The sequence below is a fragment of the Mustela erminea genome, chromosome 5 (genome assembly GCF_009829155.1).
Source record: "Mustela erminea isolate mMusErm1 chromosome 5, mMusErm1.Pri, whole genome shotgun sequence".
In the NCBI taxonomy this organism is placed as follows: domain Eukaryota; kingdom Metazoa; phylum Chordata; class Mammalia; order Carnivora; family Mustelidae; genus Mustela; species Mustela erminea.
Genome location: NC_045618.1, coordinates 137,201,961 through 137,454,693, shown reverse-complemented (window position 1 = coordinate 137,454,693; position 252,733 = coordinate 137,201,961). Strand labels below are relative to the sequence as shown.

The window sequence follows — 252,733 nt, the reverse complement described above, 5'->3', positions numbered from 1 at the left end:
GGTGCCCTGCTGACTCCTGGGGACCACAGCCCGGCTCCCTGACTCTGAATCCCAAAAGCCCCCATGTGGTGCAGCAGAAAACAGTGGGACCGGGCAAAGACAACCCCACCATCCCTCCCTGCTCTCTGCCACACAAGCTGTCCTGGCTCTTTCTGCTTCCCCTTTCATTACCAAGGGCCTCTCCTGCAGCCACTGCTGGAGGCCCCCAGACCATCAGATCCAGAGATTCTTTTGCGGGGGAGGGCACTGGTGCCCTATATCACCTTAACATGCCAGGGCCCTTGCACTGGCTTTCCTGAGCCCTTCTGCCCAGGAATAAAGCAAACAGAAGGGGTTATGCTGGAGAGCTAGAGAGGAGCTTCATGGGACCCCCGATCCTCCCCACCCACGCTCCCACCTTTTTTTACAAACAGGAGAACAGAGAGCAGAAGCAACTAGCCCAGGCCACAGGGGCTCCCTGGGCAGAATCAGAACCAGGACCGGAGCCCAGATATTGGGGTCGCCAATGCTGACTTTCACCATGCTTGCCAAATACACTGTTCTCTGCCCATGGGCATGCCAGGAAAGCACTGTGCAGAGACAGCCCTGGATAGGGCCTGTACAGCACGGGTGCCCTACCACAGCACAGGTGTGAGGGACTGGGAAAAGGCACTTCTGCTGGGCACGACTATTAGCTCTGTGGCCATCGGGAACCCCCACCAGTCAGGGGTGACTGAGGGCCGCCAGCCTCCTCCCCCCTCCTCAGCCTTGGCCCACATGGGACCACGGCAGTGAAAGTCAGGCTCTCACGCTTTGCAGAGCCCGTTCAGACTTGCATTAGCAAGAAGACACGAGAACGGTCCTGAAACAGATTTTGCCAATTTGGTGAGCTCGCAGCTCTCTGGTTTTTTCCAGATCCCTAACCCTGGTCTTTGTTTTGAGACACGTGTAGGAATTATTTTTTGTTTTTTTGTTTTTAATTTTTTCAATTTATTTATTTTCAGAAAAACAGTATTTATTATTTTTTCACCACACCCAGTGCTCCATGCAATCCGTGCCCTCTATAATACCCACCACCTGGTACCCCAACCTCCCACACCCCCGCCACTTCAAACCCCTCAGATTGTTTTTCAGAGTCCATAGTCTCTCATGATTCACCTCCACTTCCAATTTACCCCAACTCCCTTCTCCTATCTAACACCCCTTGTCCTCCATGATATTTGTTATGCTCCACAAATAAGTGAAACCATATGATAATTGACTCTCTCTGCTTGACTTATTTCACTCAGCATAATCTCTTCCAGTCCCATCCATGTTGCTACAAAAGTTGGGTATTCATCCTTTCTGATGGAGGCATAATACTCCATAGTGTATATGGACCACATCTTCCTTATCCATTCGTCCATTGAAGGGCATCTTGGTTCTTTCCATAGTTTGGCGACCGTGGCCATTGCTGCTATAAACATTGGGGTACAGATGGATCTTCTTTTCACGACATCTGTATCCTTAGGGTAAATACCCAGGAATGCAGTTGCAGGGTCATAGGGAAGCTCTATTTTTAATTTCTTGAGGAATCTCCACACTGTTCTCCAAAGAGGCTGCACCAGCTTGCATTCCCACCAACAGTGTAAGAGGGTTCCCCTTTCTCCACATCCTCTCCAACACATGTTGTTTCCTGTCTTGTTAATTTTGGCCATTCTAACTGGTGTAAGATGATATCTCAATGTGGTTTTAATTTGAATCTCCCTGAGAGCTAATGATGATGAACATTTTTTCATGTGTCTGATAGCCATTTGTATGTCTCGATGGGAGAAGTGTCTGTTCATATCTTCTGCCCATTTTTTGATATGTTTGCCTGTTTCGTGTGTGTTGAGTTTGAGGAGTTCATTATAGATCCTGGATATCAACCTTTTGTCTGTACTGTCATTTGCAAATTGGAGATGGTCAGGTGGACACACAGAGACAAACACTTTTAAAAGAATGGTGTGACTTCTGATTCCCAAGAAGAGAAGGCACACCCGCTGTGCGGGGCCTCATGAGGCTGCACCAGGAGGCAGGAGCAAAAGGAAAGCATGAACGAGAGCCTTTCTTACTGTGGGGGGTGGGTTAGGTGGGGACAGCACCCCCTTGAGCTGGAGGGGGGATGCAGATGTTGAGGTCACTGTTGGGAGATTGGTGATAGGATTTGTTTTGCATGACGGGGGAAACACAGCCATCCTGTAGATGCCAAAATCTTCAGGCTTTCATCTGACCTGTGATTTAAAGACTCCAAATCAGGAGCTTCAGAATACTCAGGAATGATGTTTACAGATTTGCAGCAAGGTTTCCCTCAGGACAGAAATGACCATGTTCTACAGGCAGATAGAGAACTTCTATCTCCAGATTCGAAGAACTTCTTTAGAGCCAGGTGACAAAACCCCCTAAAAGCATCTAATGAAACAAACAAATCCTGAGTCTAGGGACCATTCACTCAAGGACAGGGCACCCATACGAGTTCACAGCCAACCCATACATCTAACACACCGGTCATTTCATTGCTGGAAAATCACTTTTTAAAGAATCTTCTGTTAGGCTTGTGAGTGTTGACTCCTAATCTTGTATTCTAGATCAACTCGTGTTGACTCTAGTTAGCCAGAGCTTGTGGTGGCCCCCTCTGCAGTATGGGTTTCTGAGTAGAGTCTTTCAAATACTAAGTACCCCCCACCCCAACCCCACGTGAATTCCTGATCCGTCAGCTTCTTAACTCACTGTCCCTTCCTTGTCAAAGGAAGTAATCGCCCCTTCCTTCACGTCTGTGCTGGAGAATTTGAAAGTGCTTCAGAGTCAGAATGTTGGCAGACCTCCCAGCCCCCACCTACTCCACCCACCCCACCCCCCACCAGGCATCTCAGTTTTCCAAGTAGGCATCTCTTCACCTGCCCCGTCTCCTGCCGGTGAACCCATGTGCAGCCTTTCAGGTGTACTGAGCTGAGTCTGAGGCTTCAGGGACTACATGCTTCGTGGTGTTTACAGTCCAGAGAAGAAGAGAGGAAGATATTGCCAGCGTGACCCTTCAATAGGGCCCTTCACCAAATGTCAGGACTAGCAAATGAAGCTCTTGATGTGGTCAAAAGTACTCACTTGGTCTCCAGCACCAAGAAAGTCCCCCGACTGTAGGGAAGTCACCCCAACAGGTGTCATTGCCCCTGGGGGAATGGTGGCCACTCCCATGCCAAGGCAGGCAGAAGCTGTTCAGGGGGGAGGAGGATGCGACATTGGGGACCCCACTCGCAGGATAGTCACAGGGCTCGGAGACAGAGAGCACAAGGGACAGAGCTCAGGAAAGAGGATTTCACAAAGCTTCCCAGTCTAGAAGCCCAGATCTGCCATCGTGTAACCACGTGACCTCCAGGGTCTCAGGGAAACCCTTTGTACTGCTCTCTCCTCCTCAGAAAAACCTCACAGCTCCTGCGTCATGGGTTGTCCTGGGAGTAAACACAGAAAGGTGCTTAGGACAATGCCCTGTGCATTGTTCGTTCCCAGGAAATGCTAACCCTAATGTCATTGTGTTTCTTGCTATTCAGATTGGAAACCTTTCCAAAAAGAGGTGTTCCTTTCTAGCCCATTTCCCCACTCTTAGCTGGGAAGAAAATGCAGGCATTTGGGGCAGAATGCTCCACCCACCCTGCCCCCTGAAGCATCTCTCACATGGTGTGGCCAGCATCCTCTGTCCCACACATCTCAGAACCATCTGCAAAGGGAAGCCCCCATTTTGTTCCCTGGGGTGTATCTGATCTCTGGTACCAACATGCTCCCTGCCCATCAGCCCACCAATCCCACGCAAAACATGTTCAGAGGCCCAGCTTTACAATGATACACCACGGAGCACCTGGTTGGCTCAGTGGGTTAAGCCTCTGCCTTCAGCTCAGGTCATGATCTCAGGGTCCTGGGATCGAGCCCCGCCTCGTGTTTTCTGCTCAGAGGGGAGTCTCCTTCCCCCGCTCTCTCTCTCTGCCTGCCTCTCTGCCCACTTGTGATCTCTCTCTGTCAAATAAATAAATAAAATCTTAAAAAAATAAAATAAAATAAAATGACACACCACAGTGTCTGTTTATTCTTAACTGTCAAAAAGTAAATTCTCCCTGCACCAGGGCACTTAAAATAGGATGCCGACATTGTGACTCTTGATAACTAATAAAATTACCATACAGCATAACACACTTATAAAGTCAAGAGGCAGCATTTAAAGAAGTTTTAACATCTTACCTATAAAAGTTTGTCCACTGCCCATTTATTTTAGAGTCTATTACCAAAGAGAGATCTCTGGTCAGGGAGCTCTGGGTTAGGAGCACAGCTGTGGTGTCATGGATGTGAGTGTGAGTCCCAGCTCTGCTCCCTGCCAGCTGTGTGACTGTGGCTATGTTACTGAACCTCTCTGAGCCTGGATCCACACCTCTAAAATGGAGTCATCAATAACAGTACCATCCCAGTGGGATTGTCGTGAGAAGGTTAAGTGAGACCCTGCCAATCAGGGGTGCCACACAGAGCCCAAAACACGGCACCATTACTGGTCCACATGACCCCAGGCCCACTCTCTTTCCAATAAAGCTTACTGCCTCTGCTCATCTTTTTTTTTTAACAGCTTTACCAAGAGAATAATTTGCATGCCATAAAATCCACCCATTGTCATTGTATAATTCCATTTTTTAGTAAATTCAGCCTCACTCTCACCCAGTTTTAGAACACTTCCAATACCAAAACCTGTCCTCAAGCCCATTTTCAGTCTGTCCCAGCAACTTCTTTCAGCCCTAGGCAACTGCTGATCTGCCTTCTCTCTAAAAATTTACCTTTCCGGACCTTTCCTAGAAATAGAATCCAACAGCTCAGTCTTCTGAGTGGCTCCTCTCTCTCACTAGAAAGCCATCAGAGTCCATATATGCTTTAAAGGTTTCAGTGTTCTGCACTCCAACCTGCAAAGAAAGAGGATTCCGGTTTCTCCATGTCCTTGCCAAAACTTAATATTTTCTGTCTTGTTTATTACCACCTTTCTAATGGGTGTGTAATGTTATGTCACTGTAGGTTTAATTTGCATTTCCCTGTGTTTACTGGCCATTCATATATGTCCTCTTTAGTGAAATGCCAGTTAGAGTCTTTTGCTCATTTTTAAATTGATTTTTTTGTCATTACTATTATTGATCTGCTGTAGACTCTTTGGCAGCTAAATTCAGTATCTGGGGATACTCAAAGGCTATTTCTATTGACTTCTTTTCTCCTGAGTAGGGGTCACACTTTCTGGTTTCTTTGCATGTCTTGTGATTTTTTCTTGAGTGCTGGACATTTTAGAAAAGTTGTAGTAACACTGGATTCTGAATCTTCCCTCCTGGGCATTTTTGGTTTTCTGTGTTTATGTAGTAATTTGCCTAGATTAAATCTATAAAACATGTTTCCCCTGCAACTTCTGGCCACTGGAGTTTCTTGTTTTTACTATTTTATGTCTAAGCCTGCCTCGTAGAGGTCACCCTTGTGATTATATTTCTTTTTTTTTTTTCTTTTTCTTTTTCTTTCTTTTTTTTTTTTTGGCAGAAGTATTTTATTATTTTTTTAAATTTAAATTTCTTTTCAGCGTAACAGTATTCATTGTTTTTGTTCCACACCCAGTGCTCCATGCAGTATGTGCCCTCCCTAATACCTATCACCTTGGTCCCCCAACCCCCCACCCCCCACCCCTTCAAGACCCTCAGGTTGTTTTTCAGAGTCCATGGTCTCTCATGGTTCACCTCCCCTTCCAATTTGCCTCAACTCCCTTCTCCTCTCCGTCTCCCCATGTCCTCCACGTTATTTGTTATGCTCCACAAATAAGTGAAACCATGTGATAATTGACTCTATTTCTTATTGTTCAACCCCATATTGATCAGAAATTGTGTTCAAACACCTTGAGCCAATAAAGCTTTCACTTGCCGCTAATGGATTTGTATGTGGGCTGATGAGCCCATTCAAACCTCAGGTAGTTCTCAGATTTGTCTCTCCACTCTTCTTTCTTGCTTCTCCATGGACCAGAGATATGTGTAGCTTGTACCCGCTCCAGTCTCTGCTGTACAAATGCAGAGCCTCCCCTCTGCCTGGGATGTGCAGAGGACTCATCAGACACCTAGGCCTACCACACCTCTTGGGCCTCCCTGTTTAACCTCCTGTTACTTCGCTGGCCTATTTATTGCCCCAAACCCAACCACAAACCATCGAAACCACTGTCCCCTCCCCAAAAAACCCCACCAACCTGCACACACACACACTGCTTACCACTGAGATCATCACTTTAACAGGCAAGACTCCAAATCAGGGGAGTTGGCTCTGCTCTGGTTTGACCACCCACCAGCAGAGCTGGGTCAGGAGGAAGCCCCAGACAAAAATGTCACAGGCTCACTCTGCACCTCCTCAAAGTTTAGAACTTTTCATGAATGAATGCTTCTATCTTTGTCATAGACCTATGGTAGATTACTAGAGTATTAGAGCACAGAAATGGTTGGTTTTGACAATTGTGTCTAGCTTTTTAGTTGCTGCTAAGGAGAAATTTGTTGGTGGTTTCTCTCCATCACGCCAGAAGTCAATTCCTTCTAAATTTGGAATAACCCTATACATAGAGCCTTGACCCTCCCTGCAATTTCCAGGCAACTCCATCCCACCCCACAATCTATAATTCCCTCTTCAGATTTCAGACATTCAGGAAGATGTGTAGATTCCAGCCTATCTTTTTAAGACCTAGATGAAAGGTATCCACCCTCTCCTGATGGTCCCAGGTCATTCACTGGGTCCTTCTCTTCCCTAGCACAGCTCCTTCCTGGGAATGTATACTCTTCCTGACCAATCACATGGGCCCCACCATCTTTTTACATGTATGTTTATCTCTCTAAACCAAGAGTTCCTTGGGGTCAGGATTTCTCTTCAAGGATTTGAGCATTTTGTTAGCTCAGTACCGAGGCCAAAGCATGGTTCTTGGGAGGGGTTAAGTGGATGTGTGCCAAAACTCTGCCTGAGCAAATTCATGACCAGTAACACAAATGGTGCCATAACCATTACTTTGCTCATTGTCTCATTGGGGACTGATGTGCAAAGAAAAATAACATAAATGATTCAGTTGTTGTTTGCTTTGGACAGTATTTGAACATGATCTGTTGGACGTTAATATTAACTCAGGTTTATCCATATCGCTACCCCTGCAGCAGTATAAATAAGGCACAGGCAGATACAAAGAGCTCTCAACAACAGCAGCTCCTCTGGAAGGTAAGTGACCTTTCTCTGAGAGACAGAGATGGTTCCACCTGAGTGTGTGTTTCATTGCTCCTTTTTGCCATGTTTCAGGTAGTACTTGCCTTAGGGAAGATGATGAAAAATCCAGTGTGATAAGTGTGTGTGTATTTTCTAGAACCTCCTCCATATGCTCTTTTCCCCACCCCATGAACCCCTCTCCCCCATAGCCCCTCTCAACCACAGTGCCTTCCATCCCTTACTGCCCCTTCCCCCATGCAGACCAAGTGGATGGAAGGGGCCGGGAAGGGGGGTAACTACTGGGGAATGATAGGGGTGGGGCAGTTGGGGGCAGGAGCCATTGTTGGGGGGTTGGAGGAGACAATAAGGGCATGGGAAGGCTGCTCAGGGCCAAGAGTCTGGTTGAAAGAAATCAGGGCTTATGGAGGTTCTCTGTCACCTAAAGAAATTGTACTTGATCCCCTCAAAGCTCATGGGGAGCAAGGAAGAGGAAACGACGAATTATACTTTGGGGAACCCACCTTGACTTCAAAGTAGTTGGAAGGGTCAGTGGGGGGCAAGACTGAGAACTGAGAGATACTATTTTAGTCAGCTTGGTCTGCCATAACAAAATACCACAGACCGGGGGGCTTAGACAACAGACATTTATTTTCTCACAGCTCTGGAAGCTGGAAGACTGAGGCTGGGGTGCCAGCAGGGTTGGGTTCTGGTAAAAGCGCTCTCTCTGGTTTGCAGATGACTGTTTTCTGGCAATATCCTCATGTGACTTCATCTTTGCAGATACATGCACAGGGTCAGGGGCAGGGAAGAGCCAGTACTCTGGTGCCTCTTCTTACATGGGCACTAACCTATGACCATATAAAAGGGACCCTCATGACCTTGTCTGATCCTGATTCTTTCCCACAGGCCCTCCCTCTAGATACCATTACATTTGGAAGTAGGATATCAACATAGGAATTTTGAGGAACACAAATTTTGAGCAAATGCTATTTCTGTAGCCATGACAAGAGACGCCGTGGTGCTGGATCACCAGACAACATGCAGAGGAATGGACCCTGTGCCCAGAACTAGGTCAGGAACTGTAGGAAAACCAGGGAGGAAGACAGGGCCCTGCTCTAAAGAGGTTGAAATGAACACAAACTCAGAGCGTGGTTCACATCTTTTCCCTTCCCTTTGGGGTGCCAGAAATCCCACCATTAGAGCACCCTTCAGATTCCAGGACTGATTTCTGGTCCCAGTCAGTCATGGGGGGCACATCTGGGGACACAGAGAGGTTTTTACCCCAACGGTGGGACGGGACAGTAGCTGTAAGAACTGAGAGGGCCCACGGGAGACGGCCAGGATCTCCTGAGATGACCTTGTCAGGCCCTCTGTTCAGCTCATGACCCAGTCACCTGAGCACCACCCAGGCTTTCTTTCAGAATTCACACCTGACAGCCCTGAAGCCAGATCTAGCCTCCATCTGGGTTACATGGTGTTAGCAAGTGCTTTTGACAGGACTGAGTTTTCAGGCAAAAATCTACGTTTCCAGCTTCTTCAGAAACATTAAAAAAAAAAATCTGGCACCAACACCAGCACTTCCACATGGGAACACTGCTGGAACTGAGTGGCACCTGCCTGCCTCTGGCCTGGATCCGTCCCTCCCTTTGCCACAGTCCCCAGCACTCCTTACTACATGACACTTGCTGGCCTTGTCTGGGTGTATTTCTGGCCAGATCTCTGTAGCAACTGAATCTGCACTCCCTGCTTTATCTTTCTCCCTGGTCCTTCCCTTTCCACACTTTTCAGGACTTTGTCATGAGCTTTGTATGAAGAAAGAAAAAAAAAAGAACAGAAAGAAAAAAAAAAGGACAGAAAGAAAGAGACAGAAACAGTGTAGAGTGCTGCTCAAAATCATAGAATATCATAGTGACAAGACTTTCCAAGACCAGGCTGGGAAGCTACTTGCATTAGGATCCACCTGCAGCACAGGTCAGAGTAGAATTATATCCCTTGACATCAGGTCATTTATCTTTAATTTGTCTAAAGTTCCAGAATGCTTTAGCCTTTCCTCATTAGCCTTAGTTAGCATCCCCCAATTGAGGACTAAAAGTAACCCCTGCACTCAGGTAATAACGGGCCCTTTCTCAAGCCTGTTAACATCAAGAACACATTCCATGGCATGTTCATCCACCCACCTCTTCCTTCCAGTTAGAGCTCCCTGGATTTCTGCAGCAATGTCCCACAGGAAAATGCCCCTGGCTCTCCCTCTGGTCCTCATCCTCTGTGGCCTCTTTAATAGCACCTGCTGTGAAACTGAAAGAAGATCTAAATGGAATATTTACCCAGTCTCATCATGGAAAATGTCACCTGTCCACCACAACATAGAAGCAGGCAATAAGGCTTTCGCCCACAAACTGTTTGAAACTCTGCTAATGGAGCATCCCAGAAAGAATATCATCTTCTCCCCTCTGAGTATCTCCACCTCCTTGGCCATGCTTTCCCTGGGGACCAGATCCACAACACTCACCAACCTCCTCAAGGGCCTTGGATTTGACCTCAAAGTCATGAGGGTGTGGGACATGCACCATGGTTTCCAGAGTATCGTCCAGATGCTGAAGCAATTGAACAGAGAGGGACACCTGAAGTACAGGAACATGCTCTTTATCGATAGCAACAGGAAGATCAACACCCCGTTTCTGTGGGACACAGAGTGGATATATGATGTGAAGGCCCAGATGATTGACTTTAGAGACGTAAGAAAGACCAAGAAGCAAATCAACCACTTTGTGGCTGCAAAAATGCACAAGGGAACCAAGGGATTCATCACCTCTCTGAACCCTCATACCTTCCTATTTCTTATAAACTACGTTTTCTTCAAAGGTAAGGCATTTCAAGTCCATGAATTCCTGTTTGGGTAACCCTAGCCCTTGGGTTAAGAAATATTTTCTGTGATTCTATCCCATGTCCCATAGACCAATAGATTCAAAACTTTTCTTTTGCTTTTATCTCCTTGTACTATCTATCTAGCATTTCTAAGTGTTTCTGTTCCCAACCATTTTGGTCATATCGTTGGCCAAATTTAAGATATTTTGGAGTAAAATGGAGTAACTCTTGATGGCTGAAGAGGATTCCAAGTAGGAGTGTGTGTGCACCCGTGTGCACGCAGGCGTATGTTCTTCTGATGAAAAGTCTCCCTCCTTGAATAAGTTAAACAATTTAAGGCAGATTTCTTTGTCATCAGACTTCTCAGAACTCTTTTTTTCAATTATCTTACTTAAATCCAATTAACTGACATACAGCAGATCATTAATTGCTGTTACAGAGTTCAGTTTATTCATCAGTTGCCTGTCAGAACTCTTAGTCCATTAAAATGTGGTGGGAATTTTCAAAGAAGGGATGTTGTGGTCATTGTTTCCTAAATTATTTCACAATGAAATCCTTTCTTGATGTTATAGCTCCAGAAGCAGGCAGTATTTTGGGAAATATCTTTTGAGGAATACAGATTTAAAGAAATCCTATGATGAATATGGTCAAAATTCATGCGTTTGTCTTTCTTTCCCTTGCATCCACCTAGAATTTTAAATATTCTGTTCACTGAAGTCCAGGTATCACTGGGAGGAGGCTGCTCCCTTGTGAAGCCCCTCACCCCTGGCGTCCCCAGACATGGAGGTGCCAATGCCTTCTCCAACAGGTCACTCTGACTTTTTCCTTCCTGATTCTCCTAGGCATTTGGGAAATGGCTTTTCATACCAACTTCATGCACAAGGAGGACTTCTTTGTGGATGAGTGCACCACAGTGCGGGTGGACATGATGTGGAAGAAGGAACGCATGATTTATAGCAGATCAGAGAAGTTGTTTACTACAATGGTTAAAATGCCTTTCATTGGAAACATGTCCATAGTCCTTATGCTCCCAGATGTAGGACAGCCCGACTCTTCTGTAGAAGAAATGGTTGTTCAAAGAGCTACACTTCTGAAATCCAGTGGCATGAGGTATGCTACTCTGGAGGGACAGTCTAGATTCACATTGAAATTTTGCTCAGATATTGCTTCCTCTGTGCAAGTCTTATTTCAGGGGAATTAAGTATTTGTTTATTTCCTGGCATATTTGTGGAACATGAAATAAGCCAAGCAGGAAAAATTGTGGCCTGGCTTCCATTATCAGCTCATGCCCCTTCAACTGTCTAAATTATGGTTCTTCTTACATGTATTGAAAACCTACCCCACAAAAACTCAAGGGGGTAAAGAAAAGAATGTATTGGAAAGATGTACCTAAGGGGATAAACACAATCAGGAGTCACTAGGGATTGGACGGGGGACAGCAACATCACTGGGAACTCCATCTCTCTGATGTCATTTGTCCTCTCTGGCTCAGCAAATCAGCTGTCAATTCCATGCCAGACACTGCTCAGGGCTGGGAATACAGTGGCTAACCACACAAGTCTCTGCCATTGCGGGATTTCCAGTCTAGTGGGAGAGGCAGTAAGTCAACTAATAAATTCAAATTGCAGTAAAACTATGGAAAAAGTAAGTAGGTGATAGAACAGAGGATTCAGAAGTAGAGTATTAATTGAGGATCCTAATTAGATATGATGATCAGGGAATGATCCTAAGAGGTAAATTTCAAGCTGAGTCCATGGTGGACAGACTTGGCTCTCTTCTACTCAAGCAAATGCTCCACTCCAGAGTGAAACCAACGTATTTCTGTTCCACTGACAGATTCCTGGAAGGGAGAATTGGATTGATCCTGCTTAGGTATGGTATCCATCATGGTCCAATCAATTGTGGACAAATTATATAATGAAAGCATGATTCCCAACAGCCCACTGATCTTGGCAAGGACACCAGTCTTCAGGCAGTAAATGTGTAGACCGGGAAAAAAAAAATTTCCAAATAGTGTTCTCACTGTGCCACGTAGGAGCACAAGCTACTGTCTGGGCAGCTTCTGGATGTGGTTGAGGGCCACAGCGGAGTGTGTCTTCCATCATTTGCCACAGCCGTACTTAACACAATGTCATGTTTGGGACAGGGGGCACCTCAATAGAGGAACCCAGCTGAGTGGGTTACGATCCATGCAGAAGCTCAGCATCACATGTATTGGTTTATAAACAACATGAAGTGCTGGGAAGGGGTGGGCACTAGGCACTAGGTCTGCACCATATTTGGGGCCACTGACCAATTAAATCCCTGCTTACAGCTGGAGGGTTGGAAGGACTCAGGGCTGGATCCCTGGCTGGACCCTCATCTTCTCTTGGTTAGGGAGACTGTGAAGGGCATAGCTTGAATAGTATTGTGTATTTTAGCCAAGTGCTTGGTCTGGAAATGTACGGCAGCGGCTTGTGCTCCAGCACCATTAACCTCTCCCCACACAAGCGCCCGTGCCTCACCTTTTCTTAACTCTCCCTTGGAAGAGGCCTGAAAGCAAAAGCAAAGTCCCTCCCCCTCGACATAGGAGAGAGAGACGTGTTCAGCTTCCTTGCCGTTATCACTCCTAACAGATGGGTGCACATAATTATGCCCAAGTTCAAGATCTCTTCCAAGATAAACTTGAAAAAAATGCTTCCCAAGATGGGCATCAGCAATGTGTTTATGACAGCAGCAAACTTCTCAGGCATCACAGAAGAGAATTGCCCAGCTATTTTTGAGGTGAGTAGAGCAACTTACAGAGTTTCTGCTTTATCCACAACAGCTCTGAATGAAAAACCAATTTAAAAAAGTAGTTATAAATCTTGGGTCCCTTGGCTTTTGAGGTTCTTTGGTCATTCAGACATTCGTAAACAATGGCATCAAGCTCTTTTGGAGGCTCTCGGGGTAGTCATGAACAAGCCAAAGTCTTAGCCTCATGGATGTTCCATTCTCCTGATGGGGTCAGACAGTGAACGTGCCAATAAGTGGGTGTGACCCGTGTCAGCCAGGGACACATTCTGTGAAGGCAGGAAAGTGAAGAAACTGAACTGCATGCTGGGGTACAGTGGGCTGGCCTGGGGTGGGCTGGCCAGGAAAGTTGTCGGGTTGGGTTGGCCTTCATGCAGAGACTGGGTTGGCCTTCATGCAGAGGCCTGAAGAAGGAAAGAAGAGAACAAGGGAGCACATCAAGGAGACCCATGTTCAAGGGCATCCTGAGGGGGACATGGGCTTGAAATCTTTGAGGAACCCCAAGGAGGCTCACACAGCTAGCATCGTGTTTGAGACCGAGAGAGGGGGCCGGTGAGGTCCTGTTTTCTGACCTGCACTGGCCCGGGGGCTATTTTAACTGACACGGGAAACCACCAAGGCTGACACACACTGACATGTGTCTTATAAATCCATGCTCTGTGGTGTGGAGGAAGTGTGGCCGATAACCCAGGTAAAAGGTAAACACAGGTTGACGGGGCATTGGTGGGAGTGTTAGCGGTGGTGAGGAGAACCAACGTGACTTTTGAAGACAGAACTGGAGAGCAGGGAAGGAAGCGTGAGAGAGGCCAGCTCTGTTGCTGGAGCCTCGTCCACAATGGAGACTGCCCGAGGTAGGAAAGATGGAGGAGCAGCGGGACGGGGCGGGGGTGGGGGGTGTGGATGAGCAAGCCAGGACTGGCTCTGACAACTGGAGATGCCTGCAAGACATCCAGATGCCATGGAGTATTTGTGGGCACGGGGGGCTGCCTCTGATTACTCCACCAAGGTCACAGACCGGCTAGCTGCTTGGCGGCTGCCCTGTGACACATGCCTAGGGATCAGAATTCCTCATCACGGTACAACACTTGATAGATCATAAAGCAGTTTTTCAGAGTTCTTTCACCTGAGTCTCCCAATGACCTTGGGGAGAGGACAGTGTCTGCTCTCTAACTGAGGGAGGAGCGAGCTGTCACACAGAGGACACCCGATGCAGTTTGCAGGGCCAGGTCCCTGCTGGGATACAGCTCTTCTGGAGTCACAGTTCTCCTTCCTCACAGAATCCCTGGGGCAAGCTCACACTGAGTGTGGTGTGGGGGGGTTGGGGGTAGGGGGGCTGGGGCTCAGGGATGCCACACCCCTCGCGATGGTCCAGGAGGGCAGGAGCAAGGTCACCAATGCCGGGCAGGGCCTCCTGCGGATCAGAGGGGCAGACACCGGTGTTCTGGCTCAAGACTTCCACACGGACAGAAAATGGTCCATGCTGGGAGGGAGACAGGAAACACCGGCCCCTTCCCTCCCTTGTTTTCTCTCTACCACATCCTTCTTGAAAGCATTTGAGAGGCCCACACTCAGGGATGCTATGGGACCTTTTCCTAAGCCTTCAGACCACCCAGCTTCCCTCTGAGTTCTATTCCTCCTTCCTCTCATTTGAACTCCTAAACTCCTTGAACTTTCTGCCTGCACTGGGGGAGACGGATCTCAGCAGTTAGTGTGAACCCCTCCCCCGAGGCATCTGGATCCAACTGCTGAGAGCCTCGGGTGGTTCTCCAGCAGTGGGAGCCAGCGTTGCCCGCACCGTGCCTGGAGCTGAGACACGACCTGTTTCCCCCCAGGCGATACATGCAGCCACAATGGAGGTGAGCGAGGAAGGCAAGATGGACATGGTCTCCAGCAACGCCATCCCCTATCACACACATACCGCAGCTCCCTTTGTCGTGAAGTTCAACAGACCCTTCTTCCTGTTTGTGGAGGATTGGATGACTCAACGAGCAATCCTCATGGGCAAGGTCTTCAACCCCATAGCTGAGTAGAGATGGGGCTGGGCTCTGCAGAGCTGGAATTCAGCTGCTCCTGAATAAAGGGAATAAAATTCACACGATTGAGTCAAAAGAAGCTGAGTCGGAGACGTGTGGGCTGAGAATGGAGGTGGGGCGGGTTGTTGCTGGTCGTCTGTCCTGGGAACAGGACAGTATAAGGAGAGGTGGGGGGCCTGCTGGGGACACTTGGCAGGTGCACCTTCTGTCCTGAAAAAGGATAGATATATGCAGGGAAGCAATTCTGAGGGGCGCGACCAGGGTGTGAGAGTCTCTTTAGCGCGGAGCTGTCTAACTGGCCCCGCTTCCTGCCCACGTGGCAGTCAGAGCCTGTTCGCTTATCTACGCAACAGGAGCCATATAACTCCACCAGGCAGACCCGGGCAGGAAGCTGGGTGGGCAGAGGCAGGGTCCCACTACAGAGAGGGGCACCCACGAACACCTCAGTGGGCCTCTGTGTGTCTCCCCAGCTCCAAGGGGAGATAGGCTACCTAGAAAGGCAGAGACCCCCAAATATTTTGGATGCATCTGCTCTATGCAGACCCCTTATGAGAAAGTTGCTATTGGCCCTGTGGGATAAGAAGGAACATGGATAAGATAGGAAGAGCCAGGAGGATGGGCATACACAGAATGGGGTGTGAGTGAGCGTGTGTGAGTGAGTGTGTGTGCGCGTGTGCATACGTGCATGTAGGAGAAACTGGGACTCCACCTTGGAATTATACCAGCTCATCACCAGGATGAACCTATCAGGATAAAGTCTATCCTGGCCTCCTGCTCGCAGGCACTACACATTGGGACACTGAGGTCTGTGAGGTGGCTCAGCTCCCCAGGACACTTGAGCAGCCGGCTTTGCTCAGTCAACAGCACTTCTGTGGATCACTGCCCATTCTCCTTTAGCATACGGGACACCAGCTCCCTACCATTGTCCATGCTCACACTTCGGCATATGGGATATTAGGACTGAATAGTACCCATGAGCACCCTTCAGCACAAGGGACACTACGCTCTCACTGTCCTCTGTTGGATGCCATCTACTCCATGGGACATGAGGCCCTCAGTGCACCCTCTCTGCTTTTGCCATGGATCTGCTAAGACCTGACACCCACAGAGGTGGGGATCTCCAGGCCTTCCACCATCTGATTATGCTGTGGACACCACTTCCTCCACATTTTCTAGAACAATATACCTTATTGCTCTTCTTTCAGGGGAGCGTCTTGTGCCAGGGTCTAGCATAGAATCCAAAATGGGAGATCCTAGAGTTGATTCTTCCTCCCCTAGCATGTGATAAGTGACTAAAAAGAGCCAAGTGATTTATGTGCAAGCTAGAGCGAACTGGGTTCCTATTAGATGAGGGAAAACAAAAACAAAAACTCTGACCATCTACTTCAATGGTCTTGTTTATTTGTAGCGCAAATGTGTCCTTACAAAACACGCAGAAGGTTCTCAACACGTTTTAGATCCAGGGGTAAGGTCTCAAATGTTGGTGGAAGTAGCAGGCCCCATCAGTGCCTGGTCCAAATGTCCTTGGCCTTCACCTTTCCAGCCCACATTGATTGAGTCCCACCTGGAGCTCTCCACCTGGGGCTGGTGGAGAAGCTCCTGCCTCACATACTGGACAGGCCAAGGGCACCTGGAGAAGCAGACTCAGCCTCCTTGGGGGGCCTTCATGTCTGAGAAGTGCCTCCTGATTGGAGCCACTGTGCCAACCTGGACATGTTTTATTTGGCTTTATGCATATGATGAAATAATTCCACCTTCTAACAATGTTTAATTGTTTTCTCATATAAGTAAGGTACACGTTGTTTGTGAGAAATGAGAAGAATACAAAATCTACAAAGAAGAAAAGAAAAGTTACCCCAAGGTGACTTTTCACCAAAATTTCACTCACAAGAAATAATTCAATTTGTTCCAGGTTTTGTTCTAGATCTTGGCTGATTCATGGTGAACAAGAGAAAATGGTCCTTTTTATGGGGATTCAAAACAGCAGGCAAGAAAGCTTTGTTCTATGTTCTAATTTCCTTCAGTCTTTTTCTTTTTCTGTACCTAGGTGATATTTATTTAAAATATCATAAAAATATGGGAATGGTAGAGAATCCGTAAAACACTGGAGCCTTGCCACCCACTTCTCGAGCAGGTAACTTAACCTCCCAGGGCCTCAGCATCCCGTCTGTGAGGTGGGACTGACTGTGCTTCGCTCACATTCTTTCTCCGTCCAGTTTTGCTGAGAAACAATGGACACACATCACTGTACGCAACCAGGGTGAGCAGCAAGGCAGCTTGGTTCACATGTGTTGTGAAATGGTGATCACAACAAGGTTGGGTCAGCATCTCCCGGTCTTATTGCTAGGGTGATGTGGAAAGAACACTGCCTAGATCACTGCCCAGATCAGATCAGTGACGGGTCCGCAGCAACCACATCGCGACGTCTGCCGTTGTCACCGGGACTGCAGTACCCTCCAGTGGAGTGGGGTCCAGAATCACCATCCACTCGGCTTGTTGGATGGGCAAGCAGGACAGATCCTTCCAAATAAAAAAGGTCCCTTCCTGATGGCTGCACATGGCCTTTGTCCAGTTCTAGGAACTGACCTGGCAAATATTGACCCGGCCGCCCTGATCGTCTAACAGCCTTTCCTGTAGGTAGGAGGCCACGCGGTGCTGAAGACCTGGGGTCCCCAGCCCAGGGAGCTTTCTGTGAGTAGCATGCTTATGCCTGAAATGGAGGTGAGGGTGGGGGTGCTTCCCTCTCTCTCTCTCTCTCTCTCTCTCTTCTCTCCCTCTTTCTGTCTTTCTGTATCTCCTTCTCTCTCTCCTTTCTCTTTCTCTTTCTTTCTCCCTCCCTGTCTCTCTCTCTTTCCCCCTCCCTCTCTCTCTCTGGCTTTGGCAGCAAGGATGGAAACACTGAGTCCCCGAAAGGACAAGTGCTGGTATACCCTGCTTCTAAGGCTCTAAGTGGGAACTTCAGGTTTTAAATAACCTTTTATGGAAACCTTTGCCAACAAAAATGTTGAGAGAGGAACTCCCAGGGCTCCTGGTGGTTAGACAAACAAACAAACAAACAAAAACGGAACAATACAACCCAAAGCAAATGACAACGTTGCAGTAACAAATTTACCTGAGACGGGTTGTAGCAAAAGCTCTCACTTCAGGAGCCCTCGTGTAGAGTCTGAATCACGCTCCTGCCACTTAACAGGTGTTGGTCTTGATCCTGAGTCCAGTTTCCCCGTAGGCACAGCAAGGGTAAAAATCCCTGTGTCTTCAGGTTCTCATAGGGATTCAACTGAATGACATGAATCAGCGATCTCTCGACAAAGGCACTGGATTTGCACAAGACTGTTCTGCATTGCATGTCACCGCTCTGTTATTTCGAGAGCTTTCTCTCTCCCATCAAATTTCAGGAACACCCCCTGCCCCAGACTCTAAGCTGATCCCAAATACCATCCCCCTGTATTTGAGAACACATTCGCCTGAGAGCCTGTGAGATGGTGGATCTAATATCCTTGCACAAAATAAACAATGTATGGGAATATTACCATTAACTGATGGAGTTCTTAGTTTTCCTCTCGGATCTTTCTAGAAAAGAAATAAAGACAGACATTGGGTGTAATTACACCACACAACTGTAGAGAGGGGTGGAAATTCACATCGCCTGCCTTCTACTGATCAGGGGCGTTCCACACCATACACCTTGTAATCCTTAAGTGCTCCGGCCCTCAGAAGTTTCGCATTATCCTTTTCTTTTTGTAAATGGGACACTGCGGGTCAGAGAGTTTCCTTTGTGCAGATCCCACAGGGAGATACTGCGACGTCTAATTCAAACCCAAGCCCTGTGACTTTCCATCCTCTTTGGGAAACAAGCCTTCTGCAAGTCTGGGAATCACTGGGGTTTCGGAAGGGTAAACATGGTGAGTTCAGTGGGAGAAAAAGAATAAACCAGAACCGGTTTTACTACAGCTGTATTTCTGATTTTCCCCAGGAGCAGACGGATTTTTAAATGGCTCCGCTTCCCAATGTGGATGGAACCCGTCGTTAGGGGAGCCCAGCAGAGCTCTGGGAGAGGGAGGCAGGACCTGGCCTTGGGAAATGGCCCGCAGTACTTTGCTCAGCAAACTTATTTCCACATAACTGATAAGCAGGCTGTATTCGTCCCTCCCGGCAACTGGCCTGTGGGGATTTTAGGGCCCAGGGTGCTATAAACCGTCTACAAATATGATCTCTCCCACACCACCGTGGCATCTATAACAGAGCCAGAGGTCATTGGTTTGGGCAAAAGGCGCCCATTAAGACAGAAACGTTATCAAGACCGGAAACGGCAACGAGAGGGTGGTCAGCTGTGGAGGAGTCGGTTCTGACGGGAGCGAGGGGACGGCGCTGTCCTTACTGGGGACAGCAAGGTGTGGGGGAGGCCCCGCGGCCATGTGACAGCACGTGCTCTGTGATGGTGTGCGAGGGGTGTGTGTGGAGATCCTGAAAGGGACAGGGGCGCCAGACTCGGGCCAGGGTGAGCAGAGATAAGCTGTGTCTACACGGCAGTTCCTCCTAGAGCTGGAGTTGCCTTCGCTGCCCTGAGGAAGGATTCTCCCACTCCCGCACCGCTTTCACTCCCTAGAGCTAGAAGGCTTCTCGGACCCGCTCTGTGACCTAAAGTACTGGAGAGATGGGGTTCATTTCCTAACGCTGCCCCCAACAAAGCGGCACAACCTGGGTAGTTTCAATGACAGAAATAGATGGTTGTGTCACCATGGAGTTCGGAAGTCAGAGACGTAGGTGCCGGGGGGGGGGGCTCGTTCCTTCTGAGACTGGGCAGGAGAACCTGCCGCAGAGCTCTCCCGGAGCTGCTGGGTTTGCTGGCGATCTCTGGCATCCTTGGTTCTGGAAGCATCACCCCGATCTCTGCCTTTGTCTTCCCAGCACGTTCTTCCTGTGTGCATGTCTGGGCCCAAATGCCCCCTTAGATGGACACCAGTCCTATTAGATTAGGGCCCATCTAATGACCTCGTCTTAAGCAAGTACACCTCAACAGCCCCATTTCCAGACAAACACTCTGAGATACGGGGGTTTGAGCTTCCACATTCGAATTTGGGGTTATGCAATTCAACGCATGCCAGACCTCTTCCCTGAAACTCTGAGTTAATTAAGATATAGTTTTCCACCGCTGCATGTGACAAGGGGAGCTAGAGTTGCCAAGTGTGATGGGGACAGAGCTGACCCATCCATCCAGGCTCCAGGCACCCCTCATGGGCGGCCCCCATCCACCAGGCCCCTGTGTCTCCCCACCACCTCAACACTCCAGCTAATGAAAAACCAGAAGAGGAGAGGGCACTCCCCTTTCTTGGAGGATCTGACCCGGGAGCTGCACACACCCTCCTCTCCCCTCCCGCTGGTGAGAGTGATGGGAAGGGCCACACCTGGGTTCTAGCAAGGCCCAGCCTCACTCTCTCTCACGGTGCCTTGAGCCTCGGCTCTGTGGCCACTCCCAGTCCCTGAAAGTTCATGAGTGATTCCAAGAATGCCTAGAAAGAAGAAAGAAAAGAAAAAGGAAGGAAGGAAGGAGGGGGGGGGGAGGAAGTGAGAGGGAGGAAGGGAGAATAAACAGTGGAATTTTGTTTTTAGAGCCCAGAGTGCTTTTCTCAACAAAATCTTGTCGACAGACGATGACTACATCAAGCAGATTGAGGGCTGCTGCTCAGCCTGTAGCCTCATCCCCTGCAGGGTCCCTCATGGTAGCTGTGTGGGGTACAGTTTGGATGTGAGGTTCACCGTGCGAGCAATGGGGAGCACCAAAGTTATTTATGAAGCAGAATGACTTGTTCAACATCTTCTTTTCAGAGGATGGGTCCAGCCTGGCTGTGGCTGCTGGCTACTGTCTCTGTCTACTGTCAGCCCTTTCCTGCCCATGGAGACAAGAGTCTGGGGGTGCCTCAGGCCCCCGGTGACCAGCTCTCCGTGCCAGAGACCCCCGCCTACCACAAGATCACACCCACCATCACCAACTTTGCCTTGCGTTTGTACAAGCAGCTGGCCGCGGAAACCTCGGGAAACATCTTCTTTTCCCCCGTGAGCATCTCTACCTCCCTGGCCCTGCTTTCTCTTGGGGCCCAGGCTGACACCCCAACTCAGATCCTGGAGGGCCTCGGCTTCAACCTCACAGAGATCCCAGAAGCTGACATCCACCGGGGTTTCCAAAGCCTCATCCACACCCTTGACCTGCCCAGCCCCAAACTGGAGCTGAAAGTAGGCAACTCCTTGTTCCTGGACAAGCAACGGAAACCTCGGCAGCCCTTTTTGGACACGATCAGGGAGCTGTACGGAGCATTTGCGTTTTCTGCCAACTTCACGGACTCGGCCACGACCAGGAGGCAGATCAATGAGTACGTGAGAAAGCAGACGTACGGGCAGGTGGCAGACAGCCTCCAGGAGTTCACGCAAGACACGCTCATGATTCTCTTGAATTACATCTTCTTCAAAGGTGAGGGCTGGCTCGGGCAGCAGCACTGTCACCTCCACCACCTGCAGTCATGCCCCTGGAAGCCACCTGTCCTCAAGGCTTGCAGCTGTTCCTCCCTATGTACTGACACAACCTTCCTATCAGACTACGTCCTAATTTATCAGTACTTGTTTTCTCTTGCCATGTTTCTTCTGTTCTTTTTTATCCTGATCTTCTTTTGTTCAACATTCCATCATACGCTTTTAGGAATAACCCCTTTTTTAAGAAAAATTTTACTTTTTTTATTATCTATCTTGAACACAGAAAAATATACAGAGGATAATACAAAATCCCCACCAAGAAGGGAGAAATATTAACATTTTAAAATTTGCTTCAGATTTTTATTTTTTTCAGGACTACCATATTGCAGGGATTTCAGTTCCTTTTTAACCTTTCCCTGGTCCCATTTGCCTCCTTCCGTCCCTCCCCAGAGGCAACCAGTTTCCTGGGGTGACACGCAACCCTCTCCTCCATGTGTTCCCACCATGAACACATTAAGTATCCACGACCCTGTTTAATGCACTGCATGTGTTCTCAATTTTATGAGAATGGTATCATCTGTACAAATGATCTCGCACTTAGGTGTTACTGTTCTCACCACATCTTTTTTTTAGATTTATTTATTTATTTTAGAAAGAGAGAGTTGGGGGTGGGAAGGAGAGGGGCAGAGGGGGAGGGAGAGAATCTCAAGCAGACTTTCTGCTGAGTGTGAAGCCTGACACGGGGCTCTGTCCTTGGGACCGTGGGACAACCTTGGCACCATGACCTGAGTTGAAACCAAAGTTGGACCGTTAACCAGTTGAGCCCCCCAGGCTCCCCGTATCTTAATTCATATACAGAGCTTGTTAGCTTATTTTGGCTGTGGCGTTGAGCATGTCATACTTGTGGGGTTCCTTTTTTCTACTCAAATTATTTCTTGATTTAGTAGCATGTATCTCTGTGATGATCCTAGGAAAATGAATTCTTCCACTTTTTAAACACAGGTCTGTTCCGATGTCCTTCGTTTTCACCTGGTGTTTTTGTCTGTTCCAGGATCCACATTACATTTAGTCATCATGTCAGAGTACACCCCTCTGCACTCTGACAGTTTCTCAGACTTTCCTTGCTCTCAGTGACTTTGCTGATTTTGAAGAGTACCAGCCAGACACTCTGTAGCATGTCTCTCAGTTGGGATTGTTTGCCTGTTTTTTCCTCATGAGGAAGACTGGAGTGAGGCCACGTGGGGAGGAGGGCCACGGAGAGGGAGTGCCATTTTTATCACATTAAGCCAAGGATGCATATTATCAGCATGACTTATCACCGTTGATGTTGACTTTGACCATCTGGCTGAGGTCATGCTTGTCAGATTTCTCTGTTGCAAAGTTACCCTTTCCCCATTGATGGAGGTCACTACATATATCCCATACTCAGAGACTGGGGTGTTATGCTCCATATCCATGAGAAGGGGGGAATCTACCTAAAGTATTTGGAATTCTTCTGTATGGGAGATTTTTCTTTTTGCTTGCATTTATTTATTCAATCACTGACTTACATCATTATGGATTCAAGGATATTTATTTTATATTTGAGGTTGTAATCCACTGCTACTTAGCTTTGTGGCTTAAAATTTTCTTTTTTTTTTTTTTAAAGATTTTATTTTTTTTTTTTTTTATTTGACAGAGAGAGATCACAAGTAGGTAGAGAAAGAGAGAAAGAGAGGAGGAAGCAGGCTCCCTGCCAAGCAGAGAGCCCAATGCAGGACTCGATCCCAGGACCCTGAGATCATGACCTGAGCCGAAGGCAGAGGCTTAACCCACTGAGCCACCCAGGCACCCTTGGCTTAAAATTTTCTAACATTGACCATGAGAAGATCCTTCCATTGGTTCCTGCATCCCTTAACATGCCCCCATCATTGCTGACTTTTTTTTTTTTCTTTTTAGAGCACTTCCTTATTTCTGGAACGACAAGACACTCCAGGTTCATCTTTTATATCTCTTGCCCCCTGGAAAACTTCTCTTTGTCTCTCTGTGCTGACATCTGGCTGATTTCTTCAGCTCCACTTCCCTTTTACTAATTCTCTCAACAGAATTAGTATCTAGTGTTTCACCCATCCACTGAATTTTCAACTTCGTTGACTATATTTTCACTTTGACATCCTATTTTTCTCAAATCTACCTATCATTTTTGTCATAATGACCCACTCTTGTTAAATTTATGCCTTCCTTTTTTAAAATTTATTTATTAATTTTTAAAAATTATTTCAATTTATTTATTTTCAGAAAAACAGTATTCATTATTTTTTCACCACACCCAGTGCTCCATGCAATCCGTGCCCTCTACAATACCCACCACCTGGTACCCCAACCTCCCCCCCCCACTTCAAACCCCTCAGATTGTTTTTCAGAGTCCATAGTCTCTCGTGATTCACCTCCACTTCCAATTTACCCCAACTCCCTTCTCCTCTCTAACACCCCTTGTCCTCCATGATATTTGTTATGCTCCACAAATAAGTGAAACCATATGATAATTGACTCTCTCTGCTTGACTTACTTCACTCAGCATAATCTCTTCCAGTCCCATCCATGTTGCTACAAAAGTTGGGTATTCATCCTTTCTGATGGAGGCATAATACTCCATAGTGTATATGGACCACATCTTCCTTATCCATTCGTCCGTTGAAGGGCATCTTGGTTCTTTCCATAGTTTGGCGACCGTGGCCATTGCTGCTATAAACATTGGGGTACAGATGACCCTTCTTTTCACGACATCTGTATCCTTAGGGTAAATACTCAGGAGTGCAATTGCAGGGTCATAGGGAAGTTCTATTTTTAATTTCTTGAGGAATCTCCACACTGTTCTCCAAAGAGGCTGCACCAACTTGCATTCCCACCAACAATGTAAGAGGGTTCCCCTTTCTCCACATCCTCTCCAACACATGTTGTTTCCTGTTTTGTTAATTTTGGCCATTCTAACTGGTGTAAGGTGATATCTCAATGTGGTTTTAATTTGAATCTCCCTGATGGCTAATGATGTTGAACATTTTTTCATGTGTCTGATAGCCATTTGTATGTCTTGATGGGAGAAGTGTCTGTTCATATCTTCTTCCCATTTTTTTATATGTTTGCCTGTAATTTCTAAGTTGGGGAGTCCCTGCACTGAAGAATTAATGAGAACATAGACCAGTCTTAGATTGGAGAGTTCCTACACTGCATGAATAGTAAAAACAAAAAACCCAGAGCAAGTGACTCTTCCCCTCCACCCCTACCTGGAAATGGAGTGACCTGTCCTAACTCAACTGGGGCTGCTGGGCAGAGTTTTTTAATCCAAGCTTCCCAGATGGGGAAGGGATTACTTTTCTTAGCTTTTGACTCTGCAGAGAGATCAGTTCTAAGTGTGGGCCTGAGTTTCATTTATGTCCCCTGAGAAGACATTAAATACCACCCCTGGGGCTGTATCTGATTCTGATAACCTGAGAGCCAGATGACTTTGGTTCTAAATCAGAGTTACACCCCCCTGCTTTGTACCTGGAAGCTTTGATTCTTATTTTTTATCTCAGCGATTATTTATTTGTTTGTTTATTCAGCCATTATTTTGTCCAGCTTCTCTGTGTGTTTATGCAGGAAAAAAAACAGGTTTTCTGCTTTAACTTAGTCTATGACACTGATCAGAAGTCTCAAGGTCTTAAGCCTTTTTTTTTATTCTTATTTTTTCATTTTATTTTATTTTATTTCTTTTCAGTGTTCTAGAATTCATTGTTTATGCACCACACTCACTGCTCCATGTAATACATGCCCTCCATAATACCCACTACCAGACTCACCCAATCCCCATCCTCCTCCCCTCCAAAACCCTCAGTTTGTTTCTCAGAGTCCACAGTCTCTCATGGTTTGTCTTCCCCTCTGATTTTCCCCAACTCACTTCTCCTCTCCATCTCCCAATGTCCTCTGTGTTATTCCTCATGCTCTATGAGTAAGTGAAATGGTATGATAATTGACTCTCTCTGCTTCACTTATTTCAGTCAGCATAATCTCCTCCAGTCCTGTCCATGTTGATGCAAAAGTTGGGTATTCATCCTTTCTGGGGGAGGCATAATACTCCATTGTATATATAGATCATATCTTCCTTATTCATTTGTCCACTGAAGGGCATCTTGGTTCTTTCCATAGTTTCACAACTGTGGCCATTGCTGCTATGAACATTGGGGTACAGATGGCCCTTCTTTTCACTACATTTGTATATTTGGGGTAAATACCCAATAGTGCAATTGCATTAGGGAAGCTCTATTTTTTTTTTTCTTAAAAAATCTCCACACTGTTTTCTAAAGTGGCTGCACCAACTTGCATTCCCACCAACAGTGTAAGAGGGTTCCCCTTTCTCCACATCCTCTCCAACACATGTTGTTTACTCTCTTGTTAGTTTTGGCCATTCTAACTGTTGTAAGGTGGTATCTCAATGTGGTTTTGATTTGAATCTCCCTGATGGCTAATGATGATGAACATTTTTTCATGTCTGTTAGGCATTGTATGTCTTCTTCGGAGAAGTGTCTATTCATGTCTTCTGCCCATTTTTTGATGTGATTATCTGTTTTGTGTGTGTGTTGTGTTTGAGGAGTTCTTTATAGATCTTGGATATCAGCCCTTTGTCTGTAGTGTCATTTGAGAATATCTTCTTCCATTCCATGGGCTGCCTCTTTGTTTTGTTGACTGTTTCCTTTGCTGTGAAGAAGCTTTTGATCTTGGTGAAGTCCCAAAAGTTCATTTTCACTTTTGTTTCCTTTGCCTTTGGAGACATATCTTGAAAGAAGTTACTGTGGCCGATGTCAAAGAGGTTACTGCCTATGTTCTCCTCTAGGATTTTGATAGATTCCTGCCTCACATCAAGGTCTTAAGTCTTAATCATTTTTAATTCTCCAGAGTCTGACACAGGGTCAAGTATATTTTATTTTTAAAATTTTTTTTTCTAATCAATGAACAGGAAACTTATATTAAGGCTCTGGGGCCCTGGTGCTCAGGCTGGAGGTTTCCCTTTGGACAAAGGAAGAGCCAGTGGAGTGGCCTTATCTGACTTTCTTTTTGGGACATATTTTGTTGGTATGGCCATAATTCTTCTTGGGTCAGTTGATGGTGTGGAGGTGCTGGTGAGCAAAACCCTTGTGGCAGATCATAGCTACGATTGTATTTCTGGGCCAGTTGACAGAAGGGAGGCTCCATGATACCACCCCACAGGCGAAGCACCAAGTACAGGGTAGATTCTTCCTGGATATTGGAGTCTGTGAGAGTGAGGCCATCCTCCAACAAAAATTAGTGCAGGTGAGGCGAGATGTCCTCCTTTTCTTAGATTTTGGCTTTCACACTCTCAATGGTATCACTGGGCTTGACCTCGAGGGTGATGGTCTTGCCCATCAGGGTCGTTGCAAAGATCTGCTTCTCTATCTCTGCCACAAGGCCACCACCACCACCAAACCACTTAGACATCTTGTTGAAGAAAAAGAGGGGTCGAGTATGTTTTGAATGTTTGCTGCATGAATGATTTCAAGTTAAACGTAGGTCTTGTGTTTGAGGTGTCTAGGAATGGCATTCATTAATGTTCAAAAACATACAACAAGACTGACTACAGTTCAGGGCCTTAGCTAGCATCTTAGAAAAATTTATGAATAAGATAATTTTCTTACCCTTGTGTAGTTCACAGTAAAAGGAAAATAGGCAAATAGGTAAAATAAGCAAAAAGGCAATTGCAACTCAATGGGAAAGTGATGCTTGCTTGAGTAGATATGGGTGCCATGGAGCTCTCAAAAGGTACACCTTTCCAGATTTGGGGAGTAAGAAAAGGTTTCCTGGAAGAGGATACATCTAAGCTGAGACATGAAGAATGAGCTGGATTTACTCAGGCAAAGAGGTTGCGGGAAAGGTGTGGAGAAGAGGGTTCAGGTCGAAAAACCAGAATGTGCCGACATCCAAGGAAAAGAGAAACCTTTGCATTTTCAAGGAACTGAAATGAATTTAGTTGGACTAGAACATAGAACACAATAGCATAAGGCCTAGGGGACAGTGTCAAGAGTTGTAATAAAAAAATAAGGAGGAAATGTGTTGAGAATCCTGGACTTTATCTGTAGGACCCCAGGATGACCAAGATATTGCAAGCAGTAGAGTGACATGATTACATTTGTTTAAAAAAAAATCAGTCTGGCTACAATTTGGAAAATGATTTGGAGGGGATGAAGGGTGGGAGACCAGAGAAAAGTTAGGAAGTTCCTGAAGCAGTTCAAAGTAAGATGGCGGCTGTGGATGAAGGTGCCACTTTGGAGGTAGAATCAGCAATCCATGGTCAGTGAGAGGAGGTGGGCAAGAAGAACAAGATGAGCCAGCTTTCATCAGCAAGACCAGTGCTTTCAGGAGGTCAAGCCTGGAGGCTGTTGTGCATGGAGATTGTTAAGTAGAAAGAGAGAAACTATTACACACATGAACAAGGCTGTGGAAACAACAGATTCTGTTTCTGTGTCATAAAGAGCTTTGCATTATATTTAACATTTTATAACTGAATTCATTTTCTCCTTTTTAGTTTGAATACTGGAAGTTCAAGGGGAGGGGTGGCTCTTGACCTTCTCTGTAGAGGGTTGCTGTTTCAAGGCAGGGCAGAGAGGGGTCAAGTCAATGTTTGCAAGAACATGACCTGTGGAGCCAGTCAAGCCCCAGTCCCCTGCTCTACCGTCTAATGCCTCTGCAGATTGGGTATGTTTCTATACATTTCACAGGGAGTAAGTTTCTCATTGTTGACATGGAGTCACAATACTTGTTTAATTTATGTTCATGAAAAACTAAAGAGATAATGCCTTGCACATGGAAGATAGTTAGTAAATGGAAATACCTTTTAGCTTCTTGAAAGCTAAGTTGAACTAGAATGGAACAAAATCATAGACCATTAGAGCCTAACTCTGGGGACTCACTCTAGTGGCTGAGCCAGCCCTAACTTCTGGCCCCTGATTCTGTATCCACCTCATATTTATGTATATCGAAGAGGAAGTCATGGAACCAGTGTGGCTTAGTGTATGTCTACCCAGAGTTGCTCTCCTGCAGTGTGTTCTCATAGTTTTATGGATTTTGTGTCTTAAGCCAAGTGGAAGCATCCTTTCAATCGCTACCAGACCCAGAAGCAAGAGAGCTTCTTTGTGGATGAGAGGACCTCCCTCCACATTCCCATGATGCACCAAAAGGAAATGCACAGGTTCTTCTATGATCAAGAAATGGCTTGCACTGTCCTCCAGATAGAATACAGTGGAAACGCCCTGGCTCTGCTTATCCTACCTGACCCAGGGAAAATGGAGCAGGTGGAGGCAGCTCTGCAGCCAGAGACCCTGAGGAAATGGGATCAGTGGCTTCTGCCCAGGTAAGTGTCAGAGCAGAAGGACTCCAGCAGACTTGGTTCAAGAATCCAGACAAGGCCTTGATCAATACCAACTGTAAAAGCCAACCCCTAGGGTCTGGCTCATCATCTTGCCCTTTAACTAAGTATGTGGGTAAGATGAGGCCATAATCACTGCTACATTGTGTCGGTCAAAGGATTGACCAAGTTCTCACATATAAACCTTTGAGATTGGTCATGATAAGTGCTCATCAGGTGTTAATAATTCTTATCCCTTCCTAAGTGTTTTTCTGGCCAACCTTCTTTCCTCTTGTTTCTCCCTTTTTCCAGAATAATTTACTACCAGGAGGTAGGAAGGTATAACAAAAAAATCAGGCTTTTCTATTAAGAGTAATTACGACTCCCACTCAACAGTATATATTTCTTAAAAGAGCCCCTCCTTTTTTTACTTTATATAAAAAATTGTTTGACCAAAATGTAGAAGAGGTGATACTATTACATGTATTACAGTTGGAAGAATCTAAACGAAAAGTGTAGGTTTTATTCAATTGCACAATTTGCTAGTGTACCTCCGGGGTTGTATGATGCTTAATAAATAAGAGCGAGAGGTAAAGGATTTGGATAAGTTGGAAGCAGGTTTGTAGAACTGTAAACTTGAGTTGTCCCCCACAGTGCTAAGGAGTGGGGACTGTTTCAGCTCCAAGATGTTGGCCAGGAAGGCAGAAATAAAACAGCACCAAAACGTGTAGCCTTGTTGACAAAATAGTCCATATCCAATTTAATCAGGAGGTTCTTGGTCATTTATTAACTTGGTCATGAAGAAGGACTTAGAGACCTGGTTAGGTAAATCTTCAATTTGGCATTCCTTGAAGTATGGAGGAGAGATAAAGCTAGGTTCAATTACTTTATCTCTGACTTGCAGTCAGAGAGCACCCCCCACCCTGCCCAATGTTTGGCTAACATTGCTCAATTATTGATGGCTAGCAGTCTTTTTGATAGGTCCTCTTTGAAAAAAAATACCCTTATTTTTATTAAAATATTTCTTAATGAAATTAAATACCAAGAAGAGTATTGTAAGAATCAAAGTGCTAGTTTTATGGAATCTCAACCCCCACCACCTTTTATCTCACCTTCAGTTTGTGGTTTTCCTTACAATTGTTTCAACCTTTTCTGGTATGAGACTCCATTTTCTAGGTAACCCTTTCATGGATCTATCTTATTTCAGGAGAGCTCTTGATACAACATTTGGCCTTGAGTTCTAATTGCCTCTTGCTGCATAATAAGTCACCCCAAAATGGAATGGCATGAAAAAAATATCTATTATCTCTCTCTGTTCAGTGGGTGGACTGGGCTCAGCCTTGTGGTTCTAATGTGAGGCTTTCCTGCACTGGAGTTGGATACTGGCTAGGGCTGGAGCATTGAAGGCTTTTCTATGGGCTGTCTCGTGCCTGATTTAGCTGGCTGCTCAGATAAGGGCTGAGCAGGTCTCTCTCTCTCTCTCTCTCTCTCTCTCTCCCCCTATAGCATCTCCATGAGGCTAGCTTGGGCTCCTGCACATTGGTTTAGCATAATTGATGTTGTTTGTTATATGGCAGCTCAGGGCTCCAGGAAGGAGTGTTCCAAATGATAGGAAGTGAAAGTTCCTGCTCTCTTAAGATCTGGGCTCCAAAGTGTCTTTTCTGCTACATGGGTCAGAGTAGTCACAGGACCCCTCCCCCCACCCCCAGTTCAGAGGGAGGGTATACAGACCAAACCTCTTGATGGCCACTTTCATCTTAACCCACCAGCAGTTGGTAGACACCAATCAACCCTAGTACCCACAAAAGCCTTCCCTCAGCTCCCCAACCACACTGAGGGATAGGAAAATGTGTTCATATTTGGGCAGAGATTCAAATACCAAATAAAAAAGATACAAGTCAAGGACAGAGATCAGGATAAGAGACTATTCCTGTTGTCTATGAACTTACATGGCAATGATCAGTTTCTGATTCCAGCTCCATATTCTCTAGGTCCTTTGGGGGGAACCTGTCCCTTCCCCCAGCAGAGGAAGAACTACCACAGAATCTTCTAGATTTTTCCCTCAGGAAGGTCTGGAGTTTTTTGTTTTTTGTTTTTTGTTTTTATTTTGTTTTTGTTTTTGTTTTTGTTTTTAAGTAGGCTTCATGTTCAGCATGGAGCCAATGCAGGACTTGAACTCATGACCCTGAGATCAAGATCTGAGCTAAGATCAAGAGTCAGACAGACACTTATTGGGCTGAACCACCCAGGAAACCCAGGAAGGTCTGTTTTGGCCTCTCACTTTGACCTTCAAAAAACAAAACCAACCCAAGTTATTTTTCGAAATCTCAGATGATTTAACAGGGCACGCTGTTACTGTGTCTCGTGCCAGAGAGTTATAATATCACAGCAGCATGTTAATGGGATTTCCAACATGAAAACTTCAGACTGCCAGGCTTCCCTCTGTTGAGCTGTGAGGAAGGTTCACTTGTCCAGGGGAATCACTATCCCCACTAACTATTCATTTTTCATTTACATGGGTTGAACACCTGTTGTGTGCAGGGCTCTCTAGCAGGCTCCTGTGCTAGACTCCGCTCAGACCCCTCCATGTCTTGGTCCTGCCCACAAGGGCTGCCTGTGCAAAATTTGCCAAGTGGGCCAAGGTAGCTTTGTTTTTTGTTCTCCATATCCTTTCCCTCCTCTTTAGTGTTTGACACCTGACCTCCCCTTGATCCCTTTGATTAGACATCTGGACACTCACATTATCCCAGAAGTTAGCTGGCAATGAATCTCTAAGCTGATTTAGGCTATCTAATCTGAACTCATCAGAGGCAGAAGTTTCCAAGCAGGTTATTACCTGGCCAGACTTGCAGGGCCCCCTGCCCTGACAACTGTGAAACAATAATCAAGAAGAACAATCCCAAGAAGAAAAGGTCAGATTTTCTCAGTGTCAAATAAAACTTCACCGCAGGCAGTGAATTTACCGATGGCAGTGCAGTGATCCGATGACAAGGGCAATCTCAGGACAGAGAGTGGCCCACAGTCTACACACTCCATCTCTCTTCAGATCAATGGCCCAAAACTCAGACAGTAAGAGTGGACAGTTTCCGGGGGCATTGCCAGGAGCTGGATTTAGGATACAGTTGAGAAGGGGAGCCAGCAGAACCTGCCGATGAATCAGACATGGAGGTGGGAAAACATGGGCAGTATTTCCCCTGCATGGTTATTCCTTGGATCTGATCAGTTAAGCCTTGTAAAATCCGTTGCCCGATGTCTGGCATGGAAGAAGTCCTCCATAAACGTGCCAGAGATGAAGACACATGGCCATGCCAGGAGTCTTCTCAGATCCAGACACAAGAGGCCTGCAAGGTGTGAAGAGAAGGGGGGTCCGGGTTTCTAGAATGTTCTGGTACAGTGGGGAGTGTTGTGGTAGGACCAGATCCCCCTCCTTCTGGGAAACACTTCTTCCCAAAGCTCAGACTGCCCACAGACAGGGTGGGAGCAGCCCATGTAACCTGAAAGCATGGGCTCTCTGGCTGGTTCTCTCTGCAGCCTCCTGGATTTACATCTGCCAAGGTTTTCCATTTCTGGGACATATAACCTTGAAGAAATACTTCCCCACATCGGTCTCAACAACATCTTCAAGTTAGAAGCTGACTTATCAGGAATCACTGAACAGCTCAACCAAACCATCTCTCGGGTAAGGTGGTGAACATGGACGGAGGAGAGGGTCTTTTCTCCTCTGAAGTGTGCATTTGAAAGTCAAGTTTATCTTTCTTTTTCCCATTATGGGTCTTGATTCCAATCTATGAGGCTTCTTTTCACAAGAAGTTCCCTTTCTGTCTCTCCTCTGGATTCTTCAGAGCAGGAACACTGAGTGCTGTATAAAAGTAGACATGCATTTTGGGGTCATCCATGGACCCCAAATTTCTGTAGTGGGGATTAGCTTTGTCTTCATTCCTTATACTTCCTCCAGGGCAGGCAGTGAAACTCTTTCTTTGTCATAGTTATAGAGAGTAGTGGGGCATGAAGGCAAGATGTGTCAGCCTTGCTACAGAGACAAACATCCCCCCAAATCTCAGAGCCCGAACAGGCTTACTTCTTATTTATGTTACATGTCAGAATTGTGTCATGACCATGGGGCTACAGACCTACTTCCCATTGCTTCTCCCCTCCAGGATGCAGGCGAAAGGACGAGTCCCTATCTGGGACATGTCACTCGCAGGGCAATGGGTAAAAAGTAAGAGAAACTGTAGGATGGCTTTTCACATTTCTTTTCACTCTGAGTTATGCCAAGGCCAGTCACGTGTCCCTGGCTAAAGCAAATCCCATAGTCAAGATGGCCATCATTTTGGGAGGGGGGCAGTTTCTGGTCTCCTCCTGTAGGAGGCATTACCAGTTACAGGGCATGGCTGGGAATCCATGACTCTACTAGGAAAGGAGAGCTAATAGCTGGGTATAACAATGTAATTTTCCTTCCCTGCTCTATCTTTTCTGTTTTAGGATAGAGTCATTAATTGTTGTTTGAGGCTTTGGCCAGGAATTTCTTTTAAAAAAATGTATTTATTTATTTATTTGAGAGAGAGAGCACAGAGGGAGAGGGAGAGAGAATCCAAGCAGATTTGGGATTGAACCCCACATCAGGCTCTGTGGGGCTCCGTCTCATAACCCTGAGATCACGACCTGACCCAAAACCAAGAGCTGGTTGGTAAAACAACTGCACCACCCAAGCTCCCCTTTGCTAAGAATTTCATAAGGAAGGTTTTCTGTCTTTTGCTTGTGAAAGGCCAGCTGAGATTAGGAACGTGAACCAAGGCAATAGGAATGGGGTCCTGTGTGTGCACATGAATGCATGTGTGTGTGTGTGCACGTGTGTGTGTATGCCCGTGGTGGACAGGGTGAACAAGAAGGAGAAGAAATAACATCACCTTTTAAAGAATTCCTTTAGCAGTGACCTTAAATGCTAGGTGTGTCTCTTCATAGAACTTTTTAGGAACGAAAAGGCTTGTCAGGCCAAAATGTTTCAACCCTTTTTTAAAGCTTCAGAATCCTTTCTTCCTAAAATGGTATGTGAAGGTGACAGTTTTAAAAAAAGGAATTCTGGAGGGGGGTTGAGGAGGTTGGAGTAACTGGGTAACAGGTATTTTGGAGGGCACGTGATGCAATGAGCCCTGAGTGTTGTACGCAACTGATGAGTCCCTGAACTCTACCGCTAGAACTAATAATACACTTTATGTTAATTAATTGAATTTAAATTTAAAAATTAAAATTAAAAAAGGAATCCTTACAGAAACTGGTAGAGGGTTTGGCATATGAGACAACCCTGTTCCCTGAACTCATGTTAAAAACCACTGATTTAGGCTAAGCAGGTCATCTTAAAAGAAGAGGCCAGCAAGGGTTAAAGACGTGTGTGCAGCTCAGAGCAGGGCCTGGCGGGTGAGGCTCAGAGCAGGATCCCGGTGTCCAGGTGTTTCCAGCATGCTCCTAAAACTTGCTGTTGGGAGTTTGCAACCTGATTTCTGCATGCTCTGCTCAGCCTCATCTGTGGTTTGCCAGAGAGCAAACAGCACTGTTAAGGCCATCCCCAAGGATGCAGTGGTGGCGGGGAGAAAATGCCGGGAAGAGGCTGAAGCAGTGAAGGCTGGCATTGCCTCCTAGGAAGACAGGGCCCTGGGACCTGAGGGGGTGACTCCCTGCAGCTCCCTAGAACCACACATGTGGGATCTGTCCCCTGAGAGCACCCTGAGCTGACACTGGCTCTGTCCCCATCTCCTCCTCCAGGTGTCACACAAGGCGACAATGGACATGAATGTGTGGGGAACCCGGGCAGGGGCTGCCTCCGGCCTCCTCTCCCAGCCCCAGGCTCTGAATGCAACGTCGGCCCCCCAGACCCATTCAACGGCCTTTCCTGGTGCTCCTGTGGGAGGTGACCACGCAGAGCTTGCTTTTCCTGGGCAAAGTCGTCAACCCTGCTGCAGGGTGACCACAGTGGGAGGCCAGGTGGTGGCTTGTCTCCCACTCTCCTGAACAATCAGAAAGGCCAGCACCAGCCTGTACCATAGGCTGCAGTGAGGACCAGCTAATACATGTGCAAATATCCTAATAAATTTGACTTTGGGTTGTGTGAACATTGAGGTGCAGTGTTTACAAGGGAAGGTTGAGAATAGGTCACCTTCAGAGGAGACTGGGACTAGGGTCAGGGCTCCAAATCATGCTCTAAGAAGGGGGTGTGATAATGGACTGATGTAGCGCGGGAGGTCAACTGGCCAAGGGTAAACCCAAGATCAAAGAACATGAGAGGGTCCACATGGCCAGGTGGGCACAAACTTGGTCAGTGGGATGAATTTGGGGACAGTATTCGGTTGCAATGGGGCATCTTTAGCTATTGGAGTCTGTGAACCACAAATGTGCCCCTCTGGTCTCAAGGAGGCATCTGTCCAAATCTAATGGGGAAACTCAGTGGGATGCCAACTTTGCTGCATGTATGTGTCATGTTTGTGGAAATACCCATCCCCACACCCCTACAATGACATCAGTGCCAAGACTAGAAAGTGGCTGTGGGTGGTATGTGTCTAGGAAGGAGTCATCCTGAAAGGTGCCTTTGGAAGAAACACTCATACACACCCTAAGAAGGTCAGACCTGAGTTGGATCCTCAAAACCAGGTAGGTTTTAAACAAAAGATAAGAAGGTAAGACAGTTTGGGGGAGGGTGGAGGAGACCCTCTGTGGGCGGGGGCAGTGAGGAAAGAAAGGAAAATTATGTTCTGATAAAAAAAAAAAAAAAGAAAGAAAGAGAGAGAGAGAGAAAGAGAGAGACCCAGTTTTGCAGTAATAGAGAGTTGATGTAGGATAACAGTGGAAGGTAATGCTCAAGAGGCATTTGGAGGTCAAAGGCTTTGGAGGCCAGATAAGCAGTGTGGACGTTGCCCTGGAGACTGAAGTCAGTAGCTGTATGCCCACAAACACATATGGCTGTGGACAAAGTGTGATGGGAAAATCAACTGACAGCCAAGCATAGATAAGACAGTGTGCTGAGGCCAGGGTGAGGGGCAGCTAGGAAGGTACCACCATGCCCTGCCCTGGCCCATCCCACATCCCTCCTCTGTCAGACCACCCGCTCCCACAACCCCTTGTCCCAGCCCGCACCCTGTGGCCTTCAGCAACCCCCAACCTACCCGCCCTGCCTATTGGTCCTATGGACACCACTTTTCTTATTTGAAGGAAAGGAACCCCCAAAAGGCCACCCCATGCCCTGGGCAACTTGGCACATGCAATATTTTTCTGTTGCTTTGGACTAGAGATTGAGTAATAAGTATGTTCAAACGCTTGAAGAGCTGCCAACACTCCAGTCATGGAACTGGCTCTTGCAGAAGTAAGTGATGGATTTTCCTGGGGGCATGCACGTCAGAGATATTAAAGGAAGAGGTTCCTGAATCAAGCACTTTTTTTTAATTGGGTCAGGCATTCCGGAAGATTCTGAGAAAGGTAGGAACCTGACAACCTGGGTCTCATGCCATGGGGTTCACAGACTTGTAGACTTGTAGAGGAGATGGACATGGAACAATAACTTATATTAAAGTGTAGACAGCCATTGCTCTTGGGACACGTGCATTCACTGCTTCAACCCAGATTTACTGAACACCTACTATTTGCCAGGCACTGTTGTCTAGGCAGTGGAAATGGGGCAGCGAACTAAGCAAACAGCAAGCCCAGCTCATAGAGCTTACATTCCAGTGGGGGAAAACAGCCAAATGTTTGCCCCAATGCCTCATGCTGAATGTGTGACGGGGGAGCCATCTTGCTCTGGCTGTCCACGTAAGAAAGAAAGCCCTCCCCCCAAGTTAGAGGAAGGGATGGCCAAAGCCTGCTTGAAGGGCTCCACCCTGGACCTCCTCATTACAAGACCTATACAGAAATGTTAAAAAGTAGGTATGATAGCCCAGCCTTCTCCTGTGTGGGCAGAGAGCCAAAGATGAGAGCATGTCCTTTGACTGACCTTTAAACCCATGACATCTGCACGCTTGGGCAAAGCTCCAGTCCAAGTCCCAAATTCAGCTTGTAGGCCACCGGTTTGAAATATTATAAAACATTTAAGCTTCTAACTGTTTAAATAATACCGGGGTAGCCTGGGATGAGAAGTCCAGTGAGTCCGCCTCAGTCCCAAACAGGGTAAGATGAGCAGGGTAACATGGACGCTGTCATACATTCCTGCCAATACCTTCCATCAGCTCCATGTTTGAAAGGGATGCCCCAATGTTTCTCAAATTAATTGGGATCCCTCAAATAATGGTTATCCTCAGCCTCCATTTTATCACCCACTAGTCACGTGGAAAGAGGCAGTGAGAGAAAAAGGTGTTGATCCCCCACCCACTGCCCTAATACCAAAGGCTGGCCCCATACCCTACTGGTTACAGAGGGTCCTCAATGCACCCTAGAAACAGGTCCATGCCCCCTCTTCTCTCTTGAGGCTGGGCTCAGGATTTATGGGAGGGGAGAGTTGCCAGATAAAATACAGGATGTCTAACTAAACTTGAATTTTAACAAACCTTAATAACCTTTTAGTGTAAGTATATCCCAAGCAATATTTGGGATATACTTACACTAAAAAAAGATGTGTTATTATTGTTTTTGTTGTTGTGCATGTAGTATTCACATTACTGTTCCAGGTTGTCCTATATTTTTGCTTGTGAAATCTGGCCAGCCAGGGAGGGGTGTCTAGATTCAAAACTTGTGAGAGGGTCAGAAGGAAAGAAAGTTCATCAAGCTGAAGGCAAGTTAGCTTGGGCATCAGGGTGGAAGGAGCAGTGAGTTTTGTTAAAAGAGGATTCAGAGGAGAGACTGCTATGAGGTGAAGCCAGCTGAGCATGCTGTGTCTGCTGTGTAAGCAAATCTGGACTAGTCTGCCGATGGATGAGACACTCCTGGCTCAGTGCCACCAACACCTTCGCTGACATCTAGCCAATGTCAAAACCTTGAAAGAGGCCATCCCAAACCAGTAGCCCAGCTGACTGTAGGTGCTGAGCCGTGCCAAGGTCAGGCCAGCTTGACCCAGGCCAGAAATGCTTAGCTGACCTGCAGGTTCATGAGCTAACTCCTGGAGGGGTTGTAATACCACATAGGTGACCAATGAAAAGGGGAGGACATGGATGGGGAATGGGACTTGGGGATTCCAGACAGAGAAGACAATATGATAGAACACCCAAGTCTTCTGAGTCCTTCCCAACCTTTTCCTTAAGGACTGATGCAGCAAGTACCTGTTCATGTTCCCCATCTCTGGGATCTGCCAGCCCTCAAGGGCCAACCGAGCTCAGACAATGCTCCATTGGCTGACCACCAATGAGTTGCGTGGCCTGGACCAGTCAAGGCCTTTCTGGTAATTTGTCAGAGCACTGTGGGGTTAGAGCTGAAAGGTCATGGGCCCGTCACTGAAGGCCACACAAGAAATGGAGAAGCAGAGAACATTTAGAAGTACACATGCACAAAGACTCACAGTGGCCCAAGAGAGAAGGTCCCTTCTCATACTTGGCACGGGCACCAGGAATTTGCTCTTGATCTCTGGATCTAGAGAGCTGCAGACGCTCACCTCAGAACCTTCTCTCCTTCGTGGGATGTCTCAATGCCAGAAATCCTTCTGGTTTTTTCACTGCATTGATTGACTTACTTCCTCTGCAGTAACCTCATTAGCGTGGGGACACCTGCCTGACCAAGACTATGTCCCCACTTCCAAAATCCTGCTTTATAAAGAATTCAGGTTTATGGATTGAATATAGTCGAGGAGAGGCCATGCCAAACCCTTAATAGCAGAATCAAATGTTTGGAAGGATGTCAGCGAAATCAGTTAAACTCAACTTAAAAATATGTTTTGAGTTCCTAGTGTGCTTAAATGCACATTCATTCATTGAACGTTCGTTCATTCATTGATGCCAGGTGGTGCCCGAAGAGAGAACAAGGTAGAGCCACTATTGTCAGTTTCCTGAAAGGGATCGTATGACACAGAAGTCCCTCAGGGGCTCCATGAAAAGCTTAAAATTAAATAACTTGGGGGGGGGGGGGGGCACAGCACTACTTCCCTCAGAGATTTTCAATGCATAATCATATCAAAGACATGGAAAAGTCCTGCTAAGAAATTTGCTTTGCTTTGTTTAACCCAGTGAGTCTCAATGTCATTTGATCACAGAAATATTTTTTTAAGATTTTATTTATTTGACAGAGATCACAAGTAGGCAGAGAGGCAGGCAGAGAGAGAGGAAGGGAAGCAGGCTCCCTGCTGAGCAGAGAGCCCAATGTTGGGCTCGATCCCAGGACCCTGGATCATGACCTGAGCCGAAGGCAGAGGCTTTAACCCACTGAGCCACCCAGGCACCCCAGAAATATTTCTTTCTTATAAAACTTCTTAGCATCCCATAGATTTGGTGCTCTGTGTGTCCCACTCTAAGGAACCACTCCATGCTCTGCATCGTGTCTGATTCCTTTCTTCCTTCTTCCTCCCACCCCTTTTATTAATGAAGCACCTGAGACCGAAAGACAAAAGGTGACCTGCCCAAGGTCACCCCGTCCCTGGACGAAGCCTCATGCCCCACCAGCATACAGTACTAGGCAGCATTAGAAACCACTGAACCTGTATATAGGAAAGCTAGAACAGCGGTCTCTGCTGCCCAGTATTAAGTCAAAGGCACTGGTTTGCGATATTGTGGGGATTGAGAGGCAGGCAAGAGAAAACTCTGGGTTGAAGGAGATGTGACACCAAAGGACAGACACACTTCCTAGTGAGGTTCAGCTCTGCATTTGGCCAGATCCCTGGCAGGCACTCCGTTAAGCTCTGCACCCAGGGACATAGAGGCAGGGCCCCACAGTCAGAGGGCGCCCTCCAGCCAGAGCAAGTTGAATGATTTGGCAGATGGGCAGGGAGGGCTGAGGCCTGGCTGGAGAATCAGAGCCCCTGGAGCCCCTGGGATTGAAGAGCAGAACCATGGTCACAGGTCCACAGTTGCTGAGTGATGGAGTGAGCTCCCGTATCTCAGCAGCCACCACCACCCTCCACATGTGTCAGGAGACACTGTCCTTGGCTCAGAGGCCTCTACCCCACCACGCACAGAGTCTCCTCTCTGGGGTCAAACCACCCCCCAAGGATGGGGTCTGAGTCTTAGAGCCTGGGAGCACTCAGGGAAGCTCGCTCCAAGACTCATGAGGGAGAGAAACCAGAGAGTGAGAGAAACCGCTGCACAGGATGTCTCTGCTAGGAGGACCCCACCCCAGGCCCCCACTAGTCCTAGGGGCTGAGTCTGAACCTGAGGCACAGAGCCTCCTACAAGGCAGACTGGCTATACATGTCTCTGAAGGTCACGGTTTCCTGCTCATCTTGGCCTTGGGAAGGGATTCCAAATTGAAGCTTCTTCCAAGAAGATCTGAGGCTATTTACAAAATGAAGCCATATGAAAGAATGTATCTCAAGATTAAAAATAATTACAAGAAAAGCCATTTTAAAGAGTATTTAAAAATGCAGAAATCGATGTTGCCAATCATTTCTATGGTCCACACTGCGCAGAATTCAGTTATAAGATCTTGGCTTTTGAAGCAAAGGGGAATCTGTAACCTACTGAGCTTTTGGTGACTCGTGGATGTTTGTGGGCATCAAATGCTTTTATTGTCTCTTCCTGGAATCCGGCTCCACTTGGGCTTTATATTAGCACAATTCTTTCTGCTCTGATTGTGAAAGACACTGAAGTATTGTCCAAATGAGTGGCACCTACAATGGCTCTAAAAAGGTCAAGGCTATGCCATAGACGTCTGGCTTTGCTGAACGAGATAAGACCATCTGAACAACCAGGCTTTGAATTTTAAGTTCAGGTTTCAGGAAAGCAAGACAAATAAGGAAGCTAAATTAGGATGTGGATTTTTCACTTGACCACGGAGACACTTCTGCCCCCGGAGAGAGCTCTTCCTCCGGACCAATGCACTCCATGGCGAGATGAGTAAGACACTTGATGTCATCGATCATAGGGTTTAGCAAAGGAGACAGAACTATTCTACCAGGTTTTGGTAGAGGGCTTTTCAATCCTCTCTACGAAAGCTGCCTTTATTAATGTTTAGTTACAGGAGTCATACGCGATCATTATACACATTTCATAAAAGCCATGCGAAAAATAAAATGAAGTCACGCAAAAACCCACCACCCAGAGTGAGTCCTGTTAGCCTTTTATTATATATTTTTCTTATGTAAATACACTCATACTAAAATAGAGGCAGGTTAACACACACGCGCGTGCACACACACACACACACACAACCACAAACACTTACCGTAATAGAAACCTTCTCACCACACTGCTTTTTAAACACCTTTTGGACACGATAATGTATTGTTTTATGACTGTATCATATACCATATTTGAGGTGGGCCCTAAGTTTTTAGTTTTAAAGCTCTCTTTGAATGGGCTTCTCAGTTGTTTTCAAATTTTATAAAATACCGAGATGCATAGCCTTTAACTCTATAGGTGGGAGTCAAATTGCTCACTCAAAGGATATGCAGATTACAGGATATCAAAGGTTTTCTTACTGATTTCCTTCCCAGAAAATTGTATCAGATCAACTGGAAAGCCATAGTTCATTTGAACTGTGATCTTTTGGAAGTCAAATTCTCATATACACACAATCTGTGTCTCAATTCTCTTGGCTAGAGCGAAGTATCTCTATCTTTGTGTTCTGGTACCTTACATGTTAATAATGTGGTTTGACTCCATGGAATAAGTGTCCCCTGTAATTCTTATCTTTGAAGAGATTTTTCTAGAATTTTTTAAAAAATAAAATGAGCCTTCTAGATGAATTTTATTTTTTTTAAGATTTTATTTATTTATTTGTCGGAGAAGGGAAGAGAGGGCGCAAGCACAAGCAGGGAGAACAGCAGGCAGAGGGAGAAGCTCACTCCCTGCTAAACAAGGAGCCCAGTGCGGGACTGCACTCCAGGATGCTGAGATCCTGACCTGAGCCGAAGGCAGATGCTTCACCAACTGAGCCACCCAGGCGCCCCTCTAGATGAAGTTTAGAATCTTTTTGTCAGATCCCAAGAGAAGTTCTGCTGGAATGTTGATAGGAATTATCCTGAATCCATAAGTCAATTGCAAGGAAATTTAGACCCTATAACATGGAGACTCTTCCCATCTAAGGACAAGAGGAATCTCTTCCTACCCTCATCTTTATGTGGCCCTCACCAGGTTTTCTTTTTTGCTGTTTCTTTTTTTCCTAAAGCTCCTGTACATTTCTTGTTAATATCATTCAGGGCATACCCTGTGTTTTTTTGCTCTTGTGTATAAAAATCTTTTCTTCCATTGGCTAGCTGCCTTTTACACCACACATAGGAACACTGTGGGCTCACATCTTAACTGACCACCTCCATGAACATTTTGAGCATAATGATTGGGCCCAACAAACTTTTCAGGTTTTCTTAACTTCTCCATTGCTGTCATGTAGATCATCTGCATATAATGATTATTTTTTTGTTCAGATGATTTGTTCCACTCAGACCAGAGACGGAAGGAAGAATCTTGAAATTTGGATTTGTAAGCAGGGCAGGGTCTGAGTTGAGCCATTATCTCAGCAAAAGGTAGCCTTGGCTGGAAAGTTCTAAAATTGGATTTTTACTCTCCTGGTGCAAAGCCTTCAGTTCCTTAGCTGTAGAGGTCATGATTTATCTGCACCTGTAGCCATGTGTGATTTTTGTGCACAAAACAGCTCCTGATCAAAAGTTCCTCTTTACTCCTCCCTTGCATGAACTCTGATAGCCTCTGAGCCCCCTTGCCTCAGCCTGAGAGAGCCACCCCTCTCTTCCAGTGGAGGCGGCCCATTTGTGCTCTACTGTGCTGCCAGCCTCTCCTGTCCCTTGGGCATGTCTCAGGACAGTTAATTGTGTTTCTAGCACATACTCTGCCAATGTGAGCTTTGCTTTCCTTAAAAGAGGTCTGACAGAGCAGGAAGAGATAAAAGACCAGGAGGTTTTCACTGATTTTCTCTTGGATTTTGCTCTATGCCAAACCAATGGCGAGACTTCAGGCCACAGTAGGTGTCTTGGGAGAATAATGCTGAGAGGGGTGGATGTTGAGAACCTGCATGAATGATGTTTTAAATACTGTCTCCTCATCTGCTTCTTTCTGTTGATTCCCAGCCCTAATAGAAAGGGCTTCTTATTCATTTTTCTTTTCATTTTATGTTCCGATGTTCTCAGCTGCAGGTGTTCAAGAGAATCCTTTACAAAAAGAAGTTATTATTTCCATTATTCTGGAGTGGACAAAGAAAAAGAAAAACTGCCTGTGGATTGTGCAAATTGTCTAGAGAACACAACCTTTAATAACTTTTCCCCCCAGTTCCACGAATTTGGCAATTAGTTAAAAATAACTCCGAAAATCACCAAAATTTCTAAGAAGCACACTGCTTCAGCTTTTCAATTTCTGCAATATCAATGGTGGTCGCAAAGAATCGCTTCCTTTCAGTCCCTCGCCCAATCATCCTTTCAGTTCCATCCCTTTATCACAGGTCTATTGTACACCTGGCTCTTCTTTCTACCTCTTTGAAGCTGATTGTCACATCGTTTCCCATAAACCTCAAGAGACAAACTTCTCTCTGCCCTTGTCAACTTCCTCCACAAACTGTTTATTCTAATCAAACTTTGGCCCAAACTTCTATGTTGGCTTCAAAGAATGGCAGTCAACATAAAGCAGTATCAGGAGAAAAATACAAACAAACAAATAAAACCAGGGGCGTCCAGGTGGCTCAGTCAGCTAAGCGTCCAACTCCTGATTTCAGCTCAGGTCATGATCTCAGGGTCATGAGATCGAGCCCCTGTCGAGCTTCACACTCAGGACAGTATCTGCTTGAGAGTCTCTCTCTCCCTCTGCTGCTCATATCCTCTCTCTCCAAAATAAATAAATATATAATACCTTTTGTAAAAAAGGAAAAAAACCCACATGGAAAATAAAATACACACACACACACACACACACATACACATATACACATATAAATATAAATATATATATATATGTACTTACATTTATATAACTGCACACACACATACATAAACTTAAATCTCACCTCCACTTTTGACTATGTGACTTTAGCAACTTACTTGATCTTTCTGAGCCTTAGTTTCCTCATGTATAAAATGGAGATAATGATGTCTCCACTTTATTAATAATCTTACTAATGAGCTCCTTTGAGTGCTAAGTGTGTCAAGCAATTTCCCAGGCACTTTGCATGTATTATCTCATTTATAATCCATTGACTGCAAGAATTTCTGACATAGTTGCAATGATCATCTCTGGTGAAAGAATAGAAGCTCAGAGTAGTTCATAACTTACCCTTGCAGTTGGGGGTCCTAGCAAACATTCTGAGACTCAATTCAGAGATTTGGTTGCAGGAAGCTTATTGGGGAATGCTTCCGGGAATAATCCGCATGAAGGAGGAAATGGGTACCAAAGACCATCTTGCAGATTACATAGAGAATCATGTTGTAAAATCAGAAAGCAATGCCACCTGCTGGAGAGCAACTCACTGTCCTCATGACAGGAGGAAGGCATTTTCCTCTGGATATTTGGAGGTTGTGTGATATTTCACAAACAAATTTTCTGTGGCAGAACCAGTTTCAGAATATGAGGAATATGTTCTATGACATGGCACTTAAGCACAAATTCATCTAATTCATCCTAGGTCCTTCCACTTCCAAAAGAACACTTCCAAAAGTGTTCTTGTAAAAGCAGTTCATCCTCTGTTTTTCAGCCAGTTGCTTGTGATGGTTATTTAAACAAAGTATAATCGGTATATTTTGATGTTTTTCACTTGAGATTTTAAGGGATGATATGTTATACCTTTTTTTACTATGTGTTCAATCTCGGGGGAATGATATTAAAATAAATTTATAGCACTGAAAAAAAAAAGAGGAGATGAAATTAAGTTAACTGGAAAATGGGTCAGAAGAAATTCTCCCAGGTGCAGGATGGAGAGATAAGGCTAAAAATACAAGGAGGAGTCAATGGATATAAACATGTCATGAGAAAACCTAAGATACACATAACTAAAGTAAGAAAGCCAGGAAAGAGAGAATGGACAGAAGCACTTTCTAATAATAGCTAAGGATTTTCCAGAACTGATGAAAAATATCTCGTGAAATTTAAGACACCTAATAAATCCCAAGGAGAATCACATTTTTAAAAGAAAAGGAAATCCAAACACAGACAGACATCTTTTTGAACTACACACAATTAAAAAACAAAGCTAATTTTTCAAGCAGCCCAGGTGGTGTGGTTACACTGTCTTCAAAGGGGGAGGACACTGACCTCTAACATTTCAAGGACAAGAATGAAAACCAAAGGGCAATGGGAACAGATAAAAGATGAAATGAAAATAAGTGCTCATAGAGAAAATAGAATTCTGTCAACCAGCAAAACTACCCTCCTAGATAAGGGTAAAATAAAATGTCTTCAGAGGAGGAGAAGCAGAGAAAATTTGCCAACAGCAAATTAAAAGAAAGAATAAGCAAGAGGAAAGGTCAAGGAAGGTCAAATGCAGGAAGAAGTGGAGAACGCAAACCAACAAACATGGGCTTACGTAAGTCCATACAACAATAATAACATAACTGCATAATTTATATGGAATTGAAAATACACAACAACCATAACTTGTATGTTAGGACAGAGGTATGTGAAATTAAGGTGCTCTAAATTCCTTGTATTGTCAAAGTACTAATTAGTATTGTACCTTGGCAAATCAAAGGACACATGCTGCAGGTTTTAGGACAAGCCCTGACAGAGTAGTCTAAGTGTTTATCTTCCAATTTATCAAGGAAAAATTAAATAACAAAAATACCAGTCCTAAAGAGGGCAAGAAAGGTGAGTAAAAGGACCATTGTAGAATTTTTCTACCATATATAAAAAAATTATAATACACATAAAAATGTAAATGTAAACCTAATATAGCCAACGTTCATTAAATGTAGATAGAATAATTTGTGCTGGGTTTTGGCGTATCTGGCATATGAGACCTAAGCCCAGGCAGTGATAAAGAAATGATAATGTTTTTACCAGATCTTTTAAAGTTACTGCCAGGAGAAAGTTGGTTTCACATTTGCCCCTGGTACAGGCTGAGGTGAGCAAGGAGAAAGAATCCATGGACACCTGAGACAGGTGCCTAGTACCTGGTCAGAGCTTGGTCACAGGTAATGGCCAGAACCCTTGTTCCAAGATCGCCTAGCCCCAGGAGCCAGTGAGTCGCACAAAACCCAGGGTGATAAAGAAAGAATAAGTGTGGGGTTAGCACAAGTGGGTTCTGGAAACAACACATCAGACAGATAGAGAAGACATGGCCAGGGAGGAAGACAGAAAGAAACCAGAGCCCATAGAAAATTGGCAGTAAGTAGAAATAAATTGTCAGGCTTGGGAATCAGACTTGAAAAACCATGAGCACTTCAAATGAGAGAGGAGATGCTGTGAATGCCAATTAGTAGACATCAGATTGAGGTAATCACCAAACAAGAGTGATGGCTGTCTTTGCAGGAATGGAACCTCACCTGGAAGGCTTAGCACTGGCTGACAGTGATGGTCATTGTGTTTATAATGAAGAGGAGAGAGAGAACAAAATCTGATATCCAAATAGTGCCATGCCTTCTGTATTGGACATTTATTTTGGCAAACCCACCAGGTGCATAACAATAACATCCACTGTATGAAAAGCTCTTTGTTACCCTGAAACACTGTCAGCTTCTCTATCATTATCTGGCTTGCTCTCACAGAGCATATTCTCCCCTCAATTACAGAAGAGGAGACAGACAGAGGCTCAGAGTAGGGGAAGTGACATGCTCAAGGCCACTGGAAAACTTATACTCAGCCTTTGTCTTTCTATGTCATTCTAGTTCTTTATTTTTTTTCTCAGAAGAAAATACACTGGAAGAGATTATGCTGAGTGAAATAAGTCAAGCAGAGAGAGTCAATTATCATATGGTTTCACTTCTTTGTGGAGCATAACAAATAGCATGGAGGACATGGGGAGTTAGAGAGGAGAAGGGAGTTGGGGGAAATTGGAAGGGGAGGTGAACCATGAGAGACTACGGACTCTGAAAAACAATCTGAGGGGTTTGAAGTGGCGGGGGGTGGGAGGTTGGGGGAACCAGGTGGTGGGTATTAGAGAGGGCAAGGATTGCATGGAGCACTGGGTGTGGTACAAAAATAATGAATACTGTTATGCTGAAAATAAATAAAAGAAAAAAATGAAGACACTGTCAAAAAAAAAAAAAGAAGTAAGTACATATATATCAGAAGACTCGATATTGGTAAAATGTCAGTTCTCCCAAATAGATCAAAGATCCAGTGCAATTGAAATAAATATCCCACTATGTTTTAAAGGAAAAATTGAAAGGCTGATCCTAAAATCCACATTTACTGTATGATAACTAACATAACACAATTTAAAAAAAAAAAAAGAAAGGTTGCAAAAAGTAAAAAGAAATAAAATCCACATGGAAATGCTAGGACCTTGAATAGATAAAATGACTTGGAGAGAAAAGAACAAAGTTGGAGGATTTACACTACCTGATTTCAAGACTTACTATAATGCTACTGTGTGAAACTACAACACATAGAGAAGCAATGTGATGTGAGCATAAATATACAGAAATAGATCAAAAGAACAGAACAGAAAGCATAGAAATCAACCCACAAATGTGCTCAATTGATTTTTGACAAAGTTGCACCAACAATTCAATGGGCCAAAGGATATTCTTTTCAACTAATGGTGCTGAAAAAACTTGATAGCAAGAACAAACAGACAAAACAAAACCCTTTGATCTGTATCTTACAGTTTATACAAAAAGTAACTCAAAGTCTATTTGTAGAAGTAAACCTAAAACTTTAACCACCAACTTTAATGAAAAAAACAACAACAACAACAACAAAGAAAATCTTTGTAACCTTAGATTAGGCAGAAAATTCTTAGCTATGAAGACCGAAAACACAATCTACAAAAGAATAAATCAATTAAATCAAAGTTCATCAAAGTTACAAACTCTCTGTCTTTGGAAGATACTGTTAACAGACTAAAGAGAAAGACAATGTTTGGAAGAAATTATTTGCAAATCACATATCTGATTCCTGGACATATAACAGTGCTCAACACTGAAAAATGAGAAAACAAAACAAAACAAAACCCCAGTTTAAAAAAATAAGCAAAAAATATTTCAGGACATTTCACCAAAGCAGATACACAGAAGCTAAGAGAAAGAAATCAGACTCCACCCCCCAAAAAGAGTACACTATGTACAATGCCATTTATAAAAATCCTAGAAGGTATAAAGTGATCCACAGCGACAGCAGATCAGTGATCACTGGGCATATGGAAGGCTGGGATAAGAAGGAATAACACCAGGACACTAGGGAGACAGGGTTGGGTATATATCCATTACACTGATTGTGGTTTTGATTTCATAGGTATATACACATGTCAAAAATGATCAAATTGCACACTTTAAAATGTAAAACCCCCTCATGCTGCAGAGGAAAGTGGGCATAGTTCCCTGGGATCTGGAGCAGGGTGGGGCTCCAGAAGCAGGAGTTCCTTTCAAAACTTGGCAATTCTTAACCTTTTGCTGACTGTCTGAAAAGTGCTGAGCTAGGCAGCTCTGAGCAATGTCTAGCCAAGCAAGCACGGAAGAAGGGATTCTCCTGGCAGAACTAAATTGTTCTTGGCACAGCCTCCACGGTTCATCTGCTGGATGAGGCAGGTGTCAGGCTAACATCCCTATTTCTTTCTTTTAGAGCTAGAACAATTCATAGTAACCTTATATCATTAACCCTTGGCAGACCCTCACAGGTGTGTTCTTGCCAAAGACCTCACCACCTGAAGCATCAAGTTATAGATATCAAATCTGACCGGGCTATCAGGCACACAGTTTCTGGCCATCCCACATTCCTTGTGAGGAATAAAGACCTTCTAAACATTTATTTAAAGAGTGCTACTCAAGAGAAGCCATCACCAGAGCCAAGATGACAAACATGGTGGAGACAGTTGGCTTATAGACCATGAGAGACATCATTTTCTCTTTCTCTCCACCTTTCTCATGTTATAAGCAGTCTTCTTTTTTTCTTTTTAAAGATTGTATTTATTTATTTGACAGAGAGATCATAAGTAGGCAGAGAGGCAGGCAGAGAAAGAGAGAGAGAGGAGGAAGCAGGCTCCCTGCTGAGCAGAGAGCCCGATGCGGGACTCGATCCCAGGACGCTGAGATCATGACCTGAGCCGAAGGCAGAGGCTTTAACCCACTGAGCCACCCAGGCGCCCGCAGTCCTTTTCTTTCATGCTGCCTTTGTTCGTGGTTATCTTCATTATTCAGTGGTGTCCCTTCATCTCACAAGCCAGTGGAGCCATCCAGTTGCCTCATCTGCCCTGTCATGGAGGGCTGAGCCAACACCTGAGTTTCCCCTCTGGACACGTGGCTGGCCATTGTGCGGCAGGCGCCCTCTTGGACGCGCTCCACCGCTGTAATTATGTGGATCCAGATGTCCCGCACACCCCTTCCAGTTCCCAGCACAGTTTCTATTCTTTTCTCCAGAACTTTTCAATCTTCTGCTGCCAATTATAAATCTATTCTTCCATGCAACCTAGATAAGAAGAAACGGGCATAGAATTCGTAAGCGAGCACATTCTTAGCAGAACGGGCAGCACAGATGGCCTCCGAATGGAAGAGCTTGTAAGCCTGCAGAGCTACTTTAAAGGAGACCAAGAACAGTTTCCACAGATGCGCAGAGTGAAGCAGGCAGCTGCCCCGGGAGCGGGTGTGGAGTGGTCTCAACAGCAAGCCTCCCTTTGAGCCAAACGGCTCACCGAGACACCATACAGAGGGGACCTCGGCGTCCTCTTTGAGGAAATGAGATGATTTGCTGGCCTCTGCTAGCTGCTTCACTTGGGAGCCATGAGCAAACAGTACCAGCAACGGTCAGTTCATGGTTCTCTTCATAACAAAGGCACACAGCGAGAACAGAGCAACTGGAATTCATACGTCATAGAGTTTAAATTCAGCCCAAGGTGTCTTCTTTGCTCTCTGATATGGGTATTTCTCTGCCTTGCACCCAGCTTGAGAGTAGGTGGGTAAGAATCCAGATAGATTCGTTCAAAAGCTTCTTTTTTCCTGGGTCCCTCTTGCGCCCAGGAGGTCTGAATGCTGCCCAGGGTGGGGAACAGGGGCTGGTGTGATTCTCCTTCCGTGGTGTGAGCACTGCCCAGATAACCCATGTGGCCCCAACAGTGGAGAGCCAGTGGGGTCAGACGCATCTCTGTGCAGTGGGCAGCTGTCCAGATGTGCAGAACAGAGGTCACTTGGGGTGAGGGTGAGCTCCCTCCTCCCGTGTGCAGGTCTGGCCTTCCTTGTGTGGCTGTGACTCAGGAGGTGCTTGCCAGAGGACAAGGGTGTCAATGAATGTCTCTCTTTCCGCTCAGAGGCATCCCAATCTGCAGCAGGAAACTGACCCGCAGCCCCTACGAGCTGGATGGAGTGAGACGTTTGGGGCACCCCACTAACTATAACAGCAATGATTCTAGTCTCTCCTCTCCCCCGCATCCCAGCCCCTTGGCTGTGAGGGAGATGCCCCACAGATAGGTCCCCCGCCCTGCTGGGGATCAGGGGAGGCCACTGACGTGAGCGTGCCTTATAAACTGTGAGGGGCTGGATTTACACACTGAGAAGGGCTCCCTGAGATAATTACTGAAAAAGCAGACATTTTGAAATCAAATGTCCACAGGGTCCTAGAAAGAAACCTAAATGAAGGAAAGAGTAAAATGGAAGGCAATAGTCCAAAAGGGCCAGGGAGCCCTTACCCAGGGGTGCCAGGGAACACGGGACTGTTTGCCCTGTACCCCTGCTTAGCCACAGCCCAGCCCGGTGACCATGAGCATTCTCCCTAACCCCTCAGTGCCTCAACTTCCTCTGCTGTAAAACGGTGATGACACTAGGAATCCCCTGAAGACTTCTACTGAGGTGAAACGTGTTAATACACGTCAATCATTTGGAAGAGTACTTGGCACATAGTAAGTGCTCAGTAAATGTTTGCTCTAGTTATGGCTATGATTATGATTGTTCATTTGGCTCAGCCAGTCGTTATCAGATGAGATACACCCCTATGGCCAGTTCTTCTAATTGTCCATACAAAAATGAAGACTCTCTTGATTTATAAATTTTGGTAACTGTTGTTAAAAAAAAAAAAAAACTTGTGGACATTTAAATAAAGTCTGGGATAGAGTTAATAGTGGAAATAACAATCCTGGTTTCTCAGTTTGGCAAATAGGCCACCTCCCCCCACCACTGTAAGAATTTAGCAGTAGGAGAAGCCGGGTATATGGGAACTCAACCTTTGTGATTTTTCTGTAGGTCTAAAACTACTCAAAAATAAAAAATGTATTCGAAGCCTACAGGGAGTAACACACACGCACTGATGGGCCAGGTTTTGCTTCAGGATGAGCAGAGAGTCAGCCTTGATAGAAGGACCGTTTGCTGGGTGCACTCGTATGACTGGGACATACGAGAGTGAGCCACCTTCTTCCGCACAGCTAGTAACGAAGGGGAAACACGTTCGCTGGGGAACTGACGACTGATTGCATAAATGCCTCTTGCTAAGTAGCGGTCAGCTCGTCTTTGCGAATCCACCCTGCTGTTAATAACAGCTAGAAAACCTGGTCTTGAGCAAAATGTCAAAAGGATCAAATACATGATCAAGTAATTCCTAGGACAAAAAGATAAGAAACCCCAGAACCCAGAGGAATAAGCAGACCTAAAAGCTGCTTTTTACTCTGAGGATATGTGCTAATCTGACAAAATTCAAACCTTCATTTTGACAGTTGTCCCCAGCCCTCAAGGGACAGAGACAACCGAGCTGGCATCTGGGCTAAGCATGGGCACTTACGTATGTACCTTCCTCTGGACAGAGGGCCAGATGTTATCCATTACACATTCTTTAGGGTCCTTGACCACCCCACCCACAAATGGTTCAGGGAAATGAGTGCAAAGGAACAAGTCAATTTTTTTTTTTTTTTTGTGAGAATAACAAAAGATTTGGTTTAGGAAGACACCTACTGCTCAAATCCTTCCCCCTGCCTTGTCACTAATGCTTGCCATTCAGCCACCAGGAATGCAAGACCCAGCATGGTGGGGTCTCCAGCCTGAGCAGCTTTTCTACTGTGTGGCACACTGTCAGGTCTTCTCCAGGGTACAGCCCATGACACAAGAAGCAGAGAATCCTAGAAGAGTGCAGAGGGCTCAGGTAGGGAGATGGATGACCCTGGAAGGAAAGTCCTTCCTGGTAAAGGAAAGAATTCAGTAAACAGTGACCAGGGATAGGTGCAGGCACTTTTTTTATCTTATTAAAATCCAGATATCTTGGTCCTTGGCACAGCTTGGTTCCTGCAAGATTTACCTTCTGTTTCCCTCATCCCTCCAGCAGGGGATGCTATTTCACGAAGTTGAAGGTTACCACTGAAGCTGTGGCCAATTCTATCCTGAGGTCCAGTGTGGGGAAACATCAGCTTTGGGATACCCATGGGACTAGAATCAGAGCTGGACAGGGACCCTCACTTTCTGACTCCAGCCTCAGTCGCTCACCTGCATGGCCTGTGCAAAAGTCACATAGATGTTGGATTATGACTGGACAATTGTAAACATAATCAAACTGGTCTGCAGCCTTGATGACATTTTGCTCATTGCGTCCAATGAGCAGGAAAGTCTGTTAGCCGCCTTAGTAATGCCCATGCATAGCAGAGATAGTCACAAGTCTGCCACACTACTGAGCTTCTGGGGATTCAGTGGTCTGGGCCATTTCGAGATATCCTTTCCAAGGTAAAAGACAAGTTGCTGAACCCTGAACCACTTGCCATACAGACCAATGTTTGGTTGGGCTTTGTTGGTGAGTTTAAAGACATTGCATTGGAATTTGAGATTCACAATGTGTACTGTATCCTCTGTTTTTTCTCCTTCTAACAAATACCTCCTGCCATATTCCCATTCACTGTTGGGCTTCAGCCACACACATACCCTTGTAGGTCCTGGAATAAGCTCCGTCCTGCCCCAGGGCCTTTATACTTGCTGTTGTTTCCTTTGCCAGAAATGTTTTCAGCCTCATTCTTTATCCTGTAGGTATTCACTGGACTTCATCTTCATAGATGATTTCCCTGACCACTCCACTTGAAGTGAGTTCCCATACGCAGCCTCATTATCTGTCTTAGACCCCCATGAGTTTCCTTCATAACATTACATTGGTCTTACTTCTTTGTTCATCTTTCTCGAAGAGTTTTAGCTACTAGTTCATTGTCCCTCTCCAGTGTTCCTCCTTTCTTAATTCTTAGGAATTTCAGAATCTGCACAAACAGAACTTTATGATGTATCCTTCCACCCTGTTTAAGGTCACATGGTCACACCTTGGATATTGTACCAATGACAGTGTGATCTGTCATTATAATCACTACACTATTGTGTTCCATTCTCCCTTTGCCCTATTGCAAAACCAAGTCCTGATTAAATCCCAAACTTCATCTACTCCATGGGCAGCCATACAGCTGAAGACACTGGAGAAAACGCATGGCCATAATGACCAGTCATACTTTAATCTTACAATCATTGTCATCTGTTATTAAGGGGCCCTTCATGCTTCTCAGACATCACTCCATACTTCCCTAACCCATTCCTTCCCATTTCCCAAGACAATTCATATCTTCTCACCTCTCCTAAGACTTCTAAAACTGTCAACTGTCTCCTCATTTTATTGTCAATGGATGACAGCTTCTTACTGCACAAAGAAAATTGAAACAATCAAAGGAAAACTTCTATAAGATTCCAGCTCAACATTTTTCCACTTTCCTGCAAGGATGCCCTTATACCCTTCCTTCCCTTTGGACTATGGATGAAGTATCCATACCTTAAACAAAACAAAACAAAACAAAACAAAAGGCCAACCCCTTTCCTGTGTACTAGACCCATCTCCTTTACCAACTCAAAGACAATGTCCCAATGGTTCTCCTCTCTCTCTACTTGATCATTCCCCTCTTCGAACAAACACAACATATTCCCGCCAAACCCAGCATCAGGGGCCCTGGGATGCACAAAGATGAATAAGTAGGACCTACAAGGAAATGTGTGTGGCTGAAGCCCAACAGCAAATGGGAATATGGCAGGAGGTTATTTGTTAGAAGGAGGAAAAACAGAGGATACAGTACACATTGTGAACCTCAAATTCCAATGCAATGTCTTTAAACTCACAAACAAAGCCCAACCAAACATTGGTCTGTATGGCAAGTGGTTCAGGGTTCAGCAACTTGTCTTTTACCTTGGAGAGGATATCATCAAGGATACATCATCATCGAGGATACATTTCAGATTTGCCCTTTCCCCATACATACTGATAATGTATTTTGTGATATGAGACCAAGGAGATCCCTATTCCCTCCATAGGATGATGGGGCAGGGTGGTTGGGAGCTCAGTGCAGAAGCATACACTGGTACACAGACAACATGGCTGAAAAGTGGGACCAATTTCAATCTCTGGCCTCTCCTGACCATTGTTCCCTTGGTAACTAGATGCCTCACATACAGAAAGTGAATCTGCTCAGACAAATAGGGAACCAATCTTGGGAAGAAGGGTGGGCATCCAGGGACCCTGAGGGCAAACCTGCCAAAGATCCAAGACCCTGGAAGAGGTGGGGCTACTGTTGGAAATCTGCCAGGGGGTTGGTACCACACCTTGGCCCTGAACCCAGGTTATACATAAAGAGGATGGAATGAGATACTTTGGGATTTCAGAGACTCATGTGATCACTTCTAGATGAGGAAACATGAGGAGTTAACATTAGGTCCAAAGGGGCATTGCTATGGATTAAAGCAGAGAAGAAAGGCATGGAGTCTCACCAGGAGATTAACGGCTACCAGAAACAATGTGCTAACCTCCCAGAGTGACGTGTGAGAGAGAAGATCAGCACTGAGTTGGGATACATGAAGCTTCAACCACTTCTCCAGGCAGGGCTTGGAGTGAGACACCATTAACATTTACTACCCAGAGTCATTGGTCAGGGTCCATTGCTGGAATACAAGCATTGCTAATACTCCCCAGGCCTCACTCCGGTCTGAGACACAGATTTGTCTGACTGGTGTTAAGAAACCTGTCTTGGTTATTTTGGGATCAGTGCGACTTCTTTCCAGGCATGATGTGTTTTCTCAGCACATCTAAGAACTGAGTTGTGTTCCCCCTGTAGTTCAGAAAGCAACTTGGTGGCCAGTACCTGCCGACAGACTTGGCCAAAGGCCATCACCTCTGAAGGAACAACTTGTTAACTGATGTCTGGCTGTGGATATTGGTTTGAAACCTCTGACTTCATATTTGTCAAATAATTGAGAAAACTGGTGGAGAAATAGCAACTATGTCTCTTACGGGGTTACTCATCAAGTTGGCCCGTGGTAAGCATACAATGACCTGCTCGTAAGAACTGCATAGGGGTGAACGGATGCATATCGCTGGCATTGCTCACAGAAACGGGGAAGACAGGGAGGGAGAACAGTTGCCAGGAGGGAAGTGTAAGGTCGACAGACTGCTGGGCAAATCAGAAGTCAATAATTGGACATTGGAGCCAGCCCTCACTGAACTCCCCAGTCATATTGCCCATATTAGTGGTTCTCTAACACCTGCTTCTGGCGCAGGTGCGTGACCACCAGCCTCAGTGGGAGACTTATTAAAATAGATCCTATGTGACTTTTACAGAGGTCACCTAACCCCAAGTCTGATATGCCTGAGATTTTTTTAGGAAAAAAAAAATTTAATTAATAAGCCAACACACAGGAGAGTTGAAATAGTTCACTTTCATATACAATAATATTGAATTTTAGCTAAAAATGTGAAAACTGGATGACCTGGCATGCTCGGTCAGTCAAGCGTCGGCCTTTGGCTCAGGTCATCCCGCATCAGGCTCCCTGCTCAGTGGGGAGTCTGCTTCTTCCTCTCCTTCTGACCCTCCCCCTGCTTGTGCACTCTCTTGCTCTCGCTCATGAACAAAAAAAAATCTTTTTAAAAATAAAAATAAAAATGTAAAAGCTGAATTTACACATCCATGATTGGACTAATGAGGCTTAGGACCCCATCCTATGTCAAACATAGGTCATCAATAGGGAATCATAGACCCTTTTGGGTTTGTTGAAAACCAAAGTCATAACCCCACTCACTTCCTGGCAAAGAAGAGATTTATTATTTTAACATGATATTTTATAACAGGAGTTCTATGGTCCCAAGAAGAACCGGGCTGTTTCATGAAGTATGTATGTCTTACTCTATTAGTCAGGGTAGATTAAATTATGCTTCAATAACAAACAGCCTCAACAATTTTAGTGACTTACTGACAAAAGTTCTCTCTCATGCCATTTGGCTCCGTGTTTAAGCAACTCCCCAGGGCATCTGTCCTTCATGAAGGGATCCAGTGACCCAGGCTGCCCTCCGTCATGGCTCCACATCTCAGCACCAGGCCCCCACACTGACCACTGTGAGGATAAGGGAGACTCACTCAGAGGCTCTGCACCCCTTCAGTCCGGAAGTGATACTCAGCATTTCTTCTGCATTTCTTTAGCCAGAACATGGACCCACTGCACTATAAGTTGGCTGAAAAGGGTTGCCTCCTAGAAGAAAAGGAGATCAGACATTGGACACACTCAACTTAGTCCTCCCTCTTATGGAAGTTTCTAGTCAAGTCATCTATGGACTGAGACTGGGACTCTGGAACAACTCAAGGAAAATGTGTCGGTCCTCTGATTGTGAATAAGCAGTCGTTTCTTTGTTAGAGTCAGTTTATAGACTCTGCAGGAGGCAAGACTCATTGAAATGGCCTAGTTGTTCTTAAAATTTACTTTTCCGGCTTTATTGAGGTATAATTGACAACTAAAAATTGTATATATTTAAGGTGTACAATGTGATGCCTTGATACACACACACATTGTGAAATGATTACCCCATCCATCACCTCACTTACTTACAGTTACCTTTTTGTGGGGTGTTGTGGGGTGAGATCATTTAAGGTCAACTCTCCCAGAAAATTTCAAGTACACGATACAGTACCCTGAACTACAGTCAGCATGTTGTACATTACAGCCCAGAACTTAGCCACCTCATAACTGAATGTTGGCGCTCTTTGACTAAACTCTCCCCATTTCCTGTACCCCCAGACCCTCGTAGTTACAGTTATACCCCCTGGATCTATGAATTTGACATTTTACGATTCCACATCCAGGTGAAATCATACAGTACTTGTCTTTCCCCATCTGGCTTGTTTCACTTAGCATAATGCGATTGCGAAGCTTCTCAACATGAAACCCAGATGTAAGGAATTTAGGAGAACACTAAGTCACTGTTCTCTTTCTTCCATCATATACCTCCCTACCGTCCCTACTGGGAAGAAGGCCCATTTTCCCTGGCCCATTTCCCTTTGTAAAAAGGCAGAGTTGCTGTGCTTTTTAAGGCATTCAGAATGCCAGGTGCTAAACTCGCATGTGTGTATGGGTGTATGTACGTGTGTGCTCACACACTAAGTATATGAAACCTTTTCTAATGTCTCACAGACCATTACAGGATGGGACAACCATAAAACTGAGGGTGAGTGGATATTTCAAATGGTCATATTTGCACAACCCAGGTAACAAAACCCATCAGTACACTTGAAGAGGGTAAGATAATTTTCAAAAAGTTCATACAAATCATACAATCAAGGTGGTGCTCCTGGCCTCCAAGGGAAAATCCATCAGAAGGAGATGCTGAGAGATCTACGAATCGGACTTACTGCACAGTGTGGGAGACAAATGATCAAGAATATAAATTGGCTTCATGCAAGACCCTTACTAATCACAATTTTAAGCACAAGAGGAAAGAAATTGGAGCCAAACATAGACAATCCATAGATTGTGGATTGAAGGCATTCATTCAACAACTTCTTCAGATCAAAGACCTCATAACCCCAGAGCTCTGGGAAACCCAGTCTGTTAGAGTCCTGGGACTTATAGACAGCTGGTTCCTTTCGGATTTGATGGTTTTTAATATATTACACTTGAGGTTAAAGGGGAAAAATACCAAGAGCAATTCTTGCTGGTTCATTCCTATGTTCAGGCATGCAGAGACTAATGATTAGTCTGGAATCATGACTTAGAAAATTGTACCTGGAGCCCTCTTTCCAAATAGCCCTGAGCTCAGGAGAATTGAAAATCCTCAAGAATTACCAAATCCCTGTTTATTGCAGCCTTATTTACAATTAACCAAGACATAGAAGCAAACTAAGTGTCCATCAATACACAAATGGATGAGGAAAAGGTTGTATACATACACACTGGTATATTACGCAGCCGTAAAGAAAATGATGTCTTGTCATTTACGACAACATGGACGGACCTGGAGAGTATTATGCTAAGTGGGGTAAGTCAGACTGATAGAGACAAATACCATATGATTCCACTCTTAAGTGGAATCTTTTAAAAAAATGAATAAACAAACAAAAAGCAAATCGGACCTATACATACAGAGAACAAACTGATGGTTGCCACAGGGAAGGGGATGCGGGGATGGGCAAAATGGGTGAAGGGGAGAGGAAGACCCCAGCTTCCTGTTATGGAATGAGTAAGTCATGGTGATAAAAGGCACAGCATAAGGTTCGTAGTCCATGATACCGTAACAACAATGTGGTGGCCACATTTGTGATGAATGTACCCTAACGTACATTGTCAAATCACCAAGTCATCCACCTGAAACTAATGTAACATTATGCGTCAACTGTCCTCAAATATCAAAAGAATAAACTATAATAAAAAAAGAAACTATTTGGTAGAAAACAAGTCTAATTTCAGAAGCATCTATGCATAAATTTAGAGAATTTAAATATGTTCATGAAATCAATATTCAATGGCTATTGTACATAGACTTGTAAGCCAGGCAGTACTGGAGGCTGGGCGTGGCTGTGAGAGGAGCACGCACAGAAACTACGTGCCCCCCTTCACCTCCCAGCGCCCCTTGCAATTAGGTGAAGGTCACATATGGGATGGGAGCCAATGGACAGCGAGCAGAGTAAAATGTGCGGATTCTAAGCCAGGACCATTGAGAACCAGGGTGTTCTCGCCAATTCTCTCTTTCCCTGACCCTTGGAAGCCATATGTGCCAGAAGCCGTATGTACGACATGGGACAGGCACGCTAATTCTGTTGTGCTAAGCCCCTGGATTTGGAGGCTGTTGTCACAACTGCTGATCTTGTCTGGAAACTCAGCATAGAACAACCAGACATGGTCCTTGCTCTCATGGAGACGACACTTTGGTGAGAAAGATGCTCTAAGTTTTGCGGCTGTCTTCAAAGTTCAGATCTTAGATTTTGCCAAAATTATTAAACCCTGTTTTAAGGGGAGAGGATGATACTGAAAACCAGTTAAGTGTGATGTCATTCCACTCATACAGTCATGCAATAAATTTTTTTTGTCTCCTACTGTATACCTGTTATCGTTCCAAGACCTGGACATAGGATGGGCAAAACAATGTTTGTGCCCACATAGGCTAGTGGGAGATACAGACATAAACGAGTTAGCAAATAGATAAATGGTAATATATAATGTAAATATAGATATATGACATAGTGTTAGGTAATAACAAGTGCCATGAGGAAAAACAAAGCAGATCAAGGACATTGTGTCATGGTGTAGGAGGACAAATATTTCAGATGCAGTGACCAAAAAAACATTCTCTGGACAGGCCCATTTGAGGTATGAGCTGAATGCCATGTAGGACACCCCAAAGTGGGTGAATATTCCAGGCAAACAGGCCAACAAAGGCAAGTACCAGAGCTGTTCTGGTAGGCTTGGCTCTGTGCCCAAACTCTGAGAAATGACTAGATCCACCAGTAGCAAGGGAAGCTTGTGGTCAGGCTGAGGTGGGCCCTGCCCAACTCACATTTCTGGAAAATAATTTAAGCTCTCCAATCTACATTACCATTGACCTGACCAACCTTACACTCTGGCTTTAAGCCGTGTCCATGCATTGTGGAGCAAAGAGAGCTTATTAAACTTACATTTTGTATTGTTCATGTTCACATTCATTTGGATTTCCAGCGATGTTCACCCACTCGGTGATGCCATAGACTTCTACAAACGTACATGTCTTCCCTGATCGAGGGCTCCTGGATGGATCCAATGGGTCTATCAGAGTACAAGAGAAAATATGGTAAAATTCATAAATTTTTTTGTCTCCTTTTAAAAAATGTTTATTTTTCTTTGTTTTATTAAGGCAAAAAAAATGCATCAGGGCAGTTGCACATGTATATAGTTTATAAATAACATATTTGGAGCTACTGTTTTTTAAAGTTTCCTAATAAAGATGCATCAGCCCATTAGGATGACTAAAGCCTTTGTTCCATAGGTAGGTGTGGGTTATGGCTGTGTTCGATTCAGGAGAACAGCTCCAACCTGCCCTAGCTGACCAGATGACCAGCCCACAATTAAGTATTATGACAAAAGAGCTGAACATTCAGCCTGCTGGGTGATGGTCTGGCATCTGGAAAATGCTCTCTAGATGCCAAAATAGTTGGATTTTCCAGACTTTTTCCTCGTTAATGAGGCTAACAGGAAAATCTTGAAATCCAGCCACGGAGATTCCTATCCCCAGGGAGGCCTCGTCTCCAATTAGATAGCACAAACCGAACGAGGACAAGTGTGTGACAAACACAGACCTCAAGACCTGTCCGGGCACCAGAGTCAAAGTCCAAATATGACATGGCCATAATGTACATAATGTCCATGTTGTAATATACAGGGAAGACTATACAGAAATAAACACTACTGGTTTTCCAGGGCCAAACTGGGCAAATCACTGAAATTCTCTGAGTTTCGGTTGCTCATCTGCAGACAAGGGAAAAGCCAACAATGACTATTGCCCAGGCTTGCCGTGGGGTTGCCAGAGGCCATTTCCATAAAGACACTGATCTAACACATTGCTCAGAAGGAAAACCACCATTCCATTCCTTAAGAAGCTTCATATGTTTGGACCGTAGACAGTCATCTCATTCAGCCTTCCCCCAAACACCGTAAGGTAGATACAATCTCAATTTTATTGTTGGTCTCATAGAGACATTAAGTCATCTTCACAAGGTCCCACAACTAGTAAACAACTAAGATCTGAGGCCTGTACTGTCTGACTTCACCATGGAATATTTTCCCTTTCATCAGCTGATGTCCAGGAGCGAGGGCATTTGGAGGAAAGCCAAAGAGGGAAAGAGAAATCCAGGAGAAGTTACCTTTAAAAAAAAAAGAAAAAAAAGACCCTTCCAGAAACTGTCACATATATAAATATAACATCTCTCTATGTGATCATAAAGTTAAAAGGAATTAACTTTCCCTTCTTTTCCATAAAGGCAACTCATTCTTGTGAAAACATAAGCACCCAAGAATAGTCAGGAGGTAAAAGTCGCTGCACCTGGGAAAGGTTTGTTCCAGAATAATCACTGGTTTGTGTCTTTCCAGAAGCTTCTATGCATATACCTTAGTTTCTACATATGCAATCTCTTACTGGATACAGGATACTCTGAACGACATCATTCTCCTACTTCTTTGTGATCAAAACAAACCAAAAGACTGAGACAGAAGAAGGAAAGAAGAAAAGAAGGGGAGTCAATATTTACTGGGTGTTCACTGCATGCCAATCTTTTATAGATACATTGACTCACTTTACCCTAAAAGCCACCCTAAGACCTTAAAAACAGAATCTCCACTGACAGACAAGGTCAGTGAAGCCCTGAGTGGTTAAGTAACTTGTCCACAGTGAATCAAGGCTGGTTCTGACCGTCCCCAAATTCCTTGGGATTTCTACCAAAGTCCCGGGAAGCCGGTGTCGGGGAGCCCAGAAAACACACAACCCCCGTTGTTTGCTCTGCCCGGACCTTCTTCACAGCAGGCAGTGTTGACCAAGCTTTGTTTATCTAAATTGCCCAACACTCTGCAAAGTGGAAAGTTGAATACGAGGTCCTGAGATCCTGCTTAAGTGGAATGGAAATCATTGATTTCTCACCAAATTCCTGGAGCAAGTTTGTTTTTTGTTCCCTGCCATTTCATTGAATTACTTCATTTCTATCTGCGCGCCATTAAAACAAGCCTCACACCACCACAAGCTGAGAGATGTTTATTGACTTGAGCTTCCATGATCCGTGTCTCCTGAAATCCTTGCTGGAGCTTGGAGAGGTCAAGATTATCATTCCCATTCCACACAGTAGGTGAAGCAACCGGCCCCGGGTCTCAGCATGGAGGGCAGAGCTGGGATCTGAGCCGCTGCCCCACTGCGGTTCTGGAAGCCCTCCCAGGACATCGGGAGGGGAAGGTGGAGAGGGGGAAGTCGTTCCTTGTAAAGGAACATCTACTGAACATCTACTACCTTCTAACTAGCTAGTCCACCCAAGAGAATGAAAACATGTTCACACAAACCCCTGTGCATGAGTGCTCATAGACGTTTTATTCATCACAGCCAAAACAAGAAACACCCAGACCTCTGTCAACAGAAACTAATTGTGGTACACCCCTGCAATGGAATTGTACTCAGCCAGAGACAGGACGAGTTTCACGAACAAGATGTGGAACAAAAGAAGCCAGACAAGAAAAAACGTACACAGTTCATGCTCCCACGCTCTCCACATCCTTCTAGAAGAGGCGAAACTGACCTACGGAGACAGAAGTCCATAGGAGAAGTGACCTTCGGTGGGAGATCGGAAGACGGACCGAGTGGGGAACTTCCTGCGTTGATGGATTTGTTCTCTGTATCTCGATGAGAGTGTCGGTTACGCAGATGTGCACATGCATTGAGCCGTACATTTAGGATTTATGGTTTTATGGCATGTAAATAACACCTCGGTAAAAGTAAATACATGAAAAGGAAAACAGGGAGGCAATGATCCCACGTGCCAGGTGATAGCAGGTGGAGGGGGGAGGGAAGGGAGGGTCCTGGGGAGGTTTCGTGGACTCCTCTTGTTTATCCACTCTGAGCCTCACCTGCAGAGTGGTTAGAATAAAACCTTCTTTGCAGAGCTACTGGAAAGAGGACAGTTTGTGTACATAGTGGCTGGCACCCGGGCCCCAGGCAGAGAATGAGCCACTTTTGCCAGGATTCAACTGTGGACATTTGGGGATGGGAGGCGTCAGGGTCGGCTCCTGGACGGGGGGACCCGGGAGCCGCCCCTGGACCTGCCAGGCAGAGTCAGCCTCAGGAGAAGGGAAGGACACACAGCAGCCAACATGACGCAATCCGCCTCCCTCCGTGCTATTTCACCATCCCAAGGCAGCCCTCGCTCTGTTGTCTTCCCTGAGCCCTTCCGCTTTCCTCATGGGGCAAACAGAGGTGGCACCGCTTTCCTCATGGGGCAAACAGAGGTGGCAGATGAGAGGAGCAGCTTTGGGGGGTCGGGGGCGGGCTTGGCCGGCAGGACAGCACCCCTTTAGGTCCTGGCTGTGAGCCCTCTGCCCCTTTCCCTCCACCTCCCCATGGTGGGGGCCTCCCTTCCCCACGGGATGGCTTCCAACTCAAACAGACAACTTGTTTTCAGTCCAGGAAGCTTCATGCCCCATGCCCACTTATAGCATTTTTTAAAAATTTAAATTCAATTTAAGGAACATACATTGTATTGCTAGTTTCAGAGGTAGAGGTCAGGGATTCATCAGTTGCACGCAACACCCAGTGCTCACTGCATCACGTGAGTGATCCTTCATGCCCGTCACCCAGTTACCCCAGCCCCCACCACCCTCTCCTCCAGCATCGCTCAGTTTGTTTCCTAGAGTTAAGGAGCATTCTACAGATTTTCACACTCTTGCCCTGCCAAGATGCCTTAACCACGTGATAGAAGAAACACTCACTCCTTTCTGTTTGTTTTTAAAGATTTTATTTATTTGAGAGACAGAGAATGAACAGTGGGGAGGGGCAGAGGGAAAGAGAGAGAAAGAGAGAGAGAAGCAGACTCCCCATTGAGCAGGGAAACTGACGAGGGGCTCCATCCCAGGACCCTGGGATCATGACCTGAGCCAAAGGCAGACAATTAACCAACTGAGCCACCCAGAAGCACCAAAACACCCCATTTCTTCTTCTTCGTTAGTTTGACCTCAGTTCATCCAGCAGCCTTGAGCCCCCACTTTGCGCTCAGCAGAGTCGGAGTTGGAAAACAGGCTGCCCCCCCACTCAGGTAACCACACTCCGGTGTCTGAGCTGAGCCCTTGTCCTGCAGTCACACAGCCTGGTTCCAATCTCCCCTCCACCTCTTGCCAGCTCTGGGACCTAGAGCTGGCAGGCTTGACTTCTATGAGCCTCAGTTTTCTTGTCTGTAAAATGGGGATAACAAAAGTACCCACGTCACAGGCCTGTCGTGAGGATGAACAAAATTAATCTCTCTGAAATGCTTGGAACAGTGTCTGGAATGTTCTAGGTGCTTAATAATTGCCGGCTCTCACGACATGTGTTACTACATGTGCTCTGGAAGCAGCAAGGAAGGAGGTGTCCCCAGCGTGGGGTGGGGGGGCAGGAAGTCTCCTCAGTGACTTCGTCCTGACCCCAGATGTGCAGGGACACACTGAGTCGGCCACCCTTTCCTCAAAAACCAGCAGCCTCAGAGGCACAGCCCTATAGGGGGACCACAGGCTGGCATGATCTGTGGTGTCAGGCAGGGATCAGGAAGTTTGTTCTGGAAAAAACAGATTGTCCATAGGCCTAGTTTTAGGATTTGCAGGCCGCAAAGTTTCTGTCACCACGATCTGCTGTGGCTACCGCCCCAGGAAAGCAGCCATGGAGGGTGAACCAACAGCGTGATGGTGTTCTGATTAAATGAAATCTGAATTTCACATATTTTCCTGCATTACAAACCTCTTCCACATGCCACCCCGACCTCTGCTCCTGCGGTCACAGCCCCTTCTCTCACTCTGACCCACCTGCCCCTCATTGATAAGGACCCTCCTAATTACACTGGGCCCACACCTGGAAAATCCAGGTAAATGTCCCGTCTCAAGATCAAGACCTTCTAGCATCTTGCAACGTCGCTTTCAGAGTGACACACTCACAAGTCCTGGGGATGAGGATGTGGTTGTCTCTGGAGATGCTGTTCTATCTACCGCAGAGGCAGTGACGGGAGAGTGGCTGACGTGACACCCCATGAGGTTTAAGCTGGTCGCACCTCACCATCTCCACGTGTCTACATCTGCAGGCCCGAGAGCACTGAGGACAGGTGAAGGGGGTATAGCAAGAGGGGAGCTGGAGACGAAGAGTTGACCGGATGTCTCAGACGCGATGGCAAGTCCACGGGATGGCCGTGGGTCATATGAGGGGCGGGAGGGGGGAAAGAGAAGGCTGCCGGAGCTAAGATGGACGGGAAGCAAGTGGCTATGGGCTTGGAAGGCCATCCGCAGCCATGCAGAATGGACCAGACGGGCCCTTGTTGCCCTGCCCCCATGGTGCAGGATGGGGTCCACGGGCCTGCAGATGTCAGGGATGAGGCCGGGAGAAGGTGGGCCTGTCCAGGGAGGGTAACTACCTGATTGCCGGAGGGAGAGAGTTTGGACTCAGCTGTGGGCCAGGAGAATAGGACTTTCTCCTGCGCCCCACCACACCCCCCCGGGTCAGGGATGCCGGAGAATAGCGTCCACCGGAGAGGACTTCAGGGGAAGCCAGGTCTCAGGGGATGCCCAGGACTAGTACCCGGGCAAGGGAGGGGCTGCTGGGGCAGGTGATGGGGAACTGAGCCCCAGGAATGAAGTGCGACACAGGGAGAGGCAGGTATGAAAGCTGCCAAAAAGTGCAGTGTCCCAGGTTCTCACCAGCTGGCTGTGGACTTTGCCCTTAGAATCTGTGGTCCTTCCTATCACCGGGGGATAGGGAGACTATGTTTAAGGTTGGAGCAGTTGCCAGAAAGAGAAGTGAAGGGAAAGTCTGGAGATGTGGACTCCAGGAGAGCTGCTGGAAGCCCTAGAGGCAGCCCCAGTGCCTTCCTGGCGCTTACCCCCAGGGCAACCCTCGTCTGTGGCTCCTGCCTCCTGCCTATCTTCTGAGCCCATCCCTCTTCTCCATCCCTCTGCCTCATCCTCGCCCACAGGGACATCTGAAGGGGGCTCTGTGGTCCCCAGGCTCAACCCCCAGCGGGGTGCAAGTTCCTGGACAGCGAGGAGAGCACACCTTCTACGTTTGCAAACTCTGAAGGTGATCAGTACAGGAGGTTTAGTGAGTGAATACACAGATGATATATCCGTTAATAGGTGGGAAGAATTAAGGAAGATGACCCCATATGATGCCTACAGATAGAGGAAGGAAGGGAGTGATGGGGCAGGGAGAGGGAGGCAGACCGGCCGCACTGTCAGCCTCGGGGGAACTCTTGGTGCCTCGGTTTCCGTATCTGTACTAAGGGAATATTAACGCTATCTACCGCACGGGATTCACACAGAGCCCAGGAGACAGGAAGCCCTTGGCCCTTCTGGAGTCAGTTTGGGGGTTTGTATCCCCAAACGAGAGTAGCAAAAGATTCCCTGAGACCGAGCAAATAGAAAGGCTTAAAGTCAACAGGAAAGGAGACAGCAAGGTGAATCGAACCATTTCAACCCAAGGTCAGAGTTGGGCAAGTTCAAAGATTCCCTAATGCCCTTCTTATCTGAGCTACCCACGCAGGGCTCGAGTTTCTGAAAAACAAGTTCCAAAGTCCTTCGGGGTCTCCCTCGGCCCCACACAGGGATGAGTCCCGCACAGCCGGTGCTCGCCAGGGTTCCCGGGAGAACCCCTGCCACACCTGCTCCCTTCCTCCCGCAGGGGAGACAGAGAAGATGACAAGGGAACTGAAACGCGCGGTCATCACTCGAACACGTGTATGTGTGCTGAAGGTTGGCACGCATCACTAACAAAAGAAAAGAGATAACTTCCAGAGTCTAGTGGTATGTCTTTTAGGAAGGTCTAGTTACTTTAGGATGGTGACTCCCTCGTTAAATGAGGACAAGCTGAGTCTCCTAAAAGCTGAAGGGCCATCACGACCATAATGAAGTTAAAATGAAGTGTAGAAAATGTTAGTTATAATACAAATAAAGGTTTTATTGATTCTAACACGTAGGGGATAAAGCTACAGAGTCGTGCTTTATTCCTTCTATCCCTTACAGTGCATAGATCTGCCTTCTTTTCCTCCGAGTAAGGAGGAAGAGTGAAAACAAGAAGCTGTGGGTAAGGCAAACACTTCCAGAAAAACTAAGACCGGAACCACACACAGGGGTGTCGCAAGATGGATGATTTGCAAGATGCCAACAGGAGGCAAATTCACAGCCGATTTAATTCACGTCCTGGGAGGGAAAGCTGAGAGCATCCAACTAACCTCTGAACGTGAACAGGCTCTGGCAAGGCAGATGCAGGTGTCAGGTATGCCCACAGAGCAGGCCCGGGGTAGAACACCCCACAGGCATCCCCTCATTCAAGGCTCACAACGACTACATGAGAAAAAGATTCTCATTATCCCCATTTCCCAGATGAGGAAACCCAGGCTCTGAGATCAGCCCCGCAAGTTGACGAGGCTCCAACCACCCGACACCCAACTCGGTGCTCTGCTCCCCACCCTTGGCCTCCAGGAAGCAAAATGAGCTCAGAGCCCAGGAGAAGGGACTGGAGCCTTTTGGGATCAGCAGAAGCTTGAATGCAAAGAGGCCTGCCTGGACAAGGAGTGCTGTCCTTCTCCTACTCAGATCCTAGGGACGCATCTGAATGGGCTCCCAGGCCCGGGTCCCATCCACAAAGATCCCATGGTAGACATCGACCTAGGGCCCACCTGGGCTGAGCTGCCCTCAGTCTTACATGAAATCATCTCATGCTTTGTTGACAGTCCTGATACAAGCAATAGATCTCATCTTGCCAAAGCGATAGATCGCATCTTGCCTCTTACAGATGAGGGGACAGAGGCACAGGGAGGGTCCACGGTGAAGTTCTCTTGAAGGACAGGGTAGAGTTCAGACTTGACTCGGATATTTGGCTCCTGAGCCCAGGCCTTAACCACTGCCCCACACTGAAGGAGGGAGCCAGTGTCTGGAGGGGAGGGACCCCGTAGTGAGCAAGGGGAGACCCAAGGGGGAGCCTACTGTGAGAGACCGGTGCACCTTTGTGTTACGTGGGACAGTCCTGGTCCCCACGCTCACCAGGGAGCTCTGCTGGTGACTGGCTTCCCCTCCTGACCTGCCTGATCTTGGCTCAGGGCCCCTCGCACACCCTCCCCCTCACTCCCTTACCACCACAGACCCCACAGCTCAGCTCTCAGACTTCTCTCCAGCCCACTCCCACCCCTAGGCTGGGCCCCGAGTCTGGGAAGGTGTCCCCAGAAGCTTCTTATTTAAACCAGTCCACAGGATGTTCCTAGGACACACTCACTCCCTGGGAGCCAGGCTACCACCGACAGATCCAGAAGTGAGCAAGTGGGCAAGACATTCCCCACCACGGCTCTTGGTTCATGGAACACTGTTGCAGAGATTGGTCACTGGGTGCCCCTCCCCCACTCCCAACCAGGATTCCATTCCTGCTCTGTTGCCCATATCCCCCCATCCCGTTCCTAGATCGTTTGTCCAGAGGAGCTCCTCTGCAGCAGGAAATCCCGGGGGATTGGGGACCCCAGAGTGCAAGGATGGGGAGATGAGGAAGGGCTGAGCATGGAACCTTGGACTCAGAGGGGACAGGGCCCCGGAGCCCCTCACACGCTCCCTCTCCAAATGCCCCAGTCCCTGCTGGGACATCTCACAGCCCTTCTGTACCCAACCCAAAGTCCGCAATACACACATCCCCCATACACAAGACCCTTCTCAGCCTCCGTGGGGCTCCCACTGGGTATTGTGCAGGTGACTCAGTCCTTCCCTCTACGGCTGCTCCTGGAAAGCTGCCAAGATGCCATGCCAGTCCCTAGGCCAGGACAGTGACACCTGCTCTCTCCATGAACCCCCTGAGCCCAGGGCGACCCTCCCTCTTACAGAAGTTCAGAGGGACTGGGTGACTCGTCAGGGTCACATAGGCTGGACACAGCTAGAAGAGCAGGTGACAAGGGCTGCCTGGGTCAGGGAGGGCCAGCTGCACCCTCTAGCTACCCACGGCTTTGTGCAAGGAGGCTTCCTGTCCCGTTCCCCGCCCCTCCCGGACGTGCTGCCTCTGACACTCAGAGCTTCCTTCCAAGGCTGGCAGAGACCGTGCGCTGCTCAGGGTGCATACAGAATCCCAGAGGAGGAGGAGGAGGAGGAGGCTGCCGCAGGAGGTGTGGAGGCCACCGCAGCTCAAGGATTGGAGGTAGAGGGGGTGTAGGGCAGAGCCTTCCCACAAGCCCTGAGGCCACTGGGCTGTGGGAAACAAGCTTGGCAACAGCGTGCAAGATGGGGCACTCGGCACGGCCCACCCCCTGGGGGAAGTGGGAGGGGCAGCTGGGTTTGGAGGGAGGCATTGTACAGACGGAGAAACTGAGGCATGGGACGAGGAAGAGGTGCCCAGGAGGTATGGAGGTCAGGCCTCACCCCAGTCAACTAGCTCTCTGAGCTGTGAGGGGATGGAGAGCCCCAGTGAGGAGAAGCCCATCCAGCCAGCTGAGGGGAAAGAGCCTGGGGCGCATTCCGGGAAGCTCCCCCCAAACAGTGACACCAGGGAAACCCACCGGCACATGTAGGACCACTTCATAAGGGGCTCACCGTGGGCTCTGAGCAAACCCGGAACGGCCGCATTGAATCCTCACGGCAGCCCACCAAGGTGGGTACCGTTTCAAACCTCATTTTACAGGTGGGGAAACTGAGGCACGGGCAGGTAAAACAGCTTGTCTGAGATCTCACAGTCAGCGAATAGGGGAGCTAGTTTCTCACATCTGAAACTATGTAGCAGAGGAAGCTACAGGCTGTTCACTGGGCACAGTCCCTCGTTTGGGACCGGGGGATGAGAGAAGGGACACAAACGCACACAGCTGCTCCATCAAATGTCCGTGGAGCGCCTGCTTGTGCGGGGCGGCTGTCCGAGCACACTGAGAGGGATGCGGTCCGCCTTAGGTTTTTAAAGAGACTGCAGTCAAAGGAGGCCCAGTCACTCTCAACCCTGCACCAGCACCTTCCCCACCGCCAGCCCCTTGGGGGTCTGTAGCAGCCCCAGAACAGGGCCATGTTCCCAGGAAAATTCAAGCCCTGTGTGGCTCGCACTCCTCTACTGGGAGCCACACCCCATGGAAACAGAAACAGGCTGAGGCTGGCGAAGAATTCAGTCTTGTCCTGCCCAGAGAAGCCCAGAGAGCTGGGCTGAGCAGACCCAGATGAAAAGCCCCCTGTGTGCCGGGCCCTTGACAGAAGTTATTGTGTACATCCCTGACCATGCTAGCCCAAGGCCGCTGTGTCAGCAGCAGTCATGGTCCCCGTTTCTCCTCGGGAAAATCAACAGAGCTCGTGTCCAGGCTTAGCCTGGCCTCTCCACTCTGGACCTCGGTTTCCTTCCCCAACAAAGGTGGTGCTTTCCACTTCCCCGCCCCTCCCAAGGCCGCAGAGCATCTCCCGCAGGAGGCATCTCAAGGTGGCTGGGTGAATGGTAGCTCTCACTGGGTCAGCCACTGAGAATTCCCCAGTGGGAGGGGAGGCCACCAGAGGAATGCTGTCCCCAAGAGTGCCTGAGTCATACCACCTCTCCGTGAATGCAGGACGCCACGGTTTATGGGCCGGGTACAATGACTCCCTTTGGGAGACGGGACGGAGGGCCCTGGGCTGCCCGGGCAGGGGCGCAGACCGGTGGGTGTGGGTGGACAGCTCAGAGGTGGCCTCTGGACTTAGTCCCTGTTTGCTCCTCCGATAACTGGGGTGACCTTAGTTAATATTCACCAGCAACCTCCCCCATCATCCCTGTGGGTCCACGGCTTAAATAGGAACCAGAGACAAGGCTCTGTCTCCTCAGCCTTGGTCACCGGCCGCGGCCTGGGACAGTAACTGTAAGTATGCCTTCCCACCGGAGAGAGCCTCCTGAGAGCCTCCCATGCTTCCAGGCAGGTCCCGGGGACACAGGGAGGATGGAACAGGCTGTGGCTGGACCCCTTGTTGTCATGGCAACAGTGACCCCGGAGGTCCTTTCCGCTCCCAAGCCTGCCCTGGGGCCTCCCTAGTACCTACTGGTGAATACGCTGGCCCTCAGTGAGCCGTGGGGAAGTGGACACCCCAGGAAGGAGCATGTTCCTGCCGGCACAGCTCCTGTGTCCCTCCTGTTGGTTGTCTCCTGCTGGCCTCACCACCTTCCCTGTACTTCCCCTGCCACGGGTGGGAAAGGTAAGGCCCAGAGAGGGACAGTGGGGAGCCCAGGCAGGACCAGAGCCCAGAGCTCCAGCCACACATCGGGCCTCTGTCCTCTGCAGAGACACCCAGAACAGAACCATGCTGGGCCCCCCTGTGCTCAGTGGGTCTCTGGGCACCCTCATGCACAATGGAAGATGGGAGACCCTGGAGACGGGGCCCAGGTTCAGGGCTTCAGCTGTGCTCCTGAGCCCTTGATCTAGCCAGCCGGTTGCAGTCAGCCATTTGAGCCTTAGAGCAACCTTCTGAGGTGGTTACTGAGATTATGCCCATTTTAAGGAAATCAGGAACAGAGAAGCTCATAACTTGCTCTAAATTGCACACTACCCAGGATTCCAACTGGGGTCACCTGGCCCGAGATCTCACCCTCCCTAACCTCTTCCTCCCACCAACATAATTCTCTTGGTTCTTAGGAGCCAGCTGGGGAATGGGAGAAACACAACTGGGCTGGCCTTGAGGCCTCTTTGATGCTGGGTGACCTTGGACTACTGTTCAACCTCTCTGTCCTCTTGGGCACAATGTAAACAATCTTGGCCCTCTTTGCTCTCATCCCACCCCGGCCCCCAGCCTTGATCTCTGCAGCATGGGAAGCAGATAATTTTTCTGTCATCAGTTCTTGGAAATGGGGGCTACAAAGATGACCAAGGCCAAGGCCACCAGGCTCCCACGTGGCACTCGGAAATATCCATATATTGGTAACAGCTAAGTCTCCCTGACAGCTGACTGTGTGTCAAGCATTTCTTGGCACTTTGCACATATTTAATTTGCACAATAGCTCTGTGAGGAAGTGCACCCTTGTCCTCTCCAGGAATGGAGATTCGGAGAGGTTAATTAACCTGTCCAAGGTCACACAGCTGCTGTGGAATTCTGGCCTCAGAGCCACTGGCCTGAGCCAGTGGACAAGCGACCCTGTCCCTCTTCACCTAGCCCGACCACTTCAAGCATTTTCTAGTTCAAGATCTCTGGCTTTAGCTTTGTAAACAGAGAAGGATGGAATGCCGAGTTATGGGATCCACATTGCCTGGCATTAAACCCCAGATTCACAGGCATCCAGGTTTGTGGTTTTCAGTATGCTGCTCGACCTCCAGAGGCCTCAATTTCTCCATCTATAAAATGGGTCTGATAATTATTCCCACTCCACAGGGTAAGCGTTGAGGGGACATTAGCTGAGACAGTGTGCATGAAACACCTGCTGTTTATGGGGGTGACAACCAGGACAGTGATGGCGGTGCTGGTGTTTTCTTGGCGTGGGGTTCAGCAGCAGCTAGGAGGCAAAACATAAATACTTGGAGAATTGAATTGAAAATTCTCCAGACTCTCTGGTCCTGGGCAATGTGGCAACCAGCCAGGAAGAAATCTGCTGGTTTTTACACGTGTACCCCACCTGTGCGCAGGTACGGGGAGAGCTTCCACACCCAACAGGTGCCCGCCCACCTACCCTCACATCTGCCCAGCGAAGGATTCTTTTCTCCAAGACAAGAAGCCAAGGTTCAGAGGAATGAAGTCATGTCGCCAAGGCTGCTGGCCCAAACATGTCCCGGCTCGGTCATGCGTGGACTTATTCAGTGACAGGCTTAGGTCGTTGATGGCCCAGTGGCTCTCCCGGACCCTGCTGGGTCACCCCTGATCATTCATTTTATGCTCGTGGGTGGATGTAGAATTTGACCAGGTAAGGGGATGGCTCACTTCCTGTGTGCCCACCCAGTGTGAGCGTCCGTCAAGGTCCGGTTCTGGCATTCACCATCTGAGACCAGAGGACACAGCTATCTCAGTCTGCAGGTCAATTGGCAGGAAAACTAAGACTCAATCCAGCTTTGTCACTGATTTGCTGTGTGACCTTGGCAAGGCCCTGACCCTCTCTGGGCCTCAGACCTTTTACTATAAAAAGAAGCAGCCAGAATCAGTGATGCTATACCTGGTGGATGGGTTCACCACAGCTGTGGCCCCTTCCCAGCCAGCCCAGACCAGCAATCCCCGGAGGGAGAGGGCAGCCATCCACCCCCTACCCCCACAACAGGAGTCTCAGTCCATTTTCTTCCGCCAAACCCAAATAGCTTCTAACTGAGAATCCAACAGTAGTATAGAGGTATAGGGGAATAGTATAGTATAGTAGTATAGGGGTATAGTAGTATAGTAGTATAGGGGGATAGTAGTATAGTAGTATAGGGGGATAGTAGTATAGTAGTATAGGGGAAACTCATTTATGTCTTCCCCCACCGCGGCTTTGACAGCTGGGGACTTGCCTGCCCAAGGCCAAGGGGATGGTAGCGGTGCCATCAGGGCTGGAAGCCACAGCCCCTGAGGCCTTTTGGCATACTTGGTGTCTCCACCCTGCAGAGGCCCAAATCCCTCATGATCTCTGAGCCCCACAGAGATGAGGGGTTTCTGCAAACTGTGAAAGTCCACGCCAAACCCAAGCAGGGAAGCAAAGAGGAGCCGAGGGCAGTGACCTCTGCAGAGCCGGTGCGAACACCAGCAGCTCTGTTTCTGCTGTAGTTTAAGAAAAATAAAAACACGTATTGCGTAATGTGCGGTCCGTCCGGTCTGGATGCTTTAGAGGCATGAAGGCCAGAAAAAGGGCAGTGAAGAGAAAGCAATGCTGGGCTTCATTTTGTTGTTTGATTCAAAAAGAAACTCTTTGGAGGTACAGGGTGTGGCCTTTGATAGAAGGGCATGGAGAAAGCAGAAGTTTAGGGGCCCTGATGTTGGAAGGAATGTGTGAGGCTCCTATACCCCACCCCACACACAACCACACAACCCCCAACTTACTGGAGAGGTCACTACCCACTGCCCACATCATGGGCGAGCCCAGAGCTAGGACACAGGTGGTGACAAGGACGAGCAGGTAAGTTGACTGCAGGAACCTCAGTGCATTCATGCAGCTGAGGCCACAAATGTGTGTGGGGCTGCCCTTCAGCTCAGGCAGAAGCTCTGGGGGTTGAGACTCACCATGAGGGGTGAATGGGGACAGCCCTTCAGCTCCATGGGTTCTGGCTGTGTGTCCCTGGGTAGAATCTTACCCTCTCTGGGCAGCAGCCTCATGTCCGTTACATGAAAAGACTCAGTGGAAATGTTCCCATTCCACATCCAGTCGTACATGAACCTGATCTGGCCTGATTCCTGGGTAGTTGTGCACAAGTCTCTTATGCTCATTGTGCCTCAGTTTCCCCTTATGTAAGACAGAAGCTGTGACACCTGCACACAGGGCCACTGCAGGGGATAGGGCAGCCATCAAGAGCATGGACTCCCACCCAGATGGCCCGGGTCTGTGATTCTTACTACTTTCCTGCTCTGTGGCCTTGGGGCAGATGACTTCAACTTCTCTGGTCTTCGGTCTCCTCCTCTGTGAATGGACAATGGTCTTGTGCCCTAGGTCATAAGTCATTGCAAGAGGACAATAAGATGAGACAACAAAGTGCTCGGCACACGGTGAGCCATGTAAAGTCTTAATTACCGTTCTGTCTTTCCGTGATGAGCATGTAGGAGAGTGCTCGGCTGGGGCAGGCACATAGTAGATGTTTAGTAAACTGGATGTTCCACCTGGGGTCAATCAGCGGCCAGGGAACTCGCTATGTGACCTGACTAAGGCGTGGTGCACCTCCTCTCTGTCTTGCAGGACGATGGCATCCTCCGTTCCCTGGGGCCTCCTGCTGCTGGCGGGGCTGTGCTGCCTGGCTCCCCGCTCCCTGGCCTCGAGTCCCCTGGGAGCCGCTGTCCAGGACACAGGTGCACCCCACCACGACCATGAGCACCATGAGGAGCCAGCCTGCCACAAGATAGCCCCGAACCTGGCCGACTTCGCCTTCAGCATGTACCGCCAGGTGGCGCATGGGTCCAACACCACCAACATCTTCTTCTCCCCCGTGAGCATCGCAACCGCCTTTGCGTTGCTTTCTCTGGGGGCCAAGGGTGACACTCACTCAGAGATCATGAAGGGCCTTAGGTTCAACCTCACTGAGAGAGCCGAGGGTGAGGTCCACCAAGGCTTCCAGCAACTCCTCCGCACCCTCAACCACCCAGACAACCAGCTGCAGCTGACCACTGGCAATGGTCTCTTCATCGCCGAGGGCATGAAGCTACTGGATAAGTTTTTGGAGGATGTCAAGAACCTGTACCACTCAGAAGCCTTCTCCACCAATTTCGGGGATACCGAAGCAGCCAAGAAACAGATCAACGATTATGTTGAGAAGGGAACCCAAGGGAAAATTGTGGATTTGGTCAAAGACCTTGACAAAGACACAGCTTTCGCTCTGGTGAATTACATTTTCTTTAAAGGTAAGGTTGCCAACACCAGCCTGAGCTTGTTCCCATAAAAACATCCAAAAATATTCTCTAACACGCCATTGTTAAACTTTCCATAGCCATCCAGGATGCATAGGGTGGTGTGTCTCCACATGCATTAATTGGTTTCCCAATTAACCACTGTCATACATTCCATGATCAACTGAGATCAGATGATGATGGGTGGGACGGTCACATCACCATCTTCTCTGCGGGACTTCTCAGAGCCTTTGATGTGCTAGTGTGCCTTGTCAGCCCCCACCAGGGAGTTGACTAAAAACAGGCGGTTTTAGCAGAGTGTATGAAGGGAATGGGTTTTCTTGGAACACAACTTCTGACAACTGCACTGCAGTTGTTGTGTCAGAAAGAGGGAAAGCTTTGACGTCAGAAACACCAGAGTTGGAATCCTTCCCCTACCGATTGTTAGCTCTTTGATGGACGGCAAGCCATCCTACCACTTTGAGGTCTTCCCTCTGTCATGGGGACATACTAATACCCTTGTTGTCAGGTTTCTGTGAGGATAGAACAAGTTACAAAGAAACCAGGGCCGCACGCTCACACAGCAAGTGCTCGACTGAGCTTGAATCTCAGCCTGGCCTCCTCCCTGAGCAGTGGCAACGTGGGGGCCCTGTGGACCACAGAGGGTGCTCTAAGGCAGCAGAACAGCCCGTGGAGATGGCCTGGAGGGAGTGGGGGTAAAGAGCAAGGCCAGAAAGTCTTCCTTCACTGCGCCGGCGACTCCTCGCTCGGGGGGCAACAGACCAACGGAGAGCCTGGGGCCAGAGCAGAGCATCTGAGGTCCTAGCTCTGCTGTGAGGCTTCTGGTGGGTCTGGCCTCTCTCCAGCCTCAGTCTCCATCTCTGTACAATGGGAGAGTTGGGTGCAGGCGGGGGTGCCCGGGGCACCTTCCCACTCTGACTTGCCCGGATGGGGCTGCTCTCTGGGCGTGGGGGGTGGAGGGTGGGGAGGAGCTGCCCAGGCACCTGTGTTCCACACAGTGATCCAGACACAGACTTGGAGTCGTGGTGAGAGTGATTCCCTGAATGACAAGGACCGCCCGCTAACGAGGGGCAGGGAGACTTGGACAGGGAGGTGCTGAGTAGGGCTGATGTCAGTCGTTTTCGTGTAGAACCTCCCAAGCCCCCCTCAAATTAGTAAGCATGAAATACAAGTAAAAATGCTCGCTCTGCAACGCGGCTTGGCATCCCTCGGCCTCCATCAGGTCCACGTTCTGAATCCCTCACGGGTCTCGCATCGCTCTCCCCAAAGTCCTTTCGGCAGACTTTGCTGCAGCTCCGCTTTACGGGTGGTGAAATCAAAGATCCCTCCAACAGTAGGATCCCAGCAAGGAGGCTCAGGGCCGGTCTATCCCCCCCACATGGTCCCAACCTTCTCCCACCTCTGGCTGACGCCCCCCTTCCCCGCCCTTCCCCAGGCAAATGGGAGAAGCCCTTCGAGGCGGAGCACACCACAGTGGAGGACTTCCACGTGGACGAGCACACCACCGTCAAGGTGCCCATGATGAGCCGGCTGGGCATGTTCGACGTCCACCACTGCAACAAGCTGTCCAGCTGGGTCCTGCTCATGGACTACGTGGGCAACGCCACTGCCATCTTCATCCTCCCCGACCAGGGCAAAATGCACCACCTGGAGGACACGCTGACCAAGGAAGTCCTGGCTAAGTTCCTGGAAAACAGACACACCAGGTGATTCCCAAACCGAGAACGACTTGGATACCGCCATGTCGGGCCGGCCACAGGGAGGGAGGGTAGACCCACAGCCGGTGGACCGGACGACTGTGCGAGACCCGTTGTCCCAGACACAGGCTCGTGGCACTCACGCCGCACCGGCTGGGCTCCGTGAAAGAGACATGCCCATGGGGACGAGGTCACAGTCCTGTGTCCTTGGGGACTCCCACCTCCCTCCCCACGGACACTGCCCCTTCCCCATGCCAGGGCCCAGAGCTGGGGAAGCGACGCCAGCACGCGCCCGGGACAACCGGGAAGGGAGACCCGGGCTTCTGGCAACACAGGCAGGGAATATGGTGTTAGAGAAGGGACAGTCTGGGGCAAAACGGAGAGAGCCCGCCTGGATGCCAGAAAAGCAGAGGCCCAGGTGGGTTTGGGTTCCTCTGTCACCAGACCCGTGTGGCTTGATGAGGTCCCCACAGGGAAGTGACAGTGAGTCCGCACCCCAGATTCGTGTGTCCCTCGGGAGTCACACGATGCCAAAGCCCTCGGGGACTAGTTTGCCGGGTGCACTCCGAAATACACGTACCCGTATAAATGTGTGCGGTAGGAACATAGAAAAATAATCAAATACGTTAAAATTAGAATTAAGAAGTAAAATTAACATCCAGAAGAAGACATAATAAACATGTACATATATAAATGAATATGAAAACACAGACGAGCATAAGGTTAAAATTAAAATAAATTAATTTATTTTAAGTTTTAAGATGCCTTCTCCCCGCCCTCACCCTGTGTTCCCGCACCAGAGGCTGAGGAAGGAGAACAAGGAATGGCAGACCCCAGAGCCACTCGCGGGGAGCCCCAGTGCCCGTCAGCTCACACTGGCAGGCCCTTGATTCAGACCCTGGAGACGTCTCCATCTGGGGGGACCTAACCCTGCAGGGCTGTGTGCTAAGAGCTCCCCAGGGGAGTGTCCAGAGGAGGCAGCCCCTTCAAACTTGGCAGGACAAACCCATCCCTGTGACTCTATGTGCTTGGGCCCCAGGGGCTGGACAAACAAGAAATAGAATAAACCCACTCACGCACCTCCAGTCCTCGTGTGGGAGGGAGAGGGCCGCCGAGCAGGACGAAGAGCCAGAAATGAGATACTCCACGTGTGTGAAACCCCTTTGTTTCCTGTCATACCAGGTCTGCCAATTTACGTTTGCCCAAACTGACCATTTCTGGAACCTACGATCTGAAAACCGTCCTCAGCAAAATGGGCATCACCAGGGTCTTCAGCAATGACGCTGATCTCTCGGGGATCACGGAGAAAGAGCCCCTGAAGCTGTCCAAGGTCAGTTGTCCCTGATGCCCGTGGGTCAGAAGGTGTCACAGTGTGTACGGAGCTGCAGCTCAGAGGTGGGGGAGGGACAAAGGGACACAGACGCACCTGCAGACTGAGGTCCCAGAGGAGTGTCACTGGATGCCCTGGGACTGGAACGTGGGCAGGTGACCATGGAGGAAGGGGCCTCTCGGGCTTCTGCCAAGCTAGGGACCTCCTCTGCGCTGGTGCCTCTGGGTCATCTTTGGCCAGGGCCTTCCCTTCTTTGGGCCTCGATGGACCCATATTTACCAAGACAGGCTCAGGCTCCATGATTTCAAAGGACTTCTGTCCCTTGCATCTGTGACCCAGGAACTACTGGCCGATCACTGAGTCTGGGTGAATGAGTGATTTCACCTAAAGATGCCATTTATTCAGAAAAGTGGAAAGTGACCAAAGATCCAGCCACTGCTCAATGGCTGGCTGGGAACTGAGTGCCTGGTGTGGACCAGACACAGGGAAGGCCCCCCTCAAAGTCCTGGGTCCCAGGGCGCCTGACATCTGGTACCGGAAACAAGGCAGGAGCCACGGAAGATGAATGGCTGGGAAGTCTCCTTGTTGGGGTTGTGAGTTGCTTTCCACGTAGGCTGAGAAGGCTGGTGAGGATGGAGAAGTAGGGCCCACCGGTGCAGTCAGGCAAGGCCTGGAGAAGGTGGGGAGGGCCTGTGTGTTGCCTGCAGGGAGGGAGGCTGTGGTCTAGAAGGACACCCAGGTGGAGGAGGTCTGAGTGAGCCCCTCCCTGGGCCCAATCCCCTTCCTCAGGCCTGGCTCCCAGGCTGGGGCAAGGGACGGCCCCACTCAGAACAGGCCGGTGTCCTCTCTCCCTGCAGGGGGTGCATAAGGCTGTGCTGACCATTGACGAGAAAGGGACAGAAGCTACCGGGGCCACGTTTATGGAAGCCATCCCCATGTCGATGCCCCCAAGTGTCGACTTCAACAGCCCCTTCCTCATCATCATCTACGACAGAAACACCAAGAGTCCCCTCTTCGTGGGAAAGGTGGTGAACCCCACCCAGTAGTAACTCCCTTTGAGGTCCAACTCCCTCCCCCGATGACATTAAAGCATGACCCTGCCCTGGCTCGAGTGTGACGTGTGACTCCTGCAGCCCCTCATCATTCCCAGGTCTCCCTCTCTGTCCCCGGGAAGCGGGTGGAATGGCCGTCGCGGCGTCTCTCCTGTAGGCCCTGTGTTGCCCTGCAGTGGGCTTTCACACCGTCCAGGAGCCGTGCGAGGCCAGGAGGAAGTGCTGCCCGTGACGCTCCCTTTGGTGGCTCTTCCCCAGTCACTGGGGAAAAGCTCTGGGGTCTCACAGTCTTATCTGGGAATCCCCAAGAGGGGCTCGCAAGGGCGCAGAGACCAGCCCACCGCCCCCACCTCCACCAAGCATCCACCTCTCGCTAAGCCCCCCAGCCCTGCTGGTGCTTGCAGCGCCCCCCATGAAGGCCCCACCCCCGGCAGGGCTGCCGGCACAGGCCACGAGCCTGTCCCCTGCCCCTGTGGCTCCCAGAGCCTCCAGCTCCCGTGGGGACTCGGAACCGCCACATCTGCAACCACAGAGAGAGACTACTCGGTCTGCTTTCCATCCCACCTTGTCACCTGCGCCTGGCTTGGGCTCCTACCACGCAAAGGTCTTTCCTGCAAAAAGCTACGGTCGATTTTGCCTAGAAAATTTTCGATGGCTTTAGGCTAGGAACACATACTCCTGTCCCTGTCCTTCCTTCTCTGCCCCAGGACCCTCAAACCCACGACCCCTAGAAGCAGGCGGGCCCTCCACCTCCTCTTCTCGCCAGGCGGGTCTATGTCACCTGCTCAGACTCATCCGGCTTGTCACAACCCCAAGACACGTACCCTGTGTCCTCTTCTACGCAATCATGGGGCCACATTGTGGCTCTGGAAAGTCATTCCGATGATTCCTTGGTCACAGGAGAAGAAGCAGGCCATCAACCCCACTCACCCTCCCTGCCTTCCCTTGGCTAAGCTCTGATGGGGGACACTGTTCATCTGGCCTTGTTCCTGCCCCACGGCGCTCCCTGGGGTCTTCAGAGGGAACCACAATTGCTTTATCACAGCTGCGGCCACTCCAGAGCAGCCCTTTCACTAAGGGCCATGGGGCTCTGTCTCCAGAGCCCCACAGAAGGACAATGACACTCAGGAAGTCCTGCCAGACCCCCAGGCTGAGCGACCCAGCTCCCAGACTCACAGGAACATGCTTGTCTGTAGGAAAGACTGTCCCATCCTCTAAGAACCTAGTGATGCCCGCCTAAGGCTCTCGCGGAGGCTGAGCGTGCATCTACACACCTGGGTTGAGTCATATGAAATTTACACCTCTCAAGGCCGAATGTCCACATGTGTCCAATTCCATGTAATTCAATATAATGAATCCAGCTGTCTCCCAGAGAAGTCTGTTGTCATCCCGATATCCCTCTGCCTGGACTCTTCTAATCTCCACAAATTCCATTAATGATACAACCAGAGTCAAACACCCATGACAATGCGAGAGTGGGAACAAGTCCAAACTTTGCAGCGTCCCAGGTGTGTGACTTTGGCGAAGTCACCAAACCTCTCTGGGCCTCAGCATCTTCATCACGGTTATAACACCGACTTTGAGTTGTTGTACACTTCACAGCAGGTCCTCAAAACAGCCTTTGAAGGAAAGCAGAGCTGGGTGCCCAGGTAAGGGACGACATCTGTGACCTTCATGAGCTCCTCTGTAATCCTGGCACCCCACGAGGGGCAATGCCAGCATCGTTCCATTTACTCCTCAGAGCGGCACTGCAGAGCAGTGAGTGGAGCTGCTCTGCTCTCATGTGCCCATTCTCCAGATGAAGAAACAGAGGCTCAGAAAGGCTGCTGGTCTTGCTCAAGGTCATGGAGCTAATAAGTGGCAGAGCTGGCTCCAGAAGCCCTACTTGTTCCGGTGAACCTGAGCATACCCTCCATGCTCCCCCCACAACACACACTCATAAGCCCAATTCCTACCAGAAGCACGAACAATGCTGGGGCACACAGCCACGTGCTGAGACATGTGCGAGAAAACACCGTCCTCCCCAGAGGGCAAGCAGCCGGTTCGTGGGAGCCGTCCCACCTGAGGCTGGAGAGCTCACAGCCTTCAACAAGCAACCTGCACCACGCTGCACACCCCACAGTACTGGGGAGGAAGTGGTACCTGCAGAGGCCAGCTGGGACTCCTGGAGATCAGGGAAAAATCAAGAAGCTGGAAGAGCTCAGGGCACTCACCTGAGAAACCATCATTCCGCTGCCAAGAACCGCCTGCAGTTCCATTCATCTGGGCTCTGGTGGCAGAAACCCAGTTCAAATGAGCTGAACATCCCCAATGGGGAGTTCACGGGCCTCTGAGAACCCGCAGGGTTCAAGCAACTTGTCCTAAGGAGGACAGGACTGTAGCAGCAAGAGCCTGTTCAGCCAGAAGCCTCTGCCTTGCCTGTTCCTTTGATTGCATTCACTGCCTACTCTGACCCTCAAGACCAGTCCCTGACGGACACAGGCTACGATTCATTATCCCCCACTGACAGATGGCAGCGAGAAGACCGGCCTGTCACAGGCCTAGAAATCAGCATGGGATGTCCCGTCCAGCTCAGACCTCACAGGCGAGTCCAACCTCCCGGTCCACGTGGGAGCCACCTGTCCGGGCTCACGCCGGCTGCAGCCCGGCCCCTGAGGGCTCAGGGCTGGGGAACACATTCCAGAAACTCTGGGGGAGGCAAGGCTGAGTCACGGGGGGAAGGCAAATGGCGGGACAGTCCCGCAGGGCGGGCTTGGCCCGAGGGGGCTGAAGGCTGATTACAGGGACATTTGTTCTCAGAGGTCAAAGGGGCCTTTCTGAGACCCGGTGCCCACTCGGTAGGCTGAAAGTCACTGCGGAGCCCTGTGACTCAGGATCTATTTCAAGACTGCTGATCAGGGCAGAGTAAAGAAATCGCTTTATTTATGCTCATTTCCAACGTGTGCTGTTCTGTTTGCCATGCTTTCCGTGAAAGGCACCGCGCGGCATCGAACTACTTTGAGTAACTCTGATTCTTCATCACATCGCTTTCCCGGCGTTCCCAGACCACCAGCTGGATTGAAACAAAGGGTGTGTGCATCCTAAATGTGACAGTGGTCCGTCAATCGTCCTTCCCTCAAAGAAACTGGTTCCGATTTATTTTCCCTCCCCGAGAACAATCGTTTCCTTACTCTCGTCGCTCCAGTAGATTCCAACAGGCTTGTTTCAGGGACGTGTCCGTACTAAGGATGAGGTCACTTGCTTCCCGCACATGTAGGGGCCCTTGCTGTTTCCTTTGCTGGGACATGGGTCCCTGCCCAGAGCCCCCATCCGTCCTCTTTCCTTCCGCCACCACGGTCAACCCCGGTGCGTCGGTACCCGTCCCCCCCCCCACCGGGGCACCACCTGCCTTCCTGCTTCTAGAAATCATGGGGCATGTGTTGGAAGTAAGCTGGACCGATGGCGCTGTGTTGGATTTGGGCGCCTCCTCCAGAGAGCTGACAGCATGGCAGCCTCTTTCAGAACCAGGGTTCTAGCCAAAACGTCTGCAGACGTCACCGGAGTCAGCTGGGAGAGGGTGGGTGGGGAGAGTTGGTGCCAAGCACGTGCACGGCACACAGGCTCCGCTCTGGGACTGCTCCCCCAGAGCACGGCCCTCTCTCCCCAGCTAAGGGGCTGGTTCTCAGGCTGCGTATCTGGAGGGGGCCCCACAGCTGAGCCCCGCTTGCCGAGCGCTGGACAACCTGCCGCTCAGGGAGCCGAGCTGCGGAGCCACCTGTGGAATGCTGAGGACTATGGGCCGCCGGGCAGCTCTGCAGAGTTCAGACTTTGGGCCACTTCCCACGGGCCCCAGGCCCAGAGGGCAGCGAGTCTCCGGCAGCCCATCTGGTCGCAGGCGCCACTGAACCCTGCTTTTGGGTAGAGGTGGAAGAGTGCTTCCTGGTCCTGCGGTCCGGACAACAGGCCAGCAAGCTGCGGCACCAGGAGCAAACCAAACTTAAACTGTGGGTTCGGACTCCGGGTAGGAGCATTGATATTGAGTCCTCGATTGTCACAAGTGTCCCACGGCCGTGCGAGATGTTACTATCAGGGGAACTGGTGGCGGGATAGAGGAAAGGATGTGAGAGCTCTCTGTCCTTTTGTTCTATAACCCTAGATTGTTAACAAAATTGTATATTGTTCTATAACCCTAAAACTGTTCTAAAGAATAAAGTCCTATTTATTTATTTACTTATCTTTAATACCTTATTTATTTGAGGGAGACAGAGATAGTGAGAGAGAGAGCACAAACAGGAAGCAGGTGCCCCCCTGAGCAGGAAGCTGGCTGTGGGGCTCCATCCCAGGACTCCGGGATCATGACCGGAGCCAAAGGCAGACGCTTAACCCACTGAGCCACCCAGGCCCCCAAATAAAGTCTTTTTTAAAAAAGGAAAAAAAAAAAGTTACGATAGAAATGCCCAAGGCAGTGTGACAAAGCACGCAGAATTCAGGAATGCCAGATAAGCCTTCGAACGAGTGTGACCGTGAACAGGGCTCCAGACCACGCTTGTATCTGAGCAGGCCTCCGCTCTTGTCACTGCAAAATGGGGACAGTGAGAAAGAGCTCGTTCAAAGTTTCCTCTATGAATGATGGCGCACGGCGTCTTTTTTCAGCACTGGTTCTTACCGAATATTAAACATCAGACTGCAGATTCTGGAAGTAGAGGCTCCGGGGGCTGGCTTCCCCTGCCTCTTGATTCACCAGCATGAAATTGACTGCTGAGTGAATTACAGGTATTTGCACACTTTTTTTCTGAAGACCTGAGCTGAGAGTCAGATGGCCTGGGGTCTTTTCAAGGCTCTACCACATGCCCTGGTGCTGGGGAAGTCACCACCCCTCTCGAGCCTCACTTTTCTCGCCAGTAAAATGGGAGCACTAAGGTGCCTTGGGTACTGATATTCTGCAAGACACTAACCGCCTCAGGGCAGTCCAATGCTCTTCTTTCCCATGGTTCCCTGGAGCTTGGCACCCGGCAGGTGGCTGTTACCGCCTATCTGTGCCTAGACGAATGGACTTCGGAGCCCAGAGGACACAGATGCCAGCTCCCAGTGTGAAGATCCCAAGGGCTGGGACCTGGCAGTCACAAGTCAGGTGACATCAGGTGGCTGATGTTTCTCAGAGGTCAATCATGTATCAGACACAATTCCAGGCTCTGGTGATGTTGTAATTCACTTTCTCCTCTCGACAGCTCTGTGAGGACAGTATCATGGCAAAATGAACTCTGGGTCTTGCATGGCCCTGCAACCCACCCTTCCCATGGCCCTTGAGCCTGTTGGTCCTGCTGGACTAGGACCACTTCCAGGAAGAACAGAAAGGCACCCTGGGGGCTCCCCCAGGCTTATTTCCTGCAGTGGAGGTGGCTGTGGGCCCACAGGACTGGGTGTCCTAGTCCCCTGAGACTCTGCCCTATGAGTAGGGGAAACCCAGTGAGCCCGTGCAGGGCCCCTGCCGTGCACGTCCAGCCCATCCCCAGCGTGTCTGGGGAATAACTGCCTTCTGCTGAGTGAGGTACATCCCATCAGCCTCCTCCTGAGCTGACACTGGTCAGTGAGGTAGGGCTGCTGGGCCAGGATTCTTATCTCCACTAAACAGAGGAGAAAATTGAGGACAGACTGGTTGGGTTCGGATTTGAAAGGGTTAAGTTTGGCAGGAAGGCTGTTCTGATCAGCACCGCAGGTGGGGAGGATGGGATCACGCCATTCAAATGCCGTCAGAGCATAGTAGGTCCGCTATCATGATGCCTGCTGGCGAGTGGGGCAGCTGGAGGGTTATTTCCCCTTCTCCCACCTGCCCCAGGCTGGGAAGGAATGCTGTGTCCTGGGTGGTCTTCACCTGGGTCTCCCCCAGCTGCAGGTGGCAGAAACGAGCCTCCTGGGGGGCCGCTTCAATGTTCCCAACATGTTTTTCCAACACGCCTCCAGCTCCTTCCCTCTTACCTGGTTCCTTTTCAACTCCTGCCAGAGCCAGAGTCCTTGCCCTTGCCCTTGCCTTGTAGCCCCCCCCCCACCCCACTTAACTATCTTACTGGAGAAAGTGCATGCTTTTTCAGCTTTCTCCCAGAGTAGCCTGCTCCCCAGATTTCCAAAGGATGGCCATGGTCGCCCGACTCCCTGGCCCCGCCCTCCTGCTCAATAGATCCTGGCCTTGGTCTTGTCATCAGAATTCCTCCTCTGAAAGGTTGAGGTGTATTCATTAACTCCTCAGATAACCTTACTACCTTGTCTGTCACCTCCTCCCCTTTCTTATCTGGGTTCATGGCCCCGTCTCCCACTCGTTGGCTCCTTACTGGTTGTAAAGTTTCATTTGCGAAACCCACCACCCTCCTCCCCCAAAGAGATGATCTCTCAGGTCCCTTCTGGCCTTGAGTTTGATGGCTAGCTTGGCTTCACTCGCGTCTCCAACAATCATTTTAAAGAGGAAGATCAGGGAGATGAAACATTTGTGTCCTGCCTAGGTCTGCAGCTAGTGAAGGATCCCAGCGGGTTAGAACCAGGTCTGTCCGAAGCTAAAAACTGTGCTTTTTTCCAGCTCCTCCCCAACATATCAGCCCCTCTGGTCCCTCCGGGGAAGGGAAGATAGACCCACAGCCCATGGACCGGACAACTGCACGTGACCTGTTGTCCCGAACACAGGCTCGTGAGACTCACACCACACCAGCTGGGCTCCACGAAAGGGACATGCCCACGGAGAGGAGGCCACAGTCCTGTGTCCTTGGGGACTCCCACCTCCCTCCCCACGGACACTGCCCCTTCCCCATGCCAGGGCCCAGAGCGGGGGGAGCGACGCCAGCACGCGCCCGGGACAACCGGGAAGGGAGACCCGGGCTTCTGGCAACACAGGCAGGGAATATGGCGTTAGAGAAGGGACAGTCTGGGGCAAAACGGAGAGAGCCCGCCTGGATGCCAGAAAAGCAGAGGCCCAGGTGGGTTTGGGTTCCTCTGTCACCAGACCCGTGTGGCTTGATGAAGTCCCCATGGGGAAGTGATGGTGAGCCCGCACCCCAGATTCGTGTGTCCCTCGGGAGTCACACGATGCCAAAGCCCTCGGGGACTAGTTTGTCGGGTGCACTCCGAAATACACGTACCCGTATAAATGTGTGAGGTAGGAACATAGACAATCAAATATGTTAAAATTAGAATTAAGAAATAAAATTAACATCCAAAAGAAGATGTAATAAACATATACACACATAAATGAATATAAAAATACAAAAGAGCATAAGGTGAAAGTTAAAAAAGCAGTTTTAAGACCTCTTCTCCCCGACCTCGTCCCTATGTTCCCTGCACCAGAGGCTGAGGAAGGAGAACAAAGGGCGGCAGACCCCAGAGACGCTCACAGGGAGCCTCAGTGCTCACACTGGCAGACCGTCCTAGGACACACATTGTTCCCCTAGGAGCGGAGAGCGAACATTCAGCCCATGCACTCACACAGACCTCACCAAACAAATGTCCCTCAGTGTCCGCACCACCACAGGATCCCCCGGAGAAGTCCCCATCTGGGGGGACCTAAGCCTACAGGGCTGTGTACTAAGAGCCCCCCAGGGGAGTGTCTGGAGGGCTGCTCACAGGAGGCAGGAGGCAGAAGGCCTGTGTGCTGCCTGCAGGGGGGGAGGCTGGGGACTGGGAAGGATGCAGGTAATGAGAGAGGCCTGAGTATGATAATGAGGCACCGAGAAGGGGCCAGCCTCTGGGGAGAAAGAGCTTAAAAAGTGTCCTTGACAGAGCATCCAGGTGGCTCAGTCATTAAGCATCTGCCTTCATTTCAGGTCATGATCCCAGGATCCCGGGAGCCCCTCATCTGGCTCCCTGCTCAGCGGGAAGCCTGCTTCTCCCTCTCCCACTCCCCCTGCTTGTGTTCCCTCTCTCGCTGTCTCTTTCTGTCAAATAAATAAAATCTTTAAAAAATTAAATTAAAAAAAAATTTTTTTAAGTGTCTGTGAGGAGTTTAGGTAAGCATGATCAGTTGACAGAGCTGATAATTACCAGATAAAGAACTCTGACTTAAGAGTCCCCATTCTCACACACACACACACACACGTACACACACTTGCACACACACGTTTATCGAGCAGTGGTACTGAATGAGGCCCCTCACAGGAACCGCCTCAGTAACCCTGGGAGTCCATGTTGGTTAGCTCTCATCTTCCCACTTAGGAAACCGAAGTTTCAAGAGGATGAGTCATCTCCTTCAGGTGACACAGTTAGTTAGGGAAAAATTGGGAAAATGGGATTTAAGCCCAGATCCTTGTAATGGAAAGTCATAGTTTTTTTTTACTAGATCATTGATGATTCAATTGTGAATTTCATGATCCTTTAATTAAAAAAGCTTAAATGGTAGACACCCAAAAACTGATTCTGCTTATTTGTCATTATTTTTGTTTTTACTTCAAGGAAGTGCTAGAAATACTTAGGTCCTTCATGGGCCTTTGGAAAGATCCCTTCGCTAAGCCGCCAGGACAGCTCTCATCTCATCACATTGGGCCTTGCTTCCAGCTCTGGGTGGGGGATGGTGCAGCCTGTTTTTGCCTCAAACTGGTCCTGTGTCTCTCCCTTCCAGGCCATACATAAGGCTATCCTCAGCATCAATGAGAATGCGACAGAATGTTCTGGAGCCACCCCTTCGGAAGAGAGCACCTGGTCTAAGCATCTGTCCATCCAGTTCAACAGGCCCTTCTTTATCATCATCAAGAATGAGAACACCAATATTCTCCTCTTCATGGGAAAGATGGCGAACCCCATGCAAAATTGCATGGCTCTCTGGGTTCAGCTGTCCTCTCTCAGGCCGGGCCCCCTCTCTAGATGACATTAAAGAATGGTAAACCTGCCCAAGCTTGAGTGTGATGGGCATGTCCCTAATCTTCTTGTCTTGAGGTCTCCCTTTATATGTGTGGAATCCAGGCACAACAAGTATTCATGTATCCACTTAATTCATATGCATTGGACATGCACACTGTCCAGGCACTGTGCTAAGCAAGATGAAATGTTGGCTGAAACCCATAGTTTAATAACAAACATAGAAAGCCAGCAATGACAGGAGATGGCTTCTCTGAAAATGAAACAGGACACCTAATTAATTGTTTAGATTTTGGTAGAAGTGTGACAGCCAAAGAGGGAATGAGGCAAGGCTAAGCCAGTCAGATCACTCAACGAGGAGAAAGCTCTGGGGTCTGCACTCAGGCAAGGGATCACAACCAGTTGGAGTGTTAAAACCTCACACTCACATTAAGTACTGGTGTTTGGGCCTCTGGTTAGATCACACAGTAAAACATAAACAACATCAATGTCCTTGAAGAAAGCATTGGTTAACGCATATCTCGATACTGAAGTGGGTAGGGCCTCTCTAAATAAGATGAAAACTCATATGTCATAAAAGTAAGGCTTGACATATTTGACTTTATGAAATGCAAACTGTATGGCAACAAAAAGTGACATTCACTTCACCAAGAAGCTATAATAAATATAAATATTTATGCAGCCAACTTCAGAGCTCTTAAATATGTGAAGCCATCATTGACAGATGTGAAGGAAGATATAACAACACAATGATGGGAGAATCAATACTCCACTTCCAATAATCAATAGAAAATCACACAGATCAGTAAGAAGTACTTGAACCACACTATAGACCAGCTAGGTTAATAGACATACACAGAACACTCCACCCAACAACAGCACAATAGACATTTTTCTCAAGTGACTGGAGAACATTCTTCAGGACAGACCATATATTAGACGATGAAACAGGCTTTAACCAATTTTTAAATACCAGAATCATACAAAATACTTTTTCAACCACAAAACTAAAAAATCAGTAGCAAAAGAAAAACTGGAAATTCCAGAAAGATATGGTAATTAACAATTCTTTCACAATCAGTCAGCCAAAGGAGATATCACAAGAGAAATTAGAAAATATCTAAGACAAGTGAAAGTGAAAATACAGGAAGACAAGACTTACCAGATTCAGCAAAAGCAGTACTAAGAGGCAAATTTGTAGCTCTAAGTGTTTATATTACAAAGAAGAAAAAGCAGATCAACAACATAACTTCATACTTGAAGGAACTAGAAAAAAAGGGAAGGGGGGAAACAAACTAACCCAAAGCTAGCAGAGAAAGAAAATAATAAATATTAAAGTAAATATAAACAAAATAAGGAACTTTTTAAAAGAAGCAAGAGTGAAAACCAACAAAACCAGGAGTTAGTTTTTTGAAAAGAACAACATGGACAACCCTTTAGCTAGGTTGGCTAAGGAAAAACAAAAGAATCAAGCAATGAACACTGGTATTATATGCAAATAATGAATCATGGAACACTACATCAAAAACTAAAGAAGTACTATATGATAACTAAGATAACAATAAAAATAGATAGATAAATAAATAAGAAATGAAAGAGGGGACATGCTTTTACACAAGTAAAAAAGATTATAGGCAAATAGTGTGAAAAAATTGAATGCCAACAAATTAGATAATCTGGATACAATAGAGAAATTCCTAGAAACACAGAACCTACCAATAATGAATCATAAAGAGATAGAAAATTGACACATGATACTAGTTATACCTGATGTATAACTAGGGAGGTGATTGAATCAATAACAAAAATCTCCCAACAAAGAAAAGTCTAGGACTCCATGGCTTCACTGTTGAACTCTCCCAGACATTAAAGAAGAATTCACACAAACTGGGCCACTTTCTTATACCATACACAAAAATAAACTCAAAATGATTTATAAAACCTAAATGTGAGACCCGAAACTATAAAATTCCTAAAGGAAAACATAGGCAGTAATCTCTTGGACATGAGCCTTGAGAACATAGTTCTCCTCAGGCAAGAAAAACAAAAACAGAAATAAACCATTGGGACCACACCAAAATTAAAAATTAAAAAATTAAAAAAAAAAAACCTTCTGCACAGCAAAGGAAACCATCAACAAAACAAAAAGGCAACCTACTGAATGAAAGAAGATATTTGCCAATGTCATATCCAATAAGGAGTTAATATCCAAAATGTATAAAGAACTTACACAACTCAACACCAAAAAGACAATGTATTAAATTTTAAAATGTCCTGTGGACTTGAGAAGACATTTTTCTAAAGAAGACATCCAGATGGCCAACAGACTCATGAATAAATGCTCAATGCCACTCATCATCAGAGAAAAGCAAATCAAAACCACAATGAGATATCACCCCATACCTATCAAAATGACTAAAATCAAAAACACGAAAAACAACAAGTGTTGGCGAGGATGTGGACAAAAGGGAATCCTCATGCACTGTTGGTGGGAATGCAAACTGGTGCAGCCACTGTGGAAAAATGGTATGGAGGGTCCTCAAAAATTAAAAATAGAAATATCATATGGTCCAGTAATTCCATTATTGGATATTCACTTAAAGAAAGTGAAAACCCTCATTGGAGAAGATATAGACACCCCTACATTTACTGCAGCACTATTTATAATAGCTAAATTATCGAAGTCACCCAGGTGTCCATCAATAGCTGAGTGGGTGAAGAAGATATGGTGTTTTTACACAGAGGAATATTAGTCATAAGAAAGAATGATATGGTGCCATTTGTGATGACATGGATGGACCTAGAGATTATTATGCTGAGTGAAATAGGAAGTCAGACAGAGAAAGACAAATATATACAACTTCACTTATAATGTGGGACCTAAAAACAAAACAAATAAACACACAAACAACAACAAGAAAAAAACAGTCTCTTAAACACAGAGAACAAACTGCTTAGTGCCAGAGTGGAGGAGGATAATGGGATGGATGAAATCCATGGAGGGGATTAAAAGGTATGAAGTTCAGTTATAAAATGGGTAAATCAAGGAGAGGAAACCACAGCATAAGGAGTACAGTCACTATTACTGCAATAACGTATGGTGACAGATGGCAACCACATGTATCATGGTGAGTGCTGAGCAATGCGTAGAATTCTTAATCGCTGTACTGGAGCAAAAAGGAATTCACACAAATCCTCCATAAACTCTTCCCAAAAAATGGAAGAAGAGGAGGGAACACTTCCTAACTCATTTTATGAGGCCAGCATTACTCTGATGCCAAAGCCAGACAACAACATTGTAAGAAAAGAAAATCACGGACCAACATCTCCATGAATATGGATGCGAAACTCAACAGAACACTAGCAAAGACAATTCCACAGCACAATAGTAGGATCACACACCGGGACCAAGCAGGATTCTTCCCTGGAATGTAAGCCACGGGTAACATATGGAAATCGACCAATGCAATACATCACATCCACCAAATGAAGAGAAAAAATATGATTGTTGAGGTTGATGCAGAGAAAACACTTGACAAAATTTCACGCCCTTTCATGATAAAAACACTAAAAAAATGAGGAGTAGAAAGAAACTACCCTCAATATCATAAAGGTCATGTGTGAGAAGCCCACCACTAACAGCAGACTCAGTGGGGAAAGACTGAACGTTTTCTTCAGGAACAAGCTCTGAATGCCTGCTTGCCTTTTCTACTTGACATAGTTGAGGAAGTGAAATAAATCAATCATGGGAGGACATATACCGTATGAGCCCACTTCTGTAGAGTGTCGAGATCACAGAGACAGAAAGCAGAACGGTGGGGGCTATGGATGAGGGGAGGAAGAGATAGGAAGGCAGTGTTTACTGGGGACAGAGTTTCAGTTTGGCAAGATGGGAAGAGCTCTGGGGATGGACGGTTATTATGATTGCACAACAATGTCAATGTCCATAGTATCAATGAACTGTACACTTAAAAACGGTAAGACGGTAAAAACGGTAAGACGGCAAATTTTATGTGTCTTACCACAATGAAAGACAATATGATACAAATTAGTTTGAGAGTTAATATAATGACAATGTATGACCAATGTTTTCTAAATAACGTGTCAGTGAAATTCCTGATACGTTAAGCTGTTACTCCCAATTCTATAATTTTAATGATAATTTCACATCAGTTTATTAAAAAAAAATTATGTATCTAACTTCCAGACCAAAAAAATGCCATAAACAAAGTCAAAGGACAAACGGAAATTTTATAGCTTAAATGGCAAAGAATCATTTTAACTTTAAGGAACTCTCAAATCTATAAGGAGACAGCAAGTAACCTAGTAGAGCAACAGGGAAAGGATTTAATCAGAATGTATACAGAAAAATAAATACAAATAGCCAATGGAAATGTAAAAGAACTCTTAACCCAGTTCATAATTTTTAAAACACAAATCAGAGTGCCACCTATCAGATCAGCATAAATGTGCAAAGTTGATAACACTCTGCTGATTTCCCTGTGAAAAAACAGATCTTCCCATACAACAGATGGGGGGAGTGGAAATGTGTGCAGCCTTGTTGGAAGATAGTTTTGTGACATCTATTCAAGCTAAAAGTAGAAAAAATAATTTTTTGATTCAGGAATTTCACTGGTAGGAATTTACCCCATGAAAATATTTATAGGGGTTCCTGGGAGGTTTAGTTAGTTAAGTGTCTGCCTTAGGTTCAATCATGATCCCAGGGTCCTGGGATTGAGACCACATCAGGCTCCCTGCTCAGCGGGGAGTTTGCTTCTCCCTCTCCCTCTGTGCTCTCTCTCTCTCTCTTTCTTTTTCTCAAATAAATAAATAAAATCTTTTTTTTAAATAAAAATATTTACAAACAACAAATGTAGGGGGGAGTTCTTTTTAATTACAGCATTGTTTGAATGAAAAAACAAACAAACAAACAGAAAACCCTTAATGTCCACAAATAGGGGATTTGTTACATAAAGTCAGGTACATCTCTATAATGGAAGGTCATGCAGACTTTCAAAATCATAAGGCTAGTTCTATATGGGCTGATAGGGAAAGATCTCTAAAATAAAAAATAGTGTAAAAAGCAAAATACAGAAGAGTGTACAAAGTATGATTTCTCCTGCAAACACACACATTCATTTACCTAACAATTATTTACTAAGCATCTGCTATGTGCCAGGCAAACAAACAAAACCCCTGCCCACAGGAACTCAATGAGGGATAGGCAATAATCCTGGTAAGTCAATACCACGCATAAAATAGGGGAAGGTGATGAGTCTTACAGCAAAAAATAATGCAGGGACAAGTGATGGAAAGTGCTGGGATGTGAGACATGCTCGGACTGAGTGGTAAGAGAAGGCCTCACAGAGAAACCCAAGGCAGGTAAGAAATTAAGCCACATGGGTATCTGGAAGAAGAGCAGCCAGGCATAGAGAATAAGGTGATGCAAAGGCCCTGGGGTAGGGATGTCTGGCATGGTCAAGGGAAGCAAAGAGGCAGTGTGCCTAGAACAGGGGAAGGTATGAAAGAGATTAGCAGAAGAGGCCAGAGATGCAACCTGCAGTTCCTGGGCTAAGGGTCTCGGGGGTTCACACACTGTACACCTTGTATATGGTTGTAAGGACTGGCTTTTGTTCTAAGTGACCCAGAGCCCCAAGAGGGAATCCAGCAGAGGCACAAAGTGATTTATATTTCAACAGAATTATATAAAGATGTGGCTGACAGAATCAAAGACCATTTGTTTTCTTCTTTATAGTTTTCTATATTTAAAAATTATTAAATGTTAATTTAAGAATCAAATGGAAGTGGGTGCTACAGCACAAAGATGGGTGGACAAGTCGAAGCTCAAGGAGGCAGGTCTATCTTAGGCAAACAAGCAGGGGGCCTGTCCTGAAGGAGGACATTCCCCTCAAGGACATTTCCCTGTGGAGTTAGTTTGTGTTATGGGGGAAAAGGGTCCTTGGTGAAATGGGTCTGGAAAACTCTGGACAATTATGACTTCTCAGCATCTTTCAAATACTACCATCCAAGTGCGAGGAGGAAGATGCAGTGCTTCCCAAGTTTATTGGACCCCAAAGCCCCCCCTCTTTTTTTTCCTTTTAATGAATCATCTCTAGGATTCCATGGAATACACTTTGCTAAATGCTGCTGGGGGTAAGAAGGGTCTTAAGTGAGGTCATGGCATATAGTTAGCTCACTTGGGCAGTGGTCAGGGGAATCCGCTGGTGAGACAAGGCAAGGTGTAAGGAGGTCTGAGAGCTTACTGCCCTGTCACATACACAAGGTGCTCTTCTGGGCTAACATGCCCGTCTGCTCAAAGACAGTGATTTGAAAACCAGATGCCCCTGCACCTGGAGACTCAGTGGGCTCCACTGGAAGGAAGCATGCTGATGCAGCAGAGTAACAGTTGACATTTTTGGTTCAGAGTGACAGCACCATCTGCTGTTGCCCAGAGACCCAGCCTACCAACGTCCTCCCTGGGCATTAACTGGAGGGCAGCTGCAAGAGAAAGTAGACGAACAGGACTATTAGGTGGGGAGGAGGTGGCCAGGTGGAGGATTACACAAGCCCACATCACCTTGGACCTGTTAATATTAACTTGATCTCCAGCCTGGGAGAGCACCAGCAATCTCCAAAGTCACTGCCCTGATAAATATTGTTTTTCTCATCTTATTGGCTAGGTCCTCAGGGATTCTCTCTTGGCCTTAGACTGTGATCCTGCCGATTCCCCCGTAAGTATGAAGTTTTAATCCCCTATGTTGACATGTTAGGGAACATTCCTCCCATGGGATGGGGCGGTGTCTGGTTATAGACCAAGTGGGAACAGAAACCCAGCAGAAGCAATGTGAATGGCCAACCAAAGGGCTTCAGGACAATTGTTATCTTCAGCCATTTCAATAACCGTGCCATCAAAGCGACTTCTAGGAGTAGATTTCTTCCTGGTGGGCACCCCCTGTCTTGGTTTCTGGATAATTTTTTTGACTCCTGGCATTGTTCATACAAACTGAACTTACGAAAAAGTAGATTCAGTCAACCAATCACTCTTTCACTCAATCATCTTACCCTAAGTTAATCATTTATCCAACCATCCTGTACTAAATGCCAACCCCATGCCAGCCCAGGGCCCCACACTATTCTAATATTTATATTCTATAAATATTCTAATATTCTTTATAAATATTCTACCGCATATACGCAAATTCTGCGTATTTGGAGGATTGTCTTCAGGGTCAAAAAGGACGTTGGGACAGATTGCACTGCACATGGATGCCTGATGGAGGGCATAGGAGACCTGAAATCCAGGCCATGCTACACTTGCCAAGAGAAGACATCCACCTGGTCTAAGAAGTGTCCTTTTTAATTGACACAAAGATGCTAATACTTCAGAGAGCATGTGATAAAAATGAGCATAGTAAAATATTTTTAATTGAACCTAGGTGGTTGATATAAAGTGTACACTGTAAAAATCTTTCTACTTTATGTTTTAAAACTGTCATAATAAAATGTGAAGGTGGGGTGGAATGTCATTCTCAGCCAAGTTATGAATGGGCCAGAGAGATGCTGTTATGGGTTAAATTGTGCCCCCCTCAAAAATGTATATATTGAAGATCTGACCCCCTGTACTTTGGCACGTGACCTCATTTGGAGATAGCATCTTCATAGAGGAGATCAACTTAAAATGAGATTAGAGTGGGCCCTAATCGAATATGATAGGTATCATTTTAAAAAGGGGAAATTTGGTCACTGGAACATGAGAATAAAGGGAAGAAAGTTTGAAGATACAGCAAGAATACCATGTGAGCAAGAAGACGGTCAATCCACAAGCCCAGGAGAGAAGGTTAGAACAGATCCTTCCCTCACAGCTCTCAGAAGAAACCAACATTGCCAACAGCTTGATTTCAGACTTCTGGCCTCCACCGGAAGATAATAAATTTCATTTATTTTAGGAGTCCACTTTGTGGTACTTAGCACAGACTAATGCAGGTGGTTTTTCTTAGTCTGCATTGAAAGAGCCACCCCCCAAAGTCTAGCAGAGACTTGATCTTCACCTTGAACACCTAGAGGAAGCACAAATGTAAAGAGAGCTTGGGGCTGTGGGGAGATGTCCTACTATGGGGTTCGGGTTGTTGGGAACTGACCATAAGCTAATGTTTCCCTTAGAAAGGAGTGATGATGATGGGAAGTCATTGCCCAGTGTTGTCTAAAGACCAGCTAATTTCCAATAATGGGGCTATAAGCAAAAGGTTTTGCCAATTTTGGCTTATGACATCCCACACTATTCCACAAATAAAGATACAAGTCAGGGTAGTTTGAAAAAAAAATGCACAGGAACCCAAGAAACCAGGCAAGGCAACCAGGGAAAAGAGATGTTAGAGCCTGGTTCTGTTCTCGGGTACACCATCTTGGGTAAGCCCCTTGAACTCAATTTTCTAATTCACAAAGACCCAGGTGTTGGGGAAGATGAAGGTGTTACATGTAAAGCTTTAAGCACATAGTAAGTGCTCATGAAATGGAGGCAAAAAGTCGGAGACAAGATCAAGATAAGCCCCATGAGGATAATAAACAGGCTCAAAGGCTTGTTTGTATAACAAACAAATGGCTGCAGGTGAAGGTCAGCAAGACTGTGGATGACAAAATCAATACTCAGCTGATATCAGGTGTTTTTCCATATTAGACACTACGAGAATTGACTAGCTTATTGTCAATCCTGACAGAATGTCAGGAAACACTTGCTCATGAGGCAAGAGAAGGAATTCTAATTCTCACTTTCCTCTGGACTACGTAACCCTTGGTAAATCTCTGTTACCTCTCCCAACCTCTACTTCCCCAGCTATGAAATGAGAGTATTGCCTAGACTGAAAATGACAAACATGTAGCCATGCATAATTTCTTCTGCTCTCGTATCTACACAGACAAGACCAGTCAACTGTGGCCCTATTTTCATCTCATTCAGACACATCCTCAGAATCCTCCTCAAGATAAGATTCTGGGAATCACTATGATTGATCCAAGATGGCAACTTGGATGGAAACCATTTACTGTCCTGTCCAAATGATTTCTAAAATGCCTTCTAGTTCCTCTGTTTGCCCAGCTTGATCCCTTTCTAAGAACAGAGATGACTTCATCTTGCATCTTTCAAGACTTTCATGTGGCAATTGTCGGGGACCTTTCACTGTCTGGTGTCTTACATTTTGACTTGTCCATCTGCTTCAGCTCTTTTTCTCCCAGACCCAATGTCCAACAACCTCAACAGGGTCCTAGACCTGCATGTCTCTGTTATTTGAAGTCACCTGGCTTCCTCTGCCCATGCCCAAGACAGCCCTGGTTAATGGATTAAGGCACTCTCATCCAGAAAGAGGGAGTCTCAAATGCCTTCTGAATTCAGTCTCTCTGGCAACACCTACCAATTGCTTAAAATTCATGTGTCATCTCGTCACATGAAAATATGTCCAAAGATACTCTAGAAGAAAAGACTAAACCAAGACTAGCTCTGTGTGTGTGTGTGTGTGTGTGTGTGTGTGTCTGTGTGTCTCTGTGTGTCTCTGTGTGTCTCTGTGTGTATGTGTTTTGACAGGAACCAGCTCCGTATGAACAGCTCTCTTTCCAGTCTCTAATTACCCCTTCCAACCACCTTTCCAATTCTCATCTAACCTCAACAGCTGTCTTAGAATGTACCTGTCCTCGGGAAGCCATCTATTACAGTAGAACACTGGTCAGAGTGTCACATAGTTTTTCACGCCAAGCCTACCTCAGTCTCAGCAAACCCCTTGCTTTTGAATGAGCTCCTCGATCTTTCCTGGGCTCATCTGCAAAACAGGACCGCTGCCTCTTCATAGGGTCACTCTAGTATACAGCACATATTCTACCACATAGAAGACGTTAAACAAATCAATAAGATGGACAGCTCCACTTGCATGCGCCATTATCATTAATAGTACCACATCAATATTGAGCTGTTGGGCCTCCAGCTCCTGCTTGGGAATCAAGACTCTGCCGATGCCCTGGAGAAGTGTGAAAGGGAGCAAAGGACCATGAAGAAACCGGCGGAAGGCAGCATGACTGCAGTGGAAACTGAGCCCATGGGCCACCACTCAGTTTGCTCAGCCAGCATCTCCTCTGCCTCCTGTGGGGTTGCCCACATTCTGTCCATCCTTCAGGGTCCCAGTCAGGTTTACATCCTTCCTGGTGCTTCCACTGAGTACTTATGTCTCTATTCTGTCTGGTGGAGGAAGCTTAATCTTAGTCAACTCTAGTTAAATTCCGTTAGTTTAGTATAAACTTTGTCAACTCAATATTCTTTCATCAATTTAGGGCTTCCCCAATTCAGAGTTGCAGACTCCCCAATACGCAACCCAGAGGTATTTGAGTATGGAGACAATAGACATCCATGGTCTCAAGGGAGGCAATCCTCTTGAAGGCAGCAATGAGGTCACTCTGAATCCCCTCTCAGTGCCCACCCAGGGTTAAGTACAGTGCCTCTGAAGCAGATGGATGGATGGATGGGAAGATGGAAAAACACTTTCCCTGCAGAATGTGGCCTCCATCCTTCCCCCTTAGCCTCTCTGACAGTGTAGCAAAGCCACACTCCATGACCAAGTCAGGTCAACAAGTCCTGTTCCTCCAGTTTAGCACAGACCAGTGAGCAACGCACATTGTGCACCCAAAAGATACAGGAGCAGTGGGCTAAGGGCTGGAACATTTGCCTAAGGAGGGCACAACCTGACCTTTCTGTGTGTTTCTGCCTCCCTGAACACCCGAATCCGCTGGTGATGTTGGCTATCCTCTCTTCTCCTCAGCTGAGGACAACTATCCACTGGGGCCCGCCTGGAGGGTTGTGGATACATCAGACTCCAGTACCTGGCCTGTAAGTAAAAATCTCCTTCCCCTAGCCTCACATCTGGCCCCCGTGCCTCCCAGTTAGTTCCTGAGGCATAGCTTTCTCTGCACAGTTAGGGCTGTGGTCTTGGGTAGGATATGGGAAGGGAACAGAGCAGTGCCACAGGACCTGTGACTTACCTGTAGGTGAGTCTTATCATAAAGAGTCACCTTGTTCAGAGATAGGGAGCTAGTGAAGGATAAAATCAAGGTTCTGGGGCAGCAAAGCTAGACTTGAATGGGCTGGCTCAGTTGCTGGGTTGGTGTAAACTTTGAACAAGCCACTCCCACCTCCCTGGGACTCAACATTTTGCAGGGGTTGGTTGCAAAAATTAAATAGAGCATCACTCAGAGTATTGGTTCAAAGCATGAGACTTCTACAAAGACACTGCATAGAAGGGTGTGGGAAACTGGAGCATCTCTGAGGAGACACCCAGAGGTTAGCAAAGCCAGGGAGTTCTTGCCTGCCCAGAGTTGAAGGAACGGAGGAAAGAAATGGTGAGAGCAGGAGCCATGGAGGTGGCACTATCTGGAAGGACCCAAGATGGTGGAAAGACGCAGCTGCTCCAAGGGCATGGAGCTGAAGTGGGGAACCTCTCTCTCTTCCTGCCCAGCATTCCCACCCACTACCAAGCCCAAGAAGTCAGGGGCTTGGACAGCCTGGCAGAGAGCCTGGTAATACAGTCCATCAGTATCTCGGGGCACAAAACACGACAGACAAGGGCAGACCATGCATCTGTGCAGAATGCTAGCAAAGAACAGCCCACAGAAAAGACAACCCTAACAGAAATAGGAACAGCCAACTTCCACTGAGCACTTGCTGCATGCCCTGAGCACACACACGATTTAATTGAACTTTGACTCACAAAAAAGTTTAGCCTGAGCATATAAGCACTCCCTACAATGGAACTTGTGTTATTGGCTTCATGGAATTTCCCATTGATCTACAAGGCAAATTCAGATTCTGGACATTTTTTTAAGAAATGAGGGATCGGAGACCCCGTTTCCCACCCCTTCTCCTAACTCCAAGTTTTCCTTAGCAACTTTTTTGGAATGGAAGTGTGTATTTTACCAAATCATAAAGCACAAGGGCTCCAAGGATGGGGAGACCTGAAAACAGCAGAGGATAATGGGGGGGGGGGTGGACTGGTGTCTACCCTGCCCAGCCTGACAGACACAGCACCCTGATCCCCAGGGTAGGACCTAGATTTCATGGAAAACCCAGAAGCTCCCTCTCTTTCCTTCTCTTGGGGAGCCTACCTAACCCTTCCCTACCCACCCCTCTCTCTCTAGACCAGGCCACCAGCTTCTCCCATTCCATGGTGACAAACACCCCTGTTCCTGTGCTCACGGGACAGGGAAGTCAGCCACAGGACAAGGGCAGGCCCGATCAGTCCCAAGTACAGATTCTGAAGGAAGAGTCTGGTTGTCCTTGAGGCAAGTGCCCATTCCCAGTCAATCAGCATGGCCGGAGGTGGGAGGTCACGCTCAGGAGCGAATTTACAATGGCAACAGAAAATGCATGCAAATGCACTATACAATATGGAAAGTGTAAGAGGAAAGGGGAGCAACCTGCACAGGAAAAAATGAATTTTAAAAGGTCTCAATGTTTAGATAGCTATATTGCATCCTTGTTTAAAAGATTCACTTTTTTAAAAATATTTTATTTATTTATTTGACAGAGAGAAATCACAAGTAGGCAGAGAGGCAGGCAGAGAGAGAGAGGAGGAAGCAGGAAGCAATGCGGGGCTCGATCCCAGGACCCTGAGATCATGACACGAGCCAAAGGCAGAGGCTTTAACCCACTGAGTCACCCAGGCTCCCTAGAAGATTCACTTTTAGAAAGAGATATTTGCACTCAAATTAATAGTTCTTATTGAAATTCTATCTGGATTTTTTCATTTGTAATAGTTCCTAAAGTTCATCTAGGCAAACAAATCCACAAAAAGAGCTGATAATTTTTGAAAAAGAAAACAAAGTGATTTGCCTTGCACAATATCTAATGTATGGTTAAAATTGCAATAATTAAAACTGTATGGTACTGGCAGAAAAATAGGTAAGTATATGCAAAGAACCATATAAAATGTGCAGAAAAATCTGTGATAAATGGGCTTTTATAGAGAACAGTGATAGCTCTTCAAATCCATGGGGAAACTGTACTTTCATCCATAAATGCTATCAGATAGCCGTCTGTTTGGGGAAAAGGATATTGGTATACTCATGCCACATGTATATTTAATTCCAAATAGATTACAGAGCTAAACATAGAATTATAAAATACAAAGAAAAAAATAGTCAAAGAAAAAATGGGTGTGTGTGGTTTTTTAACCATCTTGGAACGGGAAAGAGTTTCTTCTGCCTTCCAGTGTTGGCAGATCAGAGCACATAAAATATTAAAACTTTTGATGATGGTGCATCTGCCTTCTGCTTAGGTCATGATCCCAGAGTCCTGGGATAGAGGCCCATGTTGGGTTCCCAGCTCAGCAGGGAGCCTGCTTCTCCTTCTGCCTCTGCCCTCCCCCCACTCATGCATTTCTCTCTCTCTCTCCCAAATAAATAAATAATCTTTAAAACAAAAAATTCAAGAGAAAATTTTGCAGCATCTATGACCAGCAAAAGCTCACTACTTGTTACGTACTTAAGAATTTCCTGCAGCCTGGGGCACCTGGGTGGTTCCGTTGTTAAGCAGCTGCCTCCAGCTTGGGTCCTGATCCCAGGGTCCTGGGATTGAGCCCTGCATCGGGCTCCTTGCTTGACACGAAGGCTTCTTCTCCCTCTCCCACTCTCCCTGCTTATGTCCCCCCTCCCATTGTCTCTCTCTCCATCAAATAAATAAATAAAATCTTTAAAAAAAAAATTCCTGCAACCTAATCAAGACAATTGAACTGCAACAAAACAGTACAATAAAAGCTGGTGTTCTATTTCCATCTATTAAACAATAAAAAATAAAGGGATGCCAATATCCAACCAGACATCCAGCATGGTAGAGTAATTTGACCCAGAGTTTGTGGGAACATTATGGGTTCAGACCTTTTGGGTGGCACATTGGTAGTATCTAGAACAATTTCAAATATGCACGCCAAATTCATAAATGAACTCTCCAAAATCACTCACATTTAGATTTATATACGAAGATGTTCACGCAGCATTTTTTCAACAGCAAGGAAAAAATCAACCCCTATTGACAGAGGCTGATTTAATAACTTAAAGTAAGTGAATCCTTCCTATGCAATATATGTAACCATTGAAATAATGGAACAAGGTGAGCCTACTGACAAATTAGTAAAAGACATCTATCATGTATCAGATTAAAAAGCAAGTAATGGAACAATTTGCAAGATACATTCCACTTCATTTTGGAGTATGCACTTATAGTTATTCATACATATAGCTATGTTCTGTGTGTAAATATCACATATTCAATTCATAGGCAGACCCAAACAAAGAAAAAAGTTCTAGACCAACACACAACAAATTCTTAAAACTGATTACCTCCAGGAAAGGGATTGGTGGAACAGGTGGGAGCTGAATCGTTATATTGTGAATATTATATTTGAAGTAGAATTTATTATTATAACTGAAATCTAAAGAAGCCTGTAGGATACAGCTAGAACTTTTTCTCCTAGCACCTATGGTTTTACCAAACACCAGCTGTGTTTCACCCACCATGTGCTCCTGTCAAGGGTCACATGGTTCCAGAGCCAGGATTCAAACCCAGGTCCACCTAATAGCAAAGCCTATGTCTTACCCCAGGACTCTCAATGGAGAAGGGGTGCCACGCCCTGCTGGACCAGGTGACCATGCTCTGTATCTCTATTTATCCAGGATGGTGCAGCCCACTCTGTTCTTCTGGCTCCTGGTGGCCAGCCTTGTTCTCATGCCTATGGCCAGGGGGCTCCTAACCAAGAAAATCACCCAACCTCAGCGAACCTGGCGCCCCCAGCCTTCCTGAACAATTCCCACTTTGCCTTCAGCCTGTACAGGCGGATGGTGGCTGCAAACCCAGGCAAGAACATCGTCTTTTCCCCACTGAGCTTCTCCTTCCCCCTCATCCTGCTGGCTCTCCAGGCCGGGCCGGCAGCGTGTACCCAGGTTCTGGAGGCTCTGGGCTTTCCCCTCACCCAGGTCCCAGGCCATGGGGTCCATGCACGCTGCAGTCAGCGACTCCTTGCCTCCCTGCTGTCCCTTGCCACATGCCAGCCACACATGGGCAGCATCCTGTTTGTGGACGAGAGGCAGCCCCTAGGACAAAGGTTTGTTGACATCGCACAGAACCTGCACGGCACAGAGGTCTTCCTCATCCCCTTCGGGAGCAAGCAGGTAGCCGGGGAGCAGATGGACCCCTTCGCCAGCAAGATGACCCACTACGAGATCAGGAAGCTGGCCCAGGAGTTGACCCCAGACACTGTCTTGATTCTGGCCAACTATATTTTCTTTAAAGGTAAGAAATTCCCTAATGATTATTTAGGTCCCCCTGCAGTTTGCTGCAAAGTTCATCTGTCTTTTGTCCAAGAGGAGTCCCTCCCACTGTCTTCTTGCCTTTCCAAGAATTCTATCGCTTAATTCTTCTCACCCCTGTACCTGCAGCCCCTCCCTCTTCTGATACCTTCTCCTGAACATTCCAGGTCCTTCTCAGGCCGGAGCCTTACTACCACCAAAACGCAGGTCAGGGTGCCCCCACACAGACCAGCTACATAATTTTTGTGTTTCACAGTGAATGCATATGTGGGACCCTTGTTCAAATACCGCTTTTCAAGTTGGCGACTACAGAGCATGAAGCTCCATTCAGGGCCCTGGTGACAGCTGGGTCGCACGTCCCTGAAGCCAGCCCTGCCCACGCGGGCTACCCCAGCTCGGCTCGCATGCCACCAAACACGAGTCTTTCTTCTGGGCCCCGGGCTCATTCCAAAGGGTTTTGCAATCTGCTCCCCATCCTTCCTCAAAAAGAAACTCCTTGCTGAGCGGGGGGTCCTGTCCTTCTGTGTCCAGCCGGCATTGCTGCGTGTCCCTCTATTTTGTGGACTCTCCTTCCTGACACTCCTTTTGTGGACTTGGCGTGGCTTTCATGGCTCTCCTCCCTTTTCTGCCATTTTTGTGTCTCCCCTTCTCATATGGAGCCTGTTAAGGATGGCATTCTACAGAGTTCTTCCTCAGTCATCTTCCTGGGGCAAGCGTGTTTCTCCCTTGGGGCCTACCCTTCCCGCACTATGGACATTTGCACATGAAGAAATTAGTGGTCCTCATTAATGGCCCTCTCCCTCCTCCTCCTTCTGCTCCACAAGCTTTCTCATGCCCCAGGCCTATTCCTGCCACCGGGCCTTTGCACATACCATCCCCTCTCTCTGGGATAGTCTCCCTGTCATGCCATCACTCTCTCACCCTGCTGGGTCTTTCCTCCATATCACCTTCCTAGGGAGGCTCTCCCCTCCCCTGGCATTTCCTGTCTCCCCGATTTTTCTCTTCCCTTGTTCCCACTGTACGGAAGCTCCCCTCCAACAACAGTATCTTGTGCATGACTGTAGTGCCCCCACCAAGAGCAGTGCCTGGCACACAGCATCCCCTGCTGAACTACCTCCTGACACCCAGTCCCCTTCTCCCTGAATGCTGGTGGTGTCCTCTCTCTTGCCAGGGATGTGGAAAATCCTCTTTGGCCGGAAGCTCACTGAGATCAGACCCTTCTCAGTGAGGGAGGGGGTCAAAGTCCTGGTGCCCATGATGCAGCGGCCAGGCTGGTTCCAGCCCCAGCGTTTCTACCACCTGCATGGCTACATCCTCCGCCTGCCCTGCACCTGTCACACCACTGCTGTCTTCATCCTGCCCGACGCAGGCAAGACCAGGGACACAGAAGAGGCTCTGATGAGAGAGAATTTTGATGCCTTGTCCCGCTCCTTCCCGCTAAGGTAAAACCCCAGCCGTCTCTGCTCCCAGTCTCAGTGAGGCCCTCTCCACAGCTACCCTCTCTGTCTCAGCGGCTGGGGCGCTAGGACCCTTCTGGTCTCAGGGCCCATGATGAGACGGAGTGGGGACCCTTCACACCCTCATCACTAGGCAGGATTCAGCCAAACGTTCTCGGAAGTGTAGGAAACCGGTGTGCCCTCACAGCAAAGCACCAGCTCTTCCTTTAAGAAACTGACAGTTCATGCTGGGGTTTTGAAGCACTGAGCTGTTGCAAAGGGCCGAGCAATATCGCACTCAGTTTTACCCAGCATTTCCCAAACCAGATCTGGACAAGCTGTGCATTTTCTCATGAGACCTAGAAACAAACTACAAGACCATGAGAATGGTGGTTGGAGAGTGGCCTCCTAGCCACTCACTGAGATACTCGCTGTAGCCCTTGAGTGACCCAGGAAGAGCCAGGACCAGGCCTCTCTACACCTGGTCATGGCTTCCCAGCCACCTGCACTTCCCTTCCATCTTCTTTGCCATGCCCTCGATCAACTCACTTGCTCCGCTGAGGTACTTGAGGTCTTTGCTGCTCCAAGTGTGGCCTGTGAAGCAGCTGCCATGGCTCCCTCCAGGGGTTTGTCAGAAACAGAGGGGGTGGGGACCGTCCCATACCTCCTGACTCAGGGTCTTTAGTTTAACAAGACCCCAGGGGATTCACGAGCACATTGAAGACTGGGGACCCCGCCCTGAGCTCCAGGCAAGTCCCGCTGTGTCTGGGTCCATCTCGAGACCCCCAGCCGTTACAGATCACCAAGGGCTGTCTTGCAGTGCGCCTTCTAGACAGCCTTCATTCTGTGTGGGCACATGATGCGCCAGACGGCTCTTCACCGAGGTGGGGCAGGGAGGGGAAGGGGCAGGGGAGGGGAGAGAGGAGCTGGGGGGACTCTGAGGAGACTGCTGGCTCACTGGGCCGTGGAGACAGGAAGGCCAAGGTAGCTGCAGTCTCGGCACTCAGTCTCACTGCGGCCATGACCCCGGACAGCCACAGTCGCCCCCCTATCCCCAATGGGCAGAGCCCCTGCGTGCTTTTCAGGTGCAGACACGGAAAGGTGAGCCAGGAGGAAAATAGGAAACTCTGGCTCCCAGCCCTGCCCGGAGGCCACCCTCTGGCAGGGACATGGGGCAAGGCTACATGTGGGGCCCAAGAGAGACCGACAGACAGACAGCCTCCTAGAGGGCAGGGCCCAGTGGCAGGCCGGTCTGACAGGCAGCAGCCCAGCCTGAGGGCGAGCTTCAGCTGTGGGTCCCATCCTTGCTCTTTAGAGACTGAATGACTTGGGGAAAATCACTTACCTCCTGGGTTCTCCATATTGTCTCCATGAGAAGTGGGCCATGGTGGCCGCCAGCTCCCAGAACCACTGTGAGGACCGAATGGAACCACCTTATGAAGTGCCTGACACAGGTCTGTTCACCGAAGGCACCCAGGAGACGCAGCTAACACGGGTTTTATTATATTAACCTACAAGCAGCGAGCTTGCTGGCCAGGACCATTCCTGAGGTCAGAGGATTTCAGCTCTGTTCTCCCCTCTCGTGGCCCTGAGTAGCAGGAGGAGGTTGTATTTTCCAAAATTCACTTTATCTGGGGCCAGTCAGCTGGAGCAGTTCCTGCCTTCCATGGGCATGCCAGATATATTCAGTTACCGCGCAGGAATCGCGGGCATTTCTCTGCAAAGCATCGCCATGAAGATCTCCAGGGTAAGTTAGACGATCTCCAGGGTAAGTTAGACGCCCCAGGTGTCTGGGCCATTTATAACGTCCTTTCAGACTGCACCCAGGGGCCCCAGCACTGCTGTGTCTGTGCCGTGCCCTGGACCACACAGGGCTCCCCAGCTGGTGGGGAAGTCAAACATGGAAATGGTTGAGCTACAACCCCCCAGTGGTGTCCCGACGACAGCTGCTGGGAGGAGAGGGCTGAGCCTCATTTGGGAGCGAGGGGCAATGCCCTCTTTCCCAAGCTCGCCACGAAGCAAGAGCTCCTGCTCTGGGGAGCTGGGAGGGGTTGTGGAGAGCACGAGGCCAGGTGTGTTTCCGCAATCCTGACCCCTTCCAGGAGGACAGGGGAGTCCCCTCGTGGTTCCATAAGAATCCAGAGGAGAGCCCCCTGGACTGAGTCCAGAAGTCCTAACACCACTGTGGGATCTTTGGGGAATAGAAAGGGGAATTGAGTGGAAATACTAACCAACTTCTGGAGGAAGGTGAGTAGTGGTATGGGGGGTGGGAGTGGGGGGCAGACAGGATGGGGAGTGGTCCACGGTGAGCTGGATCTGGCGTCAGAGGGGTCCTGCAAGCCAGTCTAAGATGCTGGGACCGACGCCCTGTGAACTGGAGGAAGAGGGCCACCAGGAGCTCTAAGGACGGGTTTGCATCTGAGCTCCCAGGAGCTCAGGCCGATGTCCTAAGGAAAAAGATTGCCTGAGGGTCCGAGGGTGGCAGAGAGAAGAAGTTACCCAGTGACAACATAGACAGGTCTCAGGGAGAGGCAAGGTGGACTATGAGCAGAAGAGGCATTTAGAGGTGGAAATGCCAGGACTCACAGTCTCGGGGTGAGGAGCCAAGACAAAGGACAGCGGCTCTCTGAGAGGCAAGGGGAAAGCAAAGTGAGGCCAGAGCGCCTTGTGAGCTCACGCAGTGGAGGGACTGAGAGGACCCTGCCGTAGAGGAGGGACTGTGCAAAGCAGGACCGAGAGCCCTCCAACCAAGGGCGCCGAACCCGATGGAGAGAGGCAGCATCCTTGATCCCTTTGGTTGAGGACACGGTCTTCGCCAGGGTCAGGACATGCCAGGTCATGCATGTCGTCTGGAGGGAAGCGGGAGTCGATTGCAAGTATCCCGCCACAGGGCACAGCCTCTCCACCTGACCTTCCTCCCTGGCAGACAGAGGGTCTGCGCTCAGACTGAGAAGCAGTGTGGCCACTTGGGGAGGAGGAGCAGCTCCCACTTGGCTCAGCGCTCTGAACCTTGGTCCCCACAGGCTCTGCACAGAGCAGAGAGCTGACCATGGATGAGGCAGGAGCAGAGGCAGAAGATACCTCGGCCTTCCGGTTCCTCCCCAGATCGTATGTTCCCCCCTTTCACTTCAACCGACCTTTCCTGCTGTTAATGTTTGAAGAAGGCAGCGGCAACCTTCTGTTCATGGGGAAGGTGATGAACCCCATGGCAAAGTCATAGTCAGGTGACCGGAGGAGCTACCTCCCCTCCCCCTCTACCACCCCAGGCTCCTGAAGAGAAAGGAAGCCAAGAGTGACATTTACTGACCACAGAGCTCATAGGTCTATCTTCTGGTCTCTGCACAAAACCCCTCCCAGTCATTATCCCCATTGTACAGATTAGCACACCAAGGTCCACAACAGGTGCACGATCACGAGCCAGACTCACTGGCCCAACACCAACGTTCCTGGAAGGATCTGCAGACTCGGATCCCTCTCATGACCTTCTGGCAGCTTCACATCCCTTGCTGGTCCTGGACTTCTTCCTCTGCCTGCCGTCCTCTCATGCCCTTGATGCTGGACAGTGGCGGACCTGTGTTCCTTTGGAGAATTGACTCAATAAAGCAGCAAATGACAGCCTTTGTGTGGGTGTTTTGGTGCCGCTGGGCCAGCGGGCCCCCAGCCCCTGTATGAGTGGGGAGCCCACTGGCCTGGGCACTATTTGTGTGACATAGAGGGTAGGACTGTCTTACCATCACAAGGGTCCATCTGGGTTCACGGTCCCTCCACAAGTCATTGCACAGATACTGTCCCTGTCCAGCTACCTCACCACAGTCTCATGTCCTCCCTCTGACACCGTCTCCTTTCTCTCCATCAGGTCCCGTTTGGCACCCAACCCCAATAATCCTTCAACCCACTGGGGTACACAAGCCATTGAGCTTACCAGTTTCCAGCTCCCTCTCTTCCTCCAGCCCTTGCTTCCCCCTTGCCGTGTTTAAATTCCATGACCACTGGACCCTCAGCTCCCTTGCCTTCTCCCTCTTTATCATGCCTGCCTGGCAAAAACCTTCCAATTCTCCCCCTGCTCTCAGCCTACATGGGAACGCCTGACTATAGCTAGGAAAAAAAAAACAACAACAACACATTGATGGGCCTCATCTTAAATCCATGATCACTAACCTCAAAAGTGGCCTTGATCCTGGAAACAATCACTCTCCACTCGTAGGTCTTTTATGCTCCCACTGACTTAAGTAAATACTCCATGACTGGGCTTTCATCTTCTCCTCCAAGCTTCTGGCCCCAGTGCACCCTCTGTTGATGACCTCACTTCCTTTTTCACTAGCAAAATATAGGCAATAACCACCTGCCCACCACTAGCAGCTCTGCGCATACCTCTGCCTCCCTTCCTGTTACAGTGGAGCACCTGGTCGTGGTCCTAGCTGAGGCTCCCCTTTACCTATGTCACTGGTCGTATTATATCTCACCCTCTCAAGGACACCGCACCAGCAATCCTGCCCCACATGCCCCCAATCACAAACCCTCCCTATCTACTACCCTTGTTCTATCAGGATACAAACCTGCTCTTCTTTCTACCATAAGATGGATGGATGGATGGATGGGTTGGGTATAAGTATATAGACACCCACAATGCTGATAGATACAGACACAAATATAGATAGAGGTAGAAAGAGAGATAAATATAATCATTTCCTCCTCCATAGATGCACCACTGCAGTCAACCAACATAGTGGAGTACCAACAAAAAAGACTATTGATACATACTACAACATAGATAAATGTCAAAAACAATATGTTAAGTGAAAGAAGCCAGACCAAAAAGACTACAGGTTTTGTGATTCCATTTATACAAATCATCCAGAAAAGGAAAAATCATGGAGCCATAAAGCAGATCAATGATTGCCAACACCTGGATATATGAGCAGGAATGGACCGCAAAAGGTTTCATGGGATGTGTGTGTGTGTGTGTGTGTGTGTGTGTGTGTGCGCGCAATGGAAGTACTTCAAAACTGATGATTGCTCTAACTCTAAATTTACTAAAAATCATTCACTCATACACTGGCAATAAGTGAGTTTTATGGTATAGAAATTATATCTCAATAAAGCTGTTTTAAACAACCCTCTACAGATACATGAAACTGCATTGAGGAGGAAATTTTAAATGCATATGTTAGCATATATGCTAAAATAATGATGCAGTCACCATCATCTGAAGACATTAAAAAAAGAACCACAAATCAAATAAAACAATGTAGAAGAAATAACAAACACAACACAAGTTAATGAAATAGAAAGCAACATAAGACAGATTAAGAAAATCCAAAATCGTTTCTTTTATATACATTAACATTAACAATATACAATAACATTAACAATATACAATAACATTAACGGTTCTTTGGGTATACAATGGCTATTGGTGAGACTGATCAGGAAAAACAGAAAAGAAGCAAAATAACCAAGGTCAGAATTGAAAAATGGATCATTGCTGTGCATCAGGAACATGCTTAAAAAAAGAGTATGAGTATGTTATAAAAACTGTTATATACATAAATTTTCAAAGCTAGAGTAAATGGACAATTTTTTAAAGTCTTGCTTGAATAAATGGGAAGTCTGAATAGTTCCCTAACTGAAAGGAATTAAATCCATGTGTAAAACATTTCTCACAAAGAAAACGCTAAGCCCATGAGGCGCCTGGGTGGCTCAGTGGGTTAAAGCCTCTGCCTTTGGCTCAGGTCATGATCCCAGGGTCCTGGGATCGAGCCCCACATCGGGCTCTCTGCTCAGCGGGGAACCTGCTTCCTCCTCTCTGTCTGCCTCTCTGCCTACTTGTGATCTCTGTCTGTTAAATAAATAAAATCTTTAAAAAAAAAAAAAAAAAGAAAGAAAACGCTAAGCCCAAATGATTTCTCCAGCAGATTCTGCCAAACATTTCAGGAAACAACATCGTCAAATTTACACACCTTTTGTCCAGATTTTAGAGAGAGAGAGTACATCTCCCAAATCGTTCAGTGACGCTGGTATGACACTGAGACCCAGAAGCGGACCAGAACAGTAGTCGAGGGGCACCTCGCGACGGCTGTGTGCGACACGTCGCACTGATCATCCTCACTCATCAACACGATAACCCTCTCAGGTGAGCAACTCTTTACCTCACTTAACGGACCAGAAAATTGAGGTCTGCAGGCAGTCAGGGATTTGTCAAAGTCACATAATGAGTAATTGCTGGAGTGACACTGGGGACAGGTCAGATGAATTCCAAAGGCCCTGGCAGTTTCTCTTATTGTTTCAATGCTAATCTCCTGCCTCCTCTGACCTCAGGGAAGGTGGGAGGTCAGGAAGCTGAGTCTCTGAGAAGTAGGGTGACTGGTCCAAGGTCACAGAACAAGCTGGTGACAGAACAAGGGGCAGGCTGGGAATGTGCCCCAGGGCCCCCCCCCCCCGCAAGGGACCTGCAGAACCAGCCCTCAGCATCCCCTGCTGCTCCTGCGAGCTTTTCAAGCTACTCTCAAGTAGGCCACACGTGAACCGCTAGGGGGTGTTCCCAGCACCAGTCCACACCAGGCCAACCTCCTGGGCCCAGCAATCTGTGGGATCAAGACTGGAGTGCCCACAAGCCTGGTCTGCTGTGGGACCGCGCAGGGAAGGAACGCATGAAGCTGGAGGCAGCTGAACTCTGTGGTGAGGACTTAGGTGAAGCCACCTAGGTTCAAATTCTGACTCCTGCACGTGGTGGCCTGACTACAGGTGCGCCCTCCAACCTCTCTGCCAGTAGCCCGAGCTGGCAAATGGGAATATCACTAATCATGAGTATTTCTATGCCTTGGAATCCATCGGACGCTGTTCTGTGCTCTCTCCATGCTACTTCATGCATTCTTTCCAACAGTCTAACTGATTTTAGAGACCAGGATCTCTGCCCCTCCGCTCAGGTAGAGTGAGCTTACGGAAGGTACCGACATCACACCGCTAGGGTCTGGATTGGAACACAGGTCTGTGATCTTGCCGCTGTACTATCCTTTATAATAATACCTACCCTGTGGGCTCTGGTGAGGATCAAACAGATCCAGACACATTACACACCAGAGCCAGCCCCCCCAGCGAGAGCTGTGTAAAGGCTGGCTGCTGTCCTCACTGGGCGCCAGACCCCATGCTTGGTGTTTTACACTCAGCGGTGAAATCAGAGCAGAGCAGGAATTGACAGGTAGAAAATCTAAAGGGAAATAAAAGGGAGCCAGCTGATGCAGCAGCTTACCAATGAATTAAGGGCCACCCCTCTGGGCTGAATTTCTGCCTATCCAGGAGAAGGTGGCCCCAGAGAGGGTGAAAGTCCTGCTTGGTCCAGGAAAAGCCTGAAGGCTGAGCCTACAGGTGGAACAGGTGGGTCCCGCCACGGGGGCCAGCGGGGCTGTAAGACAGGGAGTCAGGCAGTGCCTCTGAGCTACCACAGTCAAAAGCAGGCTCTGGGACCAGCCAGGGCATCTCAGGTTAGCCTGAAAAGCCTGAGGTTTGGCCCATGTCACCTCAACACTGGCCATCAGTACAGGCTGACATCCTGCTTTGCCAACACAGCTCATGATTCCTTGGGTAAACAACCAGCCAGGGCTCAGCAAAGGCCAGCCAAGACTCCTGTCTAGTGAGTCCACCACAAGCCCTTGGGTTGACACGGCCTGTCCCACACCAGGCTGAGGTCCTGTTTGCCTGGAGATGGGATTCCAGGCAGCACTGCCTTATCCACAAAGCTACAGAAGTTAGAAGGCCCTGAGCAGTCCTGCCAGTTCCAGCCTTAGTGGTTGGCAGTGTTGGACAAGAGGAACCCAAGCTACACATCTGTGATGGGGTGATTTCAGTAGGGGGAGATGGTCATTCTTAGAGGACCCCAGCCTGAAGCTACTTCTAGGATTTGGGGTGAACCCTGGAAGACCAGCAGCTCTTTCCCAAATGAGACCCAGACGCATCAATGCTGAACCAGACCTCCTGGTAAGCAGGGAATGGGTCTCAGTCATCCGAAGGCCACAAGCCATGGTCTGGTGCACACAGACGAGTGGTTCAGGGAACACATGACTAGCAAATGGACATCTGACTCGAAAGTGCCTAAGAGAAATGTTCGTTTAGAAAATTGGTTTTCTTCACTAAGGGGCTCAGGTTTATGGTTAAAGACAATGTTTTCTTGTCAGTCATTAATAGTAGCCAGTCCTTGGTAGGCACCAGTCACTAAGGAGATAAAATAACAGTTTCAGCTCTGACTCTCCTAATACAGGTCTGACCATGCTCTCGGGGCTGTGCTAGGCTCACAGAGGCGTCCAGCCTTCACCGCATATGATACATATGTACATGTATTTCCAGAATGCTTTCAGGTCCACTTTCTATACCATGACCCTTTACTCTTAAATACTTCCATGTCTATTTTCTAAGCATTAGGGGTACTATTTTTCAGTAAAGCTCTCAACTTCAGGAAAGTCACCACTCCTATAAAACTTTTCCTCTAACATACTGTTCATATTCTAATCTTGTTGATCATCTCAGTAACATCCTTCGTAGCACGCATTCCCACAGTTAGGGAGGATACTTTGAGGAAACCATCAGGGATGACTTGCTGGTCTTTCTGGTGTCACCCCAAACGCAGGGAGAAGCTTCTTGATGAATCACTACTTCTGCCTCTGGAATCACACAGTTGCAGATGCTATGGCTCTTCAGTCTCCTCCAAGAGGTAACACGTTTCGTCCTTCATGAGATGGACACTTTAACAAATGCAACCCTTCTTGTCACTAAATGGCCCAGACATACGGGAAAAGATGAACTTGATGCCCACTTCACACCATACACGCAAATCAGATCTAGATAGACTGCAGATCTAAATGTGAAAAATATGGCAATCAAAGCTTCTAAAAAGAAAATACAGGAAGATAGGTTTCACGACATCAGGGGAGGCAAAGATCTCGAAACTGGACAGAAGCAGCACTGACTGCAGAGTTAACAGGAGAATTGGGCTCCGCTGGAACCCTGCACTCTGTTCACCAAAAGATTCCATACCAACAACAAAAAGTCAGGCACACACTTAGAGAAGCTTTTTCGCGATTTATTTACCTCTCTTGCTGGCACTCCTACCAATTAATAAGAAAAAGACAATCTGACAGAAACAGTCACTTCTCTTCCATCTTACTTAAATAAGGTACTTCTCAAAAGACAAGATCTTCAGCTAAGAGGGAGAAACTGTATTATCTTTTTAACCCAGAAAGTTTAACAAAATGTTTAACATTTTTAACAAAATGTTAAACAAAAATGTTTAAGCTTACCTAGCACCTCCCACAGTTCACTCAAAGTAGTAAGAATAAACCAGACCATATTTATTCCAGTCCGCCTTGAAATCTCATCAGCTACCAGCTCATTTGTCACATTTTCCACACTCATGTTGCTGCAGGTGACAGTGTGGTGAAACTTTCTGCCTCTACGTGGTAAGGGTCCTCTTCCTCCTTCCTATAGCCCAGTCCCCACTTTCCATTAACAACCTCTTCAAGGGTCACAGGTGTCCACTAACTGTCATTATAAGACCTTTCCAACTCCCATTTGGTAGCTGACCCCAGGACTGCTGCCTCATTCCATCTCCATTATGCAGCACCCCACCCACTCCCAGGTACCTAAATCTGTTCTAGGTACTATGCCCTAATAATAAATTACCTAAAATTTTAATAGCTAGAAACAACCATTTAATATGCTCTTGTATTCTGAGAACAGGAATTCAGATGGGGCACGATGGGAGGGGCTTGTCTCTGCCCCCATGATGGCTAGGTCCTTCGCTGAAGGTTTTTCAGTAAAGGGCAACCACCATAATACCAAAAACAGAACAAATATTTTTTGAAACAATAGGAGAAAATTCAATCTTTTCAATGCAAATAAATAAAAGACACACACACAAAAAAATAGATAGTAAATGGAATATATGAAATAAAATGGTTTGTCAGTCCTAATACAATAATAATTAAAAATAAACGTAAAGAGGTTAATTTTGCCAAATAAAAGACAGAGAATGTCACTTGGGATAATAAAAATAAACTCAACTAAATGTTGTAGACGTGAGACACTTTTAAAACAAGAAAGCATAATTTGGAAATGAGAGAATGGGATAGATCAGGCAAGTGTGAACCAAAACAAAGTTAGGAAAACAATCTTCTCAAAGCAGGATTGAAGGCAAAATGTGTCACACGAAACAGAGATAAGAGAAAATTAAGCAATTAAGCAATAGGGCAAGAGGATATAATGATCAAAATATACCTGCTTTAACAGCCTCAAAGTACAGCAACCAAGAACTGGTAAAGATAAGAGGATGAACAATCAGGACTGGAGACCTTGACATTCCCCACTGAGACACAGAAAGCTCAAGTGAATAGAGAATCAGCACAGATGCTGAACAAAAGATTAAGCTCAAGCGATTATACACACACACGTATGGACACACAGTTATGCACACCGAACAGACACTACCCACTGGTTTTTAAGAAAACATGGAACATTCACAAAGATAAAGCACATAGGATTGCAAAAAATCCTCAGTCAGCTCCACACGTTCAATGTCATACACAGGCATCCTTGTTTTACTGTGTTTCCCTCCATCAGGCTGCACAGGTACTGCCTTTTTTCAAATTAAATGTTTCTGGCAGCTCTGCCTGCATCAAGCAAGTCCGTTGGCTCATTTTTCTGACAGCATTTTGTTCTTTTCGTGTCTCGGGGTCATGTTTTGGTATTTCTCACTGTATTTCCAACTTGTTCATTACTATTATATTTGTTACGGTCATCTCTGATCGGTGATTACGACCTGCAGAAAGCTCAGATGATGTTTAGCATTTTTTAGCAATAAAACATTTTTTATTTAAGGTGTATACATTTTTTTTAGACATGATGCTGTCGGACACTTAGGAGATGGCTGTGTAGTATAAACATGACTTTTATATACACTGGGAAGCCAAAAATTTCATTGGAATTACCTTATTGTAAAATGCACTTTATTATGGTGGTCTGGAACCAAAGCAACAGTACCTGTTGGGTGTGCCTTATAGATAACACTTGTAGACCAAAGTGAAATAAAAGTAAATAATATAAGGGGCGCCTGGGTGGCTCAGTCATTAAGCATCTGCTTTTGGCTCAGGACATGATTTTGAGCTCCTGGGATCGAGCCTCGTGTCTGGCTCCCTACTCAGCGAGGAGTCTGTTTCTCCTTCTCCCTCTGCCTCTCCCCTGCTCCTGCGTGCGTGTTTTCTTTCTCTCTCTCTCTCTCTCTCAAATAAATAAATAAATAATCTCTCTTTTTTTTTTTAAAGATTTTATTTATTTATTTTACAGAAAGAGAGATCACAAGTAGACAGAGAGGCAGGCAGAGAGAGAGAGAGAGGGAAGCAGGCTCCCCGCTGAACAGAGAGCCCGACGTGGGACTCGATCCCAGGACCCCGGGAGAGTAGCCCAAGGTTCTAAATACACTAAATGATATATCACTGAAGACCCTGGGGTTAAAAATGAAACCATAAAGGGAACTAGAAATACATCAAAATATGACAATGAAAATAGTCAATATCAAAACTTGGGGGGGGCATCACACAGTCAGAAGTTAGATGAAGACTTTTAACTTTAAATACATTTATATGGAGACTCAAAATGTTAAGAAGTAAGAAAGCTAGCTAAGCCTTTAACTCAAGAAAATAGAAAAAGAACAATATTTGAAAATGTAGGAATTTCAAAGGATGGTAAAAGGTAAAAATAAAAGAAGAAATCAATTTTTTAAAAAGGTCTAAAAAACAGTTAGGATTAAGAAAACTAAAAACTAAAAGCTGATCCTTTGAAAATATTAATTAACTAGGCAGATTTCCCTAATAAGACTCATCGGGGGGAAAAGAAAGAGAGGAAATATGTAAATAAAATACAGAAAGAAAAAACATTACTGATATGACAAGATTTAAAAATAATAAATTCCTAGGTATAAATTCCAAAATTGCCTTAATAAATAAAAAAACCTTTTTTTTTCTTTTTTTTTCTTTTTCTTTCTTTTTTCTTTTTTTCTTTTTTTTTTTCTTTTCAGGCTAGTGAAAAAAAAACTTTTTAAGAAAAGACCAATAAGTATTAATAAAACTGAAGTGCCCCCAGAATTCTAGAACCGGCCCTGGGTACAATTTTCCCTTTTTACTCCTAGAAACAGCTCTGCTCATCCCTGGAAGGAAGTAATAATGTTATCAACCAGCAGAGGGCACAGGACCCTGCCTAGGCTTAGCAGGCCATATTCTGTGTGCTGTGATCAATGATGACTGATCATGCCTTGAGTCCTTTCAGGGACTGATATGAACAGGGAGAAAAAGTGAGTCTCTCTCTTTCTGATCACAAATAACCAGTTAGAAACAAATAACTTAGAGCTGCAATGGCCACCTTTGCCCTCACCATACAGGGTAAAGCATGAAAGCTGAATAAAGAAGAGCTCAGAAAGATTTTTTTTTTAAAAAAGAGACAGATATGATACCCAACTTAGAATCCCTGGATCCAGCCAAGCCTGAAACCCTCCCCACTCTTCAGAACTCTCATTCATGAGATCCAATTTATATTCCTTTTTTTTTTTTTTTTGCTTTAAAGAAATTTGTTATCTGTCACTTCCAACCAATAGAGAACTAATAAATAAAAATGCAAAGAAAATGGAAGGAGCTAGACTTTTGAGTGGAATGGTCTTATATATGAATCTCAAGGGGAGCTTCACTTAAGCTCCATGGGCCTCAGTTTATTTATCCAAACAAAAGTGAGAATAATAGTCCCTGATTTGTAATGTCTTTGGAAGATTACATGAGACAATCCGTGGGAAGCACTTGGCTGCTTTTCTTCCACGTCTCTTTCCTGCCAGACGGAGTCCCGTTGAAGGCGGGACCTCATTAGATTCATCCCCTGTCCTAAGCTTAGCACCTGGTTCTTCACAAAAGTCTGCACCATTGGGCTAATTAAGGGCACCTCTGGCCTCCATGCCAGCATTCACCTGGCAACCACAGGCGGTGATGCAACTCCAGCCTTATTTTGATATTAAAAAGAAAACGTCAGAGAACTGAACGCAGAGGAAAGTTAACTTGCAGCATTGCTGTGTTTGCTCAAATGTCCTGGAAAAAACCCATTGGTTAATGTCCGGGGGGAGGGGACCACCGAATGGCGAAGGCCACTGGACCCCCTCTAACCATTAACCAGCAGGGAAGCTTGCAAACAAAATTTAGCCGTGGTGCCCCGCAGGCTTACTGTACACATACTAGGGCCCAGGACAGCCAGGTCCAGCCAGTGGTTGCAGCCCGAGCCCTCGGCAAACTGTGAGTAGCACCTGAACCCTGTCCATCCCTCCCGCTCTTGCCCAGCCGCCAGAATGAAGCCATGCGCATCTTGCTTGTTTAATTTTTGTAATGGACTTTGAGCATTAGGGCAGCCAGCAGTGATCTGAGGCCAGGTGTTTGAGAGCGGTGTTATGGGGAGGGTTTTGCAGTTGGTGGGTCACCCATGGGGGCTTGATTCGCCCCTGCCCCCAGCCTTGAAGGGGTTGACACTAAGCCAAGAGCCATTCCCATCTGTCATTCCACGGATGTCCCTAAGCCCAGCCAAGTAACACAAGGGAGTCTGACAGCTGGGCTGGACGGGCACAAGGTAGCGCCCCTGCTGGGGGGGGTGCAGGCAGGGACAGCGGTGCCCACTGACGTAGCGGACTGTGCGTGCCCCAGGATCGCACACACCCACTTCCTTGCTCGTCCTCCTGGGGCGAGGACACTGCAGATTCAACACGACTCCTTGCATGACACCAAGGCTTAAATGCAGAAGGCCTGAGAGGCTACCTGGCCCATAGCGGCTTTCGTGGAAATAATGAATGCAGTGGGAGTTTACTTTGAGCTTCGATTCACAAATGAGAAACAAGGAGGACACACATGAAATGAAATTCATGAAGACTATTGACACTCTGCTTGGTAACGTTGCTGGGGACTGTTTGGAGACCTCTTTTCCTCTCATCGCTTTGCTTTCTAGAGAGAAGGGCAGAAGGGCTTGGCACCGGCTCTGAGGGCAGGCTGCAGGGCTTAGAATCTCAGCTCTGGGGCGCCTGGGTGGCTCAGTGGGTTACAGAGAACAGGGCTCCTGGAGGAGAGCTGAGACCTGCGTGTCCCAGGACAAAAGGACATAAGCCAGGCAAGGCAGGGAAAGGTTGGGACTGCAAAGTGGATCCACCGGGGACAGGACTTGGGCAGGTCTGTCTTTGTCCCCAGCTCCCCGGTCAGAGCCGGGCTCCCCAAACAATGGGGACCTGAAGTGACCCACCCTGCCGTGACCCTGGCAGAGGAATGAAAGTCTGGTGTGTGCTAGAGGAAACTGGGTATACCCAGTAGAACGGGGCTCAGAATTCAAGGGGCCAAATTTGAGGCGGGGGCAGGGCTGTCACCAGGCATGGAGTCATGAAGTGAGGGTGGGAGGGAACTGGGCAGGGACAAGAGACCAAGTAGAGGTGACCACTGATGCTGGAAGAGGTGACGGGCCCCAGACTTGGATGGTGGACTGAGACAGGTACAGGGGAAACAAAGATCAGAAGATCAGAATGGCAGATGAGCAAGGCCGGTGGTGGGTATTATTACTGACTCTGTATTGTACTAAGGAAATGGAGCTCCTAAAACCCTTCTAACTAAGTGATAAGAGCACCAGGAACATCTCTTGCTCTAACATTCGGTCTTTGCCCATGATCCCTGATGCAGAGTTCCTAAATCCCTTGGAATTTCCCGGGTGACCACAGCGTCTTTCGTTCTGATGAGGTGAATTTTGGTAGGTGGCGTGGACAGCATCAGGATGGGGCTGGTCCCAGGAAGGCCAAGCCATGATTAGAAGTTTGGAATTTTCAGCCCCACCCTCCTTTCTCTGGGGAGCGGGGGAGGGGCTGGAGTTGAGCATCCATCCTGCCTGCATGATGAAGCCTCCATCAAAATCCCAAAATACAGGGTTTAGAGAGCTTCTGGGTCAGTGACCCCATCTGTATGCCAAGAGGGTGGCCCACACCGGCTCTGGTGCTCAGAACCCTTCTGGACCTCACCCTCTAAATCTCTTATTACATCCTTTGTAATAAACCGGTAATCATAAGTGTTTCCCTGAGCTCCATGAGCCAGTCTAGCAAATAACCGAACCCAAAAATAAAGTCTCGGGAACCCTGCTTATAGCCAGTCAAAAGGACAGGGTGACAATCTGGGACTTCTGATTGGCATCTGAAGTTGGGGGTGGGCAATCTTGTGGGAACTGAGCCCTTAACCCGGGGGGTCTGACACTACCTCCAGGTGGACAGTGTGAGAATTGAGTTACACTGTAGGATTGTAGATCCGTTGTGGAATTGAGTGGCATTCTCCCTCAGCTAGGGATAAATTGATCGATGTGTGGGAAACCCACATCTCTGGCGTCAGAGTAAAGTGTGCAGTCATGTGTGAGGAAAGGAGAAACACAGGGAAGGTTTTCCTTATACAACCACCTTTTATTATCCATTCATCTACTGATGGACATTTGGGGTGTTTCTGGTTCTTTGGCTATTATGAACAATGCAATCGTGAACACTGGGTTTTACAAATATCTGTTCAAGTCCCTGTTTCCAATTCCTCAGAAGAAGAATCTCTGGATCACATGGTAACTCTATATTTAATTTTTTGAGGATCTATCATACCCTTTATTTCCACGTAGCGGTAGTACTTACCTTTCCCACCAGCAAGATACAGTTTCCAGCTCCTCCACATCCAGGCCAACACCTGTTTTCTGTTCTGCTGTTTGTGGTTTGACTTGGTTTAGTTTTTGAAACAGCCATGCAAATGGTATCTCGTTGAGGTTTTGATCGGTGTTTCCCTGATGACTCTAATGTGAACATCTTTTCATGTGCCTGTTGGCCATCACTATATCTTCTTTTGAAGAAATGTCTACTCAACAACTTTGCCCATTCTTTGCATTGGATTTTTTTTTATTTTTTTAACTTGAGTTTTATGTAATCTGGATATTAATCCTTTATCAGATATGGGATTTTCAAATATTACCTCTCATTTTGTGGGTCGCCTCTCTACTCTATTGATAGTGTCCTTGGGTGATCGAAAGATTTTAATTTTAGAAAATCCAATGTGTCTTATTTTCGTTTTGTTGTTTGTGCCTTTTTTTTTTTTTAAGATTTTATTTATTTATTTATTTGACAGACAGAGATTACAAGTAGGCAGAGAGTCAGGCAGAGAAAGAGAGGACGAAGCAGGCTCCCTGCTGAGGAGAGAGAGCCTGATGCAGGGCTTCATCCCTGGACTCTGGATCGTGACCCGAGCAGAAGGCAGAGGCTTTACCCCACTGAGCCACAGCACCCCTTGTTTGTGCCTTTAATGTCATGTCCAAGAAATCTTTCTTTTTTTATTTTATTGTAAATAGCATAATTGTTTATTTCCTTTTCGGTTTGTTCATTGTTAGTATGAGAACTGATGTGGGGTGTGTGTGTGTATGTGTGTGCTGGTTTTGTAGCTTGCTGCTTTGTTGAATTCATTTCTTAGTTCCAGCAGGGTTTTTATGGAATCTTCAAGGTTTTCTACATGTGGCTATGATGTTGATCAGGTTGCCTATGGGCAGAGATCATTTTACTCCTTCCTTTCAAACTTGGATATCTTTTATTTCTCTGGCTAGGACTTCCAGTACTGTGTTAAACAGAAGAGGCAAAAGTAAGCATCCTTCCTTGTTCTGGGACTCTTAGATAAAAAGCTTTCAATCTTTCACCATTACATTACAAAAAGCTGTGGCTTTTTACAATTTCTTTTATATTGAAGTAGTTTCCTTTAGCCTTAGTCTGTTGAGTGTTTTTATCTTGAAAGGGTGTGTTGAATTATGCCAAATGCTTTTTCTGCATCAAGTGAGATGATCATATTTTTTTTCTTCCTTCTGTTATAGCATGTTAGTTGAGTTTTGTATGTAGAACCATCCTTGCATTCTAGAAATAAACCCCACTTGGCCATGCTGTATGTTGCTGAATTCTATTTGCTAGTTTTTTGTTGAGGATTTTTGCATCAGTGTTCATAGGCATTATTCATCTGTACTTTTCTGTCCTTACCACATCTTTATCTGGCTTTGGTATCAGGGCAATGAATGACTTAGGAAATGTTCCGCTTCTCTGGTTTTTTGGAAGGAGAATTCATGTGATTTCTTTAATGTTTGGTAGCATTTAGTGGTTAAGCCATTTGGTCCAGGGCTTTCTTTTTTGGGTTTTCAATTCTGATTCAATTTTCTTACTACATACAGGTCTATTCAGATTTTCCATTTCTTATGATCCAATCTTGTTAAGTTTTGCATTTCCAGAATTTTTTTTCATTTTCTCTAGGCTATCCAGTTGGTTGACGTGTAATTTTTTTGTAATAGTTTTTTATAATTATTTTTTAAATGTATTTATTTTTATTTGGGGGGGCAGAGAGGAGACAGAGAGAGGGAATCTCAAACACACTCCCCACTGAGCATGGAGTCTGATGCAGGGCTCAATCCCAGGGTCCTGAGATCAAAACCTGAACCAAAATCAAGAGACACTTACCTAACTGAGCCACCCAGCTGCCTCTCTTATAATTATTTTTATTTCTGTAAGAATTGGCAGTAAAGTCCCCATTTTCATTTCTGATTTTAGTAATTTGAGACTTCTCTTTTTTTCCTTACTCAGTTTAGCTAAAGGTTTGTCAATTTTGTTCACCTTTTTGAAGACCATATTATATTAATTCTATATCATCATAGTATATTATACTATATCAGTTAGATATATTATATCCTGGTTTCATTGATTTTCTCTAGTTTTTCTATTCTCTATTTTATATATCTGTGCTCTAATCTTTATTGTTTCCTTCCTTCTGCTACCCCACTCTCTTTTGGTAACTATTTATATGTAATATCTTTTTCCATCCTTCCACTTTCATATTGATGTCTTTGGATCTAAAATGTGTCTCTTGTAGTCAATGCATAGTTGGATCATTTTTTAAATCCATTCTGCCAATCTCTGTCTTTCAGTTGGGGAATTTTATCCATTTATATTTAGAGTAATTGCTAATAAAGAAGGACTTCTGCCATTTCCTATTTGTTTTCTAAATGCCTTATGGATTTTTTTTTTTTGGTCCCTCATTTCCTGGATTACTATCTTCTCTTATGTTTAATTGATTTTTTTGTAGTGAAACATTTTAATTCCCTTCTCATGTCCTTTTGTGCATACTCTTGCGATTTTCTTCCTGGTTCCCATTGAGATTATATTTAACATCCTAAAGTTGTAACACTCTTATTTGAATTTACGCCAGCTTCTCTTTCATAGCATATGAAAGCCCCGCACCTATGTAGCTCCATCCCCACATTCTTTCAGTTATTGAAGTCACAAATCACATCTTTATTCATTGTGTATCCAAAAAAACATAGACTAATAATTGCTTTTCATAAATCAGTCTTTTAAATCATATCAAAAATAAAAAGTGAAGTTACCAAGCAAGATTACAATAATATGAGTTTTTCTAATTGTTTATATATTTACCTTTACCAGAGATTTTTATTTCTTCCTATAGATTATATGTACTCTCTAGTGTCCTTTCATTTCAGCCAGAAGGACTCCCTTTAGCATCTCTTGCAGGAGAGGCCTAGTGGTAATAAACTCCTTCAGCTTTTGCTTATCTGGCAATGTCTAGATTTCTCCCTCAATTTTGAAGGATGGTTTTGCCAGATCTAGGATTCTTGGTTAAGAGTTTTTTCCTTTCAGTTTTTTGAATATATCAATTGGTAGGATATTTCACCCCTCTGGGCTTCCATTTCTGTCTACCTCAAATCATAATAATAATACCTATTTTATTAGTTTGTTAGTGAGGGTTAGTTGAGAAAATATAAGTAAAACACATAGGTCGGTGTTGGGCGTCTTGATACCTGCTGTCGGGTAGGTACTTGAAAAATCATAGCAGGTATCATCATACTTTCAGATGAGGAATTTGAGTCCCAGAGACCTGAGCTGTCTCAGGTCACACAGCCAATGTGGAGAAAGGAAGTGAAGCTTGACTGGGGTGTTTCACAGGGTCTTTTGCCCACCATTTCACCATGCCTCACTGCCTTGGAGACCCTACATTATCTAATGAGAATTCCTGATTTTGCAGGGCCTGACCATCTTGGACAATGCTGCTTTCCCTGTGCACCTATTTCCTCTGGCTGTCCATCAGTGACCTCTGGACCGTCCAGGCTAAGGACCCAGATACTGATGTGAGCACGAGAAGCCCTCACCGGGACTTGGCTCCAAACAATGTTGACTTTGCCTTTATCCTATATAGGCATCTTGTGGCTTCAGCTCCTGGAAAGAATGTCTTCATCTCCCCTGTGAGCATCTCCATGGCCTTAGCTATGCTGTCTCTGGGTTCCTGTGGCCACACACGGATCCAACTCCTCCAAGGCCTGGGCTTCAACCTCACCAATATATCTGAAGCTGAGATTCACCAGGGCTTTAAGCACCTCCACCACCTCTTCGAGAAGGAGTCAGACACCATGTTGGAAATGGTTATGGGTAATGCTTTGTTCCTTGACCACAGCCTGGAGCTTCTGGAGTCATTCTCTGCAGACACCAAGCACTACTATGAGTTGGAGGCTTTGGCTACAGATTTCAAGGATGGGGCTGGAGCTAGCAGACAAATCAATGAGTATATCAAAAATAAGACACAAGGGAAAATTGTGGACTTGATATCAAAGCTGGATAGTTCAGCCATGCTCATTCTGGTCAACTACATCTTCTTCAAAGGTACCCCCCTACTCACTCCATTGCCAAGAATAGTAAGAGCCATCAAAACCCAGGGTGCATTCTTGGACAAGGCCTTTGATCTTACAAACCACACTTTCAACTGTGAATCTCTATCCTCACCATAATCCTATTAGGAAAGTAGAATATATCATCTTATAAGTGATCAAAATAACACCCAAAAGAATTGAGCAACTTGCCCAAGCTCTTACAGGTTTTTTTTTTTAAGATTTTATTTATTTATTCGACAGAGAGAGATCACAAGCAGGCAGAGAGAGAGGAGGAAGCAGGCTCGCAGCTGAGCAGAGAGCCCGATGCGGGGCTTGATCCCAGGACCCTGGGATCATGACCTGAGCTGAAGGCAGCGGCTTAACCCACTGAGCCACCCAGGCGCCCCTCTTACAGGTTTTCTTTGAGGCCAAACATGCAATCATGAACAGACTGGCTGACTCATGGTCGAAAAATATTGGCTGAGTGCTGGCTCTGCATCAGGCACTGGGCCAAGAGCTGGAAACACAGCTTATGACCAGACAGACATAGCCTCTGCCCCCCAGGAACTCCCCCCAGATTGACCCTATACTACACACTTCCCCAGCACTCACAGCCAGCTCTGACCAAGTCCCATCTTAGCCAAACTTCAACTTGTCCTCATCAATTTGAAGCAGGGTTTTCCAAAGTTCTTGTATGTAAAAATCACCATGGCAACTTGTTAAAATTATAGATTTCAGAGATCATTCCAGACCCACTGAAACAAAGCTTCTGCAAGAAAGTCCTAGAATTTGTGTTTTTAACAAGCCCCGCCCCCAATCATTTTTATGAACACAAAATTTGGGGATACATTGTCCTTGAGAAGAAAATCTCTGCTCCTTAGTTGATAGCACTGGTTCTCAACCCAGGGTGATCTTCAACCCCCTTCAGGGACACTTGACCACGTCTAGAGATATTTTGTTGTCACAGTTGAGGGTGGGGTGGGGTGGGGTGTGTTCCTGGCATCTAGTAAGTAAAGGCCAGGAAGTGCTGCAAAACAGGACAACTCCCACAATAATATCTGCTCCAGAATGGCCATTATCCCTAGGCTGAGAAACCCTGGCCTAAAGTCATCTAGTTCTCTGTCTTTCCAGTCTTGTATCTGGAGTGATATCCTCGTATCAGGAATCTTCTTTGCTTTCTCCCATTTGCCCCCATAAATTCTTAAGTTTCCCTACCACGAGGCCTCTTGGCTTGAGACTTTTCAAGAAGAACCCCTTAAAGTAGAGGTTAGATCCCATTCTGTATTTTGTTTTGTGCCCAACTGGATATGCTACATTTTCTTCTAGAAAAGATATACTCAGGAAAAAACAATAGCAAACTTTTAAGGATGAAAAACCTAACACTGAAAAATACTCTTTTTTTTTTTTTTTTTTTTGCTGTGAGTTGGACAAGTTAGTCACAAAACACCGCCACCTTTGGCCCAGACAGCCAGACTGTGATATCACACTCAGCCATGGGGTGGAACAGGCACAGCCTCAGGGTCTCCAGCTCCACATCCACAGCCCTTTCCCTCCATCCTCCCATCTCTCCCTACTGCCTCCCTTAGAAGCCCCACAGGGAGGGTTGAGGCTGGGTCAGAACAAGAGTTCTGGCCTTGGGGTCCACAGACCCTGCAGGCAGTGGGATGGAGAAGGGTCTGCCTCGAGCTCAGCACTGGCCACCCTCAGGCAGCCTCAGCTTGGAAACAGAGACCTCACAAGGACTCCCAGCGACAGCCAAGACACCTCAGACCCCCAGGGGGATGCAGGGTCCTCAGTCACCTCCAGACCTGGGGAGTTAACCTAGAGCATTGGAGGCCCTGGTGAGGTCCACCCATGTCTTTACACATCCAGAATTCTGTCACCTGTAAGAAAACTCATAGTTGCTTAGAATAAGCCCAGAAGGGCCAAAAAGGCTCTGCAAATGGACCTCACAATCAGGCAGGCTTTGGCTCTCAGGAACAATCGGCCTTCCATGAAAGATGACCAGTAATGAAAGCCTGGTCTGTGAAGATAGTAAGTTCCCCATCACCAGGCAGACAAAGAGGCTGTGTGATGCCATTGTGGAGCATGGGGGAAGGATTCAAGTCCAACTGTGGGTTGGAGCATGGGAGCTTGAAGGCATCATCTCATCCTAACTTTGCCTTGGGGCCACATAGAAGGTCAGGAGCCTCCCTCAAGGCAGTAGACACAATCTGCTGGGCAGCCAGGCTGCCTGCTGGACTTCTGTGGCCAGACGTCAAGGCGTGGGCATGGAATGGGTGGTCCGTTTCTCCAAACCTCTCCCACCCCGACCTTGAATTTGCAGCCCAAGTTCCATCTGGCACCATTTCCAGAACCCTCCTGTCTAGGATCCACCCTAGGCTCGGGGCGTGAGGGCGGGCAGCCAGGCAAAGTCTGGCTTACTGAATTCTACCCCCAATTCCAAGGGTATTCTTGTTTGTCTCCCTCCTTCCGTTTCTTAGAGGCTCAGAAACAGAGTTAATAATCCCCAGCCAAGTTCAAAAAGTGGAGGACAGAATAAGCTTTAAATTTCTGGGCATTTCACAACTTACCAGAAAATTCTAGCCACTCTGGCAGGGACCTTCCAGGGAGCGGCCGCCATGACACCTGCTTAGTGTTCTGCGGCCACCCAAACTGTGTTTTCCTCCAGCTCTCACAGGCCTGGCTCCTTTCTCCCTTCCTTCCCAGGCACATGGGAACAGCCCTTCAACCCAGAGAGCACCAGGGAGGAAAACTTCTACGTGAACGAGACCACCGTGGTGAGAGTGCCCATGATGGTCCAGTCGGGCCCCGTCAAGTACTTTCAAGACCCAGTGCTCTCCTGTCAGCTGGTCCAACTGGAGTACACGGGCAATGAGACCGTCTTCTTTGTCCTCCCAGAAGAGGGAAAGATGGACACGGTCATCACCGCGCTGAGCAGGGACACCATTCAGAGGTGGTCTGAGTCCCTGACCATGGGGTAAGCCCTTATCCTTCTCCCCCAGAAAGGCACTTGGATCTGGAGTGGCTCAGGAAGGCTTCCAGAGCAGGTGCCCTGCCTTGCCTTGCCCTTTCTTCCTTCCTTCCTTCCTACACAAATGGAACTGCCTGCTGTATACCATGTGCCGTGTTTCCAGGAAATCCCTTATAGTGACATGGGGGGAGCCAGAAGTGTTCTCAGAGTCCTGGACCCATTGTACCTGACCTTGAGCATGGGGTTGGGGATGAGGTGGGTAGGCGTGCGTGTGAGCCTGTGTTTGGCTTACCAGAAAGGATAGAAGGTGAATAGGACTTCAAAGACATGCACTCTAGAGAAGAGAAAAGGCTTCTGGTAGAATCCATAGTGCACCATGACATCGGTGTTTTCATAGCAGGAGAGGAAAGGAGATAGGTGTGAAGCTGGGGGGAGGTGGGAATGCCTGGCTGCCCCAGGGGACCGGGGAAGGAGCTGCAGAACAATCACTTCCCATTCAGACTGTGTGTTAAGCCCGAGTGGGAGTGGAAGGCATCCAAGAGCGTGCATGGAGGAGGGATGGGCACGAGCCAAATCCAGGGGGCCATGCCCAGGGCACCCGCAGAGTCAGACAGCAGCTGCACCCAAGGAGACAAATTCTACTCGAATGAAATATGTAAATCAAGAGCTTTGAAGGCAGAAAATCTGGAAAGAAGCCCTCTACTTTAATATATACGTAGGTTTTTGTGCTTTATGGTTTTGAGTTATTTTTATTTTGAGTTGTAACCCCAGAGCACTGCTCAATCCTGGACCTTCTGGAAAGGTTAGTCCAGTTCCTGCAGTAGACATGGAAGTGCCTGGGAGTTTGACCTCCTGTGGGGAAGAGCTGCGGAGGCTGCTCCGTGTTTCCAGGAAATCCCTTATAGCGACATGGGGGGAGCCAGAAGTGTTCTCAGAGTCCTGGACCCATTGTACCTGACCTTGAGCATGGGGTTGGGGATGAGGTGGGTAGGCGTGCGTGTGAGCCTGTGTTTGGGTGACCTGAGGGGTCCTGTGGCTGGCTTCTCACCATTTCACTTGCCCCCACACCTTCCAAGGGAGCCAGTAGTTCAGGAACCCTGTCGCCAGCTGGTGATTACACACCCGGGATCACACCAATTCTGGCTCCTAGTCTGTGGAAAATGAGAAGGATGATCTTTCTTTTTACACCAAAAATAATCTCTTCGCCAAAACACTTTAGCTTAAAACATATCAATAACACATGCCATTTTCTTCTAGATTTTTTAAAAATAAATCTCCAAGGCAGACTCTTGCACATTTAGGCGACATATGTGATCGGGCACGAATTCTCTACTCCATCCCAGGGATGCCCCCCTAGCCCTAGAAGGCAGACCCTATGGTTCCTCACCTCTAGACTTGTGTTACTCAGCCCTTCTCCCACTTCACCCCTCCTGGGGTCACCTACCCCCCTCACTGGAGTGCCGCCCCTCAGGGTCGGGCTGCTGCCCACCGTCTGGGGAAGCCTCCTTGCCCCACGCAGAGCTTGTGGGCACCTTTTCTTCCTTCCTCCTCCCTTCTTCCCTCTCCCTCCTCCCATGAGGCAAGGACGCTTTGAAGCAACCAGTCACGGCCTCTCCACAATTCTGCTGCTTCCCAGTAGCGTGACTTTGAGCTTCTCGTGAGTTCAGTTCTCTCCATGTGGTTGTAGAAGACGTTGGCCTCACCCTCCTAAGGTTGCGGGCGCATGTGAGCATTAGACATCCTACGGAAGCTAAAGGACATCCACCAGGGGTCTGGTATAGGCCAGTCTCCCTGACTGCCAGTTGTCCTGCCCTGTCCAGCACCCTTGTCGGGCGCTGCCTTGCTGTGTCCGTGAGACAGGACTTGGCTAAAACCACACAGCGCTAGTGGCAGGGCTGGGGCCAGGATGCTTCTTCCAGCTGGGTGCCCCCTCCACTCCTCTGCTTCTGTCCAGAGGTGCTTGGGGGACCACAGGGACTTGCTCAGGGACCCTCTTCTTCAGTGTCCAGTGGCATAGCTCTACCACGGGCGGAATCAGCTCAGAGAATGAGGTGAGAAGAAAAGATTGAGCTGTTCAGAGGCCCTGAGAGAAAATTGCCTGTGATGGCGGGAGAGGCAAATCCTACATCTTGATCTGTCCCTTCCCCTTTTCTGCAAGGATCAGGTCTGGCTGGGAGACCGGGTCTGGAGGGACCACAGGGGAAACAAGTCAGCTGGCCCGGCCCAGTCCCAGGAAATTCTAACCCGATCTGCTTACCCCCAAGCAGCCAGGTAAACCTGTCCATCCCAAAGGTGACCATCTCCGGAGCCTACAACCTCAGGACCATCCTGGGGGCCATGGGCATTGCAGACTTCCTCAGCAAGGAGGCGGATTTCTCCGGCATCGCTCGAGAGCCCCAGCTGACATTGTCAGAGGCAAGTGTCCCTAAAGTCCATCTTTTTTCCCCCACACATTCACAGTACAAATAATAATAAGGAACACGGGGCCCCCCATGAATAAGTCTCTAAGCCCCAGGCTGTCTGCTCCACACCGCTGCTCTTACAACAGGGTAAATGGAGGCTCAGCGGGAAAATGTGATATCCCCAAGGTGACACGGGAACTAGTGACAAGGGTCCCCCTGACACCAAAAAGGAACCAAAGAAATGGGAAATGTCTGAATGCGATCCCATCAGACAGTCTAGCCACCACATTCTTTCCCTTTGGTCTTCAGCTTTATGTCCTGTGGGTCCCTCAGTCATTCAGGAAACATTTACTGGACGCCCACTCCGTGCCCCAAACTGCTGGGCACCGGGTATGCCTCCATTACTGAGACATGGTCCAGCCCTCACAGGATCTCACCGTTGTGTGGGTGGCCAAACAGGAGAGGGGACAGGAGACAGCTGAGCAGGCAGCCACCTCTCTGGCCAGCACTCAGACTTGGACCGTTGTGGCGCCCGGCACAGAGTCTGAGCTCCATGAAATGCCTGGTGTGTGAAGGATTGAGTCAAGCAGCCCCCTGTAAGGGGAGCCCCTCCTTGTAGAGGAGGAGCCTCTGGCTTGGGAAAGGTAGTTCACTCACCAGGGCCACGGAGCTGGTGAATGTCAACCTGACGTTTGGCCTGGGGTCCATTTGACTCAAAACCTCATTTCCCAAGACACACCCGCTCGGCTTCTTCCTGCACCTGTTGGCAGAGCTTTTCAGAGCCTCGGGCTCCTCACTGTCCGGTCAGGCAGAGCCCCTGACCCCAGAGGATGTTAATAACGAGCCAGTTCTGAATTGTTGAAGGTGTCTGATACAAGCTATACGAGCGTCTTGCTGATTTCAGAATACCTCCTAATGCTGAGCACAGCAAGAGACCATTCAACAGCCCCTTTCCATCGTGAGTAGGCAGAAGCATTTTTCAGAGAGAGGCCCCTAGGGTTTAGCTAGCGAGGCGCAAAGGAAGGGTGGTCAGACTCGCCCAGGACCTAGTAAGGAGCGCCTGAGGGGGACACTGAAGTCCAGTGAGTCCCGTGAGCCCCCGATCTCCCTGTGGTGCGCCCCATCTGCCCACTTTCCAGGGAAGAAGTCTTGGTGTGAGCTGAGTTCTGGAGGTGGACACACTCATCCTGGGGCTGCCACTGAGATGAGGAGCCAGCAAGTGACCCTCTCTGAGCCTCTTTGCCACCCGTCAAACCAAGGGTGGGAGGGATGGAAGCGATGGGGCGTGGCAAGCTCCCAGCCGCAGCAGGTGCTCAACGCCCACCTTCGCCCCGTCTCCAACAGGTGATTCATAAGGCCGTGCTGCAACTCGATGAAAAGGGCTTGGAAGGCGCCGACTCCCCCAGGGTTATGCTGCGCACGGCGCCCGAGCCTCTCACCTTCAGCTTCAACCGCCCGTTCATTGTCATGATCTTCAACCACTTCACGTGGAGCAGCCTCTTCCTGGGCAAGGTTGTGAATCCGACCTAAGGGTGCTCCCCACTCCCAGGAGCCACAGCCCCGGCTGACCCTGTGTACCGGAGAGCCCACAGAAACGCCCTGGGGGGGGTGGGAGGTTCCCCCTTGTCTTCTCCAGGTTCTTCTGTCCAAATAAATCACCATCACTGTCAAGGCCAGCAGGTGTGGTTGAAGGGATGAAATGGGACAGGTGACACGCTCCAAATGGCAGCGTGCCACCTTGAGCCCTTGACCATCATGCTGTGGTTACAGGGCATGCGGAAGCAGGGGGAAGGGTGTATGGAAACACTATTGTTTTTGTATATTTTTGTTAGTTTGAAATTATTTCTAGAAAACAGGAATCATGCAAGCCCAAACACGACAGAATGACATATTTGAAGTGCTAAGGGGAATGTGGTGACAGCTTCAGAAAAGAAAAAAGGAAGAAACAAAACAACCTTCAAAAATGAAGGCAAAATGAAGGTTCTTCTCCAGAAAAACAAAAGCTGAGAAAGTTCGTCACCTTCCCTAAAGACAATTTTTAAGGCTGGAACAAGATGATTCTAAGGGGAAATTTGGACCTACGCAAAAGAATGAAGAGTTCCGGAAAGGGTATATATGCAAACAAAGAGAAGATGTTGTTTAAAAAAATCTTAAAAATATAATTAACTGTCTAAAGCAAAACTACTGATGGGTTTGTTGCTTCAAGCTCAAGGGCTTCCTTTATCCCTGCTCCGCAAAAACTCAGTGTGGACATGAGGTTAAGCTTTGTCAGTAGAAGGCGCTGGAGAAACATTGCCAGAGGAAGAGGCTTACCCTGCTCATTTGGGGCAAAAAGCATTAACTGAGATAAAGAATTGGATGGATAGATGGATGGATGGATGGACAGATAGATAGATAGATAGATAATGTATATGGAAGGTATAAACAGACCTCAATCCTAAAAGCATCATCTTGCTTAATAAGGAAACACTAAATGCATTCCCACTAAGGTCAAGACTAAGACAAAGCTGCATTATATTCTGCACCATTACCCATTGTCCTGGGAGTATTAGGCCATGGAGTTAAACAAGAGAAAGCAGGGGGGTAACACTCCTTGCAGACAGCCTATAATCCACCTGCAGAACCCTAACAAATAGTGATAAAACAAACTCATGTAACAAAAGAATTCAGCAAGCCTGAATATATACAAATATATTTGTATATATGAGCTTTCATATATACAAATCATGACCAGTTAAATAATAGAGGAGAAAACCCAGGAGCAACCCCCGTCCCAAAAAATACAACACTTAGAAATAAACAAGAAATATGCAAAATCTACATTGAGAAAATGATGACAGGACTTCTTAAAGATGCAAAATTAGACTTGAACAAATGGAAAGATTCGCCTTCTTACATAAGATGCCTCAGCTTCACTGGGCTATCTGTCTTCTCTGGCTTCATTTAACAATTTGATGGTATTTCAATAAAAATACTAGCAAATATTTTTTTCCTCTGGAGAAAGACAAGATGATCCTGAAGTCCATATAGAAAGATAAAGGTAAAGAGCCAGGAAGACACTGACAAGGAAAAGATGGGTGGGGGTGGGGAGGAGGTGACCAGCCTGAGTAGATTTTAAAGCAAACCACACAGATCCTCTAATTAATTCTGCGGCCCTGGAACACGAATCCACGGGAGGTCCAGTGACACAGGTTCAGGAGACTGGAAATAGACACCAGTACACATGGATATTTAATATTCAAAAAAGAAAGACTTTTAAATACATGGTATTGAGACAACTCAATAGTCATTGGGGAGGGGGAGATACAGAAGACCGTTCTTCATACCATACATAAGAATAAACTAAGAATCAGAGATTTATGTGAGAAAAAAAAAGAAGCTATAGGAGTACAAAAAGAGGGGCGCCTGGGTGGCTCAGTCACTAAGCATCTGCCTTTGGCTCCAGTCATGATCCCGGGGTCCTGGGATCAAACCCTGCTTTAGGCTCCCTGCTCTGTGGGAAGCCTGCTTCTCCCTCTCCCACTCTCCCTGCTTGTGTTCCCTCTCTCACCATCTCTCTCTCTCTGTCAAATAAATAATTTTTTTTTTAAAAAGAGGAGTACAAGAAGAAAGCACCAGTTAATTCCTCTACAATGTAGGCGTAGAAGGTTTTCTGCCCATGACTCATAGTCCAGATGAAATTAAAGATTGGCTAGTCTGACTACATAAGAAGAATTTTTTTTAATTGTCTGCTCAAAAACTCATGGGCAAAGTCAACAAAAATGAAAACTGGAGAAAATATATTTGCAAGGTCCATCACTGACAAAGAGCAGCTCTTTCTCATCTGTGCTGCCAGAATATATGAAAACACGTTCAACTTCATTTCTAATTTTAAAAAATGCAAATTAAAACCTCTCAACAGTGCCATTCCCTGCCTGTCAGATTGGCCAAGCTGTGAGAGCTTCCCAGTGCACTGTGCTGACGGTGGGGAGACCACGGGGCACGCAGCGCCCTCTGTGCTGTAGGACATTGGTGATACATAACTTAACTTGCTTCCTACAACTGATGCACACACGGATGGCTTCAGAACAGTAATAAATTCTTTTCACAGTTTCGGAGGGTCAGAGTGGGAGCGTAAGGTGTCAGCGGGTTTTTTCCGCAGGAGGCTGTCCTACAGTCTATCCTGGGCCTGTCTCCTATCTCTGGGGGCTGCTGGTGGTCCCTGGCGTCCCAGAGCTTCCAGACAAGTGTCCTAGTCCCTACCTGTCTTCTCGGGTCTTCCTTCCCCAGGCCTTTCTCTTGTAAGGATAGTTTGTCACTGCCATTAAGCCCTTGATCCAGAAGGATCTTAAGACCCTTACCTTGGGGCGCCTGGGTGGCTCAGTGGGTTGGAGCCTCTGCCTTTGGCTCAGGTCAGTATACCGGGGTCCTGGGATCAGACCCCACGTCGGGCTCTCTGCTTGGTGGGGAGCCTGCTTTCCCCTGTCTCTCTCTGCCTACTTGTGATCTCTGTCAAATAAATAAATAAAATATTTTTTTTTAAAAAAAAAGACCCTTGCCTTATTTCCATCTGCAAAGATGCTCTTGCGAAATAAGGTCACAATCCATAGTCACCTAGAGTTAGGACATGGACAGAGCTTTTCAGGGACCATGATTCAACCCAACACATCTAACAAAAATACAGATGTATTGACTTTGGGTCCAGAAATTCTAGGAATTTAACCTAAAGACAAACCTCTTCAAAATGTCAACATAATGACAGGCACAAGAGCTGAAGAACCATCCCAGATCCAAGGAGACCAAGGCGATGGGCCACCAAATGCAACAGATAGCCCCTGGCGGATTCCTAAAGTGCAAACAGAAACACCAGGAAGAAAAAAAAAAGAAGAAGAAGAAAGAAAGAAACACCACGAAGGACATTAGTGGGCAGTTGGCAACATTAGAGCAGGATCTTCATAGCTTCAAGCATTGGAACAATATTACATTTTTTGGATTTGATCATTTGTTACTATTTATGTAAGAGAATGTTCTTATTCTCCAGGATACTTAATCATTTCACATGGTTCAGAATAAGACAAGGAGTGGGGGGATGCACCTGCACACACTGAGAGAAGAGAATTGTCAAACACATGGAAAAGGTTTAAAAGTTAGCGATTCTGGGTAAGGGGTTATGGAAGTTCTTTGTAGTTACTCTTGCAATTTTATTCAAGTTTGAAGTCACTTAAAGGTTTTAAGGGGCACTTGGGTGGCTCGGTTGGTTAAGTTCTGCCTTCAGCTCGGGGTCCTGGGATTGAGACGCACATCGGGCTCACGGGGAGTCCGCTTCTCTCTCTCCCTCTGCCCTTCTCCTCTGCTCATGCTCTCGCTCTCAAATAAATACATAAAATCTTTTTTTTTAAAGGTTTTAAGTTAAAATCGGAAATAATAAGTAATGACCAGCAGCATACAAGGAAAAGAGGGAAAAGCTATAAACCAGACAGATTACAGTTAAGAACAGGTGTGTGCACAAAGACAAGCTGTGGGTGTGCGTGTGTGCACGTGTGTGTACATGTGTGCGGGTGCGGGAGGGGTGAAGAGGGGCCGGATACGTGGTGAGCACCCTAGAAGTGTCCCACTTTTCAGGCAGTCGCCCTCCCGACTCACCTAAAGGCTCTTTCCTCCTCCAGCCCAGGGTCCAGCCTACGCCCCTGTGTCCTGGGTGCTGAAGGCTGGACCGCGGGACCCTCCTGCCACCCTGGGAAGGCAGCCTCTGAGGTTGCGAGTCTGTATCTCAGCTAGGTGAGCTCCCTCAAGATTTTTGGTAACCAGACAACCATCCCTTCCCATCACCGCTCCCACCGAGACCCTTGCACATAGCCCCTGGACTCCTGGACAGGCTGTCTGTCCATGCCCCTGTCTCAGGCAGGGCCGGGAGTCCTGCTGACAGCAGCCCCCGTTGGTCATGCCAGGCCCTGGGCTGAGTGCCTGGCACAGACATCCCGTTACTCTCAGGGCTGAGCAGCATGGGCTGCCAGCGTCTGCCTGCCTTCCTGGCCCAGGAGAGAGGGGTCCGGGGCATAGGCGGGAGGAGCTGTTCTCCTAGGCACTGGGTGGAGGAGGAAGCCGAGGTTGGGAAGCCTTGTCTTCTCTATGTCGTGCCACCCACCCACCCAAGCTCGGCTCTTGATCCCACGCACACAGAGAAAACTCACAGCGGCCTCTCCCATTTCCTCCTCTGTAAAGTGCCCATCTGGGGGCTGCGTTACCTCAGATGTTCCCTCTGGCCCCAGTGTCACACAACGACAATCATTCATTAGTGCGTCAGGCCAGACCCTAGGCTTGTTACCCGCACTACACCATGCACTACAGGTAGGCAGCAGTAATAGCCCAGCCACGGGAGCCCATTTTATAGATGGGAAAACCGGGGTAGAGTGAGGTTGGGGAAGTAGTTCAGGGTTCACAGCTGGGAAGGAGCCCAAGGGACGGTGGTCACACTGAGTGTGGCCTGCTGGGGGCAGTACAGGACTCCTGTCCTTGCCAAAGGCACAGAGCTTCTGAGCCACACTTCCTGAGGGCCAGCTCCTTGCTGGTTCTGGGTGCTGCTGGAACAGTCATAGAGCAGAGGCTCCATTCTGGCCCTTCCATGGCTATGGGGCCGGGGGTGGGGGAGAAGAGAGCACGGAGAGGCTGAGCTGCATTCCCCGGGGAATACAGTGGGGGAGCCAGGGGGGGCTGACGGAAGCCTTCACACTTTCCAATACATTCTGCCACCTTCCCTTGGAAAGAGCCATTCTGAAATCCTGGCAGGAGCCTCGCAGAAGGTCAGGTGCTATACGGTGACTTCTATGGGGCTCTGAAGCCCTCCAGGAACACCATGCTCTGGTGTTCAGCCCGCTGGTTCCTCTCAAACATTTGGCAAAACTGAACAACTCCCCTCCGCCACCCACCCCCGGTCTGCAGGAAGGAACCCCTCCTCCGTGGGCTCCAGGACAATGCAGATGGGAAGGCCATGGCTAGCTCCCGCACTGAGCCTAGAAGCCCATCTGCAGCCCTCCGCTTGACCTCATCGGGTAGCACTTTTCAACTGAGCAGGTGCTGCTCCAAAGGAACAGTCTGGAAACATGTTGGGGCACTGAGGTTTTCACAGAGATTTGAGGAAATGCAGTTGGCATTTAGTGCATGAGGGTCAGACATGCCAGACATAGTGCAGCGCCCAGGACCGTCCCTCACAAAGAAGCGGCCCATGTGACAGCTGTCCCATCACACATCCGAACAGGGGAAGACGCCGTCCAAAAGTCATCAGAGTCCAGACCTGCACAGTCCCGCGGATGTTTGACTTCACATTAAAACACAAATTTCCCCCAAGGTTTCCACTCCCACTGACACTTCTGTGAAGACAACTACTATGTAATCAGAGGAAGATTTGCATTCTGTTTCTGGGAACTTTACCAAGCATGATTCACGTTGCAGGAAACCTTATGGCTGCGATCGACAGGGTAGATCTCTGCTCCCGCCCCCCATGGGGCTCCCAGCCCTGGGTTGGGGATCCAGGGGCCTTCACACGAGGTACTCAGCCCCTGGAGCAAGTCCACCCCACAAGGCGCTGGATCCTTCCAGAGCCACAACTGGGGTGGAGAGGCAGGAGCTCTCATGGTAGAATTCCAGTCCCATTCCGGGGGAGAAGCAGCTGGGGAACACGGGGAGCCTGTCTCTCTGTCTTTGATTTTGCAGAAACACCACCCAACAGTCCCTTGGGGAGCATCCTTTGGAATAGCAAATATTTGCTGCAAACCCTAACCTTTCCTGTCTTTTCTCTGAGTGACAGGCCTTCCCGGGCACCAGGGGGCCGCTGGCTGGTAAGAGCCAGGGGATTAAAGGAGATCTTCAGAAGATCCAACCAGCAAGGTATGGGGGAGAGATGTCCCTGTGGGCTCTGGGTGGGTTCCAAGGTGAGAGGGCGAGCCCTCAGCCCCAGACTGGATGGGAAAGGAGTAGCTTCAACGTGTGTTCCAGCCCCACGGCCCTTCCTTTGCAGGAGGAAAAGGCTTCCAAGGCTTGAGACTTCATGCCCACAACACTCACTGTGCAAACCACACCCACATCCCTGGCTTTCTTCCCTGGGACCCTGCTGCCCAGGGGGCTAGCCTGCCCCTCCTCCAGGATAAGGGGGCAGGGCTCCTACTCCAGACACAGGTCTGGGGAGCGGCAGGGGAGCAGTTGATTTCTTCCCTCTCGGATTTTATTTAGGTTGATGGATCCTTGGCTCACCTGAGGGCCCCCAGGTGCCCGGAGACGGGAGGGAACCCTACTGTTGTTCTGTTCTGTTCAGCAGATAGACACAGGCTGTTGGGGTTATATGCAACTGTCCCATACAGGGATGCCTGTGTATCCCAGGATGGCCACTCCAGGCTGGAGGAAAAGTGTTAAGGCCAGACTTAGCAATCGGATGGGGTGATGTCTTCTGGGTGTGATGGGATCGTTTCCTGATGACTGTCACCAAGAGGAGTGACTCAGAATTCAGGAGCAGTCTGCCATGGGGTGATGTATTCATTTACAAAGCAGGGCCGAATACTGTCATATACGGAAGGCGCAAGCCTGGCGTAGGTCTGGCACGCCCCTGCAGGTCCTTACCCTGAGCTTAGGACACAGGAGTGACCCGCCGAACACAGACTGCCATTTAGAATCCCACAGCCTTCCCCAAACACACACATTTAGGAAGCACGGCAGAAGCATTTCACCCAGTAAGGGGGTGATCTTGCGGTTGCAGGAGGAGTGGGGCCCTGAGTTCTAGAGGTCTCGGTTAGCATCAACAAAGAGCCATGTGCCGAGCCCCAGGGCTCACTGCTGCTTTCAGTCCTGCACAGACGTGGGCACAGTCCCCTGCACCAGGGAGGACAGGCCTGGGAACTTCTCTCGGGCACATTTTCTCCAGGTGGCCTGGTTCAGAATGAAGGTCTCTGCGGATGGGAGCTGCAGCCTCCTGTCTCCCTAGGGCACTGTGGGTTCCCAGAAGACAGCGAGGGTGCTGTCAGCTGTAAGGACAGCCAGGTGGCACAGCCAGGCCCACAGGCGTTTATTCGGACAGGAACCATGCAGGTGCTCCAGGGCCCGGGGAGCGTGCACGGGAGAGCAGACACGGGGGAGGCGGAGGCGGCTACGGATGGGGAGTGTGGGGTTTGGAGACATCCACAGGGCGTGGTGAGAGCCAGGGCCTGGTTCACAGGCACTGTGAGGTTCAGCTTAGAGCATCTTAAGGGAGCTTGGCCCTGACCTGCTGTGGCCAAAGGGAGAGTCACCTGTTTCTGTTCTGGGCTGCCCGGGTACAGTGGAGGCAGGGGCCGCACGTAACTGGGCCCAGGCTGGGTGGAATGCTGGAGGAGGAGGGCGAGGGGGGAAGGAATTCTCATCACAGCGAGGCTCAGGCAGGTTGCTGTCCAGCCCAAGGTTCAAGGGCAATGAACGAAGTGGATAAACCCAAGTTTGACCTCCCCACTCCCCGGTTCTGCTGGAACACTCACCCCGTCGGGCTGGGCCCAGACCTCACTCTCATTAATCCCCACGCCTCTGGGAGGCAGGGGGAGGAGAGGGTAAAGGTGGAGGCCCCTGAGATGCCCCCGGCCTGGCTGGGGTCCAGAACAAGAGATTTTGCTCAGGGAAATAATGCCGCTCCCGAGGTGAGCAAACGTGACCCCCTACTGGCTGCGGGCAGAGCTGCACCGGGAGGAGACAGACATTGGGACTTATATACATATATCTGTGCCCTCTTTTCGCCAGAGGAGGACTTGGGGCTGAAGCGAGGCATGCCGGGGGCCTCCCTCGCTGTCCCATGGAGGCCGCACTGAGCCTCCTGCTTCCCTGCCTCCTGGCTGAGATGTGGCTGTGCCGGGCTCAGCCCCAGGTCCCCAGTTCCCAGAGGCCCAGGCAGTGTTGGAGGCTGCACAGACCGGCCACTCCACGCCCTGGGGCCGCCAACAAGACTGGCCAGGGAGCGGGAGCTCGTGCAGTGGTGGAGGGGGCCAAAGCCTGGCTCACGGGCAGAGGGCGGCCGCTCTCCAAGGAGACCGGATCGGTCTGCGGCACCAGATCTGCCCCCGCACGGCCGGGGACGGGGTCTTCACCCTGAGGCTGGGGGCCAGAGGGCTGACTGGGGCCCAGCTGGAGCACAAACCCCTCCTGCAGGCCGGGGGGGGGGGGGGAGCCGGACCCCTCAGGGGAGTCTCACCTTCCTCGCCGAGGATCATGATGTCAAACAGACAGAACTCAGGGTATCCAAGAGGCACTTCTGTACAAGTCCATGACTGAATTTTCCCAATGCCTCACAGGCCTTTATGTTGACAAAGAGACGGGGGGGGGGGGCGGATAAAATTCCCAAACATTTTGAGGAGATTAATCCCAAAAGTGAGTCAATTCCTGTGGCTTACATCTTGCTCCGAGATGCCTTGACACAATGCCATGGTGCTCGCTCTGTCCGGCTCCTCCTGTCCTCTGTCCCGCCGCAACTGGCTAATGTCAGATGATCGTCTCTGCTCGAGCTTTGTTTCATGAACAGACTGCAACATGCGTGAAACTGCACAGTGCACCGGGCACAGTGCTGGACAAGTTTTCCTTTGCCGCCTGTGCCCTGGGGACCCCACCTTTCCAGCACCTTCCTGGCACCTGCACCCCATCCTCCCCTGACATTTGGACGCGGTGCATCTATTCGTCCTTGGAAAAAAGCGGGCCTAGCCTCTGAGGTTTAGGGTTGTATCTTTGCTCCTTCTCTGCTTTTGTGACTGGACGCAAGTGACAAGGTCACATGTCCTTGGATTCTTAGTATAGAACATAGGGTCACCCCCCCACACACACATTCTGGCAATGAAGGCAAAGCTCGGAGAGATTAGCTTGACTCAGGCCAGTGACCAGTGGCAGAGCCCAAACTCAAACCCGGGCTCCCAACACTCTTCTGTCCCACCTCCCAAGGGGCCAGGGGATGGGGGAGGGGCTGGACTCTTGTGGGCAGGGCAGCAGCAAAGCCTGGTGTGACCTTTATAGTGTTCCAAGTCTATGGGTTTTGTCTACATTTCACCATTCTGTCTACTTGTCCTGCAGAAACATGGAAGATTTCTTCCCAAAGTTCCAGCCAGATCAGAAGTAGGAGATGTGTGAGCTGCTTGAGGGATGGAAATCAGAAGAGTCTTCTCACCCCAGGCTGACCTCTGTGAGCTCTCAGTTACTTCAAGAAACCTGAAAGTCCCCAAGGTTAAGTCAAGATCCTTCAGCAGGGCCCAATCTCTAAGTATCAAATGTGACCAAAACCAGCAAATACTTTTGCAAACCATTTAACATCGATAAAATAGCATGTTGTCGTCAAAAAGTTGTAGAAAATCAGATTTAAAATGCAAAAAAAAAAAAAAAAGAAATAGGACTCAAGTTGGATGTTTTAATAATTTTGAGCTACTTTATTAAAACATTTCACTCATTTAATTCCTCGTATGTGGACCTCTCCCTCATCCCTCCCAATGCTCAAGATTTGACCCCACAATGGAACTGGGTCACAGATTCATTAAAATTGCATGAAGTGCCGCCACTTTCAAGATGAAAGGATCCCCCACGGAGGTCATGTGGCCCAATTTCCCACCCCTCATGGGAGTCCCTTCTGGAATATTCCTACAGAACAGCCCCCTCGTTCTCTTTCAGCGGTTCCCATGGTGGAGAACTCCACAATTCTCTAGAAAGCAGCTCAGTCCACAAATGGCTGAAATTCTTTCTGTTCTACACGGCCCCTCCCTGCAATTCCTCCATAATGACCCAGACTCAGACTCTTTGGCCTTAGTTCTGCATCTGGAGCTCTTAAGGGCAAGGTTAGTTGTCTTCCACATGGAGTCCCTCAGAGAACCTTTTCTCAGGGGAAGAGCGGTGGTGTGGAGGGAAGCAGTGGTCTGCTGTCCAGAGCCGCCCTTTGCATCCCGGGGAGCTGGTGAGCTTGCCTGTCCTCTCTGTTCACGGACGCCAGCAATAGCCCCCCACCATTGCTACAACCAAGATGCTCCGACATTTCTAAATGGCGACGACATCTGACTACGGTCTTGGCCTTATGGAGTTTGATTCCTGTTTTCCTCGTGTGACTGCATTTCCCAAAGCTGAGAGATGTTTAAAAAGGCCTCCATGGAGGCAGGACCCAGTGAGGTCACCAGGACCTGCCTCCGGGCTTTACCCGCTCAGGGGAAGTCAGAAAGAGAAACATGACCAACCTGCACAGTGGCACCTGAAAGAATTTCTGCTGTCAACACGTTTAAAAATGAAGACATGTGCTGTTTTACTGTCTAAACTGCAAACCATGAAATGATCTCTCCCCTCCCCCCGTTTACTCTGGAAATGTGCACTCCACGAATTGAGAGGATTTCCAGGTATCGGGACACAGATGTTCCCACGATCTTTGCTTATAAAAAAATTATGTCGGTACATCATTTGCCTCGCATGCGGGTTCTGGACAAGAGGCCGTTCCCGCCACAACAGGCACCCGGGGGCCAGGGAGACTCCAGGGACCCGAGGTACTGCCTCAGAGCAGTACGAGGGACCGAGGAACTTCTACAGAAGAGTGACCCAGCCCCTGTCCCCACTGTGCCTGCCCAAAGGAAGGTCAAAGTATTCAGGGTTCCCAAGCGGTGTGGAAACCTCATGGGGGGTGGGGGGAGCATCAGATCATTCAAGAATCATTAGGACAAGGCCCATGCTCTCTAATTATTTGACTTGAGGTGTGTGTGCTCGAACTCGCTGGTGGAGTCCCCTGGATCCATACCCGCAATGTGGTCTGGGGTCCTCTGGTCTGGTTTTGGGCTCCTAGCAGTCCCTTGTACAACCTCAGGTCGTTCCTCTCAGCACAGATGAGCCTGTACCACGAAATCTTGGGAAGGGGGAAATGGCCCCACGGGTAGGACCACAGCAAAAACATGTCAAGGGACTCAGTTAATTCCCTCCTCACCACTGCCCCACAAATGGTCTTGCACATTATTTCGTTTTCTAGGTTTTGCACAGAGCGGTGATGAAGGCTGGTGAAAGAAGAACTGGGGCAGTGGCAGGAACCCTGCGGGAAATTACTGCTTATTCCAGGCCTCCCGTCACCCAGGTGGACCAGACGTTTCACTTCGTGATCTAGAAAGAAACCTCTACAACGCTTCTCTTTCTGGACAGTGTGGGGACTCCAGCTCTCCTCTGATCTAAGACATGGGTAAGTACTTAGTGCTCCAGCCGAGGCAGAGTCTGGTGGCCTGGGGTGGCAGATGAAGAGAGTGTCCCCCTTGTCCTCTGCTGGTCCAAGCCCTTCTCAGACAAACCCAACTATTAAATCCAGTTATGTTAAGGGGAGGTCTTACCATCTGTCTGGTATTTTAAGCCTGTCTCTCTGAGCCTTTGTTATTGGCTTAGGACTAGCTCAGTAGATACTTTTACCTTTGTCTGTTACTCACGTATCTGACCTTAAAAAAAAATAGTAGACCAGAACTCTATTTCTAGACGAAGCCTTTGGGAGGAAGACACATTCTTCAAGTCCTGGGCTTCGCTCTCTTTGCTTTCCTCTGGAGCAAAGGAAGTGTTTTATTTTAATCTATTACAGAACCATTTCTTGCTGCCCAAAATAAGAAAACAGCTGTAGGCAGTCCTGACCATGGCCCCAGCTTCGGGGCAGCCCTCGCTACCTCGTGGTGGGGCCAACCCTTTGACAGAGGCTTTAACTGAGCTGCAGATCAAGCTCAGTACCTTCATTTCACACCCGGGGGACACAGACCGGGTCATGGGTTGTGAGGACATGCACAGGCCCCAGGCAAAAATCTCATCTCAGAGAAAGGAGAACACTTGCCCAAGGTCACCCCACAGGGCGTGGCATGGTAGCCAGCGGACTGCCTCTCCGGACCTCAGCCCCCTGGCCCATTTCACTCTTTCTCCCTTCTATCTAAAATACTGATCTAAGGGCACCTGGATGGCTCAGTGGGTTAAGCCTCTGCCTTCAGCTCAGGTCATGATCTCAGGGTTCTGGGATCAAACCCCGCATCAGGCTCTCTGCTCAGGGGGAGGCTGCTTCCCATCTCTCTCTCTCTCTTTGCCTGCCTCTCTGCCTATGTGTGATCTCTGTCTGTCAAATGAATAAATAAATAAATAAATAAAACATTGATCTAAATATACAGGCACCATGCAGTTCTCTCTGTTACCACTTTGCTTAAACAGACCATAAGCACGGGCTTCGTCCCAAGGTTAAAAGGAAAATAGCAAATACCTCCAAAATTTTCTTAGTCCTTTTCTGTTACAGAGACAAGAAAATATTTCAGGAGTTAATTCTGAGAAGCATGGATAGGGCTAGCTAATTAGGAGTGTTAAATATGTTGACTAAAAGCCTAATTGGATTTCTATTTGCTATCCAATGTTTAAATATACCTAAAATGAATTTATTAGTCATCTTGATTAAGAATATAAATCAGAGTAATGTGAATCATACTTAAGGTAGTACTATTAAGCAGCAGTCTAAAGGCTGACATTTCGTCATCCTAAAATCTGCACATTACCTCCTTCCTGAATTCCTCCCACGAGTACTGGTTGATAGCTGACAATGACCCAGCAATGCTAGGACCTAGAACGAGGCAAACCGACATTCTTAATTGACTTGTTAGTATTCTATCAGTCAAGTGTGTTTGTGAAAAAACAGTGGAAAGATAAATAAAAGAGAGTTCAAATTATCCACCTTTGTAAGAGAGGAAATCTAGAAAAGACAGTCTATGAGAACATAATATCCTCTGAAATAAATATGGTCAAACCCACCTATAAAAAGTTTCATAGTTATTGAAGGGCTTCTAGGACGTTCAGATCCAACTCGCCCCTCTCCTCCCCATGTACAACATAAAACAAGGACAGCACATACAATTATATCTAACCCATTGCCCTGGGAGCCAGAAAATGGCCATATTACCTGCTTAGAAAAAAAAAAAAAAAAAAACTTTTGAAAAAAGTTAACCCCCCGCCCCACCACATATGCTTGAGGAAGTCCCTAAGGCACTTAGGTTTCAGCTTTTCCAAGTATCTTGTGGTTTAAAAAAAAAAAAAAAAATGCAGACTAATGAAAACTGTAATAGATCTTACCCAAAAAAATTCAAGGTTTCAACCGAGGGGGGCTATCAGAACATGGCAACAAGTCTTCACTATATTTACATGACAGGTTTAACAACTGTTTGGGCACAGACACAGACACTCACCCACACTCACACACTGTCACACACGCTGTCACAACTGAGAACAGACTACAGGGTTGATCGAGTCATCTCATCTTCCCTGCAAAACTCCTACTCAGGCTGCGGAGTCTGGTCTGCTTCAGTCTGAGTGTCTCACAGACGCGCCCTGTCTGCTGGGTTAATGGAGCCATCCTTCCAGAATAAGACATCCAAACTTAGGAAGTCAAATAATGGAAATGACCTTGGAGTGCGTATGAGGTTATGTCAGAAAGGCTCTATAAGTTCCTCTCTAGTGAGTACAATCCTTTGTGGCCCAGCCTCCATGTCTGCCAGTGAAACCGAGTTCTGCTGGGTCTGTTACTTCACTTGTAATGTGAACTGTGACATTCTAGAACCTGTCCTTAAAAATGCAAGTTTCCGTAATGAACAAGAAGATAAAGGAGCCAGCCACCCCTGTTTTGCTGCAGTGACAGATGTCACACAACTGTCTGAAGGATCTACGTGGGGAGTTGTTAGATGGAGAACTTTTACTGAGAGTATCAGTCTTGCCTCTGGTGTAAATTGAGATATACGCGAATATCCATAACTGCCACCAATTTGTTTTTTACTGTTTTTATATATCTGTCCATGGAAGTATAATCTTAGCAAATAGGTCGACGGTTTTAGAAATCATGCTCTGTGGGGAAAAAAAGAAAACTCCCGAAAGCAATGTTGATTAGTCATCTTAATTGACAGTTTGGTAAGTAGGAACAAGACTGCAGCTGCTGCCTTGCGTGTAATCCTGAACTCTACACGCCGTAGTGACAAAGCACTTGACTCTTCTCCCGTGCGCGTGATGGAAAACGAAGCCCCTAACTCTGCTATTGTTATTATTAGTTATTATTGAACAAATAAACTGAAATTCTCCATTTTATTTAAAGCAACAGAGTCAATGCTGAGTATGAAGCAGAATGCTGGCTGTGCCATTATACACCACACATCGTCCCTCCTCATCAGACACTCAGTTCCACGTGACTGGTGCTGACAGTTACATGAAATCCACAAAGAATACTGAATTCACTGAGCCCATGTTGTCCAGTCTCTCAAATCTACCCGTTTTAACGACTACAAAATGAGTAGTTCATCAATTCCATTTCTTGTCCTTAAATGAAAAATGCCAAGAATCACTAAAAATAGCCCAGAAGAGGCCATATGAAAGGAAAAGGGGAAACAAAATGTCCTGGACAGGTCTCCAGCTGAGTAGCTGTCCCCTGAATAATTTATAGTTGATGTTGGTGTGCTTCTCGTTCATTACTTAAAAATGAACTGTCTTACTCTTTACCTGTAGAATAAAAGCTGCAGGAAAGTATTTAAAACTTTTTTCACAAACACTGGTATCTCATTAACCTATGTTTTATTTTGAGTAAATTCATTATTCATTATTTCACATTATAAAAAGTAACCACACACACATATGCATTCACAAATTAGATCATCTTTATCATACATCAATATATTTTAAAAAACAAATATTTTCTAATATCAATATAGTTATATGCTGATTGCATTTTGAAATAGAGAAGCTGACAATAGCTTCATACAGTATATCTCAAGAACCGACATTTTAAAATTAAGAATTGTATATGTTCCACAGGCAAATTTGGATGGAAATATTAGCATTAGTACAAATAAATGCTGTTGACATAGCTTAAGCATGATAGCTTGGAATAACAGCTGATTCAAACTAGATTCATCATTTTAAATTAAGTAAGGACAAATACAATCTAAAATGTAAACAAAGTATTTATAAAATAAATTCTTCTAGGAAATGAAATCATCAATCTATTATTTTTAAGGTAGTGGTAGCTAAAAGTTATCAGAAATCTTGATAGAATTTTCATTGCCAAATTGAAATTTCAGAATGTCCAGTTGCAACGTTTTCAGCACAATCGTAGGACTGATAAAACTGCGGACGGCTGTTCGTCTCCTCCGCAGTGTGACTTTTCAGTTGGGCTTGGAGACGTGCGAGAAGATGCAATGTCCTTCTTGCTCCCCAGCCCCTTTCAAGTGATTAGCGAAAGCAATTTCATTTGATTTGGACTTTCATGTAGTTTTTGAGTGCTAAAACTCTAGAACAGTTAAATCGATGGTTTCCTGCACCAGTGAATGCAGTCTGGTCTCTTCTGCAGCAGGGCTAAAAGCGTATTAACTAAAGTTGTTTTCCACTGCACTTCACTATGACATTAGAATTCTGTAACCACATTATTACTCAAGAAATACATAGTATACCTCCTAGGGAATCTAATTTCAAATACGGAAAGTTTATCAACATCAGCTGCCATTATGTGTCTCTCTTTCATTCATTAACCCAAAAAAAATAAATAAAAATAAAAAAGAAAGAAAGAAAAGAAAAAAGCCCATTGCTTTAGCTTTTGTCCATCAATCACATTATCTCCAGTTGTCTTTGTTTTGCTTCCTTCATCAAGCTGATGATTTAAGGATTGGATTTTCTCGATTTTCTTTGTCAGGAAGGAAAAGAGGGAGGGGGAGAAGGAGGGAAAGAGAGAGAGAAGAGAAAAAGAAAAAACAAACCATGAAAAATTTTATCTGTTTAATGCTCACAAATTAAATAAGAAATAAAATCTAATTTAAATAAGCGGAATATATGAGGATTCTGATTAAGTGAAAAAGAAATCACACACTAACGATGACTCGGAACTCTTTAATCACCAAACCCTACATACATCTAACATAGCATTCACTTCAATTCAATGACTTTTCCCACGTTTTTGTGTGTAATGACAACAGAAATGAACACAGGCCCAAATATATCAATAGGGCCGTGATGCCTTCCTGTACCTCCTTTAAGACACTGGTACTTCCAAATACCAGAAGGCTCATCTCTAGGACACTAAGAAGCTGGAGAATGTGTTGTGTGCAATTTTTTGGAGAAGCAACATTGAAGTAATACTTCCTGAAATCACTTCATATGCTTATTTTAAGGAAAACGAAGAAATTTTCATTTGGATATAGCACGTCACCGAATCTTGCCTAATACTTTATAGAAACCAGACTAACATAGGAATCAATCAAGCTTCTCCAGTCATGCGGCTGTGGGCTTTCAGGAGCGAGTCCAGACTAGAACCACAGCATATGGAAACAGAGTTGTGGACTCGATAGCCAGCGTCCTGCTAAAAAAAAGCAGCTGTAATACCAACATTTCTTCTCCTTCAGAATATTCAGAAAAGAAAAAAAAAAGATGTGATTTTTTTAGAGTGTTTCTAGATTCATTTTTTTAAACTCTCAGTTATATGTAATTGATTATATAATTCTATGGATATAATTATATGTTATATAAAAGATATATCCTGAGCCAGAGGAAATTGAGTCTATAAAAAAGAAAAATGTGCTCAGCAAAGAAAGAACAGATGAAGATAGTAATCTGAATTACAGGAGTATTTGTCTAAATACTAGGTTTTAGCCATCTCTACTTTGAAATGTTCCTAGGACATTTAGAAAAATAAGAGAAAGAAATACATTTTCGTGTTATTAAATATGTTCTTCGATAGAAGAATTCCAAGCAAACTTTTGAGAGGAAGAGGGCTGAGGGGTGACAGACAGAAGGCCCCTTGAGGGAGGAATCCACCTCTCGTTGCACAGATGGGCTCCGTGAGGCCCAGACGCCCACCAGACTATACAGAGCACTTCGCTGCCTGCCCTTGACCACAGCACAAGGTGCCAACTCCAGCTCCAAGTTCTCTATAGACCACTACCCCGCCTGCCCTCAAGCCTCAGGACTTTCAAATGGAACTTCAAAGCATGGTCATCTGAGCAATAATCACAAGGGCAAAGAACATTCTCTGCAAATAAAAGTACCGTTTGTATTAATGCGCCTAATCTAGAGTATCCATATCATCTTTTATATTTGCTATTGCCTTGTGCTATTATAGTGTCCTTGAGCTCCATTCAGTAAACTTCTAAGTTTTAAATGAATTTGGAATACATCTACATCTATATATACCAAAGGCCGATTAAAATTTAGAAGAAATTATGATATAGTTCAGTTCCTTGAAGGGACTAAAGCTTGCAGTTTCTGCAAAAAAGATGCATTTGAGAAATTTCATGAGAAAATCCTCATGAATTCAGTGAAATATGTTTAAAGGGAACCCGAGTCCTATTTAAACTCCCTTCTGATCAGAAGTTTCAGGTGTCTTGTAGGAAAGCACAAACCTGTCGCTACGGTTTGGGCTTCCTGGCCGATCAGTTCCCCCTCGATACGACCTCTCACCACAGAGATTTGTAGACTCTATCTTGCTAAGTGTTCCAACCACAAGCACCAAAGGCTTCAACAGTTCAAACAGGATATACATAGCGCCCGAAAAGGAACCATGAGGGAAAAGCAGAACAGCGGCCCTTTGTAACCACAAGCTGAAAGTGTGGGTACAGTCTGCAGAAATGTCCAGTTTGCTGGGCCCACAGCCCTGGGCTACAGGCTTCAGGAATGTCTCTCCAGGGGCATTAGCTGTAGCCTGTCTCTGAGCACTGGGTACGGACACACTGCGTACGCGAGCCGGATACACCTGCACCCAGCGTCTTCTCAGAGACAAATGGCCTGAATGCAAACACTTCACAGGAGAACAATGGGTCTCTGTACTAATGGAAGCCATTTCAAGTTTCTTGTTGATTCCCTAGAGTTCCAGGGTCTTTGTCCCTTCCCGATCATCTCACATCAAGTAGCCGACATAACGGAGGCACAGGTGAAAATAATTCCTTCTAATGTATACCTTTTCCTCATTACGGACATTGTCCTTCCTTGGAAAGTATTTAAGTGGGACGGAGAGTGCCTGAGAAGAGAGTAGGACGATCCCCCTGGCCCATCGCTGCGTTACTTACAAGGTAGCCTTTCGTGGTTGCGTGTCTTTACTTCCACTGCTCTTTGGATCAACTGAGTTCCCTGTCCGGGAGGTGCTCGGTAGGGAAGGACTGGGAGAAAAGGAGGTCGGGGTGCTACTGGCATTGCGAGTGCGGAATGAGTCATCTGAAAGGAATTCGACTACAGTCAGACATGCTGAATGTGAAAGATGAACTTAAGAGAAGGTTAATGATAGCTTTTACTTTTCAAACCCATTTTAAATAATAAACCCTAAACTGCACAAATCTAAAGTCTGACGTATGTATACACCCATGAAGCCATCACCACCACCAAGAGTGAACACACCCACCCCTCCCTCCTGCACCCTGGTGACCCCTCCCCCCCACTCCAGGCAATCTACCGCCAGTCACTAGAAATCAGTTCGCATTTTCTGGAATATTACGTGAATGGAATCACACGGTACATCTGTCTTCTTTCTCTCTGCATAATTGTTTTGAGATGCATCCTTGTTGTGTATATCAATACGTCATTCCCCTTTATTGCTGACTGATATGGCATTGTAGGGATATGTCAAAATTCGTTTCTACATTCTCCTGTTGGTAGACACTGGGATAGTTTCCAGTTTTTGACTGTTACAAAGAAGGCTGCTACGAGCAATTTTGTACAAGTCTGTCTATGAATATATGTTTTAATTTCTTGTAAATAAAAGCCTAAGAGGGAAATTGCTGGACCACATAGTAGGAATATATTTAACTTCATAAGAAACTGCCAAATTGTTGTCCAAAGTGATTGTACCATTTTGCACTTTCACGAGCAATGAATAAATGCTCTGGAGACTGGCTCTGTGTCTTTACACACACGGGACAGTGTTGATTCGTTAGCTCTAAAGATTTCTTTGATGTATCCTGAATGTAAATCCTTTGTCAGGTATACGTAATACGGTTATTTTCTTACAATCTGTGTCCGGCCTTTTATTTTTTCATGCTCTATTTCAAAGAGCAGTTTTAAATTTTGATAAAGTCCAGCATGTTAACTTTTTCTTTTATGGTTTAGAGAAAAATCTTTGTTTATTCCAAAATCACAAAGACATCCTTCTGTGATATATTCTTCATAAATGTCATGCTTCGGTTTATCGTGCATGTTGAGATAATTTTGTATGTAGTGTGAAATAAGGACTGAGGTTCAGTTTGGTCTGTTTGTTTGTTTGTTTTTTTAATAGCTATCCAAAGGACACAAACTTAGTGATTTGAGGGGCACGTGCACCTGAATGTTTATAGCAGCAATGTCCACAACAGCCAAAATATGGAAAGAGCCCAGATGTCCATCAACAGAAGAATGGATAAGGAAGATGTGGTATATAGAGATACAGATATAGATATAGATATAGAGATAGAGATAGAGATAGAGATAGAGATAGAGATAGAGATAGAGAATATTACTCAGCCATTAAAAAGAAGGAACTCTTGCCATTTGCAACGACATGTATGGAACTAGAGGGTATCATGCGATGTGAAATATGTCAGTTAGAGAAAGACAAATACCATATGATTTTACTCATATGTGGAATTTAACAAACAAAACAAATGAACATAAGAGAAGGGAAGGAAAAATAAAATAAGATGAAAATTGAGAGGGAGGCAAACCCTAAGAGATGCTGAAGTCCAGGAAACAAACTGAGAGTTGCTGAAGGGGAGTCTGGTAGGGAGAAGAGATCACGTGATGGCATTAAGGAGGGCACCGGATGTAACGAGCACTGGGCATTGTATGCAACTGAGGAATCACTAAATTCTACCTCTGAAACTAATTTAAAAAAAAAAAAAAGCGGATATCCAATTGTTCCAGAATCATATTTTGAAAATACTAACCAATTACTATTGATTCATGTTGGAGCCTTTGTGGAAATTCATGACAGTGTAGACACTGCATCTTGACTACTGGAGTTTTCTAGCAAGTGTTGAAATCAAGCAGTTCAAGCTCTCTAAATTTGGTTTTCTTTTGCAAAATGGTTTTGGCTATCCGCAGTTCTGTGCATTTCAATTTAGATTTTGGAATCAGCTTATACATTTCTACAGAAAGACTACTGGAATTTTGATGAGGATTCCATCTCTGGATCAATTTAAAAGGAACTGACATCATAACAATGTTAAGTTTTTCCATTCACGAACATAATATCTCTATTTATTTCTTCTTTAATTTCATTCAGCAATATTTTCAATTTTTTAGTGTATATAGAATACACATTTTGTTAAATTTATCCCTGAAGACTCAGTTTTTTAAGTTACTAAAAATGTTATTTTTAAAAATACTTTATTTTGTAAAATTTAGATTTATGGAAAAATTGAGAAGATAATTTCCAACCACCCTCTTAACTCAGTTTCCTCTCCTAACACTTCACTCTAGAATGCTACACTTATGACAGGGAATGAACCAGTAATGAGACATTATATTACTATTAACTAAAATCCATAGTGCATTCAGATTTCCTTAGGTTTTGCCTACTGTCTGCTTCTGTCTCAGGATCTCATTCAGCATACAACATTACCTTCACTTGTCAGCTCTCCTGAGCCTTTCCCTGTTTTTGGTGACCTTACCAGCTTTGAGAGGTACTGGCCAAATGTTTTCCAGGATGCCTCTCAATTAGAATTTAGCGGATGCTCCTCTTAGTATTAGACTAAGTTGTAGGTTTGAAGAATGATGACGGAGGTAAAGTGCCATTTTCATTACATCATACCAAGGGTTCAAACTATGATATATTTTATGACATTTAATGTATTTTATCCTAGTTTCATGACAGGTCACTAGAAATAGGATTGCTTGAGTCAAAGACTACTTCTTAAAACTAGGATTCTTGAAGAACTTTACCAAACTGGTTTCCAAAAGGGTTCCATGGAGTTTCACGCCCACTAACAACGGATACGCTGCAGTTTGTGTACCTGAATCCTTGCTGCCGACCTCTATCTCCCCCACACAGCCTGGGATGATGTCGGAATCCATGACAGGCAAAAGTTGCCCAACAGTTAACGATGGGTTCATGTTGAGTAAAAACTACTCAATTTGACCTTCCAAGTGATAACTCTGACCTTTCATTTCAGCTTTATTTACCCGGCTCTTTCACACTCAACTCCGTGCTCCAGCTGAACTGGCCTCCTGCTGCTTCCTCAAGACACTGACCGTCTTCTTTATAACCGGTGCTCTGAATAGGATACTGTTCCACACCCTTCTCTGCCCATCAGAAATCCCAGCATAACTTGGGCTTCATCCCAAATAACATAAACACCTTGGAGCCTGCTTTAAGTCCCAGAGTAAGTATAATCTCTTCTCTATGTGAATATCTCATACTTTTGTTAAGAGATGTTTTGCTCCCTTTTTCTCTTTGTAGATGTGTACTTGTGTGTGACTTTTTCCTCAGTCTGTACTTCATGAAGCACTATATAACAAACTAGAAGAGGTTCCAATCAACAATACTACCTCTCCCCCCAAATAATATTGAGCCCTTAAGACAGAATATTTTGTGAATATTTTAATATTGAACCTTATAAAATAAATGATTTAAGACTCTGGATGTCAAGTTTTAGGATCCGTAGATCACATACACACTCCTGACTCTCAAGATGACTTAAGAACTAGCAAAGTAAAAACTGAAGAAATCAGTGCACATCATTCAAACTTGTAAAAAAGAAAACACACTCTGAATCATTCTTAATAACTTAAGCAAAGAAATTCCTTGGCAAGAATTGTTACAAGTTCATGAATAAATGTGCTCCTTTGAAGTCATCTCTAAGAGGCCAGATTGGATCCATGCAAGTCTGAAGAACCACTTAGGGATAGCAATAATCATCGGCTCCACTGAGCTCCAAGCTGAGCTAATTCAAACTGACTTTCCATGTATATTTATAATTCTTAAAGACACTCTGTATTATAAAGTTCATCAACCCTGAATGTTCCCTTGGGTGTCTCCTAAAGAATTCACTGATTTGCTATGATAAAAATAATCAATAGTTTTATTATGTATAGTCCTCACTTCAAGAATTGTTGAGAACTTTAGTTCAAAAACTTCCTATTATCAAATGTGTTCAGGTTTCTTAAGCTATTCGTATTCTATCTTGTAGAACCACTTTGTGTACAGCATGTGAATGTCGATGCTTTAATATTAGAAAGGTCTTCCTGATCTGGCAAATGAAAACATACTGCTCACAGAACAGCCCGCGGGCACGTATCTACTCTTCATGAGAGTAAGAACACAGTAAGAGGTAAGAGGAAGACCGAATACTCAAAACATAACCTGAAAAGGAAATGTGACCAAACTTAGAAGAATTCCGGACCTTTAAGTAGATTTGCTGTTCTTTACACTAAAAACTGACCTTAGATCAATACTATTAATTTTTAGCCAATATTCTAAGGCAAAAACTTAAAAATAGACTTAGAGCCACTAGCAACTTTTAGCAATGTATTTTCCCTTATTCATAGTATAATTCTGTTTTCTATTATATAAGCCAGAGGTCAGCAAACTATTAGTCTGTGAACCAAGTCTTGCCTTGCCTGCTGCCTGCTTCTGTAAATAAAATGTTACTGGGGCAAAACCACACCTATTCATTCTGTACTATCTATGGCTTTTTGCTCAACAGCAGAGTTGAATAATTGTGACAGGAACCGACTTGACCAAAAAAACTGAAAATATTTACTATCTGGCCCTTTACAGGAAAAGCTTGCTGACCCCTGGTATAAACATTCAAATATATAATACTGTAAATGTTTGGTTGCGTATGATCCACATGAAGCCCTACTATTTTTAGCTTCCTTAAAAATTATGGCAAAAACTTTTCATCTGTACCCCAGGAGGCCCTTGGCCTATGGAAAAACCTACCCTATCATTGTCCTTTCTCTCTTTCAAAAGCACTGAATGCTGACTCTTGGCTGTGAAAACAATATGGCATAGTCAAGTATTTTTTCAGTTGATAGGGAAAAGTTTAATTATTTGGGCATTCGCTAAAGATGTAAGGTTAGGGAAAACTCTGTATCTAGAAATAAAGAAGTAGGTCATTTAAAGAAAGTAACATTTCACTACATGTAGCAATTTTTGGAAGAGCTCAGATTTCTACTTACCAGTCAGTGAAATCACAGAAGTCTTCCCTAACCCTGAGACAGAAGGCGTATATCCTGCTGTAGAACTTTTACTAGAAAAGAACGTGATTTAGTTTAAAATACAAGTATATGCTTCTTTCACTCCAGTCATTAGGCACTTGGTCTTTTCTAATCTTTTTCAATGCTTTCTGCTACTTCTGATGATGCACATTTGCTACTTAGAGTACTCATTTATTGTTTACATCCCATGCCTCCCAACAATTCCTTTGTCTTCAACTTAAAAGCATTTTCTTAAAGTTGTTCTCTTGATACTTAGCTAAGACAGAGAATATGGGTAAGTTTCACTGGAAATAACTTGTGTTCAGTTCTAATCTCTTTTGCCCATCTCACGATCACCCTATTAACTAGGAACTCCAGACAGGTCTACTGAGAATGTCCACAAACATAGCTGAAAATCTAGAGTAAGCTATCTTTAACAAAAGAAAAACATATTCTTCTCGTGCCATGTTATTTTTGTCAATAAATACTTTCTAAAAAAATAATTATGCTTTTTTTTTTTTAAGATCCCATTTGTTTATTTGACAGACAGAGATCACAGAGAAGCAGGCAGAGAGAGAGGAGGAAGCAGGCCTCCTGCTGAGCAGAGAGCCCGATATGGGGCTCGATCCCAGGACCTGGGATCATGACCCGAGCCGAAGGCAGAGGCTTTAACTCACTGAGCCACCCAGGTGCCCCATTGTCAATAAATACTTTTAAAGACAATTATGTTTACTTAAAATTAGTTTTGTTGATTGGTATGCAGCTATTATGTTATATATGTACAACACTTATAACAAATTGTGGTCACTGAGGTTATGCTGATTCTCTCCTAACCTTAACTGTTCATAATTCAGTCAGTGGGGCCAAAGGGGAAACCAGACATTCATCTGTTGTAAGAACTGTTGTGATCACTTTGCCATAGAAACATGCCAGTGGCTTCTCCATAGAAAGAAACAGTAGCCACAGCATGTGGCTGGATGTCCACATCCACCAAGGGAAGGGGACATGTCCATACCCACTTAGCGGTTGGGTGGCACATGAAATAGAGTACCACCTCCCTCATAAAACAGTACATGGATCCCGTGATGCCACCATATAGCACCACGGTGATAATTTTTCTAGGATGCCACAATATCCATTCTTTTTTTTTTTTTTTAAGATTTTATTTGTTTGTCAGAGAGAGAGAGAGCACAAGCAGGAGAGTGGCAGGCAGAGGCAGGGAGAGAAGCAGGCTCCCCGCTGAGCAAGGAGCCCAATGTGGGACTCAATCCCAGAACCCTGGATCATGTCCTGAGCTGAAGGCAGCTAACCAACTGAGCCACCCAGGCGTCCCCACAATATCTACTCTTACACAAATCAGTAGACTATAGTTTTTCTCATAGAGAATCTTACAGAAGAAAACTTCCAATTTACTGACCTATACAAAACCCCAAATTAATCCTGATTTTATACAATGTAAATATTTCACATAAATAAAGAAGTATAACTATAAAAATTGAGTAAAAACATGAAAAGCTGACAGATCATACCTAGGACACTTGTCTAAGTTGCCATACTTTGCATGAAAAGCTTGATTATTAAAAGACTGGCTTCGAATCAGTTTGGATTTCTTGACTTCTTTGCCTGGAATAATAAGCAGAAGGAAAATGCAGCTGTTCAGCGCATCTTCAGCTGCTCCAACCCCATCCCCTCGCCAACCCCCTACCGCACTTTCATTAGGCACAAATGTGTCCAGCTTCCTTTCCTTAGTCTGAGCTAACTGGAGTATCCCCTACCCCTACTGCCCATCAAGGACTCCCAAAATAATGAATGATAAGAGGTAAAAGGCATTTTAGAATTTCATCTCATGACGTGACTTTCCCTGTAATTAATTTTTAGAAAAGGGAGACAGGAGACATAAAAAGAAGTTGCTTCTTACTTGTTGATGGGGTGCTTGTTCCAGAAGGTCCAGGAACAGAAATAGGGATGTTCTTGGGCAGAGTTGTTGGTGTCTTAGTGTCTCTACCTAAAACAAACTCTGTTTTAAATTTTGTCATTTCCTCTGAGCTCCTAGTCTCCATAAACACAAAAGACAACACGGAGAACATGAGTCACTGTCCCTAGCTAAGCAGCATGCTCTTTCCCAAACGGTTCTTACTTTATATATCTACATATTTCAAACTTCGCTATCAGTGACCAATCTCACAATCTTATTGCTGTTATCAGACTTTAAGTTTTCCTTTGAAGAATCCGAAGGTCCACACTGACTCGTACAATTTATTCATGTATTCCTACGTCAGTACCAAACAAAGCAGCCAATTTTTAAAAACAACTTTTAGAAAATGAAAGGAAGAAAAGCAATTTCCCACATCAAATCCGAAAATCAGCATGAGCTTTCAGAGTGGCAGGATGCAACATTAACTGTATGCCTTAGCGGTGAAGACACAAGAAAACCACTTACGTTTCTTTTCAAAGGTTTTATCACTCATGGGCCTCCCATCATTCTGTTGTTTCTCTTTCTCTAATTGTTCCTATTATGAAAACAGTATGTTAGCATTAAAGGTAAGCACAAATCGATTCAGAAAACTCTTCTAATGAGAAATTATTCTAAGCTTTACAGATGCAAATACAGTTTGCAAAAATGCCTTGAGAAAGAATTATTTTCTCCAAATTACTGTCAAAAGAAGTCAAGGTTCTTTCAGAACCTTGTTCTTTTACTATCTACAGACTTATAGATAGTAAGACTCTCGGGCATCTGTCAGGCTAAAACAATGAGTGTAGTGTCATTGTTGTCATGAGCTTTTATATTCTAGAAGACATCTGCTAATTCTCAACAGCAAAATATTAGTCATATTTTAGTAACATTTTTCTTTGAAAGGACTGAGAGAAAAAGAAATGGCCTTTTGGATATTTTTAAATGTTTCATTGAAGTATAACATACATAAAGTACATAAATTATAAGTGCATAGCTCAATGAATTTTCCCAAAATGAACACACCTATAAAACCAGCTTCCAGATCCAGAAACAAAATGTTACCAGAAGTTAAAGGAGTCCTTTATCCCAACGAACAGAACAAGTAGGCAAGAAAATCAATAAATATACCAAGTTCTGGGCAAACTTAGCTTAACTGACACATATAAAACACTACCCTCAGGGTGCCTGCCTGGCTCAGTCAATAAAGCATACAACTCTTGATCACGAGTTCAAGCCCCACATTTGTTGCAGAGCTTACTTAAAATTTAAAAACAAAACAAACAAAAAAACACTACATGTGACACATATAAAGAAAAACAGGGAGAAAATAGACAACAGATTAAAAAAAAATTCCATTGGTCTGCATACAAAAAGAACCAAATGGAATCTCTAACACTGAAAATAAAACATGTAAAACTGAAAAACAAAATGTCATTAAGTGGACTCACAAGTAGTTTTATCTATTTTGTCTACTTTTCCCTCTATTATCTTGACCATGTTGTCTTAAAGTCCTTGTCTGCTAACTCTAATACCAGTATCATCTCCAGGTCTCTTTCTATCACCTGATTTTTGTCTTGGGTTTAGGTCATTGAGTCCTAAACATTTTTAGAGCCTGCTTATGCTCTATAACCTTTATCCTGAACTTCAATCTTTGTCTCAGAAGACTGCTAAAGCAATGTGATTGCTTTTCAAAAGATTTCCACTTAAGTGTTTAATCTCACAGTACAATTCTTCACAGAGAGATAGAACATATAAAGAAGAAATAAATGGGAATTTGAGAACCAAAAAATACACAGTGGGAATAAAAACAATGGATAAGCCCAGAGGCTGAAATGGGGAGGATAGGAAAGAGTCACTGACATTGAAGACAGATCAATAGAAATTATTCACTCTGAGTTAACAAAGTTTAAGGGGGAAAAAAAAAACCTCACAGACCTATGGGCAATATCAAAAGATTTTACATGTGTAATCGAAGACCCAGAAGTAGAAGAATGAACACATATTTATTTTTTAAATGATTTATTTATTTTAAAGAGAGAGCATGTGCACACATGCGTGTGCAAGTAGGGGGAGGGGCAAAGGGAGAGACTCTTCAAGCCGACTCCCCACTGCACCTGGAGCCGGATGCAGGCCTCAGTCTCACAACGCTAAAATTATGACTGAAATCAAGAGTTGGATGCTAAGTCAACTGAGCCACCCAAGCATCCTGAAGAGTGACACAAATTTAAATAAATAATGGCTCAAACCTTCCCAAATTTGGGAAATAATACACGTTTACAGATTCAGGAAGCTAAGCAAATCCAAAAACAGATAAATTTGAAGCCAATTATGCCTACACACATCAAAAGCTAAAAACAAAAACAAAAGAAAAAAATCTTCAAAGTAGCCAGAGTAAAGCAACATTACACACAGAACGATAATTCGAATGAAAGCTAATATTTTATCAGATGTTCTGGAGACCAGAACACAATTACAAAGTACAGTAAGAGAAAGGTTGTCAAACCAGAATTCTCTGAAAATATCCTTCAGGGATAAAGGCAGATAATACTGTATTTCAGATTAGGGAAAAACTAAGAAAATATGTCAGAAAATACTATACCCCAAGAACAACTAAAGACAGTTCTCCAGGCTGAAGGGGGAAAAAAGAAAACAGAGGGAAGTTTGGATCCTAAGCAATGAATAAGAGTATTAGAAATGGTAAAAATAAGAAACACAGAAGTTCACTCTCTTAAATTCTTCAAAGGTACATATCTCACAACTCAGAGCAAAGTTTTGAATCAGTTGTCATGAGACGATTGGTGGGGTTTTCAATGCAGATATAATTCACATAAAACTTTTAACATAAAGAAAGGGTAGAAAAGGGACGCCTGGGTGGCTCAGTTGGTTAAGCGGCTGCCTTCGGCTCAGGTCATGATCCCAGCGTTCTGGGATCGAGTCCCACATCAGGCTCCTTGCTCGGCAGGGAGCCTGCTTCTCCCTCTGCCTCTAGCCTGCCACTCTGTCTGCCTGTGCTTGCGCTCTGTATCTCTCTCTCTAACAAATAAATAAAATCTTTAAAAAAAAAAAAAAAGAAAGGGTAGAAAAGATCTGCGTCATTTTTAAATGAAGTGATACAACATTAATAATAGGTAGACTTTGAAAGGTTAAGTATATTGTAACCTCTAGAGAAACCACTAAGAACAATTCTGGAACAGAGAGAGAAAGAAAAAAAGGGAAGAGAGAAAGAACACCAGCCACTAAGATAAGAATGAAACAGGGGTTTTATCACCATGGATCTGATATACATTAGAAGGATATAAGAGTATAAACTTTATAGTAACAAATTTGACAGCTTAGATAACATAGAGAATTTTGGGTAGGAAGCAACTTAACAAATTTATAAAAGAAGAAATAGAAAATCTTAACAGTTTTATATCTATTAAAAAGTAGTTGAATCAATTATCAAAATCCATTCTAAAATGGGCACTTTGGACCTTGACTGTTTCACTAGTGAATTCTATCAAACGCTCAAGGAAAAAATAAGACCAATATTATACAAACTCCATCAGAAAATAGAGGGAGTGGTAATATTACACATTTCATTTTATAAGGCCAGAGTAACTCTAATACCAAATTTTAAAGACTCCAAAAATGACAAAAAAGGAAATTATAGACCAATTTCACTATGAATATAGATGAATATTAAAAATTAGCCAAGAATCCAGCAAAAGAGAAAAGGATAAAATATCATCACCAGCTAAAGTTTATCCCTAAAATATAAGATTTAAGTATTGAAAAAAATCAACGTAATTCAATGTTTTAACAGGATGAAGTAGAAAAAATAAATATGCAGAAAGAGCATTTGACGAAATTCAATAATCATTCATAATAATCATTTCAGCAGACTAGGAATAGGAGGGAATTCTCACAATTTGATAAAGGGCACCCACATAAAACTTCTTTGTAGTAACATATTTAATGGTGAAAAATTGAGCCCTTTCCCCTTATAATCAGTAAAATGACAAGATTTTTATTTATTTATTTATTTGACACAGAGAGAGAGAAAGCACAAGTAGGCAGAGAGGCAGGCAGAGAGAGAGGGGGAGGCAGGCTCTCTGCTGAGCAGAGAGTTCGATGGGGGGCTCAATCCCAAGCCCTAGGATCATGACCTGAGCTGAAGGCGAGGCTTAAGACACTGAGCCACCCAGGAGCCCCTGGAAGTTTTTTATTATACTGGAAGTCCTAGATCTTGCAACTAGACATAAGAAATAAAAGGCATAAACACTGAATAGGAAGAAATAATCTTGCTATACTTAAAGAGGATGTAATGGCTCACATAGAAAGTCTTATTAAATCTAAGAACTCTAGAACAAATACAAGACTAAGATACAAAAATCAACAGTAATTGACAGCAGCAACAAAATTCTAGAAAGTGAAATTAAAAATTATAATTCATTTATAATAATTCCAAAAACATAATATACCTAGAAATAAATATAACAAAATACTTCCTAAATTCTATATTTAACACTACCAAAAATATGTAGAAAAAAGTAAAGAAGATTAAATAAATGGAGTGGTAGACAATGTTCATGAACTAGAAAATTCATTGTTAAGATGGCAATTACCTAAATTGATCTATGGATCAGTCCTAATTAACATACAATAAAAATTCCAGCACATTTTTATGTAAATGTACAACTGGTTCTAAACTTTATATCAAAATGAAAAGGCCTAGACCGGCCAAAGCAATTTTAAAAAGAACAAAGTTGAAAAACTTAACTGACATGATTTCAAGAATTACCAAAATGTTACAGTGATAAAAGACAGTTTGGAATTGCCAAAAAGATAAACATACAAATCAGTGGAACAGAATAGGGAGTCAAAAAATAAACACATACATATATGGACAATTTTTTTTAAAGGTGCTAAAGCAACTCAATGAGACAATTTTCAACAAATGATGCTAGAATAATAGAATATTTAGATAGAAAAAAATAGATAAAACTATTTGAAATGGATCACAGACCCAACTGTAAAACCTAAAACTAAAATTTCTAGAAGAAAACATAGGAAAAAGTCTTTGTAATTTTGGGATAGACAAAGGACTCTTGTACAAACAAGCACAAACAGTAAGAGAAAATACTGATGAGTCAGACATCATCAAAATTAAAAAGTGCTCTTCAAAAGGCACTTAAGTGAAAGATAAGTCACAAACTCCAAGAAAATACTCATAAAATGGATATCTGAAAAAGTAGTAGTATTCAGAGTATATAAAAACCCTTATATACCAAAAATTGGAGAAAAACCACCCACTTTAAAATCTAAAAAGAGAGACCCCTGGGTGGTTCAGTCTGTGTTCAGTCCTGCCTTGGGCTTGGGTCATGATCCCAGGCTCAGGCTATCTGTTCAGTGGGAAGCCTGCTTCTCTCTCCTCTGCTTGTGTGCTCTCTCTTGCTATCTCTCTGTCTCTAATAAATAAATAAAACCATTTTCATAATAAAAAAATTAATAAAAATCTGAAAACAGATTTCATCAAATAAGAGATAAGGATGACCCATAAACAAACAAAAAGGTGTTCAATATCATTAGGCATCAGGGATATGCAATTTGAAAGTCCAATGAGACACGACTACGTACCCACGCTATCAAGCTGAGAGGAAATGGGGTAACTGAAGCCCTCCGCCATAGCCAATGGACACGTCAAATGGCCCAGTTTTTGCTTGTTTTTAAGTCAAGCATGCCCCACCATATCACCCAACCCTTTCATTCCTGGGTATTCCCCCCACCCCAAAATGAAAATATACACCTCTCCAAAGACTTCTTCATAAATGGTCACAGCAGCTTTATTTCTAACATTCCCAAACTAGAAGTTACCTAAGTGCTTATTAAGGGGTGGGTAAGCAAACTGTGGTGTGTCTGTAACAGGGGCTACTACTCAGAAATAAAGAGGAACGACTCTCGATATACACAACAGCATGGATGACTGTCAAAACAATTATGACAGTGGAAAGAAGCATGAGCAGAAAATATTATATATGAATAAATTTATACAAATTCTAGTTGCAAGCTAATTTATTGTGACAGAAACTAGATTAGTGGTCTTTGGGGACTGGGGTAGAAGATATGGATTACAAAAGGGCATGGGGAAACTTCTGAAGGAATGGAAATGGATGGCATTTTGATTGAGGTAATGGGTTCATAGATTATTCATAAGTTAAAATTCATCAAAATGAACACTTTAAATATACAGTTAATCGTATGCCAATTATATGCTTATTTTAGGGGCTCTCAAATGTAGTTTTCCTTCTAGTTCATAAAAGAGATTTCAAAGGGTCAGGACTCTTCTTTAGTGATTTAGGAAGAAAAACAGCAGTGTGAATTGAAGGAAAATACTAATAAGTAACTCATAACAAAGCCCAGCTAATACTGATCAGAAAAATGTGTGTGTGTGTACGTGAAAATAACGTACCATTTCCATAAGAAGTAGTTCTTCTCTTTCTTTCTCTTGATCCAACAAATCTTTTTCATAAAACTTTTTCTGAAACTAAGTTTAAAGTTTAAAATGAAATTATGAGACATTATGTGAGTTTCTGCCGATTTTCAAATATTCTTTCAGCATAAGATAAGGTGTGTGCTTACCGCATCCATGGACATTTCCATTCTGTCCAGCTCTAACACGGTCTGTAAGCGAAGTGGTAAAAATTATTCAGCAGGAATTAAATTAAATCAGCCAATCATTTCTCAAAAATACTCCTCTTCCAGAGGGAAGTGCGAAGAGGAGACTTCTCTACTCTGCGGGAGGCTTAATTAGAAAATCTCTTAAGTTCTTCCCAATTTTACGCTGTATTTTTAACCAGCCTCCGAAGGCCAGGATCCATTTAGACTTGTAAAAGACTTTGACCTTAAGAAGAGCAAGTCTCCAGGTGAACACACAAGTCCACTGTGAACACACTAAGCACACGCAAACTAACAAACTTCTAATAACTCCCAGGGCCACTTCTCTGAGTTTTCAGAAACACAAGATAATTTTTGAGTTTTTTTAAGAAGTTTTAACTAACTATATATGAAGCAAACTCTCATTTGGCTTTAAATCCTTAGTTCCTTCCTGCAGAAACTTTTGACCATTATGACATTGTAGCCATTAACAAAGACTTTGCCCTAAAAGTATTTCTTGATTTAGTATTTCTCCTTCAGAACACATTAGTCTGAAACAAACTGTTCCAATCAATGATCCAGCTAACTGAGGATTCTGACTCTGATAGAGGAACAATACTGCTCTCCAGGAGTAACTCTGACAGCTCAAATAAAGTACATTTATAGAGTCCTACACCCAAAGCTAGCCATTGCAAATGTAATATTTATATGAAGAATTATTTTTATCCTGCAATTTGTGAAAATATCACAATTTATTCCAGGAAATGTCCCCTTTAAATACAATTACTTCTCATCTTAAAAAACTGACTAGCATAAAGGCGTACCATTTTTATCCCACAGCTTTGTATGGCTTCCTCAGAGGTTCCCATGCGAAGATTTCAGTTTGATAAACATTATTCTATAGAATTTTCATGGGATTGATTGACTTCCTCATGTGACATATTCCTAAAGAGCTCTAGTCCAGAATAACCCATTGTAGATTAATAATCCACTGATTTTATCATTTTTGTGCCTACTTACAGGGTTAGTTTGTATTATCTTTTAATAAACTCATAAAGTTAATGAAATTAATAAAATTAATAGTTAATTTTATTAAAATTTATTTTATCTTATTTATTAAATTTTGTTTAATTTTAGTTAATAAAATTAATAAAGTTTATAAATTCTTTCAGACAAGTAACTCACCCTCTTATGTTTATTATTTTGAAAGTTAACTCTATTGCCTAAAATTTTGTTATTAAAAGCAAAGTTTTGTTATTAAATGGTTATTAAATATTATTAAATGATAAGGACAGAAATACCTGATGTAAACAAATACATGTAATGTATTTTATTTACATATATATATAAACATTTATCAGACTCTGGGTGTTTCTGGTTAGTTTGGTTGATAAAAGAGGAATTCACGTTTCTGTAAAACAAAGAGTACACTAATACTAAGTCATCAAATCATTTTATTAAGAAGTTTCTCGTGTGACATCTGGCAATGATCTCTAGAAACAAAAGAAAAAAATCAAAAGATCCTTTTTTTTCTCATCATCAATGCTAAGTTAAAGACATTAATAAATTAATTCTTCCCAGTACAAATCAGAAAGCTGAAGTTCATGTTCAGATTCATAAAAATAACCACTTTAATTTGATTTAATCTTATAATAATATTAGTTACACATTCAGCAAAAAGTTTTTGAAGACTATAAAATATTTTCAGGTTTGTCTTCACCAACCCAGATTTTTACTGTTTTAGGTTCTAACATCCCCCAGCAATTCTTCTGAGATCCCATGCTAAAAGAAAGCAACCAAAAACCCATAAGACATGATGATACATTACTGAAAAAGGAATGCCCTCAGGGTAAGAGATCTCTATTCCAGCCCCAGTTCTGCCGCTTGCTAATATAATCCCAAGCAGACGTCTACTATCTCTAGACCTAGAGCTTCTGCAAATCAAACAGATCATGAGGGCCCTCTCAGGGCTAAATTTCCATGAAGTGTGAATTTTCCAATTTTACCAACACAATTTTCCTGGATTATAATCCCTTATAAATCAAGTCTGGTGGCTGAAGCATTTTGTGGACCAGTACTTACTAAGAACCTCACGTGTTCCAAGCTCTCTTTCATGGCACGTGTATCACTAGTAACAGAAGCTGAATGTCTGAGTTCCCTTTGGAAGGAACGTGACCGGCTGCCGCACACATCAGCCCAGCCAGTTACTAATACTACTCGAGCAATGATGTAAGTATTTTGACATATTGCTATCCTGCCAAGCTAAAACAGGGAAGCTAAAATGGACACTCTCTTCGTGCAGACATGCAGACATGGTGGTAAGAGTGATACTTACTCTTTTGACAATAGCCAGGACATCCTTATCTTTTTCTTGGCAGAGGAGTTTCCGCACACACATTTCTAACTGCTGAAGTAGGTGCTTATCTGCAGGGATCTTCAGGGTAGATTTCACTTTGGGCAACAAGCAGCAAAGTTTCATTCTATAATAAATTAAATAGTACTTGCTTTTGAACGCATTTAATAACTAAGAATAGGAGTAACATGAAATTGAAAGAAAGTTCAAACTCTGGAAAGCGTGGCAGTCTGTTTCTCACGTAGCACATGTTTATGGAGTGCCTGGGATGAGTCAAGCAGGCATTATTCTGGGTGCGAAGATACAACAGTGAATAAAACCAACAAATCCTCTGCTCTCGTGGAGCTTACACTATAGTATGGGGCAGGGAAAAAAGAATAAGGAATTAAGTAAAATGTCCATCGGAGAGTGCTAAGTGCTGTGAAGAAAAAGAAACCAGGGAGAGATGAGGGAGGACCAGAAAAGGGGCATTACAATTCTAAAACACGTTTCAGTGACGGTTTCACTGAAAAGATATTGTTCAAGCAGAGACTCGAAGAAAGTGAGGGAATGAGTAATGTGAACATCTGGAGAGCTTTACAGGCAGGGGCCTGCAGTTTGCACGAATGCCCGAGAGGGGGCGCTTGCCTTGGGTGTCGCCCCCAAGTTGGCCCATATAAGGTATCAACTGGCAAGAGGAGGCCAGCTGGTTCAGGACCCTGTGGGCCACTGCATGGAGCCTGGCTTTTCCTTCGAGCACCACAAGAAGCCACAGAGAATTTCGCACAGAGGAGTGAAGTGATCTTCCAGCCCACTACCAGGCTGAGTGAGAGAAGGTAGGTGGCCAGGAACGCAGGGAAACAACAGGAAGGCTCTAGCGGTAAGTCGGGCAAGGGATGGTGGCCGCCTGAACTGGAGTGGTAGAAGTCAGGCGGCGAGAAGTGGTTGGACTCCGCGTATCTGCAAGCAGCAGGACGTGCTGAGGGACTGCAGGTGGTGTGGCAGAAAGGAGGTTAGGCTTTGACCTGAGCTGGCAGCAAGACACAGTGGTCGTTTGCTTGGATGGAGACCACTGCAGAAGGAGCAAGGGCGGGTGTGAGTGCAGGAGACGGGGATTTACTTTTGGGAAGACTAAGTCTGAGGTGCTTGTGGAACTCGCCATGGAAATGCTCAGTGGGCAGCTAGCTCAACATGGCTCCTGGCCAGGATGGACGTCCATGCTGGAGACGGAGCGTCAGGAACCTCCAGAACACAGATGACAGCAAGCCATGAGACTGAACGGATCGCTGAGGCCGTATGTGCACTTTGAGAAGAAAAGGAAAAAGGACAGAGTCTAGGCACCATCCCAGTCTACACCACATGCATAAGGAAGCAACACAGAAACTGAAGAATGCCAGACAGGGGAGGGGGAATGCCAGGGAGGGACCGAAGAGCCAGTGCAGAAAATGCTCTGCTTTGCTAAGCTACTACTCTACCGCTCTGCCAGGGCTGGTCTTAGAGAGAGATGCTGAGCGGCATCTATGTTTTGGCTGCTGTATTCATTCGTTCTTCTGAGTGCTCTCCAGGTATTTTTTTTTTTTACTCCTATGCCAAACCCAAGACAACCAAGTCCAGTTCCTAGAGTCTCCAGGACGTGCTGTCAGCTAAGCTTACAGTGAAGGATTCTTCATACACAGTAAGATTTGCTTTTTAGTCAAGCAAAAAGGTGAAAGAGGCCCTTCCTGCAGAATTTTCAGCTCCGTCTGGAGCAAAAATGGTCTCAAACTCATTCAGAGCTCACCACGGATTCTGGTGATGCTTTCTCCAAATTAAGAGACCCCAGTTGCCCCAAAGAGAATTTTTTGCATTTCTGGCCGAGAGGAAGACTCCTCTGCATGCTGGTAGTCTTTCCAGCCTCCATACTGGCTAGACTCAGTGAATTCAAATTTTAAACATTCACTTATGGAAAAACAAAAACAAAAGACTATGCATACTTCATTCTTCATAACTCAAGGCAGGTCTGGAAAACCTACCATATTCAGCAGAAGGTACAGAAGCCACAGGGGTGATTATCTCTGTGAGAACCCTGGGCCCATGAGATGATAAAGATTTTAGGATTAGGTATCACATCTTTCCTGTAATCTAAATTCTTTATGTACATTATCTCAGGTGTTTATCCATCAGAACACCCTATGCATAGGGTAACTAAGGAAATCGGTGCACAGAGAGATTCTGTAACTTGCCCAGAGACACACAACTAGAATGAAGCTGGAAATCAGCTCAGGCGGTGTGGTTTCTAGAAGCCCTCTTCCTAACGGCATGATCGGGCCGCTCTGCCGGTGATGGCTTTCCTTCTATCTACACATCTCTATAGAGTTGGACAAATGCTTCTATATCTAAAATCCAGTTAGGATATGGTGTTCCTGGACCCATTCGTCGGGCTGGCAGCTGCCTGTGCAGAAGAGTGGAAACAGACAAACTGCTATGCAATGATCTCTTACCCCCCAAAACCAACCAACATTCACGGAGCCATGTTCAATTAATCTTCATTTGGTTTTTGAATTGGCAGGTTGCTTTCTCTTGAGGTTAATGTTATGCTTTTAAGTCATATTCACCTGAGTAGAGATGATGTCATTTCCTTTCAAATAATTTTTGTCGACTGCTTGGTAATTGATAATTCATCACCCCAGGGGCTGCTTTACTAGAGTCCCAACTTTACTTTGCAAAATGTTAACACCGTAGTTGGACTCATTAGAGATTTAACACAGATAAGATGCACAAAAAAAAAAAAAAGATGCACAAAATACTGCAGCCAATGCAGTGGCATTTTCTCTATTTTCTTACACTAAAATAGAAAACAAAAACTAATCGTTTGATTGCCCCTAAAAATGGACAGAACTTCACCAAGCCAACTTTGAGTTGTTTTTTCTTTAGTCTTAGAAGATCCATAAATTAAGAAGAGCTACTCAACCTTCTCCTGATGCCAATATGTCTATCCAAGTGGCAGGAGAAGCCTGCCAGTCTGGCTTTGACTCCTGCCCTCTTGACCCAATAAACAGAAGACCTGGGACACTGTGAAAAAAAGATTATGCTTCCAAGTCCTACTGAGGCTCATCAATTAGGATTACTAGGAATTTCAGAGTAAGTATTTTTTTCAATTGACTATGAAAAAGAATTTGCATGTTTGTTATAGTACATAAGTAGATATATTATAGTAGATAAATTTAAAAGTACAATTTTTTCAAGTATTTCCTTGGACTGGTACCATACCTCACATTTGCCACAGGATCATGTGTCAGTTCAATAGCAGGTAGAAAGAAATATTTACAGAAAAATGATTTGGAGAAGATTTCTATAATAAATTCACAGGTATCCAAAAATCGAAGTCTGTTCCAATAACTTTTTCCTTGGCCCAGTTCTAGAAACAACAGTAACAAAGAAGAGAAGTTTAATTTTTTCCTACACGAAATTCTACGTGACAAAATCAAACACACAAAATCCATGACAAGCTTCTTTGTATCCACAGTTTGTTTAGAAAATAGAAGAAGAGAAAAAAATCCTATTATACACTCCAGATTAGTAGACTCCCAAAATAAGGACATCTTAAAAACCAGAAAAAAAGGTCATTTTTAAGTATTGAATATATATGCTATTTTTGATCACCCATTATGTACTGAATACTTCACATGTATTATCACATTTAATCCTGAAAAGCAATCCAATAGGAGAAGCATAGATTTATCCAACTGAGAGGAGATTTTCAGAGGTTAAAGTCACAGAGCTGGTAGGTGCAGGACTGTAATTCAAATGCAAGTTTGTGTAATTTCAAACTTTGAAGTTATATTTCATCAATCAAATCAACTGCTCTCTTGGTCTCATTTCCATAAGGATCCTATGAAGTGGTTAAAGTCATATGTAAACACTGGATTACTGACAATAATTCAGGTGAACATGAAAGAATTATTTTCTCTCTTATCATACATATGTTCAAAAGCAAAATTCTTAAGATTTAAAACCAAACAGAATGTCCTTACAAAATAAAATTGATTCTAATTGTGAGGTCCTACCACTGAGAAATGAAAATTAAATTAAAACAGTAAAAAAAGGGAAAGATTAAAGTATACTGAGCATCGGGGCACCTGGGTGGCTCAGTGGGTTAAAGCCTCTGCCTTCGGCTCAGGTCATGATATCAGGGTCCTGGGATCGAGCCCCACATTGGGCTCTCTGCTCAGCGGGGAGCCTGCTTCCACCTCTCTCTCTGTGCCTGCCTCTCTGCCTACTTGTGATCTCTGTCTATCAAATAAATAAATACAAAATGTTAAAAAAAAGTATACTGAGCATAATTTTTCTTAAATGGAATTTTATATACTCTAATTTTTTTGGAAAAGTGGTGATCTACACTTAAAAAGGTAAACTTCAGTAACCAGAAAATCCCATTACTCACCTATGCTGGATAACAGAGTTTAAGAAAAGCATTAAGACATTATGTCAAAGCAAGTACACAGTAATTAAAAAGTATATATATGCGTGTGCCACTATTTCTAGAATTAACAGTTCAACTAGAGCTTTATATCTTGATTTTAGCCCTTAGGAAATTAAAATAAATTTGCATTTGTTAACTGACTTAATCTTTGAAGACATTATGAACCACCTAAGCTTACCAGATACATATTTATAGGTACTATCAACTCTGCTCAAGGAAACAAACCAAAAACCCCTTCATTCTGTTAATATTTAAAATAAAAACATAAAATAAATTACTACATTCATGGACATTCTACTCATATTTTAGTTCCAAATGCTATTTATCAGGGTAGAAACGAGACTCTCAACATAATTATTTTAATTATTTTTAATAATTAATAATTATTTAATAAATTTAAATAATTTTAATTAAACTATTTAAATAAAATTTTGATATTAATTTTAATAATATTTAAATTATTATTTAATTAATTATTTTAACTTCTCACGTGTAGAAACTCACTAAAGTAGGCCCAGACTAATTATTACTTCATTCATCATAGACTGATCCTGTCACACAGAATTCTAATACCAAAAAAAAATTAACCTACAAAACTCAAACACAAACACACTCTGGATATTTACCAATATCAGCCTAACTATTCATGGCAAAATGATAAAGCCAGACAGAGCTAACTAAGGTCAGTTTACTTTCTGTTTTTCAAAATGAGAGGCAATGATTACTTACGTTCAATTAATTTTTGAATGACCTCATGTCTCTGTTCTTGTTTACGATTATAACGTAGAAAAACGCACAGAGTCCGTGAAGCTGCCTTTTGGACAGGTAAGACATTCTTGAAGAAATAGGTAAGAAAAACAATTAAACCAATCAAACAGCATAATTTTGCTTCACAAATCAATTTCCAGTTTTGGCTAAAAGCAAGAGCAGTGATGGCTGCCTCTCAAATCACTGTGGAAAGTTTCTTCATAATTTCATGTTAATATCACTCAGGCAAATCAGCTAAAGTACCACATTACAAAGTTAATGCAGTTTGGCACAGTCATTTCCAAGTCATCCAGATCTGATTTATATTTGACTTTCTTTCTGGGCTACTTCAGCTTACAAGACATTCTCCCCAAATACAACTCCCCAGCCATTCTCTTAGCCTTTCCCCAGCCTTGTGTTAGGTATTGCATGTTCTTGCAAATATTCATTGAGTAAATATTCATTTACTCAATGAATGAAGGGGATTTAGTCAATGAATATTTACAAGAACATGCCCTGTGTCAGATACATCACCAAAACAGAAATCTAGAGACCCCGTAACCAGCTGTACTTTTCAGTCCTCTGGCTTCTGTCTCTTCAGCCTCAGTGTCATTCACTGAGATCCCTGGTCTATCCCACAGATAAAGCTTAGAATCCAAAGGACACCATGTCAGTAACTCTTACTAGTGTTCTGTATTCCTTTGTCTTTTGAATTTCTGTCACACCACTGGGTACAACTGGTTAATTTAAGTGAACTCAATCATCTATCTTTACAGGGTTTAGGTTCAAATTATGTATTAGAGAAAAATCTCTCAAGCAGATATACTATGTCCAGTATAAAATTCACGCTCACCATCTTGGCTTACATAGAAATACTGTAATATTTAATTCTTGAAGATGCAGGTATTATAATGGGGATCCTGGGAATTCGAGTAAAATAAAACTTTACATTGCTGGGAGTGTGATGCCTGCTACCTCCTCTCATGTTTTATACACTATTGTGTGGTGTTTTTAATGTGTTAAATGTAAAAGGAGAATATTCATTATGAATTAGAACAGAAAGTTGAAGAAATGTACATAAATAGAAGCATCACTAGAATTTTAAAAAGATGAATTTTAGGTAAATGAATTAAATAAAAACATGTCACTCTTTTCTTTCATTCTGTGTATACTAATGGAATTTTGAACGCATAAATACTTTAGTCATAAGAAAATATGTATATTTTGTACCTCACAGTATAACATAAGTTATCTTTTGGGCCAGAAATCAAAGATAAACGTATCAAAAACACCTAAGGCGCAGCCTGAGTAAGTTGTGAAAACTGGAGCACACTAAGAATGACTACAGTTGATTAAAACCATATTTAATGGGGCGCCTGGGTGGCTCAGTGGGTTAACCCACTGCCTTCGGCTCAGGTCATGATCCCAGGGTCCTGGGATGGAGTCCTGCATCGGGCTCTCTGCTCAGTGGGGAGCCTGCTTCCTCCTCTCTCTGCCTGCCTCTCTGCCTACTTGTGATCTCTCTCTCTGTCAAATAAATAAATAAATTCTTAAAAAAAAACATTTAATATTAGAGAATGAGGCTGAAAGAGAGAACAAAACCAAAAGAAAACTCAGTGATCTCCACTGGAAGTAGCTCCTGCACCAACTCCCAGCTCTGAAAATTGATCATTGGAGGAAAAAACTAAGGATCACATGAGGAAACAGATTTCAGCATCATCAAATTACCCATGTGGATGAAGTAAAGCATCTCTTCATAGAAGAATGCATGAAAAATGTAGAAGGGACAGAATTTTTAAAAATCACTCTTCTGCAAGTTCTAATGAAAATGGATTCAGGAAGGGTCATCAGCGGATGCCAACCCTAATGGGTGTGAGGTTGATAAGAAACTGGTGTCCAGAGGGTTCCAAGGGTCAGCTTGGAATGACAGTGCCCTTGCAAGGGAGAAGTCATAATTCTGCCGTGGGCTAAGAGAGCTGACCACCTAGACAAGCACTCCAAGCTCACTTACAGAGGAACACGTGTCCTCTGTTCCCAAGATCATGCGAGATGACATGAGATAAAATACAAAGAGCATTTATGAACTACGCTTGGCAAAAATGTTTAAACCTAAAACTCAGCAAGCCCTTAGATCTAATTTTCCGTTTACAGGAAATACTGAGAGTAGGTGAACAAGCTAGCACCATGAGGCAGCAGTGTGACAGATACAGAACAGGAATATTCTACAGGATGACGAAGTCTCTTCCACAATTCGAGGTCGTGAAAAAGTGGGGAAAGGGAGAAAAGGGAGTCTGTCCTGAATTAAAAGACAATTAAGAGTAGTAACAGCCAAAGGAAACGTAAAGATCCTAACTGGATCCTATATGGAATATAGGATCATATAAAATATGGCCGGGAACAATGTCATCTCCATGGATGTGAACTTACACTGAAGAATAACCATCCGTTTTGTAAAATGCAATGATTCTATTGTGATTATACAGGCAGATGTCCTCTCTTAGAGATGACCATTGAAATGTTTAGAGATAAAATATAATGATATCTGTAATTTAAAATTCTTCAGGGGCGCCTGGGTGGCTCAGTGGGTTAAGCCGCTGCCTTCGGCTCAGGTCATGATCTCAGGGTCCTGGGATCGAGTCCCACATTGGGCTCTCTGCTCAGCAGGGAGTCTGCTTCCCTCTCTCTCTCTCTGCCTGCCTCTCTGTCTACTTGTGATCTCTCTCTGTCAAATAAATAAATAAAATCTTTAAAAAAAAAAATTTTTAATTCTTCAGCACAATGAAATAGAAACACGAATACAGCAAAATGTTAACAATTATTCGGTCTAGACGGCAAAATGTTAACAAAATGAGGAGGGTTCATCATAGGCTTTTCTGCCTATCTGTATCTTTAAATTTTTTTCACAACAAACGCAGAAAAAAGAAGTTAATATCATTCCTCAAAACTTTCCGAAGATTTTCCTTGTTTCAGAGACCACAAGCTAGACCCCACATCCCGGTCCTCAAAGTGTGCCGCCAGGCACCCTACTCCCCAACGCTCGCCACCCAGCTTCCTGGCGCCTCACACAACCACACCACTCCCTTTGCCCTTGGTAACTCCTTTACTTTGTTCAAGCTTCTGCATGAAGCGTACTTGATCAGAGAGGGTTCTCCCTGGCCCCTGTCTCCACAACAGCACCCCACTCCCCTCTGTCACTCTCCTAACCCTCTACCTGGCTTTGCTGTTCCTCACTGTACTTTTCAACCCTGACATATTATGTACGTATGTTGCTCGACGACAGCCGGTCTCCCAATAGCATCTCAGGCTGTGTGATAAGATGTCCTTTGTCTCTTCGTTCACTGTTGTATCCTGGTACCCAGAATACACTGCTTGGCACGTAGTAAGCACTCAATAAATTTTGCTGAATGAATGAATGGGTATTATGATCATCAGGTATGGAATTAAAAATATAAATCTTTTCTCCAGAGAATACTGAAGCAGAATAATGTATCCCTTTGATCATGGGAAATATGCTATAATAATCATGTATCTCCTTTTAACTGGGGAATTATTGCCTTGTAAAAAAAAAAAAAAAAACAACAGTAAAACAAATCTCTTAGGCTTACAGGTACTTTGTTCACATTTTTGTGATAAATCATTTCTCTTTCTTGAGAAGTGAAATTAAAAATACAGAATATCTATGTGTTCTTAGCTTTGTAAACACAGCATGCCTACTAAATCATCGGGCTGAGATAAACAATTAAGATCAAACGTCACAGCACCTACTGGCATCTGTGAATATATTCACTCCTCCTGTGGGATTATGTATCCTGTCACCAGCCTTTAGAACAAAAGCTCCCTTAAGAGCAGGAGTCCGTCTGTCTTATCCGCTCCTATATCCCTAACTCCTGAAACAGTGCCTGACACAGAGCAGGCGCTCAAACAGATTATTTCTGAATAAAATAATTCATCAATTCTGTGCAATTTTACGTGAAATTTCCTATGTGGCACACTCACAGACTGTCCTCTGATAAGAAGTCATTGATGTCAAAATCATTTCTTAAGACTGTTACAGCTATAATGTGACCTTCTGGCTCTAGGCTATGCTTTGATGAATGAAATTAACCTGTAGAAGTGTTAGTTCATGAAATGTATCCTTATTTTTTTACTTACATTATAAATGACACCAATAATGTTATTTTGTTTTTCTTTTAATCTTTGAAGCTAAACCTGATTTTGGTTTCCTGAAATGACTATTCGATTTCATTATCTCCCTTTCATTGAGAACAATGAGAATATAAAGCACTTTTTCAACAGTTTCTAAAATACACATGTTATATAGAACTTTTTCGTACCTCAGAATTGGTAGGAAGACATATTAAATGCACAGTGAACTGTGAGCTAAATAAACCTCTGAAATTGTTGTGTCAAAGGTAGACAACTTACTCTCTGGAGGATTTGAGTACAGACCTTTTCCTTCCTGCCTGCCCCTGCTTTTGACTCTAATTTTACGGATATCCACAGTAGGCTATCATGTTTTTAATATAAGCTTTAACTGTTACACAGCCACTTTTTAGAGATCCTTTAAAAGAAAAAGCAACTCCACTAAGATTTAGGGACTTACAGGATGTCTTGGCAACATGGCATAGTTGAGGTAGGTAGGCTCTGAAGCCAGGACACATAAAATGTGCATCTGAGAGCACAAGGGACTCCGCAGTCGAGATCAGACTCCTGCCAACCTGCCTTTTGAGAACTATATCAAGTTGAAGTGACTCTATTCACACTCTCCTTGGCAATATATGGAAAAAACTAAGTAAAGGTACCTCCTGTTCATTCTTCAATCCAGCTATGTAGGCAATGTTCAAACACAAGCATTAGTGAAGAAGCAGAGGGAATTCTGAGTCTCCCCCTTGGGGACCTGGGAATAAAACATCCTTCTAGGACCAAATGGAATCAACAGAGTTTGTTGTGCTATTCTGAGAATGGGAAGAATCTGGTAATTCCAAAATCAGGTGTGAGTTCAAAAAAATTAGATGAAAGGGGGGCACCTGGGTGGCTCAGTGGGTTAAGCCTCTGCCTTCGGCTCAGGTCGTGATCCCAGGGTCCTGGGATCAAGCCCCGCATTGGGCTCTCTACTCAGCAGGGAACCTGCTTCCTCCTCTCTCTCTGTGCCTGCCTCTCTGCCTACTTGTGATCTCTGTCAAATAAATAAATAAAATCTTAACAAAAAAAAAGAAGAATTAGATAAAAGGTACTGTGCTCACATTTGTCATCATGATTGTGAACATTCTTTGTAAGAAACGATAATAAATCTGATCACTTGATATGATGTGTGGCAGACAGGCATATTTCTGTAGTAGCTTCTCATGAGTTCTCCATTTCAAGGAGGCTGCCGCTCGCTGCTCAGCGGCTGTGAGGGCTGGGATCAAGTCAGGCAGAGATGATAACTGAAAAAAAGCACATCAGAAGATTGATGATAATAAATCAATTGCGGCATTCAGTCAAACTACCCAGTCTTCTAATACACTGGGGAGAGGAATATTCTCACTCACTTCAGAACCTAAGAGGATCTTAGCTGTCACAGGGAGATAATTATCTGGCAAAATCAAATACATTTCAAAAAATCCATAAGTAAAATTTATAGTTACTGAAAACAAAATTTTGAAATAGAGAATGAGACTCAATCCTTCTAACCTAAGTACAAGGTGCTCTATTTCACTGCTGGAAAATTTTGGCTTTCTACATTCCTACTGCTCTGTCCTCACCAGATACTATGCTTGGAATAATAATTAACACTAATAAAAACTAAAAATATGAATGCAAACTCCAAGGACAATAAATAAGAATCATGGTAATGGAATTGTAGGGGAAATTCGAGCTGTTGAAGCTTCCACAGATATTTACTAATAAGCACCTGCTATTACGGGGCAAACACTACTTTAAATGTTTTCCACACATTCATTGATTCCCCACAACAACTCTGTAGAGAAAGATCATATTTAAAACATTCAGCAACTTCTCTGATACATGGGATTTACCTTGTTTTCTTGAACACTGCTTTCTCCACCAGTAGACATAAGTTCAAGGATTTCTGGAAGATGATCTATAAGAGCATCTAGTACCTTTTAATAGAGACATCGATTACTGTTATGGCAATTACTGTTTTTCTAATCTTGTATTAGCCTCATATGTCCATTTCTGTGCAGAAATAGTATTATTTACCAAACAAAATTTAGGGGCTTCCTATTTTCCTACATTGCCATCTTCTTGCTGGAACGTTTTAGAAACATAATCAACTGCCCCAATCGAAACTACCTTTTTGAAAAGAGCTTAGTGTATCTGCCCCTTGATCTAGATCTAAGGCAGCTACATCTATACAACCAATATGCTGAAAACTGCCTCTCAACTTTTACAAAGCAATTTAAGTCAGGTAACACCCTCAGCAATATGCTAATACTGATGAGTTGAGCTTTGGGTGAACAGGATACACTAAATGCATCATCAAAACAAAGAATTTCAGTTTCCCCAAGTACACTCTCCAATAATACTGACAGAAAAAAAGATACAAAATGTGATATAAAACAGGATTGCAATTGTGTAAAATACAAACATTTTCATAGCGAAAAAATAAAAGAAAACTTAAAAATATAACAAAACAGAAACAGTGACTGGAACTTTTGTCTGTCTACTTTCTGGTATGTCCTAAATTTTTCTTAATAAACAAATATACACTATTTTAAAACCTAGTATTTTTTTTTAAAATATCTCAACTTCCAGTCTATGATACAATGGCACCTTGTCTTGACGCTTTGAGGGTTAGTCAGCTGAATGAATTCATGCAATTCTGAAGAAGTTTGGGGGGAAACGGGCATTAATAATATTCAGATTAACATAATTATAATAATTATAATAATTAACATAAAATTAACATAAATGAAGTAAAAACCAAATAGTAAGAAGATATTACCTCCAGTGATTCATCTTGTAATAATGTTATTAGTTCTTTATGAATTAAATATACTCCAGAATTTAGAAGTTTAGATACCTGAAATGGAGCAATAAAGTCTCTCAGATTTAAAACTATTAGACATCTAAAGGATATAATAATAGTTTTATAAAATGCACCCCTTTTAGATACATCTTCTAAAACAAAACTAGGTTACAACATAAATGTAAAAATTAAATTTCTAGAAAAATTAATTGCATAGAAAACCAGCTTTTTTAGTCTGCCTTATAAACGCTCTGGAGTATGGAGACACAGGTGGGAAAGCCAGTGCCCAGCAGGGTGTAGAAAGTACAGGATGGATTCATCAGTCATAATTTTCGTATCACAAGCAGTAAGTCCATGGACACCTCTAGCTCATATTTTAAAGTCTTAATAGCAGCCAAGAGGGTCTGACAGAACATCGTGGGCATATGAGCTTTCATCCTGGTCCAGCGCCTCCTGAAGAAGGCAAACACTGCAGAAGGTCGGTGTGACACAGGGACAGAGAGGACGCCGAAGCAAGCAAGACACTGAAGATATTTCCCATCAAAGACTTTAATCAGCACCAGAGGAGTTGGAAGGGTCTGGTCTAGCTTCCCTGTGAACAAATTTGTTTTTCTTCCTCCAGGCAAACTCAGAACCCCCAATGGTAAATTTACCAGTTTCTACTTCATCTTTTTTTTTTCTTTTCTTTTTTGGGTTTGGTGTTTTGTTTGTTTGTTCGTTTGTGTTTACATATTGGGCTTCTGGGTAAGATTTTATTTGGCGGGGAGGAAGGTTCCTGGATAAAGAAATTTTTTTTTTAAGATTTTATTTATTTATTTAACACAGAGAGAGAAATTGCAAGTAGGCAGAGAGGCAGGCAGAGAGAGGGGAGAACCAGGTTCCCCCCTGAGCAGAGAGCTGGATGCGGGGCTCGATCCCAGGACCCTGAGATCATGACCTGAGCCGAAGGCAGAGGCTTAACCCACTGAGCCACCCAGGTGTCCCAAGAAAATGTTTTTAAAAATTTTGCTCTATAATGTTGTTTCTGACTTCAAAATACTTTCATAATAATGTATTTCTGAAAAACAAGAATAAAGTTAGGACATGGTAAAATAACTACCAGAATTTAACAATAACACTGTGAAAAAACTGTAAATCCACCAGTGGATTCTCACTACTCAAAAGGATAAACCTAGACTAACAAGCTTTTTATGGAGTAACAGCAACAATCTACCTACAAGGTACAACTGAGAGAACACGACACTTAGCCATCCAGCAAAGAGCTAGATCAATGATCCAAACTTCTACCAGTGAAGTATTTTTATGGACACATTTCAAGATGTTTACTTGTAGGGTGTTAACATATTACATCCACTATAAAATGTAAAAAAAATGAAATATTAAAGGGATGAGATAAAAATAAACATCAGTAAAACCTCTAATATATAAATACTGCTTTCTCAGATACTAAACTCACGAAACCATCTCTAGAGACCATTCATCTAACAAGTACAAGCATGCACTGTAACCAATCTGTGTGCCCACTTAACACACAGTGGGGACTGATGGTTTGAGTGATCTTGGCCAGCCAGAGTGCTCTGTTCTTTCCCCTTCTCTGAAAGTGTGTTTCTCTCGCTATATTTACAAAGATGACTTAATTCTGTAACGCTGGAATTATTTTAATTAATTATTCCATTTAAAGGGAAATATTTCCTAGATTTTACACAGTGATCAGAAAAACTGTTATTCAAAAGAAGCAAAGACTATCAGCGAGCAGCCAAGAGTTATTTATTATTAAGCAAAATAATAGTGAGACTATAGACGCCTCAGGTACTTTTAGCTAATCTAACGATGCTCTGCTTGCTGTAGGAACACAGTACAAGGAAGGGATTGAAATCTTCTCATTGAGACTAAGAATATTTAGGTGCCTCTTATAAAGAAAGGAAGTATTTTATTATGCCGCTTATAAAGAGGTGTTTCTGTTTTGAAGTTCCTAAGTTATAGTTCATACATATTTACTACAACTATAGCATACATGTGCTTACTGGGACCATCTAAGACACGAAGCCAAATTTCAACCTCAAGCGTAACAGTTGATGACATTCATCATCAAAGTTTAAATTCATTTTTGCTCTTACATTACAGAAAGTTGTTGTAATAGCTGAACCTAACAGCTATGTTCATGACACATGATCCATTTGCAGTAGAAACAATAAATTTAGGGTGCCTGGATGGCTCAGTTGGTTAAGCATTTGCCTTTGGTTCAGGTCATGATTCTAGGGTCCTGGGATTGAGCCCCTGGCTCAGTGGGGAGTCTGCTTCTCCCTCTCCCTCTGCCCCTTCTCCTGCTCATGCTCTCTCATACTTTCTCTCTCAAATAAATAAATAAGATCTTTTAAAAAATTTAAATAATCTGTGTCTACATTTTCCATTTATTCTCAAGTTCTTGAGTTTAGACACAAAGTTAAATATAAATACTATAAAGCATATAAACACTGATTTTATTTCCAAAGTTGCAATATCCATATTCACACCACAATGTCTGGCTTAAAGTAAGCATTTAGTATATGAATGGGTTAATAAATGATAAATGATTATAATGTGCTTATGTAGATGAATTCTACAAACATACTAAGAGAATTATGGGGATTTTAAAATAACATTAAGGATCACAATATGAAAGACATATGGAGTCTATATCTTGTAATAAACCTTTATAAATAGAAGTGTACACAGCATCAAAAAATCATCTAGCATACATAAGTGGAATTAACAACAAACGTGAAGTCGTATTACTTCGTCAGACTTACTTCATAAAAGCAAATAGCAATAGTGTATCTGACTGGTACTTCAGGGTCATGACACAGGCAGAAGAATGTAGAATAGAGTTCCATGTGGAAGTTTTTAGGATCAACAAAAACAATCATGGCCTGGGGAAGGTGGAAGGGAGAAGATGAGTGGGAAGGAGAGAAAAACATGCATCAATACCTAATATTACAGCCATTTATACTGAAATCATGCCCTCTGAATAATAATTTAGACAGAGATCATATTTGGAAGATCAAAATGCATACATACAGTTCTAGTTTATATATAAAGGTAAATATAAATTACACCAATATTACATAGAACCCACTGTATATACCAGATGTAAGGCTAAGCAGTAGGTGTCATATATGCCCATATTCTTTAATGCTATCTACTCATATATTTTAAAGTTATAATCAAACTGTTAATTCCATACAAATACATAGTTTATTACCGGAAAGTTATAAGCACAGTTCTTCCGGACTGAGATATACTTCTTCTCCTGCTCTAGGATTTGGGGTGGAATCTGATTTTCATTGTGTCCATTTTCTTGTTGCAAACCCAATGTACAGAGTTTCTTATAAAACTCCAAAAATCTCAAGTGTTGATCTGGAGTAAAAATTCCTAAAACAAATGTAAAACCTTTGTTTAACATTTTAATTGAAAACAAAAATAAAGAGAGAAAAGCAAAGTACAATATATACATAATTGGAACCAAATAGTCAAGTAAACGGCTAAAGATCATAAATAAAGGCATCAAATACCTATTGTGAAGAAACCCAACACATTTTTTCACCTGATGTTAATTTTAACAGTATTTTAATTTCGATTTTGATAGCATAACCTACACAATACAGGAATTACAACTGCATTAATTTCTGCTGCATATAACATACCACAGACCACTAAGAAGTCATTATTATAGTAATACATCAGGGTCATTACTGCTGTTTATTGTAAATATTCTAAAGCTGTCTGCAGAAAAGGCACATATACATTTCTGCAGAGAAGGTGCTTAAAAACTCAGGTCTAAAAGATGACAAAGTAAACTCAAAATATTTTTGATCAATGGATTGGTTCCATATTTATAAACTATGTTAGGGAGCCAGGAACTCATCATATACTGAAGTACTTATTTTCCACAGCCTGTTAAAAGTCTACAATATACATTTTCAAAAATGCTTTACTATGCCAGATGGTTATAACTTAATTTATGCTTACATTATTATAGCTAGCTAAGAACTGGAGTAATGTTCAAAATGCCAAGTTGTATTATGTTGAGTAATATTCAAAATGCCAAGATGTATTATGCTGATTCTAAGCTGAAACACTCACATGATATATTAATTATCCAGCAAATAGTTAATAAGGGTATACTTACTATGTACCAATAGTTAATATAAATGAACTTCTATTATCATATGCCAACTGATACATATTAAAAAAATTTTTTTATTCATATTCAAAAATTTAAAGGGCCATGCCTACTTCATTCTGTCACTGTTCTTTCAAATAGGTTCTATTGGGGGAAAAGTCATTTTTAATGTGTTCTAAATTAAGCTATCAAAAATTTAGGTCTCTTAAGATTTGACACACTGGAAGGGGGTTTTACAACTGGAGAGCCCAAGCTTAGTAAGCTGATATAAAAGAAAAAGGAAAAAATTATCTACAATCTTGAAATTCTTAAGATATATCATACCATATAGTCCATGGCATAATTTTCCTAAATGGAAAGATAAGGAAATAAGAATTGATTCATCTGCTTTGAAAGATTTTTCACAAAATGATTTCACTAGGGGAAGTATAGTTTGACTTCTGTCATCTGGAAAACAAAACAAAACAAAACATAATTTAGATCAAGTCACCCACACTGCACATGTAGAAATTAATACATACACACAGATCCCAGAAAGAAAAATTACTGTTAGCCACACAGTAACAGAAGATTTCTGCCAGCAGTGGTGGTGGATGTGGGGCACAGAAGCAGAGAAAGGAGAGTTAAGATCATCAAAAACCTCAATGCCAGGTGGAGAAGTGCAGACTTTCCATATGCCTGTTTACTGAATTTCTTCACTTTTACTTCTTAGAGGACACTTCCTTAAGAAGCTAATCGATTTTTTTTTTTTTTTAAAGTAGGCTCCCCACCCAGCATGGAGCCCAGTGCAGGGCTTCAACTCACAACCCTGCAATCAAGATCTGAGCTGAAATCAGGAGTTGGACACCCAACTGACTGAGCCATCCAGGCACCTCAGAAGTTAGTGAATATTTTTAAATACGTCTGCTGGCTATAAATTTCTGATATGTTATCTTAATTCTAGATGCTCTGAATTTCCCATAGTTCTCTTAAACTTTCAGAAATGCACCACTACTTTATTAAGGGTCTGAGAGGACTAAGTAAAATGCAGCAAGAGGCTTATTAGTATTATTATTCCTGTGACTATCTCCACAGTTCAGTACAACTACTGTTGTAACTAAACAACACTCATCAGACAAACACTTACTGTATTTCACATAGAATAAAAGCATTATATTAAGTAAATAGCAAAAGGAGTAATACATGGTCTCTGAACTTGAGAAGCTCAGACCAGCAAAGAAGCCAAGGTGATGACGAATGGAATTGGAGCCTCATGTACCGGGAGCGGGAAGGAATGGCAGGGAAAGCCGAGAAGACAGGTCAGACCCAGATCTGTGACAACCAAGTGCGGGCAGTGAGGGGAAGAGAGCAGAGAGGATGCCAGGACTCCCAGACTGAATGCCCAGGGTGCCCCATAATTAGGACAAGGAGAGTCCTTCATTCACCTCTTTTCGTGTATTATAGCTTTTCCCCCTCTGGCCCATCAGAGAGCCTAAATGATTATTCTGTAGCAATCATATGTAATTACTGTCCACACTGCAAAAATCTTTAACAGGCTCTCCTGGTTCAGTAAAATGCTCTTAATCCAAGTAAATGTAATCCTATAATTACACAATAGAGTTTTGCACCAAAGTACTTGATATTTACTCCTCCAAATTTCACCATATCAACATGGTTAATGTTTACTGACAAATTAATGTCCAGCATTAGTCAAAGGTCTAGTCATACACTCACAGAGCAGCTGTCTCTGTGATTTGACACAACACTAAGAAACACCTCCTTATACATTCCCACCCAAGTACCTCATCCCAAATTTCTCTTCCTATGGCCATGAGAGTTTTAATATAAGAACATTAAGGAAGGGAAACTAATTTAGACACTGTTCTCGTCAGCATCTTTCCTAGGGTCAGTTAGTTGAGCAAGTCAGAGGCTAATTACCACGCCAAATTCTTAGGAAGGCTTAACGTTAATCACAAAACCTAACGTAAGAGATTCTGGCCTTTATCTTCCTTTACTCCCTATCAGTGATACAAAACAAGGAAAAACATTGCTTTCAGAAGCAAACAGGTGTGCACGTGAAGACTTACCTGCATCAAATACATCAAGCAGATTAACCAAAGTTTCAAAAGCTGCAAGACGTACGCTGCTGCTCTCATCCCTAGAGAGCTCTATCAGTTCAGGAAGCACCACACTCTTTGTAAGTTCTGTCCTGCACAATAAGCAACGGAAGGAAATAGCTCAATTCAATAAACTATAGCAAGAACTTATTAAGAACAAGTCATGGGGCCAGGTGCTGTAGAAAACAGGAAAAATCACAAGGACATGGTTCCTGCTCTACAGAAGCTTGCAGTCTGGTTGGAGAGAGTGATATAAACATAAGAAACATTCATAGTAATTGTATAATTACTTAAATCAATTCTAGTTCTACCAGGATAATATTATTACCTACAGAGATCCTAATGACTAGAAGTTTATACTAGACTTTATAAATTTTAAAGTAGTTTTCCATTTTAAGTAACAAGCCAACAATCTGGACTAGTCAGAAAATTTTAACAGTAGTGATTATAGAAACCTTAAACAAAATCTTTTTCTCCAGATTTCAAAGGATAAATTATTTTTTCTTTCACCTAAAACATAACGTTACAGGAACGAATTTCTATATAGAAGAATGACATATGATACTAAATATTCCCTCTAAAAGAATGAAACACAATAAACATGCTTTCAGGACATACACGACATTTATAATATAATCACAAATGGTTCTAATTCAAGACTTTACGTTTCTGCTTATTCACCATGAGATGTTATTACAATGACACACGCTGATAAAGTGGAGGCATATAATGTGGCCAGCTTTCTTGGACACATCACAGAAAATGGTATAAATTATAATCTGATAGCATATGAGAAAGTTAACCAGAGCTGCAGAAAACCTTAAAAAATTCAGGGCAGAACACAAAGACTCCAAGACTGTCAAGCAGAAGGTGTTGCTATGATAGAAATGTCTATAATCTGTTAAGCAGCCACATGTGGCTATTGAGCAGTTAAAATAAGGCCAGTATAACTGAGGAACTGAAATTTTAATTGCATTTTACTTAATTTAAATAGCCAAACATGGCTAGTGGCTACCATATTGCAGCACAGCTCGAAGGACTTGAGTGATCAGAGGGCCAAAAACTGCCTTTAAGAAATTAATCTATGAAAGAGAGGAAGGTGGTCAGAAGTTGCAAACCTCAAGTTATTAAATAAATAAGTTATGGGAATGGAATGTGCAGCATAGTGACTATAGTTAACAATATTCTACTGCATATCTGAACGTTGCTAAGAGAATAAATCTTAAACGTCCTCATGATAAGAAAAAAATATTCTGTAACTATGTATGGTAGCAAGTGGTAACTAGACTTACTATGCTAATTATTTGCAATGTATACAAATATCAAATCATTATGTTGTACACATGAAACTAACATAATGTCATATGTCAATTATACCTCAATAAAATTTTTTTTCGAAATAGTACTTACTCTTCGTATATAAAATACCCATGTGAGATTTTGAGTAAATTGCCAAGAAAATAACAAATACCCATTTCTTTAGCATAAAATTAAGAGAAAGGAAAAAAAAGAAATGAATCTAGATCACAGGTGTAGAGGTTAGCATTACCAGTAGTTCACATTCATCAAACATAGGAAGTAGGGTAGGTAAAGGAGTAAAACAGGAGAATATGTTCTGACCCAAAGGTCATAAAAATTTATTTCATACAAATCTTCCTCAGAACTATTTGTTTACCATTGAAAACATTGAATTTATTAAGAATGAAAAATAAGAGTTTAAGATAAAGATTTCATCACTATTTACAGTCAAAACTTATCTCCATTCAATCTTTCAACAGACTTTCCTTTTCTTCCCCAAAGTAGTACACTGATGCAATCCCAACTTAATTATCTGGATGTTAAAGATAATCAGAAGCAAGAGGTCTTTAACAGTTGTACAATGATTTCTTAATGTTGAAAAGGCAAAGAGAATAAATCACATCTGTATTTCATTAGTGGTTCCTAGGGCCATTTCAATTTCAACCTACCAACACAAATGGGGACTTCTCCTGTCCAACTAGGTTAAAGCCATGAAAAACTACTGCACTGTGTATTAAAACAGTACTTTTATATGATCATTATCAAAATTTTTTAAATATAAGAAGCATAAAAATAAGTTAAAATAACCTGTAATGCTCTACTTAGAGAAACTTTGAAAGTTTCTGATAATATATGGTCTTTCAGACTTCTTTCCTGTTCATATCATATAACATCCTCTTTGGGCTTCAGCTTCCCCACCATCTGTAAAAATGGAATGATACTATCCACCCAAGAGATGTTTGTCAGGATATTAAGTTCATACATGTGAAGTGCTTAGAACATATAGTAAATATTATCTAAGTGTACACTTCGATTATTCATCAATTTTACTATAAACTAGTTCCTTAAACTCATCTCTCAAAATCCAATAATATAGGTAAAATATAAGCAAAAATTTTCCCTATATTGTAGAACTCAAATGGACTCTAAGTTTATGCTTTCCCAGTAGGACATGAAGATGTTCTCTGTGCCTTTGCTAATACTGAAGAATTATCATTAACTTTTCCAATTTCATTGGCAAAGTAGCATTTCACTATTGTTTTTGTAAATATCACATACTATTCAATAACTGTCTGCCTACTTGACTACATCTGTTATCAAATTCCAAGCACCTGGAGGCAGGACTGTATCTTTTCCATTATTACATCCATCATATGTAATCCAGTGCTTACAGTAGATGCTCAATATATATTCATTAAATGAATACATATCTCTTCAACCAATGAGTTTGAACAAAGAGGTTGAATCTACTTATTAGAGACTTGTATTTCTTCTTTAGATACATATATATGTTTTCTTTGCCCATCTGTCACATTATAAAAGTTAAGTGGGAATAAGGCATCATGGCAGACCCACACTAAGATGCAAATACTCTGTATTAGTTCTTCTAAACAAACTGGATTATAGCTGAGTAACTTTTTCAGGAAGTAGATGTGGGTTTTACCCTGCCTGTGCTAGTGTATCTATAAGAATATCTTTCTTGATTTTAAATGTAAACTCCACCCCAGCTAGGGCAGAATTCTAGGTCATTATCCTTTCTACTAAAAACCCTTCTGGCATTTCAGTAATTGGAACAAAAATCTTGGGACAGCCTGATCCTATGATTTGTGTAGAAGTCTGGTTTTTTCAGCCAAGATACTAGCAATTACAATCTAGCGCTCCCATGACGTCAGAGGAGAGGTGCCCAAAATACAGGGTGAAGGATAACAAGATGAATGAAACAAGCAAGCTTGCCCCGACAGCCAAACCGGAATCTGGGGTCTGGCTGCATGATACAAATTGACCCAGGTACTGGCCATGATTCAGCATCGTCTGATGGCTTGTCTGCTTCAGCGAAATACTAATGAAGATAATCCTGAGTTCCACGGTGGGCCAGGACAGCAACAGCAATTCAAGGAAACTTCTCATTTGTTTGTGCCCTTTCCACTGGCCTGTTTTAAGAAGCCTAGGCTTAAAGAAATACTGGGGACCGATCATCTCCATCTCTTTGTTAAGAAGATAGAAGGTGCTTCTAGTGTTCTTGCTTGGCCCTCCCCCTACGTGGCTCCCCTTCATCATTGACCTTCCAAACTGACAAAAGAGAAAAATCATGGGCAGAGGACAAAAACCAATCATCAGTCCCATTATATCTGAATTCTACAATCCACCTCTGACAAAGGCAATCATGGATCTGCTTTTTGTCACTATAGTTTGTATTTTATATTACGGTGTATACTCTTTTGCATCGGGGTTATGCATATGTCATATTGCATGTATCAGCACTATGTTCCTTTTTCTTGCTAAACAGTATTTCACTGTATGGACATACCACATTTATTTTTCCCTTCACCTATAGGTAGACATTTGGAATACTGCAGTTTGGGTTATTACAAATAAAGCTGCTATAAACATGTATATATAATTCTTATTGTGGACATAAATTCTTATTTGATTATACTCAAGAATGTGATAAATTTCAGATTAGTCTTTATGTAGGGTATAAGGTGAGAATCAATGTTCACTCTTTTCTGTCATGAATATTATTATCCCAGTGCTGTATTTTGAAAAGATTTTCTTCCTTGAACTGTTTTGGCACTCTGCTAAAAGTCAACTCGCCATGTATACCTGGGTCCATTTCTAGTCTCTCTTCTGTCCCACTGATCTTTTTTTTTTTTTTTTTTTTTTGGTATGTATCCTGAAATAGCCTTAAATCCATTTGTTAGTTCTAATAATTGTTGTATAAATTACTGAGGATTTTCTATGTAAACGGTGATGTCATCTATAAGTAGAAATCATTTCACTTCTCCCTTTCAGATCCTCAGACCTTTTAGGATTTTGTTTTCTTGCCTTATTGCAATAGCTGGAACCTCCAGAACAGTGTGAGATACAAGTGATGAAAACTACCCTGGACTATGATATGCTTACCTTAAAGGAAAAGCATTCAATACCTACCATTAACTATGATGTTAACTGTAGGTTTTTCATATCTGCTCTGTATCAGATTAGGGAAGTGCATTTTACCCCAGCTTCCTGAAAGTTTTTATCATGAGTGGATACTGAATTTTGTCAGATGTTCATAAGCAGCATTTCTAAGTTCTCTCATTTGCCATATCATCAGAATTAGAAGTTTGAGCAACTTCTTCAAAAGTGTGTTCCTCCTTTCCAGTCTGAGGGCTGTGTATGTTCTTCCCCTCTAACACTGAAGGATATTTTTGTAGGTCCCATATTTGTTTCTTATTTTTCTCTTTAGTCATCCCTGTATTCCATACAGTTGTTCTCCTACAAACAAATGTGCATTACCTCTTCATTATACTATTTGTTATTCATCTGATTATTCTAAGAACTGTCCTCTTTGACCCTAAGCTGGTGCACAATCCACAGTTACCTTTCTAGTGTTTTGTAGCCTTTAATTCATATGGATATGCTAGCTTGACAAGAATCTCTCAATTTTGCCTTATTAATGGATACAATTTCTGGTGCTCATTTCTGATTAAACTAAAGTGGTCAGGGTGCCTGGGTGGCTCAGTGGGCTAAAGCCTCTGCCTTCAGCTCAGGTCATGATCCCAGAGTCCTGGGATCGAGCCCCATATCGGGCTCTCTGCTCAGCAGGGAGCCTGCTTCCCCCTCTCTCTCTGCCTGCCTCTCTGCCTATTTGTGTTCTCTCTCTCTGTGTCAAATAAATAAATAAATAAAATCTTAAAAATAAAATAAAGTGGTCAGTAATTGTTCTCTCGCCAGCCGCAGCAAACAGGAGATTACAAACCCACATCTGCACCATGCTTGGGCCTCCTCCCAGCACTTCTCATCCCCAAATGCCTTAGAACACAACTCCCAGTGCAGAGGTGGGCAGCCTCTCTCTTCAATCAGTAGCAATCTCTGAAATGTCTGTTCCCACCTTCTTCCACCCATCTCAGAGATTCTTCTAGCCTTGAGAGTAGGAATTTCCTGTTGGTGGTTATCAGATCCTATCAATAGTCCTGATTTCCAATGCCAAAAGAAAAGACAGTATACCTCTCTTTAGTTTCATGTACTTATCAAAGGGAGAATAAAGAATATGAATCAGATATTAGCAGGGATCAGCCATCACACCATGGAAGTCCTATGATTATGTTCTAATAGTATGTGAGAATTCAAATTGAAATGAATATGCATTTAATCAGGCAAATTAGTTTATTACATGAATTCTAAGTTAACAAGCTAGGTAGAGTCTAGTTTTGCTTTTGTAAATTAATCCTTAAGCAATGGCCCAGTATTAATTTTCAGAAGACTAATTGGAACATACTTGACCTGGATGGGTTTTTTTGTTTCTTTTTTGTGGGGGGAGGGTTGTTTTTAAAGATCTTATTTATTTTAGAGAGAGAGTGAGCGAGCTGGAGGAGGGGCAGAGGGAGAGAAAGAACCCCAAGCAGTCTCTCCACTGAGCATGGAGCCCAAGGCAGGGCTCAATCTCAGCACTCTGAGATCACGACCTGAGGCAAAATCAAGAGTCGGACACTTAGCTAAGTCACCGAGGCACCCAACTGACCAGGGTGTTTTTAACAGTGGCAAAATGTCAGATGAAAAAAAAAATGGAATACAAAAAGATGGTGGTATATTCTCCTGATAGGTTCTGATCCTGATTAAGGAACACAGAACTGGGCAAGACTGAATTATTCATGGTCTACAATGATCCAGAGTCAGCCTAGCTTTGAAAGATCTATCAGAAAGAAGTTGGTTCTGAAATCAAAATTAGAGAAATGATTCCTCTGTTGAAATGTTAAGTTTCCCACACAACACTTAAATCCAACTCAGCAAGGTCGAGAGGACAGAGGACCTGAATCTGTGTGACATTCTGAGGGCATCTGAAGCCTTAACTACTGGTCCCCAATTTTTTTTTTTTAACAGTTGTGCAAATGGCAACAACCTGATTGTCCCTGCTTGTGAAACAAAGAACCAGATGAAAACAGTGCAACTTCTACTAAAAATGAGTGGTCCAATATTTTTTGTATCAATTTAGGATCTTTAAAAAAAAACTATTTCCCAAGATGATTCTTAGATAAAACTTCCTTTAATATATATTGACATAAAATCAGTTTTTATGGAGAAGAGACTACCTGCCCTATCGGTCTCTTTCCTAAGTTTCACACTTCCAAAACGCAAAAAGAGCAACAAAACAGACAGTGCAAGTGCAGAGTGTACAGGAAACAAAGACTTCAACTGAGTAATCCCATCTGAGATGACCCAATAATACGCTGCTAGCCCAAAGAAATGCTATTGCAATAGACCAAGCATGGTTTGTATCAGGACATTTTCCCTTCCTAAATCTGGGAAGCTAACAAGCAACTGAAGGGAAGAGAGAAATTAGCATGAAATGAATGCTAACATTCTTCACTTTAATCTCTCTTAATCCAGACACATAAGGAGGTACTTGTTACAATCATTTTTAAAGATCATATAAAGCTTAGCCTTTCAACACCATGTTTTCATGGAATACAGGAATAGGATACGAATATTTGACAAGTCAGAAGAATATGAAATAAGTTATTAAAAGTGTACTTACCCAATGCCCTGAGCTATGTTTTCTAATTGCCGACACATACAAGACCGAACTTCATATTCTACATCTTGACAGAGTGATTTTACCAGAGGAAGTATTTCTCTTTTAATGCTAGAAGGGAAGGAGAGGAACATGCAAGTGGGTGTTTTAGAATAATTAAAATTTTCAAACAATTATTATCAAAATCTTAGCTTAACTTCATAAAAACAAATATGCTTTAGTAGAAAGCTTTATACTTTACATGGTATTTTCACATATCTTATTACATTTGGATGTTATCTTTTGTGACTTGTAAGTTATATATATGCCTGGCTCTTTCTAAAGTAATGGTTAATTTTGGATTGACAGTTAAACATCTTAGCTAAAATGAAAGGCTACAAGGAAATGGAATGGTCTAACAACCATCGACCAAAATATTCTTCAATTTTATATTTTCCTCTTGCGTCATAATTATACAACATTTCATTCTTTCCACTTGGGATTTATCATCTGGGCAGAGAGTAACATATAAACTATTAAGATTCTCCATAAAACCTCAAATTTTTCAAATTCTAAATAATGAATTCATAACAATAATGGAAGAAACCAGAAAGTCTATCTTTAGGTAGGTTTGACAATTTTTGAAGTCTATAGAATAATACCATTTTATGTTCAAAATTACATTAGGTGTGTGAAAGAGAAGATTAAGATGAGAAATAGAAAAAAAGTTAACCGTATTGATTTTGAAATGCCATGAGATCAGAAGAAATGCATCTGAATAAGTACACTTTTAAGAATTCTATGAAGTTAAAACAACTAAGCTTATATGAGTATGGAATGATATGTCTAATATAATTATTAATCATATGACCATCATACATTTTAAATCAATTTAATTGAATAAAGTAAACAAAAATTATATACAAATACTCACGTATGGGCATCAAATTTGTTGGTCAATTTTCCTAAAATTTTACAACTAACTAAACGAGACTGGACTGTTTGGGAAAGTTGTGCCTTGGAAACAAGTGGGTTCAAAATCTAAAGAGAAAAAATTCAGAGAACAAATTCACAAAGTTTTATATATTCTTGCCACTAATGTCAGCTATTTTCCTCAAGAAATATTTTAGGGTCTTAAGTGTTTTTAAGGAACCTGAATTACAATGTGAGGTGCTCACAACCTGAATCATCCTGTTTGCCTTCCAGCTTACTAAGGTAAAGCTGATGAAAAATTATATAATTAAAAACCACTCGGGCACATAAAAACTGAATTAAAGCTTAAGGTGAATTCTGCAATGATCCGTACAAACATAGAATACCATTGTGAAATGTACATTTTCAAAAGAAAAAAAGATAATTACCACATATCTAAAATTTATTTTTATTCCATATAAAATTTTTATATTTATCTTAAAGGGATGCAAAACAATATAGCTTCAAATACATTCTATTAAATAATTCTGTCATTTGAATGCACTTCTGATACCGTATTATGTACATGCTGGACACGCAACGACACAACACGATGAAAGACTGTAAAGAACTATGAAGGTCAAAACCATGATTCTGGGGCGCCGGGGGGGCTCAGTGGGTTAAAGTCTCTGCCTTCGGCTCAGGTCATGATCTCAGGGTCCTGGGATGGAGCCCTGCATCAGGCTTTCTGCTCCGCAGGGAACCTGCTTCCTCCTCTCTCTCTCTGCCTGCCTCTCTGCCTACTTGTGATCTGTCTGTCAAATAAATGAATAAAATCTTCAAAAAATTACAACAACAACAAACAAGCAAAACAAAAAATACCATGATTCTGGCCCCCGCTCTTTAATTTGTCTAAGTAATCCTCTTACCCTCCCCCTTGCTCATGCTCTCACTCTCTCTCAAATGAATAAATAAAAAACCCTTAGAAATGAATAAATCAATCAAATTGGAACACTATTGCTGAGAAAAGTCCAGGGAAACAGGCATTTCCACATATTGCTAGTAAGAGTCTTAAGAATATGAATGTCCTCTAACCTCCTAAGTCCACTTTTTTGGAAGGTAGAGTTAAGAAAATTATCTGAAAAACTTAAAAAGTTCTACATAGATGCTCGCTAATACCTTATTTTAATAATAAAATGTTGAAAGTAGGTTTAAATGTTTAACAAGTAAAATATTTTGTATCTATTACCAGTGAGTTTAAAATAACATAGGAAAATAATGCTAAGTGAAAAATAACCAACCACATACAAATTCACCATGATTACTAGTATGTCCAACAAAAAACATGTATAGGGAAAAAATCTGAAATGATTTTTCAGATTTTGGTTAAGTCCAGAACCATGCTTTTTCTTCCTACTGTTTTCTGTATTACTCATATTTTCCATAATGAACATGTGTTGCTTTCAGAGTGGGAAATAACCTTATTTTTCTTTTTAAATGCGACTTTTTATCAAAAACAAAAACAAAAAACCTTAGAGTGGCTTACTTAATAGTATTTACTGAAAAAATAAATAAATAAAAAAGGAAGAAAGAATTACCTCATGTCTTAGGGTTTCTTTGGGCAATACTTCTATCACAGACAGAAGAGTTTCCAGCCATGCATTGCTGACACCTGATCGACACAGAAAAAACACACCCAACTAAATGTCTTACAAATTTAGTTTCAACTCAGCCATTAAGTTAAACAATACTTAATGATAAAATAGAATGATAATTTTTATTACTATTTGAAGAAGCTCCTCTATTTTTTTTTTTTTTTTTTTTTTTTGCCTCACCAACATCTAGAAAACATCTCTATCTTTAAAAATAATATGGGGAGGAATATCTTTCAGCTAAAATGTGTATTTTTCGGTGTACAATGATACTATTGCATAAATACTGTAAAATTCAAATATTCTAAGAAAAAAATATAGCTCCTAAGATGAATTAATGAGTCTTCAGCTTTCAAGGCCACTGAATTTCATGGGCTTTGGAAGGAAAGAGCCGTGGCTGGTTTTAGTCACACTAATGACCACCATGGCTTCATTCAGTTATCCTCATCAGGCTAACAAGATTCGAAAACCATCATGGGCTGCATCCAAGGCACGATAAACAGGTACAGAATGAAGCCCGCCACGCTGCTGACCTGCATCCCTGTGCTCCAGGTGTAGCAGAATGACTTGGAGGAAGGCGTGGGCATACGTATGAATTGACACCGATTCTTCCTGTAGAATGGTCAGGAACGACACTGCAGCTGTTAACTGCATTTCCACTCCTGCAACATGCAGGACTTCCTGCGCAATCACAAAGAGTTTACAGAGATGAGAGATCAGAAACTCGAAGTTTTAAAATCCAAGGTCAGAGAAACTAAACATAGTCACATTCCACAAAATAACTGTATATGACCTAGAAGTATATGTGCTTCCTCTTATTACTTTAAGAAAACTCTATTAATCTGCTCCTTATTGCTTAACTCATTACACCACAAAAAAGTTTAAATGTCTTAGGCATTTACAAAATAAGATTCCATTGTCTTTTTAAATGAAAACTATAAAAATAGATAAACCTCTGAATAATAGAATAGGGATTTTTGATAGCTCTCAATGTCTAATTTTGCTATTTGTCTTGTACAGTTTGCCATCATACCAAGAGCAATAATGTCAAAGGTCAATCACATGTGTCTTCATTACTTGTATTTCTGCTTCAAAAATAAACATTATGCATTTAATATAAAAAAGGAATACACTTAAGGTTATACAAATATATTTTCCCCCTTAAAAACACTGATGAGTACATAAATGACCATGCAGTAAACTGTTTTTAAAAGGAATTTTTTAAATATAAGAATGCTCCTAAAACGGGACGCCTGGGTGGCTCAGTTGGTTAAGCGGCTGCCTTCGGCTCAGGTCATGATCCCAGCATCCTGGGATCGAGTCCCACATCGGGCTCCTTGCTTGGCAGGGAGCCTGCTTCTCCCTCTGCCTCTGCCTGCCACTCTGTCTGCCTGTGCTTGCTCTCGCTTCTCTCTCTATGACAAATAAATAAATAAAATCTTTTAATAAAAAAAAAAAGAATGCTCCTAAAAATTAACTGAATTCATAACCACCGCCATTCAACATTTTTAAAAAATTAACATATATTCAAAGTAAAAACCTATTAGTTTTCAACACATCAAAAGTAAAAAAAAAAATCTTTCATATAAACCTCATGAAAGATATTACTTCTTTAGAAGAGAAAATGTATGCATGTGTGTGTGTGTAAAATGTAAAGTTAGTTAAAAGTCCTACTTTGCTTAATCAGTTATGTCAATTATGGGAATTGCCCTTGAACTCCTATTTTATAACTAACATAATAAAGTTGGTAGAACAATGTAGAACTGGCAGCCATAAAACAAAGTTTCATATCTGTGACCTTAAGAAAATTAATCTCTCGGGGCACCTGGGTGGCTCAGTGGGTTAAAGCCTCTACCTTCGGCTCATGGTCCTGGGATCGAGCCCCACATCGGGCTCTCTGCTCTGCGGGGAGCCTGCTTCCTCCTCTCTCTCTCTGCCTGCCTCTCTGCCTACTTGTGATCTCTGTCTGTCAAATAAATGAATAAAATCTTAAAAAAAAAATCAATCTCTCTGTATTACTTCCTAATCTATAAAATGTAAATTGTAGTTGAATTGTAGTACCATCTTCTCAGAGATTTAAGTCATATAAGCCAAGTTATTACGACTTAGCAACTCGTGTAAACTGGGCATTTAAATAATGACCACTGGCCATCCACTGGTTCCTCTGCATCTGGTTATCTAAGAGGAATCTCATCTTGTCCTCACCTGAACTGATCTCTTCCCAAAACCTGCTCCTCCTCCAGTCTTCACCTTGGTCAGCAGTGAATGATAGCCCCGCCCTTTTGGTCACCAACCCCAAAACTCTGAGGCTAGTCCTCAGCTCCTCTCGGTCCCTCACTCACCACAGATGGCCAACCAATCCTGATCCGGAATCTGACCACTTGCTACCTCCATGGCCACCACCCTGATCTAAGCCACCATCACCTCCAGCCTGAATTATCCCAGTAACCTGTTAACTAGTCCCTGCTGCCATCATTGCCCCTCTACAGTCTAGTCTCTACATAGTAGCCAGAAAGATTCTTATAAAAAATAAGACAGATCATGGCACTTTTCAGCTCAACACTCCCCAGGGGCTTTCTGGCACTCAGAAAAGTCAGTCCTTGCAATGACTTCCCAGATCTGTTCCCACTTTCCACTTTTCCCAGATTTCCACGTGATGGGCTCCCTGAGCTCTCCCAAGCCTCTATTCAAGTATCACCTTTCCAAGAAGCTCCTCCCCAATGACCCGATTTTATACTGAAAGCCCCTCCCCCACTCACGCTCTCACCACCTCCTTTTTCCATGGATGCATTATCTCTACTCTCCCAACATGCTCACGTGCTTATGGCCAGCCTTGCACCCCGAAACACCAGCTTCAGGACGGCAAGAGTTTCTGGCTGCTGTGCTCACAGCTGCGCCCACCTCCTGGCACGCAGCAGCCATTCAGGAAGAAATTGCCAGATGACTGAGCAGCTCTTATCCTTTGACCTAAACTTCCTGCTCTTGACATTCTCTCTCCCTTCACAAACATTTTCCACATCTCCTAATAGCTGGCTTCAAGAGATTTTGAGGAGAGTCCTGAAGATTAGGGATTGGGAGAATGAGACAAAGGCAAAGCAAAAAAGGATCACACACAAATGCATTCTCCACCCTCTCTCTATCACGCCAATCAGGAGACATTCCTGCCACCTTCTCCCCCAGCATCTCTGCAGCTGGGATGCACAACCAGAACTCAGACATCTTGATTCATAGGGTGGGCGCATGGCCAGTGATTGTTCCGGGACATAACATGTCATTTCAAAGCAGAAGAACCAGACTCGGGATTGTCCATGTTCTGTGAGCTAGTGACCGGCAACTCTGAAGACTTAACCCTCATCTGCCTGATGCCAAAGCTAAGTTTTGGAATTCTTCCTCATGGATTCTGCACTTCTATTCGTCACTTACTAAGGCCTGGCCAAAATCAATCCCAAGCCTTCACGCCACCGTCCAGGAGATCTGGCAGTGGCTTTCCCGTGGCAGATGTTGAAGCGGTATGGTTAATTCCCAGGAAACCTACTGCACATTCAGACTTTGGTATCACACACACACAAACGTCACTTTACAAGGTTTTTCAACCAATAGCCAATTACATATCTTAAGAGTTCTTTGCTGAAAGAAAAAGAGAAGGAATGATGGGCGTGAAGCAAAAAGCAGCGTAAAGCAGTGACAGGTCTCTGAAGTCAGCCCTCCCGTGTCTCCTTGTTTTACTGTTTCTAAACCAAACATCTGTTCCACAGTAATCATTCTGGATTTGAAAAACACTCTTAATTTAAAAGATTTGATGTGGCCAGTATACATCATTTACAGGTTTCAGAACACACAGCTTTTATTTAGAAACACAAAGTATGGTGCAGGGAAATATTAAACTATATCATGAGGGCCAGAGTGTACATTCCGGGTCACAGGAGTCTGCGGTTTTAAGTTCCAAGAGATGTAATTCTGCCCCTCTGAAAGCCATTACAGTCTTGGGTTTTGTGCATATGCAAACTTTATGCAAAAGAAGAACATGAGAAGCTCTCCAACTTCGTATCTTCTTACTGCATTATTTAGTCTTGACTCCCGCAGGAACATGTGCCCCAACTAGTCTGCACTTAATTTTCGAAAAATCCTCAAGTCTTATCAGGATTTGGGTTTTTCTCTTGTTGTGCTGACTTCAACATCGGGGACTGTCCACTGTTAAGAAACCAGCACAGACTAAGAGATTTTATCACTGCTAAAAATCAGTTCATTTCTAAACATGTTTTTCTGAAATATAATACAATAAGAGTTTGACACTTACCAGTAAGTGTTCTCCTCCACAGAGTCACACCCTCTGGACAAACATAGTGAGATCCATACTCTGGGTAAATAAGTGTGCATCCTCATGGACCTTGGAAGACACTGAAAAGGAAATTCCTCTATTGCTTAAGTGCATGCCTTAGTGCCAGTCAGGCTCCTCTTACAGAATACCGTCTGGCTGGCATTCCAACCTGAAGTCCTCAAAAATGAAATGAGACATTTGATAAATGAGTACATGGTACATCTCCAAATTTTAAAAACTATTCCCACTTGAGGAAGGAGAATGTCCTAGACACTTCGCTGCTTAAATTCATTCTGTAGTTAGCATGACTAGTACGAGAGAGCGTTTTGTAAAACCGCAAAATACAGTCCTTGCCTAGAGGGCGACTGCTCTGTCTCCAGCAAACCCACACTCTCTACATCAGGAAGATATTCCTCCTTACAAGGCACAACATCGAGAAACATTAAATAAATCACTGGCGTATTCCAAAAGAACAAATATTTTGGATTCACACATTTGGAGACTAAACTTACTGATTTAAACTGGTAAATATATTTACCACAAATGGTGCTGGCTAAAGGTAAAGGAGCCCTAACATTATAAAGTATCTTTGTATATTTTTTAGAGAGAATATCATTGATTGTTTTGAAATTAAATAATAGGAATCTAAATACTAAAACATTGAAGACTTGGGACATGTAAAATACCTGGGTTTTGAGGGTCACAGCTGTGAGAACTTTTATGACTAACAATAATGGTAAACAACTCTTTTCACTATTAAATGATAATGTTTATGACTTTAAAACTGAGTTAAATATGAATAATTGGAACATGCCAACTTGGGTACCTTTAACAATTCACTCTACCTTTTTTTTTTTTCCCCATCACTGGCTGCCATGCTGTACTCTAAAATAAAGTGGGGGAGAACTAGTTGAGAGCCCCGAAATCAGACTCTGAGAGCGAAAAAGGGAAAATAAAGTGGAGACAGGAACAGGACTAAGAGGGATATGTTTTTCCCTTCTTTAAATCTGTGTTTCAGTGATTAGCAAGGTTCATGAGGAGGTACACGTAACAATATCCCAAAGATCTCTTTCCGTAAAGGAAATACCAATGCCAATCGTAACTGTCATATGGCTACTGACATGTGACCACACACCCTTACCCGAAAGATCATGACAACACCTAACAAAGAAAAACATTTCACGACAGTGGTTTTAAAACTGAAGTTCTAATTGGGCTACTCTGCCCAAAAAAGTCATTTTTACATATAATAATTAGAATCATGTAATCTTACAAGTTAGGCCTAGAATGTAAATAAAGAGCTATATAGGGGGCCCCAGGTGGCTCAGTCAGTTAAGCATCAGCCTTCAGCTTGGGTCATGATCCCAGGGTCCTTGAACTGAGCCCCACGTTGGCTCCCTGCTCAGCAAGGAGACTATGTCTCCCACCCTCTGCCCTTCCCCACCACTTGTGTGTTCTTTCTCTCTCTCTCTTTCTCTCTCAAATAAATACAATCTTAAAAAAAAAAAAAAAAAAAGCTATATAACACTGCAAAGAAAAGATGTGCTTATCAAAGAAATATCTATTTGCTAGGTATAGTACTGTCAGTAACCATATCAAATCATCCACTGTAGCCATATTTAATTAGTCAAATATATTTTGAAAAATTATAAGTTGTTTTCTTGGATGCGGGAAGCAGCACTGGAAAGTGGCAAATGTCTATAAGCAAGTGGAAATAGGGTTTTCACTCTTGTCGGTCTATCCTAATCTAGTCCCTTCTAATATTCTTCTTGAAGTAGCCCAACGAAGATCTAAGTCTGATAACAATATGATTTTAATTTCATTCACAGCTATTTATTAAGCATCATACAAAGTATTCTGAGAAACTGGAGAAAAGTCAAACATTGTGCCCCTACCTTTGAAGGACTCCTCTTGCTTCTTTATATTCACAAACATTCAACAAATATTTAGTGACTTTCGAGGCACTGTGCCAGGTGCTGGAGACTCAGAAGTGAGCAGGGCTAACAGTGTGCCTGTTAACACCGTAGTTACAACTGTGACAAGAGCTGAGGATAAGGAGCACGGATGGTATAAGAACATCTAACAGGTGACCTGATCTCTTCTGAGAGGGGACCATTGAGAAGTGACAACTGACTTGTAAGAAAAGAAAGGATAATTAGACAAAAGTTGGGGAAAAGAGAGGTAGACAAGCAAGAATTAGCAAGCAAGCACTAAGAAGTAAGAAGAAGCATGGCAGATTCAGAAACTGAAAGATCAGTGTCCCTAGAGCAGAGTGAGAGAAGGAGCTGAGGAGGGTAAAGGAGAAGGAGCTCCAACCACGCAGGGCCTCGGATGCATTCAGCAAGAGAATACTCTTAGTCTTAAATGCTTCGAAATAGCATGCTGACTCGTAAGAAGAGAATGAGTCAGAAAGCGGTAAGTTACGGTGGAATGGGAGGGAAGTGGGAGGCAGGGATCCCTTGGGAAGCAGTCACCCTCGTCCGAGCAAATCCGCATAGTCTGGACGAGGGCAGAGCTGGTGTGGTTGGAGAGGTGGGTGGATTCCACAGAAAACCGAAGACCTAACGGAACGGGACCGCAGGAGCGAGTAGTAAAAGAAGCGATGGTATCAAGGACGACTCCCAAAATTCCGCCTTGAAAACCAGGGGGATAATAATGTTACACATGAGGACAGGGGACACTGGAGGAACCCCGGGTGGCGAGGGGAAGTGGCAGAAGCTGAGTTTTGGATTTGTTAACTCTGAGAGGCCTCTCAGGCATCCAAGTAGAGACTGGGAACAGAAAACTGCATATACAGATCTGTTGCTCTGACAGGTCGCTGTAAATAAGAGAATTTATATAGAATAGATGCAACGTATATAGATAATATTTAAAGACTTGGGCGTAGACAAGATTGTAGATGAGACTAAGAGTGGAGATCTGCTACTCTTAACATAATTTCATCCCAACAAAATAAAGGGATTGAAGAACTCAAAGTTTAAAAAATGAGAGTGATCACAAATGTTTTGGTGAATATTTAAAGTGCAAGATTATTCCTAACACATCACTGGAAAACAATCAATTTTTTTTGTATGGGGGTAAAGGTGATATCAGGTCGTGATGGAAGGGTATATGCAGGTACATGAACAGAAACATTTTAGTTAATATCATTTCAAGATTCAACCAAGAAGAAAAGTGAAGGGAACTTCGTAATGGCAGACTAGATCATTCTAATCACCTCTCCAGATGATGATAATTAGTAAAAAACTGGACAAAATACAAAATCCATCTGCATAAAGGTATATGGAAACTAACAAGGCTACCCATGCAAAACTTTAAAAATTACCCATACTATATTACCCATCACTGGAATAATTACCCACCCAAGATCCAAGAGACAATGGTGTTCCAGGAAGATATGCATGTAATTTGGAGCCTGTTATCCTCTAGGGTCACTTGCTAATTCGAGAAAAGGCTCCTGAGAGGCTAAGAGTTTCAGTGACTTTTTTGAGTCTTGTGGAGGCCTCAGTAAGAGCCCTGGGAATAGATAAGAATGATCCTGAAGCAGATTGGTCTTTGTAGGATGAGCAGCCCAGCTGTAAACCATACACTATCTGTCACTGGATTAACTGAGACTATATTGATAGTGCAGGTAAGTAGCTCCCAGAAGAAAACATATTCCTTTCCAGAGGAAGGTATCACCCTAGGGCTCAATCTATTTCTACAAACGACTTATCAAATACAAGATCAAACACACAATCAAGAATATGCAAACACATCAAGAGATAAGATTATATGAATGAGAACCAGCAGAAGCAGAAAACAGAAATGCACCAAAAAGTGCTCTGGGTATTGGTGTTATCTGACACATATGTGGTTCAAGGAGATGTGGCAGATTTTTTAAAGAGCTAATTAGAAATTCTAGACCTGAAAAGTATAATAATCAAAATCAGATTAGACACAAATGAATTGGTGAATTAAACCATGGGTCAGGATAAATCAATTGGACTGAGTCACAAAGAGAAAAGAATGGAAAAGAAGGTAAAAGACATAGAAGATACCATGAATGCGAAATTCAAGTCACAGAAGAAGAGCATTAGGCAGAAGCATATTAGAAAATGTCTGAAAAGATAACGGTCAGGGTTTTTCAGTGCAAATATTCTAACAAGTGTACAGATTTATCTACATGTATCTAATGGGGCTTTTCTTATGCATACTGGCCATCCATAAATCTTCTTTAATGAAGCATATGTTCAAATTTTTTTGCCCATTTTTTTAAAAATCAGGGTTTTCCCTTGTTATTATTGAATTTGGAGTTTATGTATTCTGAACACATGTCCTTCATCAGATATGGGATCCATGAGTATTTTCTCCCATTCTAGGTTTTCTCTTTTCATTCTGTTAACAGTATCTTCTGAAGAGCAGAAGCTTAAAATTTTCATGAGGTCAAACATACCAATTTTTTCTTCTATGGATCATGCTTTTAGTGTCATATGTAAAAAACCTCTGACTGAAACAAGGTCACAAAGATTTTGTTTTCTTCTATAAGTTTTTTGCAACTTTAGTGTTTAAGATTTAGTTTTACAGTCTATTTTGAATTAAATTTTTGTACATGGTGTGAGGTACATGGTGGGGACTTTTTCCCCAATTAACCTAGTACCATTTCTTGAAAAGACTCTCTACACTGAACTGCCTTTGCACCTGTACTGAAATCCACTGGCAATGTGTACATGGGATTTATTTTTCCTCTGTATGTATCACACTGATTTACCTTTATATAATTATCACATGGTCTTAACTGCTGTAGATAAATATTGTATCTCAAAATAAGACAGCAAAAAGTCCTCCAACTTTGCTTCTCTTTTTCAAAGTTGTTTTGGCTATTTTTGATCTGTGTATTTTCATATGCATCTTAGTATTGGCTTGTCATTTCCAACCAAAAACAAATAAATAAAAACAAAACATAGCCTGTTGGAATTTCTATTATCTTACATTAAATATATAGATTGATATGGGAATAACTGACATCTTAACAATATGGAATCTTCTGATCCAAGAAGATGGTGTTTCGATTCACTTAGTCCTTATATTATTTCTCTCAGCAATGTTCTACCGTTTTCTGTATACAGGTCTTACATATCATTTATCCAATTGATCCTCAGGTATTATGTATTTTAATGCAACTGTGGTAATTTACAAAAACTTCAGTGTCCAGTTGTTTGCTGCTTGTGTAGAAATACAATTGATTTGTATATTGATCTGGTATCCTCCAACCTTTCTATACTTATTTAGTTCGATTGTTTTTCTTTTGTAGATTCCATCATAGATAATGTTATTTTTTTTTTAAATGTTATTTTTTTAAATGTTATTTTTTTCTCTGCAATGTAATTGCCTTTTATTAATTTTGTTGCCATACTACATATGTCCAGTGTAACACTGAACAAGGCAATAAGAGTGGACACTCTTGGCTTATTCCTGATCTTAGGGGAAAGAATTCAGTCTTTTACCCTTAAGTGAATTCAGTCTTTTCACCCTTGCCTATACATTTTTCAGAGAAAACCCCTCTCTATTCCTAGTTTGCTGGGTTTGTTTTGTTTTGTTTTTCAGGAATGACAGATTTTTATCAAATGCTTTTCTTAAATCTACTGAGATGATTGAATGGTGGTGTATTTTTTTTTTCTTTTTAGTTTGTTGATATAAAAACTCACATCGATTCATTTTTTAATTTTGAACCAATTCTAAATTCCTGAGCTAAACTAAAACTGGTCATGATATATTATCTTTTTTTATGTTGTTGAATTTGATTTGCTGTTTTTCAGATGTTTCATGTAAACTCATGAAGGATATGCATCTACAGCTTTTTGGTTTTGTAATGTCTATGTCTCATTTGGGTATCAGGGTAATGTCCACCTCACAGAATGACTTACTCTGACTTCCTCTATTTTCTGAAGAATTTGCATTGCATTGTTACTTCATTTACATTTACCCAAATTTTTACCATTTCTGGTGCTTTTTATTTCTTCAGGTAAATTCAATGTCCATCTCTTATCACGCTACTTCTACCTGAAAATCTCCCTTAGCATTTCTTGTAGAATAAGTCTGGTACAAAGAACCCTTTCAATTTCTGTTTGACTAAAGAAAATAGCATTTTAGTTTCATCCTTGGAAGATATTTTCACTGGGTGCAGATTTCTTGTTGACATTTTTTTCTTGCTTTTAGTACTTCTAACATTCCACTGCCCTTTACTCTGCGTTATTTCTGACCAGAAGTCTGCTTTCCTCTCACATTTATTCCTCTGTTTGTAATGTTTCTTTTATCTCTGGCTGTTCCCAAGATTGTCTCTCTTTTCTTTTTATATTCAGCAGTTTGATCATGATATACCTAGAAGTGTGTGTGGTGTGTGTGTGTGTGTGTGTGTGTGTGTGTATAAGCTTCAGATCCTCTGGGCTTTTGGATCTTTGGGTTGTTCTTGTTCATTAACTTCAGAAAAGCCTTGGCCATTATTTCTTCAAATAGTTCTTCTCTGTTCTCTCTTTCCTCATTCTGAGACTCCAATTCCACATATATTAGATCACCTGACATTGTCTCAAAGCCATTTGATGTGCTCTCCTATTTTTTCTTGTTATTAGCACAGGAGTAATGTTTTCTTGCACATTTCCATACCTTAGGTAGAAGTGGAACTGATTGCTTTGTTTTTGAGCCCTGAATAGTCCTTCCTCCCTAAAAGGCTTAACTAAACATTTAAAAGAATGCTTGCTGTATTTTATCTAGAACTTCTAGATATTCTAATTTGAGAAATTTCTAGGATATTTAGTTCACCACTGCCAAAAGGTTAGTTAATCCATAAAGTTTTAATCAAACATTAGGGATCCGTATTACAGTATAATCTGCAAATATTTTCTAGGTTTTATACTTTTGCAAGGATTGTAAATAAAAATTTCTATAAATGATCCTAAATACTACTCAAATGCCTTAAATAGAAACAATATTCAAGTAGTAACAGTGGTCCCACTATCATAGAAATGAAGAATTTCCTAATTAAGAATTTTAAAAGTTCTAGTTCATTTTTATGGTAAGCAAGGTAAAAATAACAAATGAAAAAGAAACTCATGTCTCTAACAGAATTTACTGAAAGGCAATATTTTTAGGTTTATGAGGAATATTAGCTAATATAACATTTTATATATGCCCAGAAAACGATACACTCAGTAAATGTTTCCACTGAATTTAAATACTGTAAAATAATGAATGATATTAATCTATTTTATCCTTAAGCACAAATAGATAAAAAAAAAACACAACATAAACATTATTTTCAAAATGAGTGTGGGTCAATGTACTTTTATTTTTGAACCATAAACCCCAGAAGAAAGAGTGCTTTGTATAGTCTGTTCATATTCCCTAACTTCTTTAGTTAATACTGCCTCTCTCTTCCTTTTTCTTTCTTTTTTTTTAAGTGAACTAGAAAAAAAAAAATGTTATATAATTTTATGCTTCCTAGCCCAAAAAAGCCTCCTAGTAAGGTCAATTCTAACCCTAATGGTTGTTTTCCATTATCTTACATTAGAGGCATTATTTCATTTTCTTCCTTTACATTAGAGTGTCACTAAATGTTTAGCCTGTCAAGACACTTCTACACTGTGCACTTTTTAGGACTGGTAGGGTGTCTGGAACACCATGTTCTGTTTATTATGTATAAATGTGTTGCTTCCACAAAATCCTTTTGCTTTTCTCAGGATGTAACTTTTAACTTATCTCAGAAAATATCACCTTCTGTGAGGAAGACAAGTACTTTTACTTTTAAGCTGCAAATCAAAGAAAAAAATCAATTTGTATCATCTGTTTATGCTCTTTAATACTTTTAGTTAAGAGCACCTGGGTGGCTCAGTGGGTTAAGCCTCTGCCTTTGGCTCAGGTCACGGTCTCAGGGTCCTTGGATGGAGGACCGGCATTGGGCTCTCTGCTCAGCAGGGAACCTGCTTCCCCCCTCCCTCTGCCTGCCTCTCTGCCTACTTGTTATCTCTCTCATATGAAAAAATAAAATCTTTTTAAAAATGCTTTTAGTTAAAACTATTTCTCTTTTTCTTGGTGAACTTTTCTTTTTTTTTTTTTTTTAATTTATTTTTTTTGAACTTCTTTTTATCCCCCTTCTTCCCCCCACAATTTGGTGTCTCTTCGGATTTGGTTAACACACATTTTTCTGGGGTCTTTGCCACCCTTTTAGTATTTTATTCTCTCCTTCGTATACTCTTCAAGTAAGTTATATAATCTCATGCTTCTTAGAAAACTCCCAACAAAATATTCATAGTCAAACAATGAATTTTTTAAGCCTGGATCTTATCAATTATGAAATGAGAATAAATACATCAGGTAGAGTTGTGACGAGATGTTTAAAAGGGCGTGATAAAGCAGTAAGCACAGTACCTAACACAGAAAGTGTTCCTTATATTATTGGTTATCCACACCTCTGTGCCACTTGAAATAAGACTTTAATAGTAAGTAAAGCTAAGTTTTTAAATTTATATTTATCTATATTTACACAGTAAAGGTTTTCCTCAAAAATCTGAAAATGAAATCTTTAAAAAAAAATCTACCTACATTCAGTAGATACAAAATATTCTAAAAAAATAATCACATTAGCAGAAACTTATGATATTTTTCTATTATTTCCATTAATGAAAATAATGCCATGTAAAATTAATAAAAGTAAAATGAACAAATTTTTTCTGAATCAGTTTGGTAGACCACATCTGCTAATCTCAAATGACTAAATTTCATCTTATGTCTCTCTCATTCTTTCCTTATTATGCATATTTCTCCTACTTCCCAAAAAAGGTCTCCCTGGGACTGTAAATCACCATCATATCACTGTACTGATAACTGTTTTGACTTTTCATCCAAGAATGCTATCAGTGGATCAGGCCAGTGTGTCACTGGACTTTCAGACAGATGCTTACTGTCTTAAAATATTAAGTTCTAACAATGCTCATTTTTAAATCATTGTTGAGTGCTTATTGTTTGCCAAGCACTGTTTAGGTTCTGGGGAGACTGGGATAAATGAGACCCTTAAGGATACAACCATTAAGGAAGAAAGAGAAGAGAATGGTAGGGGATGAGTTCAGAAAGCTTGACCAAGTCCTTTAAGGACATAATAAGTTTTATTCTACCTGAAATGGGAAGTCACTTTTATTAGTTTCTTGTGACTGCTATAATAAATTACAATAAACTGAGTGGCTCAAAACAACAGAAATGTATTTTTTTCATGGTTCTGAAGGCCATAAGTCTTATATCAGTATTTTTTAGCCAAAATCAAAATGCAAAATGTTGGCAAAGCCATGCTCCTTCGGGAGGCCCTAGGGTAGAATCCATCCCTTGCCTCTTCCAGCTTCTAGTGGTTTCGGGCATTCTTTGTCTTGTGGTCACATCACTCCCCTCTCTGCCTCCTCTTCACATGGCCTTCTCCTACCCTGTGTCACATCTACTGCCGCTTTCCCCTTGTAAGGATGCATGTGATGACATTAGGACCTACCCAGACAATCCAGGATAATCTTCCTATCTCCAGACCCTTCACTACATCTGCAGAAATTCTTTTCCTAATTAAGGGAATATTTATAGGCCCCTGATCTCTTTGGGAGGTTGTATTCTGCTTGCCACATCACTTAATTTTCATGCAAGAAGAATTATTGATGATTTTAAAAGATCTCTCCGAAGAAAAAAAGATAACTATGTGAGATGATGGATGTATTAATTAACTTGACTGCAATAATCATTTCACATTGTATAAATATATTAAATTGTTATGTTGTACACTCTATACACAATTTTGTCAAAAAATTATATATTGTCCCTACATAAATAAAATTTATTTATAATTTATTATAATAATATAATAATAATAATATTTATTATTTAAATAAATAAAATTTTATTTAAATATAAATACAGGTCCTTGCTGGATCTTGCTGGACCTGTAAAAAGGACAGGTCCAGCAAGGAAGCTGCTGTGTAACCAGATGAGAGATGGCTAAGGCTTGAGAAGTAAAATTACACATTATAGATCTGCTGCAGTCATGATCAGCTAATGAGGAGGTTGTGTAATAGTTAAGAGGGAAGACTTGGAAGCCAGACTTCCTGTTCAAACCTGATTATGCCACTTGCCAGTTTTGTGACCTCTGGCAAATTATTCAACTAAGTTTCTTCTTCCTCTCTCGACTGACCCTTATAGAACTGCTGTGAGCATTCAAAAAATAAAAATGCACAAAGTGTTCCAGAGAGTATAGTTCCTGACACATAGTAAGACCTCAAGAAATGTTAGCTGTATTTACTTTTATCTGTTCCTGACATGGCACATTTTCTAATATATAATTTTATACCGTAAATTTGGGGTTCCCAAAATAAGTGGAAAAACAATTAAAAGAATTCAATAACTCAACAGGCAGAGACATTTTTCATAATTCATTATAAAAGGAGTCACTGGAATTAAAAAAAAAAAAAAAAAAAAAAGGAGTCACTGGAGCACCTGGGTGGCTCAGTCGTTCAACGTCTGCCCTCGTCTCAGGTCATGATGCCAGGGTCCTGGGATAGAGCCCTGCATCGGGCTCCCTGCTCAGCAGGAAATCTGTTTCTCCCTCTCCCACTCCCTCTGTTTATATTCCCTCTCTCAATGTCTATCAAATAGATAAATAAAATCTTTTTTTAAAAAAAAGGAATCATGAATGTTACATGGTATGATTATATCACTACCACTTCAAATTTTATAAAAGACCATAGTATTTTAGAAATTTAACTTGAAAGTCAAATTCTTTCACTTCTAAGTAAGCAGAAGTTCAAGTCCAATATTGAAATCTAACATCTAAGATCCCAATTTATTATACTGTGGAAAGTGCCTTCTTAGCGCACTAGGCAGCGCGTCAGTCTCATATTATACTGTGGTAAAGAACTCAGACTATTTTAATAAAGACCACAGGAAAAAAATTTCTTTACAAAAGCTACCCTATGATTAACTCGTAGAACATGAATACATTATAACAACTATATTTAAACGTTCTCTAATCTAGGAAATTTAAATTGGAGGTCAAAATACTTCCTTCCTGGATTCTTATTTAAACTTAACCTTGAGATGAGTGACCTGGTAGAATTATCATTCATTGTACACTTCAGATATAATTTACAAAGTAAATTACAGAAATACTATGGATTAGCTCAATTCTAGTCCTGACTCTGTTTCTGCCATTTTTTAAAAAAGATTTTTTTTATTTATTTGACAGAGATCACAAGTAGGCAGAGAGGCAGGCAGAGAGAGAGGGAGAAGCAGGCTCCCCGCTGAGTTGAGAACCTGATGCGGGGCTCGATCCCAGGACCCTGGGATCATGACCTGAGCCGAAGGCAGAGGCTTTAACCAGCTGAGCCACCCAGGCGCCCTGTTTCTGCCATTTTTTAATCTTAAATTCCTTTACCTCTAAAACAGTGAAAATAGCAACCCATATTAAAAGCCATTATTCAGGAACACCGGGGTGGCTCAGCGGGTTAAGCGTCTGCCTTCGGCTCAGGTCATGATTGCAGGGTCCTGGGATTAAGCCCTGCATTGGGCTCCCTGCTCAGCAGAGAGCCTGCTTCTCCCTCTCCCACTCCCTGTTGCTCTGCCTACTTGTGCTCTCTCTCTCTCTATCGAATACATAAATAAAATCTTTTTTTAAAAAGTTGTTCAGTTAATATATTATTTTAAGGATGAAATGCAAATGTAATTACAACAACAACAAAAAATATCACCCGTGAAATTTTATAAGAGCTTCCTCATCACTGTGTCTGATGCTCTTTAAGGTGAAAATAAGCTAAAGATGAGTTCTAAAAGCTTCTTATCTTCCTCTTGTGAATGTGCCAACCATCTCAGGAATGATTAGCTTCTTACACATAGAATATCGATTGTTTGTATCTTTAAATTATCTAAAAGTAAATCATCCACAGATTAGTAAGTATGCAAACTACTGTTCCCATGGATTTAATAAGCAACCAGCCAAGACACTCAGAACCTGCAGAACCGTACAGATGCTCAACCCAGAAATCCAGATGGTATCTCCCACCTCCCACAACCAATTCATAGAAAGTTGTGTGCATTTCGCCTCAGTAACTGTGTCTCTAATATAGCCACTACTCCCCTCTGTCCCAGCTAGCTGGCCTAATCCAAGCCACCCTCACATATCACAAGGACAAGCGCTGTATTTTCCTAATTCTCCCGCTCCAAGCCACTTGCCACACAATTATCAAAATGATCAGCTCGTAAAATGTAAACGAAATAAGCCACTACTCTGCTCAAAGGGTTTCCACTGTCCTAAGAAAGAACGCCTCCTGCGTGCTCTGTCACTGAGGATCTCTCTAACCTCTTTTCAAGTCACACCCTGCCCATGCCCGCTGCATTCCAACCACACGTGTCTTCCGGTTCCAACCTAGGGCTCTCTGCTACCTCGTCTGCCTGGACCATTCCTTCCTGACTCTTCAAATGGCTGCTTCCTCTTATGCCTTTGATTTTCAGCTCTGAAAGAGGCTTTCTTTGACTTCCCAATGCAGGGCAGATAAGCCTGTCCCTTTATGCTGTTCTTCAAGTCACTTAGGTGTTTTATGTCTGTTTCCCCCACTCTGGACAGGACGCTCTTTGAGGGCAAGTTCTGTTTGGTTCACCTCTATCTTCCCACTGCTTACAACAGTGCCTGGGCTCAGTCAACATTCACAAATGAATGAGAATGCCATTATTACTAAATGCTCACTTTGGGACTGCTCTTTTTCTTTTATAAAATCGACTAAGGAATCATGGCCATAGCAAAAGAGAATAAAGTGGCTAAGTGTGATTTTTGTCACAGTTTTATCACTTGAATAACCATTCACAGAAGCAAGGCAGAACTGAAGAAGGTGCTAATTATGAGTACCAGTAAATCTGGACAGTATCTGAATATGATAATTTAAAAATGATTTACACAGGGGCACCTGGGTGGCTCAGTCATTAAGCATCTGCCATCGGCTCAGGTAATGAGTCCAGGGCCCCAGGATCCAGCCCTGCATAGGGCTCCCTGCTTAGCGGGAAGCCTGTTTGTCTCTCTCTCCCATCCATCCCCCCGGCTTGTATTCTCTCCTTTGCTCTCTGTCAAATAGATAAATATTTTTTTAAAAAATGATTTGCATGAAATATAGGTTTTACAATTTGAAATGGAGTTGCTTAAATGTTTAGCTGCCCATAATATATATTAAACCTTCTATAAGTCATTATTACTACTATCATAAAGTCTTTCAAATATACTTAATTCTTCACTATTTTTACACAAAGTCACAATCACACAATTAAATATTCTCCTATGACTGTTCTTTAATTGTTTTCCATAGTCTTTAGGCCGCCCTGACATAGACTCTAATCTGGGATGTCTTCTACTCTTTTGGTATCTTTTTTAGGACAAAACAGGATAAATGAGAATCCTAAATAAATGGCTGTTTGTTGATTGAAGAAAGGAATGAAAACTGTCAGCATAAATAAAGGCTTTCTTAGTACATATTCATCAATATACATTTTCTTTATATCCATTTATTTAGTTAACCTCCTATATTATGGATTAACTTTAATTATCTTAAAAGCTGATTAAAATCTTATCTTCTATAACTCAGTTATATAGTTTCAGCAAATACATTTGATTCTTTGTATAAATATGCTATATATATGAGTGTATAATATTCTTTACACATTCCCATGAAATCAAGATTTTTTAGGAGTTATACTTGACTTTACTATGAACTCATTAACAAAAGGATTTTTTCAAAATAATTTTGAAACCTCTAAAGGCCAACCTTCATTTTTTATTCTTGCTTTAAGAAACTATGGATGCTCAATAGACTGTCCATGAACTGGATTGAGCCTGCTCTGCAGACTGTATAGCAGGCTCGGTATTTTTAGCTTTAAATCAAATTCACTTACCTACAATAATTTCTTAGTCAAGGGGGCCTAGCCACTTGTTCCCTTCTACTATCAATTAACAGGCACTTCCAGTAGTCATGCCAAGAAGCTTAGGTCAGCTGCTATCACTGAAATTGAATGTGAAATTAAACCTGGATGGGGGACACTTAATGCCATTGAAAATACAGCATGATTCTGGGAAAAATAGCTATGAAAAACTGATTCACTTTCGAATCACATGCAAAGCCAAAAGAAACATTTTCTCAATTTACTATCGTAACCAGTAAAAAGAAATTGATAATGCCTGCATAGAAATGTGGGCATCTTGTAGAAATAATGTGCTATATCCCTGACCTAAATCACAGCAACCAGAACCATGATGCGTATGGCTAAAAATGAAACTCAAGAACAAACTAACTACAGTATTTTAAACACATAAATTAATAAAAAATTATGAACCTATAACCAATCAGAAAGCCAATGCAAAGTATATAAAATTCACTATCAGCAAACATAGTCCCCATTAGTCTATAACCTCCCTGACCCTAAATAGTGGGTACGTTCCCTGAGGACACGTAGGCTGTTATCCGTGTTGCTCATTCAGGTACAAATAAGAAAAATACTTTGTACACAGCCACAGACATAAATAACAAATACTATGTATCAAATATGTAATATTATATATTAATAATCAATAAATATTAAATATCAGCGAAAAGAATGTTCAAATAAATCAAAGATTTTTGTTTAAAGCAGGCAAACTAATTCGGAGGGAATTTAGGAAGCAATAAGTGAATATAAAACTAAAACTGTGATGGCCGCAATTCAATCTTTATTTGGTGATTCTTTGGAAGTCACCGGAAGGTGGTTATTAGGAATATTAGTTAAATTTCATTATCCGTGTTGTAGAACTGCTATTAATATAAATTTAAGTCAACAGAATACCAAATAAGATAGCTATGATTTCATAAGACTAATGAAGTTTTGGTTTGTTTTTGGTTTTTTTTTTTTGAGCTACTGAAAAGCTAACTTTATTAAATAAAACTTCTTGGGGCACCTGGGTGGTGCAGTCAATGAAGTGTCCAACTTTTGATTTAGGATCAGGTCATGATCTCAGTCATCTGATCAAGCCCAGCATCCGGCTCCACACCTGGCAAAGAGTCTGCTTGAGACTCTCTCCTTCTCCCTCTGCCCCTCCTCTCTCTTCCCACCCCCATGGGTGCATGCACTCTCTCTCTAAAATAAATAAATCTTTTAAAAAAATAAATAGAATAAATAAAATGTCTCTACTGGGAAAATGACTAAATACAACTTAAGATCTGGATTTTCCCATTTTCATTTAGTTTTCCTAAATATTTTCAATATAATTCAAAATGTGTACCGTAATACTTCCTCCATGCCACAATTAGAACAAAAGATCAGCCATTCAAAACTCTGAAATCTCCTCTTAATAATGACAATGTGTGACTGGAATAATGGTAAATTCAAACCTTATTTTGCACCAACTTACTCTAACTTTCGGCAAGACTCTCCGAAGTGTCTCAGCAGGATTCTGTCGCATCAGAAATGGAAGATTTGCGATCACACTTGTTCCTTGGATATCTTGGCCAGCACTTACAAAGAAAACACAAATTCAAAATTTGTAATTACAAGCCAAGTGCCTAGTTTACAACTATAAAAAGCAGGGATTAATCTGCTTTTAATGATACATGCTCAGACATCTGACAAAGTTTTAAACTTTAAACACACATTTAGATATAAAAATAAAACCAGACCTGAAACTTCATTAAGTAAGTCTTGTAACAAATGCATGAAGATATTAATTATGCTTATGCTAAAACAAGACTCTACATATGTGTCTTAAGTCTAAAAGTCTCGAGGCAGTTTTCAAATACTTCCTTAAAACACTACCTTATTTTTTCCTATGATCTGCCAGTTTGCTGTATTTTATTTTTTTTAATATTTTATTTATTTATTTGACAGAGATCACAAGTAGGCAGAGAGGCAGGCAGAGAGAGAGAGGAGAAAGCAGGTTCCCCGCGGGGCAGAGAGCCCATTGTGGGACTTGATCCCGGGCCCTGGGATCATGACCTGAGCCGAAGGCAGAGGTTTTAACCCACTGAGCCACCCAGGCGCCCCTGCTGTATTTTATTTTAAAAAAGTATGGATGTTGTAAAAGTTCACTATGATAAAATATTAATAACCATTAACAACAGCAGGGACAGCAACAAAATCGACTACCACAGAATCGTGCAACTTTCTTCTGGTACAGTGAAACCACTGTTGGACTAGCTGGACTCTAAATGTTGCCAGAAACTTCTTAAAGACTGTTCATTATCCCCAAAGTTCAGTGAGGTATATTTACGTGGTACCTTTGGATATAACATTATTTCATTAGGTCAGTAAGACTTTCCCAAAATAATCTCGGTGACATGGTAGGGGCCCAACTACCCTGGAAAAGGTGTTCAAATTCTTCTGAAAAACTATTTCCACACAGAAAAGTCTTCGAAAACATTAACTAAGCAACCTATGCACATACTTGAAACATACATTAGAAAGATGCTAATCAATGTGGCACCACTGGAGATGGAAATGCTATACCAATTGACTGCAATACCAATTTAAATGTTAATTCCGACACCATGATATTGATTTTAATTAAAATTATTTTTATTTACCACCTCAAATATAACTTTTGTGATTATCTGTACATAAGACCTTAACATGTTTTCTTAAAGAATTTCATAAGGTATTACATTTACTGGCGTCAGAGTTTAATAACATCTGTTAATAAGAAGCATATCCTAAGAAAATGCCATATGATTTCACTCATATGAGATAAACAAAAGAGAAGGGGAAAAAAGAGAGAAAGAGGGAAGGAATCCATAAGAGACTCTTAGCCATAGTGAACAAACTGAGGGCTGATGGAGGATGGGTATCAAGGAGGATACTTGTTATGATGAGCATTGGGAGTTATATGTAAGTAATGAATTACTAAATTCTACTCCTGAAACCAATATTACACTGTATGTTGACTAATTAGAATTTAAATAAAATTTGTGGGGGGAGCGAAGAATCATATCCTGATGCTAAATGGAGCTGCCCCATTGTGAAGAAAGGCTTTTCCCTCTGTTGCAACATGGCAATGAAATATAGGTCAGTACAATCTTTTCACATCCTTGACACTGTCAAAGTGAATACTTGAAAAGACAAACCCAAAAAGGAAATGAGAAAAGAGTAAAAGAGGAGACCCATGCCATGATGGGAAGAAGATAAAAAAGGGGAAATTAAAGTTGCATATACTACAGGTGACCCTTGAACAATATGGGGCTAGGGGTGCTGTCCCACCACGCAGTCAAAAATCTGCATGTAACTTTCAACTCCCCCAAAAGGTAACTATTGCTGATGGGACTCCTAACTGATAACATAGTAGATTAATAAATATTTTGTATACATATCATATACTATAATCTTACAAATAGAGAAAATAAAATGTTACGAATAACTCCATAAGAAAAAATACATGTATGCACTGCATTTACTGAAAAAAAAAAATGCATATAAGCCAACCTGTTGTGCATATAAGCCATCAAACCCACGTTGTTCAAAGATCAACTACCCTTCTAGCAGGTCACATGGCAGCCCCTCCATAAGATATGTCTGCATCCTAATCCCGGAACCTGGGAATGTTACATTAATTTGACAAAGGATCTCAAAACCAAGAGATCATCCTGGATAATCCAAGTAGGCTATAAACCCAAGAACAAGTGTCCTTAAAAAAGACACTTAGAGAAGGTGGCAGACCAGACAGAAGAAGGGAATCTGATTGCAGAGCAGAGATGGGAGCGCAGCCGCCAAAGTCAGGGAATGGCAACCACCACCAGAAACCAGAAGAGACAAAGAACAGATTCCCCCTTAGAGACCCGCTGACACCTTCATTTCCACTTGGTGATACTGATTTCAGACTTCTGGCCTCCAGAACAGTGAGAGAATAAATTTCTGTCATTTTAGGCTATCCAGGTAGTGGTGATTTCCCACGGCAGCCAGAGGAAACATGCCACCAAAGAACTGGGATAGAAAAGAAATATCTGAGAAAGTAATGCTTCGTAAGACAATTCCTGCCCAGAGCAGAGGTTCAGTGTCTCTTGAACGGATGGATGAATGGATGACTCATTAGATGAACTAATGCCAGGAATATGTAATATTGAACAGAACATTGGTGGGTTTTATCCACTAATTTTGCAATTAGGCAAAAAACAATATGCTATTAGAAATCTAATAGATGTGAATACCAAACATTGCACTGAGGAAACATAAAAACAGAAAACAAAAACTAAATGGCAGATTAGCCCAAAATATCAATAATTACATAAGATGTAGTAGTTTAAACTCATCAATTAAAGGGCAGGAATTGGCAGAGTGGACTTAAAAACATGACTCAACTAAATGCAGCTTACAAGAAACTAATCTCCAGTAGAATAATAGCAGCACGTTGAAAATAAAGGGCAGAAACACAAAGCAGAAAGCAGGAGTCTCTAGATTAGTACCAGATAAAGGAAACTTCAGAGGAAAGAAAATCACCAGAGATATTAACACTGTGTTAACAGAGACCATCCACCAGGAAGACATAGCAATCCTAAACATGTGTATGCCAAATACGGGAAACAAAAGTCTACATAACTGAAGAGAGAAATAAACACATTACACAGGTAGATGGACATTTCCACAACCCTCTTTCAACAACCATGGGACAAGGAGACAGAAAATTATCAAGGACACAGGAGAACTCAACAACAGCATCAGCCAACAAGACCTAACTGATATTTAGAGGACACTCTGTCCAACAACAGATTACACATTCAAGTGCCCAAAGGATGTATGTCTAAAAAGACCACATCCTGAGCCATAACACAATCCTCAACAAATATTTAAAACTTGAAATCAGAGGCCCTTGAATGGCTCAGCTGGTTAAGCATCTGCCTTCAGCTCAGGTCATGATCTCAGGGTCCTGGGATCCATCCCGGTGGCGTGGCGGGCTCAGAGGGGAGTCTGCTTCTCCCTCTCCCTTTGTTTCTTCCCCTGCTTATGCTCTCTCTGTCTCTCTCTCTCTCTCTCTCTCAAATAAAATCTTTTAAAAAAATTGAAATCATACATAATTTTCTCTGACCACAACCGAATCTAACTAGAAATCAATAATAGATAACTTAAAAATCTAAAACTCTTGGAAACTACCACACTTCTACAACACGCATGGGTCAAAGGAGTCCAGGAAAATAAAAAAATACATCGACCAGAAGGAAAATGAAAGTACCACATATTAAAATGTGTGGGACACAGTGAAAGCAGTGCAGAGAGGGAAATTTATAATACAAAATGTATATATTAGAAAAGAGGAAAAACCTAAAATAATCATCTAACTTCCAACCATGAGAACCTAGAAGAACAAAGGAATCACAATTCAAACAGAAGGAAATAGTAAATGGAAGAAAGTAATACATAAATATCAAAAATGATACAGAAAATAAATAAAGACCTCATTCTTTTAAATGATCAATAAAATTGGGGCACCCAAGGTGGCTCATTCAGTTAAGTAAGCATCAGACTCTTGATTTCAGCTCAGGTCATGATCTCAGGGTCATGAGATCCAGCCCTGCATCAGGCTCCATGCTGAGCTTAAGATTCTCTCTTTCCCTTTGCCCCTTCCTCCTATTCATTCCCTCTCTCTCCCAAGGGGATAAAAGGGGGAATAAAGGGTCAATAAAATGGACTACATTCTAGGAAGACTGGCAAATTAAAATGAGAGAAAACACAAATTACCACTGTCAGAATTGAAACAGCGTATCACTACAAACCCTACAGACACCAAAAGGATAATAAGAGAGTGCTACAAATAATTTGACATATATAAATTTGAGAACTTAGACCAAATGGGCCACTCCCTCAAAAAAAACACAAACCATCATAACTAACCCAATTCAAAATAGATCATTTGAATAGTCCTATAACCATTAAGGACATTGAATTTTTGTCAAACTCCTTAAAGAAATCTCCAAGTCCAGATATTTTCACTGGAGACTTCTATCAAACATTTAAGGAACAACTAACACCATTTTACACAATCTCTCTTTCAGAAAACAGAAGAAAGGGGAACATTTCCTAAATTACTTTATGAAGCTAATATTATAAAAATACCAAAACCAGGCAAAGACAAAAAGAAAAATTACAGAACAATATCATTCATAAATTCAGATGCAAAAAATTTTTTTCAGATGCAAAAATATCTTAACAAAATACTAGCAAATAAAATAGTGATATGTAAAATGAAAAGTTATACACCATGATCAAATGGAGTTTACTCCAGGGATGTGAGGCTAGTTCATTATTCAGAATCAGTGCAATCCATCATATTAACAGGTTAAAGAAGAAAAATATCCATGACCATATCAAGCAGTGTATAAAAGACATTTGCCCAAATTCAACACAAGAACACTGAAATTACAAACACAATGCCACTTGAAAAATGAAATACAAACGTACAGGTTTAACACAATTCATATCAAAAACCTAAAGATTCTGCGTTGGTGGTATAGTGGTGAGCATAGCTGCCTTCCAAAAATCTAAAGGTTCTGGGACACACATTTTTCTAAAACTTATATGGAATGGCAAAGGAACTAGAATTCTTGAAAAGACAAAAATTACACAAATGGAGAACCAGATTAGTGGTTTCCAGGGTTTGTTAAAGATGGGTGTGGGAAGGGAAATGAATGTGAAGAGGCAGTGATAAAAATCCTACCTATCTTGATCACATCAATATCAATATCCTGGTTGTGCATGTACTATAGTTTTTCAAGATGATACTATAGGGGGAAACTAGGTAATGGGTGTACATGGGTATCTCTGTATTATTTCTTACTATTGTATATGAATCTATATTATCTCAAAATAAAAAGTTAAATTTTTTAAAAACTCAATATGACAGAATTCTTTAAAAACACATATGAGCATCTCAATAGATATAGAAATCTGACAATTCTAGCATTGATTCATGATTTAAAACTATCAGCAAACCAAAAATTCCTAGGTAAAGAATGCTCTTTAGATAAAGGGCATCTATGAAAATTGTACAGCTTTCTTCATATTTAATGGTAAAAAAATGAATGCTTTCTCTGTAATCAGGAATAAGATAAAGATGTTCACTATTACCATTTCTATTCAACATAGTGTTGGAGGCTTGGTTTGTGCCAGGGAAATAAGCAATAAAAAGAAATTAAAGGCTTATGGATTGCAAAGGAAAGAGTCAAATTGGCTTTAGTCACAGATGACATTATTGTCTACAGCAAAAACAAAATTTATATGGAAATGCAAAAGATCTATAATAGCCAAAACAAATTTGAATACAAATAAGGTTATAGTAGGGCAAATATTATCTTATTTCACAACTTACTAAAAAGCTAAAATAATAAAATTAATAAAAATAAATAATAAAGCTAATAAAAAAAGTGTGGCACCAGCATAAAGACAGTCCTATAGATCAATGAAAAAGAATCAATGTCCAGGAAATAGACTCAAACATAAATACATGATTGATTTTTGACAAAGGTGACAAGATAATTCAATGAGGAAGTGATCATCTTTCCAACAATGACGCTGGAACAAATGGATAGCCATATGCAAAACATAATGAATCTTCCCCCAACCTGAAGCAATACACAAAAAAATAACTAACTCAGTGTAGCTTACAGGCTTGAATGTAAGAGAGCCAATACTATAAAACTTCCAGAGCAAAATTTAGTAGACAATCTGAGTGACCTTGAGTTTGACAAATATTTCTTAAATAGGACACAAAAGACATAAATTATGAAAGAAAAAGTATAACAAAAAGAACTTCATCAAAATTAAAAACATTTGCTGGTATTAAGAAGGACACTTGTTGTGATGAGCACTGGGTGCTATATATAAATGATGAATCACTAAATTCTGCTCCTGCAACCAATATTACACTGCATGTAACTAGAGTAAATAAAAATTCTTTTTTTTTAATTTTTTAAAAAAAAATTTTAAATAGAAAACATTTGCTTTCCAAAGACATTGACTGCTACAAAAACAAAAAGGCAAGCCACAGCCTGGCATAAAATATTTGCAAGATATATATTCAACAAATAACTCATATCTAGAATACATAAAGCCCTCAAACTAAATAAGAAGAACCTCCAATAAAAAAAAAATGGACAAAAGATTTCAAAACTTCACCAAAGAAAATACACAAATGGCAAACAAGCACAAGAAAAGGATGCTCAACAAAATCAATCATTAGGTAAATTCAGGTTATAACTATAATAAGATATCACTACACATCCATTAGAATGACTAAATTTATAAAGATCGAACATACCAAATGTTGGCAATCATATACTACTAGTGGCATCACATACTACTGGTAGAAATGGAAACTGGTACAACACTTTGAAAAAGATTGACAATCCCTTAAAAATTTACACCTACCAAAACCTAGACATTCCACTCTTATTTACTCAAAAGAAACAAAAGCATATGTTCACAGAAACGCGTGAACACAAATACTTATCACAGCTTTGTTTGTAATAGACAAAAACTGAAACAACACAAATGTTCACTAATAAGTGGGTAGATGACCAAATTCTGTTATATTTATACAGTGGAATACTTTTAGCAATAAAAAGGAAGGAGCTATTGGTACACACAACAACATGGGTGAATTTCAGAGTAATTATGCTGAATGAAAGAAGCCACAATACTGTATGATTCTACTCATCTAAAATTACAGGGAATGCACATTAAACTACAGTGACAGAAAGCAGATCGGCTGTTGCCTGGAGAATGAGAAAAAAATGAACTTAGGATTGCAAAGGGGCATGAGAAAAGCTTCAGTGGTAATTGATAGGTTTATTATCTTGATCATGGTGAGGATTTCATGGCCATATACCTATGCCAAAACTCATGAGACTACATTTTAAATATGTGCAGCTTCTTTGTATGCCAATAATACCTCAATAAATATGAACAAAATAAAGTATATAAATACAAAAAGACTGACAGAAGGTTATCTAGGAAGGCGGCAACAGTAGACACATGGCTTTTGAAATTTCCTGAATTCCCCACAAAAACAGAGCAACAAGGAGAGTAAAATTAAAAACTCAAACACAACAATGACAACATAACCAAGTGATGAGATTTCCCACATGAAATCGTTGAACACTACATCAGAAATTTATGAGGCACTATATGTTGGCTAATTGAACATAATTTAAAAAGATTTCCCACATAAAACAAGATCTTGCATGTATGGACAGCAGTTAAAACTATAAATAATTTTGTGCACTCCAATAATTGATAAGTTCAATGTGTCTACAATAATATCTGAAGGAGCTAAAGCAGTCTTATCCCTATGAACTCTCAAAACATCTAGAACAAAGGCCCACTCTGAAGAAAAATTCTAGGAAATAGTGTATGAACAGAACGTATAGAAACAGAATACCTACCACAAAGGGAAGACAAGGTCCAAACAAATGTAGAGAAATAGAGCCCAGAAACCTCAGAAAGTAAAGCATCCTATTTTAAAATTAGGTATACACACTTCACAGCACCTGGTGATTCACAGACCTGTACCCCTGGGGATAGAAATATATGTTTATAAAAAATAAAAAATTAATTAATAAAAAAATAAAATAAAATAAAATAAAATAATAAAACAAAATTAGGTATAAAAGGTTAAAAAAAAAAAAAAAGAAGGAGCTCTAGAATCATGAAATTAGAAAAGCTACCCTGAACTACACTGCCTTCTAGGGTTTATGAAATTAGTTTCACATAAAAAGGAGAAACATAGACGGATCATGATATAATTCCATATACAACTACCAAAAGAAAAAGAGCATAAAGAATGGACTAACATCCCTAAAGACAATGAAAGACAGACATGCCCATAAAACAGCAAACTATAACTATTATTTCCCCCACAGCTTCTGAGGGAGCTGTCCAAAAGAAAGAAAGAAAGAGAGAGAGAGAAGGAAGGAAGGAAGGAAGAGAGAGTGTAAGATATTGGAAAAAAAATCATAATTATGAAAACTTAGAAATAAGGTGATAGAATTCAGGAAAGAAATGAAGAAAATATTTCAAAAAACACTAAACTTGAAAGAACACAAGGGTGAATGAATACAATAAATAATGCCTTAAGAGGGACACCTGGGTGGCTCAGTTGGTTAAGCAACTGCCTTCGGCTCAGGTCATGATCCCTGCATCCTGGGATCGAGTCCCACATCGGGCTTCTTGCTCGGCGAGGAGCCTGCTTCTCCCTCTGCCTCTGCCTGCCATTCTGTCTGCCTGTGCTCGCTCTCTCCCGCTCTCTCTCTCTGATAAATAAATAAAATCTTTAAAAAATAATAATAATAATAATGCCTTAAGAAAAAAAAAGGTGAAAAGAAAGAAAATTTTTAAATATAAAAAGATTTGAGGAAGTGATATAAAAGATAGGCAAAAAAAGATCAGCTCCTACTTTTTTTTTTTTTCAGAGTTCTAAGACTCATTGTTTATGCGCCACACCCAGTGCTCCATGCTATACGTGCCGCCCTCCTTAATACCCACCACAAGGCCCTCTCAATCCTCCACCCCACTCCCCTCCAAAACCCTCAGTTTGTTTCTCAGAGTCCACAGCCTCTCATGGTTTGTCTCCCCCTCCGATTTCCCCAACTCACTTCTCCTCTCCTTCACCCAATGTCCTCTGTGTTATTCCTTATGCTCCACGAGTAAGAGAAACCATATAATTGACTCTCTCTGCTTGACGTATTTCACTCAGCATAATCTCCTCTAGTCCCATCCATGTTGATACAAAAGTTGGGTATTCATCCTTTCTGATGGAGGCATAATACTCCATTGTATATTTGGACCACATCTTCCTTATCTTTTCATCTGTTGAAGGGCATCTCGGCTCTTTCCACAGTTCAGCGACTGTAGCCATTGCTGCTATGAACACAGAGGTACAGATGGCCCTTCTATTCACTACGTCTGTATCTCTGGGGTAAATACCCAGTAGTGCAATTACAGGGTCATAGGGTAGCTCTATTTCTAATTTCTTAAGGAATCTCCACACTGTTCTCCAAAGTGGCTGCACCAACTTGCATTCCCACCAACAGTGTAGCAGGGTTCCCCTTTCTCCACATCCTCTCCAACACTTGTTGTTTACTATCTTGTTGATTTTGGCCATTCTAACTGGTGTAAGTTGGTATCTCAATGTGGTTTTGATTTGAATCTCCCTGATGGCTAATGATGATGAACATTTTTTCATGTGTCTGTTAGTCATTTGTATGTCTTCTTTGGAGAAGTGTCTGTTCATGTCTTCTGACCAGTGGAACAGACTAGAGAGCCCAGATATGGACCTGCAACTCTATGGTCAAATAATCTTCCACAAAGCAGGAAAAATAATCCATTCAATAAATAGTGCTGGGAAAATTGGATAGCTATATAAAGAATGAAACTTGACCACTCTCTTACACCATACACAAAGATAAACGTGAAATGGATAAAAGACCTCAACGTGAGGCAGGAATCCATCAAAATCCTAGAGGACAACATAGGCAGTAACCTCTTCAACATCGGCTGCAGCAACTTCTTTCAAGACATGTCTCCAAAGGCAAAGTAAACAAAAGCAAAAGTGAACTTTTGGGACCTCATCAAGATCAGAAACTTCTGCACAGCAAAGGAAACAGTCAACAAAACAAAGAGGCAACACAGAGAATGGGAGAAGGAAGGTATTTGCAAACGACACCACAGAAAAGGGGCTGATATCCAGGATCTATAAAGAACTCCTCGAACTCAACTCACACAAAACAGATAATCACATCAAAAAATGGGCAGAAGACATGAAGAGAAACTTCTCCAAAGGAGACAAACAAATGGCTAAGAGACACATGAAAAACTGTTCAGCTCTTACTTTTAATAGGAGTCCTCAAAGAAAAGAAATCCAAAACAAGGGAAGTGTTTAAAGAAGAAAAACTTATAAAATGAAAACTTCCTTTAAATTAAAAAAAGGGGGGAGGCGTGCTTGGGTGGCTCTGTTGGTTTAAGCGACTCCTTCTGCTCAGGTCATGATCCTGGAATCCAGGATCAAATCTCGCATCAGGCTCCCTGGTTGGCAGGGAGTCCGCTTCTCCCTCTGACCCTCTCCCTTCTCATGCTCGCTCTCTTTTCTATCTCTCTCTCTCTCTCTCAAATAAATAAATAAAACCTTAAAAAATTTATAAAATAAATTTAAAAGAAAAAGATTTAAAAGAGCACACCATATACCTGAGAAAAGCCATCTAACATAACCAGCACTGAGATATACTAGACTTTAAAGAAGAAGACATTCCTTTGGCAAAATCAGCCAATTACTGAGAAACAAAATCAGAGTGCCATTAGACAGCAGTAAGATATTAGAAAACTAAGTAATAGTATATAGGTAATACTGCTTACTATAAACAGGACATGAAGAAACATACAAAGAAAGTGAACTTCAATTGTAATTACCATAATCTCTATCAAATATAAAATCTAAATTTAATTTCTACAGTTAATTAATGTCCATCCCTTCTCCCTCGTAGGAAGAAAAATGTATATATCATGTATATAATGAGCACTGTTGCTTAAAAGGAAAAGCGGCCGGGTTAGCTAATGGTTCTCAGTAAGGAGTGATCTCCGAACCACCCAGCACCGGTAAACATATCACAAAGTCTGGAGACATTTTTGATCATCACAAGTTCACAGATGCTACTGTAATTCAGTAGGGAGGATCCAGGGATGCTGCTAAACCTTCTACAATGCACAGGACCGCTATCCACAGCTAAGAATATCAACAACTGAACAAAAACTGTCTAAGAACATTTTGGTTGGTTTACACAAAGTAGCTCTTAGCTGAACCCATATGAGATCACCAACATTAGATAATTGTGGACCTACGATAAGGGCAATTTCATATTTTCACCTTACACACTGAGCTTAGCAGAAGTATATTAAGTCAAAGACTTCAAGGAAGAGTACCGACCTTTACAGATTGGTAACCACAAATATGCTAAAGCAATGGTTCTCAAACTCTACCATGTACCAGAATCATCCAGAAGCACCTGTTAAAACTAGTCCTTACTCTGAGAGATTCAGGTTCAGAAGATCTTGGTGAGGCCTGAAAATCTGATTTCTAACAAGTTCCCAGGTGACCCTAATGCCATGGATCAGGGGACGATACCATGAGAGCTACCACAATAGAGAAAGAATTAAAAAAAAAAAAAAAGGCTGCAAAGTTGTTTACATTTTTAGGACTAATGAATGAATGAGCCAAGTGCACAGTAGCGGTTTGCCCAAATGAAGCAGAAGGTCCATCTGATGAGGAATGCATTTGATCGCTACTGCTGTCAGTCCTGGCAACAGGGTTCCCCATCACAATAACAATGTTCAAAGCTATGTGGCAAAGAACAGTTAGCAGAGGTGGAAAAACATGTAATCTGCTCAAACACACATTAAAGAAAAGCAGGAGAAGGAGCATGGGAAGGGGTCGTGCATGAGACAAAAGAGACACTGACAACAGTAGATGTGGCCAGATGTTCGAGTGAGTTACTGAGTCTGCATGCCTGGAAACTTCCTGGGTGCTGTGGCCCTGCTGCTATCTCCTGTTTGGTAAATGAACCAAATATGCATAGATCTCCATGAGCATCACTGATTGAAATGAACCCAAAACAACCTGCATAGGCTGAAATTGACAGTATAAAACTTACTTTATTGCTATTTGGTATAATAAATGTAATTTTTTTCCAAAAATTTTTTATTTATCTATTTGACAGAGAGAGATCACAAGTAGGCAGAGAAGCAGGCAGAGAGAGGAGGAAACGGGCTCCCCGCCGAGCAGAGAGCCCGATGCGGGACTCGATTCTAGGACCCTGAGATCATGACCCAAGCCGAAGGCAGAGGCTTAACCCACTGACCCACCCAGGCGCCCAATAAATGTAATTTAAAAATAAATGTTGATCCAAAATTATACTTTTTTTTTTTTTTTAAAAAGACTTCAAACCTACAACTTTCAACTGAAAGGCACATGGAACCATCATCCTGGCTACAAAATGCCTCTGTTCCTTTTTGCTCCAGTTGTGCTATTTCTTGGGACGTGCTCCCTTTCTAGGATACTCGCTGAGAAAGAAAAAGGACGCAAGCCCATGCAGCAAACCCTTCCTCTAAAACTAAAAAGAACTGGGTTAATCATCTAATATGTACACGAGCGGCTAAAAGGAAAGAAGAAGGAAAAAAAGGACTAGGTAAATAAGTGGATTTAGGACAGTGACCTTCTAAATTCTAAATTAATGTCACTAATTATTTTATTCCATTGGGAGATGCCCCTATTTTAAAGAGTTATTTATAGTAATATCATCAACCAATGAAAAACAAGTCAATCTACTGAAGCACTTTTCACTGTAATAAAGTTTCAGTCTTCCTTGTCACCCAAGCTCCTGCCATTGTCATGGATCACCTCAGCATTCAGGTGAATGGTAAACAAGCAGCTCTTGACCCCTCTAATCCAGTGATGCTTTGCCCAAATTCTACAGTCCCCAAAGCCTAGCGCAATACCTCACATGCAAGAAAGGCTCCATAACTCTTTGTTGATTTAAACTGAATTTGTCTCCACATCAGCAACCCCTGTCACCACTGAATCTTACCCTCACCTGGAAATGCTCATCTCTAGAATCTCAAACTCTGGGATCTCACTTGCTGGCTGTAAACTCTTTATCTTTCTATTTCTCTATCACTAAATCCATTTTTTTTTAACTTTCATCTCATTTCTATCCTATCAACTCCTTCTTATTCTCTAGTTTCTAATATTCCTCCTTGTGCCTTTCTCTCCCAGCAGCCTGAATGTGCCAGGCTCTTCCTCCAACCACATTCACACTAATCAACTCCTTCTTCAATTCTCCTCCTCCTGCACAGCAACAACAACAAAAATACTATCTAATACACTGCATGCCAGGCATTATGCTAAACAAGCACTTTACTTATATCATTTAATTCTCATAATCTTATGAGGTAGAGTAGATACTTTTATTAGCTCCATTTTATAGATGAGGTTAACTAGGGCTTAGCAAGATTACTTCCCAGAGTTACCCAGACTTACAACTCCACAAATCATGCAATACTGTTGCCTCTCTTCCAACCTAGGTGCCCAGGAAATACCAAACCCATCCAGTTGTGCTTTCTAGCCCACTCCTGCTCCTACACTATGGAGAATTATGAGAGAAAACTGTACAACTATGCTGTGTAATGCTTTCAAAAACATGATTTCAAGGGATGCCTGGGTGGCTCAGTTGGTTAAACAACTGCCTGCGGCTCAGGTCATGATTCCAGCGTCTTGGGATCAAGTCCCACATCGGGCTCCTTGCTTGGCGGGGAAGTCTGCTCCTCCCTCTGCCTCTGCCTGCCATTCCGCCTGCCTGTGCTCACTCTATCGCTCTCTCGCTCTCTCTCACAAATAAAATAAAATAAAATAAAATAAAATAAACATGATTTCAAAAAGAGCTGGTCCTCAGCGAGGCTGCGGGGGGGGGGGGGGGGGGGACAAAATGATGGTCAATTAGTGGTAAATCAAGAAAAGAACCAGGAATTCTTAGTACATCATATTGCCAAAGCAATTTCAGAGACGTTATCTTAGGTCTCCAAAAATGTGGCTCCCTGTGCTGGTTTATGAAACCCACGCCCTTCCCACAAAGAAGAGAGCCCTATGTTAGAACAGATCTGGAGGCCGGCAGTCCTACCTTTCTCTATCCTTGTACCTTTGTTCAACCGTCAAAGAGTTCCAGCTCTACTGAGGAAGACAGATACAAACACTAAGAATTCTGACTAGCAAAAAGTCTCCTTTCCTGGCAGGCCATCCTCATTGTTTATTTAATCTTAAGCCACTGGGGAAAGAGAAAGGGGAAGAAATAGATACTATCCAAAAATGATGACATAACATCATCAGTCACTACCAGCGAAATCAATCTGAGGACTCTAGCTTCGCTACTGTTAAACTACGTGTAGGCTGTCAAATGATTTGCGTATCCACAGTCTGTGACTCTAATCCTAGCAGCTCTCATTTCACACTCAAAAATACAAAACTGCTGATGCTGTGTTTGAATTTATAACAAAGAAGCAGATCCCATACGGGCCTTGTTTTGAGTTTGCAATGAAAAGTAAACTTCGGGTAGTTGACATTTAATTACTTCTTTACTCAAAGTAAATTATAAAACAGTATATTTTAATGAATGGAGCAAGATAACTTAAATGGTTAGCTCAAGGAATTAAACTTCTAAGAAAGACAAAAACTTCTTTTAAGACAAAGATGACTCAGGAATCTTGTCAGAAGATACAGAATATCAACCCACAATAGCAGTCATCTTTCAAATGTGGCGTATTTTCTTATGTTAGTACCAGAAAATAGAATCCTGAATAATGTTAAGTCTTCCAAGTACTACCTTTTATGTCGTTGGGGAACCATTCAACCCTGCTTAATCATTATGCTTAGAATCCATAAAGAAAGGTATTACATTTTTGAATAGTACCAAAGGAGGGTTAAAGAAAAATTAACATTTAAAGATTTACAATGTACCAAGCAAGATACTTCGCATAATCACATTAATCTGTGCAATACATGAGCAATATCTTTCTATTCTTACTTTACAATTAAGGAAACTGAGGCCCAGAAAAATAAAATGCAACTTACCCAAAGCCAATCAACTACTAAAGATTAGAGCCCGGCAGGATTCCAACTATGATCTCTAAGCCTATACCTAACCTAGGGCCACTATACCCAGGATAACATCATATCATAAGAAGTGGCTAAACTCTCAACCTAAAAATGTCTGTAAGTTGAAAATGCTGCAAGACAAAAATTCTCACATGATTTATTTAGTAACATTCATGTTACAATAAATTAGCTGACAATTTCCACTCTGTATCTTTTACTACCACAGTATCACATCAACAGAACATGCACAAGGTGTGTGTGTTCATTGTGACAAAAAGAAGAACCCCTCTCTTGATTGAACTTGAATACACAGAGAGCATTTCCTCTTGAGTAGCTCTCCAACTTCATGGATCAATGAGTGAGCTCCTTTCCCCTTCAGTCTACCAACAGAGGGACAAAGAGCCCTCTGACTCTCCAGGTATACATCTTGGAATTACTTTCACTTCCCTTTCTCCCTCATACCCCACGGCAAATCTCACAGCTGTTTACAAGATGAACATTATTATCCTCACTTGTCCTGGGGCGGAAAGAAATGATTATGGGGCAATTATTAACTAAATCAAGACTCTCTTTGATGCAAAGTTTGGTATGGTTTTATTTTATCACACATAGAAGGATAACGATTATTAAAATTTAGTTGCAGTTTTATGCATACATACATATATATTACATATACACACAGAGGCAAATGTGTATGTACATGCCAGGTCACAATTTAAAATTATTGTAGGTCATGGTTTAAAAAAAAAAAAAAAACAGTAGAAAATCACTGCTCCACAGTATTTTGCAAAGAGTAAAAGGAAAGATTACCAAGCTTTCCCCTATGTAAGAAACAAGCTACAGCACTCATGTAAAAAGGTATGCAAAATATAAGTTCAGGAATAACTGTACAAACTTGGAAGATTTCTGCAAACAATTAAATCTCTGATAATTTTTGTGATCTGTCTTTCCATTTCCCCATTAACACAGTAGTAAAAACCTTTTTAAAACTCTTTTAACTTTATAGACCTATCAGGACACAGCGGGAGAGAAGGGATAGCTAGAAGATTCGGATTACATAGGTGCCAACCCAGTAAGAGAGGAACCCAGGAGGGAAAATAGAAGAGATAAAAAGCAGGCCAAATCCCTAGTACCTACAGGAAGAAAAGATGATAAATTGCCCTCATCGGAAGGGGAAGAGACCTGATTACTTAACCTCTAGAACACAGGAGGACTGATACGTTCATCAGGGAGTTCTTAATCAGGACCTGCTGGTGCCAGGCACCGGTTCCGGATTCTCCACCACCATTTAATGATGCTTTATGCCTAGCCACAGACCTTGTCAGACAGCAAGGACTGACTAAGTGCCTATTACAGACTGTGCAGTGAACTAAGCCCTGGGATGTGACGGTGCAGCAGACACGGCCCTTGCCTTATTAGAGCTTCACAGTCAGAAAAGACAAGTATTCAATGACAATCAATTAAATCATCTCGAGTGTGCAAAGACCTATCAAGGGAACAGTACATTTGAGAACATCACTTAATTTAGAGGCCAAGGGAGGGCTTCCTTGAACAGTTGAGACCTGAAAATGAGTAGGAATAGGTGAAAAGAGAGAGTTGAAGGAACAGTGTGTTCAAAGGTTCCACGCCAGATGGGATTCAGGCAATCATTTTATAATGATGTACTGAACACTTATGATTTGCCAGTCACTGTGCTCTGGAAGTAAAAAGAAAACAATAAAAACAAAGCATTCGCGTTCTGTGTATCTGAATTAGAGTGGAAAGAGAAGAAATGGCTTCTTGCAGAAATAAAATCAATAGGACTTGATATAAAACCAATTACTGAGGGAAAAAGGAAGAGTAAAAAATCATTCCCAGATTTCCCTCCAGGATGATTTGAAAGGCTGGTCCGGCTCCAATGACAAGTGAAGGCACATTTAGATTAAAAAGTGATGAATTCGGTTTGGGGCACACTAAGTTTGAAAAGCCAGCTAGGCTTTCTGGTAGAGACATCCCAGTGGAGACACCCAGCAGGGAGACCGGGCCCAAAGTTCCAAGAAAAACCCAAAGCTATAGTCACAGATATGGAAAGTATGTCACAGAGATAATCACCGAAATCTAGGGTTGGATAATATGACCCAGAAAGAGAGTCCCAAACACCAGACAGGGGCTCCTGTCTGCTTGATGGATATTACTGCAAATGCAGCACCACATCAGAAGAAATGTAACACAAACAAATTGATCACAAAATGTAAAGGTTAACCCCAAATCAATATGCAAAATCTGCCTGAAATGGCTCCTTTCCTCTCATGCAAACGACAGGATAGAACGGAGGGCGTTGAGGAGGGCCTAAAGCAGTGATCATCTCCGTGACATAATTTCCAAACCTGTGGAAACATAATTCACTTCCTCACGTTGTGACAATGAAGACACCAACATCTGTAAAGACTATGGAAGTTGTTCAAGTCAACCAGGTAATTACTGTCAGGGTCAGGACAGGATCTCCATAAAGCAAGAATCTAATTTAAATAAAACAACAGAACTATTGGTCCTAGAGTATTTCTTATGAGTTCCTAAATAACTACTAAATTAATTTCAGGGGATGGGGGGCAGCTGGCTGAATCAGTGGAACATGTGACTCTTGATCCTGGGATTATAAACTCGAGTCCCACGTTGAGTATAGAGATTACTTAAAAATAAAATCCATTTTAAAAAAACTTAATTAATTGGGGTACCTGAGAGGCTCAGTCAGTTAAGTGTCTGCCTTTGGCTCAGGTCATGATCACGGAATCCTGAGACTGAGCCCTAAGTCGGGCTCTCTGCTCAGCAGGGAATCTGCTTCTCCCTCTCCCCCTCTGCCCCAGTTATGCGCTCTCAATCTCTCTCTCTCTCTCTCTCCTCCCCACTCTCTTAAATCAAGAAGTAAAATATGTTTTAAATAAATAAATAAATAAAAATTTTAATTAACTAATTAATTTCATGCATATATTTTCTTCAAGAGAACCAAAGTCAATTTTATCCTTGTTGTTCCTTAAAGAATTATTTGACATTCCTATCATTCCTTCTAACAATATATGAATTACCAGTCCTCTAATTATTTTAAAATGCAAATACTGGGGGCGCCTGGGTGGCTCAGTGGGTTAAGCCGCTGCCTTCGGCTCAGGTCATGATCTCAGGGTCCTGGGATCGAGTTCCGCATCGGGCTCTCTGCTCAGCAGGGAGCCTGCTTCCTCCTCTCTCTCTCTCTGCCTCTCTGCCTACTTGTAATCTCTCTCTGTCAAATAAATAAATAAAATCTTAAAAAAAAAAAAGGCAAATACTGTCAAAGGAAATATAATTGCTAATTATACCACGTGTAATTCAATGAGTAAATATGGATACATATGAGTAAATTTACTCATATATATATAAGTAAAAAATGATATACATCTTACCTAAATTATTTTAATATGTTGTCCATAAGACTAGGTCCATGTGCTACTTATGTGGAAATCATTGACACCAAGCAGTAAATGGACTTTTAAAATCACAATATGTAATGATTTTTACTACAAAATAAAAATTTGGGGCACCTGGGTGGCTCAGTCAGTTAAGCAGCTGCCTTTGGCTCAGGTCATGATCCCAGGGTCCTGGGATTGAGCCCTGCATAGGGCTCTCTGCTTGGTGGAGAGCCTGCTTCTCCCTCTACTTCTGCCGTCTGCTCTGCCTACTTGTACTCTCTCTCTCTCTGTGTCAAATAAATAAAACCTTTATAAAATGAGGATTTGATGAAATAACAAGTCATTCTATTCTTTTTTAGTGAGTATTTTTTTAAAGATTTTATTTATTTGAGAAAAAGAATGAGAGAGAGAGAGCCTGAGAGGAGAGAGGGTCAGAGGGAGAAGCTCAGCAGGGAGCCCAATGTGGGACTCAATCCTGGGACTCCAGGATCATGACCTGAGCTGAAGGCAGTTGCTTAACCAACTGGGCCCCCCCAGGAACCCAAGTCATTCTATTCTTATTTATAACTCTTTACCTGCACAAAACGATTTAGAGAAGCACATATTTAAACATGCAAAATATTGAATATAATTTTTTTTAAATACCAGTCAAAAGAATCAGAGTTGATTTGTATACCCTGAGCTTTTTTGTTTTTTAAAGATTTAAAGAGAGAGAGAGACGGCACAGTGTAGGGTGGAGGGTGGAGTAGTGCGGAGCAGCAGAGAGAGAAGGACAAGCAGACTCAGTGCAGAGTGCCAAGCTTGTTGCAGGGCTCGATCTGAGAACACTGAGATCCTGACCTGAGCCGAAACCAAGAGTCCGACCCTGAAAGCTGAGCCACCCAGCCGCCCTTATCCTGAGCTTTTTTAAAACTACAAATAAGTAAATATTTTTGAAGGAATAGAGAAATAAAGGTAAGCTGCTAACTGCACTGAGCATTGAATTAAGTATACAGTCACGATGCAAGAAAGGGTCTTAACAGCATGACTAAGCGCATCTCCCTCACTTTACTAACAGAATAGAGATGCTAAATGATGTTCCCAAGGTCACACAGCTGGTTAGAGACAGATCTCTTAGCAACAAGGATTAAAAGAAAAGCACAAGTTTTATAGCTCTCACTGCTTAATAAAGAAACCAAATTAGGCTCAACTAATTTTATATATACATGTAAATACATATATTTAAAAACATATTTATATTTCTGTATAATAATTAAGAAACTTGAGCCAAACTAATAAAATACATGCTGTTTTGGAACATTAAGAAAATTCTTCCTGAAGAAAAAAAGAGGCCACATCTATTTACCCACTAAGGTACCAAAAGAAATGACTAAAACACTGGAATTCTGACCCCTCAACAGGTTTCTACTAATCCAGTATTTAAAAACCATCTTGAATAAAGAAATGTGGGAGTTCTTTAATATCTGTATCAAAAAACTACAGAAACCTTGTGAACATTCCTATTTTGTAAAAGAAAGATTTAATTTGCTTAAGTATCAGATGAGGAACAGGAAAGACTGAGAACACTCACAGGTTTTTTTTTTTTTTTTTTAAAGATTTTATTTATTTATTTGACAGAGAGAGAAATCACAAGTAGGCGGAGAGTCAGGCAGAGAGAGAGAGAGAGAAGCAGGCTCCCGCTGAGCAAAGAGCCCGATGCGGGGCTCGATCCCAGGACACTGAGATCATGACCTGAGCCGAAGGCAGCGGCTTAATCCACTGAGCCACCCAGGTGCCCCTCACAGGTTTTTAACTTGTGACAGAGGATGGTGCCATTTATCTGAGATAAACAAGCAACCCACATATGTGTAAAGATGTGAAGGAAATAATAAACCTAGCAGTGCAGATATGTGAGGAAAACATATTAAAAGCAGAAGGAACAGCAAGTGCAAAATCCGAGGTAGGTGCAGACCTGGCATGTTTAATGAATAGCAAAGATGGCTGGAGGACACATCAAGCAAAGAAGGGAATAGTAAGAAATTATGGGAAAGGAAGAGGTAGCCACAGAAATCAGGTGAATTACATTCTTAAACTGTAATGGAACTAAACAAGAAATCAATAACAAAAAGATACCTGGAAAATCCCCCAATATTTGGAAATTAAGCAATGTACTTCTCAGTGACTCATGAGTCAAAGAAGTCTTGAAAGAAAGTCTGGTTTTTTTTTTTTTTTTTTCCCTTTTTAAAGCTTTTATTTAGAGAGAGAGAGCACATGTGCCCAGATGAACAAAGGGAGTGGCAGAGGGAAGGGGAGACAGTCAAGCAGACTCCGGGCTGGGCTCAGAGCCCAAGGCAGGGCTCAATCTCAGCACCCTGAGATCATGACCTGAGCTGAAATCAAGATTCGGACATGAAATCTTCACCAACTGAGCCACCTGCATGCCCCTGAAAGAAAGGTTTTTTATTTCAACTAAATGACAATGAAGACACAGAACATCAAAATTTGTGGAATGCAGTTAAAGCAGTCCTTAGAGGGAAATACATAGCATTAAAATGCTACTGATCTAAAATCAATAAAAATGCATGTACTAAAATAAAAGACCTAAAATCAATAAACTGGGATTCCACCTCAAGAAATGAAAGAAGGGAAAACTAAATGCAGAGTAAACAGAATGAAGGAAATTTTGAATACAGAATAAAATCAATGAAATTGATACAGAAAACATTATAATACAGAAAAACATTACAGAAAAATGAAACCAAAAGCTGGTTCTTTTAAAAGACCAATAAAATTGATAAACTTCAAATGTAAAGAAGAAAAGAAAAAAGTGAAAAAACACAAATTACCAGTATCAGCTATCAAAGAAGGGACATTACTTCAGATCCCACGAACATTAAAATACTAGCCTAAATCAATAACTTTAGATGGAATACAGTTAAGTACTTGAAAGTCAAAAACTACCAAAACCACTCAAGAAGAAATAGACAACTCACACAGCCCTTTATCTATTAAATAACTGAATTTTTAGCTAAAGCCTTTCAAAAATCAAAACCCCAGGCTCGATGGTTACACTGGTAACTTCTACCTCATATTTAATGAAGAAATAAGGAGCACCTGGCAACTCAGCCCATGGAACATGTGACTTTTGATCTCAGGGTTGTGAGTTCAAGCCCCAAGTTGAGGGTAGAGATTACATTTAAAAAAAAAAAATTTTTTTTAACATTTAAGGGAGAAATAATACCAATTCTACACAACCTCTTCCAGAAAATAGGAAACTACTTTGCAAGTCATTTCATGAGCATCCTCCAAAAACCAAAACTGGGCAAAGATAAAAGAAAATTGTAGATAAGTATTATATTAGATGAAAAAATCCTCAAAAATGTAATAGCAAATAGAGCCCAGAAACATTGAAAAAAGACTAATATATCACGATCAAGTAAATTTCATCCCAAGAATGCAAGGCTGGTTCATCATTTGAAAACTGATCAGTGTAATTCAACATATTAACAAAATTAAGTTAGAAAAGCCATACATTATATCAATAGACTCAGAAAAATAAATTTATAAGATTCACCACCCATTCATAATAAAAACTGTCAGCAAATTAGGAATACTTACATCATATTTAATGGTGAGAGACTGAACGCCTTCCCCCTAAGATCAGAAACAAGGGAGGTCCTCTCTCATGACTCCTACAAGGGAGGAACCTGGCAGATACTACTTTAACCAAGTAATCAAGATTATCACCCCCAGTGATAGTCGTGTTACTAGCATGTACCCCCCAAAATGATGGGATGAGAAAAGCATTTCACCTCTATGGTATTCTTCCCAAAAGCCCATAAGCCCAATCTAATAATGAGAAAAACATTAGGAAAATAGAACTTGGGAAACTATGGAATACCTGACCAGCACTCTTCAAAGCTATCAAAATCCTGAAAAGCAGGGGAAGACTAGGAAAGCATCACAGCCAAAAGGAGACTAAGGAGATATGGCAACTACGTACAATGTGGTATCCTGGAGGAAAAGAACATTAATAAAAAAAACTGGTAAAATCCAAATAGTCTATAGTTTAGCTAATAGTGATGTACCAATGTTAATTTCTTAGTTTTGACAAAAGTACCGAGGTTATGTGAGATATTAACTTTAGAGTAAAATGGTGAAAGGCATATGGGAACTGTCTGAACTATTTTTATGACTTTTCTGGAAACCTAAAATAATTCCCTCCAAAATGATCTTTTTAAAAAAAGCAAAAGGTCAGGGGTGCCTGAGTGGCTCAGTCAGTTAAGCACCTGCCTTCAAACTGTCTGCTCAGCAGGGAGCCTGCCTCTCCCTCTCCTCTCTCTTTCTCTCTCTGGGCTCTCTTTCTCTTTGTCTCTCTCTAAAATAAATAAAATTTAAAAATCAAGTTAAATTGTTTGAAAAAGCAAAGGGTCAGAAAAAGATACAGTATGTACACACTAGCCAAAAGAATGCTGGAGTGAATATATTAATATCAGATAATGACTGATAAAAACAAAAGACTATTTCTAGGGATAAAGACTATTTCTAGGGATAAAGACAAATATTACATAACTATAAAGGAGCTAAATCACCAAGAAAACTTAGCAATCCTAACGGCGTATGTACCTAAATACAGAAATCAAAATACCCAAACTACTACTAGAACTGACAGATTTGAAAGGAGTAGGCAAATCCTCATTTACAGAGACTTTAAACTAGAGTTTACTCCAGTCTTCGTCATCAGTAGAATAAGTAAATAGAAAATAAAAGAAATATAGAACTCTTGAAAAATATCATCAGCCCATGTGATCTAATTCATATTTATAGTACCTTATACCCAACAACAGAATGCACACGTTTTTCAAGTACACATGGAATATTCACCAAGGTCAACCATGTTCTGGGCCATAAAACAGACCTCAGAAAAGTTAAAAGAACTTAGGTCAAGCAGAGTAAAGTATGTCCTGTGACCATTACAGAACTAAACTAGAAGCCAATAACATAAAGATATCTGGGAAAACCCCCAAATAACTGGAAAACTCTGTGAGGCACACATGCACACCAACCACACGTATAAACCATCCCCCTACCTCCCCACCATTATCAGAGCTGCAGGGAGAGATGTCCTCTCCCGTACAAGCCCAGGCTGCACTTTTGTGAATCCTTTCCCTCTTCAAAACTACCTACTTTCCAAGCAAGTATTTTCCAATTTCATTACCAGAGAATTTCTAAGCAAATACAGTTTATAAACTTATTACCAAGAGAATTTATATGACAATTCTAAGCCAGCCAGACTTCTCAGTCTGATTTTTCATGCATGAACATGTAAATATTTTTACACTAGCCATGTAACTCTCATTCTGCCCAAAATAGACTCAAAAGAAATCTACAATGTGCACAACTCTTTAAAGAAAAAATACTTTGATATTCAACAAAATGAACAGTGTTGTTTCTCTAATCATAATATTATTGCATGCAATCCTTAATGAAACACAGGCACTTTCTGAATTATGACTATTTGCCTTGCAAATGACACTTTTTATTTAAAAAGGCTGTGGAACTCTTCACCTCTCCAAGGACCTTCCACCCTACAGGGATAACCATTAGCACCACCTAGTGGATGAAATAATAAACTGGGATTCAACATCTCTTTATCTTAAAATTGAGGATACTCTGCTGAAGCAAGATGTTACCTTAAATTCTGTCAGGCCCAACCCATGGTATTCTACGGAGGGAATAGGGGGGAAACAGTGCCTGAAAAACTTAAGTGACTTGAACGTGATCACAGACACAAACGCCACGTCTGCTCACTCGCAAACTAGCCCTTTTCTATTGCATGTTATAGCCATGTGCAAAAAAAGTAACCTCAAACCTTACCTTCGCCATATGCAAAATTTGCCTGGAAATGGATCAGAGACCTAAAACTAAGAGCTAACACCTTAAAACTGCTAAAAGAAAACAAAGGAAAAAAAAATCTCCCTGACCTAAAAGTTGACAAAAATCTCTTAAATATAACACAAAAAGTACTAATTATAAAGGGGAAAAAAATCAATAAATTAGACCTCATCAAAACTAGACCACAACAAAGCAAATACCCTTTGCTCTCTGAAAAACACTTTCATAAAAATTAAAAAGCCACAGACTGGGAGAAAATATCTACGAAACACATATCCAACCAAAGGGCAAAAGCTTTGAACAGATACATACCTAAACAAGGTCTGAGGCTGGCTTATAAACACGTAATGATGCTCAACAGCCATTGGTCATTTGGGAAAGCCAAATTACAAATACAATGAAACACCATTACACTGGACCACCAGAAACACCATTCAATGGCTTAAAACTAAAGACTGATCATACCAAATGTCAACGAGTATTATGGAGCAAGCTTTCATACACTGCCTGGAAATTTTAAGTTCACTTTGGAAACAGTTTAGCAGTTTCTTAAAATTTATAGATATACATTTACTATGGGACTCAACCACTGCACTCCTAGCTGTATACCAGAGAAGGAAGAAAGCATGTGTCCACCAAAGATTTGTACATGAATATTTATACCCACTTAAGTCTGTAGTAGCCAAAAACTGGAAATTACCCAAATGTCCATTAGCAGATGAATGGATAAGCAAAATATATTATATCCTTAAAATGTAATAATTATCAACACCAAACAGAAATAAACTATTGACACATACAACATTATACATGAACTTCACAATAATTAAGTTGAGTAAAAGATGTCACAAAATAGCAGATATTCTAATTCATTTCTATAAAATTCTAGAAATTGCAAACTAATCTATAGTGACAGAAAGTATAGCTGTGGTTGCCTACGTGGGAGATCAGAGGAAAGGGAGAGGATATTAAAAAGGGACACAAAGTTACTTTTTTTAAGATTTTATTTATTTATTTGACAGAGAGATCACAAGTAGGCAGAGCGGCAGGCAGAGGGAGAGAGGGCAGCAGGCTCCCTGCTGAGCAAAGAACCCGATACAGGACTCAATTCCAGGACCCTGAGATCATGACCTGAGCCGAAGGCAGATGCTTAATCCACTGAGCCACACTGGTGCCCCTACAAAGTTACTTTTGAGGGTGATGGATATGCTCATTATCTGAGTTGTGATGATAGCTTTATGGGTGTGTGTGTGGAGATATATATATATACACATATATATATTATATATACATATATATGTCAAAACTTATCAAATCATACAATTAAATGCAGTTCAGTGAATATCAGCTATACCTCAAGAAAACTATAAAAAATGAAAAACCATATAAATTTACCACATAACCCAGCATTCTATTTTTAGGCATTCATCCAAGAGATATGAAAAAGTATGTCTACATTCTAGAACAGGAAAAACCAATCTATAGTGACAAAAAGCAGATCACTGGTTGCCTAGGGTCACAGTGGAAGATTAATTGCAAAGAGGCACCATCTGGAGAGAAAACTTTACAACTACAGGAAGTTTCCAGATGGGAATTTTCCCATACATTCTATACATAGACCTATAAAATAAATTCTAAATTACAAACAGGTGATTAAAAAGACCAATAAACCCTGAAACAAATTATAAATTATATGTTAATTAATTTAATTTTAATTTAAAAATAAATAAATAAAAATAAAATTTAAAAAGACCAATAACAACTATCCTTCCCTAAACATAACCCTGCACCAAGCACTGTGCCTTCCACATACATCTCCTCCAATCTTACTTTTCTTTACTCTAGGTATTATTATTTCCATTTTAGAAAAGGAGGCTTGAACTCAAAGAAGCTAAGCAACTTCCCCAAGGTGTCTCACTAATTAAATGAGTGAGTCCCAGTCTCTAAGAATAAATCTGGGTTTGTCTTAATACAAAGTATTTTTGACACAATGTCCTGCCGTCTCAACATCCAACACACTTGTTAACCAGGGATGAACTCTATTCTACTGAACTCTAAGAAAAATGCTTTTACTTCTTTCAACAGGTACTTCCTTGAACAAAAGTACCTGCTGATACAATGTCATTTGTTCCCCAGGTGATGCCTAACACATAAAAGTACTCAATAAATATTCCATACTTTTTAGCTTTAACTTATAAGATTTATTCTAAAGTAACTATTAGTTGCATTACCAATCTTTTCCATTATTAATATCTCCAACTATACTTAACAAGATAAGAACTGCCCAAATCTCTCATAATTGTGTCATTAGTAAGCTCAGAACTTTCCAATGACAAGATATGGGTCACTTTTACATTGATGAAAATAGTTTACTCTTTGTTAAGCTTTTCGTACAGATCCCATGAGAGCATTCTGCTTTCTACTGATGTCACAGAGAGAGCCTTCTGAGGCTTCAGTAAATAAGAAAAAAGAAGCAGATGCCATTGTTACGCTCATTACAAAAAGCAAGGAAAGGGAGGTGGAAATAACCACCAAACCCCTTATAATCAGTGACCTAGTACTTTTCCAAAACAGGGAATTCGAGGTTTGCCAAGGACTTAAGTAACTTAGCCTGAGCAATAATGTAAGATATACAACTGGAATCCATTATATACTGCTCTTTATATGTGAAACACTAGTCCCTCTATCTTAAAACATGAAAATGGAGGTGCTTCCTAGTTCTCTGTAGAAAGGCAAGTCATTCAAGCATCACCTTCACCAAGTAAGATAATTTGGGCAATTTTTTTTTTTTTTAAATGGGACCTCTCATTGGGAACATTCTTATAGGAAAATAAAAACGTTCAATGGTATAAGTAAATCCAGCACCAGAAAAGAGAAACCTCTTCAGGCTATTAGTAGGCAGTTCCTTATAAATATGCTAGGAAATTTACATCCTAGAAGGTTTGTCCCTTTGTTTCCTTAAAAATAAGGGCTGGACCACTCATACACTGCAGATAGCAGTTTAAGTTGGCACAATTTGGAAAATTGTTTAGCCATATCTTTTAAGCCAGACATATGCATATACTAATGACCAATAATTCTACTTTATGAGTTTAACTAAAAGAAATGCACACACATATTTATCAAAAGACTTGTACATGAATGTTCCTAGCAGCATTATTTATAACAGCAAAAAACTGGAAAAAGCTGAATGTCCATCAACAATAGAAAGAATAAATTGTGACTTATAATGGAATACTATACAGCAAAAAAAATGAATGATCTATTTCTCCATGCAACAATATGGACCAATCTCTTTTTGAAAAGGTTCAATAAAAGCTAAGCACAAAACAGTACATTCCATGGTTCCTACTCTACAAAGTTCAAAATCAAGTAAATTAATCTATGATGTTAAAAGTCAGGATGGCCGTTACCCTTTGCAGGGAGCAGGAGGAACTGGACAGGGGTACGAGGGAGGTACTAGAGTAATACAGGAGACTGTGTTCTATTTCTTAAGTTTTGTGCTGATTACATGGGTGTGTTTACTCATGAAAATTCAACAAGCTATATATTTAGGGTTTGTGCACATTTCTGCAGATGTTCAAAAAGCTTGTTTCAAAAAAATAAAAAATATGTCTCTTTGGGGAACCTAAGTGGCTCAGTCAGTTAAGCATCTGGTTTTTTATTTCGGCTCAGGTCATGATCTCAGGGTCCTGGAGACTAAGCCCCACACTGGGCATGAAGCCTGCTTAAGATTCTCTCCCTTCCCCTCTGCTCCTCCATCTTCCTGCCACAAAAGGAAGGAAGGAAGGAAGGAAGGAAGAGGAAAGGGAAGGAACGGAAGGGAGGGAAGGGGAGGAGGGGGGAGGGGAAGGAAGGGACTCTTCACCTGAGATTCCTGATTCATTATTTTTTTTTCTTAAGTATACAAAAGTAAAGGAATAACAGACCAGACCGTGGTTCAAACTCAATGCAGAAACAAGAGAGAAATATCATGGATAACAAAGGACGAAGAAAGGTCACCATAGTGCGTGCTCTGAAAAAGGATAATACCTCTCTCAACACGGTATTAAAGGACTCTTCCAACTAAACAACACTCTCCAGTTCCTTGCCAAAGGCAGACTGAAAGCTCATAGCTAACAGGCTACTTTCTAGAATGTTCACAGGCTTCCACTCTAGCGGATTTATAATGAAGAGTCGGCTGCATTTGTTCTCAGACCAGTTAATCCCAATTTCCCTGGCTACTGCAATTACATATTTAATTAAATACTGCAGAAACATATAATGCAAAAAGAGAGTTATTTCTATGAAGGGTAAACTGGAGGTTTAGAAACACTCAGTCAAGACAACTTACCAAAGAAAATTGCTATTGAAATAGGAAGAACTAGACAACTTGTAAAAGATGAGTAGAAAATCACAAAATTCTAAGACCATGCTTTCCAAAAGCTTCCTAAGCCATCTTCAAATGCTCACTCAGCTTTAAAGAAACATAAACTTGACATTACAAGTGCATTACGGGGGTAATCAGTGCAAGAAAGCAGATCCTGAACTGTAATCAGCAGACCTATACTCCAAGAAAAGGCAGTGGACCTACAACAAAAGAGTGGCAAACAAATCCATTTCTTTATACACTAAAATAAAATGTTGAATGTAGGCATCATTTTTATGATTCCCCATGCTGACCAATTTTTTTAGGATGAACTAACCAACTATCCATTCCACTTGTGAGGGATTAAAGAGGCTCTTCTGGGGGGCATGTGGGTGGCTCAGTCATTGAGCATCTGTCTTTGGCTCAGGTCATGATCTCAGGGTCCTGGGACCAAGCCCTGTGCTGGGCTCTGCCCTCAGTGAGGAGTCTGCTTGGGATTCTCTGCCTCTCCCTCTCCTTCTGCCCCTCACCCGGCTCATGCAGACTCATGTGCTCCCTCTCTTGTAAGTTCTCTATCTCTCTAAAATAAATAAATAACTCTTTTAAAAAAATCCATAGTGTAAAGTGACGATGAAAGTAATAGACATAAAAGTGAGGTTAACACTAACCAATCCACAAAATGCTTACATAACGTTAAGAGAAAATACTACTTAAGATAAGGTCATTTGGTAAGAAAATATAAATCTGTAAAACTCAAGCTTAAAAATGCTTAATTATTATTTGTGAAGATTCTGGTTTCTGATAGATACTATTAGAAAAGGAAGTTAATAGGTATCTTTCATAAACTTCAGGTGACATATTTTATTTCCCAGTTGCTTTACTAAATTCTTGGGAGGCAAAATTAATATTGTTATCTTCTTTTAAAAGTTTGAAATGTAACCTGAGAACCTAAGTAACAAAGAAGTAGTGACGGGGAAAAGAGACAGAAGGAAATTAACATTAATTGGGCACCTATTCTGGGTTAGGGCTCCAATCATAATACAACCCTAGGAAACAGGTATTGCTATTTCCATTTTACAGATGAAAAGAGAGAGCTTAACCACCATAAATAATGTGTGGTTATTAGATAATAATCACATAGATAATAATGAGTAGAATAAGCTATGACCTAAATGTCTGATTCTATATCCTATAATACCAAAAAAAAAAAAAAAAAAAAAAAAAAAAATCAGAAGTATCTTAACTCATCTAGCATTTTGGTCATCTAAAATTAAATAATAGGGCGCCTGGGTGGCTCAGGGGGTTGAGCCGCTGCCTTCGGCTCAGGTCATGATCTCAGGGTCCTGGGATCAGGTCCCGCATCGGGCTCTCTGCTCAGCGGGGAGCCTGCTTCCCTCTCTCTCTCTGCCTGCCTCTCTGTCTACTTGTGATCTCTCTCTGTCAAATAAATAAATAAAATCTTTAAAAAAAATTAAATAATATACTTTAGAAGAGGTATATGCTTATATCACAGCACAAAACAAGGAAGACCAAAACAGCAACAACATAAGGGATGCTTGCCCTCCAGGAGCTTACAATGAAAGAAAATGAGCCTGTGCACACACAGTTAAGAAATACATTGTAGTGATTAATCCCTTCTTGAGGGAGGCCATCCATAAGTGATATGGGAGCAGCTCATGTGGCTTCAGCAGTTCAGAAGGGCTTTATGAAAGATGCAAGATCATAGCTGGATCCTGGTGATGGAGAATGCTGAACAGGTGTAATGAAAGCTCCTCCAGGACAGGGAAAAGCATAGGTAAGGTAAGAGGTAAGGGAAAAGCAGAGGTGACACAATGAATATGAGTAACAGTGAAGAGGCCAGCAGGACGGCTTCAAAAAGTAAAGGACTAAGTAAGTGGAAACAAGCCAAGTAAGTGTCCATCAACTGATGAATGAATAAGCAAAATGGGATATACCCACACCACACCACGTAATACTATTCAACAATAAAAAGGACTGACACCTGCTACAACATGGGTGAGCCTTGAGAACATTATGCTAAATGAAAAAAGTCAGTCACAAAAGGCCACATATTGTATAATGTCATTTACATGAAATGTCCAGAGAATAAGCAAATCCATAGAGACAGGGAAGTAGACTAATGATTCCCAAAGGCTGGAAGGGGCGGAAAGAAGTGAGGAGTGACTGCTTATAGGTACAGGGTTTCTTTGGGGGATGATGAAAATGTTCTCAAATTGATTGTGGCGATGGTTGCACAACTCTGTGAACACGCGAAAATCCACTGAACTGCACACTTTAAATGGGTGAGGCGTACGGCAAATGAACTACATCTCAATCGAGTCATTAAAAAAAAAAAAATGTTGAGGGCCTGAGGGAACATCACACTGCATGGCTAAGATAGAGTCCCTTGTGCCAAGTTTCTGGAATGTATGTGGTAGGCAATTAGAAATATGTAAGTGAAGACGAAACCTAATAACTTAACCTAAAGACTTAACCTAATAACTTAACCCTAAGTTAACAAACTTAGGGCTCTTCTCTAACAAAATATTCACATATTTTCAGTACATTCCTAAAATATATGCCCAAATCACAAAGATTACAGAGAACAGGAAAAAGATGATGTGATCGGATTTTGACAAAGCCACCAGCTGTAACTATTAGGAAAGCTGTCTTGCTTCAGCACTAAATGCCACAGATGGGTGTATCAGCATCGTATTTAGGCAAAACCACAAATTCATCTGTGTCGTGTCTTCAAATACCGTAATGGTCTAACCTTAATTATGGAAACTGCATTAACAATTGATCCACCATATTTTAGAGAGAGATAATGAACTGTGTAATTAGTTTTTCATTGGATGACAGTACTCTACAGATAATGTTTTATATATTAGATTCAATTTAAATGCTATCAGAACCTCCACTGAGATAAAGCATGTGTGTGGCAAACACATTTGTCTGAATTCTAATTTAACCTAAGATTCCAAAAGAGTTTTACTATACAAAATAAGAAAACTAAAGAGACAAATCTGACATTCAAAGATGGGGGGGAATCTGGATATTAAATAATCAATACAAAAGAAAAGGCAAAGCATTCAAAAATCAATCTGAAAATCAAAGAAAAAAAAAAAGCAGGGGGCACCTCGGTGGCTCAGTGGGTTGACATTAAACTCTTGGTTTCAGCTGAGGTCATGATCTCAGGGTCGTGGGACCTAACTCCACAGGCTCTGTGCTCCATACTCAGTCCCTCTCCCCCGGCCCCGTTCCTCTTCTCTCTTTCTCCCCCCACCCCGATCCTATGCTCTCTCTCTTTCTAATAAATAAATAAAATCTTAAAAAAAAAAAGGCGGGGGAACAGGTCTCAGTATGAGGTTCTATAGCATAGCATTGGGAAGTACAATGAGAAAAAAAAAAGGAACAAAGTACATTTAAAATAAAAGGCTTGGGACGCCTGGGTGGCTCAGTTGGTTAAGCAGCTGCCTTAGGCTCGGGTCATGATCCCAGCGTCCTGGGATCGAGTCCCACATCAGGCTCCTTGCTCGGCAGGGAGCCTACTTCTCCCTCTGCCTCTGCCTGCCATTCTGTCTGCCTGTGCTCGCTCTCTTTCCCTCTCTCTGACAAATAAATAAAAAAAACTTTAAAAAAAATAAATAAAATAAAATAAAATAAAAGGCTCAAAATAAAATAGCAGAAGAGTCTGCAACAGAGGCCAAGTTTGGAATCCATCTATACGGCATTCCCACACCTTCCCTGGAATCCCAGGGAAGAAAGAAACTTTCAGACAGCGTGCATATGTTATCCCTGCAGAAGCTGGCCTAAAAGTGAAATCTCCCTTTCCCCCAGGAGGTGGTGAGAATACAAAGAACTCCGCCAGAGAACCCATACACAACCAAACTAGTGTTCCTGAGTCACCTTGCAAACCTCCTTCAAGGTAGACGAGCCACAAAAAGATACCAGATCTCTTTGAAAACTCCCGTCTAAGAATGAGAGGACCTATCTGTCTCTGAAGGACTTTGTAAATTCCAGAAGAGGATGAAAATTGTGTTGTGTGTCTGACAAATACAGACAACTTAGATGACCCGGTTCACTAACAAACAATAAAAGCAAAATAGAAAACAAGTAAGCCCTCCTAAAAAAGAAGTCTTGTCACTGATATCTAGAATAAGGTATCTGCTGTCACAAGTAAGTAGAGCAAGACTCTTCATTACCTAATTGTAAGCCAGAGTTTATGCAAAAGAAGAGAATTCAGTAGGAGTATCCAGTAGGAACTTATTACAAATTATTAACTGCTGTATATTAAAAGAAACTTATCCAAACTCTCATCAATTGTCTACCTACTCCAAACAAAAGAACTCAGGGAAAAGGCAGAATTTACAACTATTGTTCACCATATTGGACGTGTTAATTACTAAGGAATAAAGTACTTCAAATATAACAAAAGAGGTTAAACATTGAATTATTCTCTATGTAAACATCAAAAACATATTACTAATTTATACATAAATAAAAGTTTTTTTTAAAACAGATAGGGAGAAATAATGATAGCATGCTACCCAAGATCACCAAAGGAGGGTAAATAACACCAACATAAGATCTAATACCCAGAAACATGTTCAAGTGATAGAATTACTAGAATGGTCTAAATTATAAGCATGCTACAATTCTGACTAAACTAAGAACAGAAACCCAAAAAGCCATGAATAGGCTAAAAAATAATTAAGAGAATGGAAGTCATGGGGAGGGGTTTTTTATTTTTTTTTTTTTTACAGGATCCTCCACTGAAGAACACAGAACTAGAAGCATGACCTATAAGTTAGAAAGGAGAACAAGAAACTTGCCAGCGCCTGAAAATGGCAGAGCTGACCTAAATATCTCAGTAGGTAAATAACACCAGTTCTCAAAATCTGTTCTAAAACAACAAAAGTAAAAACTAATTGGCCAGAGGGAAAAGCATGTGATTATAAGTTAAAGAAAAATTTTAAAACAAACATACACGAAGTACTTTAGGAAAATTTCTGCCTCTGCAGTATTTTCACAGATAAGCTCATCAATGTTCACTGCATTAGCTTTTAAGACGTTAAATCTAAAGGTTTTTTTAGTTGAAAGAAATTTTATAAATATTTGCAATAACCACCTGCATTAAGCAGTTCTGCAGAGCTGTGAGATTAAAGGACAGTAGGCTCAATTACATTTAAAATCTTTCAGACAAAATTACAAAGCTTACATAGCAAAACTAATATAAACAGAATATCCTGAACAACAAACTGAGCTACTCGATTTGTGTGTGGGGTTTTTCCATGTAGTAAATAGCCTATCAGTTCATAATCTATGATTAACTTAAGTCTCATCTAAACTTGCTGATCTGAGGGAGAACCATCAAAGCTGGAAAATAAAAAAAAGAATGAGATCCGATTCAAATCCTTTGCTGTTCTCTTCCTCCTCCCGCTAGAAATACTCTTTAAGTTGGTGGTCTTACTTGATTTCAGCTCTCAAACATGTAAGTCCATACCAAAATCTTAACTTACAACATAATTAAGTGCTGTGCATGCCAAAGTACTCCGTTCAAGCCGTTCAGTGAATCTGAACATAACCGTAACATTTCACAACGCGTCCATCCATGCTGCCACAGGGAACGAGCAACAAATTCACAGAAAGACTTGGAGCAATACCTGAGCAGATAAACAGCCCTTTCAATATCACTGAGGTCTTCATCAACTGTCAATCTTTCTATTTCTTCTGGTGTCTGTCAAGTGTAAAATACAAATTATGCATACAAACGTGGATTAGTCTTGCCACCCCCACCCCCACCCGCCCCCCAGTGACCCTCCGGGAACCCCATATGAGTAGAGACTAATGCAAAAGTTTCACAATTAAGCAGTATCACTGAAAACTCATCAAGAGGACTCGAGGTGCCGATTTGTGTGGGGGTCAACCCACATAAATCGACCACAGAGGTCTCCTTCTCGAATTGCTGGGTTGGGGTGGTAAAGTCTGGGGGTTTGGAGGGGTTCTGTTTTGTTTTGTTTTTTCTTTCTTTCTTTTTTAAACTGTTCTAGCTTGAGAATTACATTGTGGCTTCAGAATATTGCCGAACTCGGTTTTATATGCACATATGAAATACATACGTACGTACTTTTAAATCTCTAATACCCCAAGGCTGTTTCTCCAGCATTTTCCACCCCAGGAAATGCTAGGGGGGGGGGGGGGGGTGGAGGCAAACCGCAGCCGAGAGAGAATGAAAAAGACGAAATGTGGAGTGGGGGAAGGGAAGGGAATAAACTCTGGGGCTGGAAGGAAATCAAAGATTCGCGATATTGCGGCGGGTGGGAGTGAGAAGAGCTCAACTGAGCTTTGGAGAGGACGGCGGGGGGAGGGGGTGGTCCGAAAACTAGGTTTGCAGGCAGTGAGGGCTGGAGGCTGGGACGAAGATGACTCTGCGGGGTGGGGGAGCAAACTGAAGGTTGACTCCCTCAAGGCGGGGAGTGGGGATCAGGGTCCCAGCTGGAGTCCTGGAGGGACTGGGAGGAAAGGACGTGCGGTGACTCAGGATGGGGGTGAAGGGTCGAGAGGGCTTTGAAAACCCGTAGTGGGACTGGGTGCTGGGTGGGAGGTGAAGGGAGGCCTGGCGGACGAGGGGGCAGAGGCACCCGAGCTGCTCGGATGGAGGAAGGGGAAAGCGGGATCCGCGGTGTCTCCGAGAGGGGGGTGGGGGCGGAGCTGTGTAGACTGAGGAGTGGTACGGGGTCCAGGGGTGGGGGGGCACTCAGGAGGGGACAAGGCGGCGGCGGCCTCGAGGGGCAGCTCCCGCAGGGCGGAAGGAAGAGGGGCCACGGCCGTCCAGGAGGGGCGCCTCGGGGGACGACGCTGGACGGGCCGTTCCTGGGGGCGGGTTAGGGAAGGGGCCCGTGCGGGGCTGGGCCGGGGGACTAGGGGGCCCAGGGCGTCCGAGGCGCCAGTCCCTCGGGGATGGGGGTCCGAGCTGGGAGAACCGAAGCTGCGTCGAAGCAGGGGCGGGCTTAGGGTGACACGGCGACCGCGGGAGGACTGAGGGTCCAGCCCGACTCCGAGAGGGTCCCGGGCCGCCTCGGGAAGGAGAAGGGGACGCGACGGGGTCGGGGCCCGGGCCAGTCGCCAGGCGCCCTGCGGACAGTTGCTCCTCCCCGGGGCGCACCTTGAGGCTCCGGCGGACCGGCCTCTCGATGATGGTGAGCTCCTGCAGGTCCTCCATGTAGCCGAACAGGCTGTTCTGACTGAAATCCATCGCGGCAGCGGCGGGCGGCGGCGGATGCATGGACCGCCGGGCCCCCTCGCCGCCCGGGCCGGAGCGGCCCCGGGATGCCGGACGCTCGCAGCCCCGCGGCCGCCCACCGGCAGGACTTTCTCCCGCTCTCGGCCGCGGGCGCCGGGCGGGAGGGTAGCTGGCGGCGGGAGAAGGAGCGCGGCCGCCGGTGGGGGGGCGGGGCGGGTAAGGCGAGGGGGCGGGGCGAGGCGCGCGGGCGGCCTGCGGGGGCGGGGCCAGAGGCGGGGGAGGTGCCACAAGCCCGCCTCAGCCCCGCCCCCCCAGGCTCCGAGAGCACGCGAGCCGGACGCAACTGCCGCGCCACGCCGTGGCTGCCCCCTCCGCCCCTCTGCGCCCTCCTCTCCCCTTGCCCCGCCCCCGGCCGAACGCGCCCCGCCCCATGGCGCGTGCGCAGAACCTTCCGCCTCCCCCAGCTTCTGGAGGCGGGCTGGGGGCGGGGCTGGGGGCGGGGGTTGGGGGCGGGGGTCGGGAGTGGAGGGCTGAACCGATGTCTGGGGAAGCGAAGGAGAGGGAGGTGGGCTGCTGTCGTGTTTAACCTGCTGTAATAACGAAACTTCGTAACGAAAATTCGTAATTGCCCACACCAGCAGGCGAGCTGTGTACGTGGGGACTACCCTGGCACAGCCTTATCCCCGGCGGAGGCATGTGTACCCCCAATCAGCGATTACTGCGTGGTGTGCTCGGGTAATAGGGGAAAGGGTGTGTGGGTATACAGTCCTGGAGGGGCTTGCACTTGGATAAGGCTGCAGCCAGAAAAGGACTCCCGGAGGGGAAACACTTAAACTGGATCTTAAACAATCGAATTTTCCTAGAGAAATAAAAGTAAGGCCACTTCGAATCGCAGTCTGGGCTTGTTTTGATTTGATTGTGGGACATACTGCCAGAAGTGCGAGGAAGCAAAGTGCTTGGCGAGGTGGATGAAGGGAGAGGAGGTCCCTTTTAGAGAAAGGCCCGCTCTGGGCAGCCACACCGAGTCGCTTGCATCCGATTCTGCTAAGAATAGGAAGCGATGCGAAGGGGATTGAGGCGATTTTTCTGGACCTCAGGGACAAAAGTTATGTTGAGCATACTCTGCAGCTCCTAGAAGAGCTCTTTTTAATTTTATTTTTATTTTATTTTCCACTCGTTCCCTCCCCACCGTCTCGTTTCTCTACCGGCCTTGCGCACCCTGTCTTGTATGCTTCTCTCCCAGTACATGTGTATATCCTCCAGAAAGACTGCTAGTTTCTGTATTGTTTTTAAAACACATGAAAGGCACTGTGCGAAGAACTCGTTCTGTTTCTTGTTTTTCCCTCAACATAACGTCTTAGAGATTTATCTAGGCTGCGATCTATATATTCTAGGTATTCATTAGTCCTGACCACTAATAGCATTCAGTTTGTGCATCTAACGCATTTTACTTATCAATTCCTTAAAAAATGGAGAGTTCGGTTGCCAGCAGTTCCTTGCAACCACAGACAACACCGGAGTGAGATTAGACGTGTCCCTGATGGACCATAAGAAAGAAATGCAATTGCCTGGTCATGGAGTCTGCAATGCTTGTTTTTACTCTGCCAAGCTGCCCTCTAGAGTGGCTTTCTCAGTTCGCCCTCCCACCAGTGGTACATGAAGAATGAAAGATTCCTATTTTCCCACTTCATATGCTAACACTTGGCATTATCTGATGTCCTAATTTAAATCACTCTGATATCACCAAAGTAGTATCACATTGTAATTTCATTTAATTTTATTGTTAATAAAGTGATGTTACCCATTTTTCTGTATACTGAAAAACCACTGAGATTTTTTCCCTTCTGTGAATTAACTACATACTCTGCCTATTTTTCGGCTAAATTTCCTATTATTTTTCTGAATGAATTAAAGGAGTTTCCTATATATTCTAAATTCTAATCTCATGTCAGTCTTGGACAATGCAAGTATTTCTTCCAATCTTCCACATGTCCTGATAGCTTGGCCTTTGCTATCCTACAGTATAGGGGAAATCCTTATTTTGATGTAAACCAATGCATTTAATTTAAGCCTTGTGGAGTGGAGTTTTTTGGGTCTCATTGAAGAATCTTTTCCTACTCAAAATATTGTCCTACACCTTCCCCTACTTAATAACTTCATACCTTTATCTATCACAGTTAGGTTGTTTTTATTATTATTCATTTATTTGACAGAGATCCCAAGCAGGCAGAGAGGCAGGCAGAGAGAGAGGGGGGAAAGCAGGCTCCCTGCCGAGGAGAGAGCCCGATGCTGGGCTCTATCGATCCCAGGACCCTGGGATCATGGCCAGAGCTGAAGGCAGAGACTCTAACCCACTGAGCCACCCAGCCACCTAACTGTGCCCTTCACAGTTAGGTCTTTATTCATCTGTAGTTAACCTGGCATATGGTATAACCAGGAATACAATATTCTTTTCTCTGCATAGTGAGCCAATTTGCCCAGCAGTACCCAACAAACAAACCATCTTTTCTCCACTGATGTGTAAAGGCATCTCTGTCCTACACCAGGTCTTAATAGACATACATCCCTGTTTCAGGGCTCTAACTACTGCTCTGTTGATCTAGATCTGTTCCTTATAACAGCACTACACTGAATTTCTTGCTACATCTTTGTTATATGTTATATGTTTTCATTACATGTT

General features: G+C 43.4%; 5 protein-coding genes, 2 long non-coding RNA genes and 1 pseudogene across 14 annotated transcripts; 5 read left to right on the top strand and 3 right to left on the bottom strand.

Moving 5' to 3' along the window:
- The first annotated feature begins 7,199 nt into the window (after positions 1–7,199).
- LOC116591840 (uteroferrin-associated basic protein 2-like) lies at positions 7,200–14,955 on the top strand. Its single transcript, XM_032345157.1, has 5 exons — positions 7,200–7,236; positions 9,412–10,083; positions 10,929–11,196; positions 12,702–12,849; positions 14,691–14,955. Exons 2-5 carry the CDS (start codon positions 9,438–9,440, stop codon positions 14,886–14,888), a joined length of 1,260 nt encoding a protein of 419 aa, XP_032201048.1. The 5' UTR covers positions 7,200–7,236; positions 9,412–9,437; the 3' UTR covers positions 14,889–14,955.
- On the bottom strand, positions 9,798–18,248 carry LOC116591841. Its single transcript, XR_004286179.1, has 3 exons — positions 18,004–18,248; positions 14,777–14,928; positions 9,798–9,899 (listed from the first exon to the last, which is right to left on the bottom strand). It is a non-coding gene; the product is annotated as an uncharacterized LOC116591841 (long non-coding RNA).
- Positions 17,267–34,793, top strand: SERPINA11 (serpin family A member 11). The gene is given in 6 exon segments (XM_032345156.1): positions 17,267–17,582; positions 20,718–21,357; positions 28,464–28,737; positions 32,263–32,410; positions 34,492–34,604; positions 34,606–34,793. Coding segments are annotated over 5 exon segments (1,260 nt in total). The 5' UTR covers positions 17,267–17,582; positions 20,718–20,720; the 3' UTR covers positions 34,694–34,793.
- Positions 26,411–26,828, bottom strand: LOC116591990 (annotated as a pseudogene).
- Positions 34,794–68,918: 34,125 nt separating the features above from the next.
- LOC116591838 (alpha-1-antitrypsin-like) lies at positions 68,919–79,459 on the top strand. Of its 2 annotated transcripts, none has more exons than XM_032345155.1 (5): positions 68,919–69,029; positions 74,661–75,319; positions 76,761–77,031; positions 78,205–78,352; positions 79,210–79,459. In XM_032345155.1, the coding sequence occupies exons 2-5, from the start codon at positions 74,665–74,667 to the stop codon at positions 79,396–79,398; spliced, it is 1,263 nt and encodes a 420-aa protein (XP_032201046.1). In that variant the 5' UTR covers positions 68,919–69,029; positions 74,661–74,664; the 3' UTR covers positions 79,399–79,459. The 2 variants fall into 2 exon arrangements, with proteins under 2 accessions (XP_032201046.1, XP_032201044.1); XM_032345153.1 differs by lacking the exon at positions 68,919–69,029 and adding an exon at positions 70,583–70,689.
- Positions 79,460–118,180: 38,721 nt separating this feature from the next.
- On the top strand, positions 118,181–132,427 carry SERPINA6 (serpin family A member 6). Of its 4 annotated transcripts, none has more exons than XM_032345152.1 (5): positions 118,181–118,297; positions 124,115–124,515; positions 127,443–127,713; positions 129,972–130,122; positions 131,454–132,427. In XM_032345152.1, exons 2-5 carry the CDS (start codon positions 124,134–124,136, stop codon positions 131,637–131,639), a joined length of 990 nt encoding a protein of 329 aa, XP_032201043.1. In that variant the 5' UTR covers positions 118,181–118,297; positions 124,115–124,133; the 3' UTR covers positions 131,640–132,427. The 4 variants fall into 4 exon arrangements, with proteins under 4 accessions (XP_032201043.1, XP_032201040.1, XP_032201042.1 ...); XM_032345149.1 differs by having other exon boundaries at positions 118,183–118,297; positions 124,115–124,746; positions 131,454–132,321; XM_032345151.1 differs by having other exon boundaries at positions 118,184–118,297; positions 124,115–124,746; positions 129,975–130,122; positions 131,454–132,320.
- Positions 132,428–137,889: 5,462 nt separating this feature from the next.
- On the top strand, positions 137,890–141,461 carry LOC116591837. Its single transcript, XR_004286178.1, has 2 exons — positions 137,890–137,972; positions 141,156–141,461. It is a non-coding gene; the product is annotated as an uncharacterized LOC116591837 (long non-coding RNA).
- Positions 141,462–146,637: 5,176 nt separating this feature from the next.
- On the bottom strand, positions 146,638–250,292 carry PPP4R4 (protein phosphatase 4 regulatory subunit 4). 4 transcript variants are annotated; one of them, XM_032345143.1, is made up of 25 exons: positions 249,976–250,278; positions 248,474–248,547; positions 213,909–214,011; positions 194,703–194,850; positions 194,116–194,189; positions 192,540–192,646; positions 191,630–191,737; positions 184,564–184,685; positions 182,822–182,944; positions 181,577–181,746; positions 181,125–181,244; positions 178,312–178,389; positions 177,383–177,466; positions 176,609–176,791; positions 171,348–171,453; positions 169,406–169,553; positions 166,160–166,304; positions 163,810–163,851; positions 163,640–163,714; positions 157,675–157,744; positions 157,153–157,239; positions 156,764–156,857; positions 155,217–155,287; positions 150,134–150,278; positions 146,638–147,759 (listed from the first exon to the last, which is right to left on the bottom strand). In XM_032345143.1, the coding sequence occupies exons 1-25, from the start codon at positions 250,093–250,095 to the stop codon at positions 147,735–147,737; spliced, it is 2,622 nt and encodes an 873-aa protein (XP_032201034.1). In that variant the 5' UTR covers positions 250,096–250,278; the 3' UTR covers positions 146,638–147,734. The 4 variants fall into 4 exon arrangements, with proteins under 4 accessions (XP_032201034.1, XP_032201037.1, XP_032201038.1 ...); XM_032345146.1 differs by lacking the exon at positions 163,640–163,714; XM_032345147.1 differs by lacking the exons at positions 213,909–214,011; positions 248,474–248,547; positions 249,976–250,278 and adding an exon at positions 198,467–198,551.
- Positions 250,293–252,733: the final 2,441 nt, after the last annotated feature.

What these genes read in the sequence shown, in the direction of transcription:
- LOC116591840 (XM_032345157.1), top strand. Translation starts at nt 9,438, where the DNA reads ATGTCCCACAGGAAAATGCCCCTGGCTCTCCCTCTGGTCCTCATCCTC. An exon ending in AAACTACGTTTTCTTCAAAG is followed by an intron (nt 10,084 to 10,928) that starts GTAAGGCATTTC and finishes TGATTCTCCTAG; the next exon opens with GCATTTGGGAAATGGCTTTT. An exon ending in ATTGCCCAGCTATTTTTGAG is followed by an intron (nt 12,850 to 14,690) that starts GTGAGTAGAGCA and finishes GTTTCCCCCCAG; the next exon opens with GCGATACATGCAGCCACAAT.
- LOC116591838 (XM_032345155.1), top strand. Translation starts at nt 74,665, where the DNA reads ATGGCATCCTCCGTTCCCTGGGGCCTCCTGCTGCTGGCGGGGCTGTGC. An exon ending in CTGGAAAACAGACACACCAG is followed by an intron (nt 77,032 to 78,204) that starts GTGATTCCCAAA and finishes CTGTCATACCAG; the next exon opens with GTCTGCCAATTTACGTTTGC. An exon ending in AGCCCCTGAAGCTGTCCAAG is followed by an intron (nt 78,353 to 79,209) that starts GTCAGTTGTCCC and finishes CTCTCCCTGCAG; the next exon opens with GGGGTGCATAAGGCTGTGCT.
- SERPINA6 (XM_032345149.1), top strand. Translation starts at nt 124,134, where the DNA reads ATGCTGCTTTCCCTGTGCACCTATTTCCTCTGGCTGTCCATCAGTGAC. An exon ending in CAACTACATCTTCTTCAAAG is followed by an intron (nt 124,747 to 127,442) that starts GTACCCCCCTAC and finishes CTTCCTTCCCAG; the next exon opens with GCACATGGGAACAGCCCTTC. An exon ending in CCCAGCTGACATTGTCAGAG is followed by an intron (nt 130,123 to 131,453) that starts GCAAGTGTCCCT and finishes CGTCTCCAACAG; the next exon opens with GTGATTCATAAGGCCGTGCT.
- PPP4R4 (XM_032345143.1), bottom strand. Translation starts at nt 250,095, where the DNA reads ATGCATCCGCCGCCGCCCGCCGCTGCCGCGATGGATTTCAGTCAGAAC. An exon ending in GCTTGATGTATTTGATGCAG is followed by an intron (nt 182,945 to 184,563) that starts GTAAGTCTTCAC and finishes TTTGTTTTCCAG; the next exon opens with ATGACAGAAGTCAAACTATA. An exon ending in TTGCTATTTGCTTTTATGAA is followed by an intron (nt 178,390 to 181,124) that starts GTAAGTCTGACG and finishes GCTCCATTTCAG; the next exon opens with GTATCTAAACTTCTAAATTC.